This window comes from Zonotrichia leucophrys, chromosome 7 (assembly GCF_028769735.1).
Source record: "Zonotrichia leucophrys gambelii isolate GWCS_2022_RI chromosome 7, RI_Zleu_2.0, whole genome shotgun sequence".
Taxonomy (NCBI): Eukaryota; Metazoa; Chordata; class Aves; order Passeriformes; family Passerellidae; genus Zonotrichia; species Zonotrichia leucophrys.
The window spans coordinates 1,363,783-1,652,140 of record NC_088177.1 but is presented as its reverse complement, the minus strand read 5'-3'; the positions used below and the strand labels follow the sequence as shown (position 1 = coordinate 1,652,140).

At 42.8% G+C, this 288,358-nt stretch overlaps 6 protein-coding genes and 1 long non-coding RNA gene across 10 annotated transcripts in view; 3 read left to right on the top strand and 4 right to left on the bottom strand.

Annotated features, from left to right (window-relative positions):
- Positions 1–29,084: 29,084 nt before the first annotated feature.
- On the bottom strand, positions 29,085–34,631 carry RBM43 (RNA binding motif protein 43). Its single transcript, XM_064718870.1, has 4 exons — positions 34,467–34,631; positions 31,419–31,605; positions 31,187–31,281; positions 29,085–30,554 (listed from the first exon to the last, which is right to left on the bottom strand). Exons 1-4 carry the CDS (start codon positions 34,467–34,469, stop codon positions 29,847–29,849), a joined length of 993 nt encoding a protein of 330 aa, XP_064574940.1. The 5' UTR covers positions 34,470–34,631; the 3' UTR covers positions 29,085–29,846.
- A 2,560-nt stretch (positions 34,632–37,191) lies between these two features.
- On the bottom strand, positions 37,192–49,180 carry NMI (N-myc and STAT interactor). 2 transcript variants are annotated; one of them, XM_064718869.1, is made up of 11 exons: positions 48,894–49,180; positions 48,680–48,797; positions 47,772–47,822; positions 46,381–46,458; positions 45,489–45,635; positions 43,154–43,249; positions 42,299–42,473; positions 41,723–41,829; positions 41,413–41,608; positions 40,719–40,825; positions 37,192–38,991 (listed from the first exon to the last, which is right to left on the bottom strand). In XM_064718869.1, exons 3-11 carry the CDS (start codon positions 47,814–47,816, stop codon positions 38,773–38,775), a joined length of 1,170 nt encoding a protein of 389 aa, XP_064574939.1. In that variant the 5' UTR covers positions 47,817–47,822; positions 48,680–48,797; positions 48,894–49,180; the 3' UTR covers positions 37,192–38,772. The 2 variants fall into 2 exon arrangements, with proteins under 2 accessions (XP_064574939.1, XP_064574938.1); XM_064718868.1 differs by having other exon boundaries at positions 43,154–43,252; positions 48,894–49,179.
- Positions 49,181–68,010: 18,830 nt separating this feature from the next.
- Positions 68,011–90,437, top strand: TNFAIP6 (TNF alpha induced protein 6). 2 transcript variants are annotated; one of them, XM_064718320.1, is made up of 6 exons: positions 68,011–68,230; positions 80,679–80,816; positions 82,397–82,558; positions 88,337–88,565; positions 89,438–89,478; positions 89,765–90,437. In XM_064718320.1, exons 1-6 carry the CDS (start codon positions 68,134–68,136, stop codon positions 89,917–89,919), a joined length of 822 nt encoding a protein of 273 aa, XP_064574390.1. In that variant the 5' UTR covers positions 68,011–68,133; the 3' UTR covers positions 89,920–90,437. The 2 variants fall into 2 exon arrangements, with proteins under 2 accessions (XP_064574390.1, XP_064574391.1); XM_064718321.1 differs by lacking the exon at positions 82,397–82,558.
- Positions 90,438–94,563: 4,126 nt separating this feature from the next.
- RIF1 (replication timing regulatory factor 1) lies at positions 94,564–160,253 on the top strand. The gene is made up of 36 exons (XM_064718817.1): positions 94,564–94,748; positions 96,060–96,138; positions 96,878–96,974; positions 99,952–100,082; positions 101,543–101,637; positions 104,684–104,873; positions 109,351–109,443; positions 109,527–109,665; positions 112,617–112,768; positions 114,945–115,062; positions 118,788–118,934; positions 120,315–120,425; positions 121,744–121,806; positions 122,732–122,832; positions 123,772–123,858; positions 126,166–126,239; positions 126,334–126,514; positions 129,364–129,471; positions 131,053–131,202; positions 135,249–135,348; positions 140,379–140,640; positions 144,397–144,439; positions 147,202–147,404; positions 149,864–149,963; positions 150,884–151,039; positions 151,962–152,104; positions 152,745–152,834; positions 152,913–152,967; positions 153,555–153,818; positions 154,323–156,809; positions 157,616–157,747; positions 158,038–158,115; positions 158,211–158,326; positions 158,579–158,732; positions 159,039–159,157; positions 159,925–160,253. The coding sequence occupies exons 1-36, from the start codon at positions 94,582–94,584 to the stop codon at positions 160,139–160,141; spliced, it is 7,002 nt and encodes a 2,333-aa protein (XP_064574887.1). The 5' UTR covers positions 94,564–94,581; the 3' UTR covers positions 160,142–160,253.
- Positions 160,254–163,311: 3,058 nt separating this feature from the next.
- On the bottom strand, positions 163,312–268,691 carry NEB (nebulin). The gene is made up of 142 exons (XM_064718377.1): positions 268,659–268,691; positions 264,775–264,819; positions 263,020–263,232; positions 262,553–262,660; positions 262,309–262,413; positions 261,888–261,992; positions 261,685–261,789; positions 260,581–260,685; positions 259,453–259,557; positions 259,168–259,275; positions 258,042–258,158; positions 257,306–257,407; positions 257,116–257,223; positions 256,915–257,019; positions 256,434–256,532; positions 256,099–256,203; positions 255,438–255,545; positions 254,465–254,776; positions 253,773–253,979; positions 253,002–253,106; positions 252,771–252,878; positions 252,306–252,617; positions 251,684–251,923; positions 251,330–251,398; positions 250,616–250,723; positions 250,099–250,410; positions 249,700–249,906; positions 249,061–249,165; positions 248,134–248,241; positions 246,683–246,994; positions 246,285–246,488; positions 245,721–245,825; positions 245,276–245,383; positions 244,538–244,849; positions 244,018–244,221; positions 243,590–243,694; positions 243,390–243,497; positions 242,154–242,465; positions 241,616–241,819; positions 241,166–241,270; positions 240,967–241,074; positions 240,491–240,802; positions 239,627–239,830; positions 239,175–239,279; positions 238,975–239,082; positions 238,499–238,810; positions 237,841–238,044; positions 237,384–237,488; positions 237,189–237,296; positions 236,713–237,024; positions 236,242–236,445; positions 235,872–235,976; positions 235,087–235,194; positions 234,222–234,533; positions 233,599–233,802; positions 232,946–233,050; positions 232,378–232,485; positions 231,227–231,538; positions 230,603–230,806; positions 229,962–230,066; positions 229,386–229,493; positions 228,436–228,747; positions 227,755–227,958; positions 227,067–227,171; positions 226,782–226,889; positions 226,347–226,658; positions 225,531–225,734; positions 225,273–225,377; positions 224,629–224,736; positions 224,193–224,504; positions 222,906–223,109; positions 222,577–222,681; positions 221,881–221,985; positions 221,488–221,799; positions 221,088–221,192; positions 220,745–220,843; positions 220,468–220,569; positions 220,179–220,286; positions 219,027–219,338; positions 218,799–218,903; positions 218,612–218,716; positions 217,975–218,079; positions 217,019–217,126; positions 216,817–216,930; positions 215,770–215,967; positions 215,010–215,114; positions 214,484–214,588; positions 214,300–214,404; positions 213,734–213,841; positions 212,928–213,041; positions 212,288–212,485; positions 211,023–211,127; positions 210,635–210,739; positions 210,264–210,371; positions 209,884–209,991; positions 209,423–209,530; positions 208,160–208,264; positions 207,967–208,071; positions 207,689–207,787; positions 207,395–207,505; positions 207,135–207,239; positions 206,806–206,910; positions 206,431–206,535; positions 204,809–204,913; positions 204,420–204,524; positions 203,832–203,936; positions 203,517–203,621; positions 201,777–201,881; positions 199,477–199,581; positions 199,268–199,375; positions 198,593–198,697; positions 197,573–197,677; positions 197,349–197,453; positions 196,700–196,804; positions 196,503–196,613; positions 196,189–196,299; positions 195,637–195,738; positions 195,446–195,544; positions 192,942–193,052; positions 192,692–192,796; positions 191,760–191,864; positions 190,547–190,651; positions 189,652–189,762; positions 189,122–189,232; positions 187,509–187,622; positions 187,298–187,402; positions 186,790–186,894; positions 186,567–186,671; positions 185,705–185,797; positions 184,602–184,694; positions 182,461–182,553; positions 180,182–180,274; positions 179,616–179,708; positions 173,347–173,439; positions 172,787–172,879; positions 170,749–170,841; positions 169,687–169,794; positions 168,627–168,810; positions 168,042–168,134; positions 167,240–167,314; positions 165,643–165,752; positions 163,312–163,485 (listed from the first exon to the last, which is right to left on the bottom strand). Exons 1-142 carry the CDS (start codon positions 268,689–268,691, stop codon positions 163,312–163,314), a joined length of 19,908 nt encoding a protein of 6,635 aa, XP_064574447.1.
- Positions 268,692–284,905: 16,214 nt separating this feature from the next.
- On the top strand, positions 284,906–285,441 carry LOC135450065 (uncharacterized). Its single transcript, XR_010440940.1, has 3 exons — positions 284,906–284,946; positions 285,017–285,105; positions 285,280–285,441. It is a non-coding gene; the product is annotated as an uncharacterized LOC135450065 (long non-coding RNA).
- Positions 285,442–286,149: 708 nt separating this feature from the next.
- The window catches only part of ARL5A (ADP ribosylation factor like GTPase 5A), an 11,951-nt gene continuing 9,742 nt past the window's right edge, over positions 286,150–288,358 (bottom strand). For both annotated transcript variants that reach the window (XM_064717775.1, XM_064717776.1), the window contains exon 6: positions 286,150–288,111. In XM_064717775.1, the coding sequence (XP_064573845.1) occupies positions 288,063–288,111 (49 nt within the window). In that variant the 3' untranslated portion in view covers positions 286,150–288,062. The remainder of the gene's footprint in view (positions 288,112–288,358) is intronic.

Genomic DNA, 288,358 nt, shown 5'->3' with positions numbered 1-288,358 from the left:
TCCTCTGGCGGTGCAGCAGGTGGGATGGATGGTGGGATGCTCCAGGCTGTGCTCCCCGCCGGAATGTGCCCCTCAGAGAGCGCTGGTGGTTTGTCAGCTGAGGAGCTGCTGTGCTTTTGGAGGAATTCTATTTGAGGAGTAATGGGTTCAGAGTGAAAGAGGAGACATTTAGGTGGGATATCGGGAAGGGATTCCTATCTGGGAGGGTGGGCAGAGGCTGGGATGGAATTCCCAGGGAAGCCGTGGCTGCCCCTGGATCCCTGGAAGTGCCCAAGGCCTGGTTGGATGGGGTTTGGAGCAGCCTGGGGCAGTGGGAGGTGTTGGGGTTGGAATGGGGTGGGATTTAAGGTCCCTTCCACCCCAAACCGTTCTGGGATCTCAGGACCTGCACTAAACAAGCCCTGTGGTCAGGAGATGTCACTTCAGGACAGGGAAATCACCACATGGGTTTTTAGGAAGCTGTTGGGAGCTGGGAATGAGGGCAGGGCCCTCAGATCTCGGCGTCCCCACAGGCAAGGCCAGGAAAAGGGTGAGGCAGCTCATGGAGAGCAATTCATCCAAGAAATGGAGCAGGAGCAGTCCTGGGGCAGCCTCAGTGCTGGCAGAGGCCCTGAGGGGAAGGAATGTTGATTTTGTGCCCTGAGAGCAGGAACCTGAGCAGAGCCCTCAGCACATGCCCATCCTGCTCCTCCAACCCTGCCTGCCTCCCTCTGCAGCTTCGCAGCTGACTTAGCTAAAAATACCCCTTTGTCCTGTGCTCTCTGACTTCCTGCAGCTCCTCTGTAGTCACAAGTGGAGCTCTCTGCCAAAATCAGACACTCAGGGAGCTCTCTTACTGATGAAATCAACTGCTACCACGTGACAGCTGCAAACATCTGGAATCCATCGCCCAGGCTCCGTGTGGGACTTGATCCTGCTCAAATATCAGCCTGGAGCTTGAGTAGCTGCAGCTTTCTCAACCCCAGCACAACTCCTGCAGAAAGTGCCTTGCAGACAATCAAAATTTCAGGGGAAAAAAAAAACAGAAAAAAAAAACCAGAAAAAAAATCTATGTTGTCAAAACAGAAGGATTTTTAAAAGCTTTAATGATATTTTTGCAACTTAAGGGAAGTGTTTTGCTCCAAGGGAAGTGTTTTGCTCCAAGGCCCTGAGCACCATCCTGCCTCCACAAAAATTGTGGGGTTGGGTCTGGGATGGAGATAATGTGGAATGCCAAGCCAAAATCCATGGATCTGGGACAGGTGGGGCAAAAGCACCCAGGTTGTTCTGGGCTGAAGGGCTGCCAGCCATTCCTGGCACGTCCCTTTCCTGGCAGAAATGCCGGCCTGAAATCCAAACATCACTGTCACATTAATTTCTTGTTTTCATTCAGTATTACTGAGAACAGCACGTGCTCCCACCCCGCATTCCCAAGAGGGATTAATCCTAAAAAATCCTTCTATCATTTTATTGAGGGTGTAGGATGCATGCAGGGGGATTGGAAAGGATTCTCTGCTTTCTGGAAAGGGTGGAAACAACTCTTGCACCCTCATGCCCTCAGTGGGCAGCACATTCCCTGCCACTCCTGCTGCTCTATCCCAGCCCCTAAAACTCCTGGGATTAATCCTGTGTGGCCAGAAACAGCAGAACAACACAATTATCAGTGTGAAATCTCTCTATCCAGCTAGTTAAAATAATTATAATTAATATATATGGAGGTTCAGCTCTGGTAAGGTGCAACCACAACCATCCCTTCTCCCTGTGGTCCCAGGAGCATCCTGGATGCTCAGCCCCTGCAGGGGGGTCCAGAGCCAAACAGGATTTTGGAGCCAGCTCTTCCTCTTCCCTGCCTTTGGAATTTCACTGGATTTCCAGCACATCTCCCCCAGCTGCCTGCGCACAGCTGAACCCTGCACACGGAATATTGGGCAGGAAAACGCGGGAAGGGCCAAGCACCTCACCAGGGAGAGCTGGGAAAAGAGAGCAGGGAAACACCTGCACTCCCAGCCCCATCCCAGCTCACATCTGGACATTTTCCACGGGGCTGGGACCCTCTCAGCACTGAGATTTGGAGGAACCCCAGGCTGGTTTAATTTTCCCAAATTCCCTGAGCAGGTTGGATGCGCACAAAGGCCCAGCTCTGCCCCCCTCCCCTGGCACAGCACTGAGCTCCTCCTCTGGAGATGGTTTTATTAATTAAACTATGAGGTTTTATTAATTAAACTCGCAGGTTTCAGTAATTAAACTCTGAGGTTTTATTAACGTGGAGTCCTGGGCCGCTTCAGCTGGCAGGGGAAAGCTCAGGAGGAGACGGAATTCCCAGGAGGTTCCAAAGGCAACTCCAAAATTGTAACTATTAATTCCTAAAATTCTCAGGTTTTAGCCACTGAAAACTACGTGGGAATCCAGGCTGCTTTTTCCCCAAGATGGCAAATATCTGATGGCTGCAGGCTCTGCTGGAAAAACAAACATTCCTGAATCAATCCTACAACTCCAGGGCTTTTCCCTTCCCCGCACTCCCTAGGCAATTCTTGTCCCTGGAGCTCCATAGATCCTTCTCATAAATTAACCAAGGAATGCTAAAAACCACCAAATTATTGCCACAAAGTCCAGTCAATCTGTGCCTGCTGTCCCAGGCTTCACCTAAAATAAAACCCTGCAGCACCTCATGCACATCCCTAAATCTTTAGCCCCAAACCCAGCAATCCCAAAAATTCATATTCCTACAGCATGACAGGATTAGTAATTTTTTGTGCAGTGGTTTGTTTCATTTTCTTATTTGTCACATCACACAATTTGTCACCAAAGGGAGCTGCTCTGTTCCTTGTCTTGTTCACAGGAGGAACACCCTGAGGGAAATCCATGCTCCCAGCAGCCAAACCTTGGGATTCACTCCTGTTTCTGGCCCCAAAAGCTGTTTTGGGGTTGGCACATCCCTTCCCATGGAGTTTGACCCTCTCAGGGATTCACAGCTCAGCTGGAATGAGGGCATTGTGGATGGCATTGGATGCCATTGAGGCTTCTGGAAAATGGGAACTGGGAGCTCATCCACATCCAAGGGTTTCATCCCAGAGAGAACTGGGAAAAACACGGTCAAGTCCTGGATTGGGCTACCAGGGACCTAATGAGGATTTAGTCCCTGTTCAAGGTGTTTCATTCTAGAAGGAACCGGGAAGAACATGCTCAAGTCCTGAGTTGGACTCACAGAGATATAGCTCAGGTTTAATCCCTATTAAAGGGATACCATTCCAAAAGGAACTGGGAAAAATGTGGTCAGCTCTGGGTTGGCTTCCCAGGAACCTAATTAGGATTTAAATAATGATAAATGGATATCATTCCAGAAGGAGGTGGTAAGAGCACAGTCAAGTCCTGAGTTGGACATCCAGAGGCCTAAATAGAATTTAATCCACATTCAAGGGTTTCATCCCCGAAGGAACTGGGAAAAGCACAGTCAAGGCCTGGATTGGACTCCCAGGGACATAATGAGGATTTAGTCCCTATTAAAGGGATATCATTCCAAAAGGAACTGGGAAGAATGCAATCAACTCTGGGTTGGATTCCCAGGAACCTAATTAGCATTTAAATAGTAATAATTTGATATCATTCCAAAAGGAACTGGGAAGAGTCTGGTCTGTCTCGGGTTGGACTCCCAGGAACCCAATGAGGACCTAACCCCCATTCCAGGTGCATCATCCCATAAGGAGCTGGGAAGAGACTGGTCAACCCTGGGTTGGATTCCCAAGAACATAATTGGGATTCAAATTGTAATTCCAGAAGGAACTGGGAGGAGCCTGGCCTGCATTGGATTCCCAGGAACCTAGTGAGGATCCAATCCCCATTCCAGGTGCATCGTCCCATAAGGAGCTGGGAAGAGCCTGGTCAACCCTGGGTTGGATTCCCAAGAACATAATTAGGATTCAAATTGTAATAAATGGATATCATTCCAGAAGGAACTGGGAGGAGCCTGGCCTGCATTGGATTCCCAGGAACCTAGTGAGGATCCAATCCCCATTCCAGGTGCATCGTCCCATAAGGAACTGGGAAGAGCCTGGTCTATCTTGGGCTAAATTCCCAGAAACCTAATTAGGATTTAATCCCTATTAAAGGGATATCATCCCATAAAGAACTGGGAAGAGCCTGGTCTATCTTGGGTTAAATTCCCAGAAACCTAATTAGGATTTAATCCCTATTAAAGGGATATCATCCCATAAAGAACTGGGAAGAGCCTGGTCTATCTTGGGTTGGACTCCCAGCCATCCACACCCTCCAGAGGTGCAAGGCAGGCGGGCAGAGGATATTTTGCCTTTCCAAAGCTGTCCCCATTTCCCACAAATCCCAGGTTTTGTTCCCAGCCTGCTGCAGGGAGGTTCTCTGGTTGCTCAGCAACTGCTTCAGTGCTGATCAGAGCTTGGGGTGGTGGCTGCAGTTCCTGCTGGACAAGGAACAGGATCTGGACAAGGATATGGAAATGCCAGGGCAGGCACTGGCTGGGAAATCCAGTTTGGCTGGCTTCATAAAGATCAGCTGGAATTTTGGGTGGGAAGGTGTCATTTTGGGTGGAAAATGTCATTTTTCACCGCTCCAGTTATCTGTGGGAAGGAAGAGAATCCATGGCAGGGCCCTGCCAAACACTCCTGAGGCAGCCATGGATTGTCCCATGCCATGGATTCCCTTCAGGAATTCAGGAATTCAGCCTTATTTTCACAGATTCACAGGAACCCAGAATTTGGGCTGGAAGGACCTTAAACCCCATCCAGTTTCACTCCTGAAATTTGGGCTGGAAGGACCTTAAACCCCATCCAGTTTCACCTCTGGCACCTTCCACCATCCCAGGCTGCTCCAAGCCCCAATGTCCAACCCGGCCTTGGACACTTCCAGGGATCCAGGAATTCTCTGGGAATCCCATCCCAGCCCCTGTGTTTTGCGGAGAAAAGAAGAAACCTCACAACTTTATAAAAGTTTTAAAGCTCGGTATGTTTATTTACGACGCCGGACGCACACGGAGAAAATTCTCCTCAAAAGGCATGCGTACCCCTGAAAATTTCAGACCTCCTTTTATCCCCCTTCCAAATGCACATGCATACAGTTTCACAATAAGTTCATACATATTCATCCCGCATGACACTTAGCACCAGTTCTTCTTTATCAAAGGAATTTCCAGGTCTGGGCAAATTGACCTCGTGGTCTTTTCTGTTTTTCTTTCTCTGTCTCCTTGCTGTCTCGGAGTTTTTACGAGTTTTTCCTTCAGCTTTGGCCTCACAGACTTTTCACCGTTGTCAGACACTTCACCTAATTCAGGATGGATCCCTACTCTGTCTCACCTGCCCACCCTCCCAGCCAGGAATTCCTTCCCAAAATCCCATTTGATCGATGTTCCTTCAGTTTGAGGCCATTCCCTCATGCTGGATAAACCAAAAAAGCCTTTGAGAGCCCCTCCAGAGGTTGTTGGTTCTCCTTCCCCTTTCCAGCCTTCCTCCTGGAATCCACACCTCCTCCTCCTCCTCCTCCTCCTCCTCCTCCTCCTCGCTGCATTTTCCCTCTCTCCAAGTGGCAATTAGGTTGATCAGGGCAGCGTTTTGCAGCTTACAGATTGTTCTGCTCAATTATTAAACACGGGATTTGCATCCCGTCCCAGCAGGTTCCCTTTGAAGCCGGGGCTGAGCTGGGAATTCCCTCCTGCTGCCGATCCCAATCCAAGCTCCCCATCCCAATCCAAGCTCTGGGAACACCCCTGGATTTTCCCACTTTTCCCCCTGCACCTGGATTTTCCCACTTTTTCAGCTTTCCAACCCAATCCTGGCCATTTCCTGGCTCCCACTCCTTGGTTTTCCACAGAAATCCAGCACAGCCACCATTGCTGTTGGATGTGCAAAAGGAAAATCATGGATGTGCTCCCAAAACTGTGTGGGTTTTCCTCAAAAATCCCTTTTTTTTTTTTTTTTGGAGGTTGTGTTTCAAAGCACATTTGGAATAGGGCAAAAATATTCTTTGTGTTTCCTGGAGATTTGGATTTCCCAGGAATTGGTGCTCTCCAACCCAAAATCATGGATGTGCTCCCAAAACCGTGTGGGTTTTCCTCAAAAATCCCTTGGTTTTTTTTTTTTTTTGGAGGTTGTATTTCAAAGCACATTTGGAATAGGGCAAAAATGTTCTTTGTGTTTCCTGGAGATTTGGATTTCCCAGGAATTGGTGCTCTCCAACCCAAAATCATGGATGTGCTCCCAAAACCGTGTGGGTTTTCCTCAAAAATCCCTTTTTTTTGTTTTTTTTTGGAGGTTGTGTTTCAAAGCACATTTGGAATAGGGCAAAAATATTCTTTGTGTTTCCTGGAGAATGGGATTTCCCAGGAATTGGTGCTCTCCAACCCAAAATCATGGATGTGCTCCCAAAACCGTGTGGGTTTTCCTCAAAAATCCCTTGTTTTGTTTTTTTTGGAGGTTGTGTTTCAAAGCACATTTGGAATAGGGCAAAAATATTCTTTGTGTTTCCTGGAGATTTGGATTTCCCAGGAATTGGTGCTCTCCAACCCAAAATCATGGATGTGCTCCCAAAACCGTGTGGGTTTTCCTCAAAAATCCCTTTTTTTTTTTTTGGAGGTTGTATTTCAAAGCACATTTGGAATAGGGCAAAAATATTCTTTGTGTTTCCTGGAGATTTGGATTTCCCAGGAATTGGTGCTCTCCAACCCAAAATCATGGATGTGCTCCCAAAACCGTGTGGGTTTTCCTCAAAAATCCCTTTTTTTTTTTTTTTCGGAGGTTGTGTTTCAAAGCACATTTGGAATAGGGCAAAAATATTCTTTGTGTTTCCTGGAGATTTGGATTTCCCAGGAATTGGTGCTCTCCAACCCAACTGGTGTCCTCCAGTCTCATCCCATATTTTATGGGAATATGCTGAACTTCCCCAGTGGATCTGACACTTAAAATCCCAGAAATTCCTCACACAGACATTATAATATATACAAATATACACCTTATTTTAAAATATATATCTAATTTATATTTAACACCCATTTCCCAGCACATTTTCTGGTTGTTATTCTTTATATGCTAATTTTGATGGGAATATTTTAATTTTCCTTGCATTCGTAATTTCTAGTGCTTGAATATCCTTTTATTTTCTCCCATTAGGGAATCTTTAAGCTGAGTTTATTTTCAGGAACCTCTTTCCAGGGTATTTGGCAGCAAATACTGGTGCAGGTCAGCATGCAAGAGAAAAAGGTAATATTAAAGATAAATAAATAAAAATAAATATATACATTTAAAAATAAATATATAAATTAAAGATAAATAAATAAAAATAAATATATAAATATAAAAATATATTAACACATATTAAAATATATAAAAATTTATAAAATTAAAGGTAAATACTGGTGCAGCTAAACATGCTAGAGAAAAAAGGAGGGGAAAGGAAAAAAGGGGGGAAAAGGGGGAAAAAAAGGAGAGAAAAAAAGGGGAAAGAGGGCGGGAAAAGGGGAAGAAATGGGAAAAAGATGGCACAAAAAAGGGAGGAAAAGGGGAAGAAAAGAGGAGAAAAGGAGGAAGGGGGAAAAAAGAGGAATAAAGAGGAAAAAGGGGAAAAAGGGGGGCAAAAAGGGGGAAAGGAGGGGAAAAGTGGAGAAAGGGAAGAAAAAGGAGAGAAAAGGGGAAAAAGATGGCACAGAAAGAAGGAGGGAAAGGGGAGAAAAAAGAGGAAAAAAAGGGGAGAAAAAAGAGGAAAAAAAGGAGGAAAAATGGAGAAATAAAGGAGGATAAAAGGGAAGAAAATGGAGGGAAAAGGGAGGAAAACCGGAGAAATAAAGGAGGAAAAAAGTGGAGAAAAGGGAGGAAAAAGGGGGTAAAGGTGGGAAAAGGGAGGAATAAAATGAAGGATAAAGGGAGGAATAAAGAGAAAGAAGAGGGGAAAAGAGGGAGAGAGAAGGGAAAAAAGAGGAAAAAAGGGAGGAATAAAGTGGGGGAAAGGGGAAAAAAGACTTGCTGAGGAAATGAGAAGGTTCTGCATCCTGTCCTGATGGAAAATCCTCTCGGGAATTATTCCCAGGCTCTCTCGTCCCTGCCCCTCCACCATTTCCCTCCCAGGCCAGCAAATCCCAGCAAGCCCTGGAGCCCCAACTTCCAAGATTTTTATTCCCTATTTCTTAATTTATTAATTCCATATTTATTTCCACCCAGGTAGAACCACAATGAACAGCTAGGCTTGAAATTCGGGCGGAATTTGATTTTGTTTAAAGCATCTGGGAGCCATCCCTGCAGGAATTCCTTTCCCCCCATCCAGGGCTGTTCCCAAAAATCCTCCAAGGGAAATTTTAATTTTTGCTTTCACTTCCCCCAGCTGGGTTCAGGGGTCAGGGCCCGATAAATGAGATTTCTGCTGGATTCTTTAATCGCTGTTAATCCCATTACTGTGATCCCGGCCTCCATCTGCCCCTCCATGGATCCACTTTTCCACTTTTCCATCTCCCAGGATTTCTCCAAGCACATTCCTGTTCTATTTTCCCTTTGCTAAATCCGGAATTCTCGGCGTTTTTTATTTTTACGCAGAGCTGCGCCTCAAATCCTCCAAATTTCTGAATTTCTCATTTCAGGGCCAATGAAACTTTACAGAAAAATGTTATTTTTTTTTCTTTTCAAGTTCGCTTCCTACATATCCTAAATTTCTGCTACATTTCCAAAAGCTGCCTTTCCCTGGATGCTTTGAATAACTTTTATTTTAATCTCCAACCCAACAAAGCCTGGATACAGAAATTTTCCACTCTTTCAAGACCTTTTCTCTCCATACATTCCACTCATATCATGTTTTGGCAACTCTTTTGATCATAAGCATAAATATAAAAATATAAAAATATTTAAAATATCAAAATTAAATATATTACAATTTTAAAATATAAATATGATAAATATAAATATGATAAATATAAATACATCTTTCATAAATATATGTAAATATATAAATATAAAATATATGAAATATATTAAATATAGGAAATATATAAAATATATAACCATGTAGAATATATAACTATATTTTATATACAACTATATAAAAATATATTTTATGTCATATAAAATTCTATGTATTTGTATATTTTTATATATAACATATAAAATATATTCTATATAAATAGAATATATTTTATATATTATATATACTTTATATACCTTATAAAATGTATGAAGTATATAAAGTATATATAATGTATAAAATATATAAAATATGGTTTATATATAAAATAAATATAAATAAGTATAAATATATAAACAAGTATAAATATATAAATAAATAAATATATAAATAAGTATAAATATGTAAAATGTATCGAATATATAAAATATATAAAATATATAAAATATATAAAATATATAAAATATATAAATATACTTATTGGAAGTTTCTATTCATGCTTTTTGATTTTTAATTTTTAGTTATTTGGGAACTTCTCCTTAACAAAAAATAATTGCTTCCCCCCAAAAAAATTCAAAAACAGAGCAAAATTGAGCTGTGGACACTTTTTTGGTTTCACCACTGGAGATCAACCAACTGTGGGATTTTTTCCACTGCAGGAAAAAGAGATTTTTGAAAGGTGAAGAGGAAAAAACATCATTTAAAGCAGCGAGCAGAACAAACCTGGCAAGTTGTGAATCCCTGCTCTGTCATTTTTGTGTCACGTCGTGCATTCTCCCCCTGACAGGATGCAAGCCTGGGCTCTATTTTTAGAGTGAGAAATAATCTTAATAATCAGTTTGTCACCGCTGAGGCGGGAGCGAGCATGGGAAAAACCAGGAAAAACAACCAGAATTCCCGTTTTCCTTCCAAGAGAAAATCAAGGCTCTAATAGTTCTGAATCAACATTTCTGATCTCAAATTTACATACAAACGTATACAATATAAACCTTCTACCAAACTTTAAAAATTCTCCATTTCTCACACTCTTCCACTTCACAATCCCTGATTTTCCCATCCCTGCCATTCCTTTCCTTACAAATCCCTTTCCATCCCCTGGCTCTAATAGCTCTGAATCAACATTTTTTATCTCAAACTTCACATACAAACACACACGATATAAACCTTCTACCAAATTTTTAAAATTCTCCATTTCTCACACTCTTCCATTTCACTCAGCTAAATTTGGGGAATAATTCTCTTTCCCATGTTTTCCCTTCCCTGTTTTTCCTGTTTCAATGCTTATTTTTATCAATATTTTAAATATATCTGTGTCTTTCCGGTCTTCTTCCATGAGGGTTTTGTGAGGGAATGGAATTTCTCCTGGGGATTGTTTGGGATTTGTGCAGGTTTCACCTCATGGAGAGCAGAAATTTTCATTTTCCCACCTCTCAGGAGAACTTGGAACACCAGGAATGAACTTCCCATGGGCAGGATTGGCACCAAACCCAGGATTTGGGGAGAAAATCCCTTTTTTTCCCATCCCTGCCATTCCTTTCCTTACAAATCCCTTTCCATCCCCTGGCTATAATAGTTCTAAATCAACATTTTTTATCTCAAACTTTGCATACAAACATATACAATATAAACCTTCTACCAAACTTTAAAAATTCTCCATTTCTCACACTCTTCCATTTCACTCAGCTAAATTTGGGGAATCATTCTCTTTCCCATGTTTTCCCTTCCCTATTTTTCTTGTTTCAATGCTTATTTTTATCAAGATTTTTAATATATCTGTGTCTTTCCAGTCTTCTTCCATGAGGGATTGTTTGGGATTTGTGCAGGTTTCACCCCATGGAGAGCAGAAATTTTCATTTTCCCATTTCTCAGGAGAACTTGGAACACCAGGAATGAACTTCCCATGGGCAGGATTGACACCAAATCCAGGATTTGGGGAGAAAATCCCTGATTTTCCCATCCCTGCCATTCCACCTTTCCTTACAAATCCCTTTCCATCCCCTGGCTATAACAGCTCTAAATCAACATTTCTGATCTCAAATTTACATACAAACGTATACAATATAAACCTTCTACCAAACTTTAAAAATTCTTAATTTCTCACACTCTTCCACTTCACTCAGCTAAATTTGGGGAATAATTCTCTTTCCCATGTTTTCCCTTCCCTTTTTTTCTTGTTTCAATGCTTATTTTTATCAAGATTTTAAATATATCTGAACATTTTAAATATATCTGTGTCTTTCCAGTCTTCTTCCATGAGGGATTTTTTGGGATTTGTGCAGGTTTTACCCCATGGAGAGCAGAAATTTTCATTTTCCCATTTCTCAGGAGAACTTGGAACACCAGGAATGAACTTCCCATGGGCAGGATTTGGGGAGAAAATCCCTGATTTTCCCATCCCTGCCATTCCTTTCCTTACAAATCCCTTTCCATCCCCTGGCTATAATAGTTCTAAATCAACATTTCTGATCTCAAACTTTACATACAAACACACACGATATAAACCTTCTACCAAACTTTAAAAATTCTCCATTTCTCACACTCTTCCATTTCACTCAGCTAAATTTGGGGAATAATTCTCCTTCCCATGTTTTCCCTTCCCTGTTTTTCCTGTTTCAATGCTTATTTTTATCAATATTTTAAATATATCTGTGTCTTTCCGGTCTTCTTCCATGAGGGATTTTTTGGGATTTGTGCAGGTTTCACCCCATGGAGAGCAGAAATTTTCCTTTTTTCCACCTCTCAGGAGAATTTGGAACACCAGGAATGAACTTCCCATGGGCAGGATTTGGGGAGAAAATCCCTTTTTTTCCCATCCCTGCCATTCCTTTCCTTACAAATCCCTTTCCATCCCCTGGCTATAATAGTTCTAAATCCACATTAATTATCTCAAACTTTACATACAAACACACACGATATAAACCTTCTACCAAACTTTAAAAATTCTCCATTTCTCACACTCTTCCATTTCACTCAGCTAAATTTGGGGAATAACTCTCCTTCCCGTGCTTTCCCTTCCCTGTTTTTCCTGTTTCAATGCTTATTTTTATCAATATTTTAAATATATCTGAACATTTTAAATATATCTGTGTCTTTCCAGTCTTCTTCCATGAGGAATTTTTGAGGGAATAGAATTTCTCCTGGGAATTGTTTGGGATTTGTGCAGGTTTCACCCCATGGAGAGCAGAAATTTTCATTTTCCCATTTCTCAGGAGAACTTGGAACACCAGGAATGAACTTCCCATGGGCAGGATTGACACCAAACCCAGGATTTGGGGAGAAAATCCCTGATTTTCCCATCCCTGCCATTCCTTTCCTTACAAATCCCTTTCCATCCCCTGGCTATAATAGTTCTAAATCAACATTTCTTATCTCCAACTTTACATACGATATAAACCTTCTACCAAACTTTAAAAATTTTCCATTTCTCACACTCTTCCATTTCACTCAGCTAAATTTGGGGAATAATTCTCTTTCCCATGTTTTCCCTTCCCTATTTTTCTTGTTTCAATGCTTATTTTTATCAAGATTTTAAATATATCTGAACAACATCTAAATGACAAAAAATCCTTTTAAGACCCCCAAAAGTCGTTTCTATCATCATTTTAATGAGGATTATTTGATGCTTTTTATTTTTTTTTTAATGGGATCCTGCAGAGGGGACTGGGAAATTCCTGGGAAATTTGGGAAAATTGGGGTCCAGAGCTGCTCCAGCGCCCCCAGTTTGCCCCAAGGCAATCCAAACACATCCCCAGAGCTGAAACCACTCAAAAAATAGAAATAAAATCCCCCCATCGCTCCTTGAAAGGGTCTTTTAATTTGGGAATTCCAGGCATTTTAATTTGGGAATTCCAGGCATTTTAATTCGGGAATTCCAGGTCTTTTAATTTGGGAATTCCAGGCATTTTAATTCGGGAATTCCAGGCATTTTAATTTGGGAATCCCAGGCATTTTAATTTGGGAATTCCAGGCATTTTAATTTGGGAATCCCAGGCATTTTAATTCGGGAATTCCAGGGCTTTTAATTTGAGAATCCCAGGCATTTCAATTCGGGAATTCCAGGCATTTTAATTTGGGAATTTCAGGCATTTTAATTTGGGAATTCCAGGCATTTTAATTTGGGAATCCCAGGTCTTTTAATTTGGGAATTCCAGGTCTTTTAATTCGGGAATTCCAGGCATTTTAATTTGGGAATTCCAGGTCTTTTAATTTGGGAATTCCAGGCATATTAATTTGGGAATCCCAGGCATTTTAATTTGGGAATCCCAGGTCTTTTAATTTGGGAATTCCAGGTCTTTTAATTTGGGAATCCCAGGCATTTTAATTAGGGAATTCCAGGCATTTTAATTTGGGAATCCCAGGCATATTAATTTGGGAATTCCAGGCATTTTAATTCGGGAATTCCAGGCATTTTAATTCGGAAATCCCAGGAATTTTAATTTGGGAATTCCAGGCATTTCAATTTGGGAGTCCCAGGTCTTTTAATTCGGGAATTCCAGGCATTTTAATTCGGGAATCCCAGGCATTTTAATTCGGGAATTCCAGGCATTTTAATTCGGGAATCCCAGGTCTTTTAATTTGGGAATTCCAGGCATATTAATTTGGGAATTTCAGGCATTTTAATTTGGGAATCCCAGGTCTTTTAATTCGGAAATTCCAGGTCTTTTATTTTGGGAATCCCAGGCATTTTAATTTGGGAATCCCAGGCATTTTAATTTGGGAATTCCAGGTCTTTTAATTTGGGAATTCCAGGCATTTTAATTCGGGAATTCCAGGTCCTTTAATTCAGGAATTCCAGGCATTTTAATTTGGGAATTCCAGGCATTTTAATTTGGGAATTCCAGGTCTTTTAATTTGGGAATCCCAGGCATTTTAATTCGGGAATTCCAGGGCTTTTAATTTGGGAATCCCAGGCATTTCAATTCGGGAATTCCAGGCATTTTAATTCAGGAATTCCAGGTCTTTTAATTTGGGAATCCCAGGTCTTTTAATTTGGGAATCCCAGGCATTTCAATTCGGGAATTCCAGGCATTTTAATTTGGGAATTCCAGGCATTTTAATTTGGGAATTCCAGGCATTTTAATTCGGGAATTCCAGGTCTTTAAATTTGGGAATTCCCGGCATTTTAATTCAGGAATTCCAGGCATTTTAATTTGGGAATTCCAGGCATTTTAATTTGGGAATCCCAGGCATTTTAATTCGGGAATTCCAGGCATTTTAATTCGGGAATCCCAGGCATTTTAATTTGGGAATCCCAGGTCTTTTAATTCGGGAATCCCAGGCATTTCAATTCGGGGATTCCAGGTCCTTTAATTTGGGAATTCCAGGTCCTTTAATTTGGGAATTCCAGGCATTTTAATTTGGGAATTCCAGGCATTTTAATTCGGGAATTCCAGGCATTTTAATTCGGGAATTCCAGGTCTTTTAATTTGGGAATCCCAGGCATTTTAATTCGGGAATTCCAGGCATTTTAATTTGGGAATTCCAGGTCTTTTAATTTGGGAATTCCAGGTCTTTTAATTTGGGAATTCCAGGCATTTTAATTTGGGAATCCCAGGCATTTCAATTCGGGAATTCCAGGCATTTTAATTTAGGAATTCCAGGCAATTTAATTTGGGAATTCCGGGCATTTTAATTTGGGAATTCCAGGTCCTTTAATTTGGGAATTCCAGGCATTTTAATTTGGGAATTCCAGGCATTTTAATTCGGGAATTCCAGGCATTTTAATTCAGGAATTCCAGGTCCTTTAATTCGGGAATCCCAGGCATTTTAATTCGGGAATTCCAGGTCTTTTAATTTGGGAATTCCAGGCATTTTAATTTGGGAATTCTAGGTCTTTAAATTTGGGAATTCCAGGCATTTTAATTTGGGAACCCCAGGTGTTTTAATTTGGGAATTCCAGGCATTTTAATTTGGGAATTCCAGGCCTTTTAATTTGGGAATCCCAGGCATTTTAATTAGGGAATTCCAGGCATTTTAATTTGGGAATCCCAGGCATTTTAATTCGGGAATTCCCGGCATTTTAATTCAGGAATTCCAGGCATTTTAATTTGGGAATTCCAGGCATTTTAATTTGGGAATTCCAGGCATTTTAATTTGGGAATTCCAGGCATTTTAATTTGGGAATCCCAGGTCTTTTAATTTGGGAATTCCAGGCATTTTAATTTGGGAATTCCAGGCATTTTAATTTGGGAATCCCAGGCATTTTAATTCGGGAATTCCAGGCATTTTAATTTAGGAATTCCAGGCAATTTAAAGGGGAATTTTCCCTCAAAATACATTTTCCCTCAGAACAGAGATTTGAGAGTGCTCCATGCACCCATCCAGGACCATCCCAGGGATTTTTCAGGAAAAAATTAAAGATTTTTTTCGAATTTAATGGATTTTTTTGGGTTCAGCTTTCCTCACTCCAACCCCACAAATTCAGCCCTGCGGATCAGAATTAAATCCTCTCCGTCATGAACTCGGGGCATCAATTCCAGCAGCAGGGATGTGACAGAAACACCACAAAAAAAACCCTGCCAGCAGAAATTGAGGCTTCACCTCTCCCTGCACACAAAGAAATTACCCTGAAATGTAAAAGCACATTAGGAAAAAAAAAAAAAAAAAAATCCCATTTCTAGGAGGAAAAAAAAAAAAAAAAGAAAAAAACCCAAAACCAAGAAAAAAAAAAAAAAAAACCACCAAGCCTTGACAGCTGTGTTGAAATTACCTCTGGTAATTTGAACTGAGTGGAAGCTTTTAGACTCGATTGCACCGAAAAAATGTAAAGTATGTCACTTATTGAGCTTTTATGCCTGACATCCAGCCAGCAATGCCGAGATCAGGAGGAAAAATGTGCTGGGAGAGATGGAGCATCACCCTGGGAATGCGCTGGGATTGCTGATCCTGGGGGGAATTCTCCAAAAAATGGGAGCCAGAAGGAGCTCCCTGCTCACTGAGCCTCCTGCTCCTCCTTCTGTGGGGAAATGAATCCACAAACCCCAGAGATTTCTGTCCAAAAAGGAGACTGAGGAGTCCTGGAAATTTATTCCAATAAATTATTATTATAAATATATATTTATATTTAATAAATATAAATATAAATATATATTTAATATAAATATATATTTAAATATTTATATAAATATAAATATATATTTATATTTAATATATTATATATAATAATAAATTTATTCCAATAAATTTATTATTATAAATTTATTATTATAAATATTCCAATAAAGGGAGAGGCCATGGGGCGTTTCCACTGAGATGTCTCAGATTTTTGGAGGATGCAGCCTCAATTTTATCCCAATTTCCCTCTCTCTTTCCCCATTTCTGGGGTTCTTGAGAGGTTCAGATTTCCCAGAGATTCCCCTCTAATGTACAACCCTCCCTTTTCATTTTTAGTTCTTATGGAATTTAGGGGGGTTTTTTTTCCCATTGTTTCTTTCATTTTTCAATGTCTAATTTAGTTTATCAGCAAACCTAAGGTTTATTTGTAAAGGCAAATTTTTGGAGGATGCAGCCTCAATTTTATCCCAATTTCCCTCTCTCAATTTCTGAGGTTCCTGGGAGGTTCAGATTCCCCAAACACCTGATCCCAGAGATTCCCCTCTAATGTACAACCCTCCCTTTTCATTTTTAGTTCTTATGGAATTTAGGGGTTTTGCCCATTGTTTCTTTCATCTTTCAATACCAGCAAACCTAAGGTTTATTTGTAAAGGCAAATTTTTGGAGGACACAGCGTCCCTTTTATCCCAATTTCCCTCTCTCTTTCCCCATTTCTGGGGTTCCTGAGAGGTTCAGATTTCCCAGAAAACCTGATCCCAGAGATTCCCCTCTAATGTACAACCTCCCCATTTAATTTTTAGTTCTTATGGAATTTAGGGGGTTTGCCCATTGTTTCTTTCATCTCTCAATGTCTAATTTCATTTATCAGCAAACCTAAGGTTTATTTGTAAAGGCAAATTTTTGGAGGATGAAGCCTCAATTTTATCCCAATTTCCCTCTCTCTTTCCCCATTTCTGGGGTTCTTGAGAGGTTCAGATTTCCCCGAAAACCTGATCCCAAAGATTTCCCTCTAATGTACAACACCCCATTTAATTTTTAGTTCTTATGGAATTTAGGGGTTTTCCTTCCCCATTGTTTCTTTCATCTCTCAATACCAGCAAACCTAAGGTTTATTTGTAAAGGCAAATTTTTGGAGGACGCAGCCTCAATTTTATCCCAATTTCCCTCTCTCAATTTCTGAGGTTCCTGGGAGGTTCAGATTCCCCAAACACCTGATCCCAGAGATTCCCTTCTAATGTACAACCCTCCCTTTTCATTTTTAGTTCTTATGGAATTTAGGGGTTTTTCTTCCCCATTGTTTCTTTCAATACCAGCAAACCTAAGGTTTATTTGTAAAGGCAAATTTTTGGAGGATGCAGCCTCAATTTTATCCCAATTTCCCTCTCTCTTTCCCCATTTCTGGGGTTCCTGAGAGGTTCAGATTTCCCAGAGATTCTCCTCTAATGTACAACCCTCCCTTTTAATTTTCAGTTCTTATGGAATTTAGGGGGTTTGCCCCATTGTTTCTTTCATCTCTCAATGTCTAATTTCGTTTATCAGCAAACCTAAGGATTATTTGTAAAGGCAAATTTTTGGAGGACGCAGCCTCAATTTTATCCCAATTTCCCTCTCTCAGTTTCTGAGGTTCTTGAGAGGTTCAGATTTCCCAGAAAACCTGATCCCAAAGATTCCCCTCTAATGTACAACCCTCCCTTTTCATTTTTAGTTCTTATGGAATTTAGGGGTTTTTCTTCCCCATTGTTTCTTTCATCTCTCAATGTCTAATTTCGTTTATCAGCAAACCTAAGGTTTATTTGTAAAGGCAAATTTTTGGAGGACGCAGCCTCAATTTTATCCCAATTTCCCTCTCTCAATTTCTGAGGTTCTTGAGAGGTTCAGACTTCCCAGAACACCTGATCCCAGAGATTCCCCTCTAATGTACAACCCTCCCATTTAATTTTTAATTAATGGCGTTTTTCCCCATTGTTTCTTTCATCTCTCAATGACCAATATTTGTAAAAATCCACCAAAAATGGAAATATAAATGATAATCTTATGTAATGATATAAATATTAATGATCATTATATTATTTATATTTTATATTTATATATTATTTATTTATTTATTTATTTACTTACTTACTTATATATAATATTATTATTTTCCACCCAAATTTTATCCTATTCCTCTGGAGCTCTTTCCCATAGTAACATGGAATTTGAGCTCCTGAAAGAAACAGGATTTATATAAACATTTATACAATTAATTTATCTAAATCCATCATTTATATAAATATTAATAAATACTATACTATTTATAATCATTGTTATTATTAACCATTGTTATTATTAAACCCATTGTTATTATTAACATATGACACAGGTTGGACTCAATGACCTTAAAGGTCTCTTCCAACCCAGAATTTCTGTGATTCTGTGATTAACAAATGTGTAGTTATTATTATAGTTTTCGGATATAACTATTATATTTCTTGTATAATAATTAGTACAAATAATTATCAATATAATTATTCTATATATTAATATATATACATAATATATCTATAATATATATTATATATAATATAATATATATATTATATATAGTATACATATTATATATATTACATATAATGTAATATATATATTATATTATATATTATATATATAATATAATTATATATAATTATCCCAAAATAATACTATTATTACCATTAGTAATGGTAATAATAGAATAGTAATAGTAATAGTAATAGTAATAGTAATAGTAATAGTAATAATAGTATGGTAATGGTAATGGTAATAGTAATAGTAGTAGTAGTAATAATAATAATAATAATAACTATTATTATTATTATTGTTATTGTTATTATTATTATTATTATTATTATTATTATTATTATTATTATTATTATTGTTATTATTATTGTTATTATTGGGTTTTGTTGTTGTTTTTTTTTAATTATTATTATTATTTTTAAGCATTTTCTCAGTCCCTGCTGCCAGGCAATGCAGTGCATGGAATGTGGGGGCACCTCACCAAAACCAGAATTATTTCAGGAAAATTAGGAAATTCTGCCAAGGTAAGACAAGGCCGAGTTGGATGGGGCTCGGGGCACCCTGGGATTGTGGGATGTGGCAGGATTTGGAATAAAATGAGCTTTAAGGTCCCTCCCCACCCACATTTCTGCTGATTTTAATTCAAATTTAATCCTCGAGGGTCCCTCATTTGATTAGGTATTCAATCTGTGATTCGCGAGTCTGGGAGCTCTTCAAGGTTACTCACATTAAAAACCCGAGAACTTGGCGCCAAAAAAAAAAAAAAAATTAACAAATAATAATAATTTTTAATAAAAACAGCTTGAAATTTTCACAAGCCCCAAATTGGCAAGACTTCAAACAGCTCTGAGGCTGCTGACGTTGCACCCAGGGGTGCAGAGCAGGCTTGGGGATGTGGGGACAATTTGGGGACAGCAGCTCAATAAATGCAGTTCCTCTGCCGTGACTTCAGGAGGGTTAAAATGCGATTATTTTGTGGGTTTTCCTCATCTTCCCATCTTCAGCTTCCTCTCCCCTGCAGCTGATTTAGCCTGGTTTGATCTCCACAAATGGGGAAATCCTGCAGCACTGCCAGCCCTGCTTTTGGGTGGTTTGGGGAGCTCAGGTTAAACCAAAAATCTGAGTAAAATTCTGATTTTTTTTGTTCATCCAGATGAGCCCCTGTGCTGCAGGAATTTCTGCACATCCCAGCATTCCCTCCAGGCTATGGAAATCCCATTCCAGGCCTGCCAATGCCAGGAATTAACCTGGAAAATCCTGGAAAATCCTTCCTGCTCTGTTTTGGGCTGGCGCTGAGTCTCTGAGTGTGTTATCCAGAAAGTTTGGGGGATCCTGAGAAAATGGAGATGTTGGAGATGTTCATCCAACAGATGAAAAAGGGAAAAGCCTCTCAGGGAGGGTTTAGGGTGGGAATTTATATTTCCACTTGCTCAGCACTGCTGGCACCCACACAAGAGCTTTTTGCTGAGAAAGAAAAGCACCCAGGTGATGGTGAAGACGAAATTTTATGCACACAAGCTCCCAGTGCAGGCACAATTATCTGTAACATGAAGGAGAGCAGCAGCTTTTGTTGTTAGACCAGGAAAAAATTGTGTCACAATCCACGTCAAAGTGGAAATGAAGATTTTCAGATTTTTAGATTTTTAAATTTTAATTTTTTAAAAATTTTTAATTTTTATTTTTTAAATTTTTTTAATTTTTTAATTTTTTAATTTTTTAAATTTTTAATTTTAAAATTTTTTTTTATTTTTAATTTTTTAATTTTTTAAATTTTTAATTTTTAATTTTTTAATTTTTTAATTTTTTAATTTTTTAATTTTTAATTTTTTAAATTTTAATTTTTAATTTTTAATTTTTTAATTTTTAATTTTTAAATTTTTTTAATTTTTTAATTTTTTAAATTTTTAAATTTTTAAAATTTTTTAATTTTTTAATTTTTTAATTTTTTAATTATTGTTTCAGGGTGTCCAAAGTGACAGTTTTGGTGCCCCTGAGCGCAGCCTGGAGGAGAAGGGAAGAAGGGAAGGGTTCAATTCCTCGGTGCAGTGGAGCTGGAGGTGTCTCCCCTCCAAAATCCATTTTTGGAGAGATGGGAGGGATTAGGATCGATCGGGAGCCCAGGAAAACCGGGATCAGAGCAGGGGGACACAAAGGAACACCCCACACACAGAGAGGAGCGGTTTGGGGTGGAAAGGACCCCAAAAACCCCCTCGGTCCCTGCTCCCAACTCACCTGGCTCCAGGGATGGACAATGGGGTTTATTTGGCACCGGGTTGGTCACAGCACGGTTTAATTACCCCGTGTTTAATGAGGGGTTAATCACAGCTCCTGCTCCTCTCACGCACCCACGGTCTCGGGTGAAATTCGGGTTTGTGGGGCCGCGGAATGAGGGGCTGGGAGAGGAGCCTGGGCAGGGAAAGGGGGGAAGGAGCCGCTGCAAAAAGCTCCGGGAAAGGTGGGCTGAGATCGGGATGGAGCAGGAGCCGATCCCAAAATCAGCTCCAGGGAAAGGTGAGCTGAGCCAGGACCTGATCCCAAAATCAGCTCCAGGGAAAGGTGAGCTGAGCCAGGACCTGATCCCAAAATCAGCTCTGGGGAAAGGTGAGCTGAGATCGGGATGGAGCAGGAGCCGATCCCAAAATCAGCTCCAGGGAAAGGTGAGCTGAGCCAGGACCTGATCCCAACATCTCCTGCAGGGAAAGGTGAGCTGAGATTGGGATGGAGCAGGAGCCGATCCCAAAATCAGCTCCAGGGAAAGGTGGGCTGAGATCGGGATGGAGCAGGACCTGATCCCAAAATCAGCTCCAGGGAAGGGTGAGCTGAGCCAGGACCTGATTCCGGCATCTCCTCCAGGGAAAGGTGAGCTGAGATCGGGATGGAGCAGGAGCCGATCCCAAAATCAGCTCCAGGGAAAGGTGAGCTGAGATTGGGATGGAGCAGGAAGAACCTGATCCCAAAATCTCCTCCAGGGAAAAGTGAGCTGAGCTCGGCTTCCCAAAACTCTGGGATGGAGCAGGATCTAATTCCAAAATCTCCTGCAGGGAAAGGTGGGCTCAGCTGGGTACTCCACAGCCCCAGGATGGAGCAGGACCTGATCCAAACATCTCCAGGGCAAGGTGAGCTGAGCCAGGACTCGATCCCAAAATCAGCTCCAGGGAAAGGTGAGCTGAGATTGGGATGGAGCAGGAGCCGATCCCAACATCTCCAGGGAAAAGTGAGCTGAGATCGGCTTCCCAAAACTCTGGGATGGAGCAGGACCCGATCCCAACATCTCCTCCAGGGCAAGGCTGAGCTCGGCTTCCAGCAGCTCCAGGAGGGAGCAGGACCCAATCCCAACATCTCCAGGGAAAGGTGAGATGAGCTCAGGAATGGAGCAGGACCTGATCCCAAAATCAGCTCCAGGGCAAGGTGAGCTGAGCCAGGACCTGATTCCGGCATCTCCTCCAGGGAAAGGTGAGCTGAGATCGGGATGGAGCAGGACCTGATCCCAACATCTCCTGCAGGGAAAGGTGAGATGAGCTTGGGAATGCAGGACCTGATCCGAACATCAGCTCCAGGGCAAGGTGAGCTGAGCCAGGACCTGATCCCAAAATCTCCTCCAGGGAAAGGTGAGCTGAGCTCGGCTTCCCAAAACTCTGGGATGGAGCAGGACCTGATCCCAACATTTTCAGGGAAAGGTGAGCTGAGATTGGGATGGAGCAGGACCTAATCCCAGCATCTCCTCCAGGGAAAGGCTGAGCTCGGCTTCCAGCAGCTCCAGGAGGGAGCAGGACCCGATCCCAACATCTCCAGGGAAAGGTGAGCTGAGATCGGGATGGAGCAGGAAGGACCTGATCCCAAAATCTCCTCCAGGGAAAAGTGAGATGAGCTCGGCTTCCCAAAACTCTGGGATGGAGCAGGATCTAATTCCAAAATCTCCTGCAGGGAAAGGTGAGCTCAGCTGGGTTCTCCACAGCCCCAGGATGGAGCAGGACCTGATCCAAACATCTCCTCCAGGGAAAGGTGAGCTGAGCCAGGACCTGATCCCAACATCTCCTCCAGAGAAAAGTGAGCTGAGATCAGGATGGAGCAGGACCCGATCCCAACATCTCCTCCAGGGCAAGGTGAGCTGAGCCGGGCTCCCCTTAGGATGCCCCAGGCTGGAGCAGGACCCGCTCCCGGCTCTTCTCCTCCCGCAGCGGGGCAGGACCCGGCGCAGACCTTGGAACTGCGGCTCCAAAGAATTCCCGCTCCAAAGCATCCTGCTCCAAAGAATTCCGGCTCCAAAGAATTCCTGCTCCAAAGAATTCCTGCTCCAAAGCATCCTGCTCCAAAGAATTCCGGCTCCAAAGCATCCTGCTCCAAAGAATTCCGGCTCCAAAGAATTCCGGCTCCAAAGCATCCGGCTCCAAAGAATTCCCGCTCCAAAGCATCCTGCTCCAAAGAATTCCGGCTCCAAAGAATTCCGGCTCCAAAGCATCCTGCTCCAAAGAATTCCTGCTCCAAAGCATCCTGCTCCAAAGAATTCCTGCTCCAAAGTATCTGGCTCCTAAGAATTCCGGCTCCAAAGAATTCTGGCTCCAAAGAATTCCGGCTCCAAAGCATCCGGCTCCAAAGCATCCTGCTCCAAAGAATTCCGGCTCCAAAGCATCCTGCTCCAAAGAATTCCCGCTCCAAAGCATCTGGCTCCAAAGAATTCCCGCTCCAAAGCATCTGGCTCCAAAGAATTCCGGCTCCAAAGCATTCCGGCTCCAAAGCATCCTGCTCCAAAGAATTCCGGCTCCAAAGCATCTGGCTCCCTCTTGTGTCGCCGAGCTGGCAGGAACAGGAGGATGGGACAAGCTCCGGCACCTGCTCCTGTCCCGTGTCCAGCCCGGGCAGGGATGAGAGCCCAGAGCGACCCCAAAAGGAAAACTCGGGGCTCGCAGGGAGCATCCAGAGGGAACAGGGAATGGGGTTCCTGTTCCTCTGCTGAGCTGAGGAAATCCCAGCCTGGAGAAATCCCACCTCTCCTGCAGCATCCCATGGCGATGCTTTCGTACATCCCACCCCCAGCATTCCTGCTCCAGGGGTTCCAGGAGAATGAAACTATTCCAGCTGTGCAAACACAACAGAACTTTGTTTTTCCAGTATTTTATCCTGGGGTTTTTTTTCCCCTTTGGTGTTGTGGGTGGCAGGTGCTTGTTGGGTTAAGCCCTTTCCTGACCCAGAGCTGGGGTAGCTGAGAGGAGTTTTAAAAACTTTTAGTCCATTTTCACTCTCATGGGAAGAATGAGATAATGCAGATGTTACAATTCACACCATCACAATCAGAAGCCACATATTTCCTAATTACAACACAATTCACACCGCCACAATCAGAAGCCAGATATTTCCTAATCACAACACACTATAAATGTTTCTTGGCCTATCAGCTTTTGCCACGCCATGAGAGAATTCTCCACAACTTCATTTCCCCCAGGTGCTGATCCCCACTGCTCCCATGGCAGAAAGGAGCAGAAAGGACAGGGAAAACACACCTGGAAACTGCATTTAATGCAGTTAAATTTAATGCATTGGTGCTGCTGCATTTAATGCATTTAATATAATATTATATTAATAATTTAATATATTTAATAAATAAATATTAATAAATTTAATATAATATAATATTAAATGCATTTAATGCATTTAATAAATGCATTTAATGCACTGGTGCTGCTGCTGCAGATGTGGTGTTTCCCCTTAGCTGAGTTCCTTTCTGGAGATTTCTTCAAAGGTCACTGATGGGTGTCAGGAGACAAAGGAAAGCTGTGTTAGAAGAAAAAGGGATTTGTCTTCCAGCAGATGTTCTACAACTCCTACAACTCAGGGAAAAATTAAGTACAAGCAGACCAGGTGCTGTCACCCCTGAATTGGGCAGCCTTACTAAATTTTTCTGGTTTGCTTTAAATCACAATTAAAAATTAATGCTTGTTTTTCACCCCCTTGGCCGGGGTGCCTGGTTATCTTCAGAAATCAGGGAAGACTCCCATCCTCCAATTTAGGAGAAGGTGGTAAAGTGCACCCAGGGGATTTCTCTAATTTAAAAGAGAGGGGTGGGAAAGGACTTTTCACTGCTAATGCAGCAAGTGAAGGGAACGAGCCCCAAGGAGTTATTTGGAATGAAACTGGATGGAAGCCATGGATCCTGGGACACCGACCACCCTGGATGTGAGGGGGGAGCCACCTAGGAAGGGTTGAGCAATCAGAAAGATTTTCCAGGCTTTTCCAAGCATTTCCCAGCCTTTCCCAGCATTTCCAGCCCCGCTGGGCAGGGTGACAGCTGCTTTTCTCCCACACAAACGCGCACCAGAACAGGAACCGGGGTTTGCTCCTGGAGCCAAGGGAGATCCCTGCAGAATCCATCTCCTCTCCCCAGCCCTGCATGGCTGCAGGGACTCACCAGCCACCCTCAGCGGGTGAATATTCCCATCTCCATCTGGGCTGGATGCTTCCCAGTCTCCAGCGTGGCCTGAGGAAGGTGTGGGTGTGAAAGTTGCCTCAGATAATGAGATAATTGTTATTAACTCTGTTTATTTTTCTTACATGTTGTTCTAGGGGTGGGTTATTTTTAAATAAAACACGTGGTTCTCAAAAGCAGAATATCCCTTCAGAATATCCTTCTAGGGCTGCAGTTTTTCAGGAGATGGGAGAGATCTTTTGCAGCTGGAGCAAACGCACAAAGTTTGAGCGCAGCTCAAAGGTGGCAGGGGCGGCTTTGGGGACAAGAAATCTGCAGAAAGGGCTTTTTATTCCTCATGGAAGTCCCTCCTCCCTGCAGGAATGGCTCCATCCATCCATCCTTGCTGCATAATGGGATGCACAGGTGCCATGGGAATAGGGAGGCTTTGTCCTCCCTCCCTGCAGGAGCAGCCCTTTGTGTCAGGGATGCTGAGGGATCCCGGTCAATCATTCCTGCTGCATCGCCTCCCCCAGCCCTCAGCACAGCCACGAGATTGATTCGGCCTCCAAATTGGCCAAGATTTTCCTGCTGAGGGACGTCCCTCAAATCCTCGTGGTTTTAAGGCATTTTAAGCTGTTTTTAGGGTGTTTTTAAGGTGTTTTCCCCACTGACTGTAACCAGGTGCTGCCAGGAACTGAGCTCACACTCTGCTGTTTTTAAAGTAATTTTTAAATTTATTTTCCAGTGGGAGTTGTGCCTCAAATCAAAACCAGGCTTTGTATTTTTACAACTCTTATTTCTCCCCTTCTGGGGAAGGGCACAAATATTTTGTTGAGGTCTCCTGAGCAGGTTTTTTATTCAAATTAATGTGCAAACCTGAGAGTCCTGAGTCAACCAAGAGCTCCAGGAATAACAGCTGCTTCCCAGGATATTATCCAACACACACAAATATTTTTCAAGTGGAATTTCATAGAGACAGCAGAGCCTTGCTTGCCATAAAAATAACTGTGAGAAAGAGAGCTGGCAAATCCCTGAGCAGCCCTGACACAGGGTTGGTTTGGTTGGATTTGTTGGAATATTCATGGCAGTGACCAAGTGGAGGGGTTTTAGCTGAATATCCATTGTTTTCTGGACTGGAAACTGTGGAATGGTGAGGGAAGCAATGTGTGTTTTGTTGTCGTGTGTATGTTTGTTGTATGATTTTCCCCAATCTATGTATTGTTTCCCCCTACGCAATGTCAATGGTTCTGCCCTCCCCAGTTTTCCCGCCATTACCCCTGTCCTCAGTTTGTGTCTGTCACCCAAGTTATATAATTTCTCCTCCCCCTTTTCCCCTTTTTAGTAAATCTTTTCTCCTCCCTGGGCCCAGTCAATCACCTCACACTCCTCTCGGTTTTCTAGAACCTTCGTCTCACTGGGGGTTGTGGTTGGCTGTGGTCCCGGGGCCCCTCCCTTACCTTGTATTTATTGGTTTCCCTCAAATGTCAGTTTGGTGAAATCCATCCCCTCACCCTTCCTAATTGGTTCCTTGTAAGTTCCACCTGTACACACCCCCCCCTCCTTTATAATCCTGTTTCACCCCCTATTCGGGGCCACTTCCCTGGATGGTTTCTCCCTGTTGGGTTCCCTGTAACATCAATAAACCGATGTTAACCCCCAGAGAAGTGTCCTGCTCCAGTCCGCAGCCAGCACAGCCCGAGGCCCTCAGACTGTTGTAGTGTGTTGTTAAGTTTCTTGTGTTATTTCCCCAATTTATGTATTGTTTCCCCCTATTAAGTGTAAAATGGTTTTGTCCCCCAGTTTTTCCCGCCACAGCCCTGATGTCCGTTAGGTTACCATGGTTACCCCTGTGTCTGTCACCCAAGTTATATAATTTCTCCTGCCCCTTTTTCCCTTTTTAGTGAATCTTTTCTCCTCCCTGGGCTCAATCACCCCCCACACTCCTCCTGGTTTTCCAGAACTTTCGTTCCCCTGGAGGTGTTGGTTGGCTGGGGTCCCAGGACCCCTCCAGTACCTTTTGATTATTGGTTTCCATGGAGTGTCAGTTCTGTGAACTTCATCCCCTCACTTTTCCCGATTGGTTCCACCTGTACCCACCCCTCTCCTTTATACTCCTGTTTCACCCCCTGTTCGGGGCCACTTTCCCGGTTGGTTTCCCCACGTTGGATCCCCTGTAACATCAATAAACCGACATTAACCCCCGGAGAAGTGTCCTGCTCCTTGCCTCGCCATACCCGCAGTGAGAGCCAGGCGCAGCCAGCGCAGCCCGAGGCCCTCAGACTGTTGTAGTGTGTTGTTAAGTTTCTTGTGTTATTTCCCCAATTTATGTATTGTTCACCCCTATTATGTGTAAAATGGTTTTGTCCCCCAGTTTTTCCCGCCACAGCCCTGATGGCCGTTAGGTTACCATGGTTACCCCTGTGTCTGTCACCCAAGTTATATAATTTCTCCTGCCCCTTTTTCCCTTTTTAGTGAATCTTTTCTCCTCCCTGGGCTCAGTCAATCACCCCCCACTCCTCCTGGTTTTCCAGAACTTTCGTTCCCCTGGAGGTGTTGGTTGGCTGGGGTCCCAGGACACCTCCTTTACCTTTTGATTATTGGTTTCCATGGGGTGTCAGTTCTGTGAACTTCATCCCCTCACCTTTCCCGATTGGTTCCGCCTGTACCCACCCCCCTCCTTTATACTCCTGTTTCACCCCCTATTCGGGGCCACTTTCCCGGTTGGTTTCCCCACGTTGGATCCCGCTACACCTTCAATAAACCGAGGTTTAACCCCCGGGAAATGGTCAGCTCCGTTCCTCGCCATACCCGCGGTGAGAGCCGGGCGCAGCCAGCGCAGCCCGAGGCCCTCAGACGCCGAGGGGCGCTGGCCAGGAATTGCAGAGGGGCGTCGGCCTTTCGCCCTCAGCAGCCGGACTTTGACCTTCAAGCCACGTAGGCCTCACCATAGTGTTTCACTGGTGGTGCTGTCCTGGCTGTGCATCCCAAACCAGCAGCCCTGGATCCATCCCAGGGCCAAAGGTGGGGCATTCCCAGCCCGATCCAAGCTGGAAAAGCAGCCCTGGAGCACAACAGCAGCTCCCCAGCTCCTCTTTCCCCACGTGCCTCTCTCCAAAGCACTCCACAAACAAAACAGCCCAGGCAGAAAAGCCCTTTTTGTGTCCAGGAGCACATCCTGGGAATGAGAGCAGCAGATGGAGAGCCCTGGGAACAACGGGATAAAGCTGAAGGGGTGCCAAGGCCGTGGGGGCAAAGGCGATGATGGGAAGGGAGCTGAGGCAGGATTCAAACAGAACACTTTATCCAGCTGTGATTTCAGGGCTCTGAGGTGGTGCCTGCAGGTCCTTGGGGAAGGAGGAGCTGTTTGGCACAAAAGCAGGGCTGAAGGACACCTGGAGTGCTGCTGCCAGCTGTGCTGGTGCCCAAAGGGACCCAAAAACCACCAAAAACCACCCTCAGGCAGCAGCCACCAGCCAGGGCTCACACGGACACCACAGCCACTGCTTTGAGCAAAAAATAGGAAATACCAGAGCTCTGAATCAGGAAAAAATAAAATTTGGCTCTTCAGAAAAAAAAAAAAAAAAGATGAGAAGTTCAATGTGGACACTGGAAAACAGCACTAATTTCATTAAAGGGTTATCCTGCATAGAGGATTTTCTCTTGGACAAGGTTGAAAAACTTCCCATCTCTGCTTGAGCTCTGTGGGGATGAACCCAAACAGCTCTGGGGGAGTTTTCCAGAGTTTCCCATCCCTGAGCCCCTTGGAGAACCTGCAGAGCACAGGGGAACTTGGAAAGGATGAAGAATTATTATTATTATTATCATTATCATTATTATTACTATTACTATTATTACTATTATTGTATTTTTACTATTATTACTATTGTTGTTGTTATTGTTGTTAATTTGTTAATGTTGTTATTGTTATTATTAAATATCTTTAAATATTGCTCCCCTCTCCCAATTCAGCAAAGCACTTAAGCTCACCAGCTTGCTGCTTTGGCACCCATTTTTAATACAATTTTAATTCATTTTAATACACTTTTAATATATTTTTAGTACACAAAGGTGCTTAAACACCTCTCACTGGCTGCACTGCACTGGAGAATCAGCCATGACAAGAAAATGACTCAAGCATTTCTTGGGCTTCAGGTTTGAGCTTCCAACCAAAAATCTGGGATTTGGTTAAAATAACACAGACACAATGTTTTTAACAACACTTTTCTTTAATGGCATAAACCCCTCAAACTTTGCCTGCACATCAGACAGAAAAGCTGCTCTGGATGTTTTGAGAAATTATTCTAAACACACAGATATCACAAAATAAAAGCTATTTTCTAAATTGGTTTATACAACCCTCCATTTGTGCCCTTGTAATGGATACAGAATCAGATTTGCATAAACAGAATCTGATTCCAAAGTCTGAATGCCCCCACATTTTCCCATCAAATCTCTGGACACACTTTCATGTCTAAATAACAAGCTGTCAAGAGATGCTGCAGAAGCCTTTACAGCTGGGAAAAACCTCATTATTGCTCCTATGAAAACAAACTGGCCTGTTTCCTGCAGGGCAGAATTAGCAAGGCTTTCTCAACCTGTCCATTCCATGTGCATTTTGCTCTGCCAGGGGTCCCTCTGCAGCTCAAGGGCCACAAAAGGTCCCCATTCCTGGCTGCTCACAGAACCTCACACACAACTCCCCTGCAGTGTTTCCTACATGCTTGGCACACCCAGCTTAAAAAAAAAAATAAAAATCTCTTTTTTCATCATGTACTCCTTGACAGCAAGCTGGGGTGAGAATGCTCTGAGGTACCAAAGGAAATGTGGTCCCCAAGTCCATGCAAGATGCAAAAATCACTGATTTATTGTTCTGACCTTAATTTGGTGCAGAGTTGCCAGCCTGTGAGCGGGACAGAGTGACATCCCAGTGCCACGGGGTGAGAAAGCCAAGCCCCAGGAGCCCTCAGCCCTACCTGGAGAGCCTCTTCACCTCCTCTGCGAACCCAAAAACGTCTGCAGAGGTGCCCACGACGTCCAGGTGGGTGTCATAAGGGATGGTCAGCACTGTGGGGTACTGTGCTTTCAGCCTCTCACAGAGCTGCCTGAGCCTCTGCTTCCCAGCCCTGCTGGGCTCCTTGAGGCAAATCCTCTCCTTCCTTAAAATATTCTGCAGCTCTGCCGAGTAATTTTCTATCATTTTCTTGGCTTTTAATCCCTGTGCATCAGCAGCACTCTCAATGCTCACCGTGGTGATGTCACCATCAGTGACACCAGAAATGACAGCATCGTTTCTCTGCAGGGCCTTGGCGTGGAAGCGCTTCATGTAGTGATAGATATCCGTGTCCAGAACCAGCACTTGCTTCTCCCTCTGCGCATTCCGGGTGGGATTCCTCATCTCCGCAGCACCTCTGTGCTCCTGCAGCTTCCTCCTCGCTCTCTGGTGGGGTTTTCTGTCCCTTTTCTCCTCCTCTGGGAGGGATTTTGCCTTCAGCAGGAGGAAATCTCTCAGCCCTCGGAGTGCTGGGAAGGGCCCTTGCACTGCAATGTGCCCGTCACGCTGCAAAGGCCCAAAACTCAAAGCTGGGCTCTGCTGCTTCATCTCTGCCACCAAATCTTCTAAAACCAAGTGATCTCTGAAAACAGCCATGCTGAGGGTGGAGGTGACCCGGAGGAAGGCCTGGAATCGTCAATGGGAGAAGTTAAGGAGTGGCTAATGAGGCATGAAGCATAATTAGATGAATTAGGTGTGGGAAATGGAAAGACAGAAACTTTAACAGACACAGGAGGGTTTATCTGCAGCCTTGGAAGAATGTAAAAATAAAGAATGTAAAAATAAAGCACACAGACATTAAACAGAAAAATCATAAACTTCTATTTCTATAGTTGTAAGTAAGAAGTAACAAACTTCTTAAGTAACTTAAGTAAGAAACTATTGATAAGATGGTGAAGGGTTTATAACGTAGAAATGAACTTGTATAGAGCAAGCTGAGAGTTGAGAAGTTGTAATAGAAGCACCTGTGTGTACATGTGAGAGTAACCCACTGGATAAAAGTATATTCATTGCAGCAGGAGTAAGTAAAGGTGATAGGTTAGAAAAGCAAAATAAACTTTTGAAACTGTCCATTGGGTTATAAAGTGATATACTGCCCTGTAACAAAGAACTTGTGGCCATTTTTTACGGCCGATTGCCGGCCATAAATCTCACAGCCTCTGAGACTGCTGTTTACCTGAGCCATAAATTGTTTTCAGCCCGCCTGGGGTGCCATCCCTGCACTGAAAGCAGTGACAATGCCACAGGCAGGAGCTCACCTGGTGGCAGTAGCGGGTCACTGTCAGGGGGAAGGGCCTGGGCAGCCTCTTGTCCTGCAGGAGATGCTGATCCTTCTTCAGAACACGCTCCGCAACTGAAAACAAACCCAGATCCAAGCTCTGACGCTTTTTCGCATTTCAAACTCTAACAGCCCCCGGGTTCTGTGAAATCCCAATTTCAAACCGTTCAGGGCACAGCTGTACTTCAATACTAAACACACCCATTTCATACCTGCTGCATCCTCGAAGGTCACGTAGGCAACTCCAGCTTTCCGCGTGGGATACGTGACCTGCTCCACGTCCCCGCCGTGGTTCCGGGACCTCTGGAAGTGGATGGTGAGGAGGTCAGCCAGGAGCTCATCCTCCAGGAGGCCGGCTGGGACACCGGCGATGACAACTGTCCTCGTGCCTCGGGCAGCCTGGGCAGGGGTGGCAAAGTCAGCAGGGACCCCCACATTCCCGCCCTGGAGAGGATCCCGCTCCCTCAGCTATTTTTGGGGTTTTTTGAATGGATACACACTGTTCACACCCATATGTCAAGTCTGGAAACTTGTATTTTCAAGTAGCAATACCTGAAAGAAGCCATGAAGAATGCATAATCTCTGAAAAATATATATATAATATATATATATTATATATAAAATATAATATATATTATATATATATATATATAAATATATATTATATTTTATATATAAATATATATATAATATATAATAATATATAAAAATAGTATTTAATATAAAATATAATATACAAAAATAATATATTATATATTTTATATTTTATATTATATAATATATTATATATTATATATTATATATTATTATTATAATTATGATTATAGATTATAGATTATAGATATATAGATATAGATTATATATTTAGATTATATATTATAATTACATATTATATCATTATTATATAATTATTATATATTATAATATACAATATATAAAATAATATATATAATTTCTATATATAATTTCTTGCTTTATATATATAATATATAGGAGATGTAATATAGAATAATATATATTATATACATTATTATCATTAATATATATTATATAATATCATTAGTATATAAAATACATTATATATAAAAATTTATAGATATTAATTGTATACATATTAAAATATATTACATATTATATTTTATAATATATAACAGAACATAGAATATATAATATATAATATATTATGTTTTATAAATTATATTTTACATAATATTATATATTTTATTATAATATTTTATTATAATTATATTGTTTTGTATATAATTATATTTAATATATAATATGTATACTAACATATTTCAATAATTATTATTATATTATATATTATTATAATGTTATATTATATTATATTAAGTATATATTATAAAATATATATAATATATATTATGTATTATAAAATATATTATATAAATAAATATTGTTGCTTCCATGTAGCAAAACATGTTCATTTTCAAAACAGCTAAAATTCAGGCTTTAGGTGTGAATGGTAGGAATTACAGTCTCTTTTTTTTCTTTGTTTTGTTTTGGGTTTTTTTTCAGTTTCTTAGTTGTTTTATGGGGACTTTGTAATGTGCATTTAGGGGTTAATTAATCCTGCCCAATCAGATCTCAGTGCCTGCCAGGCTGCCTCAGGCACCTGCATTAAAAAATGGTTTTAAATGCCATTTAAACCCTCTCAGTATCTTCTCAAAGCAGGAAAAATAAACACTAAATTTAAGTTTCTCAGCTGGAAGGTCCCATTGGTAACGTGGTTTCCTCTGATTCTGATATTTAGCATCAGAAGAGAAAGAAAAATTGTAACTGCATGTGATGCTCAGCAGGATTCCCTGCAGAGTGGAAGGGGCAGATTCCTTGTTAAATTCGGGATCTCAGCCTTTTAAAAACGCTCTCAGCATCTTCTCAAAGCAGGAACAATGAGCCCTAAATTTCAGTTTCTCACCTGAAAGGTCCCACTGGTAATGTGGCTTCCTCTGATTCTGGTATTTAACACCAAAATAAAAAATTGTAACTGCATGTGATGTTCAGCAGAGATTGATTCCCTGAAGAGTGGAAGGGGCAGATTCCTTGTTAAATTCGGGATCTCAGCCTTTTAAACCCTCTCAGCATCTTCTCAAAGCAGGAAAAGTGAGCCCTAAATTTCAGTTTCTCACCTGGGAGGTGAGAAACTGAACCTGGTAACGTGGTTTCCTGTGATTCTGATATTCAATATCACTGCACATTGTGGAGCACTGACTACATTTATCACTTCACTGACTTTTCGGAAGAAAGCAGATAAATTTGGTTTGTGGGAACGAGCTGTCAGTAACTGCACTTGAGGTCAGTCACTACATCTGAATTCTTTAAACTCTTCTTAAGATTTAAACTTCTTTTAAGATTTAAACTTCTCTTAAGTTGTTTTTTTTTCCCTGGGCTGCCTAGGACAGGATCGCAGCTCCAGCAGGGGCTGCTGAGGGAGCGATGCCTGCCCACAATCCTGGACAAACCCAGCGAGGGGCTCCATGGAATTCCGAGCGCCAGGAGCTTTTAATTAATGACAGCAGCCAATTAAGCAGGCGGCGAGGCCCGTGCGAGAGGCGGCACGGAGGGAATGCAGACGGGGATTTTCTCACGCCTGGCACAGCCGGAGCTCGGCTCGGCTGCCAGACAGCCCTCACACCTTCCCAGCTGGTGTTTGGGAGCAACACTCGGGCCTGCTAGTGGGGTTAGGGGAAAAAAAGCAACCCAAGAACACACGGATTGTGCTGAATCACTCCCCAGACGCGTCTGTGCCGAGCAGCTGCTCCCAGGCAGGGATGGGCGCTGCGGGAGGGGCCGGGAATGGGCCGGGAATGGGCCGGGAATGGGGAGGGATGGAGGGATGGAGGGATGGGGCAGCCGCTCTGCTGGCAACGGGTCCTGCTGGTGCTTCCTGGCAAACTCCAGACTGGTTTGGGTTGGAAGAGACCTTAAAGCTCATCCCAATCCAGCCCTGCCATGGGCAAAGACACCTTCCACTGTCCCAAGCTGCTCCAAGCCCCCATGTCCAGCCTGGCCTTGGGCACTGCCAGGGATCCAGGGGCAGCCCCAGCCCAGGCAGGAATTCCCAATTCCCAATGTCCCATCCATGCCTGCCCTCTGGCACTGGGAGCCATTCCCTGGCTCCTGTCCCTCCCTTGTCCCCAGCCCTTCCCCAGCTCCTTTTCCAGCGCTTTCCCCTCAGCCCCTCCCGGCCCTGCCCCTCGCGGTGCGCGGCCCCCGCTCCCCCCGGCCCCGGCACTTGCCATGGCCGCTCCAACGGGACGGGATCCCAACGGGACGGGATCCCAACGGGACGAGGATCCCACCGGGACAGGATCTCACCGGGATAGGATCTCGGCGGGAAGGGCGCGGAACGAGCGGGCCCGGCGGGGAAACGAAAGCGAAAGCGGCGGGGAAGCGACGGGGCCGCCCCTGAGGCCGCCCCCAGCCCAGCGGGAACAGCGCGGCCCGGCCCGCCCTGCCCGGCTGGAACGGGAACCGGGATTTGGGCAGGGACACGCGGGGACAGGGACACGCGGGGACAGGGACACATACATGGACAAGAACGCACGTGGAGAGGAACTAGCGAGAAGGGCGTGCATGGAGAGGGACAGGGACACACACAGGGACAAGGGACACACAGGGAGAGGGACAGGGACTTGAACATATACATGGACAAAAACACACATGGAGAGGAACAAGGGAGAAGGGCGTGCATGGAGAGGGACAGGGACCACGAAGGACACACAGGGACAAGGGACACACAGGCAGGAGACACACAGGAGGGAACAGAAGGGACTTGAGACAGATTACATGGACAAAAACACACATGGAGAGGAACAAGGGAGAAGGGCGTGCATGGAGAGGGACAGGGACACACGGGAGAGAGGGAACACACAGGGACATTATGACAGGGACACACAGGGAGAGGGACACACAGGAATATACGGACAGGGACACACGGAGAGGGACACACACAGGATATATACAGGGACAGGGACACACAGGGAGAGGGAGACACACAGGGACATATACAGGGACACACAGGGAGAGGGAGACACACAGGGATATATACAGGGACAGGGACACACAGGGAGAGGGACAGGCAGGGACAGGGACTTTTACATGGACAAACACACATGGAGAGGAACAAGGGAGAGGGACATGCATGGAGAGGGACAGGGACACAGGGAGAGGGACACACACAGGGACAAGGGACACACAGGGAGAGGGACAGGGACTTGAACATATACGTGGACAAAAACACACATGGAGAGGAACAAGGGAGAAGGGCGTGCATGGAGAGGGACAGGGACACACGGGGAGAGAGGGACACACACAGGGACATATACAGGGACACACAGGGAGAGGGAGACACACAGGGATATATACAGGGACACACAGGGAGAGGGACAGGCAGGGACAGGGACTTTTACATGGACAAAAACATACATGGAGAGGAACAAGGGAGAGGGACATGCATGGAGAGGGACAGGGACACAGGGAGAGGGAGACACACACAGGGACATACAGGGACACACAGGGAGAGGGAGACACACAGGGATATATACAGGGACACACAGGGAGAGGGACAGGCAGGGACAGGGACTTTTACATGGACAAAAACACACATGGAGAGGAACAAGGGAGAGGGACATGCATGGAGAGGGACAGGGACACAGGGAGAGGGACACACACAGGGCCATATACATGGACAGGGACACAGGGAGAAGGGCATGCACGGAGAGCGACAGGGACACATGTGGAGAGGGGCACACATGGAGAAGGACAGGTATGGAGAGGGACATGGAGGGACAAATACAGGGACACAGGGAGAAGGGCATGCACGCAGAGGGACAGGGACACACGTGGAGAGGGACATGCGTGGAGAGAGATACACATGGAGAGGGACACCCAGGGATATATACATGGACAAGGATGCCCATGGAGAGGGACACAAGGGAGAAGGACACACAGGGACACAGGTGGAGAAGAACAGGAGTGGAGAGGTGTGGGATCTCAGCACCTCAGGACTGAGGTGTCACCGAGACCACCCTTGGGGGGCTCGGGAGTCCTGGAATGTTCCAGAAGTGTCTGGTGGCTGGACTTTGATCCCACACAGGAGACGACACCTGTATGAGGACAGGAGGGTTTCACCGGGGTGAATGGTGAAGGGATGAGTTAATTAGAGAGTGAGACACAGGGTTTAGGATTTCTGTACAGGGGGGTTTAGAGAAGTAAGATGGAGGAATTGGGGCGTGTCCTGTCCTTCTTCTTCTTCTCCTCCATCTTCTGTGGTGATGGTGGCACTTTGGGATTGGTCATTACTAAAAGTGCACCGGGCAATAAGGGTGAAAGGTATTGGGGAAAAATGATAAATATTGTACACGTAACTTTGGGTATAAAGATAGGTGACCGCCCGGAGGGCAGGGAGTGTGCTCATGGCTGGCTGCTGAGCAGAGCTCTGTCGGGCCGAGAGAAAATCTTTTAGATAAACAATTAATAAACATAAAGACCGAAAGAAGAACTGAAGCCTCTTCTCGTCCTTTGATACGCGGCTGCCCCAAGGCCACCCCGGGCCTTTCCAGGCCATCCAAACAGCTGAAACCAGACAGAGAGGGACACGTGTGGACTGGGACACACATGGACAGGGACATGCAAGGACAGGGACATGCACGGACAGGGACATGCATGGACAGGGACATGCAAGGACAGGGACACACACGGACAGTGAACACTCCCAGGGACCCTGTGCCAGCCCCTGCCCACCCTCCCAGGCAGGAATCCCTTCCCCCTGTCCCACATGGCCGGGGACACCCCCTGGCACCCCAAAGGCTGCGCTTGCACAGCTCCCCTGGCCCCAACAGCCTCGTGTTTAGCTGGACACCGATGTTGGGGTGAAAGCTGCAGCTGGGAAATGTCCCTGTGTGTAATTTGGGAATAAAAACCACCCCAGCAGGGAGGAGAAAAGGATATTGACATTTATAGACACATCACTGACACTTTATTCTTATTGTTCATCATTAAAACCAGTCTCCAGCCTTTAAAGCTGCTTTAAAATTTAACAGGGCAATCATCACAAGCCATAATTCATCAGAGACAAAGGCAAGATATTTACAGACATTGTCTTTAAAGTGTAAAAATCTGATTTGTTTTCTGGGCTTTAAATCCTGCAGCTTCTCACTACTCCTCATGAGTCACACCTTATGAGAATTTTAAGCTTTTTCCTTTTTAATGATTTACTTGTCAATATTTATCCGTGAGATACAGTTGAAATTCATGACATTTTTTACCTTTCTCAGGTTTTTCCCCCTCTCTTTTTAAGGTGTCTGGTCTTACCAAGTTTTTGAGAGTCCAAAAGTGCACAATTTCTGTAAATTCTTCAGCACTACTTTGTTTGAAGTAATTATTATCATTTTACCCAGTGGTCAGGTAACCAATCCCTGCCTTTGCATGCCCTAAACAGTGAGAGGTGCTGCAGTCACATGGATCTCACTCAACAGCAAATTCAAAATAAACTCTGGTGTTTGCAGCCTTTTAACTTTCCACACTCAACTTTTATCCATTGCCAGTTACCAGTTTGTCTGCAATAATAATCCCTGAGGTATTCCCTCTCCTTTCCCTGCACATCAAGACATCAAATACCTCCAAAATAAATTATTTCCAATGCCAGGCTCATGCTAGTTTGGAGTTAGGACTATTAGGGCCAAACCATTTCAGCCCCCAAGGATGGCAAAGTGCAAAGTCAGAGGAGGATTTGTTTTCCAAGGATGAGAGCAGAAAAGGAAAAACATTCCTCCTTGGAAAATCACTCTCTCCAGCCTGGGACCACCAGATCCCTCAGGGCTGTTCAGCAGCACTGTTACAAAACCAGGTACAGCACCAGCTCAATCCTTGGCTGAAACAGTTTAAAGTAACCAAAATCATGAACAAAAATGAGGAAAATTGAATTGCAGAAACAAATATTAAAACCAAACAATAAAGCAGGCTACCAACAGCTAAAGGCAGCAGATGCCAGGGCATTTCTTAAGTGCAATTTCTTATTTTCTCTATTTTAATTCTATCTATTTTAATTTCTATTTTAATTCTATTCTATTCTTCCCATTTTCTATTTTAATTCTATCACTAATTTGATAAAGTGACTTTTATGAAATTACAGGATTCTTTCAGGTGTTTGAGTTCTGGTGGCACTCAGCAACCTGAGCAGGACTGGAGCTGTGCCAGAGCCACCTCCTGAAACTCTGGCACTTCACACAGCAGGACTGGGAAGAGGCTTGGATTGGGATTAAATTAAATATGGCTTTTGCATCCAGAAGGTAAGAAACAACCCACTCATCCCACTCTGGAGTATTTTTAAATGCGCAAGGTATAAAATAAACAAAGCTGCAGAAAATGTGAGCTGTCTCAGGGGCTGCTGAAGGCCTGGCCTGTGCCTTTCATTGTAACACAGGCAGGGAGCTTTGCTGAGTCCCTGTGCAAAGCCATGAGCCAAGGCAGCAAGGCAGGGATTCCTTTCAATCAATTCCAGAGCATTAAAGCACAATTTCTACAGAAATCCCTGAAACCTCATCAGTCCTCTGTGGTTCCTGAGCTGGCATCCTCAGTATCCTCCTCAAAGCAAACATAGGCTGCTCCTTTGGAGATGTATTTGATTTTCTCTATCTCCCCCCCACCATTGCTTGGCTTTTGGAAGTGGATTTCAATCATGTCCTGCACACTTTCTTCATCCTCTTCCACCTCTGGGACTCCTTTCAGCAGAATGGTTTTCCTGGAAACCCTGCAGTGTGGCTGGGAGGAAAAACAAACCTGGGTTACAGAGCAGCTGGGCACTCAAGGGAACTGGGAGAGATGGGAATTGAATTCTTCTCTCAGGTGTGGCCGGGATCTTTGATGAGGGGAAAACTTTAGATAGTGGGAATTTCTCTGGAAAGAGCAGAACTCTGGATTTACACTGCAATGAAGGGTCTGGAATTCTGGATTTACACTGCCATGAAGGGTCTGGAATTCTGAACTCACACTACAATGAAGGGTCTGGAATTCTGGATTCACACTACAATGAAGGGTCTGGAATTCTGAACTCACACTGCCATGAAGAGTCTGGAACTCTGGATTTATACTACAATGAAGAATCTGGAATTCTGGATTCACACTGCCATGAAGGGTCTGGAATTCTGGATTCACACTGCCATGAAGGGTCTGGAATTCTGAACTCACACTGCCATGAAGGGTCTGGAATTCTGGACTCACACTACAGTGAAGGGTCTGGAATTCTGGACTCACACTACAATGAGGGTCTGGAATTCTGGACTCACACTACAATGAGGGTCTGGAATTCTGATTAGCACTGCCATGAGCGGCCTGGAACTCTGGATTTACACAATGAAGGTTCTGGAATTCTGAACTCACACTGCCATGAAGAGTCTGGAACTCTGGATTTATACTACAATGAAGGATCTGGAACTCTGGATTCACACTGCCATGAAGGGTCTGGATTTATACTACAATGAAGGGTCTGGAAGTCTGGATTTACACAATGAAGGGTCTGGAAGTCTGGATTTACACAATGAAGGGTCTGGAACTCTGGATTCACACTACAGTGTAGGATCTGGAACTCTGGACTCACACTGCCGTGAAGGGCATTGGAGGAGCAGCTCAGGGCACTTGGTTTGTTGGAGAAGAGGGAGGGGAGACTCATCCCAGTCTGGAGCTCCTGAGGGACAGCTCCCATCTCTGCCCTCTGGGAGCAGAGGAACAACAGCTGGAGCTGGGCCAGGGCAGATTTAGGATGGATTTTGGGAAAGGCTCTTCCCCCAGAGGGTGCTGGCAGTGCCCAGGCTCCCCAGGGAATGGGCACATTCCCAACAGCTCCAGGAGGGTTTGGACATTGCTCCCAGGGATGCCCAGGGTGGGATTTTGGGGTGTCTGTGCAGGGCCAGGAGCTGGATCCATGGTGCTGTGGGTCCCTTCCAGCTCAGGAGATTGTGTGGTTCCATGATTCCGAGCCCACACTTTACCTGGTGTGTCCTGCACTCCTGAATGCAGCCACACTCTGGGTTTGGGGAGCCCTGATGGCTCCTGCCAGCACCAGCCCACAGCAGCTGTGTGTGTGTCCTGCAGCCCACGCCTTAATTACAAAGCCCTAATTACAGACACAACTCTGCCCCATCACCATCTCCTCCTAAAGCAGAGCGTGACGAGGCAGCTCTCACAATTTGGGCTGAATGAGGAGTGAAATCAAGGAATGGATGAGCAAATGTTGCATTTGCTGGGACTCTGACAGAGCTTTGTGCTCAAGCTCCTTCCCAAACACCCAGCACAGCCACGGGGGAGTGCTGACATAATTCCATCAAGGAAAGACAAGCACACCCTTTAAAAATAAATTGCAGCTTCACATGAACTCAACAGCCCATTTCACACCCACACTGGCTGTGAAGTTCACACAAAGGAGTGAAAATTCTGCCCATTCTCCTATTTCCCATTTATCTGTTCTATCAGCCTGGAGCAGATTCTTTTACCTGAAACTTCATCAAGTGGAAATCAAAATGTGGTGAGACAGAAATGAAGAACCACGTTTCCTCCACACAGAAAGGGTATTTAGTATATCTCATAAAGTTGTAGCTTGCTGTAAGAGAATTTAAAAAAAAAAAAAAAACAGTTAATTATTTAATATAATTTAACCAGTATTTTATAAACATTTCAATGACCAAGCTCATCCAACTAATGTAGGATGGCACACCTGTAGATTCTTTATGTGCATTCTGCAAAAAGTTTATTTGGCACTTCCAAAACAAAAAGCAAAATCATGAAATGCTCACAAAGCTCTGAAATAAATCTAAAGCAGCTGCTCCAAGTGGATGTGGAATTGATCATGGAATTCCATCCAGCTGGGCAACAGGAATGCCCTGCAACAGGAGCCAAAATCAAACTCATTTTCCTGATTTGCTGTTTGCAGAATGAGTTTTCCCTCTGGCAATGCAGAGGGAAAAAATCAGGGTTTTTTTTGGGAAAAGTTCTGCAAGAAAGCTCATGAACTGTGAGCAGGCTGTGTCTGCTCCACAAGGATGTGATGAAAAACTGCTTTATTTCCCCACATCCCTGGGGGATCCATCAGCTCCCTGTGGGAAGAGTTTGCAACACTCAGTGGTGACCCCAGAATGGAAGCCAGGATGGATTTGATGGATTTGGATAAGAAAATATTCCAGACTCTACCTCCAGGCTTGAGGAATGTGATGACAGCTGTCCCAGACCCCCTGTTGTAGGTCACTTCTTCTATTTCTCCTCCTCCTTCTTCCTGCTCAGTTTTGTAGAAATGCAGCTCAAGTTTGTCTCTCACCCACTCTTCAGGAATGGGGAGCTCAGGTACGTCTGAAACGTTGATCTTCTTTCCAGAGACAGTGACGTGGAGCTAAAAACATCAAATTTTTGTGCACTTTGTGACTGAAAACACTGAAAAAAAATGAAAGAACCTAAAGCTTTTAAAGAGCTCAGGTTTTGAGAGTTGCATATTCCAGCTGTTTACCTCAAACTGGAATCCCATGTCGAGTTCAAAAGGTTTCACTGTCACATTTGCTGTTCTGTTGTCCAGGTTCACACAGTGCTTGCTCATCTTTGTCAGCCTCTGGGCAACTGAGGGAAGTCAGATATGAAAAGCTTTGTTTAATCATTATAAACCCCAAATTATTCCCCAGTCTCTTAAAAAAAAATCTCCTTTTGCATCAGTAAAGGAGAAATAAATAATAATTAGGCAACCAGATCCTAAGCATCCATGTCTACTTCCATAAAATCTCTGTGGTTTTATGTAAGCCAAATAATATAATAACAAAATATTATATCACCCTTAATAATAACAATTAACAATAAACAATGTTATTAAAATAATATACAATAAATATAGCAAATATATTATTAATTATACATAAAAATAGATTTGGAGTGGGACTAGTAGAACTTAAGCTGATGAAAGATGCTCTTATTGTATAATATTTTATAAGATTTTTTTTCCTGTTCCATTCAAAACACCCTTGGGGGAAAACCACACCACTACCAGTGAAATACATCAGAGACATGAATTTTATAATTAAAATACACATCCTACCTTCCTCATCTTCAAAAGTCAGCAGTGCCTGGTTCTGGTTGAGTCTGAAGGGGGTTTTTGTGGCCACCCCAAAGACACAATGGGTGTCCATATCTTTATCTGCCCCATCATCCTTCATCTCTTCCAGGTGAGTGAACTTCAATTGCATCTCTGCCACCTTCTTTTTAACCTCCAACTTCAGAATTGACACAAGAAAAAGAAAACTTGAATATTACCAATGCTATGAATATTTTTTGATTCCACTGCCTTCCATTGAACCAATGTCTGCTTGTTTTCATTGCTCTCACACTTCCGGTACCTCTTGGATTTATTTCTGCATCCTCTCCCTGCTTCAAACTGGCTTGCCAGGAAAAATGAGAAACTTTCAGGTTTATTTTATATTGAAATTATAAAATGAAATTAAATAAATAGAAATATATAAATATATTAATATATATATATAAATATTATATAAATATATATTATATATTATATATTATATAATATATATAACATATATATATAATATATATAATTATATATATAATATATTATATAAATATATATATATTATATAAATATATATTAATATATAAATATATAAATTGAAATTATAGGTTCAAATGCTGACCAAGTGGCCCCAGCAGCCTTTAGAGGGACAGATTCAGGGGGAGGCTCACTCAGGTTTCCCACAGCAGCTGCCCCTGGGTCCCTGCAAGTGTCCCAGGCCAGCTTGGGCAGGGTTGGGGACAGTGGGAGGTGTCCCTGAGGTTGGAATGAAATGGGATTTAAGGTCCCTTCAAACCCAAACCATTCCCTGAAAATAAAAATCTGCCCTCCTAAAAGACCAATTTCCAAACATTCCACCTCCTTTACCGGATTGTCCCGGGAACTGTGCTCTTCCAGGTCTTCTTTGAGCTTTTCCATCTCCTTTTTCAGCTCAGTGTTTTCTTGCTTTAGCATCAAGAGTTCCTGCTACAGGCCAAAAAGATGAAATGCAGAATTAAACGCTTAAATAAAGACAGAAATATTTTTCAGCAACATCTGGGCAGTTTCTGCCATGCTGCTGCTCTTCCTTCCTCATGTCCTCCTCCTTCCTCCTGTCTGCTCCATAATTCCTCCAAAACAAGGAATCCTGCTTGGACACAAAGCACTGGGAGCAAATCCAGGATTTCCTGGAGAGGGAATGTGAGAGGATGAGAAGGAAGCAGAGCAGATGTTGACAGATGTTGTCACCTTCTTCCACCATCACAAGGTGGGCCCTGGGAAGTCACCAACCCCTGCAGACACTTGGAGCACTTCCCACCAGCTGAAGGCCAAAGCCACAGGGTGATCATGACCTTTCCTGGGTACAACCCCAAACTTTTGTGATTAAAGAACCAAAAATTCGCTTTCAGAAAACCTCCCCACAACCTTGTGGGATCTCAGCCCCTCAGGACTGAGGTGTCACCGAGAGCACCCTTGGGGGGCTCGGGAGTCCTGGAATGTTCCAGAAGTGTCTGGTGGCTGGACTTTGATCCCACACAGGAGACGACACCTGTATGAGGACAGGAGGGTTTCACCGGGGTGAATGGTGAAGGGATTGGTTAATTAGAGAGTGAAACACAGGGTTTAGGATTTCTGTACAGGGGGGTTTAGAGAAGTAAGATGGAGGAATTGGGGCGTGTCCTGTCCTTCTTCTTCTTCTTCTTCTCCTCCATCTTCTGTGGTGATGGTGGCACTTTGGGATTGGTCATTACTAAAAGTGCACCGGGCAATAAGGGTGAAAGGTATTGGGGAAAAATGATAAATATTGTACACGTAACTTTGGGTATAAAGATAGGTGACCGCCCGGAGGGCAGGGAGTGTGCTCATGGCTGGCTGCTGAGCAGAGCTCTGTCGGGCCGAGAGAAAATCTTTTAGATAAACAATTAATAAACACCGAGACCGAGAAAAGAACTGAAGCCTCTTCTCGTCCTGGGCTGCCCCAAGGCCACCCCGGGCCTTTCCAGGCCACCCAAACAGCCACAAACCGGACACAACCTGAGCGTGTTTAAGCTATTAATTATATTGTAATGGCTTAAAGCTGTAATTTCTCATCAGTGATCCATCACTGGAAGCACCTCCTGGGCAGCCTGTGGGACCTTCTGCCTGTGGAATATCGAGGGAATGAACCAAGGGGTTCTGGAACCCAGCAGCTCTAGAAGGAAAATCCCTCTTCAGACAGGCCCTGGCTCTTGCCCAGCTCGCTGGCACCTAAGAAATGCAGATCCTTTGGGTGCAGAGCAGGGAGCTGGCAAAGCAGTGGCATCACCCCACTGGGCTTCACTCCCTTCACCCAGCCCTGAAACTCATCCACAGGGCAGAACCTTGGAAGAGCAAGGCTGCTTTTGGCAGGTTTCACCCCAAAACAGATTCATTTTATTGCAGTCTCTTTGCCTGCCAGTGAAAAGCTGAAGTGCAGCAAAGAACACGTGTGTAGTAGTTTGACTTTTCTTGTGGCCATAGACTCTGTTCCTGTGACACAGAGACTGCACTCTGTGCAGTTCATCGTGAAGACCCCCCGGCCCCAGGGGGTTAGAAAAATATGGGGGGGACAGATGTCCCAAAGCAGAGACTGTGCCTTTTTAGAGTGAGACAAGGCATCCTTAAAAGACAACCCTAAAAGCAGCTCTGGTCCATGCACGGTGGTGAGAGCACTGGGCATGGAAAGAAGATGTCACAAGCAGCAAAAAGACTTTTTTCCGGTGGTGCCGAAGTGACAGGAAAGCACACGAGGTTTCAGTGTGTTTCCAGGAGAAGCCTATAGAACAAAAAAGACTCCTTTCCTCTTCATGAACTGAAGTTTGAGTATACTAAAGTGTAGCGCCAAGCTAGGCAGTTAGTGATTTGAGAGAATGTATCAGATTGAGAAAGTCAGGTAGTAAAGAAGAGGAAAGTGGTTTTTTTTGTAAAGTTTTCAATTTTTTTTTTCTTTTCCTTATAGTTTTTCCCTATTTTCCTGTAGTTTAGGTAATAAAGTGTTCTTTATGTTTAAACTAAAACCCGTTTTGCTTATTCCTAGTCACATCTCACAACAGACACCAGAGTGAAAGCATTTTCATAGAGAGCACTGGCTCCGTACCAAGCTCAAACCATAACAACGTGGAAAATCCGACTGGCAAAGGCAGTGAAACTGGGAATGCTGCTCCCATTCTGCCAGCCCTGCAAACACCTGCAGCCCCCTGCACACCTCACAGCCGGTGATTCTGTCCTTCCTCTGCCTCTCCTGCTCCTTCAGCTCTGCCAGCTGCCTCTCTGCCCGGCCACACTCCGCCTCTGCTGCCAGCTTGGAGTAAAACAGGTCAGCTTTCACCTTCCCAGCATCTTCAACTTTTATCTGGAGAGCAAAAAAAAAGAAGATTTTAAGTTTTTTTTAAAGGTTTATTTCTAGAGGAACAAACAAAAGCTCGAGCAAGCCCTCTGTACTTATTCATTTTTAACACTTTATTTCTAGAGGAACAAACAAAAGCTCGAGCAAGCCCTCTGTACTTATTAATTTTTAACACTTTATTTCTAGAGGAACAAACAAAAGCTCGAGTAAGCCCTCTGTACTTATTCATTTTTAACACTTTATTTCTAGAGGAACAAACAAAAGCTCGAGTAAGCCCTCTGTACTTATTCATTTTTAACACTTTATTTCTAGAGGAACAAACAAAAGCTTGAGTAAAGGAGAAATAAATAATAAATATAGAAATAAATAAAGAAATAAATAAATAAATAAAAATAAATAAAGAAATAATAAAAAGCTTGAGTAAGCCCTCTGTACTTATTAATTTTTAACACTTTATTTCTAGAGGAACAAACAAAAGCTCGAGTAAGCCCTCTGTACTTATTAATTTTTAACACTTTATTTCTAGAGGAACAAACAAAAGCTTGAGTAAGCCCTCTGTACTTATTAATTTTTAACACTTTGGGTAAATATTCAACTGACAAGAGTGCCATCAACACAAGCACAAAGCATGGAAGAGCAGAACAAGTTAAAGATGTTATAAATGTGGGGGGTTTGATCTGATTTTAGAAGGATGCACCAATCTTTGTATTTTAGCAAATCTCCATGATTCCATGTGCTTTACAGAACTTGCCTTCCACATCCTCAGCTCTTCCTTGAGTTTTTCAATCCCTTCCAGGGGTGTCCCCAGTGGATCAGTGGGTACCATACTCTGCAGAGAGAAGAGGAACACGTTGGTTTTCTCCTCTGCTGGCCAACAATTGAGACACTTCAATCAATTCCAAAACAATCTTAAAAAAATTAAAAAGTTTAACCAAAAAAAAATTTAAAACATCATTCACTTCGGTCAAATTGTTGAATTATTTTAATGGCTGGACAGGACAAAAATCTGTGAAATTGTGAATTATTGGCCAGCCATTATTAATTGCTAATTATCCAACTGCTAAAATGCACTGGTGAATATTTAGCTAAATAATAAATCAAGCTGTCTCCATGTTCTTCCACACAGAACTCAGCCCCTCAAACCCATAAATGTTTAGCTCTGTGCTTTCTCAGCAGTTCCTCCAGGAGGAGGCGTCAATAAAAAAAAAAATAAAAGTGAAAATGGGATTTTGATCTTCCAAGCTCAGGGAGATTGGATAATAAAAGGTAGTATGAAGGAAGGTGATAAAAGAACCATTTCAGAATTGAAATTCAGGGCACAAGTTCACAGGGGCAGGGAAACTACAAAGCCCAAAGAAAAGGAAAATCTCTGTTCTGTTTTGTTTCTATGGCTGCAATGTTCTGCAGGAAAAAAAACCCAAAAAGATCTGCTGAAATATTCTCTCCCTTTTTACTCAAGATTACATAAAGCTTGAATGGGAACCATGAAATTTAGAAATAGCAAAAATCTAAATTAGATAATCCATGGAAAAGATCTGAATTAGATGATCTTGTCAGTTCTCTTGATAATGCTGGGTATTTCCTAAAAATAATAAAACAGAAAGTATTTCTTCCAGTTTCAAATTAAGCAAGAGGGAAATATCCATCTGTGTCTTAGTTACAATGGGAAAAATATTCATTCACTCCAGGGATTGAGTGCAGGGAATGAAAAGGATGCACATGCCAACAGCTGGAAGATAATAAGAAATTTTTTTTTTTACTAAAAGAATGGTTTCACACATCCTGAAAGAAGGAAAAAAAAATAACCAAGAAAACACAAGAAAGGCCAGGGAAAGTCCCATCCAAACCACTTGTGCACTGCTGGAGCTGAATCCCAGGAAAAGGGAAATTCCTCTAGAATCCTCCACAAAGGCAGATGAGCAAGAGAGGCAGGACAGAAAGTTCTGGGCAAATCTGTGATGCAGAACCTTGGGAATGGGATTCTCCCCATGGAAACAGGAGGTGGAAATGGGGAATGCCCCAAGTGTTAAAGGGGGGAAGAAGATGAGACAAGCAGAACCAGTGGGAGCACAAAACTTCTGCTAGAGATACAAAAGTCAAATACAGATTTCACTCCCAGGCAGCCCATCAGGAAATACTTACAAAACCATTGTCTTGGAGAGATAATGGAGGGCTGGTAAAATCCATGGAAACCTGAGGGAGCAGGAAAAAAGATTACAACACTGTGCGTATTTTTTATGCAACTGAATATCAGGAATACCAGAAGCCGTGCTAAGCAGAAAGAATTTTTAAGCATAAATGTATAGTTCCATATGCAAAACTGACAGATCATGCATATCTGAAGCCTCCCTTTTCACAAATATTTTCACAATAATTAAAATGAATATTTTATGTGTTGTGTTACAACGTAATGCTGTATTAATTCTCTTAAGTAGTGTGTTAAATATAGTTTTAGGGTATAACATAATGTTAAAATAGAAACTATGCTATGGAGGATACTTTTTTTCTAAAGGAAGGACTTGCAGTGAGATAGCAGCCACAGGACACCTAAATCTTTCAGAGAAAGAGAATTTATTGCTCCATTATCAGGAGAAAAACTTCTTCCTGCCTCACTCGGGCAGGATGATGCCTTTAGGATTATGAGGAAGAAGCTGACACTGCCCAGACAGAATCCTGTGTTTGAATGGAATTTATGCATCATGGATGAGATGTATGAATATGCAACAGGCTGTTGTTTTTAAGGATTAATCCTCGGTTAATGTGTGCCTTTTTCAGGCTTATGCTGCCCAGAAAAAAGAACGCAGACGTCCATATCTCTGTTTCTATTGTCTCATATTGTCCTAATTCAAATTGTCCAGATTATTACTTTAATTGTATTACTATTTTTATAACCATTTTACTACTATTAAACTTCTAAAATTTTAAAAACAAGTGATTGGTGTTTTTCACAGTTGAACACTCCACAGGCCTGACCTTGAAATCCCAGCGGGACCAGCCCAAATTCCCGATTTATCCAGGCAGTTCTGACCCTCTCACCTGGGAACCCTCACCTTAATTCTGAGCCGACACCGCCCTCACTCAGAGGCTTGAAACTGAGGTTCTGGATCCCGGAATCCCTTTCTGGTTTGGATCGGGCAGCGAAAATTCAGAGACTTCTGTAACAGTTTTCTGTGGAGGAAAAAAAGGAAAGTGAAAGCAGAAATGAACAATAGTTGTTCTTTGGTTTATCCACGACTCCTCCAAGGGACCTGAGGCCTCCCTCACCGCTCGGCTCCCAGCGGGCACGGCCGGGACGGGCCGGGGGGACGGGCTGGGAGCACGGCCGGGGCTGAGGCAGCTGCCGGCGGCTCCACCACCTCCGGAGCCGGCTCGGGGCCGCCTTTCGCTTTCGCTTCCCGGCCCGGGGGAAGGAGGGGCTGGAGCCCGGCCGGCCCCCTCACACACCGGGCAGCCGCCGGGGTACCGGGGTGTGTCTGGCTCTGTGCGAGTGGGCTGAGGGAGGAGCCGCCCCTCAGCCGAGCCCCGATGAGGCTAACAGGCACAAATGTGGAGAAAACGGGGAAATCCCTGGTTTTTCCCCGGGAAGAGGCGGGGAAAGGGCTCTGGGGCAGCGCCCTAAGGGCGGGCGTGAGGGCGGCCATGGCCTCACGGCGGAGCCGCTGCTCGCCCGTCCCGGCTGCGAAATCAAATAATACAAATTTAGCGGACTCTGCTGAGTTTGTCTGTGTGTTTATTTATTTATTTATTTACTTGTAATTCTCTGGGATTGCGTGGTGTATTATAAGGAATGTGGTTTCCTTCTGTGGCAAAATGCATCCCGGACAGAAAGAGCTCTTGCGGATGGAGGTGCCGCGTTCCAAGAAATTAACGTGTGGAAGAATTTTGGAGAACCGAGTGTTGGCTTGTCACGGAAATGTGACCTCTAAAGAGGTTTCTGTGAAAAATCAACCCACTTGGATTTCAGTGGTGTTGAGGAAGTGGTGTTTAGTCTTGTTGAGGAAGAGAAAGCCCTGAGTTCTCATCCAAGGGAGGGTAAAAGGCTGCAGAGGGGCAGGGGATGGAGGGACAGGAGCCAGGGAATCCCAGAGGGCAGGGATGGATGGGACATTGGGAATTGGGAATTCCTGGCTGGGCTGGAATTCCCAGATTTGCTGTGGCTGCCCCTGGATCCCTGGCAGTGCCCAAGGCCAGGCTGGATGGGGCTTGGAGCAGCCTGGGACAGTGGAAGGTGTCTCTGCCATGGCAGCGATAGAATGGGATCTTTAAGTCCCTTCCAATCCAACCCATTCCATGATTCCGCACAGATAACTAAAAGAAAGAGTCCGTAACCCAGACGAAGAAGAAAAATGAAGTATATTACTTTCAGGTTTCCTTTCAAACTAAGCAGATGGATCTTTTAGTGTTCCCCTCAAAATTGCAAACAGACTTGTACTCATAGGCCGAAGGATTTTGTCTGCGTTGCAGCCAAACAGCGCTGCCTGTTCACGAAATTAATCCTCAAAAATTCAAAATATGCCGAATAGTTGGGGCAAGTGTAAACGCTGACTTTGTCACTTTGCAGATGTGGACCCTGCTTTCGGAGGAAAAGCAGACGGAGCTGGATAACAACGGAGCTCTGTGGTGGAACTGGTTGGGCTCTGTGAGCACACTCGAGGAGGTCTGGGCTGGAGCAGACAGATTAAGGGCTTCTGAATTTTTGTTTTCACTGGCTCCACAAAGGGGATCTTGGATTGCCCCCTGCTTGGATAGTGATCACCTCATGCCACCAGATTCACTAGGAATTTTACCCACAGCGTGATTGTTATGGCAGCTTCAAAAGTCCTTATCTGTTTTTCCAGATAAGTGGATGAAACTCTGACCCTGCGTTTGAGGGTTGATTATTATTGTTTTTGTTATTATTTTCTGCCTTGACAATGGCTAACAATGTTTACTATTGCTTTATAAACACAAAGCTGGTTACCAATGAGTAAAAGGGAGAGGTTTGCTGGAGTAGCCAGGGAGGAGGAGGTGGTTCTGTTATGACCTAAGCCCCGCAGATTTTCAGATTCAAATGTCACAGTGGTGGGCTGCTCTCCAGTGGCCGTGCTCGTGTTGGGATCTGAAGGAGCTTTATTTCCCTGAACTCCAGGGAACGAGCAACGTCAGCCTGGTTACACGGCCAGCGTTGGGATTTGAGCTGAACAATGTGTTTGTGCTTGTTTGGTAAAGGAAATTTATTGGAGATGCTGACCTGGCCAAGTTCCTTAACTGAAATGGGGTTGCAGTGCATTTCTGGGTGTTGTGGATTTATGGCGTTAACCACATGTGAAGCAGAGTAGAGGGAAAAGTGTGGATTTCATAACTCTGAGGAGTTTTGCCAAAGGGGAAAATCGAGGAGTAAAATACAGCATGGAGTATAAGAAGCTTTACAACTCTCTGAGCTGCCTGCATTGATTCCAAACTTGCTCTTCAGGAGCCTGAAAAACTCTGGTCGAGCCCACGAAGCTGAACTGGAAACTTGAAAAGAAAATCATGATCAGGACTCATCTGCAGCAAGAAAACTCTGATTAACCTGGAGGAAGTTTCACAGCCATAAGTTACCTTTTGTTGGTACCAAAACTATTTCACCGTAGCTCAGTCAAGAATCTCATGGAGTTACCTTCAGAGGGAGAAAATTTGGGTTCTTTCAAAGTTACAACAGATTCAAAGAGGAAAGTAAATGGAAATTAGATGCCTGGGGATTAGTGGTGTCTTCCCTGCTCATCTCCAGGATTTTCAGAGTCTGGAAAATGGGCCTTTTGTAGTTTGTGGTGCTTTTGTATTTTATTAGACTTGGGAAAAAAGAAATAAATTTCCAGGTTCCAGATTGTGTTTTATGGGGCCAACATTGTAGGCAGCACAAACCTAAACCTTTTATCAACCCTTTTTTTCCTAGCAAGGCAAAGGAGGAAAATAAACCTGACAAGGAACACCCTGAGTTTAGGTGAATTTATTCTGCCTCATAAATTGCAATCGCCTTCCCCACACAAGCAGGAGGATGAAATGAACAATTTTACCAATCTCTGTGGATCCCAGGAAGGATTCCAGCAGAAATTTGGGGTGTTCCAGCTTTCCTGGGCTGTGTGCTTCCAGGGAATCAGCGCTGTGAGGCAATGCCCTGGGCATGAAATGAACAATTTTACCAATTTCTGTGGATCCCAGGAAGGATTCCAGCAGAAATTTGGGGTGTTCCAGCTTCCTTGGGCTGTGTGCTTCCAGGGAATCAGCGCTGTGAGGCAATGCCCTGGGCTAGGAATGAGCAATTTTACCAATTTCTGTGGATCCCAGGAAGGATTCCAGCAGAAATTTGGGGTGTTCCAGCTTTCCTGAGCTGTGTGCTTCCAGGGAATCAGTGCTGTGAGGCAATGCCCTGGGCATGAAATGAACAATTTTACCAATTTCTGTGGTTCCCAGGAAGGATTCCAGCAGAAATTTGGGGTGTTCCAGCTTCCTTGGGCTGTGTGCTTCCAGGGAATCAGTATTGTGAGGCAATGCCCTGGGCTAGGAATGAACAATTTTACCAATTTCTGTGGATCCCAGGAAGGATTCCAGCAGAAATTTGGGGTGTTCCAGCTTTCCTGGGCTGTGTGTTTCCAGGGAATCAGCGCTGTGAGGCAATGCCCTGGGCTAGGAATGAACAATTTTACCAATCTCTGTGGATCCCAGGAAGGATTCCAGCAGGAATTTGGGGTGTTCCAGCTTTCCTTGGGCTGTGTGCTTCCAGGGAAGCAGCGCTGTGAGGCAATGCCCTGGGCAAGGAATGAACAATTTTACCAATCTCTGTGGATCCCAGGAAGGATTCCAGCAGAAATTTGGGGTGTTCCAGCTTGCTTGGGCTGTGTGCTTCCAGGGAATCAGTATTGTGAGGCAATGCCCTGGGCTAGGAATGAACAATTTTACCAATCTCTGTGGATCCCAGGAAGGATTCCAGCAGGAGTTTGGGGTGTTCCAGCTTTCCTGAGCTGTGTGCTTCCAGGGAATCAGCGCTCTGAGGCAATGCCTTGGGCTAGGAATGAACAATTTTACCAATCTCTGGTTCCCAGGAAGGATTCCAGCAGGAATTTGGGGTGTTCCAGCTTTCCTGGGCTGTGTGCTTCCAGGGAATCAGCACTGTGAGGCAATGCCCTGGGCTAGGAATGAACAATTTTACCAATCTCTGTGGATCCCAGGAAGGATTCCATTGGAGTTTGGGTGTTCCAGCTTCCTTGGGCTGTGTGCTTCCAGGGAATCAGCGCTCTGAGGCAATGCCTTGGGCTAGGAATGAACAATTTTACCAATCTCTGATTCCCAGGAAGGATTCCAGCAGGAATTTGGGGTGTTCCAGCTTTCCTGGGCTGTGTGCTTCCAGGGAATCAGTATTGTGAGGCAATGCCCTGGGCTAGGAATGAATCCCAGCTCGGCTGCTGAAAGCAAACAACGCAGGAGGAATCCTCTGAGATGCACATTGGCAGGCCTGAATCCCGTTCCTGTTCTTTGGAAAATCACTGCATGTTAATGAAATAATGAATTAAACTCGCTGCAAATGGCACTGCTGGTGCTGCAGGGAGGATTGGGGGTTTATTGAGGCAGAATAAATTCCAAGTGCAGCCTGCTTTGTGCTGAGAGGATGGAAATGAGAGGGCAGGGAAAGCAGGAGAGCAGGTGTGGAGATGTGCCTGACAAAATGATCATTCTGTGGGAAACAGGGAATGGCTTCCCACTGGCAGAGGGCAGGAATGGATGGGATATTGGGAAGGAATTCTTCCCTGGGATGGAATTCCCAGATTTGCTGCCCCTGGATCCCTGGCAGTGTCCCAGGCCAGGCTGGACAGGGCTTGGAGCAGCCTGGGACAGTTGAAGGTGTCTTTGTCTTCAATATCCCCTCCAACTCAAATCCCTCTGGAATTCCATGATCCTATTAAAAAAAAAAAACAACACATTTTCTGTTTGTTGCCAAACTTTATAGTCATTAGGATTTCTGAAAGATTACAACTCTGAATGAAAACTACCAAGATAATCTTTTTGGTAATATTTAAATAAATGCTTCAGTCTTATAGTTGAAGATGAAGGTGTTGAAGGTGTCTTTGCCCCTGGTCTTCAATATCCCCTCCAACTCAAATCCCTCTGGAATTCCATGATCCTATTAAAAAAAAAAACAACACATTTTCTGTTTGTTGCCAAACTTTATAGTCCTGAAAGATTACAACTCTGAATGAAAACAACCAAGATAATCTTTTTGGTAATATTTAAATAAGTGCTTCAGTCTTATAGTTGAAGATGAAGGTGTTGAAGGTGTCTTTGCCCCTGGTCTTCATATCCCCTCCAACCCAAATCCCTCTGGAATTCCATGATCCTATTAAAAAAAAAAAACAACACATTTTCTGTTTGTTGCCAAACTTTATAGTCCTGAAAGATTACAACTCTGAATGAAAACAACCAAGATAATATTTTTGGTAATATTTAAATAAGTGCTTCAGTCTTATAGTTGAAGGTGTTGAAGGTGTCTTTGCCCCTGGTCTTCAATATCCCCTCCAACTCAAATCCCTCTGGAATTCCATGATCCTATTAAAAAAAAAAAAAAAAACAACACATTTTCTGTTTGTTGCCAAACTTTATAGTCATTAGGATTTCTGAAAGATTACAACTCTGAATGAAAACAACCAAGATAATCTTTTTGGTAATATTTAAATAAGTGCTTCAGTCTCTAGAAATTATTTTTGAAAGCAGTTGTGACATTTCCACCTCCCTTTTTTCCCCCCAAAATTATTTTACACAATCCATTCTCCTTGAAAGAAACATTCAGAGTGTCAAGCAAAGGGAAAGTCCTAAATGGAAAGCCATGGTGCAGCTGAGATGAATTAAAAAGTGAATACGTGCAAGTTAAAACATGGGAATTGCTCGTGTAGATATTTCTAGGAAGGACCTTTCCCTTTTCATTTTTTCCATGTTTTTCCCAAAATGACCCAGAGCTGAACTGTTTTGGATGCACTCATGTTTCACTTTCTCCCCTTCACTCATGTACATAAAGCACCAACAGCTCTCAGCCCCGCTCATTTCCCAGTGCTACCAACTCCTAAAAATTGTTTCATTTTTACAGGATTTCTTTAAACTCTGTTTTTTTGTGGCACTGATTCTGGCTGAAGATACTTTCCTGTGTCCAGCTATAAAAGAAGTGGCTCCTAATCCTTAATTTTCTGGTTTAGATCTGACAAGTTTCACCTTAATTCAACATTAACTCGGATATTATTCACAGCCTTTAAATTCTCTGAATGAATTTGTGTTTTTATTATTTCACCACACAAAACCGATTAAGTTTTAGGGACGAGAAAGCTTTAAAATAAGTTGGGTAAAAAGCAGTTATGGAAAGAAAGAAAATATATTGAAATTATATTGAATTCCTCAGGAATTACCTTTCCCAGGATGAGTGTGCTGGCAGGAGGAATCCTGCATCAAAGCCTCGGATATTCCAGGCAGGAAATTTTGGTAAATTTGCATCAGCAGCTTTTGGGGAAAGATGATTCACTGTGCTCTCATCACCCTGCTCTAAATTTGGGATATTGATTTATTTAATGGGACGCAGATGCTGCTATGCAGGGAAGAGAGAGAATGGAGTTTCTGGGGTGACACTGCCAGCTGCGGAGCTTTGGAAATCTGCTCCAGTTGGGCTGGGATTCCTGGAAAAAACCTGGATCTGGTCAGCAAACCTCTGGATATCAAACTCCACACATGTTCCACCAGGATGGAAGCACAAACATGAAAAAAAATTAGGAAAATGGGAATAAAACTGAAGGAAGCAAAAATTCATCTGATTTTTATTCGGGTAGTCCATCGTGGCAATGATATCAAGGAAAGCTTTGATGATCAGTTTTTCTGTGGCTGAATTTGAATATTTTGAGATCATGGGATCATGGAATGGCTTGGGTTGGAAGGGACCTTAAAGATCCTCTCGCTCCAGGATCCTGAATTCAGGCTGAATTTCCATCCTGCTTTTGGCCTGGATGCAAACCCCAGTTTGGCACTTGAGCCAGCCCCACTGGGTTTGTGACAGTGCAAAATTCGCCTAAAATTGTAATGAATTTCCATGTTTAAATGCAGTAATTCATACCCCACTGGGGCACTTTGGTGCTGCTTAAAAACTCCTCACACTGAGAAAAGAAATCCTTTTCACTTATTTTGTGAGAGCTGCAAGAATTCTTGTTTTACCTTTTCATCTTCAAGTGGCAAGAAATATAATTTTCCATTTATTACCTCACTGATATTTTTTTTTCCACAGTGCCTGGAGTGGTGTTTAATAATATTTACTCCTGGGCCAGATAAATATCAGAGGAATATTAATCAATTCTATTGTAAATAATAGGGATTTTTTTTTTTCCGTTCACAAATGAAGCCTCAGAATGACTGGGAATGTTTAAGAGCAATTAGCTGGGTTATTTTGATCCATTTTTGACACTTTGGATGTGGTGTTGATTTAAAAGTTCATGGATGTGTTTGTACAATGGAATTAATCTCGCTGAAGGGGATTGGTTTGCCTTTGGAATTGTTATTTAGGGGTGAAGTGGCTCTCAAGCTGGCAGATGAAGAGAAGCACAGGCAGAGCATGAAAAATAAAGACAAATTAATGTTATAAAAATAAAATGTGATCAGTCACAGCCTGCCAAGTGTGTGAAGAAAGCAAAGGGGAATTTTAATAAATGTGTAAAGAGGAGCTTGAGGCCACAGTCATGTAAAAATGACTTTAATGGAGTGATGTTACCATGGGATAGGCTATTCCATTTCATTTCATACTCAGAAAGATGGACTTTAAAAAAGAAGTAAAGAAGGGGAATTCCAACTCCATAAAAACCCACGCAGCCAGGATAATGTGGGAAGGAGACAGTGGCTCACAGGCACAGGAAATAGCGAAATATCTGAAGCACAGGAGGGTGAGAGGAGGAGAGTGTGAGTTACCCACAGCAGATGATTTACCCAGTAAACCATCAGGCTGGAAAGCTGGCATTGCCCCCTATGGAAGGCCAGACCTCCAGCAGGGCATTCCCTAGGGAAGATGCTGGAGGAGAAACCCCAAACGTTGTTTCAGAAGAAAACGGAATAATCCAAACGTCATAAACCCGTTTCCAGCTAAGCTGTGCAAGCAGCAGTTTCCAGGATTGGGAGGCAACGTCAGGAGCGTGAGTTGGCACCGCTGGGTGCTGCAATCGTGGAATTGCGTGTGTGAGGAGAGTGTGAGTTACCCACAGCAGATGATTTACCCAGTAAACCATCAGGCTGGGAAGCTGGGATTGCCCCCTATGGAAGCCCAGACCTCCAGCAGGGCATTCCCTAGGGAAGATGCTGGAGGAGAAACCCCAAGCGTTGTTTCAGAAGAAAACGGAATAATCCAAACGTCATAAACCCGTTTCCAGCTAAGCTGTGCAAGCAGCAGTTTCCAGGATTGGGAGGCAGCGTCAGGAGCGTGAGTTGGCACCGCTGGGTGCTGCAATCGTGGAATTGCGTGTGTGAGGCCACGCAGGGACAGCAGCTGGCCCATCCCAAACCCACAGGGTGGGAGCCGTGCCCATGGCTATAGGAAACCCACAGCCCAACCCTTCACAGGCGTTGGGCAATGCTGGCAGACATCTCACACATCACGCTGAAAGAAATGAATTAACAGTACCCCAAAAAAAGCTGATAAAGCCTTGAGTCATTAGGAAAAGACAGAAAGTTCATTTCCTCTGCAGCTGGAGCGCACAGCTGGAGGGAGGAGGGAAAATCCATGGGCAGGGGGTGGGAAATGAGTGTGCAGACATGAGGGGACATCTTAGGCAATGCTGCTGAGAGCAATCCCACTGCGTTATCCCCAAATCCATCTCGCTGTTCAGGAGGAATTTAAACTGAAACTTCAAAGCAGATCAGTGTGTGAACTTCATTTTTGTGGCGCTTGATTTCTGTGGCGCTGGAGGTTCAGCCCTGGTACAAGGACAGATTCCACCACCACCATAGCAGTGTCCAGGGTGATAAATTAATATTTAGATTATCCTTGTGGAGAATCCCTGGAGTCAGCCACAAACTTTGGAATACGAAGTGAGGAGTGGAGGAACCTGCTGGGAGACCAGGACACAGGGAGGGTTTGTCCTAAGCTGTGACCATCCTCTTAAATGAGTGTGCAGACATGAAGGGACATCCCAGGCAATGCTGCTGAGAGCAATCCCAGTGTGTTATCCCCAAATCCATCTCGCTGGGATTCAGGGGGAATTTAGACTGAAACTTCAAAGCAGATCAGTGTGTGAACTTGATTTTTGTGGAGCTGGAGGTTCTGACCTTGTACAAGGACAGGTTCCACCACCACCATAGCAGTGTCCAGGGTGATAAGGTAATATAATATCTGGATTATCCTTGTGGAGAATCCCTGGAGTCAGCCACCAACTTTGGAATACCAGGGGAACCTGGTGATGGCCTTGCTGGGAGAGCAGGACATGGCACAGGGAGGGTTTGTCCTAAACTGTGACCATCCTCTTAAATGAGTGTTGCAGACATGAAGGGACATCCCAGGCAATGCTGCTGAGAGCAATCCCAGTGTGTTATCCCCAAATCCATCTCGCTGGGATTCAGGGGGAATTTAAACTGCAAACACATCAGTGTGTGGACTTGATTTCTGTGGCGCTGCAGGTTCTGACCTTGTACAAGGACAGATTCCACCACCACCATAGCAGTGTCCAGAGTGATAAATTAATATTTGGATTGTCCCTGTGGAGGATCCCTGGATTCACTTTGGAATACGAAGTGAGGAGTGGAGGAACCTGCTGGGAGGCCAGGACACAGGGAGGGGTTTGTCCTAAACTGTGACCATCCTCTTAAATGAGTGTTCAGACATGAAGGGACATCCCAGGCAGTGCTGCTGAGAGCAGTCCCACTGTGTTATCCCCAAATCCATCTCGCTGGGATTCAGGGGGAATTTAGACTGAAACTTCAAAGCAGATCAGTGTGTGAACTTGATTTTTGTGGAGCTGGAGGTTCTGACCTTGTACAAGGACAGATTCCACCACCACCATAGCAGTGTCCAGGGTGATAAATTAATATTTAGATTATCCCTGTGGAGGATCCCAGGATTCAGCCACAAACTTTGGAATACCAACAAAGTGGTATTCCACACAAACTTCCATCCTGGGGCTAGTAAATTCCTTTTTTAATCCATCTACCAGGAATATTGATCAGGAACATCAAGAACACAGAGCAGGAGACATTTGGATGATGGTTAAAAAGACCAATTTTTCCAAAGTATTCATGGACCCATCTAAATTTTCTCAGTTGTCATTCCCAAAAATATCATTTTCTCGATTTCTCATTCCCAAACTCATGGCAATATTTTGCTTCTGAAAACTCCCAACCTGCCTATGCACAGCTTAGAGGATGAAAGTAATTATTAATATTCCTTTCTCAGAAGTAATTATTCCTTGCAGTTTATTTATGCCTTTGCTGGTGCAAATAATTATCTCTACTATTTCACACATGGGAGGATTTCTTAGAATTCCCTATTTTTAAAGCTTGGGAGCTTACAGGAATATTGATTCCCCCAAACTCCTTGAACAGAGAGTATTTTTCCCAAAAAAATGTCTCCACAAGCTTGAATGCTCACCAGCGCTTCAACTCCAACCTTCCTTTCAGCACTGTGAAAATAATTAATATAAAATGCTTTAAAAATTCCTGCAATGTAAATCCCAGATGTTTCATGCACGTCTGCCAGGCAGTAATATTTTTATTTATATATATATACAAACATAATATATGTTATATAAATATATATTACATTAGGCCTGCCAAATCCCATTGGGTGCTTTCATTTTGGATGCATTTTCCTGCTTAAGGCATCTCCTTGTCAAAGTCATTTTAAGTGAAAGAGGTGCTTTCAAAACCTGACTTATTCCTAAAGGACACTTCTCCAGCAGCAAATAAATATTTATAATATTAGATATTTATAGATAGATGATATGTAAAGAAAGAAATAATATATCATACATTTTGTGAAAGGCCATCATTTTTAAACCTCTGATTCTTTGGTGTCTGTTTAATACCCAAGGGACAAATCTCTCATCTCCTACCTGTGCTGCCAAAGGCATAAATTCTGTCCATCTGACCCTTTGCATACATTAATTTTGCACTTGAACATTCATATTTTCATAAACCCCCCAAGCTGTTGCAGTTGGCTTTGCCTTGGCTGGAGCTGTGAGTTGTTTTTAATTTTCAGAGCCTGTTTGTCTTGGCACCCCCCCACCCCATTACCTATTCCTCAGTACCACAGGCTCTGTTTACAGCATTTTGTCCTTTTGGACTGGAATTCCTGCACTTTTAAAATGGAAACCCAGAAGGGCATCCCTGAGCCATTTGTTAATTTTATATCTATTTTATTTCTTATCCAGTATATACATTTTAAATGCCGATAGGTTCATCTCTTTTCTGGAGAGCAACTGTCACTATAGGACTTCAAATATTTGCACTTGGCAAAATTTCAGGTTTTTTATGAGTGAATCCATTCTTCTCTGCTCACATCTGCTCTTAATAATCCCAAATGTTTGGGGTTTGTTCAGCTTTCACATGAAGGTTTTTGTTTGCTTTTTCTAAACCAAAGCACCACGACGCACAATGGTCCATTCTTGTCTCTCATTGATGTTGCTGATAAAAATGGGAACCGGTTTCAAGGAGAATTCAACTACAAGACAAAGGAGAGAAGGTTTAAAAATATTTAGTTCTAAGAGAAAATCCTCCCTGAAAGATTAACTTAACCCTGGGCCAGTAAATAGCAACAATCATTGGCCAAGAAGTTCTCACGTTATCAAATTCTTCTGAAATTGCGTCATCTGGAGCCTATAAGGGACAGAAAAAGTTGGGAAATATCATTAAAAATTCTCCTGTCTTTCCTGGAGTGCAACAAATGTGTGAAAAATTTGGAAATCTTGTGTCTAAACAACAAGATATCCATAAATATCCATCGACAGGGCCCAGCCTTGGTTGGAGCTCCATGTTCCCTTCTTGGCGTGGCCCTTCCAGAAGTGTTGGAATCTGAAATGCAGGGAATTCTCAGAACTTTGGGGTCTGTGAGCTAAAGTTCAGAATTAAACACAAAATTTGATCTGAACCTTTAGAAAAAGGCTTCTCAACTTCGGTGTTAGAAGTGAGAATGTGGATTTATGGTTTAAAACAAAACCACGTTGAGTTAAGAAGGAGAAAGTTTAGAGTTTTAGAGTTTAAGAGACAGAAAAAATAAAAGTAGTTGTAAATGTAAAAAAGAAGTTTAGAATGCAGTACTGTAGGTTTGTGTGTTATAACATGATTAACTAAGAAAACTTACACAGTAGTGTGAGTCTATAAGATGAAATATTTAAACATTAAGTCAAAAACATAAATATCTTTGTTAGCAATATTTCATTGGCCTATGAATTTTTTAAAATTTTTGTAACTGAGGGTCTTGTGGCTTTTCTGTGGCTTTTCTTTTTATGTGATAAAAATGTGAGCTGAACTTACTGTTCCTAGCTGTATAAAAGATTAAAAAAAATAAATTGCATCACCTAAAAAGTCAAAAGTGCCGTCTGTAACTTATTCAAAATTGCTTCTAAAATCCCCACCCAGAAGGAGACAGGACACCTGGGAAAGGAGCAGGGACAGGAATGAGGATGACCCCAGAGTCTGGAAAATATGAGCTGCAGGAAGGATGGAAAGGGCAGCCTGGTGGTTTTTAAAGAGATCTAAAACAAGAGACAATTAAAGTTGCAACATCATTTTCCTGCCATGAAGAGGCACTAAAAAATGTGTTAAATTGCTAAAGGGAAAAAAGAAATAAGCTGAGGTTGCAGCAGGACAGATTGAGTTAATAGCAGATGTTGTGGGGAAGGAAGGTTTCAGTATCCAGCAGCAATAATTCATTATTTTTTCTGCCATTGATATTTATAATGATCACCAATAATTATCATTATTAATAATGATGTTATTATGAATGAATGATGAATCATTATTAATAATTATAATTATTAATAATCATCAGCAGCACTATCAATAATGATGATTATTTCTGCCATTTGGTTGGGATCTGAGGGTTCTGAAGTTCTCCATGGAGGTCCTGGGACAACCCTTGGACTTGAACCTCAGTTTATGGAAAAAAGTTTAAAATGAAATCAAATTGGTTTAAAATGGGAGAAAGAGAGATGGATGTGGCCTCGATGTTTAAAGAACATCAAGTCCAAGTTCCTCCTCAAATATCCAGAACAAACCAGGTGTTCTTCTTGTTTGGCTGTTCTAAAATTTATCCCAACTTCTGGTTTGAAATTATCTTTGGCTTTTCAGCCTAAATTTAACTGGGATGGGATGGGATGGGATGGGATGGGATGGGATGGGATGGGATGGGATGGGATGGGATGGGATGGGATGGGATGGGGATGATTGTGTTGTCAGGCTTTTTTCTCTTTTTTGGTTCAACAGTTCTTCCTCCATTCCCAGGTTTCCCCCCAGATAAATTCAAATAGTAAATTCAATTCACAGCAGCTAATTTTTATTATCTTTCTCCCACTCCCTCTTTCCCTACACTTCCCTCCAAGTAATTTTTTCTGAATGAGATTACAGTCTAAAAAATTTAAAAATCCCAATGAAAGGCTTTTCACTGCATTCCTTCCATTTAAATCCATCATTTTTGAGATTGTTCTTGGGATCATTCTCAAGGCCATAAACAATGTAATTGTAATATATTCTATACCACCAACAATAAGATGTGAATACAAAACCTAAAAGCTAAACTTTGTCTATAAATATTCTCCCTGTGTATATAAATAGAAGAAGCAAGAAAAGTTCAGGTGCTCGATATTTAAATTAATGCAAAAAGATTCATGACCCACATACATTTATTTTTTAAAAATTCCTTCTTCCTCAGTGGATGAAGGAATTAAACTTCATTCATTAAACTCCTGTGTGGTTTTTTTTTCTCTCTTTTATCACTGTGAGTGTCACACCAGTTTGGAAATCATCAAGGTGATTCCCAAAGGTGGTTTAGGTGGTTTTGGGTGTTTTAGGATAGTTTAGGGCAGTTTAGGATGGTTTAGGATGATTTAGGTTATTCCCAAAGGTGGTTTAGGATGGTTTAGGGTGGTTTAGGTGGTTCCCAAATATGATTTAGGGTTCACTTTGAGTGCTGGTGAAACCCGGAGAAAAACTTCCCAACTATTTCTTGACGAGGAAAGAGTTAAGGAAAAAGTTAAGGAAAGAGTTAACAAATCCCACTGCAGTTTCTGTAAGATTTGTCTGGGATATATTTAAATGTGGGAAACTTGGAAGAGAGCTGAAGAATGTCAGCTGGATGCTGTGTCCAGCTGTGGAATGTCCTCCTGGTGCTGAGAGGCTCTGCTGGGGTTTGCAGGTAGAAAATTTCCTTTGCAGCTCCCTGGAGGTGCAGAGCTCCTCCAGAACTTTACACCAATATTTACACTACAAATTTTGGAAAGCAAATCAAAACAAATTTGATCCCACACCTTCCTGAAACACCCTTGGGACCCCAAGAATTAGAGCTCCTGGCTTCTGTGAAAATGGATTTTTGTGTTAATTTTAAATGAATCAGTCTAAAGCTTGGGATGTTTCTCCTTACCACCCTGTGTAAAAGAATCAAACCTTTTGGTACAACTCCACTCCTGGCAGATTTTCTAAATCCAGCAATGCCTCCCTTGCAGCTGCCATCAGGAATGGTTTTAGTTTATAAAGATCAAGCCTGAGCCTTTAATGGCTAAAGTTTTTTTAACTAAAAGATTCTTTTTAGGATAGGTATATATGTGATAATTTTGATAATAATTGTATGAATCGTGATAGCTTTCAATGTGTGCAGAGATTTTTTATTAAGGCCATTAAACAAGGGGATTTGGTGGAAAAGAGAATTCCCCCAGGCTTTTCCCAGAAGGGAATATCCATCAATCCAACCCCAGCAGCAGAGCTGTCCCTGCCCCAGCCCCTTCTGGCAGGGAACATTTTGTGTTCCCCACAGCCCCAAAGCCCTCACACCAACAACAGAAAAGGATCCCTAAAAGGAGCTCCATTTTTGCATTTTGGGGGAAAAATTCTTCCTGGCAAGGGTGCTCAGGCCAACAACAGAAAGGGAGTCCTGGAAGTCCTTCAAGTCCCATTTTTGCATTTTGGGGGAAAAAAATCTTCCTGGCCAGGGGGCTCAGGGGTTGGAGCTGCCCAGGGAGGTTTGCAGTGCCCATCCCTGGAGGTGTCCCAGCAATTCTGGAGGAACTCAGGGCTCTGGGTTGGGATCAAGGTGGGCACAGCTGGGACTTTGGGACCTTGGAGCTCTTTTCCAGCCTCATTTCTGGGATCCTGAGCACCAAGGCTTTTCCCAGAAGGGAATATCCATCAATCCAACCCCAGCAGCAGAGCTGTCCCTGCCCCAGCCCCTTCTGGCAGGGAACATTTTGTGTTCCCCCACAGCCCCAAGGCCCTCACACCAACAACAGAAAAGGAGCCCTGGAAGTCCTTAAAGTCCCATTTTTGCATTTTGGGGGGAAAATTCTTGTGGCCAGGGTGCCCAGGGAGGTTTGCAGTGCCCATCCCTGGAGGTGTCCCAGCAATTCTGGAGGTGGCACTGAGTGCTCTGGGCTGGGCACAGGGTGGGATGGGCATGGGCATAGCTGGGACTTTGGGACCTTGGAGCTGTTTTCCCACCTCATTTCTGGGATCCTAAACACCAAGGCTTTTCCCAGAAGGGAATATCCATCAATCCAACCCCCAGCAACAGAGGTGCCAGAGAAGGAGCCTGAAAATGAGCCCCATTTTTGCATTTTGGGGGGAAAATTCTTCCTGGCAAGGGTGCCCAGGCCTTGGCAGGGGCTGCCCAGGGATGTTTGCAGTGCCCATCCCTGGAGGTGTCCCAGGAATTCTGGAGGTGGCACTCAGGACAAGGTGAGGATGGGCACAGCTGGGACTCTGACCTTGGAGGGTTTTTCCAGCCTCAGAACTCCTGGGATTGTGTAGAGCAGAAAACAAGCACAGATAAAGCACCAGGCCTGGAAGTTCAGCACCCACCACTCGAGGCCTGGGGTGGTGAGGAACCTTGCTCGGTGGCACAACTCATCTGAGTGGGCACAGAAACCTCCACCCTTCCCTTTCCACCCTTGTTATCCAGCTGGGTTTGCAAGGAGATGAGGAGGAATGTGTGGGATCTCCTGAAGGAGGGAATGTTTCAATGAGGATGAGGGAGAGCGTGTGGGATCTCCTGAAGGAGGGAATGTTTCAATGAGGATGAGGGAGAGCGTGTGGGATCCCTGAAGGAGGGAATGTTTCAGTGAGGATGAGGGAGAGCGTGTGGGATCCCTGAAGGAGGGAATGTTTCAATGAGGATGAGGGAGAGCGTGTGGGATCCCTGAAGGAGGGAATGTTTCAATGAGGATGAGGGAGAGCGTGTGGGATCTCCTGGAGGAGGGAATGTTTCAATGAGGATGAGGGAGAGCGTGTGGGATCCCTTGAAGGAGGGAATGTTTCAATGAGGATGAGGGAGAGCGTGTGGGATCTCCTGGAGGGAATGTTTCAATGAGGATGAGGGAGAGCGTGTGGGATCTCCTGAAGGAGGGAATGTTTCAATGAGGATGAGGGAGAGCGTGTGGGATCCCTGAAGGAGGGAATGTTTCAGTGAGGATGAGGGAGAGCGTGTGGGATCCCTGAAGGAGGGAATGTTTCAATGAGGATGAGGGAGAGCGTGTGGGATCCCTTGAAGGAGAGTGTTGGAGATTTTTTCAGAAATAGCTTAGAAGGCAGCTGTGGGAGACAAATTCTCACAGCCTGTTTCTGTAAACAGCAGAGGTTCTCAGGTTGTTTTTAATTACAAGTAAAAGTGACAAACATGAAGGCCTTGAGAACCTTGCACATCAGAGTTCTCAGGCAGCGTTCTCATAACAAGTAGATATTCTATCTTTGGCTGTTTTAGGAAAGCAAAAATAATTTTGAGAACCCAAATCTTAGTATTAGAAACATAAGGAGGGGTTGGTGTGTTATCTCTAACCTATTGTGAGCTCAGATTTTGCAATATGCATGAAGTGAATTAACACTGTTATAAAAAGTGCCTGATTGATGAATAAAGTGGAGTCAGATGCTGATCAAGAAAGATGGGTCTCTCCCTCCATCTTCAATAGGAGGGAATGTTTGCCTGGTGATGAGCACAGCTCCGTGCACAGCCCCTGCCTCAGGAGCTGTGCCCCCACAGCCGGAGGGCAGAGCTTTCCAGGGGCAGAGCTTTCCAAGGGCTGCTCGTGGAGCGCGGAGCATTTCCCACCCCTGTCCCCCTGTCCCAGGCTGCAGGAGCAGCTGCAGGAGGCAGGGGCAGCCAGGAGGAGGGCAGGCAGCTGTCAGCCTGTGAATCAGCCCCCGGAGCTCTGCGCTCCCACCGCAGAACAAAGAGCAGCTGCCTCTGACACTCGCAGCTCCGCTCTGGTCAGGGAGTGGGGTTTGCAATTACAGATCCTGTGTAGGGAGGCTGAACTCAAACAATCCATGGAAAATATTCTCTCCTGCCTCCTTTTCATTGATCGGGTCGCTGTGAAAATAGACCCACTGAGAAAATGGATCCTCTAGGAAAATAAACCCTAATTTTCTGTAAAAGGAGAGCCAAAACCATTCCTGATGGCAGCTGCAGGGGGGGCATTGCTGGATTTAGAGGAGCTGCCAGGAGTAGAATTGTACCAAAAGGTTTGGTTCTTTTACACGGTGTGATAGGGGAGAAACATCCCAAACTTTAGACTGATTTATTTACAATTAACACAAAAATCCATTTTCACAGAACCCTGGAGCTCTAATTCTTGGGGTTCCAAGGGTGTTTCAGAAGGAAATGGGATTAAATAAGGATGAGAGGGATGTGTGGGATCCCTTGAAGGAGAGAATGTTGAAATGGAGATGAGGGGGAGTGTGTGGGATCTCCTGCAGGAGGGAATGCTGAAATGAGGATGAGAGGTATGGTAGGATCTCCTGAAGGAGGAAAAGTTAAAATGGGGGTCAGAGGGATGTGTGGGATCCCTTGAAGGAGAGAATGTTGAAATGGAGATGAGGGGGATGTGTGGGATCCCTTGAAGGAGAGAATGTTTAGTTGGGGATGAGGGGGAGTGTGGGATCTCTTGAAGGAGGGAATGTTTCTGTGGGGATTAGAGGGATGTGTGGGATCCCTTGAAGGAGGGAATGTTTCTGTGGGGATTAGAGGGATGTGTGGGATCCCTTGAAGGAGGGAATATTGAAATGAGGATTAGAGGCAGTGTGGGAGATCTCTTAAAGGAGGGAATGTTTAACTGGGGATGAGTGGGAGTGTGGGATCTCCTGAAGGAGGGAATGAGGATTAGGAGGAGTGTGTGGAATCCCTTGAAGGAGAGAGTGTTTCAATGGGGATTAGAGGGATGTGTGGGATCCCTTGAAGGAGGGAATGTTTCTGTGGGGATTAGAGGGATGTGTGGCATCCCTTGAAGGAGGGAATGTTTCTGTGGGGATGAGGGGGATGTGTGGGATCGCTTGAAGGAGGGAATGTTTCTGTGGGGATTAGAGGGATGTGTGGCATCCCGTGAAGGAGGGAATGTTTCTGTGGGGATTAGAGGGATGTGTGGAATCCCTTGAAGGAGGGAATGTTTCTGTGGGGATCAGAGGGATGTGTGGGATCCCTTGAAGGAGGGAGTGTTTCAGTGGGGATTAGAGGGATGTGTGGGATCTCTTGAAGGAGGGAATGTTTCTGTGGGGATTAGAGGGATGTGTGGCATCCCTTGAAGAGGGAAATGTTGAAATGAGGATGAGGGGGATGTGTGGGATCCCTTGAAGGAGGGAATGTTTCTGTGGGAATTAGAGGGATGTGTGGGATCTCTTGAAGGAGGGAATGTTTCTGTGGGAATTAGAGGGATGTGTGGGATCTCTTGAAGGAGGGAATGTTTCTGTGGGGATTAGAGGGATGTGTGGGATCCCTTGAAGGAGGGAATGTTTCTGTGGGGATTAGAGGGATGTGTGGCATCCCTTGAAGAGGGAAATGTTGAAATGAGGATGAGGGGGAGTGTGTGGGATCTTCTGAAGGAGAGAATGTTTCAATGGGGATGAGTGGGATATGTGGGATCTCCTGAAGGAGAGAATGTTGAAACCAGGACGAGGGGGAGTGGTGCGATCCCAGGCTGCTGTAACTGTGTGAGTGGAGCGCTCCCAGCAGAACAGGCTGGCTCCTGGTTCCCTTGTGCGGGATTTGAAGGCAGCGAGCGCTGAGGAAGGAGCAGAGCTTGGCTGGGCAGTGTCTGTGTGCGCCGCAGCACCGAGGGGCGGCATGGGACGGGACGGGAAGGATTCTTGGCCGGGCTGCGGAGGAGCAGAGCCAGCCGTGAGTCACCGCAGCCACCGCAGAGGTTGGGTAAGAAGCGCAGCAGCACAATTGGAGCAGCGCCGTGACCTCAGAGCCGAGCCGTGTATTTAAGATCTGGCTCGCAGATGTTGCGGGAGGCTGGGGCAGCGCAGAGCGGCCGGCAGAGGCACAGAGGACACTGCCAGCCCCGGGATGCTCGCACCGCTGCTGCTCTCTGCCCTGCTCTGCCACCGGGCTGCAGCCTGGGGCCTCGGCAAGGATGGCGTGCTGCACAACTCCATCTGGCTGGGTAAGAAACCTCCCCTTATCGCCCATCCTGGGGGCGGCATCGCTGTGTGTGCCCGGCAGGGAAGGAGGGGAGGATGGCGTGCTGCAAACTCCATCGGGCTGGGTAAAAAACCTTCCCTCATCACCCATCCTGGGGGCAGCATCGCTGTGTGTGCCCAGCAGGGCAAGGAGGGCAGGATGGCGTGCTGCAAACTCCATCTGGCTGGGTAAAAAACCTTCCCTTATCACCCACCCTGGGCTGCAGCATCGCTGTGTGTGCCCAGCAGGGCTAAGAGGGCAGGATGGCGTGCTGCAAACTCCATCGGGCTGGGTAAAAAACCTTCCCTTATCACCCATCCTGGGGGCAGCATCGCTGTGTGTGCCCGGCAGGGCAAGGAGGGGAGGATGGCGTGTTGCAAACTCCATCTGGCTGGGTAAGAAACCTTCCCCTCATCGCCCACCCTGGGGGCAGCATCGCTGTGTGTGCCCGGCAGGGAAGGAGGGGAGGATGGCGTGCTGCTAACTCCTTCGGGCTGGGTAAGAAACCTCCCCTTATCGCCCATCCTGGGCTGCAGCATCGCTGTGTGTGCCCAGCAGGGCAGGATGGCGTGCTGCAAACTCCATCGGGCTGGGTAAGAAACCTTCCCCTCATCGCCCATCCTGGGCTAGAGCATCGCTGTGTGTGCCCAGCAGGGCAAAGAGGGCAGGATGGCGTGCTGCAAACTCCATCGGGCTGGGTAAGAAACCTTCCCCTCATCACCCATCCTGGGCTAGAGCATCGCTGTGTGTGCCCGGCAGGGAAGGAGGGCAGGATGGCGTGCTGCAAACTCCATCGGGCTGGGTAAGAAACCTTCCCCTCATCACCCATCCTGGGCTGCGGCATCGCTGTGTGTGCCCAGCAGGGCAAGGATGAGCACCCAGCAGCACAAAACTCAGCTGGGCATTGACACACCAGGGTTTAGCTGCACTGAAATTCATTGAAATCGCTTTATCTGAACAGCAGCCGTCCCCTTTTACGAGCTTACTATGGGTACATTTTCACTGAAGTGCAAGAAAAGTATTTATTTATTTATTTATTTATTTCATCTGAATGTATTTTCCTGCAGGAAAAGAAAGTAAGTTATTTATTTATTTCATCTGAATGTATTTTCCTGCAGGAAAAGTTATTTATTTATTTATTTATTTATTTTAAAAGGTAATTATAGAACGTTTCAATCTGAATGTATTTTCCTGTAGGAAAGTTATTTATTTCTTTAAAAAGGTAATTATAAAATATATCATCTGAATGTATGCTCCCGCAGGAAAAGTTATTTATTTTAAAAAAGTAATTATAAAATATATAATCTGAATGTATGTTCCTGCAGGAAAAGTTATTTATTTATTTTAAATGGTAATTATAGAGCATTTCATCTGAATGCAAGTTTCTGTAGGAAAAGGTATTTATTTTTTTAAAAAAAGTAATTATAAAATATACCATCTGAATGTATTTTCCTGCAGGAAAAGTTATTTATTTATTTATTTATTTTAAAAGGTAATTATAGAGCCTTTCATCTGAATGTATGTTCCTGCAGGAAAACTTATTTATTTATTTAAAAAAAAATTATTAAATATATAATCCGAATGCATTTTCCTGCAGGAAACGTTATTTATTTATTTTTTAAAAAATTATTAAATATATAATCCGAATGCATTTTCCTGCAGGAAAAGTTATTTATTTATTTTAAAAGGTAATTATAGAGCGTTTCATCTGAATGTATGTTCCTGCAGGAAAAGTTATTTCTTTCTTTAAAAAAGTAATTATAAAATATATCATCTGAATGTATGTTCCTGCAGCAAAAGTTATTTATTTCTTTAAAAAGGTAATTATAGAACGTTTCATATGAATGCATTTTCGTGCAGCGGGAGGTAAAGTGAAAACTGCCTTCATTAAATAACAGCGGCTTTGTTTTGAGGGAAAAGGAGCCTGAAAAGAAACATTTGCCAAAGGAATGAATTGCTTTCTGCAGGAACATACTTCCCATGCCTGGGGTCCTGCATGTGAAGCGAAATGATGTGGAAATAACAGTGATAACATTTCCTGGCTCTCTGGCAAAGCGCAGAAACGGGGATGTTTGGGCTGTGCGCGTCCTTTGGGGAAGGTTTCAAAAGGGCAAGACAGAAATGCTGTGGGAAGGTTTCTGGTACCTCCAGAGGGTCTCCAGAGCTCTGAGGGCTCTTTTATAGCTCCCTGTAATTATCCATTGCAGCAGAGAGCTAACTCAGCCCAGAGCCTGCCAGGGGGTGCCAGAATCAAGGCACGCACCGAGGGCTCTGTTTTCCACACAAATGCTTCCAAATCCCCCATCCCTGTAGAATGCTGTGGATTTCCCTGAGGATTTCCAGGAATCCCTGGAGCTGGCAGTGCTCAGGTGTCTCATGAGCCACCACCACGGGGCTCCAGCCCTGTTGGAGATTTTTTCAGAAATGGCTTGGAAGGCAGCTGTGAGGAGCAAATTCTCACAGCCAGTTTCTGTAAACAGCAGAAGTTCTCAGGTTGTTTTTAATTACAAGTAAAAGTGACAAACATGAAGGCCTTGAGAACCTGGCATACCAGAGTTCTCAGGCAGCTTTCTCATAACAAGTAGATATTCTATCTTTGGCTGTTTTGGGAAAGCAAAAATAATTTTGAGAACCCAAATCTTGGTATTGGAAACATAAGGAGGGGTTGGTGTGTTATCTCTAACCTATTGTGAGCTCGGGTTTGCAATATGCATGAACTTAATTAACACAGTTATAAAAAGTGATTGAGTGAATAAAAGGAGTCAGATGCTGATCAAGAAAGATGGGTCTCTCCCTCCATCTTCAATCCAGCCCCTCTCAGAGGGGCCTGCAAAGCACCAGGAGCACAAACGAGGCACAGAAAGGATCTTTTTCCATTTGGCTGCTCTTTTGGTTTGGAAAGGCAGGTACCTGCTAAGGAAGGCAGGAGCCTGCCCTGAAATGGAGAATGTAAACCCCCTCCCTCTGAATTGCTATAAATTTTAAATTTAGGGGCTCTCAGGCAAAAAATAGGGGAGCAGGAAATAACAATAAGTTATATATAGTTATATAAGTTTTATGTGTGTGTGTGTATATATATATATATATATATATATATAAAACATATATGGTTATATGTTTTTATAACTTATATGTATATATAATAAAAGTTATATATATGAGTTATATAAGTTATATATCATATATATGTTATATAGAACTAATATAAGTTATTAAGGAATAACAAACAAGTTCTTTAATAGGGAAGAAAATAGAAGGAAAAATAAACAAATATATAAAAATTATATATATATATATATATATATGCATATATGCTATGGGTTTGTGGAGGAAAAAGATAAAACATAAATTTTCCTGAATTTTGGGTTTGGTTCTTTATCAGAAAAGAAGAAAAGCAAAGCTCAGATGTCACTGTGCATCCCCAGCTTTTATTCCACTGATGCTCGAGCACAGGGAGACTGAGGGTGGGGTGACTTCCTTTACTATTCAAGTTATTTTATTTTAAATGCAAAGAAGCATGAACTGGATGGCTGTGAATTTGCCAATTTTATCTTCATTTATATACAGAGTCGCTGAATTCCATTGGTGATTGAATTAACTGCACTCTGAGGTTCATTTCATTTAGTAAACTAAGCCAACAGTGACAGAGTCAGAACCCAACCTGACACCCTGTGGGTCAGGGTGGTGGCAGCAGTGCCATTGGAATTGTGGCTCAGCCCTCCTGCAGTGTCAGGGCTGGTTCTGCTGGAGCAGGGATCCTGGAGAATCCCATTGGAATTGTGGCTGCAGAGCCCCTGCAGTGTCAGGGGTGGTTCTGCTGGAGCAGGGATCCTGGAGAATCCCATTGGAATTGTGGCTGCAGAGCCCCTGCAGTGTCAGTGTGGTTCTGCTGGAGCAGGGATCCTGGAGAATCCCATTGGAATTGTGGCTCAGCCCTCCTGCAGTGTCAGTGTGGTTCTGCTGGAGCAGGGATCCTGGAGAATCCCATTGGAATTGTGGCTGCAGAGCTCCTGCAGTGTCAGTGTGGTTCTGCTGGAGCAGGATCCTGGAGAATCCCATTGGAATTGTGGCTGCAGAGCCCCTGCAGTGTCAGGGCTGGTTCTGCTGGAGCAGGGATCCTGGAGAATCCCATTGGAATTGTGGCTGCAGAGCTCCTGCAGTGTCAGGGCTGGTTCTGCTGGAGCAGGGATCCTGGAGAAAGGTGCAGTGTCCCTCTGAAGATCCAGGGGAAGAGGAGGCAGCTGCTGCTCCTCTGGGCAATCCAGTGCAGAAGCCGTGCTGGGGTTCCAGAATCTCCACATTATATCCAGGCAGGAATGCTTGGCTGGTGTTCCAGAACCCCCAGATTGTATCCAGGTAGGAATGCTTGGCTGGTGTTCCAGAATCCCCAGATTATATCCAGGCAGGAATGCTTGGCTGGTGTTCCAGAATCCCCAGATTGTATCCAGGCAGGAATGCTTGGCTGGTGTTCCAGAATCCCCAGATTGTATCCAGGCAGGAATGCTTGGCTGGTGTTCCAGAATCTCCAGATTATATCCAGGCAGGAATGCTTGGCTGGTGTTCCAGAATCCCCAGATTGTATCCAGGCAGGAATGCTTGGCTGGTGTTCCAGAATCCCCAGATTGTATCCAGGCAGGAATGCTTGGCTGGTGTTCCAGAATCCCCAGATTGTATCCGGGTAGGAATGCTTGGCTGGTGTTCCAGAATCTCCAGATTATATCCAGGCAGGAATGCTTGGCTGCTGTTCCAGAATCCCCAGATTGTATCCAGACAGGAATGCTTGGCTGGGGTTCCAAAATCTTCAGATTCTATCCGGGTAGCAATGCTTGGCTCCTCCCTCTGGGCTCACATCTCCCAATGGGATGCTGCAGTTCTTATCAGCCATGCAGGAACATTCAATAGCTGTTATCAGCAGATGTTTTATCAGCCCTGCAGTGATATTCAATGGCCTGTTATCAGCAATGTCCCCCCAGAGGGAGGAGTGATTGTGGAAGAGATAAGAAAATTGCTCTTTTAGTGGCTCCTCTTCCCCCCAAAGCTCCGGCCCTGCCTGTTGTGCCTCACAATTCCTGAGGCTGCTCAGGTGGGGAGGGCTCCAGCAAAGAGCAGCCTGGCAGCTCCAGGCTCCACCTCTGCTGCTCAGAAATTTGGGATAACAGCCATCATTTCAGCAGTTTCATGAACTGAAGGCAAATCTTTTAAAATGCTTTAAAATGGAGCAACTGTGTGCTAATTGGAATGCATCATAAAATTCTGTTTGGCTACGCCTCCAAGCATTTAGCAGGAGAGTAAATAAAAATAAACCAGGGGGTAAAAAACCTGATGGCTTTTGCTAAGTAAACAAACCAAAATAGAAATGCACCATCTTGTGTAAGTGCAGCAATAACGTTACCGAAATGAACCTCAGAGTGCAGTTAATTCAATCACCAGTGGAATTCAGCGACTCTGTATATAAATGAAGATAAATTTGGCAAATTCACAGCCATCCAGTTCATGCTTCTTTGCATTTAAAATAAAATAACTTGAATAGTAAAAGGAGTCACCCCACCCTCAGCCTCCCTGTGCTCGAGCATCAGTGGAATAAAAGCTGGGGATGCACAGTGACATCTGAGCTTTGCTTTTCTCCTCTTCTGTTAAAGAACCAAACCCAAAATTCAGGAAAATTTCCATTTTACCTTTTTCCTCCACAAACCCATAGCATTTATATATATAATATATATATATTTATATAATATATAAATAAATATTGAATATATAAATATATAATATGTATAGTTCATCTTATATATTATATATCATATATATTATATATACATGACTATATATTAATATATAATTATGTATAGTTACATATCTAACTATATGTCATATATCATAAATATGATAAATATCGATGACATGATGTATATAACAGATACATTATACATGTACAAAGATATTAAAATATTATATATATATATACATGGTTTTAATACTTTTTATGTTTTATATGTATATATATAAACATATAAAATCATATATAAACATATAAAATCATATATAAACATATAAAATGTGTTTACATATAACATATATAAACATATAAAATCTTGAATTGCTGTCACTCTGCAACGCTCCTTTTACCTTTCACCTTTTTCCTTTTGCCTTTTTCCTTGTCCCAAAGCCCCTCTTGCTCCTGGGGCAGAGCTGCTGCCCTGTCACCTCCTTGGGGACGTGCTCCTGGTGCCCCTGGAGCTTTGCTGCTGCTCCTTTTTGCCCCCATCCCGTTGTGGGCAGGGGTTTTATGCCCAGCCTTGCCCAGATTTGCTCCTGGGCCCATCCCAGAGCCAGCTCTCAGCGCTGTGGGATTTCCCAGGCCAGCTGCTCACAATTCCAATTCCTTTCCCATTCCCACTCGCTGCCTCAGGGGGGTTTGGGGGCAGCACCAGCCCCGTTTGGTGAAGCTCTCTGAGCAGCAGAGGCCCCTGCCAGGAGCTCTGCGTGGCCACCCTCTGCTTAAAAGCGAAATATTCCTCTTTATTTAGCATTTAGCACAGGTCTCGTGTATTTCAGGTCCTTTATTGGCCAAGTTTCGTGACCCTGTCCTGGCAGGGTCCTGCTGTCCCTGGGCTCCAAGGAGGCATTTTGGGAAGTGTGACCCCTGGCCCTGTGGCACGTGCTTGTGCTTGCCAGAAAAATCAACATTTCCTGCGGGTTCATCCCCAGAGCTCACCTCCACGAACAGCAATTCCTGTCCGTGTGGGCACGGGAGCACAGCCAGAGCCATAAATAGGGAAATGAGGAGTTAACCCTGCTCTGCCCCAGCTCCGGGGCTGGTGCTGAGTTTATTCCCTGCTCAGTTGAATTAAGGAGGGAAATGAGGAGTTAACCCTGCTCTGCCCCAGCTCCGGGGCTGGTGCTGAGTTTATTCCCTGCTCAGTAGAATTAAGGAGGGAAATGAGGAGTTAACCCTGCTCTGCCCCAGCTCCGGGGCTGGTGCTGAGTTTATTCCCTGCTCAGTAGAATTAAGGAGGGAAATGAGGAGTTAACCCTGCTCTGGCCCAGCTCCAGGGCTGGTGCTGAGTTTATTCCCTGCTCAGTAGAATTAAGGAGGGAAATGAGGAGTTAACCCTGCTCTGGCCCAGCTCTGTGGCTGGTGCTGAGTTTATTCCCTGCTCAGTCGAATTAAGGAGGGAGAGGGGGGAATATTGCCAGAGCAAGATCCCATCAGTTAATTGGGATTTGTGTCACTGACTGGGACACCCAGAGCCGGGGCAGGATGTGTGTGTGGTCTGTTTTCCCAATGTTGCAGAGGAATAAAAGGGATTGCTGCCTTTAATACAATGAAATAAAAGGCTGGTTGCTCCTCACGGGGTGGAGCTGCTGCTGCTGCTTTCAGCCTTGCAGACTCTGTGAAGGGCTGACCTCCCCAGCAATATGTCCATTCTTTGCTGTTTTTCTGCCAGGGTCAGGATTAAATGTGTGAGATGGGACTCAGGTGTTTATCAGTTCTTATCTATTTTACAGTCTCACAAACCCTGAGTTCCTCAGAACTTCACTCTGACACACTAAAAATGGAGCTGTGTCTCTCTCTACAAGATAGAGTAGATAGTGTCTCCCCTTTTTCAAGGATAAACTGTCCAATTAAGAAATGGACACCTCAATTATTTTCAATTTAACCCAATAACCAATCACTCATGGCCTGCAATGGGGACTTTTTATCCAATTACACAAAACCACCCAAACCCATGGAGAAGGAGAAGGTAAAGAAGGAGCAGCCTCCACCCCAAACCCTCCACCTTGCTCTATATACATTAATTTATTCTAAACCCTTAAACTCTGAGTTTCCCCCCTGTGCTATCACACACTTCTATCCAAACCCCACACCCACAATCCCAGTTCCATCATTCCATTCTGGAAGCTTCTCCACAGCCTCAGGTCAGTGCAGTGTTCTCCTGGGGGTCAGTGCCTGCCAGCACAGAAATCTGAAATTCCCAGCACAGAAATCTGAAATTCCCAGCACAGAAAATCTGAAATTCCCAGCACAGAAATCTGAAATTCCCAGCACAGAAAATCTGAAATTCCCAGCACAGAAAGGCTGAAATTCCCAGCACAGAAATCTGAAATTCCCAGCACAGAAAATCTGAAATTCCCAGCACAGAAAGGCTGAAATTCCCAGCACAGAAAGGCTGAAATTCTCAGCACAGAAAGGCTGAAATTCCCAGCACAGAAAATCTGAAATTCCCAGCACAGAAAGGCTGAAATTCCCAGCACAGAAAATCTGAAATTCCCAGCACAGAAAGGCTGAAATTCCCAGCACAGAAAGGCTGAAATTCCCAGCACAGAAATCTGAAATTCCCAGCACAGAAATCTGAAATTCTCAGCACAGAAAGTCTGAAATTCTCAGCAACCAACAGCAATATTCTGGAAAACCTGAAAAAATTCCAGCAGTAAGTGTGGGGAGATACCTTTAGAGTGATAAGATCTGGAAATAACACTGCCAGGTGAAAAAAAATCAACAAAAAAATGGTGAGATCTCAGTGGCAGCTCTGAGAGCTCAGGGAATACAATCTGTGGTTTCCAATCCCCTTCCCTGGGCTCTGCAAGGATCAATAATGGGCATTCCAGGCTTCCAGGCCAATGATTGATGTTTTTCATGCCCAGAAATGAGAACAAACTCTTGCAAAATTTAAAACTTTAAGAAGTTTAAAAAAAAATAAAATTAAAACTTTCAGAAATTCTTCAGAACTTTTGTCCCCAGTCCTTGTCCCTCACACTGTGCTTTAAAATCTTCAATGTGTTGAATTCTCTAAGAAAATCAACACAATTTTCTGTGTCTCAGACATTTCCAGGACCATTTCTTGCTGCCTTCTGCAGATCCTTCCCCAGTCTGATAAACACAGCAAACATGGGAAAAAAAAATCATCCCAACTCTTTAAATTGTCATCTGACAAACGTGGGAAATGGATTTACAGAAAATTAAATTACGTTTATAGTGTATTTTAATTAAGAATGGTTAGCTTGTAATTATAATAATGTGAGTTATAACATCTGCGTTGTCTCACCCTTCTCATGAGACTAAAAACAGAATAAAAGTTTTTAAAATGCCTCTGAGCCAGAAAATGAGAAAAGGGCATAATCCAACAAGAAAGAGTAAAAACATAATTTATACATCGAGCAAACGATCAGCTTTTTATCATCCGCACCTGCAAATACGAATTTACAATAAAAATGAAAATATTTGCAGAGCCTGCAGGCAGGCCCGGCTCTGAGCTGGCTCCTGGGGGACTCAGGGATTCCCAACCCAACACTCCCAGCCCTGCACACACACACTGAGCTGATTTATCTTGATTTCTCATGGGCTCGGCCATGACAGACTGCTGAGTGGCTGACAAGTAACACTTCCTGTGAATAAATCAAAAGTCATGCTTCTGCTTTCCTGCTTTGCTTGCTTTGAGCCATGCAGATTTCCCGGTTTGCCAACCTAAACCAAATATTGGGGTGGCTTTGGCTCACGCTTCAGGTTTAGATACCAAATGTTTTTCCAACACAGCCCCCAAAAAACCATTTTCCACCAGTTTAAATGGTGTGTCAGTGGGTGTTTGGCCAATCCCAAAGATATTTTAAAGCTGTGTGAGGCACGTTTATGGGATCATCCCAAATAATTGGGTTCTGGTGGAGGCATGGGAACAGTGGTTCCTCACCTTCCCAAGGCATCTTCTGAGCCTCAAGAATTGCAGATCCTTGGCTCCCTGTCCATGGCCTGTTGTGTAAAATTGAATTATCCAGGCCAAGATCCATCTTTAGTGAAGGATGCTACTCCCTGGCACAGTATATTTAAAAATCAGGCCTCGTGAATGAATTCCTATGAATAAATTCTTAATTAAAAAGGAGTTTTAGTACCAGAAGATGCCACAGTGCCCCAGCTGTGGGTTGCTAGGCTCCTTCAGGAAGGTTATCCCATGGCAGTGATATTCCCAGGGATATGGTAAATATATGGTATCAGCAACAAAATTTATTTTTTTGGGCACAAAACCCACCCTGGCAAACACCATTCTGTGTCTATTAAGGGCTCTCACCATTCCCAACCACAATTTTTTTAAAACCCTCCCCTAACCCAGCCAAAATCACCGACCCCAAGCGCGTCCCTAGAAAACACATTCTTTATTTTTATGCTGCAAATAACTACTGTAAAAATCCTGCTTTCCTGATTTCCCCAGCCACGTTGCAAACAGCCATTCCTCTCAGATTCTGCTAAACACAAGTGAGACCTAAACAAAAAACCCCTCAGATGAGACGTGCAGATTGCTGCTGAGACAGATTTCCATACATATGGCACCAGACAAGCTCGACATGCAAAGATTGTAAAACTTGCAGCAGCTTCTAGGTTTCCTTGGAAAGCTGTTTTGTCTCGGGATTGCCGTGGCAAAGTAAAAAAAATAACAAAGAAATTGCTTTAATTTTCCGTGCAGCAGAAATGTCAGCCAGCGATTGTTGTGGCCCTGCCCTCCGTGACACACGCTCAGATATTTTTATTTGACATTTTCCCCCCTTTCATTGCTGCCTCCCCTCTCTCCGAGTAGCTGTGATTTCACTTCTCTGGAGATTCCAAACAAAGCTCGGATTCATCACAGGAGGATGCTGTGGGAGGGATCCAGGAGGGTTCCCCTGAGCCAGGCAGGACCACAGGGCTGGGGGTGCTGCCCCAAACTGTGCCCAAAATGTCCCAAAACTGTTCCCAAACTGGCCCAAAACTGGCCCAAACTGTGCCCAAACTGTCCCCAAACTGTGCCCAAACTGGCCCCAAACTGTGCCCAAACTGTGCCCAAACTGTGCCCCAAACTGTGCCCAAACTGACCCCAAACTGTGCCAACGGCCCAAACTGGCCCAAACTGTGCCCAAGAGGTGGCCCAAATGTGGCCACCAAACTGTTCCCAAACTGTGCCCAAATCCTGTGCCCAACAATGTCCCAAACTGTGCCCAAACTGGTTCCTAAACTGTGCCCAAACTGTGCCCAAACTGTGCCAAACTGGACCCCAAACTGTGCCCAAACTGATCCCAAGACTGGTCCCCAAACTGTGCCCAAACTGTTCCCAAACTGGCCAAACTGTGCATTCCAAACTGTCTGTTGAGTGTTGTGCACAGTGTGCCTCGATGATGACCTAAAGTGTTCTCTGTCCAACTTCATCTAATTTGGATTCTGTGATTGTGGGATTCTGTGGGATTCTGGGATTCTGTGTGATTGTGGGACTGTGTGGGATTGTGTGATTCTGGGATTCTGTGTGATTCTGGGATTCTGTGTGATTCTGTGATTGTGTGATTCTGTGATTTTGTGATTCTGTGACTCTGATTCTGTGTGATTTTGTGATTCTGTGTGATTCTGTGTGACTCTGTGATTCTCTGTGATTGTGTGATTCTGTGTGATTGTGTGTGATTCTGTGATTGTGTGATTCTGTGTGATTCTGTGTGATTCTGTGTGATTCTGTGACTGTGTGATTCTGTGATTCTCTGTGATTCTCTATGATTCTGTGATTCTGTGACTGTGATTCTGTGTGATTTTGTGATTCTGTGGGATTCTGTGATTCTCTGTAATTCTCTATGATTGTGTGATTGTGTGATTCTGTGTGACTGTGTGATTCTGTGATTGTGTGATTCTGTGACTGTGATTCTGTGGGATTCTGTGATTCTGTGGGATTCTGTGATTCTGTGATTCTGTGTGATTCTCTATGATTCTGTGATTGTGTGATTGTGTGATTCTGTGTGATTCTGTGATTCTGTGATTCTCTGTGATTCTCTGTGATTCTGTGATTCTGTGTGATTCTGTGATTCTCTGTAATTCTCTATGATTGTGTGATTGTGTGTGACTCTGTGATTGTGTGTGATTGTGTGATTCTGTGTGATTCTCTATGATTGTGTGATTCTGTGTGATTCTGTGTGATTCTGTGTGATTCTGTGTGATTCTGTGTGATTCTGTGATTCTGTGACTGTGATTCTGTGATTGTGTGATTGTGTGTGATTGTGTGATTCTGTGATTCTGTGTGATTCTGTGTGATTCTGTGATTCTGTGACTGTGACTCTGTGATTGTGTGATTGTGTGTGACTCTGTGACTGTGTGACTCTGTGTGACTCTGTGACTGTGTGACTGTGTGATTCTGTGATTGTATGATTGTGTGTGATTGTGTGATTCTGTGATTCTGTGTGACTGTGACTGTGTGACTGTGTCACTCTGTGACTGTGTGATTCTGTGTGACTGTGTGACTCTGCGTGACTCTGTGACTGTGTGATTCTGTGACTGTGTGACTGTGTGTCACTCTGTGACTGTGTGATTCTGTGTGACTGTGACAGTGTGACTGTGTGTCACTCTGTGACTGTGTGATTCTGTGTGACTGTGACTCTGTGACTGTGTGGCAGAGGCACGAGCTGACGCCGTGTCCCTGTGGGTGTCCCCGCAGAGCGCGCGGCCGGCGTGTACCACCGCGAGGCGCGCTCCGGCAAGTACCGGCTGACGTTCGCCGAGGCCAAGGCCGTGTGCGAGTACGAGGGAGGACACCTGGCCACGCTGCAGCAGCTGGAGGCAGCTCGGAAAATAGGTCTGGAAAGCACAGGGGGCTCCTCCTGAGGGGGCTGGGTGGGAGTTGTCCTTTCTGTCCCGAGCTTTGGGGCTCTTTGGAAACTCTGTGGGGTTTTGGTAGGGAGCAGGAGGAGTGCCAGGGTGTCCCCACCAGGAATTCCCAATGTCCCATCCATCCCTGCCCTCTGGCACTGGGAGCCATTCCCTGGCTCCTGTCCCTCCATCCCTGTCCCCAGCCCCTCTCAGCTCTCCTGGAGCCCCTTCAGGCCCTGCCAGGGGCTCTGAGCTCTGCCTGGAGCCTTCCCTTCTCCAGCCATCATCCACAATTCCATGTGCTGCTCTGGCCCAGCATCAGGATTTGGGAGGCACCATGGGGAGAAGGCAGGGAGGGGTAAGAAAAGGAGATTTTGGAACAATTATTTTGCTGCATTTTGTCCCCAGAGAGAATCCCCAGTTCTTGGAGCTTCTCCGTGGCCTCCTCAGGACTCGCTCCAGAGCTTCTCTGTGCCAGGGCCTGCCCACCCTCCCAGCCAGGAATTCCCAATTCCCAACAATTCCCAATGTCCCACCCATCCCTGCCCTCTGGCACTGGGAGCCATTCCCTGGCTCCTGTCCCTCCATCCCTGTCCCCAGCCCCTCTCAGCTCTCCTGGAGCCCCTTCAGGCCCTGCCAGGGGCTCTGAGGTTTTCCTGCATCCTTCCCTTCTCCAGGGGAACATTCCCAGCTCTCCCAGCCTGGCTCCAGCCCTGGGAGCATCTCCCTGACCTCCTCTGGACTTGCTCCAACCACTTTTATTTTGTCTGCAAGGGAATGAGTTCTGTGCTTGAAGAAAAAAGCGAGAGCTCCCCTGCATTTCCAGCTGATTCCTAAGTTCTTCATTCATTCAGAGCACTGCGAAAACAATGGAAAATATCCTCCACTCCAGACATTTTTTCACTCTGCTGTTGAGTCAGGAGCTGGCTCCCAGCAGCAGCACATGTGAAAAGGGCACTTTTGTTTCTTCTGAGGAGCTCTGAGCCGTGAGATGCCACAAATATGTTCCAGCTCCTCTCCATGAAAACATTGGATGGGTCTCTACAACATTGCATTCTTTGGCTATTGGTGTTGAGTTCCCAGCCACAAAATGCATTAAGGGGATCTTTTTGTTTGGCAAGAAATCCCCGAGGCATTTCAGGTATTTAAATTTAAATTGAAAGTGTTTTAAGCAAATGCTTGGGGATTTTAGCCGTCTGTAGTATTTTATTTATTTTTAGAACTTAATGCTGAGAATTAAGTACTGGGATTGAGTAAATTTGTCTGACTTCAAAAGGGAAACAGAAAACACCCTTGGAAAACTCATCCAATGGCTAATTTGATTACAAGTGCTGGTAGAGCACTTAAACCTGACTGTGCAGTCCATCTGCATTTGATTTGGGGCTTCAGATGAGGAACCAGTAATCACATTGTGGAGAACAAGATTCAGTTTTACCCTCTGCATTTAAAATTATCCTTTCAACGTCCTGTTCTCCCCTTTAGCTCGATTTCCATCAGGCCAATCACACCAACTTGGTGCAATAAGAGCAGCCCAGTTCTGACCATTTTCTGCCTCCTTTGCTGCAGGTTTCCACGTGTGTGCTGCCGGCTGGATGGCCAAGGGCAGAGTTGGCTATCCCATAGTAAAAGCTGGAGCCAACTGTGGCTTTGGCAAGACTGGGATTGTTGATTATGGGATTCGCCTCAACAGGAGCGAGAGGTGGGACGCCTACTGCTACAACCCCAACGGTGAGGAGAGCCACGGGGCTGTCCTTCTGTCCTCTTCTGTCCTTCTGTCCTCTTCTGTCCTTTCTGTCCTCTTTTGCATTTAGCCCAAAATTTATCTGAATAATCTGAGGTTTTCTGCCCATAATCTGAGGTATTCTGCCCAAAACATGCTAAATTTAGGGTTAAACCTTTTTTTTGGTCTGAGATGGAGCAGCTCTGAAAATGAATGCCCTGCCTGGGACTGGCATTCTTAGGAGGATGTCTAGGGAGAACTGGGAGGATTTCTAGATTCCAAGGTATTGTTCCCTGGAGGTGTGGAGGAGGCCTGCAGTCCTGGATCCCTCTCCTCTTCTTACAGCCTGCCACTTTCTGCCATGCCCAAAATTTATCTGAATAATCTGAGGGCTTTCTGCCCATAATCTGAGGATTCTGCCTGCAAAAGGGTAAATTTAGGGTTAAACCTTCTTTTTTTGGTCTGAGATGGAGCAGTTCTGAAAGTGAATGCCCTGCCTGGGACTGGCATTCTTAGGAGGGCTGAGCAACCACGGGGCTGTCCTTCTGTCCTCTTCTGTCCTTCTGTCCTCTTCTGTCCTCTTCTGTCCTCTTTTGCATTTAGCCCAAAATTTATCTGAATAATCTCAGGGCTTTCTGCCCGTAATCTGAGGATTCTGCCTGCAAAAGGGTAAATTTAAAATTTAAGGTTAAACCTTTTTTTTTTTTTTTGGTCTGAGATGGAACAGCTCTGAAAGTGAATGCCCTGCCTGGGACTGGCATTCTTAGGAGGATTGTCCTAGGGGAGAACTGGGAGGAATTCCTAAGGAATTCCTAAGGAGGAATTGTTCCCTGGGAGGGTGGAAAGGAGGGCCTGGCACAGGGTGCCCCTGGATCCCTGGCAGTGCCCAAATCCAGGTTGGATGGGCTTGGAGCAGCCTGGCACAGCGGGAGATGCCCCTGCCATGGCAGGGGTGGGATGGGATGAGTTTCAGTGTCCCTTTCCATTCCACACCATCCTGTAACTCTGTGGTTCTCCGAGTGAAACTCCCACCAGACCAGAGTTCCAGCAGCACTGACAAGAACCCAGCAGAGCATTCCTGGTGTCCCTTCAGCCATCAGGGAAGGCAGAGGTGGCCCGGGCAGGGCAGCAAAGCTCAGCCTGGCCCTGCTGCTCGCCATGGCAGGCTCCCAGGCCGGGCCGTGACGTCTGCACAGCTGTGCACATTTTGTTTGTGCTCCCAGGGCTGGGGCTTGTTTGTGTTCACCAAATAGCTCTGTGGGGTGGGGGCCCTGCCAGATGTTCCACACGGAGCTGCAGGGACGCTCCTGCCCTCGGAATTTCGGCGTGGGGCCGTTCCTTTGTCCGCTCTGGGCCACGGGGAATTGCTGTCCGGTTTGGTCAGAGCTCCAAAGGAAAGCAGAGCTGCCAAAAGTGCAGAGCCACGAGCCTGCAGCCCTGCAGGGATTGGTGTGCAGGGGCTGTCAGCAGGCAGGACACGAGCAGCTGAGGGGACAGGGACAAATCCCGGACAGAACTGAGCCTGTGCTCTGCTCCAGGAGGCCAAAGAGGGCAGGAGGAACTTGTGGAAGGGTCGGGGTGTTTGAAGTGTCCATCCCACCCAGCAGTGATCATGGAATGGTGGAATGGGCTGGGTTGGAAGGACATTAAAGGCCATCCAGTGCCACCCCTGCCGTGCCAGGGACACCTCCCACTGTCCCCGGCTGCTCCAGGGATCCAGGGGCTGCTCTGGCAATCCCAGCCCAGGCAGGAATTCCCAATTCCCAATGTCCCATCCATCCCTGCCCTCTGGCACTGGGAGCCATTCCCTGGCTCCTGTCCCTCCATCCCTGTCCCCAGCCCCTCTCAGCTCTCCTGGAGCCCCTTCAGGCCCTGCCAGGGGCTCTGAGCTTGCCTGGAGCCTTCCCTTCTCCAGACCCTCATCCACAATTCCATGTGCTGCTCTGGCCCAGCATCAGGATTTGGGAGGCACCATGGGAGAAGGCAGGAGGGTAAGAAAAGGAGATTTTGGAACAATTATTTTGCTGCATTTTGTCCCCAGAGAGAATCTCCAGTTCTTGGAGCTTCTCCGTGGCCTCCTCAGGACTCGCTCCAGAGCTTCTCTGTGCCAGGGCCTGCCCACCCATCCCAGCCAGGAATTCCCAGTTCCCAACAATTCCCAGTGTCCCATCCATCCCTGCCCTCTGGCACTGGGAGCCATTCCCTGGCTCCTGTCCCTCCATCCCTGTCCCCAGCCCCTCTCAGCTCTCCTGGAGCCCCTTCAGGCCCTGCCAGGGGCTCTGAGCTCTGCCTGGAGCCTTCCCTTCTCCAGGGGAACATTCCCAGCTCTCCCAGCCCTGCAGCAGCTCCTGACTCTCCAGCAGCTCCAAGTCTTTATTGTGTTGCAGCCCCTGAGCTCTCCAAGAGCTGAGCTGAGAAGTTCTGGGCTCATGGATAATGTACAAACTCAGGGGGTTAATTGGAATAATCCATCTCAGTGCTCCTAATTCCTGTGCCCTGAATGCCCTGACACAGCACCTCCCTCTCCCCAGCTCTAAACGGGGATAAATCCTAAATTCAGGCAGGAATTCCCAGTTTGGTCAGCCCCCCTGGCAGGGAGCTGGCAAAGTCCAAATGGCCACTGGATCAGAGCAGGAGTGGTGTTATCCCAAAGGGAATGTGGAGCAGCAGGAACAGCAGGGCTGTGATCACGGGCTGGTTTTTGTTTGAGACACGCTTGCAAGGGGTTTTTGAAGAAGAAAGGATGAATGTGAGTGTCAGTGTGATGTGCAAGTACAGCTGTAAAGCTGCAGAGAGCCAGAAATCCCAAATGCCTCCCACATAAAACACAGCTCTGGCCCCAAAGCCACTGAAGGCAATGAAAGCTTTTCCTGTGAGTTCAGTGAGGTTTGGATCACGCCTCTTGCTTCCAAAATAGCTCCTTCCAAAATCTGGGTGTCTGGGTTTGGAAAGCCAGGTATCTGCTAAGGAAGGCAGGAGCCTCCCCTGAAATGGGAAATGTAAACCCCCTCTCTCTGAATTATTGTAATTTTGAAATTAAGGGGGGGGCTCTCAGTCAAAGATATGGGAATAGGAATAACAGTTATTTGCTAGGAAAATTTAAAAAAAATTATAAATGCAATAATAAAAAAAAAGAAAAAAGAAAATTAACTACTGCCAGAGTCAGAACAGAACCCTGTGTGTCAGGGAGGTGTCCCAGCCCGATCCCTCCTGCAGTGCCAGCTGTGGCTCTGCTGCAGCAGGGATCCTGCACTAGGGGGGAGTTTTCCTCTGCAGCTCCAGGGGTGATGGAGATGGGCCTGGGCTCCTCTGGGAATGCAGGGGGCACAAAGCTGCTCCTGTGGGAATGCAGGGGGCACAAAGCTGCTCCTGTGGGAATGCAGGGGGCACAAAGCTGCTCCTCTGGGAATGCAGGGGGCACAAAGCTGCTCCTCTGGGAATGCAGGGAGCACAAAGCTGCTCCTGTGGGAATGCAGGGAGCACAAAGCTGCTCCTGTGGGAATGCAGGGGGCAGAGGCTGCTCCTGTGGGAATGCAGGGGGCACAAAGCTGCTCCTGTGGGAATGCAGGGAGCACAAAGCTGCTCCTCTGGGAATGCAGGGGGCACAAAGCTGCTCCTCTGGGAATGCAGGGGGCACAAAGCTGCTCCTGTGGCAATGCAGGGGGCACAAAGCTGCTCCTGTGGGAATGCAGGGGGCACAAAGCTGCTCCTGTGGGAATGCAGGGGGCACAAAGCTGCTCCTCTGGGAATGCAGGGAGCACAAAGCTGCTCCTCTGGGAATGCAGGGGGGGCAAAGCTGCTCCTCTGGGAATGCAGAGGGCACAAAGCTGCTCCTGTGGGAATGCAGGGGAGGCAAAGCTGCTCCTGTGGGAATGCAGGGCAGCACAAAGCTGCTCCTCTGGCAATGCAGGGGGCACAAAGCTGCTCCTGTGGCAATGCAGAGGGCACAAAGCTGCTCCTGTGGGAATGCAGGGGGCACAAAGCTGCTCCTGTGGGAATGCAGGGGACACAAAGCTGCTCCTCTGGGAATGCAGGGGGGGCAAAGCTGCTCCCCTGGCAATGCAGGGGGCACAAAGCTGCTCCTCTGGAATGCAGAGGGCACAAAGCTGCTCCTCTGGGAGTGCAGGGGGCACAAAGCTGCTCCTGTGGGAATGCAGGGCAGCACAAAGCTGCTCCTCTGGGAATGCAGGGGGCACAAAGCTGCTCCTCTGGAATGCAGAGGGCACAAAGCTGCTCCTGTGGGAATGCAGGGGGCACAAAGATGCTCCTGTGGGAATGCAGGGGACACAAAGCTGCTCCTCTGGGAATGCAGGGGGGGCAAAGCTGCTCCTCTGGCAATGCAGGGGGCACAAAGCTGCTCCTGTGGGAATGCAGGGGAGGCAAAGCTGCTCCTGTGGGAATGCAGGGCAGCACAAAGCTGCTCCTCTGGCAATGCAGGGGGCACAAAGCTGCTCCTCTGGCAATGCAGAGGGCACAAAGCTGCTCCTGTGGGAATGCAGGGGGCACAAAGCTGCTCCTGTGGGAATGCAGGGGACACAAAGCTGCTCCTCTGGGAATGCAGGGGGGGCAAAGCTGCTCCTCTGGCAGTGCAGGGGGCACAAAGCTGCTCCTGTGGGAATGCAGGGGGCACAAAGCTGCTCCTGTGGGAATGCAGGGGGCACAAAGCTGCTCCTGTGGGAATGCAGGGCAGCACAAAGCTGCTCCTGTGGGAATGCAGGGGGCACAAAGCTGCTCCTCTGGCAATGCAGGGGGCACAAAGCTGCTCCTCTGGGAGTGCAGGGGGCACAAAGCTGCTCCTGTGGGAATGCAGGGGGCACAAAGCTGCTCCTCTGGAATGCAGAGGGCACAAAGCTGCTCCTCTGGAATGCAGAGGGCACAAAGCTGCTCCTGTGGGAATGCAGGGGGCACAAAGCTGCTCCTGTGGGAATGCAGGGGGCACAAAGCTGCTCCTGTGGGAATGCAGGGGGCACAAAGCTGCTCCTGTGGGAATGCAGGGGGCACAAAGCTGCTCCTGTGGGAATGCAGGGGGCACAAAGCTGCTCCTGTGGGAATGCAGGGGGCAGAGGCTGCTGTGCTGTCCCAAACCTCAGATTGTATCCAGGCAGGAATGCTTGGCTCCTCCCCTGGGCACAGCATCTCCCCATGGGATGATGGAATTGGATCAGCCATGCAGGGACACTCACTGGCCATGGACAGAAGATAATTAATAATTAATGGCCCATGAACAGAAGATAATTAATAATTAATGGCCCATGAACAGAAGAGATCTCCTGGAGGGAGGATTGGCTGTGGAAGAGATAAAGAAAAACTTCCCCATGAACAGAGGATAACTGCCCCACCTCTGACAGATGGTGGTAGGATTCACCAAGTCATTATTTACATCAGATAGCTCATTATATTCAATGGACAAAGCAATAGCTTATTGTGTTTTATTGATACAAAATTAATGTCAATAATTCATTGGCAGGAATTTGTAACAAATTTTTAAGGCACGAATGCTGCTCACTAAGGCTGCAAATATCCCTTGTGTATCTATTTTATCAGTTTCCCTGCTAACAGCCTTGCTTTCTCCCTTGCTGTGGATAAATTAATATTTTATCAATTTCTTCTGCTGCTAACTCAGTTGTTTGGCCTGCAGAGCAGCTGCTAAGCCCATCCACAAGAATCTTTGTCGCTCTGGATGTCCCTGTGTGATTCCCTGCAGATCTCCAGCTCCAAGTGCCTGAAGAATCAAACCACGGCCAGAATTAAAACACCAACTCTCCCTGCTTTTACCTCCCCCTTAGGAAAAGAGTGTGGAGGAGTCTTCACAGATTCCAAACACGTTTTCAAGTCGCCAGGCTACCCGAACGAGTACGAGAACAACCAGGTGTGCTACTGGCACATCCGGGTCCGGTACGGGCAGAGGATCCACCTGCAGTTCCTGGAGTTCGACGTGGAGGATGACATTGCCTGCCAGGGCGACTTCCTGGAGGTCTACGACAGCTACGATGATGTCAATGGATTTGTGGGCAGGTAAAGTATATTTGATATGCAAATTTATGGTAAATTTGTACCCCCCTGCAGATTAATGCTGTTTATTAATTATAAATTTTAAAATTTATGTGATGCATGTAATATATAATATATAATATATATAATATATAACATATAACATATAATATATAATATATAATATATAATATATAGTGTATAGTGTATAGTATATGGTATACTGTAGTATATATGCCATCATATATATAATACATAGTATAATATATAGCATATTATAATATATTATAATATATTATAATATGCTCTATATTATACATACTATATACTATACATACTATATATTACAATATACAATAATTATTAATACTATATTAATAGCATTAGACTGTTATTGCTATATTAGCATTAATAATATGTAATGATGATGTAATAATGAAATAATATATATTATACTGTATATTGTAATAAATACTATATTATATATGGTATAATATATATACTGTATATATAATATATACTATATATTATAATATGCAATAGTTAATAATACTATATTAATGGTTGTTTATTATTATTATTATTATTATTATTATTATTATTATTATTATTATTATTCTACCATATATTATAGTATACTATATATTATCTATACTATATATTATAATATATTATATATTATATGGCATATATACTATGGTATAATATATACTATATATACTAGAGTATATTGCAAATAGAAATTATAAATACTGTAGTATATTATATACTATGCACTATAGCATGTTACATACTATATACTATATATCTATTATATATACTATAGTGTATACTATATACCATACATATTATAGTATATTACATACTTTAATCATCAGCATTTCCTTTTTTTCCAGGTTTTGTGGAGATGAGTTGCCAGATGACATCATTAGCACAGGTAAATTATTTGCACTCTTTGTGGGAACTGAAAAAAAACCTTAAAACCCACAATATATGTGACAAAAATTAAATGCCCCAAATATATCTGGAAAAAAAAGCTGAAATTAATTAAATTTTTTTAAATGGTAAAAAATTAAAATGAATTCATTAAATAAAGAAAATTAAAACCGCCAAAAAATATTTCTGAAAAAAACAAAATAGATGTGAAAACAATGAGAAACCCCCCCAAAATGCATGTGAAAGCCTCCATTTTTGTGCCCTAAAATGTGATTTTTCCTGCGCAGGGAACGTGATGACGCTGAAGTTCCTGACGGACGGCTCGGTGACTGCAGGGGGGTTCCAGATCCGCTACTCCGCCCTGGACACGCCTGCCCCGGCCAAAAACGCCTCAGCCCAGGGCAAAAACACCTTCCAGGCTGGGAAATTTGGGATTATGTGAGCACAGCTCCGGGCACGGAAAGGGGCTCTGGACTGAACACTGAAAAAAAAAAAAAATCAGATTTTTTTCTGACTTTTTTTCCATCTCTTTCTGAGATTTTTTCATTTTTCTTTCTGAGTTTTTCTCTTTGGCTTTTCTATGTTTTGTAATAAACTACACTAGGGAATAAATTATAAGATATACTTACATGGATAATAGAGAATTATTTTTAGAATACAAGTACTGTAAAAATCAGAAGAATTCATTGCTACCAAAGACTTTAATATTTTTAATATAAACTGCTCCTTCTCCTCATTTCTTACACCACTTGAACAAACTTTTTGTGTGTCTGTCCTGATTATTTTAAAACTTAACAGGCTCTTCTCTCCTTATTTCCCTTGATTTCCACCTATTTATATTTTAAACTTAACAGGTTCTCCTCTCCTTATTTCCCTTGATTTCCACCTATTTATATTTTAAACTTAACAGGTTCTTCTCTCCTTTTTTCCCTTGATTTCTACCTATTTATATTTTAAACTTAACAGGTTCTCCTCTCCTTTTTTCCCATTGATTTCCATTCCTATTTATATTTTAAACTTAACAGGTTCTCCTCTCCTTTTTTCCCTTGATTTCCACCTATTTATATTTTAAACTTAACAGGTTCTCCTCTCCTTTTTTCCCTTGATTTCCACCTATTTATATTTTAAACTTAACAGGTTCTCCTCTCCTTTTTTCCCTTGATTTCCACCTATTTATATTTTAAACTTAACAGGTTCTCCTCTCCTTTTTTCCCTTGATTCCCACCTATTTATTTTTTAGACTGTTGCTTTTTTTCCTGTTCTCTACACATTATTATTTTTTTAATTAACTGGTCTTCTTGAACTGGAAGGGGTTCAGTGTAAGGTTATTTTTAAGACAAAAATTCATCTTGTGGATGGCCTGGCAGCCGCCAGGTGAGGATTGGGAAGCAGCACAGAGAGCACAGGATCAGCTGCATCCACATTTCCATTTTCCTGTCCCATCCATGGGTTCTGCCAGGGTTTCCTCCTCCAGAGAACCAAGTCCTTCCAAAAGAATTAAAGGAATGGCTTGGAAAAGAGAATAAAAGTGCTGAGAGGAAGCAGCAGGAGGAACTGCTCACCAAGCACGTTCAGGAGACACCACCGAGGTGCTGGACCTTGTTTACATGGGTTTGAGACTGTTCTGGTTTAAATTACTGGATTTAAAATAATTGCAGACTGTTCTAGTTGAAATTACTGAGTTTAAAATCCTTTCAGACTGTTCTAGTTTAAATTACTGAATTTAAAATCCTTTCAGACTGTTCAAGTTGAAATTATTGAATTTAAAATCCTTTAAGACTGTTCTAATTTAAATTACTGGATTTAAAATCCTTTAAGACTGTTCTAGTTTAAATTGCTGAGTTTAAAATCCTTTCAGACTGTTCTAGTTTAAATTACTGAGTTTAAAATCCTTTCAGACTGTCCTAGTTGAAATTGCTGAATTTAAATCCTTTAAGACTGCTTTATGAATTTAAAATAATTTCAGACTGCTCTAGTTGAAATTACTGAATTTAAAATCCTTTAGGACTGTTCAAGTTAATTACTGAATTTAAAATCCTTTAGGACTGTTCTAGTTTAAATTACTGAGTTTAAAATCCTTTCAGACTGTTCTAGTTGAAATTGCTGAATTTAAAATCCTTTAAGACTGTTCTAGTTTAAATTACTGAATTTAAAATCCTTTCGGACTGTTCTAGTTGAAATTATTGAATTTAAAATCCTTTCAGACTGTTCAAGTTGAAATTGCTGAATTTTAAATTCTTTGACTGCTCTATGAATTTAAAATCCTTTCAGACACTTCTAGTTGAATTTGCTGAATTTAAAATCCTTTCAGACTGCTCTAGTTGAAATTGCTGAATTTAAATCCTTTCAGACTGTTCTAGTTTAAATTACTGAGTTTAAAATCCTTTCAGACTGTTGTAGTTGAAATTATTGAATTTAAAATCCTTTAAGACTGTTCTGGTTTAAAAAATTACTGAATTTAAAATCCTTTCAGACTGTTCAAGTTGAAATTGTTGAATTTTAAATCCTTTGCTCTATGAGTTTAAAATCCTTTAAGACTGTTCTAGTTTAAATTATTGACTTTAAATCCTTTCAGACTGTTCAAGTTGAAATTGCTGAATTTTAAATCCTTTGACTGCTCTATGAATTTAAAATCCTTTCAGACTCTTCTAGTTGAAATTGCTGAGTTTAAAATCCTTTCAGACTGTTCTAGTTAAATTACTGAGTTTAAAATCTTTTAAGACTGTCCTAGTTTAAATTATTGAATTTAAAATCCTTTCAGACTGTTCTAGTTTAAATTACTGAGTTTAAAATGCTTTAGGACTGTTCTAGTTGAAATTGCTGAATTTAAATCCTTTAAGACTGCTCTATGAACTTAAAATCCTTTCAGACTGTTCAAGTTGAAATTGCTGAATTTTAAATCCTTTGCTCTATGAATTTAAAATCCTTTCAGACTGTTCTAGTTGAAATTGCTGAATTAAATATTTTGAGACTGTTCTAGTTGAAATTGCTGAATTTAAATCCTTTAAGACTGTTCTAGTTGAAATTGCTGATTTTAAATCCTTCCCCAAATGTTTTTACCTGAAGCAGCATTAAAGCTACCTCTGGTCTAATCCCACCAAGTTTGCAGTGAGTTATTTTTGTTTCTTGCAAATGTAATTCATTTTATTAATTTAAAGAATAAATTTTGTTTCCGAGTGTTTTCTTGACGCTGGCTCTGCTGAAATCTGATGCCCACTAAGGATTTTCCTGTGAATTCCATTTTTGCTTGCAGCATTTTTATTCCTCATCACCTGAATTCATCAGGAATGGTTTTGTGTTGGAATGTGAAATGCAGGGAACTCTCAGAACTTCGGGCCAAAGCTTAGAATTCAAACCAGGATTTGGTGTGAGACCTTGGCAAAGGCTCCCAAACTCAGGTGCTAAAGTGAGAATGTGGATTTATAGTTTAAAGCAAAGACACATTAAGGCAGGAAGAGGAAAGTTCAGAGTTTTAGAGTTTAAGATCTAGAAAAAACAAAAGCAGTTCCAGAGGTGAACAAGGAGTTTAGGATGCAGCACTGTGGGTTTGTGTGCCATAACGTGATGGCTAAGATAAGACAAAATATTTAAGGATTGGGTCAAAACCATAAATATCCTTGTTGGCAGTGCTTTATTGGTCAATAGATCCTTTAAAAGCCTTGTACTGAGGGTCTTGGGACCTTCTGGGCCATGTAATGAAGCTGTGAATCAAATTCACCATTCCTGCCTGTGTAGAAGAAAAATAAACCACAGCATCTAAAACACTCAGAGCTCCCATCTGTAACTCACTTGGAATTCCTTCACCAATCCCCATAGTTTTTAAGGAAGATCTTAAGCTAATCAGCCCCATCTTTGCTTTATTTCTTCTAATTTATTTCATTTCTGAGCTTTTATTGTCATTTCACTAGGAACAAAATCCTGCTTTCTGGCTGTACTGGAGAACAACATTGCAGCTGCTCTCCTGGTTATTTCCAACACTTTATTCGCGCTCCACGAAACGAGTTTGGTATCACCCCATTTCTGGGATGTAACTGCATTTAAAATGTGCTTTTTAATCCTGCCACCTTGTGTTCACAGCGCCTGCTGTACCACAGCATTCCCATTTTCCAGCATCAGCCACAGCGCTCGTCCACAGGGAAGAGAATAAGGAAAAGCATGAGGAGATATCAATATTTTAATTATGACCTCGGCGTGGGGTTTTTGTTGCTGTTGTTTCTTTAACTGGGAAGAGACAGGTCTTGGATGGACAGGGATGAGAATCAGGGAACTCTTGGAATCCTCAAGGGATAATTTTTGGGGAAGAGACCCAGGAGAGCCGGTCCCGCTGGGCATGTGCGGTAGCACAGGGAAGTCCTGGGGGTGACAGAGCCCCAGCCGTGGCCCGGCTCGGTCCCGGAGCTCCAGGGCTTTCCAATTTGGGCTTCGGGATTTCCCATTTCACCCCAGAGAACTCAGGGAATCCCGGCTTGTGCTCCCACGGAGCTCATTCCCAGTCATTAATTCGGGATTTGACCTCACGTGCTTCCTCCCGCGGGTCACCTCCGGCCTAGCGACCGGGGACAGGAGCCCGGGAAGGGCCGGGGCGTGTTTAGGTGGGAAATTAGGGAAAGGCTCTCCCAGCACAGCGTGGGCTGGCCCTGACCAGGCTGTCCGCGGAATGCTCCCAGCCCCGAGGCCGCCAGAGCTCCGGGAGCGTTTGGACAGCGCTCTCAGGGTGGATTATTGGGCAGGGCCGGGAGGCGGCCATGGATGATCGCCCTTTTCCGCCGCTATCCCCGGATCCCGGCACCCGCGGGCCGCGCCGCCCGCTCCGCCCTCCGCGCCGGCCCGGGCCCGCCCCCCGCGCGGCCCCGCCCTTCCCGCCGCGCCTCCTCCAATCAGCGCCGGCCCGGGCCCGCCCCCCGCGCGGCCCCGCCCTTCCCGCCGCGCCTCCTCCAATCAGCGGCGAGGGGCGGGGCTGCGGCGGGGCGCGGGAACCTCCGGGCCGCGCTCCCATTGGCCGCAGCCCGCGCGCTGCCGGGCCCGCGCGCGCCGCCATCTTAGCGCGGGAGGCGCGCGGCGCGGAGGGGCGGCCGCGCCGGGGGGAGGCGGTGGCGGTGTCGCCATGAGCGCTCCCGGCCCCCATCCCGAGCCCGCCGCGCCCGGCCCCGAGCCCGAACCCGCCGCTCCCCAGCCCGCCGCCGGCTCCAGCCTCGGCCCGCTGCTCCGCACGCTGGAGGACCCCGACGCGCCGCCGGGAGAGCTGACGGACGCGCATCTCACCATCGTTAGGTGGGCGCGGGGGACGCGCACGCTGCCCGAGGGGAGCGGGCGGCCCCGAGGGATCGGGGCGGGCGTGCGGAGCGGGAGGGCCGGGAGCGCCATCGGAGCGGGACCTGCCGGCATGGCTGGGGCAGCGTGGCCGAGGGGAGACATGCGGGGCTGGGGGGAGGGAGAGGAGGAGGAGGAGGGAAGGGAGAGAGGGAGGAGTGATGGGAGGAAGAGGAGGAGGAAGGAGCGCATCTCCACGGGATCTGCGCATCCCAGAGCCTCCCTGCCCCTTGGATTCCTGGGGGATCGTCAGAGTTACGTTAGGAAATAATAACTTTATTGGAACGATAAAGCTTTGCAGCTTTATGACTGTAAGGATGAAGTTTTTAGTTGGCATTCGCCGCGTTTTCATTGCATTTTTTTCTGGAAGTTGCATCTTGCCATGTGTTTGTGCCTTTACCCGCATCTGCCCGCTTTTACCATGTGCAAAGGCACGATCTCTATCTCTCAGTGTCTCCCTTCGGTCCTGCAGTGAATTTATGACTGTAAGGATGAAGTTTTTAGTTGGCATTTGCCGTTTTTAGTTTGCATTTTTTTCTGGAAGTTGCATCTTGCCATGTGTTTGTGCCTTTACCCGCATCTGCCCCGTTTTACCATGTGCAAAGGCACGATCTCTATCTCTCAGTGTCTCCCTCCGGTCCTGCAGAGAATTTAAAACTGTAGCAACTCACAAAGCAGATTTTACAGGTTTCTAGAAATAACTGACAGCAAAAAAACCCCTCCTGATGTAAATATTAAACATCAACAGGTTTCTCAGGCTGTCCCTGCGTGACTGAGCTCAGCACGGTTTGGGTTTTGCAGTGAGAAGCTGATGATTAACGTTTTATGGGATAATTGCAGCTTTTCTGCAAGAATGTTCCTCACATATGAGCAAAGTCATCCTTGCTGCTGGTCACACCAGGATTTTCCTGCATTCTGGGGCTGCTCGTGAGGAAGGTGCTTTTTCACCTCCTGTATTTCTGGTTTTTCTAATTTGCAGCAAGTCATTTAAAGTTTGCGTGCTAAATTTTAATGTTTTTATAGGAGCTGACCAAAAAATGAAAGCCTGAATATTTTCAGGAGTGTTCTTTAGGCAGAAAATGAGGCATTACTCAGTGCAATATGCAGGATTTTGCTGCTGGGTCAGACCTTGTGCTGGCATTTTTTGCTCTTCAGCTCCTTCAGTGTTTTGTTGATTCCCTTCGGAAAATGTGCTGCTGTGTGTCAGAAGATAAAAGTTGAGTCAGTTACAAAGTATTGAACCTGGGAATATTGTTTGTTTTCCCTTCTCAGTCGCTTGAGTGGTGAAGGAGGCAAAGCATTCACGGCAGAATTCAGGAAACACTTCCCTCAGCTCTGCAAGGTGTTCAAGGTATGGATTTTACACTCAGTTCTCTTCCACTTCAGTGAACAAAGATTTATTTTGGTCAGCAAGGTCAGTGGGCATTGCAAGACTCAAATTTCAGTTCATTTATAGAGTCACAGAATCATTAAGGTTGGAGAAAACCTCTGAGTCATGGAGTCCAACCTTTAATAGGAATGCAGAGCAGGAAAGGGTTTTTTGGTAAAATAGATCATTCTTGTGATGGGGAATTGCTGCATTAAAAACCAAATTGCTGGGTCTTGGATGTGGTCAGGCAGCATCCCACAGTCAAATCTAATCTTCCAGCCAGGAGAGACAGTGTGTTCTGAGTGCCTTAGAAACATTTCAGAATTCAGAATATGCAGAAAATGTCAAGGCTTTTGAAGCAGTAATGTCCAGGTTGTCCTTAGCCATTTTTTCCTTCTGTTTCAGAAGCCTAAAAACAATTGGAGAGTCAAGTGAGAGAGCATAACATACACAGCCAAAGTGAAAAATTTGGGATTTATTTCATTAAAGATGCTGTTATTACAGAGGGCAAAAATGCCTTCAGCACCTCAAGTTGCTTTACTGATTTGGTGTGTCCAGAATTCAGAGAGGGTTTCCTGCCTGGGTGGGTTTTTCACCAAGTCTTTGCTTTTCCCAGCTTCCCAGCAATGTTGGTATTCAGACAATAAACTCAGGATTTCTCAGTTACTTTTCTAACCTGACATTCTGTGGATTTGGATTTTTTTTATTGTTTTTTTTCCAGGCACACATTTCCAGTCCAAACTTGGAGCTCAGTAATGCAGCATTGCAGGCCTTGGGCTTCTGCACTTTCAATTCAAACAACACAGCTGAATTATCTGGTGAGCAAACAAACTGTGACTATAAATATATCATCAGAGCTCTTTCTTTATGTTTTTCCTAGCATTTGTTTTCATTTTGACCAGGATTTGTCTGTAATGTGAGCAGTGTGATCAGTCCATTAATTACATCTTGTGCACAGGTGTGGCGATGATTTTTCATGCTGTTACATTAATTCTGTTTTACAAACTTCTAGTTTGATTAAGTGCTTTGGTAGCAATTAGTACAGTAATTAGTTGTGTGGAATTAGTGATCAAAAAAAGATATTCTTGTGGGAAAAGAGTGAAGAGCCTGTTTGTAGGATCTGGGAGTGCACAGTAGAGCTTTTCCAGCTTTTTTCTTGGAGATTTCTTTGTTCCATCAAATCATGGACTGGTTTGAGTTGGAAGAGACCCTTAAAGCTCATCTAGCCCAGCCCCAGCTATTTCAAATTAATCCAAAATCTTATGATCAGCATTCCTAGAAAGTGCTAAATCCCTTTCACAAAAGGTTTTTGCTTTTGACAACTTGAGGCTTTGCCTCAAGGTAAAACCACAGGTTTTTGGTACCAGGGGAGAGGGCATTTTTCCTGTTTGAAATTGTGGTTTTTTTTGGTTCTTCTCCATTTTTTTCCAGTATCTTCTGCTTTCCTATAATGCCAAATTCCCCCTGATTTCCTGTGGGAACGAGGCATTTCTAATAATGTCTGTGTGCTAACTTTCTTTGCTCTCATTTTTCCTACCAGTTGATAAATAACAATTTTATTTCAGAATGTCAGGCTCCAGAAGTCACAAAAACAATGTGGGGTTGGGAAGGGAGGGAGGACAAGGAGCTCCTGTACCTCGGAGTGTGCTTTTGATTGGGGAGTGAAATTGTCCTTCCATTCCTCTGATTGCACATTTGCCATAAATCTGACTTTTTACCCGTGAATTTTAAAGGAACACCATTTCTCCATCTGTGTTCTTAGTTGGATCTAAGTCCTGTATTAACTTTATTAATTTTCTTCTGCTTTCCTATAATGCCAAATTCCCCGATTTCCTGTGAGAACGAGGCATTTCTAATAATGTCTGTGTGCTGCCTTTCTTTGCTCTCATTTTTTCTACCAGCTGATAAATAACAATTTTATTTCAGAATGTCAGGCTCCAGAAGTCACAAAAACAATGTGGGGTTGGGAAGGGAGGGAGGACAAGGAGCTCCTGTACCTCGGAGTGTGCTTTTGACTGGGGAGTGAAATTGTCCTTCCATTCCTCTGATTGCACATTTGCCATAAATCTGACTTTTTACCCGTGAATTTTACAGGAACACCATTTCTCCATCTTAGTTGAGATCTAAGTCCTGTATTAACTTTATTAATTTTTATGTGATGAGCTACAGTTTTACCTCAATTTTACTACAATTTTGTTACTTCAGTAACAAAAAAGCTCTTGGGGGCTCTAAAATAAATTTATGTCAAGTTATGAGCAAAGTGCTGCTAAATTTACTTAAAATCCAAGAAGTTTTGAATAATTAAATATTCATCTTTAGCTCAGGTGTTTTTAACTAAAGCTGGCTTCTAATTTTATGGATTCTTATAACGGTAATACAGATGCACTGCATGTATTAAATTTATTATTATTTCATTTTTTCTATTTTTATATTATTTATATGAAATACTTTTATATATCTACATAGAAAATTTTTATATTTTTATATTATATATAAAAATTTTATATGTTATTATATTCTATATAGCTGTATTATATCAATGTAGATATTATTTATATGAATATACACTTTATATATAATATAATATAATATGACATGACATGACATGACATGACATAATATGACATGACATAATATGACATAACATAGTATAATACAGGATAGTATATATAATATACTATATTATATATATTATATTATATATTACATATTATATGATATAATGTTTATATAGTATTATATTATGTTATATATTATATATTTACATATATTATATAAAATATAATATATTGTTAATTATAATAAAATTATAATAATTTTATTATAATTAATATTATAATAAAATATTATAATGTTAATATTTATTAATATTATAGTAATATTTTAATATTAATAAATGATAGTTGTATATTGATTTTTATATTATTAATGTTACTAACATTTCCAGCTTTGTGGCTACTCTAGTAGGACAGGAGCTGCTGCAGAGTGATGTTTAAGGCAGTAAATCCCTGGCACTTGCAGCTGCATGGGGTGTGGGCACATTATATTATAGTATAATATAGTATAATAGAGTATATCACAGTATATGATATATATACTGTAATATTTAATATATAATGTAATATATATAATATAGAATATATAATAATAATGGAGGAGAGGAGCTGCTGCAGAGTGATGTTTAAGGCAGTAAATCCCTGGCACCTGCAGCTGCATGGGGTCTGGGCACGTTATATTATAGTATAATATAGTATAATAGAGTATGTTGTACTATATATAGTATATTATAGTATATCACAGTATATGATATATATACTGTAATATATAATATATAATGTAATATATATAATATAGAATATATAATATATAATATATAATATAGAATATAGAATAATAATGGAGGAGAGGAGCTGCTGCAGAGTGCTGTTTAAGGCAGTAAATCCCTGGCACTTGCAGCTGAATGGGTTCTGGGCACATTATAATATAGTATATTACAGTATATTACAGTATATTACAGTATATTATATATAATATAGTATATTATATATAATGTAGTATATTATATATAATATGATGTAATGTTTTTATAATATTATATAATATATAAATATATAAATATATAAATATATAATATATAATAATAATGGAGGAGAGGAGCTGCTGCAGAGTGCTGTTTAAGGCAGTAAATCCCTGGCACCTGCCGCTGAACGGGTGTGGGCACACTGCAGTGGGCACAGTGCCCTGGCGCGGGTGGCAGCGGGCAGTGGGTGAGGGTTGTGCTGTGCTCTGTGCCAGGCCCCGAGGCGCAGGAGCTGCTGGCAGCCGTCAACAGCGTGGCAATGAAATGCTCCGACAAGAACACCCGCACCCGGGCACTCTGGGTCATCTCCAAGCAGGCTTTTCCTCCTGGAATTGTTAGGAAGGAGGTGAGTTCTGCACTGTTCTTCCGCTGGCCTCGTTTCTCACACAGAGGAGCCTTCAGAAATTGTTTCAAACATGAGTTTCTTCATTTCTCATTTTGGTGCTGCCCTTTCTCGGGAAAAGGAACCAAATTATTTCTCACTCTCCACTCAGTAGCTTTTGCATCCAAAGGTTATTTCCCTTTGAATGGGACACCCAAGTGTCAAATCTTGGAAAACCTGAGCCATAAATGACTGCTCTCCTTGAGGGGAAAGCTGCAATGTGAGCATTTGTATCAGAAAGCAATGAAATACCACAGGGCAGAAAATGATGAATATTCCAGTTTAAAATGAAAACCTGGCATAATCCAGACACAATCCTGGAAAATGAAATGTCCCAACTCCAGCTCCTCCTGGAATGATTTGTGTCCAGGTTTAATTGTTTCAAACATGAGTTTCTTCATTTCTCATTTTGGTGCTGCCCTTTTATAGGGAGAGGAGGCAAATTATTTCTCACTCTCCACTCAGTAGCTTTTGCATCCAAAGGTTATTTCCCATCAAATCTGACACCCAAGTATCAATTCTTGGAAAACCTGAGCCACAAATGACTGCTCTCCTTGAGGGCTGCAATGTGAGCAGTTCTATCAGAAAGCAATGAAATACCACAGGGCAGAAAATTACGAATATTCCAGTTTAAAATGACACCTGGCATAATCCACACACAATCCTGGGAAATGAAATGTCCCAGTTCCAGCTCCTCCTGGAATGATTTGTGTCCAGGTTTAATTGTTTCAAACATGAGTTTCTTCATTTCTCATTTTGGTGCTGCCCTTTCTCGGGAAAAGGAACCAAATTATTTCTCACTCTCCACTCAGTAGCTTTTGCATCCAAAGGTTATTTCCCATTGAATGGGACACCCAAGTATCAATTCTTGGAAAACCTGAGCCACAAATGACTGCTCTCCTTGAGGGCTGCAATGTGAGCAGTTCTATCAGAAAGCAATGAAATACCACAGGGCAGAAAATTACAAATATTCCACACCTGGCATAATCCAAACACAGTCCTGGGAAATGAAATGTCCCAACTCCAGCTCCTCCTGGAATGATTTGTGTCCAGGTTTAATTGTTTAAAACATGAGTTTCTTCATTTCTCATTTTGGTGCTGCCCTTTCTCGGGAAGAGGAGCCAAATTATTTCTCACTCTCCACTCAGTAGCTTTTGCATCCAAAGGTTATTTCCCATTGAATGTGACACCCAAATATCAATTCTTGGAAAACCTGAGCCATAAATGACTGCTCTCTTTGAGGGCTGCAATGTGAGCAGTTCTATCAGAAAGCAATGAAATACCACAGGGCAGAAAATTATGAATTAAAATGAAAACCTGGCATAATCCACACACAATCCTGGAAAATGAAATGTCCCAGTTCCAGCTCCTCCTGGAATGATTTGTGTCCAGGTGCTCACTGTGCTGTTCTCTTGCTCCCTCAGGTGTCCAATGTTCTCTCCACGCTGGAAACAATCCTGACTAAAGGAGAAGCTCAGTCTGTTGTGGTTGAGTATGAAGCACTTAATGTCATCATACGGTGAGTGCTCTGCAAAATTCCACTCTCAGCATTCATTTTAGGGGGAAAACCTTTTATACAAAACCCAGGTGGCACTAAATGTTCTAAAGAAAAAACTCCCAAGTTTTTATTGTGTTTGGGATTGTTTTTCTCCAGGGTTGCCTGGTTTTCACTGGGTGGTTGCTGGGTGCTGAAAACACCAGGGGTGTTGGAGTTCGTGCTGAGCAGAGTTTGCTCTGTCAAGGGCACAGCTGGCACAGCTGGCACAGCTGGCACAGGGCATTCTCCATGGAATTGTGCCCAGGGTGAGCTGCTGCGCTCTGCACCACTTGTTTTATAATAATTAAATTATATAATTATAATAATTAAAATATTTTATATATATATATATATATATATATATTATATTATATTATATTATATTAATTATTATATTATATTATAATATTATAATAATTAAAATATTGCCTTAATAATGCCATCATCATCCTGAGGCAGAAATCAGAAATACTGCTCTCATTTTTAGTGGCTCTTCAGGAATGACTTCCCACCTCTCACCTGTGATCTTCTTACCTTTTGTTTCCAGAACCTGCCTGCTTGAGAAATAGAAATTCTCTGCCATTATTTGGGGGTTTATTTAAAAATATCTTATTTAGAAATATCCCCTTGGCAACACGTTTTAGTGCAGTGTTTCCCATAGCATTGTTGAAATTCCTATTTAAATCCAAAAGTGACTTTTTAGGAGCATCACTGTGAGCATGTTGTTCTGGTCAGCAGGACTGAAATATTAAAAGTTTACCTTTATTTAGTGCTAATTTAATTTCTGTATTAGTAAATACATTGAGCTTGTATTTTTACTCCTTTTTAAGTTTTCTCTTTAACTTTTGGCATCTGGTTTGAGCTGCAAATCCATTTTTAAATAGTTCTTTTAAACAGTTCTTGTTTTTGTCTAAATTGGAGCATTTATTGATGACACTCAGAGAACTTGAGTGCCTGCTATTGGAGATCTGTAATCCCTATTTTTTGGGATTAAAAATGGATTTAAGAAATTTGGGATGGTCTCCTATAAATCCTGGACTGAATTAGAGCATTTATTGATGATACACAGATAACCTGAGTGCCTACTGTTGGTGATGTGTAATCCCTATTTTTGGGGGATTAAAAATTGATTTAAGAAATTTGGGATGGTTTCCTATAAAACCTTTATTGAATATGAGCTCTTATTGATGATACACAGATAACCTGAGTTCCTGAGTTGCTGTTGGAGATCTGTAATCTCTATTTTTGGGATTAAAAATTGATTTAAGAAATTCAGGATGGTTTCCTATAAATCCTTATCTGAATTGGAGCATTTATTGATGATACACAGATAACTTGTGTGCCTGCTATTGGAGATCTGTAATCCCTATTTTTTGGGATTAAAAATTAATTTAGAAAATTTGGGATGGTTTCCTATAAAACCTTTATTGAATAAGAGCTCTTATTGATGACACTCAGAGAACTTGAGTGCCTGAATGGCTGTTGGAGATCTGTAATCTCAATTTTTTGGGATTAAAAATTGATTTAAGAAATTTGGGATGGTCTCCTATAAATCCTGGATTGAAGTAGAGCATTTGTTGATGATACACAGATAACTTGAGTGCCTTCTATTAGAGATCTGTTATCCCTATTTTTTTGGGATTAAAAATTGATTTAAGAAATTAGGGATGGTTTCCTATAAAACCTTTATTGAATAAGGGCTCTTATTGATGATACAAAGATAACTTGAGTGCCTGAATGGCTGCTGGAGATCTGTAATCCCTATTTTTTGGGATTAAAAATTGATTTAAGAAATTTGGGATGGTTTCCTATAAATCCTGGACTGAATTAGAGCATTTATTGATGACACACAGATAACTTGAGTGCCTGCTATTGGAGATCTGTAATCCCTGTTTTTTGGGATTAAAAATTGATTTAAGAAATTTGGGATGGTTTCCTATAAAACCTTTATTGAATAAGAGCTCTTATTGATGATACACAGATAACTTGAGTGCCTGAGCTACTGTTGGAGATCTGTAATCCCTATTTTTTGGGATTAAAAATTGATTTAAAAATTTTGAGATGGTTTCCTATAAATCCTTGTCTAAATTGGAGCATTTATTGATGACACTCAGAGAACTTGAGTGCCTGCTATTGGAGAGCTGTAATCCCTATTTTTGGGATTAAAAACGGATTTAAGTGCCTGCTACTGGAGATCTGTAATCCCTATTTTTTGGGATTAAAAATGGATTTAAGAAATTAGGGACGGTTTCCTATAAAACCTTTATTGAATAAGAGCTCTTATTGATGATACACAGATTACTTGAGTGCCTGCTATTGGAGAGCTGTAATCCCTGTTTTTCTAATCCCTATTTCTTTATGATTAAAAATTTATTTAGAAAATTCGGGATGGTTTCCTATAAATCTCTGATTGAACTAGAGCATTTATTGATGATACACAGAGAATTTGAGTGCCTGCTATTGGAGATCTGTAATCCCTATTTTTTGGGATTAAAAATTGATTTAAAATTTCGGGATGGTTTCCTATAAATCCTTATCTGAATTGGAGCATTTATTGATGACACACAGATAACTTGAGTGCCTGCTATTGGAGATCTATTTAATTTAATCCCTATTTTTTGGGATTAAAAATGGATTTGAGTGCCTGCTATTGGAGATCTATTTAATTTAATCCCTATTTTTTGGGATTAAAAATGGATTTAAGAAATTTGGGATGGTCTCCTATAAATCCTGGATTGAACTAGAGCATTTATTAATGATACACAGATAACTTGAGTGCCTTCTATTAGAGATCTGTTATCCCTATTTTTTTGGGATTAAAAATGGATTTGAGTGCCTGCTATTGGAGATCTATTTAATTTAATCCCTATTTTTTGGGATTAAAAATGAATTTAAGAAATTTGGGATGGTTTCCTATAAAACCTTTATTGAGTAAGAGCACTTACTGATGACACACAGATAACCCGAGTTCCTGAGCTGCTGTTTAAGATCCGTAATCTCAATTTCTTTGGTTTTTTTTTGGTTGCAGCTTGATGGAGCAAGCTCCAGGCCCGATGGGGGAAGAGGCAGTGAGGTGGGCCAGGCTGATCCTGCCCCTGGTGGTTCACTCCTCCCACAAGGTGCAGCTCCGAGGCGCCACTGCCCTGGAGATGGGCATGCCCCTGCTGCTGCAGCGGCAGCCCGAGGTGGCCGCGGTCACCGAGCACCTGATGACCACGGTGAGTGGCACTGCTGTCATTGCATTTCCTCAGAAACTTCATTATGCCATGGTTTTAATGGAAAACAATGGAGATGTAAATGTTCACTGCCAAAAAGTGCCCAGAATCAAAGGGGATGGGAGACAGAGGCAGGAAAGCAGAGCGTGCTCAGCATTTTCCATGTCCTGCGTGTCCTTGTCACCGAGCACCTGATGGCCACAGTGAGTGGCACTGCATTCATTGCATTTCCTCTGCATTGACACAACCTCGTGATGCCATGGTTTTAATGGGAAAAAAATGGAGATGTAAATATTCACTGCCAAAAAGTGCCCAGAATCAAAGGGGATGGGAGACAGGGGCAGAAAAGCAGAGTGTGCTCAGCATTCTCCATCTCCTTGGAGTCCCCATCCTGAGCAGCAACAGGAGCCCCTGGGTGTCCTTGTCACTGAGCACCTGATGGCCACAGTGAGTGAGGCTGCTTGGGCTGCATTCATTGCATTTCCTCTGCATTGACACAACTTCCTCATGCCATGGTTTTAATGGGAAAACAATGGAGATGTGAATATTCACTGCCAAAAAGTGCCCAGCATCAAAGGGGATGGGAGAATTTGGAGAGGGAAGGAAAGCAGAGTGTGCTGAGCGTTTTCCATGTCCTTGGAGTCCCCATCCTGTGCAGCAGCAGCAGCAGCCGGAGGTGGCCGCTGTCACCGAGCACCTGATGGTCACAGTGAGTGGCACTGCTGTCATTGCATTTCCTCTGCAACTTCATCATGCCATGGTTTTAATGGGAAACAATGGAGATGTAAATATTCACTGCCAAAAAGTGCCCAGAATCAAAGGGAATGGGAGACAGAATTTGGAGAGGGGGGCAGGAAAGCAGAGCATGCTCAGCATTTTCCATGAGCTTGGAGTCCCCGTCCTGTGCAGCAACAGCAGCCCCTGTGTGTCCTTGTCACCGAGCACCTGATGGCCACGGTGAGTGGCACTGCATTCACTGCATTTCCTCTGCAATTTCCTGATGCCATGGTTTTAATGGGAAACAATGGAGATGTAAATATTCACTGCCAAAAAGTGCCCAGAATCAAAGGGGATGGGAGACAGGGGCAGGAAAGCAGAGCATGCTCAGCATTTTCCATGTGCTTGGAGTCCCCGTCCTGTGCAGCAACAGCAGCTGGAGGTGGCCGCTGTCACCGAGCACCTGATGGCCACAGTGAGTGACACTGCTTGGGCTGCATTCATTGCATTTCCTCTGCAATTTCCTGATGCCATGGTTTTAATGGGAAAACAATGGAGATGTAAATATTCACTGCCAAAAAGTGCCCAGAATCAAAGAGGGTGGGAGACAGAATTTGGAGGGGGAAGGAAAGCAGAGCGTGCTGAGCATTGTCCATGAGCTTGGAGTCCCCGTCCTGTGCAGCAACAGCAGCCGGAGGTGGCCGCTGTCACCAAGCACCTGATGACCACGGTGAGTGGCACTGCATTCATTGCATTTCCTCTGCAACTTCATCATGCCAGTGGTTTTAATGGGAAAAAAGTGGAGATGTAAATATTCACTGCCAAAAAGTGCCCAGCATCAAAGGGGATGGGAGACAGGGGCAGGAAAGCAGAGCATGCTCAGCATTGTCCATGTGCTGGGAGTCCCCATCCTGAGCAGCAGCAGCAGCAGCAGCAGCCCCTGGGTGTCCTTGTCACTGAGCACCTGATGGTCACAGTGAGTGGCACTGCTTGGGCTGCATTCATTGCATTTCCTCTGCAATTTCCTGATGCCATGGTTTGCATGGGAAAACAATGGAAATGTAAATATTCACTGCCAAAAAAGTGCCCAGAATCAAAGGGGATGGGAGAATTTGGAGGGGGAAGGAAAGCAGAGCGTGCTGAGCATTTTCCATGTGCTGGGAGTCCCCGTCCTGTGCAGCAGCAGCCCCTGGGTGTCCTTGTCACCGAGCACCTGATGGCCACAGTGAGTGGCACTGCTTGGGCTGCATTCATTGCATTTCCTCTGCATTGACACAACTTCATCATGCCATGGTTTTAATGGAAAAACATTAAATGGAGATGTAAATATTCACTGTCAAAAAGTGCCCAGAATCAAAGGGAATGGGAGACAGGATTTGGAGGGGGGGGTTGGCAGGAAAGCAGAGCGTGCTGAGCATTGTCCATGTGCTTGGAGTCCCCATCCTGTGCAGCAACAGCAGCCGGAGGTGGCCGCTGTCACCGAGCACCTGATGACCACGGTGAGTGGCACTGCATTCATTGCATTTCCTCTGCAATTTCCTGATGCCATGGTTTTCATGGGAAAACAATGGAGATGTAAATATTCACTGCCAAAAAGTGCCCAGAATCAAAGGGGATGGGAGACAGAGGCAGGAAAGCAGAGTGTGCTCAGCGTTTTCCATGTGCTGGGAGTCCCCATCCTGTGCAGCAGCAGCAGCAGCCCCTGGGTGTCCTTGTCACCAAGCACCTGATGACCACGGTGAGTGGCACTGCATTCATTGCATTTCCTCTGCATTGACACAACTTTGTCATGCCATGGTTTTCATGGGGAAACAATGGAAATGTAAATATTCACTGCCAAAAAGTGCTTTGTCAAAAGCAACAAAGGGGATGGGAGAATTTGGAGAGGGAAGGAAAGCAGAGTGTGCTGAGCATTGTCCATGTGCTTGGAGTCCCCATCCTGTGCAGCAGCAGCAGCCCCTGGGTGTCCTTGTCACCGAGCACCTGATGGCCACGGTGAGTGGCACTGCATTCACTGCATTTCCTCTGCAATTTCCTGATGCCATGGTTTTAATGGAAAACAATGGAGATGTAAATGTTCACTGCCAAAAAGTGCCCAGAATCAAAGGGGATGGGAGACAGAGGCAGGAAAGCAGAGCATGCTCAGCATTTCCCATGTGCTTGGAGTCCCCATCCTGTGCAGCAGCAGCAGCAGCCCCTGGGTGTCCTTGTCACCGAGCACCTGATGGCCACGGTGAGTGGCACTGCTGTCATTGCATTTCCTCTGCATTGACACAACTTTGTCATGCCATGGTTTTCATGGGAAAACAATGGAGATGTAAATATTCACTGCCAAAAAGTGCCCAGAATCAAAGGGGATGGGAGAATTTGGAGGGGGAAGGAAAGCAGAGCGTGCTGAGCATTTTCCATGTGCTGGGAGTCCCCGTCCTGTGCAGCAGCAGCAGCCCCTGGGTGTCCTCGGTGGAGCTTTCCATGTTCCCCTTCCCTTCCAGGACTGGCCTCACTTGGCTCTTTGGTTTTGCCTTATTTTGTGCTGAAAAACCCAAAACCCAAAACCCAACCAAACAAGGGGGTGTTTGGTGACAGGGCGTGGTTTGACTTCAGAGTTGGAGGAAATGCAAATATTTTGCATTGTTTGAATGAATTTGCCATTGTCAATAAGAGCCATAAATTTCAGTTAAAAAAGAGAATCAGGTGGTAGCAGATGCTGTGGTACAGAATGAAATCCTGATGTGGAAATTCCAGAAATGCTGCTCCACTTCCTCATGGCACCAAAAGCTGTGGATTGTGCTGAGCAAAACAAACTCGTGCTTAGTTTAGGTATATAAGTTATATAGATTTCATTGTAAAAAATACATATTATGTAGATGTGATTATATATATAACATGTAATACATATTATAGAATATATATATATATTATATTATATATATATAATACATACAGTACATACATATATATATAACAAAAATATATGTTATGTATATATGATTATATATTATGTATATATGATTATATATAATTTTATATTATATATCATATATATTATGTTATATATCATATTATGTTATGTGTAATATAATATATAATATACAAAAATATTGTGTATATTGCAATATATATTACAATATAATATATTACATAATATATATAATATTATGTAACATTATATACTACATAATAATATGTAATACATTATACATATGTAATATATATAATATGGATATTATATATATTACAATATAATATATAATTATGTAAATAATGTATATAATGCAATACTATATATAGTATGTAAAAATAGATATACTATATAATATATAGTATATAAAATATCTTATATATTGCAATATATATTACAATATAATTTATTACATAATATATATATTATGTAATGTTATATACTACATAAGAATATATAATACATTATACATATGAAATATATATAATAGATATAATATTATGTAATGTTATATACTACATAAGAATATATAGTATATTATGCATATGTAATATATGTAATATATATATAATATAATGGTTTTTATATATATTACAATATAATATATAATTATGTATGTAATGTATATAATGCAATGCTATATATATATAATATGTAAAAATAGATATTATATATATATAATATTTGCATAATCTCAAATCTTGTCTGTTGGTTGTGTCCCCAGACATCGGTATGGGCGTGTAGTTTTTAGACCATTTCAAATCCATTTCACGTAGAAATCCCGTTTCTTTCTGCCTGCAGAAATTAATTTCCGAACTCCAGAAATTATTTTCATCCAAAAACGAGACCTTCGTGTTAAAGCTGTGGCCGCTGTTTGTCAGACTGCTCGGCAAGGTGAGCAGAAAATTCGTGAACCTTTAGGAGAAGATTTCTGAGGAGCAGAAATCTCATTTTAACCGTGCATTTCCCCCTGTCAGACCCTGCACCGCAGCGGCAGCTTCATCAACTCCCTGCTGCAGCTGGAGGAGCTGGGCTTCCGCAGCAGCTCCCCCGTGGTGAAGAAAATCGCCTTCATCGCATGGAAGAGCCTCATTGATAACTTTGCCCTGAACCCAGGTGGGTCTGAACGAAATATTGAGCCTGGTTTGTTTTCATACAGGTCATACAGAGCTGGAAAAATTAATGTGTGACTGGGAAAAAATACAATCTGTTAGTGGTTAGTGCATTATTTCTATATCACTTATATACTATATATTACTTATATCTATATATTATAATATAGAATAATAATATATTATTATATTATTATATATAATATATTATAATATAATAATATATATTTTATTATCTTATATACTATATATCACTTATATCTATATATTATATACTATATATATTATATACTATATATATGTTATATATTATATATAGTAATATATATTAATATATATTATATTATCTTATATACTATATATCACTTATATCTATATATTATATACTATATATATTATATACTATATATATGTTATATATATTATATATAGTAATATATATTAATATATATTACTATATATTATTTCTATATCCACATAATCTTGCAGAAAAATTCATTGTCTCTGTGCATAGCTAAAATTCCAATTTTTGTTGGTTTTTTCCTTGTTTTATTTCCTTTTGAGGCAAGGTGATAGTTTGGTTGTTCTATCCTAGTTTTTGTGCTGCGAATTCTAGAAATAGCACAAAATTAGTAAATTGTGTTTTGTAATGATATAAATGATGCAAAGAGCAGTGAAATAGAGTTTCAAACATTCTGTGTGTTTTATTTTGGCTGATGGGGTGTTACTGGAGAAAGGCAACACTTCAGGATTCCAGGGGTGTTAAAACAAAGTTGTTCTAAAGGTGTAACCTGAAGTTTTTATTCTACCTTCTGTTAAAATGCAATATTATAAAATATTGTATTTTATAATATATAATATTGTATTAATATTATATATAATATATAATATATATCATAATATAAATTTATAAATATATAAAATAATAATATATATTATTATTTTATATATTTATAATATTAAATAAAATATAAAATTAATTATTTATTATTTATATTTATAAATATATAAAATAATAAATGTATAAAATAATATAAATTTATAAATATATAAAATATATAATATAAATCTATAAATATAAATTATATAAATATAATATAAATAATATAAATATTTATATATAATATATAATTATAGATAATAATATAAAATATTGTATTATAAAATATAAAATAAATATTTAATATTTATACAATATTAAAATACAATATTTTTTACCTTGATTGTGCTTCTCTGTGCTCTGAAAAAAACCTCAGTGTTTGATTTTCCTGTCCCTGGAGCAGATGGGACCTGACAGAGCAGGCAAGAGGGAATTTCTTCTGTTTATCCCAGAATCCCAACATGGCTCAGGCTGGGTCCAACCTCCCTTCTCAAGTGGGGTCAGATTGGAATGCAGAAAATTTAATTTCAGTCTTTGTATTGCAAAGAAATCCTTGATTTTTCCAGAGTTGTTTTAAGCAATATTTCTAATTCTTGTTCTTCAGAGCACTGAGTTTTTTTGCATGGTCACTGCATGGTTTATTTGGGGAAAGTGAGGTTGTTGCAGTCATTTTTTTAAAGTTTCACAAGTTGTGAAATCACAGTTTGAGGGCCAATTTTTAATGACCTGAATAATTTTAATAATATAAGGTATTGTATTATTATATAATGTAATATAATGTAATGCGACGTAATGTCGCATTACATTATATTACATTATATAATAATACATTACCTTATATTATATTACCTTATATTATATTACCTTAATATATTATATTACCTTATATTATATTACCTTATATTATATTACCTTATATTATATTACCTTAATATAATGCGTTCTCTGTTGCAAGGGAGCTCTGCTTTGAGCAGTGAGAGAATTTGAAAGGTTGAGTTTTGCAAATTACTGTTAATTGAATTTGAAGCTAAAAGATATTAGGAAAAAACTGATGGTTTAATCAGATTTTGCTGTGCTTGTCACTGCATGGTTTATTTGGGGAAAGTGAGGTTGTTGCAGTCATTTTTTTAAAGTTTCACAAGTTGTGAAATCACAGTTTGAGGACCAATTTTAATGACCTGAATAATTTTAATAATATAAGGTAATGTATTATTATATAATGTAATATAATGTAATGCGACGTAATGTCGCATTACATTATATTACATTATATAATAATACATTACCTTATATTATATTACCTTAATATATTATATTACCTTATATTATATTACCTTATATTATATTATATTACCTTATATTATATTACCTTAATATATTATATTACCTTATATTATATTACCTTATATTATATTACCTTAATATAATGCGTTCTCTGCTGCAAGGGAGCTCTGCTTTGAGCAGTAAGAGAATTTGAAAGGTTGGTGTGGTTGAGTTTTGCAAATTACTGTTAATTAAATTTGAAACTAAAAGATATTAGGAAAAAACTGATGGTTTAATCAGATTTTGCTGTGCTTGTCACTGCATGGTTTATTTGGGGAAAGTGAGGTTGTTGCAGTCATTTTTTTAAAGTTTCACAAGTTGTGAAATCACAGTTTGAGGACCAATTTTAATGACCTGAATAATTTTAATAATATAAGGTAATGTATTATTATATAATGTAATATAATGTAATGCGACGTAATGTCGCATTACATTATATTACATTATATAATAATACATTACCTTATATTATATTACCTTAATATATTATATTACCTTAATATATTATATTACCTTATATTATATTACCTTATATTATATTATATTACCTTATATTATATTACCTTAATATAATGCGTTCTCTGTTGCAAGGGAGCTCTGCTTTGAGCAGTGAGAATTTGAAAGGCTGGTGTGGTTGCGTTTTGCAAATTACTGTTAATTGAATTTGAAGCTAAAAGATATTAGGAAAAAAGTGGTTTAATCAGATTTTGCTGAGCTTTGCTTGTTTCAAATGCCCCTTTTGGCTCCCCCAGACATCCTGTGCAGCGCCAAGAGGCTGAAGCTGCTGATGCAGCCCCTGAGCTCCATCCACGTGAGGACGGAGGCGCTGGCCCTGACCAAGCTGGAGGTCTGGTGGTATTTGCTGGTCAGGCTGGGGCCTCACCTGCCCTCCAACTTCGAGCAGGTAACTCAGGGAGCAGCAATCCCTGGGCAGCAGGATGGAAAATGTTCCTGCTGCATCCCTTGTCTGCTGTGGTACTGAAATCAAATCCCTCAAGGAAACGATTTGTGCTTGTGTGTGGTTACACTTTGTGTAAAAGGGATATTTGGGACCACAGCCCCAAAATATTGGAGAGTGGGAATGTGCTGTGAGCATCTCTGAAAGCATCTCTGCCCTGAGTGCAGCCATGGGTTACAGATGTGTTCAATAAAGGCTTTCACCAAGGAAGTGTGGGCTTGGAAAAGGCTGCCAAGGGAAAAGTGGTGAAAAACCAGAAATATTTAGGGAGATAGAAATAATGCAGGTGTTGCATTTGTAGTCACACTGTGGAATGGACCTGTTTCTATCCAACACCTGGATTCCATTAAATCCATCTTCAAGATGGGAATAAAGGGAGGGAAAAGTATTTTTCTAGCATTATTAAAATACACTGCATCCACCAGGAATTTTTGTTTGATTAGACATTTCTAATTCATTCTAAATACCCAGAAGCTCTGATTTGTGAGCAGCAGCCCAGTCTGTGCAGCAGAATGTAAAATATTCCTGCTGCATCCCTGTCTGCTGTGGTGCTGAAATCAAATCCCTCAAGGAACCGGTTTGTGCTTGTGTGTGGTTACAGATTGTGTAAAAGGGATATTTGGGACTCACAGCCCCAAAATGTTGGAGAGTGGGAATGTGCTGTGAGCATCTCTGAAAGCATCTCTGCCCTGAGTGCAGCCATGGGTTACAGATGTGTTCAATAAAGGCTTTCACCAAGGAAGTGTGGGCTTGGAAAAGGCTGCCACAGAAAAACTGGTGAAAGACCAGAAATATTTAGGGAGATAGAAAGAAAAATAATGCAGTTGTTGCATTTCTAGTTACTCTGTAAGTGGAATGGACCTGTTTCTATCCAACACCTGAATTCCATTAAATCCATCTTCAAGATGGGAATAAAGGGAGGGAAAAGTATTTTTCTAGCATTATTAAAATATACTGCATCCACCAGGAATTTTTGTTTGATTAGACATTTCTAATTCATTCTGAATCCCCAGAAGCTCTGATTTGTGAGCAGCAGCCCAGTCTGTGCAGCAGAATGTAAAATGTTCCTGCTGCATCCCTGTCTGCTGTGGTGCTGAAATCAAATCCCTCAAGGAACTGATTCCTGCTTGTGTGTGGTTACAGATTGTGTAAAAGGGATATTTGGGACTCACAGCCCCAAAATGTTGGAGAGTGGGAATGTGCTGTGAGCATCTCTGCAAACCTGCCCTGAGTGCAGCCATGGGTTACAGATGTGTTCAATAAAGGCTTTCACCAAGGAAGTGTGGGCTTGGAAAAGGCTGCCACAGGAAAAGTGGTGAAAGACCAGAAATATTTAGGAAGATAGAAAGAAAAGTGATGCAGGTGTTGCATTTGTAGTCACACTGTGGAATGGACCTGTTTCTATCCAACACCTGGATTCCATTAAATTAATCCTAATAAATTAGGCTTGTTAAAATATACTGCATCCACCAGGAATTTTAGACATTTCTCATTCATTCTAAATACCCAGAAGCTCTGATTTGTGAGCAGCAGCCCAGTCTGTGCAGCAGAATGTAAAATATTCCTGCTGCATCCCTGTCTGCTGTGGTGCTGAAATCAAATCCCTCAAGGAAACAGTTTGTGCTTGTGTGTGGTTACAGATTGTGTAAAAGGGATATTTGGGACTCACAGCCCCAAAATATTGGGAGAATCTGTGGGAATGTGCTGTGAGCATCTCTGCAAACCTGCCCTGAGTGCAGCCATGGGTTACAGATGTGTCAAATAAAGGCTCTCTCCTCCTTTCACCAAGGAACTGTGGGCTTGGAAAAGGCTGCCACAGGAAAAGTGGTGAAAGACCAGAAATATTTAGGAAGATAGAAAGAAAAGTGATGCAGGTGTTGCATTTCTAGTCACACTGTGGAATGGACCTGTTTCTATCCAACACCTGGATTCCATTAAATTCATCTTCAAGATTAAGGGAGGGAAGAGTATTTTCTTAGCATTATTAAAATACACTGCATCCCCCAGGAATTTTTGTATGATTAGACACTAATTCATTCTGAATCCCCAGATTAGTGAGCAGCAGCCCAGTGTGTGCTGACTGAAATGAGTTTTCTGTGCTGTTGCTGGGGTCCCTTTGCAGGTTTGTGTCCCTCTGATCCAGAGCACGCTGAGTGTGGATCCTGCTGCTGCCTTCCCAGGGACGCCCTCCCGGCCCAGCAACCCCAGCCTGGCCTCAGCGACCCCTGGGCAGAAACCAGGTACTGAAACACCAACCTGTGGCAATTTCCAGCTCTGTTTCACGTGCACAGACTCATCTCCTCTCTTTGTCATGTTCTGCTTTTCCATTTCTCATTCTTGCTTCAGAACTGTGGATTTCCTGCATGGTTTATGTGGGGAAAGTGAGGTTGTTGCAGTCATTATTTAAAGTTTCAAAAGTTGTGCCCATCACACTTGAGGGCTCAGCAGCTCCTGGGCAGAAACCAGGTACTGAAACACCAACCTGTGGAAATTTCCAGCTCTGTTTCACGTGCAGAGAATCATCTCCTCTGTTTGTCATGTTCTGCTTTTCCATTTCTAATTCTCCACAATTTTCCTGCATGGTCACTGCATGGTTTATGTGGGGGAAAGTGAGGTTGTTGCAGTCATTATTTAAAGTTTCACAAGTTGTGAAATCACAGTTAAGGGCTCAGCAACCCCTGGGCAGAAACCAGGTACTGAAACACCAACCTGTGGCAATTTCCAGCTCCATTTCACATGCAGAGACTCATCTCCTCTCTTTGTCATGTTCTGCTTTTCCATTTCTCATTCTCCAGAAGTTTCCTGCATGGTCACTGCATGGTTTATGTGGGGAAAGTGAGGTTGTTGCAGTCATTATTTAAAATTTCAAAAGTTGTGCCCATCACAGTTGAGGGCTCAGCAACCCCTGGGCAGAAACCAGGTACTGAAACACCAACCTGTGGAAATTTCCAGCTCCATTTCACATGCACAGACTCATCTCTTCTCTTTGTCATGTTCTGCTTTTCCATTTCTCATTCTTGTTCTTCACAACATTTGAGTTTTCTGCATGGTTTATTTGGGGAAAGTGAGGTTGTTGCAGTCATTATTTAAAGTTTCACAAGTTTTGAAATCACAGTTTGAAGACCAATTTTAATGGCCTGAATTGTGCTCTGCTCTGCTTTGAAATCTTATTTTTTCATCTATATATATGTGCCCTTTTATTTCTGTAGCATTTTTTAGTTTCTGCCTGAGAACCTTGGAATGGTTTGGGTTGGAAAGGAGCTTAAAGCTGATCCAGGGACAGCTCCCACTGTCCCAGGCCTGGCCTTGGATGGGCATCCCACCCTGCCAGCCAGGAATTCCTTCCCAAATCCCAAAATCCCACCCAACCCTGCCCAGGGATGCTGATCCAGCAGGAATTTTAGTTTGCATTATTCAGTATATTCTGGACTTTCCTTGGATAAAGGACATTATCCTAGAAAAGTCCAGAGTATACTTAATAATGCCAACTTTTTTATTGAAAATCAAAATAATCACCTCAAAATATCCAATGAGCTCCTGGTTTTCCTTCCCTTTCTGCAAGGCTTGTGCTGCCATTGTGTTCTGCTGTAATCAGGAGCCTCAGAGATCCTGAATTTGGGGAATTTCCTGTTTTTCCCTTCTTAAAAAAGTTCATCTTAGTCCTGGGAGATCAGAGCTGAGTTGGCCAAAATATTTTGCCAAATTCTCTTAAATTTGTATTCCAGGTGAACAGAGTTGGCCAAAATATTTTTTGCCAAGACCTCTACAATTTCCAATGGAAGCTGTTTTGTTAGCAGCAGATTTATACAAGTGTTCAGTGGCTGTGCAGCCACAGCTTCTGTGGAGATTTGTATGGGCAAAATAAAATTTGGTGTCCTAGAAGTGACAATTTTGGGGCAGATATTTCAAATCCTGTGGAAAATCCAGCTGTGAGAGCAAACCCTGCTTATTTGGTGTCCTAGAAGTGACAATTTTGGGGCAGATATTTAAAATCCTGAGGAAAATCCAGCTGTGATAGCAAACCCTGCTTTGCTGAGAAGCCCTGGCTGCCAGAGCTGCCTTTCTAAGATTTGGTGTCCTAGAAGTGACAATTTTGGGGCAGATATTTAAAATCCTGAGGGAAATCCAGCTGTGATAGCAAACCCTGCTGATTTGGTGTCCTAGAAGTGACAATTTTGGGGCAGATATTTAAAATCCTGAGGGAAATCCAGCTGTGATAGCAAACCCTGCTTTGCTGAGAAGCCTGGCTCTCAGAGGTGCCAGAGTTGGCCAAAATATTTTGCCAAGATCTCTGCAATTTCCAATGGAAGCTTTTTTGTTGGCAGCAGATTTATACAAGTGTTCAGTGGCTGTGCAGCCACAGCTTCTGTGGAGATTTGTGTGGGCAAAATAAAATTTGGTGTCCTAGAAGTGACAATTTTGGGGCAGATATTTCAAATCCTGGGAGAAATCCAGCTGTGATAGCAAACCCTGCTGATTTGGTGTCCTAGAACTGACAATTTTGGGGCAGAAATTTAAAATATTTGGAGAAATCCAGCTGTGATATCAAACCCTGCTTTGCTGAGAAGCCTGGCTGTCAGAGGTGCCTTTCTAAGATTTGGTGTCCTAGAACTGACAATTTTGGGGCAGATATTTAAAATCCTGGGGGAGATTCAGGTGTGATATCAAACCCTGCTTATTTGGTGTCCTAGAAGTGACAATTTTGGGCAGAAATTTAAAATATTTGGAGAAATCCAGCTGTGATATCAAACCCTGCTTACCTGAGAAGCCTGGCTGCCAGAGGTGCCTTTCTAAGATTTGGTGTCCTAGAACTGACAATTTTGGGGCAGATATTTAAAATCCTGGGAGAAATCCAGCTGTGATAGCAAACCCTGCTTTGCTGAGAAGCCTGGCTCTCAGAGGTGCATTTATAAGATGTGATGTCCTAGAAGTGACAATTTTGGGGCAGATATTTAAAATCCTGAGGAAAATCCAGCTCTGATAGCAAACCCTGCTGATTTGGTGTCCTAGAGGTGACAATTTTTGGGGCAGAAATTTAAAATCTTAGGGAAAATCCAGCTGTGAGAGCAAACCCTGCTTATTTGATGTTCTAGAAGTGACAATTTTGGGACAGATATTGAAAATCCAGCTGTGATAGCAAACCCTGCTTTCCTGAGACCCCTGGCTGTCAGAGGTGCCTTTCTAAGATTTGGTGTCCTAGAACTGACAATTTTGGGGCAGATATTTAAAATCCTGGGGGAAATCCAGCTGTGATAGCAAACCCTGCTGATTTGGTGTCCTAGAACTGACAATTTTGGGGCAGAAATTTAAAATCCTGAGAGAAATCCAGCTGTGATAGCAAACCCTGCTTTGCTGAGAAGCCTGGCTCTCAGAGGTGTATTTATAAGATGTGATGTAATAGAAATGACAATTTTGGGCAGATATTTCAAATCCTGAGGAAAATCCAGCTGTGATAGCAAACCCTGCTTATTTGGTGTCCTAGAAGTGACAATTTTGGACAGATATGTAAAATCCTCGAAGAAATCCAGCTGTGATAGCAAACCCTGCTTATTTGGTGTCCTAGAACTGACAATTTTGGGGCAGATATTTAAAATCCTGGGAGAAATCCAGCTGTGATATCAAACCCTGCTTACCTGAGACCCCTGGCTGTCAGAGGTGCCTTTCTAAAATTTGATGTCCTAGAAGTGACAATTTTTGGGCAAAAATTTAAAATCCTGGGGGAGATTCAGGTGTGATATCAAACCCTGCTTATTTGATGTCCTAGAACTGACAATTTTGGGCAGATATTTCAAATCCTGTGGAAAATCCAGCTGTGATAGCAAACCCTGCTTACCTGGGAGACAGAGCTGCCTGCCAACCAGCCGCCCTCCATGGTTTGCCCTTTTCCTGAGGAATTTGTGTTTTTCCCGGGATTTCTGGGGTGTTCCCGTTGCTGAGGTGCTGTTGGTGTTTGTGGCACCCGCAGGCACGCCCAGGGCGGCGCTGGGCAGCCCGGCAGGGGCACAGCTCTGCCCCTCCATCCAGCTGCTGGGCATGGAGATGCTGCTGCACTTCCTGATGGGGCCGCGCGCCGGAGAGTTCGCCCGGGACAACAAACTCGTGCTCAGCTTGGGTACGTGGGGTTTATGGCTGTGGGTTATAGGGAATATACTAGCTTTAGATAGAATATATAATATATATAACATATACATATATACATATATATATTACATATACATATATATAACATATATATACATATACATGTATATATAACATATGCATATATCATATATATTACATATACATATATGTATATATATATATAACATATAATATATATATTGCATATGCATATATATACATATACGCATATATATTACATATACATATATATTACATATACATATATATTACATATATATTATATAATATCTTTACATATATACATATATATTGCATATACTATATATACAAATATACCTATATATATTACATATATATGTTATATTTCAATATTATAATATTTTATATATTTATACATATAATATACCATATTTTATATATAATATTTCAATATTGTAATATTTTAATAATTATAATAATATTAAATTACTGTAATTATTAAAGAATTTTAATATTATTAAATTACTAAATGTTAGTTATGTGTATTGTTTTAATATTATTATAATGTTATTTGTATATTATATATTATTATAATATAATTATGTATATTAGAATTCTTAAAATGTTATAATACTAAGTATTATAATATTTTAAAATATAATGTAATGTAATATAATGTGATGTAATGTAATATAAAGTAATGTAATGTAATGTAATATTTTATATAGTAATGTAATATAATATAATGTAATATAATATAAAGTAATGTAATGTAATATGATGTGATATTATATGATATAATGTAATATGGTATAAATTTTATATATAATATATAATTTTTATTATAATTATATATATAATTTAATTTCATATATAATATATAATATTATATAGTATAATGTAATTTTATATAATTTTAAATATAATTTACAATTATATATTTATTTATATAATTTACTTTTATATATAATATAATATATATTATAATATATATTATAATCTATTATAATATATTATAATATATCTATAATATAATTTTATATATAATATGATGTTTTATATATAATATAATGTTTTTTATATTTCTATATATAATTTATATTTATATACTTGTTTTTATATCATTTAATAATTTCATATTATAAACATATACCTTATATTTTTATCTATTTCTATTTCTAATTATACAGTTTATATTTATATATATATATATATTTAACTGTAAAAACATCTTTGTGTAATCTTAAATATTACCTGTTAATAACTGCTGTCAGTTTTATGATCCCTTTACATTAACAATGCTGTAAATACACAAACCCTTGGTTATTTTAAGCTTTCTTTCCTCAGCACTCAGATTTTTAATGGATGTGTTTCTGTGTCCTTGCAGAGCCCCTGCAGCACCCTCTGCTCTGCAGCCCTTCCTTCTTCTGCAAGCACGCGGGCACCCTGCTCTGCGCCGTGCGGGACGGCGTCGTGGCCGTGGGCAAGGAGGTTCCTGGTGAGAATTCCAGGGGAAATTCCAATGTTTGCTGGGAAATCAGCTGGGGAAGGGAAACACAGAAATCAGCACCTGTGGGATGTCCTGATGTAAAAAATGCAATTGGTCTGATTGCATTGAAATGCAACTGCTCTGATTGCATTGAAATTTGAGTTCTGGCTTCAATTTGATTTTTGCTGCAGTTTTATTGAATGTTTTTATTGCAACATCAGAAATCAACATTTTTGTGATGTCCTGATGTAAAAAATACAATTGCTCTGATTGCATTGCAGTTTGAGTTCTGGCTTCAATTTGATTTTTGCTGCAGTTTTATTGAATGTTTTTATTGCAACATCAGAAATCAGCACTTGTGTGATGTCCTGATGTAAAAAAATACAACTGCTCTGATTGCATTGAAATTTGAGTTCTGGCTTCAATTTTACTTCAGCTGCAGTTTTGTTGAATGTTTTTATTGCAACATAAAAAATCAACAGTTGTGTGATGTCCTGATGTTGTAAAAAATACAACTGCTCTGATTGCATTGAAATTTGAGTTCTGGCTTCAAATTTCTGATTTTAGCTGCAGTTTTATTGAATGTTTTTATTGCAACACAAGAAATCAACATTTTTGTGATGTCCTGATGTTGTAAAAAATACAACTGCTCTGATTGCATTGAAATTTGAGTTCTGGCTTCAATCCAAACCTGTCCTTGAACACAATTTGATTTTTGCTGCAGTTTTATTGAATGTTTTTATTGCAGCATCAGAAATCAGCACTTGTGTGATGTCCTGATTTTGTAAAAAATACAATTGCTCTGATTGCATTGAAATTTGAGTTCTGGCTGCAATTTGATTTTCACTGCAGTTTTATTGAATGTTTTTATTGCAACATCAGAAATCAGCATTTTTGTGATGTCCTGATGTTGTAAAAAATGTAATTGCTCTGATTGCATTGCAATTTGAGTTCTTCAATCCAAACCTGTCCTTGAACACAATTTGATTTTTGCTGCAGTTTTATTGAATGTTTTTATTGCAACATAAAAAATCAACATTTTTGTGATGTCCTGATGTAAAAAATACAACTGCTCTGATTGCATTGCAATTTGAGTTCTGGCTTCAATCCAATCCTGTCCTTTAGCACAATCTGATTTTAGCTGCAGTTTTATTGAATGTTTTTATTGCAACACAAGAAATCAACATTTTTGTGATGTCCTGATGATGTAAAAAATACAACTGCTCTGATTGCATTGCAATTTGAGTTCTGGCTTCAATTTGATTTTAGCTGCAGTTTTATTGAATGTTTTTATTGCAAACTGAATAAAGCCATTGTTCCCTTGCAGATTGTTTGCTGAGCGTTATCTGGAAGGACATCAATGGATTTGTAAGAGCAGCAATTGAAGCAGGTAAAAAAGGGAATTTTCTGCAATTTGCCCAGAAATTGTTCATTGTTCATTGCTTGGGTTCAGTCTGAATCAATAATTCTGTTCTATTTTAAAGCAATTCCAAATTAAAAAATCCCCCTCAAGTCTTTAGAATTTAGAAATTAAGACAAAAATTTAAATTTCTCACTGTTCATTGCTTGGGTTCAGTCTGAATCAATAATTCTGTTCTATTTTAAAGCAATTCCAAATTAAAAGCAACTCCCCCTCAAGTCTTTAGAATTTAGAAATAGAGACAAAAATTTAAATTTTTCATTGTTCATTGCTTGGGTTCAGTCTGAATCAATAATTCTGTTCTATTTTAAAGCAATTCCAAATTAAAACAACTCCCCCTCAAGTCTTTAGAATTTAGAAATGGAGACAAAAATTTAAGTTTTGCCTATTTTTCTTCATTGAAACTCTGTTCCATAATAAACTGTAGAGTCTGCAAATGTATAAAAGTTTATATTTATGCATCTATATACATTTATACTATACATTTATATAGTTTCCTATTTTAAAAATAAGAAAAAGTTTGCATTGTTAAGTATATTCTGGACTTTATATATTTATATATAGATATTTATATATATATATATTTATATATATATTTATATATATATATATATATATACTTATATGTATTTATATATATATTTATATATATTCTTGGAACATTATCCAAGAAAATAAACATACTTAATAATGCAAACTTTTAATTGAAAAATCAAACAGAACACAAAGAATTCATCCATTCTTTGGATGAATACAAAATTCCACAACTTTAATGTTTAAAAATTCAGATCCTTAATGAAACAAAGGTGTTTCCATTTCCTAATTCAATTTAAAGGATTTGAATTCTTTTTTATTTAATTTTTAATTAATTTTAATTAATTTTATTTAATTTTAGGAAATAAGAAAGAGAAGGGAGGCTCAGAAGTTCTGACCATGTTGCTTCAGGCCTTAAAGAAAATTGTGAGCTCCAATTCTCTGCCCGTGCACAAAGTCCTGGTGAGTTCTGCCTGAAAAGAATCCACTTGGAAACCTTCCTGGGGGAATTTTTTGTAATTATTTTTGTAATTTTTTTTTTGTAATTTTTTGTAAATTTTTTTTGGTATTTTTTGTAAATTTTTTTTGGTATTTTTTGTAAATTTTTTGGTATTTCTTGTAAAATTTTTGGGGGTTTTTTGTAAATTTTTTTGTATTTTTTGTAAATTTTTTTTGTATTTTTTTGTAAATTTTTGGGGTTTTTTTGTAAAATTTTTGGTGGTTTTTTGTAAATTTTTTGGTATTTTTTGTAAAATTTTTTTGGTATTTTTTGTAAATTTTTTTCTAATTTTTTCTAATTTTTTGTAAAATTTTTTTGGTATTTTTTGTAAATTTTTTTTTGTATTTTTTGTAATTTTTTTTGTATTTGTAAAATTTTTTTGGTATTTTTCTCTAATTTTTTGGTATTTTTTTGATTTTTTTTTGTAAATTTTTGGGAGTTTGTACATTTTTTGGTATTTTTTTGTAATTTTTTTTTTGTATTTTGGGGGTGTTGGTATTTTTTGATAATTTTTTGTATTTTTGTCCCTTTTTGGGGTTTTTTGGTAATTTTTTTTTGTTTATTTTTTGGGTTTTTTTTTTTAATTTCATTTTTTGGTGTTATTTTTGGGGGTTTTTTTGTTTTGGTTATTTTGTAAATTTTGGGGTTTTTTTGTTTTTTGGATTTTTGTCATTTTTGTATTTTGGGGGTTTGATGGGTTTTTATATGGGTTTTGTATTTTATATATTTTTGTATTTTATTTTTATTTTGGGGTGGTTTTTTTGTATTTTTTGTATATTTTTTGTGGTTTTTTTAATTTTGCATTTTTTATATTTTATTTGTACTTATTATATTTTGCTTAAACCACTTGAACCCTCAGCAAAAATATATTTAAATGTATTTTATTTTAATTTTCTCCACAGTCTCTCATTGACATCACTGTCAAGGAATTGCCTCCCAAAGTTTTGGGCTCCCCAGCGTACCAGGTTGCTGATATGGATCTTTTCAATGTAAGTCAATTAATTCTGCATTAATTAATGCTGAAAAAGTTTCAAAAAATCAAATTATTTCACGTTGCACAGCGCTTTGTTGGCAGGCCTCACTAATTAAACTGGGTAATTAATGAAATTATCCACAAAACATTGATTAGGGAGTTGGAAATTAATTGAATGTTTGAGTGTGAGGATTGACAGTTTTGGACAACTTTTAATAATTATTAATTTTGGGCTAATAATAATAATAATAGTGAAATTGTGGGTAATAATAATTGTGAATTTCTGGATAACAGTAATAACAATAATAGTGAATTTCTGGCTAATAAGAATAATTATAATTGTGAATTTCTGGCTAATAGTAGTCACAATAATTAGGAATTTCTGGCTAATAATAGTAACAATAATTGTGAATTTCTGGCTAATAGTAGTAACAATAATTGTGATTTTTCTGGCTAATAGTAGTAACAATAATTAGGAATTTCTGGCTAATAAGAATAATAATAATTGTGAATTTCTGGCTAATAATAGTAACAATAATTGGGAATTTCTGGCTAATAATAATAACAATAATTGTGAATTTCTGGCTAATAAGAATAACTGTGAATTTCTGGATAATAAGAATAACAATAATTGTGGTTTTTCTGACTAATAATAATAACAGTAACAGTGAATTTCTGGCTAATCAGAGCAATAATAATTCTGAAATTTTGGCTAATAAGAATAATAATAATAATTCTGAATTTCTGGCTAACAATAGTAACAATAATTAGGAATTTCTGGCTAATAATAGTAACAATAACAGTGAATTTCTGGCTAATAGTAGTAACAATAATTGTGATTTTTCTGGCTAATAGTAGTAACAATAATTGTGATTTTTCTGGCTAATAGTAGTAACAATAATTGTGATTTTTCTGGCTAACAATAGTAACAATAATTGGGAATTTCTGGCTAACAATAGTAACAATAATTGTGAATTTCTGGCTAATAATAATAACAATAATTAGGAATTTCTGGCTAATAATAGTAACAATAATTGGGAATTTCTGGCTAATAATAGTAACAATAATTAGGAATTCCTGGCTAATAAAAATAATAATAATTAGGAATTTTTGGCTAACAGTGGTAACAATAATTGTGATATTTCTGGCTAACAATAGTAACAATAATTGGGAATTTCTGGCTAATAATAATAAAAATAAATGTGAATTTCTGGCTAATCAGAGCAATAATAATTCTGAAATTTTGGCTAATAAGAATAATAATAATTCTGAATTTCTGGCTAATAAGAATAACAATAATTGTGATTTCCTGGCTAATAAGAATAACAATAAGAATTGTGATTTTTCTGGCTAACAAGAATAACAATAATTGTGAATTTCTGGCTAATAATAGTAACAATAATTGGGAATTTCTGGCTAATAATAATAAAAATAAATGTGAATTTCTGGCTAACAATAGTAACAATAATTGGGAATTTCTGGCTAATAATAGTAACAATAATTTTGACAATTATTGTGATTTTCTGGCTAATAAGAATAAAGATAATAGTGAATTTCTGGGTAATAGGTATAACAATAATTGGGAATTTCTGGCTAATAATAGTAACAATAATAGTGAATTTCTGGCTAATACTAGTAACAATAATAGTGATTTTTCTGGCTAACAATAGTAACAATAATTGGGAATTTCTGGCTAATAATAGTAATAATATAATTAGGAATTTCTGGGTAATAATAGTAACAATAATTGGGAATTTCTGGCTAATAAGAATAACAATAATAGTGAATTTCTGGCTAATAATAGTAACAATAATTGGGAATTTCTGGCTAATAAGAATAACAATAATAATTGTGATTTTTCTGGCTAACAATAGTAACAATAATTGTGAGTTTCTGGCTAATAAGAGTAACAATAATAATTGTGATTTTTCTGGCTAACAATAGTAACAATAATAGGTAATTTCTGGCTAACAATAGTAACAATAATTGTGATTTTTCTGGCTAACAATAGTAACAATAATTAGGAATTTCTGACTAACAATAGTAACAATAATTGGGAATTTCTGGCTAATAGTAGTAACAATAATTGGGAATTTCTGGCTAGCAATAGTAACAATAATTGTGAGTTTCTGGCTAATAATAGTAACAATAATTGTGAGTTTCTGGCTAACAATAGTACCAATAATTGGGAATTTCTGGCTAATAATAAATGTGAATTTCTGGCTGATAACCCTGATTGTGATCTCTGGCTCGGGGTGGATGCAGCCCAGAGCTGCCCCTGGTTTCCCCAGCGCTGTTTAACCTCTCCCATCTCTGTTCCAAGGGCACCCCAGCTCTGTTCCTGATCCAGCTGCCCTTCCAGCACGGCCTGCTGGAGTGCTGTGTGACAGACGAGAGGTACTGCAGCTCCCAGCACCCCTTCAAACTCCTCATTTCACCAATTTATTTCTGTGGAGAAACCCAATCTCTCTCTGTGCTGTTTCCTCCCCAGGTTCTTTGGGATCCTGCAGGCCCTGGTGGGCTTGGCCCTGGCCGGCCCCACCTCGGCCCTGGCCTTCAGCGAGTCCGTGCTCGCCGTCATCGAGCAGAGCGCGGCCCAGCTGGGCAGCAAGGAGCACCTGTGCAGGATGTGGGGCATCGTGGTGAGCCCGCTCACCGAGTGGATCAATCAGGTCATTCCTTCCTTCCGCCACTTCCTTCCTTCCTTCCGCCACTTCCTTCCGCCACTTCCGCCACTTCCTTCCGCCACTTCCTTCCGCCACTTCCTTCCGCCACTTCCTTCCGCCACTTCCTTCCGCCCCTTCCTTCCTTCCTTCCGCCACTTCCTTCCTTCCTTCCTTCCTTCCTTCCTTCCTTCCTTCCTTCCTTCCTTCCTTCCTTCCTTCCTTCCGCCACTTCCTTCCGCCACTTCCTTCCGCCACTTCCTTCCGCCACTTCCTTCCTTCCTTCCGCCCCTTCCTCCTTCCTTCCTTCCTTCCTTCCGCCACTTCCGCCACTTCCTTCCGCCACTTCCACCACTTCCTTCCGCCACTTCCTTCCTTCCCCACTTCCTTCCTTCCTTCCGCCACTTCCTTCCTTCCTTCCGCCACTTCCTTCCTTCCTTCCGCCACTTCCTTCCTTCCTTCCGCCCCTTCCGCCACTTCCTTCCGCCACTTCCTTCCGCCACTTCCTTCCGCCACTTCCTTCCGCCACTTCCGCCACTTCCTTCCTTCCGCCACTTCCTTCCTTCCTCCTTCTTCCTTCCTTCCTTCCTTCCTTCCTTCCTTCCTTCTTCCTTCCTTCCTTCCTTCCTTCCTTCCTTCCTTCCTTCCTTCCTTCCTTCCCCTTCCTTCCTTCCTTCCTTCCACTTCCTTCCGCCCTTCCTTCCGCCACTTCCTTCCCCACTTCCTTCCGCCACTTCCTTCCTTCCGCCACTTCCTTCCTTCTCCTTCCTTCCTTCCTTCCTTCTCTTCCGCGCATGTCCTTCCTTCCTTCCGCACTCATTCCTTCTTCCGCCACTTCCTTCCTTCTTCCGCCATCTTCCTTCCGGCACTTCTTCCGCACTTCCTTCGTGAGTTCATTCAGCAGTGGGTGAATTCATTCATTGATTCATTCATCGCGAATAAATCATTCCGCAGTGAATTCGGTTCTCTTCCCCACACCCCCACAGGAGAGCTTTAATGACCATTTATCTGATTTTTTTAAAGAATTTTGCTGAGCATTTATCTGAATTTTTTAAGGAATTTTGCTGAGCATTTATCTGATTTTTTTAAAGCAATTTTGCTGAGCATTTATCTGAATTTTTAAGCAATTTTGCTGAGCGTTTATCTGAATTTTTTAAACAATTTTGCTGAGCATTTATCTGATTTTTAAAGGAATTTTGCTGAGCGTTTATCTGAATTTTTTAAACAATTTTGCTGAGCATTTATCTGATTTTTAAAGGAATTTTGCTGAGCGTTTATCTGATTTTTTTAAAGCAATTTTGCTGAGGTTTATCTGATTTTTAAAGGAATTTGCTGAGCATTTATCTGAATTTGAGAATTTTGCTGAGCATTTATCTGAATTTTTAAGGAATTTTGCTGAGCCTTATCTGAATTTTTAAAGCAATTTTGCTGAGCATTTATCTGATTTTTTAAAGCAATTTTGCTGAGCATTTATCTGAATTTTTAAAGAATTTTGCTGAGCATTTATCTGATTTTTTAAAGGAATTTTGCTGAGCATTTATCTGATTTCTAAAGGAAATTTGCTGAGCATTTATCTGATTTTAAAGCAATTTTGCTGAGCATTTATCTGATTTTTAAAGGAATTTTGCTGAGCATTTATCTGAATTTTTAAGGAATTTTGCTGAGCATTTATCTGAATTTTTAAGGAATTTTGCTGAGCGTTTATCTGAATTTTTAAAGAATTTTGGTGAGCATTTATCTGAATTTTTAAGGAATTTTGCTCAGCATTTATCTGAATTTTTAAGGAATTTTGCTGAGCATTTATCTGAATTTTTTAAGGAATTTTGCTGAGCATTTATCTGAATTTTTTAAGGAATTTTGCTGAGCGTTTATCTGATTTTTTTAAGGAATTTTGCTGAGCATTTATCTGAATTTTTTAAGGAATTTTGCTGAGCATTTATCTGAATTTTTAAGGAATTTTGCTGAGCATTTATCTGAATTTTTTAAGGAATTTTGCTGAGCGTTTATCTGAATTTTTTAAGGAATTTTGCTGAGCGTTTATCTGAATTTTTTAAGGAATTTTGCTGAGCATTTATCTGATTTTTTAAAGGAAATTTGCTGAGCATTTATCTGATTTTAAAGCAATTTTGCTGAGCATTTATCTGATTTCTAAAGGAATTTTGCTGACCATTTATCTGATTTTTTAAAGGAATTTTGCTGAGCATTTATCTGAATTTTTAAGGAATTTTGCTGAGCATTTATCTGAATTTTTTAAGGAATTTTGCTGAGCATTTATCTGAATTTTTTAAGGAATTTTAAATTTAGAAACAGAATATTGTACCCTTTGCTGGCAGGATCCTTTTGAAAGAGCAGAACATCTGATTTTGAACTGTATTTAATCAAGAACAGCCTTATTTGTCAGCCCAGTTTTGCAGCTTTGGCTTTGCTAAACATAATTTAGCAGATCTTTTTAAAATTAGATTAATTTAAAAAACGTGCTGTAAATTCTAATGTGGTGATTTCTGTAGCGTGGTTTGGGTGAGACCTGAAGGTTTAAGAATTCTTTTTGCTGGCTGGAGCTGGAAGAGAAATGAAAAAAAGGAGTGAAAATAAGAATAAAATTGAAATATTTCAATGTCCTAGTTGGTGACAAAATTTAGGAGGTGACTTCCCCAAGGGGTCTCTTCTAAAAAAAGTCGATTTTAGCAGAAGATATATAATATCTTATATATCTAATGTTATATATGTTATATAATAACGGTGTTTGGGAGATAATCTCCTTGGAGAAGAGAGGAAAAAATATTTATTTAACAAGCAAAGTGTTCATAAATGTAAGGAAATGAATAATGTGGAACCAAAATCTCTTTTTTTTGTTGCAGAATAACGAGGTGAACCAGGGGGATGCCCTGGAGCACAATTTCAGTGCTGTGTACAGCGCTTTGCTGCTGCCAGTGTGCCACATTTTCCCCGCCCAGGGATTCCCACAGGTAACAGCAAATTAATCAAATAAATTCATTAAAAACTATTTTAATTGGGATTTAAGTCTCTGAAGTCTCAGAGCTGGTTTTGGGTTCAGTATAACACCATGGATTTAAAACCCTAAACCAATTTAAACCCCTAAACCTCCAGCTTCAAACCCCAGGTTTTGCCAGCAGAATAAAACCCAAATCAGGTTTTTTCTGTGCACAAAAAATTGATTTTTGCCACCTTTCTCTCCCTGGCCAAGGCCAGGTAACAGCAAATCAATCAAATAAATTAAAAACTATTTTAATTGGGATTTATTAAGTCTCTGAACTCTCAGAGCTGGTTTTGGGTTCAGTCAGCTGGTTTTGGGTTCAGTGTAACACCATGGGTTTAAAACCCTAAACCAATTTAAACCCCTAAACCTCCAGCTTCAAACCCCAGGTTTTGCCAGCAGAATAAAACCCAAATCAGGTTTTTTTCTGTGCACAAAAATTGATTTTTGCCACCTTTCTCTCCCTGGCCAAGGCCAGGTAACAGCAAATCAATCAAATAAATTAATTAAAAACTATTTTAATTGGGATTTATTAAATCTCTGAAGTCTCAGAGCTGGTTTTGGGTTCAGTCAGCTGGGTTTGGGTTCAGTGTAACACCATGGATTTAAAACCTTAAACTTCCAATTTAAACCCCTAAACCCCCAGCTTAAAACCTCAGGTTTTGCCAGCAGAATAACACCCAAATCAGGTTTTTTTCTGTGCACAAAAAATTGATTTGGGTTCAGTCAGCTGGGTTTGGGTTCAGTGTAACACCATGGATTTAAAACCCTAAACCAATTTAAACCCCTAAACCTCCAGCTTCAAACCCCAGGTTTTGCCAGCAGAATAAAACCCAAATCAGGTTTTTTTCTGTGCACAAAAAAATTGATTTTTGCCACCTTTCTCTCCCTGGCCAAGGCCAGGTAACAGCAAATCAATCAAATAAATTAATTAAAAACTATTTTAATTGGGATTTATTAAATCTCTGAAGTCTCAGAGCTGGTTTTGGGTTCAGTCAGCTGGGTTTGGGTTCAGTGTAATTTAAAACCCTAAACCTCCAATTTAAACCCCTAAACCTCCAGCTTCAAACCCCAGGTTTTGCCAGCAGAATAAAACCCAAATCAGGTTTTTTCTATGCACAAAAATTGATTTTTGCCACCTTTCTCTCCCTGGCCAAGGCCAGGTAACAGCAAATCAATCAAATAAATTAATAAATCCCAATTAAAATAGTTTTTTATTAAATCTCTGAAGTCTCAGAGCTGATTTTGGGTTCAGTCAGCTGCGTTTGGGTTCAGTATAACGCTGTAGATTTAAAACCCTAAACTTCCAATTTAAACCCCTAAACCTCCAGCTTCAAACCCCAGGTTTTGCCAGCAGAATAAAACCCAAATCAGGTTTTTTTCTGTGCACAAAAAATTGATTTGGGTTCAGTCAGCTGGGTTTGGGTTCAGTGTAACACCATGGATTTAAACCCCTAAACCTCCAGCTTCAAACCCCAGGTTTTGCCAGCAGAATAACACCCAAATCAGGTTATTTCTGTGCACAAAAATTGATTTTTGCCACCTTTCCAAGGCCGCCCTGAGGCCGTTGCTGCGCTCCTGGGCTGAGCTGTACCGCGCCCTGGCTCGCTGCGCTGCCCTGGTGCCAACAGCAGAGGAGAACCTGTGCTGTGAGGAGCTGTGTGCCAAAATCCTGGCTGGCCTCGAAGGTGAAACCCCAGTCGTGAGTATAAAACCATCAATTAGCAGATTTCTTCCTAATTAAATCCAAAAATGTGTGTGTGAATCCTGACGTGGTGATTTCTGCAGTGTGCAGTGGCTTGGGGGGGGTTGGAGATTTGAGGATTCTTTTTGCTGGCAGGAGTTGGTAGAGAAAACTCTAAAAATAAAAAATAAAAAATAAAACATAAGGGTTAAATATTCAGAGAGTTAAGCAAATTTTAGAATTAAATCCAAAAATGTCTGTGTGAATCCTGACGTGGTGATTTCTGCATGGGGGAGGTCGGAGCTTTGAGGATTCTTTCTGCTGGCAGGAGTTGGTTGGTAGAGAAAACTCAAAATAAAAAATAAAAAATAAAACATATAGAAATGAAAAAGTAAAACATAAAGGTTAAATATTCAGAGAGTTAAGCAAATTTTAGAATTAAATCCAAAAATGCATTTGTGAATCCTGACGTGGTGATTTCTGCAGCCTGGAGCGGCTTGGGGGGGGTCGGAGCTTTGAGGATTCTTTTTGCTGGTAGGAGGTGGTAGAGAAAACTCTAGAAATAAAAAATAAAACATAAAGGTGAAATATTCAGAGAGTTAAGCAAATTTTAGAATTAAATCCAAAAATGCATTTGTGAATCCTGACGTGGTGATTTCTGCAGCCTGGAGTGGCTTGGGGGGGGTCGGAGCTTTGAGGATTCTTTTTGCTGGCAGGAGTTGGTAGAGAAAACTCTAAAAATAAAAAATAAAACATATAGAAATGAAAAAATAAAACATAAGGGTTAAATATTCAGAGAGTTAAGCAAATTTTAGAATTCAATCCAAAAATCTGTGTGTGAATCCTGGCGTGGCGATTTCTGCATGGGGGAGGTCGGAGCTTTGAGGATTCTTTTTGCTGGCAGGAGTTGGTAGAGAAAACTCTAAAAATAAAAAATAAAAAATAAAACATATAAAACATAAAAATAAAACATAAAGGTGAAATATTCAGAGAGTTAAGCAAATTTTAGAATTAAATCCAAAAATGTATGTGTGAATCCTGACGTGGCGATTTCTGCATGGGGGAGGTCGGAGCTTTGAGGATTCTTTTTGCTGGCAGGAGTTGGTAGAGAAAACTCTAAAAATAAAAAATAAAACATATAGAAATGAAAAAATAAAACATAAGGGTTAAATATTCAGAGAGTTAAGCAAATTTTAGATTTGCCTTCTAATTAATAATAACGATTAATGAGCATCACGGTGGTGGTAAATGAGATTTCTCCAGGTATTATTATATTATAAACACCACAAACCCAGCAGTGCAGTGAGCGAGGAGAAAATGGAACCATCACTAAAATTTTAAGGATTTTATTCCTAAAGCTGTAAAAAAAAATAAAGATTTTTTAAAGAATCAGTGGTTGCCTAAATAACTCTAAAAATAAAACATATAGAAATGAAAAAATAAAGCATAAAGGTTGAATATTCAGAGAGTTAAGCAAATTTTAGATTTGCCTTCTAATTAATAATAATGATTAACGAGCATCATGGTGGTGATAAATGAGATTTCTCCAGGTATTATTATATAATATAATATATAAACACCACAAACCCAGCACTGTAGTGAGCAAGGAAAAAATGGAACCATTTGTACACTAAAATTTAAGGATTTTACTCCTAAAGCTGTGTAAAAAAAATAAAGATTTTTTAAAGAATCAGTGGTTGCCTAAATAACTCTAAAAATAAAAAATAAAAAATAAAACATATAAAAATGAAAAAATAAAACATAAAGGTTGAATATTCAGAGAGTTAAGCAAATTTTAGATTTGTCTTTTAATTAATAATAATGATTAATGAGCATCATGGTGGTGGTAAATGAGATTTCTCCAGGTATTATTATATTATAAACACCACAAACCCAGCACTGCAGTGAGCAAGGAAAAAATGGAACCATTTGTACACTAAAATTTAAGGATTTTACCCCTAAAGCTGTGTAAAAAAATAAAGATTTTTGAAAGAATCAGTGGTTGCCTAAATTTCCAATTCCCAAATTCACACCATGTTTAATTTGGGATATAAATCCTTCATGCATAAAGTTCACTTTGGGAAAAAACACTGTGAAAAACACCAAAAAAATTGAATTTAAAAACCTGAAATGGAGAGGATTGCATCATTGCAACCTACCTTGGATGCTGCTGGGCCCTGATAAATAAATAAATGATAAATAAATAAATTATAAATAAATAAATTATAAATAAATAAATAAATGATAAATACCACTTTTAAAAATCAGTAATTACTGAACAAGACAAACAATTTAAAAGTTCAGTGGGAAGTTATATTGAGACTTTTAGCTCACAATTGATTTTTGTTTTTGCTGCTTGATTTCTCTTTCTGCTGATTGATTGATTTTTGTTTCTGCTGATTGATTGATTTTTGTTTCTGCTGATTGATTTCTGCTTCTGCTGATTGATTGATTTTTGGTTTTTTTCTGATTGATTTTTGTTTTCCCTGCTGGATTTCCATTCCTGCTGATGGATTTTTGGTTTTTTTGATTGATTTCTCTTTCTGCTGATGGATTTTTGTTTTCCTGCTGGATTTCTCTTTCTGCTGATTGATTGATTTTTGTTTTTCTTGATTGATTTCTGTTTCTGCTGATTGATTGATTTTTGTTTTTCCTGATTGATTTTTGGTTTTTTTCTGATTGATTTTTGTTTCTGCTGATTGATTGATTTTTGGTTTTCCTGATTGATTTTTGTTTTTCTGATTGATTTCTCTTTCTGCTGATTGATTGATTTTTGTTTCTGCTGATGGATTTTTGTTTTTCTGATTGATTTCTCGTTTTGCTGACTGATTGATTTTGTTTTTTTGATTGATTTTTGTTTTTTCTGATTGATTTTTGGTTTTCCTGATTGATTTCTGTTTCTGCTGATTGATTGATTTTTGTTTTTTCTGCTGGATTTTTGTTTCTGCTGATTGATTTTTGTTTTTCCTGATTGATTTTTGTTTTTTCTGATTGATTTTTGTTTTTCCTGATTGATTTCTGTTTCTGCTGCTTGATTTTTGTTTTTGCTGCTTGATTTTTGTTTCTGCTGATTGATTTTTGTTTTTCCTGCTGCATTTCCGTTTCTGCTGATGGGTTTTTGTTTTTCCTGCTGGATTTTTGTTTTTCCTGCTTGATTTCTCTTTCTGCTGATTGATTGATTTTTGTTTTTCCTGATTGATTTTTGGTTTTCCTGATTGATTTCTGTTTCTGCTGATTGATTGATTTTTGTTTTTCCTGATTGATTTCTCTTTCTGCTGATTGATTGATTGATTTTTGTTTCTGCTGCTTGATTTCTCATTTTGCTGCTTGATTTTGTTTTTTTTCTGATTGATTTTTGTTTTTCCTGCTGGATTTCTCTTTCTGCTGATTGATTGATTTTTGTTTTTTTCTGATTGATTTCTCTTTCTGCTGATTGATTGATTTTTGGTTTTTTTCTGATTGATTTTTTTTTTCCCGATTGATTTTTGTTTCTGCTGATTGATTTTTGTTTTTCCTGCTGGATTTTTGTTTCTGCTGCTTGATTTTTGTTTTTTTCTGCTGAATTTCTGTTTCTGCTGATTGATTGATTTTTGTTTTTCCTGATTGATTTTTGGTTTTTTTCTGATTGATTTCTCCTTCTGCTGATTGATTGATTTCTGTTTTTTCTGATTGATTTTTGTTTTTCCTGATTGATTTTTGTTTTTTCTGCTGATTGATTGATTTCTGTTTCTGCTGCTTGATTTTTGTTTTCCCTGCTGGATTTCTGTTTCTGCTGATGGATTTTTGGTTTTTTTGATTGATTTCTCTTTCTGCTGATGGATTTTTGTTTTCCTGCTGGATTTCTCTTTCTGCTGATTGATTGATTTTTGTTTTTCCTGCTGGATTTTTGTTTCTGCTGCTTGATTTTTGTTTTTTTCTGCTGAATTTCTGTTTCTGCTGATTGATTTTTGTTTTCCCTGCTGGATTTCCGTTTCTGCTGATGGATTTTTGGTTTTTTTCTGATGGATTTTTGTTTTCCCTGCTGCATTTCCATTTCTCCTGATGAATTTCTGTTTCTCCCTCAGGAGCTCCCCATGCTGGAGGGTCTCACCCACCTGGTCTCAGTCATGGTCGACTGCATCAACTTTGCCCCCTACGGCCCCAAATTCCAGCCCAAAACCAGATGTAAGCAAATTTTTGTAAATTCAATTTTGTGCCTTCAAAAGTTGCTTAAAAATCAGATTTTACCAGAAGACAAAAGGTCATTGTGTATAAAATATTCTTTGCTTTGCTTCCTTTTCCCACTTCAAGTGTTAAAGCCGAAGAAATAATTCCCAAAAAAGCAAAATTCAGTAAAAAAGGAGTTAAAATTTACCTGCCCTGTGGGAATTGGTTAAAGTGGAAAAATTCAGTGTTGGGGCTGCTGAAGGAATGAAATGCTTTAATTGGAAATTTTGATGAGGGAGAACATAATGTAAACTTGACTTCCAAATCAATAAAGTATACTATTATTATTTTTATTATTATTATTGTTATTATTATTAATAATAATAATCATCATAATAATAATCATAAAAATAATAATCATAATAATAATAATAGTCTTAATAATCATAATAATAGTATAGTGGTAATAATAGTAATAATAATAGTAGTAGTAATAATAGTAATAACAATCCTAATTATAGTAGTAATAATAGTAATAATAATAATAGTAATAATAATAATTATATATCATATATCAATAAATCCAGCCTTCTATTTATATGTAGATCTAGTTTGGAAATAATAATAATAATAATAATAATAATAATAATAATAATAATAATAATAATAATAATAATAATAATAATAATAATAATATAGTAGTAATAATAGTAATAATAATAGTGGTAGTAATAATAGTAATAACAATCCTAATTATAGTAGTAATAATAGTAATAATAATAATAATAGTAATAATAATAATTATATATCATATATCAATAAATCCAGCCTTCTATTTATATGTAGATCTAGTTTGGAAATTATAATAATAATAATATAGTAGTAATCATAGTAGTAATAATAATAATTATAATAATAATTATATATCATATATCAATATATATATTGATATCAATATATCAATAAATATAATAATAGTATATAATAATATACTATATTATTAATATATTATAATATAATAATAAATAAATAATAGTATAGTAGTAATAGTAATAATAATAATTATTATTATTATTATTATATGTCATATATCAATAAATCCAGCCTTCTGGTCATGAACTAAAATTCTCATCCTCTCACCCTGAAGACCTTCATCAGGTCGCTGTAATAGAAATCAGATAAAATTATGCATTAAAAATTGTAGTTGTTAAATCAAATTTTAAGCTATTTATGTGTAGATCTTGTTTGGAAATAATAATAATAATAATAATAATAGTAATAATAATAATAATAGTAATATTAATGATAATAATTATAATAATAGTATAGTAGTAATAATAATAATTATAGTAGTAATAATAATAATAATAATATTAATAATAATTATATATCATATATCAATAAATCCAGCCTTCTGATCATGAACCAAGATTCTCATCCTCTCACCCTGAAATCCTTCATCAGGTCACTGTAATAGAAATCAGATAAAATTACACATTAAAAATTGTGGTTGTTAAATCAAATTTTAAGCTATTTATATGTAGATCTAGTTTGGAAATTATAATAATAATAATAATAATAATAGTATAGTAGTAATAATAGTAGTAATAATAATAATTATAGTAGTAATAATAGTAATAATAATAATAATAGTAATTATATATCATATATCAATAAATCCAGCCTTCTGATCATGAACCAAGATTCTCATCCACTCACCCTGAAGACCTTCATCAGGTCGCTGTAATAGAAATCAGATAAAATTACGCATTAAAAATTGTGGTTAAGTTGTTAAATCAAATTTTAAACTATTTCTGTGTAGATCTAGTTTGGAAATTATAATAATAATAATAGTATAGTAGTAATAATAATAATAATTATAGTAGTAATAATAGTAATAATAATAATAATAATTATAATAAGTATTATATATCATATATCAATAAATCCAGCCTTCTGATCATGAACTAAGATTCTCATCCTCTCACCCTGAAGACCTTCATCAGGTCGCTGTAATAGAAATCAGATAAAATTATGCATTAAAAATTGTGGTTGTTAAATCAAATTTTAAACTATTTCTATGTAGATCTAGTTTGGAAATTATAATAATAATAATAATAGTAGTAATAATAGTAATAATAGTAATAGTAATAGTAGTAGTAGTAGTAATAATAATAATAATAATAATAATAATAATAATAATAATAATAATAATAATAATAATAATAATGTAGTAATAATAGTAGTAATAATAATAATTATAGTAGTAATAATAGTAATAATAATATTTATAACAATAATAATAGTAATAATAATATTAATAATTATATATCATATATCAATAAATCCAGCCTTCTGATCATGAACTAAGATTCTCATCCTCTCACCCTGAAGACCTCATCAGGTCGCTGTAATAGAAATCAGATAAAATTATGCATTAAAAACTGTGGTTGTTAAATCAAATTTTAAACTATTTCTATGGAGATCTTGTTTGGAAATTATAATAATAATAATAATAGTATAGTAGTAATAATAATAATAATAATGGTATAGTAGTAATAATAATAATAATTATAGTAGTATTAATAGTAATAATAATAGTAATAGTAATAATAATAATAATAATAATATATCATATATCAATAAATCCAGCCTTCTGATCATGAACCAAGATTCTCATCCTCTCACCCTGAAGACCTCATCAGGTCGCTGTAATAAAAATCAGATAAAATGATGCATTAAAAATTGTGGTTAAGTTGTTAAATCAAATTTTAAACTATTTCTAGGTAGATCTAGTTTGGATATTATAATAATAATAATAATACTATAGTAGTAATAATAATAATAATAATAGTATAGTAGTAATAATAATAATTATAATAATGGTAGTAATAATAGTAATAATAATAGTAATAGTAATAGTAATAATAATAATAATAATAATAATAATAATAATAATAATAATAATATATCATATATCAATAAATCCAGCCTTCTGATCATGAACCAAGATTCTCATCCTCTCACCCTGAAGACCTTCATCAGGTCGCTGTAATAGAAATCAGATAAAATTACGCATTAAAAATTGTAGTTGTTAAATCAAATTTTAAACTATTTATGTGTAGATCTAGTTTGGAAATTATAATAATAATAATAGTAGTATAGTAATAATAATAATAATAATTATAGTAGTAATAATAATAATAATAATAATAATAATAATAGTAATAATAATAATTATAATAATTATTATATATCATATATCAATAAATCCAGCCTTCTGATCATGAACCAAGATTCTCATCCTCTCACCCTGAAGACCTCATCAGGTCGCTGTAATAAAAATCAGATAAAATTATGCATTAAAAATTGTGGTTAAGTTGTTAAATCAAATTTCAAGCTATTTATATGTAGATCTAGTTTGGAAATAATAATAATAATAATAGTATAGTAGTAATAATAGTAGTAATAATAATAATTATAGAAGTAATAATAGTAATAATAGTAATAGTAATAATAATATATTGTATATCAATAAATCCAGCCTTCTGAGCATGAACCAAGATTCTCATCCTCTCACCCTGAAGACCTCATCAGGTCGCTGTAATAGAAATCAGATAAAATGATGCATTAAAAATTGTAGTTGTTAAATCAAATTTTAAGCTATTTATGTGTAGATCTTGTTTGGAAATAATAATAATAATAATAGTATAGTAGTAATAATAATAATAATAGTAGTAATAATAGTAATAATAATAGTAATAATAATATTAATAATTATATTTCGTATATCAATAAATCCAGCCTTCTGATCATGAACCAAGATTCTCATCCTCTCACCCTGAAGACCTTCATCAGGTCGCTGTAATAGAAATCAGATAAAATTATGCATTAAAAATTGTGGTTAGGTTATTAAATCAAATTTTAAGCTATTTCTATGTAGATCTAGTTTGGAAATTATAATAATAATAATAGTATAGTAATAATAATAATAATAATAATAATAATTATAGTAGCAACAATAGTAATAATAATTATAGTAATAATAATATTAATAATTATATATCATATATCAATAAATCCAGCCTTCTGATCATGAACCAAGATTCTCATCCACTCACCCTGAAGACCTCATCAGGTCGCTGTAATAGAAATCAGATAAAATTACTCATTAAAAATTGTGGTTAGGTTGTTAAATCAAATTTTAAACTATTTCTATGTAGATCTAGTTTGGAAATAATAATAATAATAATAATAATAATAATAATAGTAATAATAATAATAATGTAGTAATAATAGTAGCAATAATAGTTATAATAATAGTAATAATAGTAATAATAGTAATAATAATAGTAATAATAGTAATAATAATATTAATAATTATATATCGTATATCAATAAATCCAGCCTTCTGATCATGAACTAAGATTCTCATCCACTCACCCTGAAGACCTTCATCAGGTCGCAGTAATAAAAATCAGTTTAAAATGATGCATTAAAAATTGTGGTTAGGTTGTTAAATCAAATTTTAAACTATTTCTATGTAGATCTAGTTTGGAAATTATAATAATAATAATAATAGTATAGTAGTAATAATAGTAGTAATAATAATAATAATGGTATAGTCGTAATAATAATAATTATAGTAGTAATAGCAGTAATAGTAGTAATAATAGTAATAATAATAGTAATAACAATAATAATAAAATAATAATAATATTTCGTATATCAATAAATCCAGCCTTCTGATCATGAGCCAAGATTCTCATCCTCTCACCCTGAAGACCTCATCAGGTCGCTGTAATAAAAATCAGATAAAATTACACATTAAAAATCGTGGTTAAGTCGTTAAATCAAATTTTAAACTATTTCTATGTAGATCTAATTTTGGAATTGAAGCAAAGTGGTTCTTCCTGTCACGCAGACTCAATGTCCAGCTGTCTTTTAAGGCAGAAAATGCAATTTTTAATGCAATTTTTAATGCGATTTTTAATGCAATTTTTAATGCAATTTTTAATGCAATTTTTGATGCGATTTTGGCCCCTCAGCCCCGCAGGCCCCCACGGACTGGGCCAGGAAGAAGAAGGAGCCCCTGGGCAAGCTGAGCTCTCTGCTGAGGCTGCTGCTGCTGCTGCTGGAATCCTTCCACGCCCTGAGCCACGGGCAGCGGGCAGAGCTGCTGCTGCCACCGGGGCTGGCACTGCTCAGTGCCCTGCACAGCATCGTGTGCCACCTGGGCCTGCCCTCCCTGCTGGGCACCGCCCTGGGCACCCTCGCCCAGCCCCTGGCGCTCTTCTATGAGAAAAACAGGTCAGGATTGACAGGGCTGGGGATTGGGGTGGGCACACACAAGTGGGCAGAGCCGGGGCTGGCACTGCTGATTGCCATGCACAGCATCGTGTGCCACATCTCCCTGCTGGGCACTGCCCTGGGCACCCTCGCCCAGCCCCTGGCGCTCTTCTATGAGAAAAACAGGTCAGGATTGAGGGGAACCTGGGGATTTGGGTGGGCACACACAAACGGGCAGAGCTGCTGCTGGCACCAGGGCTGGCACTGCTGATTGCCATGCACAGCATCGTGTGCCACCTGTCCCTGCCCTCCCTGCTGGGCATCCTCGCCCAGCCCCTGGCGCTCTTCTATGAGAAAAACAGGTCAGCATTGGGATGGCTGGGGATTGGGGTGGGGACACACAAGTGGGCAGAGCTGCTGATGGCACCAGGGCTGGCACTGCTCAGCGCCCTGCACAGCATCGTGTGCCACCTGTGCCTGCCCTCCCTGCTGGGCACCACCCTGGGCACCCTTGCCCAGCCCCTGGCAATCTTCTACGAGAAAAACAGGTGAGCATTGAGATGGCTGGGGATTTGGGTGGGCACACACAAGCGGGCAGAGCTGGGGATGGCACTGCTGATTGCCATGCACAGCATTGTGTGCCACATCTCCCTGCTGGGCACCGCCCTGGGCACCCTCACCCAACCCCTGGCACTCTTCTATGAGAAAAACAGGTCAGCATTGAGATGGCTGGGGATTGGGGTGGGCACACACAAACGGGCAGAGCCGCTGCAGGCGCCAGCCTGCACAGCATTGTGTGCCACGTGTCCCTGCTGGGCACCACCCTGGGCACCCTCGCCCAGCCCCTGGCACTCTTCTATGAGAAAAACGGGTCAGGATTGAGGGGGGCTGGGGATTTGGGTGGGCACACACAAACGGGCAGAGCTGCTGCTGGCACCGGGGCTGGCACTGCTCACTGCCCTGCACAGCATCGTGTGCCACCTGTGCCTGCCCTCCCTGCTGGGCACCGCCCTGGGCACCCTCGCCCAGCCCCTGGCGCTCTTCTATGAGAAAAACAGGTCAGGATTGAGGGGGCTGGGGATTGGGGTGGGCACACACAAGATGGCACTGCTGATTGCCATGCACAGCATCGTGTGCCATGTGTCCCTGCTGGGCACCGCCCTGGGCACCCTCGCCCAGCCCCTGGCGCTCTTCTATGAGAAAAACAGGTCAGGATTGAGGGGAACCTGGGGATTGGGGTGGGCACACACAAGTGGGCAGAGCCGGGGCTGGCACTGCCCTGCACAGCATTGTGTGCCACGTGTCCATGCTGGGCATCGCCCTGGGCACCCTCGCCCAACCCCTGGCGCTCTTCTATGAGAAAAACAGGTCAGGATTGAGGGGAACCTGGGGATTGGGGTGGGGAAACACAAGTGGGCAGAGCCGGGGCTGGCACCGGGGCTGGCACTGCTGATTGCCATGCACAGCATCGTGTGCCACCTCTCCCTGCTGGGCACCGCCCTGGGCACCCTCGCCCAGCCCCTGGCACTCTTCTATGAGAAAAACAGGTCAGCATTGAGATGGCTGGGGATTGGGGTGGGCACACACAAGTGGGCAGAGCCAGGGATGGCACTGCTGATTGCCATGCACAGCATTGTGTGCCACCTGTGCCTGCCCTCCCTGCTGGGCACCGCCCTGGGCACCCTCGCCCAGCCCCTGGCGCTCTTCTATGAGAAAAACAGGTCAGCATTGAGTTAGCCTGGGGATTGGGGTGGGCACACACAAGATGGCACTGCTGATTGCCATGCACAGCATTGTGTGCCACCTGTGCCTGCCCTCCCTGCTGGGCACCGCCCTGGGCACCGCCCTGGGCACCCTCGCCCAGCCCCTGGCACTCTTCTATGAGAAAAACAGGTCAGGATTCAGGGGAACCTGGGGATTGGGGTGGGCACACACAAGCGGGCAGAGCTGGGGCTGGCACTGCTGATTGCCCTGCACAGCATTGTGTGCCACCTGTCCCTGCTGGGCACCCTCACCACACCCCTGGCACTCTTCTATGAGAAAAACAGGTCAGCATTGTGTTAGCCTGGGGATTGTGGTGGGCACACACAAGTGGGCACTGCTGATTGCCCTGCACAGCATTGTGTGCCACCTGTCCCTGCTGGGCACCCTCACCACACCCCTGGCACTCTTCTATGAGAAAAACAGGTCAGGATTCAGGGGAACCTGGGGATTGGGGTGGGCACACACAAGTGGGCAGAGCTGCTGATGGCACCAGGGCTGGCACTGCTGATTGCCATGCACAGCATCGTGTGCCACCTCTCCCTGCTGGGCACTGCCCTGGGCACCCTCGCCCAGCCCCTGGCACTCTTCTATGAGAAAAACAGGTCAGGATTGAGGGGAACCTGGGGATTGGGGTGGGGAAACACCAAAAATTGGGGTTGGGTGGGATGGACACCACAACTCTTGTGGTGTTCCCAGCAAGAGACCAGAATCTGACTCCACGTTTCATAAAGCTGATGGATTATTTTATGATTTTTTTACATTAAAACTGTACTAAAAGAAGAGAAGAAAGGATTTCATCAGAAAGCATGAAAGGGAATGGAATGATAATAAAACCTTGTGACTGACCAGAGAGTCTGAGACAGCTGGGCTGTGATTGGCCATTAATTAAAAACAACCCCATGAGCCCAATCCCAGATGCAGCCATTGCATCCCACAGATAACCATTTAATTTACATTTAATTTCTGAGGCCTCTCAGCTTCCCAAGAGAAATAATCCTAACAAAAAGATTTTTCATAAAATACGTCCCTGACCGTGGAGCTCAGGGTTTGCAGGGCTTGGAAAAAGCTCCATATTCCAAATTTTCATCTCTTCACTGTGACTCTCTCGGCATCTCTGCAAGGCTCAAAATTTGCTTTCCACACCCTGCAGTAAAAGATATTTATTGATAGAAAGAAAGAAAAATTTTTCAGGAAAATTTTAAAATTTTACATTAAACTTTCTAGGAAATTTAATGATCATTTCTTGAGGTGCACCAAAATCCTGGAAGTTTTTAAGCAGAGAGAAACGCTGGAAAAAAATTTGCTTGGTGCTTTTTCCTGAGCATTGTTTTCCCTGTATTTATTCATAAAAATGGAAAATATTTTCTGAGCATCTTTTTTTTTTTTTTAAAGATTTATTCCTGAAAAAGGAGAAGTTGAATAAATATTTTTGAAGAAAGACATGAGGAAGCAAATAAAAATTTGGGAACCTCTTCAGCTTGGAAGTCACAGTTAAAAAACACAGTTTGCTCACATTTTTCTGGCTAATTGTAGCTAAGGATTTTTTGTACATGGAGGATGTTTATTTACATGGAGTGTGTTTATTTACATGGAATTTATTTATTTATTTATTTATTTATTTATTTATTTATTTATTTATATGGAATTGTTTAGTTTATGGAATTGCTTAGTGGTACTTTAATTTTTTAATGCCAACATTTCAGCTTTTCAATGCAAATGTGTTTAAGGAGAGCATTTAGAGTGCAATTAGAAGTTCATTTATAATTAAAGCTTTAATTTTAAATTTGTTCTGATTACCACTGACTTTTCCATTAATTCCTCCCGAAGTCACCATATCATGGAATTTAAAGGATGATCTCCATCAGGAAATGGTTAAATCCCCAAAATAACTTCACAAAATAATTCCATCCAGTTGCTCACTAAATCCAATGTGCAGTGCTGGGATTTGTTACATTTTTATGCTTGGGATAAATGAGACAATAAAATAGAAATAAATTGGATTTTTTTTGGCAGGCTCCCTGAGGTTCCCAAAGTGTACAGCAACCTGAACAACAAGGTAAATCTGCGAAATCACTGCGGGCTGGGGAGGTGGGAACAGCAGGGTTCTGCAGGATGTTTGTCCTGTAATAAAACAAAGTTCTTTTACATTGAAAAAATTAAAAATTTAAATTGCAGAAGTAAGGGTTTGGGGGAGATAGGGAACAGCAGGGTTCTGCCATTTCTTCTGCAATAAAATAAAAAAAAATATGAGGGTAGAGATTTAATTTTAAAATTCTTTTAAAATTAAAAAATTAAAAATTTAAATTGCAGAAGTAAGGATTTGGGGGAGATGGGGAACAGCAGAGTTCTGCCATTTCTTCTGTATTAAAATATGATAATAAAAATGTGATGATGGTAGAGATTCAATTCTAAAATTCTTTTAAATTTAAATTTTAGAAGTAAGGGTTTGGGGGAGATGCGGAGCAGCAGAATACTGTGATTTCTTCTGTAATAAAATAAAAAATGGGATGAGGGTAGAGATTTAATTCTAAAATTCCTTTAAATTTAAAATTTAAGTTTTAGAAGTAAGGGTTTGGAGGAGATGGGGAACAACAGAATTCTGTGATTTCTTCTGTAATAACATAAAAAATGATGAGGGTAGAGATTTAATTTTGAAATTCTTTTAAATTTAAATTCTAGAAGTAAGGGTTTGGGGGAGATGGGGAACGGCAGAATTCTGCCATTTCTTCTGTATTTAAAAAAAGATAGTAAAAATGTGATGAGGAGAGTAGAGATTTAATTTTAAAATTCTTTTGAATTAAGAAATACAAAATTTAAATTCTGGAAGTAAGTATTTGGGGGAGATGGGGAACAACAGAATTCTACCATTTCTACTGTAATAAAATGAAAAAAATTATGAAGGTAAAGATTTAATTTTACAATTCTTTTAAATTTAAAATCTAAATTCTAGAAGTAAGGGTTTGGGGGGGATGCAGAACAGCAGAATTCTGCCATTTCTTCTGTATTAAAAAAAGATAGTAAAAATGTGATGAGGAGGGTAGAGATTTAATTTTAAAATTCTTTTAAATTTAAATTCTGGAAGTAAGGATTTGGGGCAGATGGGGAACAACAGAATTCTGCCATTTCTACTGTAATAAAATAAAAAATGAGATGAGGGTAGAGATTTAATTCTAAAATTCCTTTAAATTTAAAATTTAAATTTTAGAAGTAAGGGTTTGGAGGAGATGGGGAACAGCAGAATTCTGCCATTTCTACTGTAATGAAAAAAAAAAAAATTATGAGGGTAGAGATTTAATTTTAAAATACTTTTGAATCTAAAATCTAAATTCTAGAAGTAAGGGTTTGGAGAAGATGCGGAACAGCAGAATTCTGTACTAAAATAAAAAATGCGATGAGGGTAGAGATTTAATTTTAAAATTATTTTGAATTTAAAATCTAAATTCTAGAAGTAAGGGTTTGGGGCAGATGCGGAACGGCAGAATTCTGCCATTTCTACTGTAATAAAATTTTAAAAATTGTGAAGGTAAAGATTTAATTTTAAAATACTTTTTAAATTAAAAAAAATGTAAAATTTAAATTTTAGAAGTAAGGGTTTGGAGGAGATGTGGAACACCAGAATTCTGTAATAAAATAAAAAATGGGATGAGGGTAGAGATTTAATTCTAAAATTCTTTTAAACTAAAAATTTAAGTTTTAGAAGTAAGGGTTTGGAGAAGATGTGGAACAGCAGAATTCTACCATTTCTACTGTAATTAAATAAAAAATTGATGAGGGTAGAGATTTAATTTTTAAAATTCTTTTAAATTAAAAAAAAATGTAGAATTTAAATTCTAGAAGTAAGGATTTGGGGGAGATGCGGAACAGCAGAATTCTGTACTAAAATAAAAAATGGGATGAGGGTGGAGATTTAATTTTAAAATTCTTTTGAATTTAAAATCTAAATTCTAGAAGTAAGGGTTTGGGGGAGATGGGGAACAGCAGAATTCTGCCATTTCTACTGTAATAAAATAAAAAAATTATGAGGGTAGAGATTTAATTTTTAAAATTCTTTTAAATTAAAAAAAATGTAAAATTTAAGTTCTAGAAGTAAGGATTTGGGGGAGATGCGGAACAGCGGAATTCTGTACTAAAATAAAAAATGGGATGAGGGTGGAGATTTAATTTTAAAATTCTAGAAGTAAGGATTTGGGGTAGATGGGGAACAACAGAATTCTGCCATTTCTACTGTAATAAAATTTTAAAAATTATGAAGGTAAAGATTTAATTTTTAAAATTCTTTTAAATTAAAAAAAAATGTAAAATTTAAATTCTAGAAGTAAGGATTTGGGGGAGATGGGGAACAGCAGAATTCTGCCATTTCTACTGTAATGAAAAATGGGATGAGGGTAGAAATTTAATTCTAAAATTCTTTTAAATTTAAAATCTAAATTCTAGAAGTAAGGGTTTGGAGAAGATGCAGAACAGCAGAATTCTGTGATTTCTTCTGTAATAAAGTGAAAAAAATTATGAGGGTAGAGATTTAATTCTAAAATTCTTTTAAATTTAAATTCTAGAAGTAAGGGTTTGAAGGAGATGCAGAACAGCAGAATTCTGTACTAAAATAAAAAACGGGATAAGGGTGGAGATTTGATTTTAAAATTCTTTTAAATTAAAAAAATTAAAATTAAAATTATTGAAGTCAGGAGCACTCCGCCCTGGGACTTTGTTGTGACGTGACATTTCAGGCTGTAAAAATAATGTTGAAAATTAACTTGTGACTGAAATATTTGGATTTGAGATGGAAACGTCCGTTAACCGTGCCGTGTTTTGTTCCCGCAGCTGGAGCAGCTGCTGGCGCAGATCCTGCAGCGCCTGCAGTGCCCCGGGCCCGGCCGTTGTGACTCGGAGCTGCTGCGGCAGCTGAGCCCGCTGCTGTGCGCGGCCCTGCAGCACCGCAGCCGCCACCTGCGCCAGCTGGGAGCCCAGCTCTGGAACGGCACCTTCGGCAGGGCTGCTTCCCTTGCCTACCCCCGGCAGCTCCGGTGAGGAACAGCTTCTTACCGTCTGTGGGTGTGTCCTGGGTTAGGGAAATTTGGTAAAGAATCTGCAAAGGAGTGAAATAAACAGGGCCAGGAGACTTCTTCTCCTTGCAGGGCCGCTTCCCTCGCCTACCCCCGGCAGCTCCGGTGAGGAACGGCTGCTTATTGTCCCCACCTGTGTGTGTGTCCTGGGTTAGGGCAAATTTGGTACGGAATCCACAAAGGAGTGAAAGAAACAGGGCCAGGAGATTTCTTCTCCTTCATAATGCAGGCAGGGCCTCGCTCACCTACCTCCAGCAGCTCCGGTGAGGAACGGCTGCTCAGTGTCCCCACCTGGGTTAGGGCAAATTTGTTACAGAATCCACAAAGGAGTGAAAGAAACAGGGCCAGGAGACTTCTTCTCCTTCATAATGCAGGCAGGGCCTTGCTCGCCTACCCCCGGCAGCTCCGGTAGGGAACGGCTGCTCATTGTCCCCGTCTGTATGTGTGTCCTGGGTTAGGGCAAATTTGGTAAAGAATCTGCAAAGGAGTGAAAGAAACAGGGCCAGGAGACTTCTCCTTTTTAATGCAGGCAGGGCCGCCTTGCTCGCCTACCCCCGGCAGCTCCAGTGAGGAACAGCTGCTCATTGCCCCCGTCTGTATGCGTGTCCTGGTGTTACAGAGAGAAAAAAATGTGGGCCTTTGTCGGGGATGAGCCGTTTGTCGGTGAGGGGAATCTCAGACACTCAATATGAGTGATAAGCAAATTCCGTTTATTGAAGAGAGCATCAGACACTTATACAGTGAATAATAAGCTTATGAAAATTCTGTAAGCCAAGCAATCTATTGGTTAAACTATAGCATTAACTCATCTCCATTTCTTAGGGGTTCCATCTCTATTTTCTCATGTCTCTTTCACTGTTTGTTATCCTACCACAGCTAGGCCCAAGGACACTGCTATCTGTGCAGGTGCAGGACTTGGAATTAGCCACAGTTTTGTACTTTTCCATTTTCTAGCAGCTAAATTCCCAACATCCTGGGTTAGGGCAAATTTGGTAAAGAATCCACAAAGGAGTGAAATAAACAGGGCCAGGAGATTTCTTCTCCTTGCAGGGCCGCCTCACTCGCCTACCCCCGGCAGCTCCGGTACGGAACTCCCTGTCTGTGGGTGGGTCCTGGGTTGGGGAAATTTGGTACGGAATCTGCAAAGGAGTGAATGAAACAGGGCCAGGAGACGACTTCTCCTTCATAATGCAGGCAGGGCCTCGCTCGCCCACCCCCGGCAGCTCCGGTAGGGAACGGCTGCTCATTGCCCCCGTCTGTATACGGGTCCTGCTTTAGGACAAATTTGGTACGGAATCCACAAAGGAGTGAAATAAACAGGGCCAGGAGACTTCTTCTCCTTTTTAATGCAGGCAGGGCCTCGCTTGCCTACCCCCGGCAGCTCCGGTAGGGAACGGCTGCTCAGTGTCCCCACCTGGGTTAGGGCAAATTTGGTACAGAATCCACAAAGGAGTGAAAGAAACAGGGCCAGGGGACTTCTCCTTTTAATGCAGGCAGGGCCTCGCTCGCCTGTCTGTATGTGTGTCCTGGGTTAGGGCAAATTTGTTACAGAATCTGCAAAGGAGTGAAATAAACAGGGCCAGGAGACTTCTTCTCCTTTTTAATGCAGGCAGGGCCTCGCTCGCCTACCCCCGGCAGCTCCGGTACGGAACTCGTTTGTCCCCGGCTGTGTGTGTGTCCTGGTGTTACAGAGAGAAAAAAATGTGGGTCTTTGTCGGGGTCGAGCCATTTGTCGGTGAGGGGAGACTCAGACACTCAATATGAGTGATGAGCAAATTCCGTTTATTGAAGAGAGCATCAGACACTTATACAGCGAATAATAAGCTTATGAAAATTCTGTAAGCCAAGCAATCTATTGGTTAAACTATAGCATTAACTCATCTCCATTTCTTAGGGGTTCCATCTCTATTTTCTCATGTCTCTTTCACTGTTTGTTATCCTACCACAGCCAGGCCCAAGGACACTGCTATCTGTGCAGGTGCAGGACTTGGAATTAGCCATGGTTTTGTACTTTTCCATTCTCTAGCAGCTAAATTCCCAACATCCTGGGTTAGGTCACATTTGGTAAAGAATCTGCAAGGGAGTGAAAGAAACAGGGCCAGGAGATTTCTTCTCCTTCTTAATGCAGGCAGGGCCTTGCTTGCCTACCCCCGGCAGCTCCAGTGAGGAGGTTGCTGTCATTTCAATCTCACAGATAGTTTCTATATTCTCAAAATCTTTAGTTAGGCTGTCATATTTAAAAAAATATGCTTTCTTGTTTCATCCTGCCCAGCACCATCCTCTCATCAATGGTGCTGTGCCAGCCTGGTTCCCTGGGCAAGCTGGGCACGTTTGCACTGTGAGCTGCTGCTCTTTCCTGCACCTTTCCCCTGCCATAAATCTAAAACAATTTTCCGTTTTTTGTTGTTGTTGTGGAGCAGGTCTGTGTTAAGCCAAGCCAAAAAGAAGATCCCTCTGCTGCTGCCTGGTTTTGAGAGCATGGAGGTGTCTGAGGAGAGCAGCGGCCCCTTCTCGGAGCTGGTAAATGCTGTGGTGGGAATGGTGCAGCAGGGAGGGAAGGGGCAGCTGGGATTTGCATCGGATTGAGCTGAACCGCTTTCATATCGAGGGTGATAAACTCTGCTGAGTGGGCACTGTCAAAAATCTCACCTGGCTTTTCTTCTTCCTGCATTGTAAATTTAGAGTTTTAGGAGTTCCTTTGAAATAATTAGTTTTTCAAGTTGATATCTAGGAATTTGAGTTCTAGGACTTTCTTTGAAATAAATAGTTTTTTAAGTTGTTATCTAGGAATTTGAGTTCTAGGACTTCCTTTGAAATAATTAAGTTTGTTATCTAGGAATTTGAGTTCTAGGACTTCCTTTAAAATAATTAAGTTTGTTATCTCAGAATTTGAGTTCTAGGACTTCCTTTGAAATAATTATCGTTTTTCAAGTTGTTATCTGGGAATTTGAGTTCTAGGAATTTCTTTGAAATAATTAATTTTCAAGTTTTATCTAGGAATTTGAGTTCTAGGAATTTCTTTGAAATAAATAGTTTTTCAAGTTGTTATCTAGGAATTTGAGTTCTAGGCCTTTCTTTGAAATAATTAGTTTTTAAAGTTCATATCTAGGAATTTAAATTCTAGGATTTTCTTTGAAATAATTAGTTTTTCAAGTTGTTATCTAGGAATTTGAGTTCTAGGAGTTCTTTTGAAATAATTAATTTTTAAGTTGTTATCTGGGAATTTGAGTTCTAGGACTTTCTTTGAAATAATTAATTTTTAAGTTGTTATCTAGGAATTTGAGTTCCAGGACTTCCTCTGAAATAATTAATTTTCAAGTCGTCCCCTACATAATTCCAGAGAAGCCGGTGGGTGCGGGATGGTTTATTCTGAATAACCCCGGGGCGTGTTTGTGCCTCGGCGCTCGTTCCCCACACACTCAGCGTGGTTTCTTGGGCAGATGGAGCATTCCCAGCTGGATGCCCGGGTCGGTGGGCTGGAGCTGAAGGTGGGGCAGAAGCAGGGAATTCTGCGCGATTCCATCCTGGCACAGGCGAGCGAGGCCCAGAGCCACGGCCAGGAGCGGCCCAGCAGCGCACAGGCAGCGCCCGCCAAGGTAAATGTTCCCCGAGGGCTCCTGCAGTCACACCCAGCTCTGCAGGGCAGAACCTGCTGTTAACCCAAAGGTTGGTGGTTCGAGCCCACCCAGGGACGCCAGATGTGCGGTTTTTGGCTGTTTGGATGGCCTGGAAAGGCCCGGGGTGGCCTTGGGGCAGCCCAGGACGAGAAGAGGCTTCAGTTCTTTTCTCGGTCTCGGTGTTTATTAATTGTTTATCTAAAAGATTTTCTCTGGGCCCGACAGAGCTCTGCTCAGCAGCCAGCCATGAGCACACTCCCTGCCCTCCGGGCGGTCACCTATCTTTATACCCAAAGTTACGTGTACAATATTTATCATTTTTCCCCAATACCTTTCACCCTTATTGCCCGGTGCACTTTCAGTAATGACCAATCCCAAAGTGCCACCATCACCACAGAAGATGGAGGAGAAGAAGAAGAAGAAGAAGGACAGGACACGCCCCAATTCCTCCATCTTACTTCTCTAAACCCCCCTGTACAGAAATCCTAAACCCTGTGTTTCACTCTCTAATTAACCAATCCCTTCACCATTCACCCCGGTGAAACCCTCCTGTCCTCATACAGGTGTCGTCTCCTGTGTGGGATCAAAGTCCAGCCACCAGACACTTCTGGAACATTCCAGGACTCCCGAGCCCCCCAAGGGTGCTCTCAGTGACACCTCAGTCCTGAGGTGCTGAGATCCCACATTGGGGTGCTGAAATCATTTTCTGTCCTGCCTGGGCTGCCCTGCAGAGTCAGAGTTCACGTCCCTGTCAGAGTTCTCTGTGCAGATTTGGGTTTTGGTGGGCTCTGGCGTTGGCAGGTCCCTCACAGGGATAGGCCATGCCCTTCAGAAATTCCTGATTTCCAGCTCCTCCCTCGTTCCTAACCCAGGATTTGGTGGTTTTTTTATCTCTTTGCAGTTAAAACTGGAATTTCCATCTCCTAAGACAACAAGTGAGATGCTTCTGGAAGAGGAGAAATCTGTTGATTTTGTGTTTATTCCTCCAGAAACAAAACCAAGAATATTGACAGAACATCAGAAGGAAGTGCTTAGGTCAAAGAGGTTTGTCATTTATTGTTTTAAATTTAATGTGGATGTCATTCCTGGAGTAGCTGAGCTTGACTTAACTTCAATTCCTGTTTCTCACACACCCCAGGCCATCGAGTCTTGTTCTTCCATGCCAGCTATGGAGTTTAAAGTAAAAGAGTTCCTTCCTTTGCTGGTTTAAAGCAACCAAATTATCCTTGCACTGGCATTTCCTCTTCTGATTAAATACACTCTCTCTGGTCTGCTTGGAGTTTGGGAATCTGGAGTTCAGATTTTCACTAGTGGGAAATAAAAGCTGTTATTTTTCATAAATCATATAAATGAAAGGATTGGGTAAAACAAGCTGAGGATGGGGTTTCTTGAGTCACGGCAGGTCAGGAATTAGGGTGTTCCCAAGACTCACCTTGATTGCAGAGGAACCTTTAGAATGATCTTTTTTAATGAGAGAAGTTATTATTGGTGTGTTTCTGTGCTTCAGCAGAACTTGAGGCAGAAACTCCTCTGGGCTGTGGTGAATTCTTTACAGAGAGGGACCCCAATCACAGCTTTTATTCCCCAAAAATAAAGATTTAATGCAGCTGATAGGAATGGCCTTGAAATAAGGAGATAATAAATTCCAGCGAGGAGCCTGACTCCCGTTCTGGTGCTGTTGCAGAGCTGACATCCCTGCCATGTACAACAACCTGGATGCTTCCCAGGACGCCAGCTCCTTCTCCCAGTGCAGCCAGAGCCAGGAGGATTCTCTGTGAGTGAAATAAATGCCCAGCTGTGCTTGTTGGAGGGTTCTTTGGCAGCAGCACTGATCTCAGCCGTTCTCTTCCAGGGAAATGCCACCTGCAGCAGAAACTGCCAAGGAAGACCCTGCAAAGCAGCCTCGGGTAATTTCCCATTGTCTGATGGTCACTAAAATCAGTTTCTGCCAAACGTGAGAGGTTTTGTGGTTTTGTTTTCCATTCTCAGCACCAAGTGAGAGAAAATTAAACACCATTGCAGTGCTGTGTTCTGCTTTATGTAATTTATTCCTTTGGGATTAATTAGAGTATCATTTAGGCCAAATCACTGGTTATTTGATGTCAGGATGGGAGGATTTACGTGAGCAGTTCCTGATCCCCCACGTGCCTCTGCTGCCCCAGTATTTTATTGGGGTAAAGATTGTAAATCCTGAATTCCTTTTGGGGAGGACTTGCCTGAACAGCTGCTGTGCTCACAGCCAGGCAGAGCAGGTGAAATACAGCAAAACCTCAAGCGTTTTTGTGGTTATTTGTTTTGGGATTAAATGGTTTTTAAGTGTCTTTTATAGCTATCAAAGCACAGATAATAAATCATTTAGTGGTTAGAAAAACCTTGTGGGTGTGTTGATTTCTATTGCACCAGAATTGGAGTTGAGTATTACATTCATAGGGCAAGTGCAGCTGTTCCATTTGATTCCTGGGACAAACCTTTTGCTGTTGGTGTTTTGGGACAGGAGGAGAACGTGGAGAGTGAAGGATCTCACTCAGAGGAGAGCCCAGCCCACACCAGCGAGGAGGAGACCAAAAATGAGGCAGCTGAGATGGTCCCAGAGGAAACATCAGCTGGAGAAGATATGGAGACAAGATCTGTGGAAGCAGCTCCTCAGGAGGCCTCAGCAGGGAAGGAGGACACCTCAGGTGTCACCAAGAGCTCAGCAGGGAAGGAGAACACCTCAAATGTCACCAAGAGCTCAGTAGGGAAGGAGAACACCTCAAATGTCACCAAGAGCTCAGCAGGGAAGGAGGACACCTCAAATGTCACCAAGAGCTCAGCAGGGAAGGAGGACACTTTAGATGTCATCAGCAGCTCAGCAGGAAAGGAGGACACTTTGGATGTCACCAACAGTTTAACAGGAAAGATGGACACTTTGGATGTCACCAAGAGCTCATCAGGGAAGGAGGACATCTCAGGTGTCACCAACAGTTTAGCAGGAAAGATGGACACCCCAGATGTCACCAACAGCTCAGCAGGGAAGGAGGACACCTCAGATGGACACCTGGATGCCAGCAGCTCAGCAAGGAATGAGGACACTTTGGATGTCACCAACAGCTCAGCAGGGAATGAGGACACCTCAGATGTCACCATGAGCTCAGTAGGGAAGGAGGACACCTTAGATGTCACCAACAGCTCAGCAGGGAAGGAGGACACTTTAGATGTCACCAACAGCTCAGCAAGGAAGATGGATACCTCAGATGTCATCAGCAGCCCAGTAGGGAAGGAGGACACTTTAGATGTCACCAACAGCTCAGCAGGGAAGGAGGACACCCCAGATGTCACCAAGAGCTCAGCAGGGAAGGAGGACACCCCAGATGTCACCAGCAGCTCGGCCTCCAGTGACGTTGTCTCCGGCACGCCCCAGCCCGTGAGCCGGCGCCAGTCCTTCATCACGCTGGAGAGGTTCGGGGCTGCAGAGAGCCGGCCCTTCAGCCCAGCCCCGCCGGGCTCTGTGCCGGAGCTGCCTGGGAGCCCTCCTGAGGCAGCCCCGCGGGAGGGCAGCAGGGACAGCAGGGCTGGAGCCAGGGCAGAGAGGGCTGGCGAGGGGGACAGGAACGCCCCGAGAGCCGAGGCCGCCGTGGCCGCGCGCAGGGTGACGCGCCGGCAGAGCAGGATGGAGCTGCAGGGCAGCAGAGCCCCCAGGCTCCAGGGCAGGCCGGAGGAGCCCCTGGAGGGGCTGGAGAGCCGTGCTGAGCTGGGCTCTGCCGGGCAGGACGTGCAGCACATCCTGCTCAGGCACTCGCAGGCGCTGCTCTGCACAGAGGCCGACATCCAGAGCGCCGAGGGCGCCATCGCCGAGATGGACGGGGCCCGGGGGCAGGACACGGACTCCAAGGAGAACACCCCCCCAGCGAGCAGCAGCTGCCCCGAGCAGCCCCCGGCGGAGGAGAGCCCGCTGCCCCAGGCCTGCCCGCAGCACAAGCAGCTCCGCCGCTCCGCCAGGAGACGCTCGGAGCCCGCGGAGAGCTCCTCGGGCAGCCAGGACAGGGAGGAGGGGCCCCCCAAGAGAGACAGGAGGAGAGAGGAGGAGAAAGCTGGCCAGAAGAAGCTGTCCCAGGGGAAAGGGGATGGATCCCAGAAGCAGAAAGGAGTTGCTGGGAAAACCGCGGAGGGCACAAAGGAGAGCAGCCAGCCCGAGAGAGCGGCAGAGGAGTGGGGCTCCAAGGAGTCCCCTGCCCTCAGGGGGCTGGAGGAGGAGGGGGGCAGAGCCGGCAGGAGGGCAGAGGAGGCGCCCAGGGCAGAGGGGGAAGGCCAGGGCAGCCTCAGCACAGCAGGGCCCAAGGTGGAGCGGCCACGCTACCACACCAGGAGATCCTCCCAGGGGCTGCTGGCCAGCATAGAAAACTCTGAGGCTGACGGCTCCGAGGGCAAGGAGGAGAGCACAAAGAAGAAAAAGCCCCTGAGAGTGAGGAGCAGAAGCAATTCTCTGGAGGGGAAATTGAAAGAGGGGCAGGCAGGCAGCCAGAGCCCTGAGGGCCCTGCCCAGGGAGGTGACACCAGGAGTGCCCTGGAGGGCAGTAAAGGTGAGCCTGAGCTTGGCACAGGGGCTGCAGGGCCAGCTGAGCCTGGCGGCCTGGAAAAGCAGGAAATGGCTGCAGAGGCTGAGGGCTCTGGCAGCTCTGAGAGTCCAGGAGCTCTGCAGGACGCCAGCGTGGAGCCCAGCAGGGCTGACACATCCATGGAGTCCGTGGGCAGCCCCTGTGAGCCCGAGCAGGACGGGAGGGCGGCAGAGGAGAGGCAGAGCAGCACAGGGCACTGTGCCCCGGGTGCTGAGCCCGCTGTGCAGAGCCCTGAGTGCCACAACAAGAGGAGCAAAAGGGTGAAAAAAATCAAGAGCTGCGATTGCTGCTTCAAAAAGCCAAGGCAGCAGGTGCCTGAGTTGAAGCTCTCTGAGTCTAAAATGGAGAAAGCTGAGCTGGAGGAGCCTGAGAGCACCCAGACCCCAGGCCAGACCCCAGGCCAGAGTGTTTCTGGTCCCTCAGACCTGGAGGAGAGCTTGGCCCTGGCTCCCTGTGGGATGAGCACTCCATTGCTCCCTCCTGAGGAGCCCAGCACCTTCAGCCAGGCCAGGCAGGAGATGGATGTGATGGATGTGATGGATGTGGAGAACCTGCAGGGAAGCTCTGTGGGGGTGGAGGAGCAGGATCCAGAGGATCCAGAGGCTGCAGCAGCTGAAACCACCGAGTCCATGGAGGAAATCAAGGAGCCTGCTGAGCAGAAGGAGCAAACAGAGCAGGTTCTGCCCGAGAGCGTTCCCGAAGAGCCCAGGGAGAGCTGCCTGGACTCAGGGGAGCAGGGGGAAGAACCAGCAGCTGCAGAAAAGGAGGAAATAAAGGAGAATGGAGAGCTGGAGGAGGTGCCCGAGGAGCCGAGTGCTGACAGCAAACCTGAGGAAAAGGAGATGAAGGAGCTGGAAGGAAACCAGGAGGATAAAGGAGAAGCTGAGAGCTGCGCTGGGGATGCTCCTGTTGGTGCAGATGAAGAGATGAAGGAGGAGCTGGAGGAGAATGGAATCCAAGCGCCCGAGGGCGCGGGGCCGAGCGTGGGCTCCCCCCCGAAGGGGGCAGGGGGCGCCCCGGGGGCGGGCACCGAGAGCCCCAGCAGCCTGCAGGCCCGCTGCACATGGTCCCCCTCCGCCTCCCCCTCCACCAGCATCCTCAAGAGAGGGGCCAAGAGGAGCCAGGAGGACGATTCCCTGTCCCCCGCCAACAAGGTACCCCCGGGAACGTATATATACGTTCTGGTTGGCGAGTCCAGCTAATCAGAGAAAGTCTCTGCATGTTCTAGTGTTAGTAACTAATTTTTATATAGTTAATGTAGGGTAAAGTAGAGTGCATTAAGACACAATATTGTAGTCCCTATTCCAGGCACTTGCCTTTAAACTATGTTTGTTCGACCCTTCAGCAGGGTTTCTACTACTGTCCTATACAATCAAGTAACTGAAATTCTTGGGAAGACACTTTGCTCCTCATCTTTTCCCTGAAGCGATGTTTTGTTTTGTTTTCTTAATTTGCACGAAACAAAAAAAAAAAAAAAAATTCCATATCAATGTGCCTTGCCCTGGATAGCGATTATTTGTGGAATTGTTGCACATGTTCCTATATTGAAAGGGGTTTTTCCCTAGTCAAGCATTTGGAGACACTTTTTGTAAAAGTGCCCGGGAACTGGGTGCTGCTCCCTGGGGAGCTGAAACCACCCCAGATCTGTTCAGTAACTGGCGGCTGTTGTGAATAATCTGACAGGAATGGTGAGGTTTGGGTTTGGAATGTGCCAGGTTTGCACTGTGAGGGTTTTGTTTTGAACCAGAGCACCCTGGATCGGTGCACAGCCAGGAGCAGCACGCTCAGGGTTGTACACAGAGATTCCTGAGGGGATCCTCAGTCTGTCCTTGCTCAAACATCCCCTGGGTCCTTCCAGAACTTCCATGGTTCCAAACTGATATTTTTGTCTCCTCAGAGTGGCTTCCCCAGGCTGTGCTGGGCTGGGTTCCCGCTCTGACACCTCCCTGTCTCTCCTCAGATCCGTCGAGTCTCTTTTGCAAACCCCATTTTCCAGGAGGGCCTGGCAGACGACATCGACAGGAGGAGTCCTGTCATCAGATCCCACTCCTCACCCTCCTCCAGGAGCCTTAAAATCCTCTCCAACATGCAGGTCAGGGCAAAGCCTGCACAATATTCTGTGTGTCCCAAGCATTTGTGTGTTTATCAGAAACAGCGTGGCTTTGGTGCATGTTTGTGGTCACTTACACACAGTTGTAAGGGCTGAGGAGCAGAAGTGTAAGAAACAAAGCTGCCTTAGCCTGACTCATTCTGTTGCTGTGAACTCTGAGGTTTCAGGGGCTAAAATCTCACTATTAACTGAATTCCTGCTGTTAACTGAATTCCTACCATTGACTCAATTCCTACCACCCTGAGATGTTTTTTTCCTCTTTTTCTATCCAGCACATTACCACTCCAACCAAAGGATTTCTGTCCCCAGGATCTCGTACCCTTAAATTTAAGAGCTCAAAGAAGTGTTTAGTAAGAAGTGCTTTGGTTCATGTTTCCCTTCTATTTTTTTTCCCCTGTTTTCAGTGGGTGACAGTGAATTTAATGCTGTGCCTGTGTTGTCCCAGATCACAGAGATGGCCAAGGAGTCCCTGCCGTGCCTCTCGGAGTTTGTGTACCCTGCCTTGGCCGGCTGCAAGGCCCCTGTGGACGTCATTTTACCTCAGATCACATCCAACATCTGGTCAGTGGCTCCTTGCTTTTGGAGGTGATTTCAGTAAAGACTGAGCTCTTACCGAGCCTGAGAATCTTTAAAGGGATTGGGGTTGGTCGGGTGAGGAAGAGACTTGAATATTTTGGCATTTTTCAAGTACTTTTTTGGTGGTTGGGGAGTTGGTGCAGGGCCAGGGGTTGGGTTGCTGATCCTGTGGCTCCCTCCAGCTGGGGATATTCCCTGGCTGTGCACCAGTAACCCAAATTGCCTCCCCTGCTGCAGTGCCAGGGGCCTGGGGCAGCTCATCCGAGCCAAGAACATCAAGACCGTGGGAGACCTGAGCACTCTGACGGCCCTGGAGATCAAAACCCTCCCCATCCGCTCCCCCAAGGTCTCCAACGTCAAACGGGCTCTGAGGGGATTCCACGAGCAGCAGGTAAAGTGGGATTTCTGGGATTTCTGCACCCTGGGAGCCAAAACTGATCCCATTTCCTGCAGCAGGAATGGTGTCTTTCTTCCTTCGTTAAAATCAGCGCTTTAAAACCCAATCCCTGCCTGCCTCAGTACCATGAATTCAAGATACAGATCACTTGGTTAAACTACTATTCTTAACAGGAAAAGTGATTTGATTTATTATAATATTTATAATTTATTATGATTTATAATTGATTTATTACTCACTATATTTGATTTTAATTTGTTTTCAATCTGAAAATGTTTTCTCTCCCCCAAACACGCCCAGGTGAAATCTCGGGTGTTGGAGGAAAGCACAGTGCTTGAAGATGCTGAGAAGCCTGGGAATGATGTGGAGGAGAAATCTCTGAGTGGAGACGAGGAAAAACTTGCAGCAGGTACCTGCTGGTGGCTTTTTGCTTTGGGTTTGGAGGGTTCTGCTGTCCTGGTGGAGAGAATTATTTTGGGTTTAGTTTTATTCTAACCCTGAGGAAGGGCAGGGTGATTGAATGCAGTGCCTTTCTGGTGTGGAGAGCCCGGTTCAAGCACGGCTTAAAGAAAGAGGCCATGAAGGGATTCAGCTGAGGGAAAAAGCAGCCTTGCCCAGGGTTGATCCTGTCAATAATTAAGGTTCTCAGCCACCTTCTATATAAACAACAAGATTCTCAAACCGTTCTGTCCTTGGCTGCTGCTGGGAGCAGACAGCCAGTCTGGGAACAGATATGAAGGTTTTGAGAACTTTCATATCATGGTGGGAACACTGATCTTGGTTTCAGTAAACAAACTTCAGGTATTGGAAACAAAAGGAGGAGCTGAAGTTTTCTCTACAGCCTGTCAGGAGCTCAGATTTTGCAATATGCATGAAGTGAATTAACACTGTTATAAAAAGTGCCTGATTGATGAATAAACCGGAGTCAGATGCTGATCAAGAAAGGCGGGTCTCTCCCTCCATCTTCAATATTCTGGGAATGTTTCCCCTGGAGTAAATGCATTGCAGGCTTGCTCGGAGATGTGATTTTGTACAAACCAGCTGGAATTGTGCTTGGATTGATTTCCATGCATTGTGTCCTTTCCCTTCCTGCAGATCTGGTGGACACGGGCAGCACCACCAGCAGTGGCAGCACAAGCAGTGGCACCAGCAGTGGCAGCACCAGCAGCAGCAGCAGCAGTGGCAGTGGCAGCAGCAGCAGTGGCAGTGAGCAGCCCACAGCTGTGGACCTGCTGGGGCAGGTGCAGGCCCTGGCAGCCCAGCTGAGCCCCGAGGGGCTGGGTGCCTGCTCGGGCCGGCAGCTGCTGGAGATGCAGGAGCGGCTGCTGGGCATGGCCGCGAGCATCGCGCGGAGCCTGCGGGGCCGCTGGCCCTGCCCGCCCCCCCCGGGCACCCCCGAGTGACCGAGTGACCGGGGAGGGCTCGGTGCCAGCGGGGAGGGCTCGGTGCCAGCGGCCCCGCTGGGCTCCTCACGCTCACCTGCTCCTGCTGTGGGGCTGCGGGGATTTTCTTAACATCTTCATGGATTTTTTTTCCTTTTTTTTTCCCTTTTATTTCTTTTTTTTTCTCTCTTTTATTTCTTTTTTTTCCCTCTTTTATTTCTTTTTTTTTCCTCTTTTATTTCTTTTTTTTTCCTTTTTTTTAATTTTTTTTTTTTTTTTCCTTTTTTTCTTTTTTTTTTCTTTTTTCCTTTTTTTTCCTTTTTGTTCCCTTTTTGTTCCCTTTTTGTTTTTCCCCTCCTTTTTTTCCCCCTTTTTCCCCTCCATTTTTTCCCTCCATTTTTCCCCTCCTTTTTTCCCCTCCTTTTTTCCCCTCCTTTTCCCCCCTTTTTTCCCCTCCTTTTTTCCCCCTTTTTTTCCCTCCTTTTTTCCCTCCTTTTTTCCCCCCTTCCCCCCTTCCCCCTTTTTTCCCCTCCTTTTTTCCCCCCTTTTTTCCCCCCTTTTTTCCCCTCGTTTTCCCCCCTTTTTCCCCCCTTTTTCCCCCTTTTTTTCCCTTTATTTTTTTGCCTTTTTCTTTGCCCTTTATTTCTTTTGCCTTTTTCTTTGCCTTTTTTTTTTTGCCTTTTATTTTTGCCCTTTTTTTTTTTTTTCCCCCTTTATTTTTTTGCCTTTATTTTGTGCTGGTTGCTCCCCGCTGGCAGAGCCGTGGGCCGGTTCCCTCGCTGGCAGAGCTGTTCCTGTGGGATTGCTATGCATCTTTCTTTCGGGCCGTGAAAGAAAACCTGACAAAGCTGTGCAATAGCAGAGACTGTGAAAAACCAAACCAACAGAGTAATTAAATTATTTTTTTTTTTTTTTTCAAACCCAAAGTGTTCTTACTGCTGCAAGCTCCTGCAGAGAGCGGGCTGGGGGCTGCAGGGAGGGGAGGGGAGCTGGGCTGGATTCCCTCCTGGTATTTGTACTGGATCTATTTTTCCATGTATTTTTGTACGACTGGAGCTCAGAGGAAATGTGCTTGCACAGGAGAGAGACTGCAGAGCCCCCCAGGCCGTGCCCCCTGGCCTTTGCTGGCAGCAGCTCTCCTGGTGGGAAGGCTTTTCCGTGAGGAAATGATGGATTTGGACAAGAGCTCTTTGTATATTGTGTACAGACTCACAGCAGATGTTGGGTAATAATTTATGGAGTTTTAATTGCATGGATTGCGTTGCTGCTGCTTGGAGACCTTCGGCCAGAGCTCCCAGGTTTCCCTGTGGGGTTCTGATCTGTATATATTGTACTGTAGCTATCCAGAGGGGTGTTTATTGAGAGGAACTGCTGCAGGTGGGTTTCCAGCTTTTACGTGGGCAAATAAAAGAGCTGAGAGTTCCCAGACGTGGCGTGGCCTCGTGGTTTGGTGCCTTCTGGGCTCTTTCCCTCTCCAGGTTTGGGTTCCCAGGGCTGGGAGGGACCTTGGAATGTCACCAGAGCTGGGGGAAGGTGGGAGCAGCTCCTGCAGGACAGGCGGGGATCTGGGCTGCAAAACTCAGCATTTTTTACCCTGTTTGTGTCTCATGGAGAAAAGGGACGGGACAAACAGCTGGAGCTGCAGGGGGAGCTCTGTGGGGTTTCCTGGTTTGGTTCCAGATGTGCCTCTGTGGGAGAGTTCAGCTTTCCAGGTCAGGACGTTCCTGAGCCACGGGAAGGGCTCTGATCCTGGTGCTGACATTTCCCTTCCCACGGCCCTGCTGGGAATTCCCTGACTCTGAGCTCCTCAGGGTGATGCTCCAACCCTGCTGTAAATGGGATTTAATCTATGGGAGACACAACATCCAGGGGTTTTTATTCCTTCCCTGGAGTGGCTGCTGCCAGGTGCAGCAGGTGAAGCAAAATCTGATGTTCAGGTGTGGAATAGCCCCAGATCTGGGTCCTCCCCTTCCTCAGTGGTTTGTGGGGTGAATTCCCTTTCCCAGCACCACAGCACCCATCCATCCATACTGCAGAAACCTCAGCTTTATTCATCACTAATTTACAAGAAATCACAGCTTTTGCCCCCAGAACAGTTGCAGGAGAACACATTCATGAGAGCTCAGCAAGCAGGAGAGGGGTGCTTGCTTTTCCCTCCCCAGATAAATCGGGTTGAAATCCAAAGCTTAAATGGAAAACAAAATTAAGATATTGAAACATTTTAGAAGAGCCCAGAAAAACTCTTTGTTGGATAATGAATTATGATATGTGAGTTAATCTTTAGCAATGGAATTTTGGAGATGATGTGTAGTATCTTAGTATGTAGATACATCAGATATCTACATCTGATCTGATATCTTAGATGAAATGTTTGAAATCCCAGACAACAACTGGGACAGTTTGGCACTGGGACAAAGGCAGGATGTGCTTAGAGGCACTTTTGGAAACATGGTGTGAAATATTCCAGGTGTGTTTTGCTCTGCAGTTATTCCTGTTGTGGCTGAGGGGGCCAGGAGGGCTTGGGGACGGTGTCCCATCCCTGGGGCAGGTGTCCCATCCCAGAATGAGCTGTCCCATCCCAGGGTGAGCTGTCCCATCCAGGATGAGCTGTCCCATCCAGGATGAGCTGTCCCATCCAGGATGAGCTGTCTCATCCAGGATGAGCTGTCCTATCCAGGATGAGCTGTCCCATCCAGGATGAGCTGTCCCACCCCAGGGTGAGCTGTCCCATCCAGGATGAGCTGTCCCTTCCAGGATGAGCTGTCCCTCCCAGGATGAGCTGTCCCACCCCAGGGTGAGCTGTCCTATCCAGGATGAGCTGTCCCATCCCCAGGATGAGCTGTCCCATCCCCAGGATGAGCTGTCCCATCCAGGATGAGCTGTCCCACCCCAGGATGAGCTGTCCCATCCAGGATGAGCTGTCCCATCCCAGGATGAGCTGTCCCATCCCAGGATGAGCTGTCCCATCCAGGATGAGCTGTCCCTTCCAGGATGAGCTGTCCCATCCCAGGGTGTCCCATCCCAGGATGAGCTGTCCCATCCAGGATGAGCTGTCCCTTCCAGGATGAGCTGTCCCATCCCCAGGATGAGCTGTCCCATCCAGGATGAGCTGTCCCATCCAGGATGAGCTGTCCCATCCAGGAGGAGCTGTCCCACCCCAGGGCCCCGTCCCAGCCCGTCCCAGGCCGGGCTCACACGGCCTCCACGTAGTTGGCGGGCAGCATGCCGGTTTTGCCGGTTCTCTGCACGGTGCCGTACATCCAGCCCTCGTCGATGGCCTGCACGTTGACAATGGTGTCCCCGTCCTTGAAGGACACCTCGTCCGCGTCCGCCGCCGTGTAATCGTACATGGCCCGGAACGTCTTCTGCGGGGACACGGGGGACAGGGTCAGACTGACAGGGGACACAGGGGACACGGCCACACCCTGACATAGCTCAGAACGTGTGCAGGGACACAGGGGACAGGGTCAGACTGACAGGGGACACAGGGGACATGGCCACACCCTGACATAGCTCAGAACGTGTGCAGGGACATGAGGGACGGGGTCAGAGAATTACAGGGGACACAAGGGACAAGGTCAGAGCCTTACATAGCTCAGAACCTCTTCTGAAGGGACACAAAGGACATGGCAACATCCTGACATGGCCTGGAATGTCTTCTGCAGGGACACAGGTGACACAAAGGGACATGATCACACCCTGACATGGCTCAGAACTTCTGAAGGGACACAAAGGACATGGCCACACCCTAACATAGCTCAGAACTGCAGGAACACGGGACATCATCAGAGCCTGACAGGGGACACGGCCACACCCTAACATAGCTCAGAACTGCAGGAACACGGGACATCATCAGAGCCTGACAGGGGACACGGCCACACCCTGACATAGCTCAGAACTTGTGCAGGGACATGAGGGACGGGGTCAGAGAATTACAGGGGATGCAGGGGACAAGGTCAGAGCCTTACATAGCTCAAAACCTCTTCTGAAGGGACACAAAGGACATGGCCACACCCTGGCATAGCTCAGAACTTCTGCAGGGACACAGGGGACATGGTCAGAGCCTTACAGGGGACATGGCCACACCCTGACATGGCTCAGAACTGCAGGGACACAGGGGACATCGTCAGAGCCTTACAGGGGACACGGCCACACCCTGACATGGCTCAGAACTTGTGCAGGGACATGAGGGACGGGGTCAGGGAATTACAGGGGACAAGGTCAGAGCCTTACATAGCTCAAAACCTCTTCTGAAGGGACACAAAGGACATGGCCACATCCTGACATGGCCTGGAATGTCTTCTGCAGGGACACAGGTGACACAAAGGGACATGATCACACCCTGACATGGCTCAGAACTTCTGCAGGGACACAAAGGGACATGGTCACACTGCCATGGCCTGGAACGTCTGCAGGGACATGGGATACAAAGGGACATGGTGACACCCTGACATAGCTCAGAAGGGATGTGGTCACACCCTGACATGCTCAGAGCCTCTTCTGAAGGGACAGAACGGACATGGTCACACCCTGATGTGGCCTGGAACATCTGCAGGGACACAGCACAGAAGGGACAGAGCCAAAGCCTTACAGGGGACACAAGGGACATGGCCACACCCTGACATGGCCCAGACCCTCTTCAGAAGGGACACAAAGGGACAGAAGGGACATGGTCACACCTTGACACGGGACAAAAGGGACACGGTCAAACCCTGACATAGCCTGGAATGTCTTCTGCAGGGACAGAAGGGACACAGGGATGGGATTGGTGTCACAGCCGGGTCTGGCTGCTCCTTCAAGCCTGGCTGTGGGTTCTCCTCCCTCCCTGAGCCCCTGGGGTACCCGAGTGCCACAACCCAGGGGCTGCTGGTGACACTGGGCCTGGGCAGTGTCCCCACGGTGGCCTTGGGCACCAGCAGCTCCAGGTGTCACTCAGAAGTTGTTGCCTCCCAGCAGTTCCTGGGGGCGATGCCATTCCCCTGTCCTGTGCTCCAGAGGCAATCCCTGACCGAGCACTCCCTCCCAGCCCTCAGTGTGCAAGGGCTGAGTAGGAAGAAGAGCCCATGCCAGGTTTCCAAATGCCCATGCCAGGTTTCCAAATGCCCATGCCAGGCTTCCAAATGCCCATTCCAGGTTTCCAGGTGCCCATGCCCGGTTTCCAAATGCCCATGCCAGGTTTCCAAATGCCCATGCCAGGCTTCCAGGTGCCCATGCCAGGCTTCCAGGTGCCCATGCCCGGTTTCCAAATGCCCATTCCAGGTTTCCAAATGCCCACGCCAGGTTTCCAAATGCCCATGCCAGGTTTCCAGGTGCCCATTCCAGGTTTCCAGGTGCCCATTCCAACTTTCCAGGCACAGGGGAGGCTCTGTCCCCCTTAAGTCCCTGTCACACCTGGTTTCATACAGAGCCTCAGCTCCATAGACTGGAATGCCACCAACTCAGTCTTGGATTAACACTATTAATAGTGTTAATTAATCATTAATCAGTGGCTGTGACCCCTCCAGGTGCCCCAGGTTACTCACCCCAGCAGTGGAGGGGTGGGAAGGCACCGAGGACACCGTGGTTTGCTGGGTGGCCACTGAGGAGGAGCGTTGCTGTGGCAGCTCAATGGTCTTGACCTGCTTGTAGCCCACTGCAGAGAGAGGGTGGGGTCATTATGGGATGGACAACGATCATTGTGTGGGGTTTTTATTATGGGATTGTGATGGAGCTGGTTGGGATAAAGATCATTGTGTGACGGTTAGTTATTTATTATGGGATTGTGATGGAGCTGGTTGAGATAAAGATCATTGTGTGGGGATTATGGGATTGCAATGGAGGTGGTTGGGATTGTGTGTGGTTATTATGGGATTCTGGCAGAGCTGGTTGGGATAAAGATGATTGCATGGGGTTATTATGGGATTGTGATAGAGGCAGTCTGGAGAAGGATCATTGTGTGGGGTTATTATGGGATTGTGATGGAGCTGGTTGGGATAAAGATCATTGTGTGACGGTTAGTTATTTATTATGGGATTGTGATGGAGCTGGTTGGGATAAAGATCATTGTGTGGAGTTATGGGATTGCAATGGAGGTGGTTGGGATTAAGATTGTGTGGGGTTATTATGGGATTCTGGCAGAGCTGGTTGGGATAAAGATTGTGTGGGGTTATTATGGGATGGTGATAGAGGCAGTCTGGAGAAGGATCATTGCGTGTGGTTTCTATGGGATTCTGGCAGAGCTGGTTGGGATAAAGATTGTGTGGGGTTATTATGGGATTGTGATGGAGCTGGTTGGGATAAAGATCATTGTGTGACGGTTAGTTATTTATTATGGGATTGTGGTGGAGCTGGTTGGGATAAAGATCATTATGTGGAGTTATGGGATTGCAGTGGAGGTGGTTGGGATTATGTGGGGGCCTGAATATATGTTGTATTGTAAGATCTGTGTGTGTCAATGTGGGGCCTGAATATATGTTGTATTGTGGGATCTGTGTGGGTCCGAGTTGCTCCAAACGAGCTGCAGCTGCAGGGTCCTTAGCTGGGCAGCAGCTGTAGCTCGTGAAGGTAACTGAGATAAATAGGGGTGGGTTGAGAGCCCAGGAGGAGCCCCTGAGAAGACAGGAAGGACTGAGCTGCAGAGAATGGAGAAGAGCCCCAGCAGAGAGGCAAGAACAACACTGCAGCGAAGATTACAACAGGATTAAGATTGTGTGGGGTTATTATGGGATTGTGATAGAGGCAGTCTGGAGAAGGATCATTGTGTGTGGTTATTATGGGATTGCGATGGAGCTGGTTGGGATAAAGATCAGGGATGTGCCACAGGGGTGAGTTAGGAGTAAACAATCAGTGGGCATGTGCCACAGCTGGGTTTGAAGTCAGTTTATACCCGCTGTGGCTTGTGCACAGCTCGGCGTTTTGGGGCCTGTTTTCCCTGGGGGCCCTGCGTGGGGGGGGTGTGGCCTGTACCTGTACCGTGGCCGTACGTGCGTGTACCCGGGCGTGTCCGTGCCTGTCCTGGTGGCCGTGTACTGGCCGTACCGTGGCGGACGTGTCCCTGGCCGTGTACCTGTGGCACGTCGTACCGTGGCGTGTACGTGGCCTACCTGTGGCGTGACCTGGGCTCGTGCTGTGCACCTGAACCTGGGCTCTCGTGGAGCCGTGACCCGCTGGCCCCTGGGACCTGCGAGTGCTCGCGGCTGCGGCGCTGCGCCTGGACTGGGGGCACACGGGGGGACTGTCACCAACCTGGGACCCTCGGAGCCACCAACCCTGGGACCCTCAGAGCCACCAACCCTGGGACCCTCAGAGCCACCAACCCTGGGGCACTTGGAGCCACCAGCCCCAGGGCTCTCAGAGTTCCCAACCCTAGAGCTGAGACCTCATAGAACCCCAGCCCTGCTAAGCTCAGTTTTTCCACAATCCCAGTGTACCATAGTGGGATTTCCCAGTGCTTTTTTAAGCATTCCGTGCTGAAGTCCAGCTCGTCAATATTCACAGTGTTTTATCCTTTCTCCAGACTCTTTCCCCTTAGTCCTCATTGCTTACAAAATTTTTATTCTAATTATCCTGTGATTTTCTTCCTGACAGAGCACTGGGCTGTCCCCACGATTTTCTACCATCCAGGTATTTTTCCTCTCAGACAGGAGTTAAAAAAAAGGTCACTGAGAACAGCCTGTTCAGTTATTCCAAAAGGAAGCACAGGTTGTATCATGGCACCTGTGGATCATATAAACGATAAACAATCCTCCTCCTGCCTCTGCTGGATCCTTTCACAACAGGAAAATTAATAATGTATTTTTTGGCCATTAGTTGCACTGGTGAGGAGCAGCTACAGCCAATTTCTCCCCTGTCCCCTGTGTCCCTTGGGGTCTCAGCTCTGTTTGGCACCCAGACCTCCCTTGCAGGAGTTCAACCCCATTTCCCTGCAGCCCCTGGGACACACCTGAGATCATGTGCAGGCTCCGGGACTGGATGTTGTCCTCGGCGGGGTCGTAGTCGAAGACGGAGCCGGGGTTGGTTCTCCACACCCGGAGCCCTGCAGGGAAAAGGACATTTCCTGAGGGGAGGCCGAGCAGCACGGCCTGGCAGGGCAGCAGGACAGGAGCTGTGTCCTCCCCAGCCCTGGAGCACCCTGGGTTAGTGGAAGGTGTCCTGCTCATGGCAGGGTGAGACTGGATGGGCTTTAATGTCCCTGCACTCCAAACCAGTCTGGAATTCTTTGAAAAATCACCCTTATTTTATAATTTAGTGCTTCTCAATTCTATAGCACAAATTTGGCTTTTTTACAATCAATCTACAGCACAGTATTTCTCTAATAGATAGAGATGGAGTTCAGAATAGAACCATAAATGCAGTGTGACATTATCAAGGTGGGGACAGCAGGTCACAGGTGATTTGCAGCTGTTGGGGCAGAATATTTCCAAAAAGGATTTGGATGACAACATCCCCAGATAATGTTGAATTGGAATTGATGTGGCTGAGCTCAAATGAAACCCCTCCTGCAGCAGATGTGCCCAGGGCTCCTGACCTGTGATGTTCTCCTGGTCCTGGTCCACGCGCTTCCGCTCCATCTCCACCACCCTCCTCTGGATGCCCCTGTAGCTGATGTCGCTGAAGTCCTGCATGTTCTTCTTCACGCGCTCCGTGATGGGGTCGGTCACCACGGGCGTGAAGCTCCCCTTGCTCTTCTCAAAGTCCTCGTGGTACTTCACCTGCAATTCCAAAGGATTGTCATTCCCGCTTCCCTCAGGGGCGTTTCCAGCTCCTGAACTTTGCCCTTCCCAATCCCAACCTGGGACCCTCAGAGCCACCAAACCCTGGGACCCTCAGAGCCACCAAACCCAGGGCTCAGAGCCACCACACCCAGACTTGGGTACCCAAACCTGGTGGGACACGTCGTCCTTGCTGCCAGGCAGGGTTATTTTTATATTGAACTCCTCTTATATTGAACTTGACATTGAATTTTTACATTGAACTCCTTTTATATTGAACTTGATATTGCATTTTTATATTGAACTCTTTATATTTATATGAACTTGATTTACATTATTTTATATTGAACTCCTTTTATATTGAACTTGATATTACATTTTTATATTGAACTCCTTTTATATTGAACTTGATATTTTTATTGAATTTTTATATTGAACTGACACTTTTATATTGAACTCTTATATTGAACTTGATACTGAATTTTTACATTGAACTCCTTTTATATTGAACTTGATATTGCATTTTTATATTGAACTCCTTTTATATTGAACTTGACATTGAATTTTTACATTGAACTCCTTTTATATTGAACTTGATATTGCATTTTTACATTGAACTCCTTTTATATTGAACTTGATATTGCATTTTTACATTGAACTCCTTTTATATTGAACTTGACATTGAATTTTTACATTGAACTCCTTTTATATTGAACTTGACATTGAATTTTTATATTGAACTCCTTTTATATTGAACTTGATACTGAATTTTTACATTGAACTCCTTTTATATTGAACTTGATACTGAATTTTTACATTGAACTCCTGTTATATTGCCCTCCCTTCCCCGGGCAGGCCCCGCTGGCAGAGCCTTACAGTGGAGATGTGTTTCTGGGTCTCCCGCACGCGCCGCATCTCCGGCGTGTCCAGGACGTAGGCGGCTTTTCCTTGGACCTGCTTGCGGAAACTGTCCGAGTAAAGGACCTGCCAGGGAGGAGGAGCAGCACAGGAGTCACCTCTGGAGCACCAGGCTGCCAAAGAAAGGCCAGCCCCAGATTTTTATACAATTTTTTTATAAGTGATCTTACTGAAGAACCACAATTTTATACGTCGCAGAGTATCACGGCAGTAAATTGAAATTTAACTGCTTGAAAACTCCCCAAGAAAACGCAATTCAGCACAGAAATACTTGATTTGCACCAGGAAGTTTTGGAGAATTCCATATCCTTCCAAGCCTCTCCTGTGTGAGAGAGGGTTTCGGGGGTTCCTGTGTCTCACCCTAAATGAGCCTTGCTTGGTCTTTTCCTATGCAAGCTGTTCCAGCTCCAGAGCTCAGTCCCCAAGGGCACTGGGTGCCAGAAGCCAGCTCGCTCTCAGACCAAGGCCGCGGGTCAGCCCCTAGCAAGCAGGGAATATTCAGCTCTTAGTGATCAGGCAGCTCTTGTGATTTCAGCTTTGCTTGCTGGGTAGCTTTTCCCTTGGCCTAAGGCTCCAGCAGAGGGTAGAGAGAGGAGAAGCAGAAGACGCTGGCTGTTCCACGAGTATGGCTTTATTGTAGGGTCTGTGAAGGGTCTCAGCTCTTCTTCTTCCCAGTTAGTAGGGGTACAGTGTGCTACTTTTATACCCTTGGCCTGGATCCAATCCTGACCAATGGCAAAGGTGTTAGAGTGACCATAAGTGACCAATGGTAGGGTTTAACACAATATTGCCTTCCATGGCTATAGGGATAAGGTACAAGGCGGATGTCCCTGGAGACAGGAAACTTCTTTGCCGCTGTGTCAGCATTCTATTCTCCAAGGGGCCCTTGGCTAAACCTTGAGGGGTTTCCTACACAGGGGGACAGCAGAGGAGGTCCTGGCTAAACCTGAGGGGTTTCCTACACAGGGGGACAGCAGAGGAGGTCCTGGCTAAACCTGAGGGGTTTACTACATCACCCACCGAGCTGATGTTCTCCTGGTTGCGCTTGGCTCTCTCCATCTCGGGCGTCAGCGGGGTCGGGGTTCCCTTGGCCATGTGCTCCCTGTACAGCACCTGCAGGGCACAGACACAGCTCAGGCTGGAGCAATCCCAGCTGCTCCTGGGAACGGGGGGAATGCTCAAGCAAACTCAGCCCCTGCTGAGTGGAAAAGATCTCGGGAAACAAAGCAGCTGAAACGTTATTGGCAAAAGGTGAGAAAAATCATTTAAAACATCAAAGGGAAAATAGGCAAAAATAAGGAAAACTGGGAAAATAAGGCTGATTAGGTGGAGTTTGGCTGAGGATGGTTATTTTGACACAAGGTGCTTGGCTGTGCTTTCAGTACCGAGCTGATTTGTTCTTGGTTCCGCTTGACTCTCTCCATCTCCGGCGTGACCGGGCTGGGGGTGGCCTTGCCTAAACCTTCCCTGTATGCAACCTACAGACCACAGAGCAGAACTGCACACCAACCCCGGGGTGATGCTGGGTTTGCACTCAACACCCCCCGTTAGGATCAAAAAAATAAATTAAGGAAAAATCGTATTTACAAGTTAAACGACAAAAAAATCCTTTAAAATTAGGAAAGGGGGGGGAAAAGTCAGGAAAAATCGTATTAACAAGTTAAACGACAAAAAAATCCTTTAAAATTAGGAAAGGGGGGGGAAAAGTCAGGAAAAATCGTATTAACAAGTTAAACGACAAAAAAATCCTTTAAGATTAGGAAAGGGGGGAAAAAGTCAGGAAAAATCGTATTAAGTTAAACAACAAAAAAATCCTTTAAGATTAGGAAAGGGGGGGAAAAGTCCGGGAAAAATCATATTAACAAATTAAATGACAAAGAAAAATCCTTTAGAATTCCAGTGCTTAAGAGGTGACTTTTGAAAGGAAAAATTAGCGGGTTAAATAAAACCAGGCAGAGTGAGGTTATTCAGAGGAGCTCGGCGCCCTCCTGGGTGTTAGCACGGCAATGGGAGGTCCGGGCAGGGTTTTCCTGGGAATACCGAGCTAATCTGCTCCTGGTTGCGTCTGACTCGCTCCATCTCGGGAGTGACGGCCGTGGGGGTCGCCTGCCCCACGTTCTCTCTGTACAACACCTGCGGGACAAACACGGGCGGGCTCTCAGACAGCCCCGAGCGCCGGGCTCAGCACAAATCATCACTGCGTTACCACACTCAAACCTCAAACGTTCAGTGAGGAAAAGTGGGATTTGGGGTTAAGGGCTCTATCCAGGGGCTCCAGAGGCCCAGAAAGTGCCTCTGGCTCTAAAAAGCTGTGTGAGGAATGCTTTATCTGCTTTTTTAAATCTATATTTGAAGCAATTCCTGATCTTTTTTAAATCTATATTTGAAGCAATTTCTCAACACAAATTATTACTTTCTTACCAGATTTCAAAACCTCAAACGTTTAGTGAGGAACATGAGGAGGAAAAGTGGGATTTGGGGTTAAGGGCTCTATCCAGGGGCTCCAGAGGCTCAGGGAGTGCCTCTGGCTCTAAAAAGCTGTGTAAGACATGATTTATCTGCTTTATTTAATCTATATTTGAAGCAATTCTTTGATCTTTTTTAGGAGGGAGGTGGAAGTTTTGTTGCCACACTGCCCCAATAATGATGTCAGGGATCCTGAAGTCAAATCCACCTGAAAATCCAATGGAAGGTGAAACACTGAACACAGAGAGAAGCCTGAACATCCCTGGAAAACCTGGGCTAGGGAGAGGTGAGGGAATGAAATGAGCTCTGTGTCCCTTCCAACCCAAACATTCCCTGATCCCACCAAGGGATCTGAACTCCTGAGATGGTCTGGATAGAACCCACAAATTCACAAACCAAGTTGTAAAAAAGGCCTAAAACTCTGGATCACACCGTTAACACCAAAGTAATTTGGGTTTAGAAGGAGCAATTAATGTGCAGAAAAAAAAAGAAATACATCTCTTTTTAAATTAAAACCAGCTCTGAGTGGGAGTTAGGCTGTTACTTGATTAAGCTGAAGCACAAAGGAAAGCAGAAATTCCTGGGAAGGTACCGAGCTAATGATCTCTTGATTGCGTTTGACTCTCTCCATCTCGGGGGTGATGGGGGTCGGGGTCACCTTCCCCACATTTTCCTTGTACAAAACCTACAAGGGAGTACCCAAATGTCATTGAAAAGGAAAGGAAAAAGAAAAAAACAGAAAAAGAAAAATGAAAAAAAAAAGCCAAAAAGCAGAACGAACAAAGAGCTTTGGAGCCGTCCCACCGAGTTAGGGCTGGGGCATGGGGAGGAGTTGGAGCTTTTAATTAATTAATTAATCTGGGATGCAGGGACGGGGGCAAAGCACAGGGGGAGTAAGAAAGGGTTTAAAAATTCAACCAGGACAACAGCATCCCTCCCAAAAAGGGATTGTTTTATCCAAGTAAAAGCCTTCCTTGGGTTTCAGCTTTTAGTTTTCCCATTACAGGGAAGCGGGCGCGGTTTGTGGGTGAGCACGGGCAGGGCCTCGGGGCAGAGGCGTTTCGGGGTTAATAAGCACAGGCTGCTGAGGCTCCAGCCGGGTTAAACAAACACTCCATTCCCGTTTTCGGGGACTCTTCCTGCTGTAAGTACCGAGCTAATGATCTCCTGGTTGCGTTTGACTCTCTCCATCTCGGGGGTGACGGGCGTGGGGGTGGCTTTCCCTATGTGCTCCTTGTACAACACCTGCGGGACGAGAGCGCAGAGAGGCACGGTCAGCACCAGCTCTCCCCACACGTTCCCTTCCCTCGGTGATTTTAGAGCAGCTCCTGGGCACCGGTTTAGTACAGGAGGAGTTTGGCAGCCTGGCTTGAGCCGCTGCTGATAACGGGGTATCAGTTATCAGTACCAAAGAGCGCAAAATCCCCCCGGAGGGGCTGAGCACGGCACAAAACCCAACCAACTGCTAAAAGAAATTAGCAATTAAACCCAATTAAAATAAACGGCAGCACTGCAGAGAAAAGGAGAGGAGTTTGAGAGGGTTTAGGATTAGAACAGGACATTAAAATCACTCTTAAAACCGAGATCAACCGACCCGAGTTAACATTTCAACCGGAGAAAGCCACGAGTGAGGAGCGAGCCCTGCGCTGAGCTGCGTTATTTTGGGACAAATCCTTCTCCAAACGGTTAAAAAGGGCTTGGAAAGAGTTAAAAGGTTTCAACTCTGGGTTTAAAGAGTTAAAGGGAAGTTTTGCTCTTGGCAAAGTACCGAGCTGCAAATCTCCTGGTTGCGCTTGACCCTCTCCATCTCGGGGGTGACAGGAGTGGGGGTCCCTGTCCCCACGCTCTCTTTGTACAACACCTGCACAACAAGAAACCGTCCAAAGCCATCAGCACTCATCAAATCCAAATTTTCCTGCGGAATGGGAGCTGTTAAACCCCCACTGCAGCCACCTGAGAAGTCACACCCTCCCTCTTCCATGGTTAAAACAATTGCACAAAGGAATTTTAGATATAAAATATATAAAACATATAAAGGGAAGATGGAACAGGGAATAAAACGGTTAAAAACGTTAAGAGTAACGTAAATATTTGTAAATAACTCCAAACCAAGTAAATATTTGTAAATAATTCCATCACTGCAATGTTCATCAGTGAAGAAGTGGGAAGTCAGTAACATAGTGAGGAAGTGAGGACTGATTAGGAGAGTGTTGTGGGATGTGTTTGTGGGTTTATAGGATTGTTTTGAGGATGTGTTTGTGAGTTGTGGATGTGTTTGTGGGATTGTTTGTGGGATGGGAGGGTGTTTGTGAGGATGATTTGTGGGATGTTTTGAGGATTGTTATGAGGATGTGTTTGTGGGGATGTGTTTGTGGAGTTTGTGGGATGTGTTTGTGGTGTTTATGAGGATGTGTTTGTGGAGTTTGTGGGGATGTGTTTGTGGAGAGGGATGTGTTATGGGAGTTTGGAGAATGTGTTTGTGGTGTTTTAGGGGTATTTTGAATGTGATTTGTGAGGATTGTTATGGTGCTTGTGGGATGATATTTATGAGGAGCTGCATTTGTGAGGATTGTTATGTGTGTTTGTGGGATGTATTTTGTGGTGTTTGTGAGGATGTTTTTGCAGGGGATGTTGTTTTGTGGAGGGTGTGTTCGTGGTGTTTGTGTGGATGTGTTTGTGGGGATTGTTTACGGTTTTTGACGATGTTTGCAGGGATGTGTTTATGAGGATGTGTTTGTGGTGTTTGTGAGGATTGTTTATGGTGTTTGTGGGGATGTGTTTGTGGGGATGTGTTTGTGGGGATGTGTTTATGAGGATGTGTTTGTGGTGTTTGTGCAGATTGTTTATGGTGTTTGTAGGGATGTGTTTCTGTGGATGTGTTTGTGGGGATGTGTTTGTGGTGTTTGTGAGGATGTGTTTGTGGTGTTTGTGTGGATGTGTTTGTGGGGATTGTTTACGGGTTTTGAGGATGTTTGCAGGGATGTGTTTGTGGGGATATTAGTGAGGATGTGTTTGTGTGGATTGTTTATGGTGTTTGTGGGGATGTGTTTGTGAGGATTGCTTACTGTGTTTGAGGATGTTTGCAGGGATGTGTTTCTGTGGATGTGTTTGTGGGGATGTGTTTGTGAAGATTGTTTATGGAGTTTGTGAGGATGTTTGCAGGGATGTGTTTGTGTGGATGTGTTTGTGAGGATTGTTTATGGTGTTTGAGGATGTTTGTAGGGATGTGTTTGTGAGGATTGTTTACAGTGTTTGTGAGGATTGTTTATGGTGTTTGTGGGGATGTTTGCAGGGATGTGTTTGTGAGGATGTGTTTGTGGTGTTTGTAAAGATGTTTGCAGGGATGCGTTTCCGTGGGTGTGTTTGTGAGCGGATTAAGCAGGCGGAGGGCAGAGCCGTGTGTTTTAAGGGCCGTTAGTGAGCGCTCCCGCCGCCCACGGTACCGAGCTCAGGTGCTCCTGGTTGCGCCTGGCCCGCTCCAGCTCGGGGGTGAGCGGGATGGGGGTGCCCGTGCCCGGCTCCTCCCGGTACAGAACCTGCGGGAAACGGGACACAGATCCGGGATGGGAGGCAGGAAAAGAGGAATCCTGCTCAAACAGCAGCGCTGGGACACAAACCCGCGCAGGAAAAGCTGTGAAAGCACCAAACAACCCCAATAAAGCGGCTCCGCATCCTCTCCCAGCCCAGCGCATCCCACCCAGGCACGGTTTAGTTCTCCAGGGTAAAATCAGGAAAATTCACGGAACAAAACTGGATGGGGATTACATAAGGAAAACAGGCTGGGTTTTTAAGAGTTAAACAAAAAAATAAAGTTGTTGGGGCCAACTAAGGAAAGGGAGCGGGGTTTTAAGAGTTAAAAAAAGAATTGTGGAGAATAAATTAGGAAAACATGGGGTTTTAGAATTAAAAAAATATTCTTGAGATTAAATTGGGAAAACGGTGGATTTTTAGTTAAAAAAAAAACAGGATTGTTTGAGCTAAATAAAGAAAATAGAGTGGATTTTAAGAGGTTAAAAAAGGCGTTCTTGGGACAAAAAAAAGGAAATAGAGTGGGTTTTTAAGAGTTAATAAAAGGATTTCTGAGACTAATTAAGGAAAAAATGGTGGGATTTTAATAGTTATAAAAGGCAATCACACTCCAAAAGATGGGATTCAATTACTAAAATGATGTAATTAAACATCAAGGGAATAAGAAAAAATGTTAGTAATAATTATAAAGGAAAAAAAATTCTGAGAGGGACCGGGACATTATTTTTTTGGGTAAGTCAATTATAAGGAAACAAGAATATTGTTTTGTTGGTTAAAAAGTCTTTTAAAATCGATTAAAGGGGGTATTTTTTTTTTCACATTTGGAATTGCAAGCTACCGAGCTAATGTGTTCTTGGTTGCGTTTGACCCTCTCAATCTCGGGGGTGACAGGGGTGGGGGTTCCTGTGCCCAGCTCCTCCTTGTACAACACCTGTGGGATGAGGGGCAAAAAACAGAGTCAAGGCAGCACCAAAACCACCCAGAGCACCAGAGAGGGGCTGCTGACACATCCTGGGGGGAAAAATCCCTTGGGATAAAAAACTCATTTAAACTCTGCTAGGACTGAGGCTGAAGGAGGGTGGGATATTGGGGAAAAAAATTTACATATAAATAATATTCTATATAATAGAAATAATTATATATCATATATAAAATGAATATTAATCAATTAATATAGAATACTATCATTTATATATTCAAAAATATATTATGTATTAACTACATAGAATTTCTAGTGCTCTCCTGGTTTCAGTGGCACTTCCCTCACCTTTCCAAACATTCCAACACCCCCAGAACACTTCCAATGTATCCCTGCCATATTTACTAAAGGAAAAGGCACCAAACCCAAAGGGAAAGGCTCCAAACCCAAAGGAAAAGCACCAATCCTAAAGGAAAAGGCTCAAACCCAAGGCAGGAGCATTGCTGTTACCAATCCCAGCTGATTTCCCATCCCACCCCATCACAGCCACGGATTTGGGTCAGACAAGGAATAGTTTGGGGTTTATACATGGCAAAGCCAGGGGAAATCAAAAATTATCTAGGATTGAAGTGATTAATGAAAGGAAAGGCAGATCATAAAAAATACAGCAAGAGAAAAATGGGAAGAAGGGATCTGAACTCATTAGTGATGGATCCAATCAAAATAAATCAGGGATTACTGAGGAAAAATGGCAGAACACAAGGGATGGGATGTTCTTGTGTCAATCAATTATTTGGGGTTAAGATTATTTTAAAATTGATTAAGAGGGAATTTTTTTGGCTTTTGGAATTGCAAGCTACCGAGCTAATGTGTTCTTGGTTGCGTTTGACCCTCTCAATCTCGGGGGTGACAGGGGTGGGGGTTCCTGTGCCCAGCTCCTCCTTGTACAACACCTGTGGGATGAGGGGCAAAAAACAGAGTCAAGGCAGCACCAAAACCACCCAGAGCACCAGAGAGGGGCTGCTGACACATCCTGGGGGGAAAAATCCCTTGGGATAAAAAACTCATTTAAATTCTGCTAGAACTGAGGCTGAAGGAGGCTGGATTTAGGTGGGATATTGGGGAAAAAAATTTACATATAAATAATATTCTATATAATAGAAATAATTATATATCATATATAAAATGAATATTAATCAATTAATATAGAATACTATAATTTATACATTCAAAAATTATATGATGTATTACCTACATAGAATTTCTAGTGCTCTCCTGGTTTCAGTGGCACTTCCCTCAACTTTCCACACATTCCAACACCCCCAAACACTTCCAATGTATCCCTGCCACATTTGCTAAAGGAAAAGGCTCCAAACCCAAAGGAAAAGGCTGAAACCCAAAGGAAAAGGCTCAAACCCAAAGGAAAAGGCTCCAAACCCAAAGGGAAAGGCACCAAACCCAAAGGAAAAGGCTCAAACCCAAAGGAAAAGGCTCAAACCCAAAGGAAAAGGCACCAAACCCAAAGGAAAAGGCTCAAACCCAAAGGAAAAGGTTCAAGCCCAAAGGAAAAGCACCAATCCTAAAGGAAAAGGCTCAAACCCAAAGCAGGAGCAATGCTGTTTCCAATCCCAGCTGATTTCCCATCCCACCCCATCACAGCCACGGATTTGGGTCAGACAAGGAATAGTTTGGGGTTTATACATGGCAAAGCCAGGGGAAATCAAAAATTATCTAGGATTGAAGTGATTAATGAAAGGAAAGGCAGATCATAAAAATTACACCAGGAGAAAGATGGGAGGAAGGGATCTGAACTCATTAGTGATGGGTCCAATCAAAATAAATCAGGGATTGCAGAGGGAAAAATGGCAGAACACAAGGGATGGGATGTTCTTGTGTCAATCAATTATTTGGGGGTTAAGATTATTTTAAAATTGATTAAGAGGGATTTTTTTTGGACTTTTGAAATCCAAAACTACCGAGCTAATGTGTTCTTGGTTGCGTTTGACCCTCTCAATCTCGGGGGTGACAGGGGTGGGGGTTCCTGTGCCCAGCTCCTCCTTGTACAACACCTGTGGGATGAGGGGCAAAAAACAGAGTCAAGGCAGCACCAAAACCACCCAGAGCACCAGAGAGGGGCTGCTGACACATCCTGGGGGGAAAAATCCCTTGGGATAAAAAACTCATTTAAACTCTGCTAGAACTGAGGCTGAAGGAGGCTGGATTTAGGTGGGATATTGGGGAAAAAAATTTACATATAAATAATATTCTATATAATAGAAATAATTATATATCATATATAAAATGAATATTAATCAATTAATATAGAATACTATAATTTATACATTCAAAAAATATATGATGTATTACCTACATAGAATTTCTAGTGCTCTCCTGGTTTCAGTGGCACTTCCCTCAACCTTTCCACACATTCCAACATCCCCAGAACACTTCCAGTGCATCCCTGCCATATTTACTAAAGGAAAAGGCACCAAACCCAAAGGGAAAGGCACCAAACCCAAAGGAAAAGGCTCCAAACCCAAAGGAAAAGGTTCAAGCCCAAAGGAAAAGCACCAATCCTAAAGGAAAAGGCTCCAAACCCAAGGCAGGAGCAATGCTGTTACCAATCCCAGCTGATTTCCCATCCCACCCCATCACAGCCACGGATTTGGGTCAGGCAAGGAATAGTTTAGATTTTATACATGGCAAAATCAGGGGAAATCAAAAATAATCAAGGATTGAAGTGATTAATGAAAGGAAAAGCAGATCATAAAAAATACGGCAGGAGAAAGATGGGAAGAAGGGATCTGAACTCATTAGTGATGGGTCCAATCAAAATAAATCAGGGATTACTGAGGAAAAAATGGCAGAACACAAGGGATGGGATGTTCTTGTGTCAATCAATTATTTGGGGGTTAAGATTATTTTAAAATTGATTAAGAGGGAATTTTTTTTGACTTTTGAAATCCAAAACTACCGAGCTAATGTGTTCTTGGTTGCGTTTGACCCTCTCAATCTCGGGGGTGACAGGGGTGGGGGTTCCTCTCCCCAGCTCCTCCTTGTACAACACCTGTGGGGCAACAGGGCAGTAAAAAAGAGGTAAAAACAAAAAAATATCTGCATTTGATAGAGGGAATTACTGGAATTTTATGCCCACTAAATGTACTAGAAAGCAGGAAAAATTAGGGAGCATAAATCAGTTATTAATTGTGATAAATTCAGCTGGGAATACAAATCCAACTGCCTGGGTAGGCTCCAGCAGAGGAACAAAGTATTATAGGAAGGGAATTCAGCAAATTATTTTAAAAAATAGGTTTAAAATTGCAAAATAGTTTAAACTTCAGGAAAAAAAATTAATGCACATGAAACATCCAGTGTTAAATTATAAGAAAAAAAATTTTTAAAACAAGTACATAAAATATAGTGCTAAAACATAGGAGCAGAAAGGGAATATTTTTGTGAGTTAATTTGAGGAGATTTAAAGTTTGCAGGTGTTAAATAGCTACAGAAAATGGAGATTTTTCCTGTAATGATAAAAGATACCGAGCTAAAATTCTCCTGGTTGCGTTTGACCCTCTCCATCTCAGGAGTGACAGGAACTGGGGTGCCAACCCCCAGCCCCTCCTTGTACAACACCTGTGGGCAGCAGGAGTGTGGAAATTAAAATAAAATACCAAATAAAATAATATAAAATGATAAAAATGGAAGGAAAGGGGAGGACAGGGAGGTCAGGGAAGAGAGAGAGAGAAGAGAAATAATATTGTGAAACTGCAAAGTGTGGGGGAAACAGAGTTTTGCTTTGGTCAAAGCTCAGCACAAACCCCTCAAGGAAAAGAAGCAGGTGATGATGCTGCCACCTCAGCCAGGGCCAGAGCTGCTGGAATGTTCCCTGGAAATTCCCAGCTCCAGATGTTCTGCCAGGACTGCAGCCAGGCTGAGGTGCCTGTCCCTGTCCCTGTCCCTGTCCCAGGGATCTCTGCCAGGACTGAACTCCAGGGGGGATTTGGGCAGAGTGACCCCAAAAGGCCCCAAATTCTGAACTCCAGGTGGGATTTGGGCAGAGTGACCCCAAAAGGCCCCAAATTCTGAACTCCAGGTGGGATTTGGGCAGAGTGACCCCAAAAGGTCCCAAATTCTGAACTCCAGGTGGGATTTGGGCAGAGTGACCCCAAAAGGCCCCAAATTCAACCAGAACTGCAGAACAAAGGGGTGCTCTTGGAAGTGGATGTGTCAGGAGGGGGAATTCCAGACAGGAATTCACTCCTGCTGCACTTTTACCATCTCCACTGGATGCTCCTGGTGTCCCTTCAGGGCTATGAGCTGGGAATGCCACCTGAGCTCCCCACAAAGCCCTGGGGACACAGCAGAGCCCCAGCAGGACAGGGACAGGGACAGGGACAGGGACAGGGACAGGGACAGGGACAGGGACAGGGACAGGGACAGGCACAGACCTCTCACTGCTTCCAACCCAAACCATTCCCTGTCCCGTGACTCAGGAAGGGCTGAGAGTCCATTTCCCTTTGGCAGAAGGTGCTGGAAGGGTGGGCTCTGCTCCTGAGGAGCAGTGACACCATTCCCACAAGGAACATTTCCTTGGGAAGCAAAGGAAGGCCCTGCACCAGGGTTTTAACTCCTGAGTTTAAAATCTTCCATCTGGAACAACGGCACGAGTTAAATCGAGGGGAAAATGAAAACTTGAGGATCCTGCCAGGGCTTCAGGGGGTTGGTGAGGAAGGATTGGTCCCAGCACAGCCAAGGATGGGTTCCAGGGGCTGAATGCCACCTGAGCTCCCCACAAAGCCCTGGGGACACAGCAGAGCCCCAGCAGGACAGGGACAGGGACAGGGACAGGGTCAGGGACAGGGACAGGGACAGGGACAGGGACAGGGACAGGGACAGGCACAGACCTCTCACTGCTTCCAACCCAAACCATTCCCTGTCCCGTGATCAGGAAGGGCTGAGAGTCCATTTCCCTTTGGCAGGAGGCGCTGGAAGGGTGGGCTCTGCTCCTGAGGAGCAGTGACACCATTCCCACAAGGGAAGCAAAGGAAGGCCCTGCACCAGGGTTTTAATTCCTGAGTTTAAAATCTTCCATCTGGAACAACGGCACGAGTTAACTCGAGGGGAAAATGAAAACTTGAGGATCCTGCCAGGGCTTCAGGGGGTTGGTGAGGAAGGATTGCTGCCAGCACAGCCAAGGATGGGTTCCAGGGGCTGGGAGGGGGTTTGGAAGGGGAGCAGGGGGCAGAGCCCTCAGTACCGAGCTGATGTGCTCCTGGTTCCGTCGGACCCGCTCCATCTCCGGCGTCACCGGCGTGGCAGTGCCAGCCCCTAAACCCTCCTTGTACAACACCTGTGAGGGACAACAGCAGTGCCACCAAAGCCCCGCTCAGCACAGGCCAGAGCCACCAGATCCCACCGTTAGGGGATTGTGCTCAGTTAGGATCACTTGGGTTCATCACACGCCCGTTCCAGAGGCAGGGATTGAGGAAGAGGCTGTGGGGGATTATTCTGTGAATGGGTCACTGCAGAGAGGAGATAAAGGCTCAGGGTAAAACAAACGTGGGGAGAAACACCACAACTCCACAGGGATGTTCTGCTGCCCAGCTTAGCCCAGGAAATGCCAGGATTATTTTCAGGCAGGTTTGTTCTTAGAAGAAAAGCACGTGAAGGTGTAAATCCCCCAAAAGCACAAACAGTGGAAGATCAATGAGTTAAAACCCAGCCAGGACTACACCCCTGAGGAAGAACAAGGTTAGGGTGTTAGGAGCACAGGATTATAACAACAGCCCGTTGTTATAAGTCCTGCAGGGTGGAAATACCGAGCTAATCTGCTCCTGGTTGCGTTTGACCCGCTCCATTTCTGGGGTCACGGGCGTGGGGGTGCCTGTGCCCAGCTCCTCCTTGTACAACACCTGTGGGACACAAGCAGGGTCAGAGCAGCCCTGGCACACCCCTGCCCGCCCAATGCCACTGTGCACAAGGGAAAACACAACTCACACCCCGCAGGGTCTTTGGCAGCGCCAGCTCAGAGTAATTTCCCTTCAGTTCTTCCTTTAAAGGACACAAATTAAATATTCTGCTGAGCCCACCCTGACAGGGATATTTTACTTCTCATCTTAGTTCAGGAAATATGATAGAATTACTTTTCAGGCAATCAGCATTTCTTTATAGGATTAATAAACAAGTTAACATTTGCTGGAATTGTTCAGTGTACAAAGACCTCATTGTGGGCTTTATTCATTTTCACTTCTGTCTGTTTGCACCACTATTTTACTTTGGGTTAAACCTCTAGGAAACAAAAACAACTGAGGGCCACCACTCATGTTATGAGGTTTAATTTAACCTGTAGTTATTTGATTTTTTAAAATGGTATTTTTCATGAAAGGAGACGTTTGTGGAATAACCCCAATCATGTGGGAATGGGTTGTTGCATTCCAAATGTAGCAATACACCTCACAAGTGTTTTGTCTTATTTTGACCAACAGCTCCTCTTGCAAGGAGGAAAATCCTTGTACCAAAACAAAACTTGTACCAAAACAAACAACAAAAAAAATTCCACTGCTTGGTATCATTGAAACCAATAAATCAATTATAGCAAGGAAAATAACTTGTGGTGAAGGTTAGAAAGAATGAGGAATCATTTGGAAAAACAACTCAGTTGTCCATAAGTGAGCTGTGAAATTTACACTTGAATGGATGTGGGAAGATTTTGTTTTCCCCTTATAATTACGAGGGAATATATATATTATATATTTATCACACAAAAAGGCTTCAAATGGGTCTTTCCCTCAAAGTTCTGTGCTCCTGCTCCCTTTTTTCCCAGTCAAAGTTCAACACATAACCTGGGTCACTTTTGTTCCCAGCCACAGAAGAAACACAGGCAGCGACTGATGGGGATAATTCCTGTCAAACTCAGGTATTGCAATTTCCTGCTGCTGGCCATGGGGATTTGGGAGAGCTGGAGCTTTCCAAAGGGGAAACGGCCCTGGAGAGGGCAGGGAGCAGGGAATTCCTGGGCTGATGAGCAGGGAACAGGGACATTGCAGGGAACAGGGACATTCCTGGGCTGATGTGCAGGGAACAGGGACATTGCAGGAACAGGGACATTTCAGGAACAGGGACATTCCAGGGAACAGGGACATTTCAGGAACAGGGACATGCCTGAGTTGATGTGCAGGGAACAGGGACATTTCAGGAACAGGGACATTCCAGGAACAAGGACATTCCTGGGCTGATGTGCAGGGAACAGGGACATTTCAGGAACAGGGACATTCCTGGGAACAGGGACATTCCTGGGCTGCTGTGCAGGGAACAGGGACATTTCAGGAACAGGGACATTCCAGGGAACAGGGACATTCCTGAGTTGATGTGCAGGGAACAAGGACATTGCAGGGAACAGGGACATTGCAGGGAACAGGGACATTTCAGGAACAGGGAATTCCTGAGCTGCTGTGCAGGGAACAGGGACATTGCAGGAACAGGGACATTCCAGGGAACAGGGACATTGCAGGGAACAGGGAATTCCTGGGCTGATGTGCAGGGAACAGGGACATTCCTGGGAACAGGGACATTCCTGAGCTGCTGTGCAGGGAACAGGGACATTTCAGGAACAGGGACATTTCAGGAACAGGGAATTCCTGGGCTGCTGTGCAGGGAACAGGGACATTGCAGGGAACAGGGACATTGCAGGAACAGGGACATTCCTGAGCTGCTGTGCAGGGAACAGGGACATTCCTGGGAACAGGGACATTCCTGAGCTGCTGTGCAGGGAACAGGGACATTGCAGGAACAGGGACATTCCTGAGCTGATGTGCAGGGAACAGGGACATTTCAGGAACAGGGACATTCCAGGGAACAGGGACATTGCAGGGAACAGGGACATTCCCCAGATGATGTGCAAAGCACAGGGACATTCCAGCCACAAGGACATTGCAGGAACAGGGACAGGGACATCAATTACCGAGCTGATGTGCTTCTGGGTCTCCTTGACGCGCTTCACCTCGGGCAGGTCGGGAATGGGAGTCCCTTTGCCAATGCTCTCCTTGTACTTCACCTGCCAAGGAACAGGAATTAGGGCAGGGAAGAGGATCTGCAGGACAGCTTTCAAGGGTTCATAAAGAGATTTATCCTGATCTGTGCAGAGGGGAAGTTTAAATCCTTCCAAGGGATCCGTGACAAGGCAATTCAGCTGTTGAGTCACCAGGAATGGCACTAAAAGGGTTTTATAAAACCAGATAAATTCCTTTAAACCTGGCACTATTTGGCCTTTCTACCAACCAAAGGAGAATTTGGGATGTGTAAGAACCCCTGCAGTTTAACAAAGGTGAGAATCATCACACAACGTTTCAGCAGTGACAGTGCCATTGCATTTCTGCTTTGCTAACAACAAAAAAGCCTTTCACAAGAACATTTTTAACATTTTTAGCACATTCTGCATGAACAAACTGGCTGCAGTGTTAGCGCATGACGCTAAATGACACCACCATTCAAAAAAAAGCATGGAGGAGATTTAGGAGCTTTAAAATAAAATTAATAGGAAAATAGAGGGCTGTGATCTTTTAGGTAACATCCAAGTTGGCAGGACAAAACAAACCAAAAAATTCACCACCAGAAAATTCAGTCTGAGCAGAGTAAAACAGATTTTCCTGGGGGATGGTCTCACCCTGGAACAGGTTGTGGAATCTTCATCCTGTGGGATACTCAAAACCCAACTCATCCTAAAGCTGAGGCACAGGGTTGGAATAGATGATTTCAACACATCCCTTCCCACCTAAATATTTCTTTTTTCTGTCCAAACTATATCTGGGATGAGATCAAATTGACAGCAAGGGTTTTTGTGGTTTAGAAATGGGTTGTGAGTAAGAAATAGAATGTTAATCATTAGAGAGGTTACTGTTAAAGTAACAAGAATGGGCAAAAACTTCAAGAAAGTCACCCTTGACTGGGTGGGTTATTGCCAAACCACTGTTAGCAAGATGTAAAGAAAAGAAAAATAGAAAAAAAAATTATTTCAAGTTGAATTAGCAGCAGTAGAGTGAGTATTAAAAACCAATCCTTGTGTACCGAGCTGATATTATCCTGGGTTCGTTTAACTCTCTGCATCTCTGGGGTCTTTTCAATTGTGGTTCCAGTTCCAATATCTTCTTTATACAAAATCTTAACATTTAGAATGAAGACAACAAGGTTAAGCATCCAAAACACAACATTCTTGCTCCCAGACACTGAATTTGGACACATCAGAGCAGCTGAAAGCCCAGAGGATCCACTCTGGTCACTGCCTCTCTGAAGGTGTCCAAAGTGAGCACCATTTGGGGGAAAAAAGAGATGATATTTTATATTTAATGTTTTTTAAGTAGGAGATAATTTATACAATAAATCAAAATATCAAATATCTTTCAGTAGAAAATTCCTGGGCTAGTGGAAGGAGACCCTGCCCATGGCAGGATGGAAGAAGATGAGCTTTAGGTCTCTTCCACCCATTCCATAATTAAAACATCTGTGGGCTAATTGTAGGATTGAAGATCATTATTTGCTCTTATTTGATTAATACAAATATTTTCCACTTTGTACTTTGCTAATGGTGCTGGAGGCAAAATGCCTCAGGAGACTTGATGGCAACAGGAACTGGGCAACAACTCAGGCACACAGAGCACGAGGGGCAGCAGGACAGGAGGGACTGGCACGGGAACAGCACAAAGGGAAGGGACAACAATAATTATATTCATTTTGTGAGGGATTGTTAAACTCCATCACAGCTGGGCCTGTGAAAGAGGGCAATCACCTCACAAAAACAGCAGGAAAAACACTTTATAAAGCCCAGCTAAACCTACTGTACCTGTAGGAGAAGCACAAAAATGTTATAATTTTAATAAAGACATGAAACTGTATTTTTTGGGCTGAGGAGTGAAGACAGAGGTGACCATACCGAGCTGAAATTCTTCTGGTTTTCCTTCACCCTCAGGATTTCTGGGGTGTCCTGAACCACTGTGACTTTTCCTTTGCTGCTCTGTAGGTCTGACTGATACTGAAGCTGTGAAAATGGAAAATGGGAAATGTTAACTCTATGCTGTACAAATTCCCTCACAGGTTTCTTCAAAAATGAGATAAATATGGGTTTGGTTTTTATTTTAACTTATTTCTGGACTTACATTGCTAAAGTTCTTCTGATTCTCTCGGACCCTCTGCATTTCTGGTGTGTCAGCCACAGGCACATAGTAGGGCATGCTCTTCTCTGCATCTTCCTTGTATTTTTTCTGATAAAAAACCCCAAATGGATTAAAATAGAAAACACAGAAGCAGCAAGAAACAAACTGTAGTTATTGATTGTTGAGTAGTGCCCATCTTTGTGGAGATGTGAGTTCTTCTCTGTCTGGTACAAACTGAGATTATGCCTCTCTGCAAGATTTATTTTAGACAGCAGGTTATTGAGGAGTAGAAAATTAAGAAGAATCTGCTTAAAGAAGAATTAGCTTTGCAAAGCAAGAGAAATTATTGTGTCACTTGACACAGCAGTAAAATTAATTTGATTATTGCCGTAGAATTCCAGAGCTCTGGAAAGATTTGTTCTGAAGGTTGTGGGAGGTGGTTATTTGGGTGTTTCATTAGTATTTCCTGGAGTTCCCACATGAGCAGGATTAATGGCTGCACTCAAGATACCTGGCTGGAAAGGTTCTTGACCTGCTGGGCATGAATAATCTCTGGAGTATCAACAACACTGGTGTAGTTGGCTTTCTCCATTTCTGCCAATTGTTTGTATTTGATCTGTCGGGCAAAGCTCACGTTTAGGGGTCTCTGCACAACAGATCACTCTGGGTTTACCCAGGAAAATCTGAATTTTCCTTCCTGAGGAGCTCAGGGTGGCACCGACCTGGCTGGCGATGTCGGTGGCGTTCCGGGCGCGCACGAAATCCGGCGTCTCCAGCGCCAGCTCGGTCAGGCCCTTCCCGCGGATCTCCTGCTCCAGGGCCCGCTTGTACTCCTTCTGCAGGGACACAGGGCGGGAGGGAAAAGGGCTCAGATCCAGACACACTCCAGGAACAGGGCCAGTACTGGCCAGGAACAGAGCCCATCCCAACCAGGAACATGGGCATCAACAGGTCATGGCAAAGGGCTCAGGTCCACAGCCACACTCCAGGAACAGGGCCAGGCCCAGCCAGGAACAGGGCCAGGCCCAAACCAGGAACAGAGCCCATCCCAACCAGGAACATGGCAGGCATCCCAACAGGGCATGGCAAAGGGCTCAGATCCACAGACACACTCCAGGAACAGGGCCAGGCCCAACCAGGAACAGGGCCAGGCCCAGCCAGGAACAGAGCCCATCCCAACCAGGAACAGAGCCCATCCCAACCAGGAACAGAGCCCATCCCAACCAGGAAGAGAGCCCGTCCCAAACCAGGACCAGAGCCCATCCCAAACCAGGACCAGAGCCATCCCAACCAGGAACATGGCAGACATCCCAACAGGGCATGGCAAAGGGCTCAGATCCAGACACACTCCAGGAACAGGGCCAGGCCCAGCCAGGAACAGGGCCAGGCCCAAATAGGAATAATGCCAGTCCCAACCAAAAACAGTGCCCATCCCAATCATGAACAGAGCCAATCCCAAACCAGGAATAGTGCCCATTCCAAATCAGGAATAGTGCCCATCCCAACCAGGAGCAGTGCCCATCCCAGACCAGGAACAGAGCCAGTCCCAAACCAGGAATACCATCAATCCCAAACCAGGAATACCATCAGTCCCAAACCAGGAACAGTGCCCATCCCAAACCAGGAACAGAGCCCATCCCAAACCAGGAACAGAGCCAGTCCCAAACCAGGAATACCATTAATCCCAAACCAGGAATACCATCAATCCCAAACCAGGAATACCATCAATCCCAAACCAGGAACAGTGTCCATCCCAACCATGAACAGAGCCCGTCCCAAACCAGGAATAGAGCGAATCCCAACCAGGAACAGTGCCCATCCCAAATCAGGAACAGTGCTCATCCCAAGCCAGGAGTACCTCTAATATCAGCTCATAATTATGCATACAAATAATGTAATTTCAGACTATTTCAGTTTGTGCTTCGTTATTTAAATCTTGGTTTAGTCCCTTGATTAATTTACTAACGAGTTCCTTGAGTGACTGTTGATCCCAGCTCCTGTTTCCCACCTGAATTCCTGGCAGTGACTGTGCACCCAGGAAAGAGCTCCCTTAAAAGTCCACTTTGATCCTTGTTCTCTCCTGGCCTCTACTCAAGAGTTTCCAGGGAATGGTGAAGTTCACACCAGTTGAAAGGCAGGAATGGATGGGAGACTGGGGAAGAATTCCAGGCTGGGATGGATTCCCAGATTTGCTGTGGCTGCCCCTGGATCCCTGGCATTGTCCCCAGGCCAGGCTGGACAGGGCTTGGAGCAGCCTGGGATGGCTCAAGGTGTCCCTGCCAGGGCAGCTGGACATTCCATGCACTCAGGCATTTTCCAAGCAGCTCTCCCATACCTCGTTCAGGATCTGAGTGGCATTCTTGGCTCTCAGCATGTCTGGAGTCTCCTCCAGGGCTGTCAGTCCTTTCCCTTTGACTCCCTCCTCCAGATCCTTCCTGTACTCTTTCTGCAGGAGGAGAAGGAAAAACACTGCAAAGCCAGACCAAAGGGAGTTTTATGCTCTACCAACTTTGTTGCAAAAAAACTTAATGAAAATGAAAGAAAAAAAGAGTTCCAAAAGCTCCAAAAGAAAATAAAAAAAAAAAAGAAAATTTGAAAAACAAGAAAGAATATTGTAGAGGGTTATGGAAAAAGTAGTCCAACAAAAGATAGGGATTATTGTGGAAGATAAATTGCCAAGGCACACACAGATGGACCAGTTAGGCTGAGGGACGTCAGAGAGGGCAGCACATGGGAAGATGGTTAAGGGACAAGGAAGAAATGTCCGTGGCAAATTAGGTGACAGCACAAAATGGATGTGAACATGCTCAGTGAGGGTGGGAGGGCTGCAGGAGGCACAGGAAGGGAGCCCAGAGGAGCTGGTACCTCGCTCGCTATTTTGGTGGCGTATTTGACATGCAAGAGGGTTGGTGTGACCTCCAGGCCAGTGAGGTTCCTGCCCTTCATGGACTCTTCAAAGTCCTTCTTATATTCTTTCTAATGAGAGCAAGAAGAAGAAGAAGAAGAAAAAAAAAAAAAAAAAAGAAAAAAAAAGGCAAAACAGCAAATATTTATTACAATATTTTCATTATGTGCAATGCTGGGAGGGTGACAAAATCACTGGGTACAGCTGATGCTAAATCCTCTTCCTACTAAAACTTGTGAATCAGATCATTGCTTACTATGGAAACAGGACCTGATCCTGCCTTTATTGTTTATATTTCTACTAATTTATCTATGCAGAGAAAGCATTCAAAGGTACCACCAGGACTAATGGCCTTACACAGCTGCTCTGCAGCCTCCATCTGGGCCAGAAGAGGAATAAACTTCAAATAAACACAAAAAAATGTGATCAAGAAAAGAAAATGACAGGTCAGGGGAGAACCTCTGACAGCAGAGACAAAGAATAAAAGAGTTTCTCAAAAATGGAGTTTTGAGGTTAAAAAAAAAAGAAACACAACACTTTCTGTGTCCTGTGATAACACACAAACACCGTGTTGTGTTGTAAAAGTGAAATTAATTTTGTACCACATTTCTTATTCAAAGACTTGTTTAAGCTTCATTTACCAATAAAAAATTACATATAAACTCATTTCATGACAGGAAAGTGCCATGAATGTTCAATGCAGCACTTAACAGCCATCATAAAGAAATATGAAATTACTATAATTTTCAGTCTATCAGCCTGCACAAGGTGAAAGCAGAATTGCCTGTTAAATCCCTAAGTTTAATATAAAAAAGGAAATTTTAAAGCTTTTCAGCCCATCAGTATTGAATTTACCTCACTCTGCATGAGCTGAGACTCCTTTGCAGTCAGGTACGTGGGGGTTTCAAAGTCCAACATGGGCTTTCCTTTTTCCTTCTCATACTTTTCTCTGTATTTCACCTGAGAAGAAAAGACAGAAAGTCACCCTCCTAAATAATCAAACACCTAATTAACTGAGTAGTATGTGCCTACACTCAACAGTTCTGGGATAAAACCTGAATGTCTAATGCAGTTTGCCTTCCTGAAACCTGTGTTATTGACCAACAAATGTAAAATTTGGTGTCCAGGAAGTAAAATGTCCATGGAGATGATTCCTTCTTCAAGTTTTGTTCTCCAGATTTTCAGAGTGCTCAGTGAGGGAAAGCTGAGCCGAGTCAGAGCCTGATCCCAAACTGCAGCAACAAGGACTGGCTTAAAAATTAATTACAGTCTCATTAACAACCATTTCGTTATGGTCCTTGGCTGTGGGACCTTTTTGCCTCTCCATGCCTTGAGCATCCCTGGCAGTGCCCAAGGAGCGGCCTGGGAGGGTGGGAGGTGTCCCTGTCCATGGCAGGGGTGGCTGTGATAATCCCAAATGTCCCAAACCCGTCTGGAATTCTGTGCCAAGCACCAGAACAATCAGCTGAGGCCCTTGGTGTTCCTGCAGTAATTCCTCTCTTGCTTTACAGCCAATAAATACTGGGAACAGAGAGATCAGAGATCAAATCAGACTGTGAATTTGTCTGGAGTGATCCACTGCTTTATTCCAGAGGGAAAAACTCCAGGCATGTTGCTAGTTTTGGTTAAAGGCATTTTGGATGCAGGAGAGGACAGCAGAGCTCTCCTCTGGATCATGGAATGGATGAAGCAGTTGGAAATCCACTGTCAGCAACAACCCTAATTCCTTCCGTTCCCAGTTTCTGTGACTCCCAAGTCCTTTTTTCCCCAGATTTAAATCCCCCTGATAAATGTGTTATCCTGTGTAAAAAGATCCATGCAGAGCAGAGGTGAGCAGCAGGATTGGCTCTGGAATGAAGGAATCACAGGGAGATTTTTTCTGTGTATTTTGTGTGTCCTGCCCTTGGAAATGGGCAGGTTCTGCTCCCTGGATCCTTCCCCAGGGGTGCAGGGCTGGTGGGGCAGAGAGGCACAGGGAATGTCCCGGCCTGGAGGAGTCCCTGGGAGGATTTTGATGGAATTTGGAGCTCAGTGAGTTGGGACAAGGACAAACACACGTCCAACTTACGTGGCTCTGGAGCTCTGAGGCCTCCCTGAGATGAACCTGTTCAAGATTATCTGGCACCACATGGTAGTGACCCTTACTCTTCTCATATTGCTTCTTGTACTGGTACTGAAGGGAAGGTGTCAAAAATCATCTCAATCAAAAAAAAAAAACCCTCAGCAAATTTACTTCTTAGGTCCAATCAAAGCAACACTTCAACGGAATATCAGAGAGAAATTAGAAATGCAAGAAGTAAAACAAAAACCAAGAAGTTTAGATTTGATATTGGGGGTTAAAATGTGAGGGAATAGTTATTTTTTTTATGGTCATTTGGATTGCAACAAAGGTTTTGTCCAAACCAGGATTAAAAGAAGAAAAAGAAAGAGGAGAAAACACAGTGGGTAAGAAAAGGCCGTACCAGGCAATGAAGGTTTTGCCTTTTCTCATTATCAATTATTTTGTTAGGCATTATTATGTGGATTTACAATAGGGGAGTGTTAAACAAACATCCAGTAAAAGTAAAAAAAGTAAAGTTAAAAAAAATCCAGATAAAAATAAAAAAAATTAAATATAATAATCAGCAAAGAAAAAAAGGAAAAAATAAAAAAGGTATTTGTTAGTGTGGTGCAATAAGTTAAAAATGGGATCAAGAACCAATCCAGTAAAAATGACCAGAGGATTTAAAAGATGAGGAGTTCTGCAGTCAGTTAAAATGGGATCAAGAACCAACCCAGTACAGGTGATCAGTGTTTACAGAATTAGCAGCGCTACAGAGGTGAGGGTTTCCCTTCCCAGGGCACACGAGGGCAGCCCCGGTTACGGAGGAAGAGATCACTACCAGGTGCTGCCCACGGAGGTGCCCGGGGAGCTGCTGTTACAGAGCAGTTAGCAGGGCATTCCCAAGGGATTTTGGGAAGCTGTGGGAATTGGGAGCTGTGGGATCACCCCGAGCTTACAGCGCTGGCGAGCTGGCTGGTGCTCAGCACGTGGTTCATCAGCAGCGACTCCTTCATGTCCGTCACGGGCTTGTGCAGCTTCTTCAGGTCAGCCTTGTACTTCACCTGCAGGGAACAGGGGCCAGACCCATCAGGAGAGGGCCCTGCTGCTCCAGCCTGGCCCTGGGAGGTTCCAGCCACACAAAGGAGGGATTTGGGAAAGCAGGATGGGCTCTCCTCCCAGGAAAAGCCTAAGAGAACATAAACATACCTCGCTGGCCATGTTGTGGGCATCCTTCAGGGTCTTGTAGATTTTGGCCTCCTTCAAGTCGTATTTTGGCTTTTTACCCAGCTCTTTGGCAAAGTTCTCCTTGTATTTCACCTAAACAGAGAACAAGCAGGTGTCACAGCTGCTCTGCAGGACTCACTCTGCAGAGGGGCCCTGCTTCGGTGGGGCTGGCGGGCAGAGCAAGGAAAGGGCAGGAACTTGAAGGTGTCCACTGGAAAAAGGATTATTTAAAAAATGACCTGACGTGGAAAGAAAATCTACATCTATCTGACATTTACAAGAGACCACTTGCAATTTTTCATCCAGTGTAATGGTCACACTTCCTCGTTGTAAAAATAAAAGAGGCAAGAGAACTGTGTTGCCAAAATTCTGACCCTTGGAGGTGAAGAGTTCTTCTCTTGATGGGAACAGTCCATTGATTTAAGATGTTTCACAGAGACAGATATAATAAGAGTAAAATACAAGAAAATTATATATCATATAGCATTTCTATATAATATATAAAATATAATAAAGCAAGAGTGTATGAAAGAGTGTTAAGAAGAAATTTTATGCACTTCCTGGAGAAATAAGAGCTTTAAAAACCTCAAGAGTTTAGAGCACTGAAGATGTCAATATATCAAATATTTTTCTATCTATTGTTATGCACACAGTGTGCTCTGTCTGGGATTAAAGGAGGACGTTAATCACAAACAGAGCAGTGACACAATTAATTACTAATGATAAATAATTAATTAGATTGTACAACAGTTTTAGTAACACTTCCAAACCACATCAGCTTCAGCCAAGTCAAACACAGCGCTGTGAGCCATCAGAATCCAGCAGATCCATCCTGGAGGCACAGGAATATTGAAGGAATGAGAGTTTTTTAAACCCAAAAGGAGAGTTGCTGGGAGATCAATGCAAAATCAAAAGCAAGCAAGCCAGACAGACAAAATCCCACTAAAAAACTCAACTGGACACACAAAGTGGACATGATGCTTTACAAAGTTGATGAGATGTCCAAGACAAAAAACAACTGCTGAAGATGATGCCAACCATTCTTTGCTCCCTCACTGCCCCTCCAGCAGCTCACCTTCCCTCAGAACCAAAATTATCTCAGCAAAGAACGTTGGAAAGACCAAGAGTGGAAAAATAATGGAAAACCAGGATCTCATCACTGAATGGAACAAACAGAACTTCTTCTTTTTCTTGTAGATGAGTTTAGAATCCTTGGTTCTCCTGAGGAGATCCTTGGTTCTCCTGCAGACATTGCAGTGGACATTCCAGCATCCAAACATGGCAGCAGACTCAGACAGACATGGAAAAAACAAAATCCCTTTTTTTCACTTGGAAATACACGTGTAAAACTGAAATGGCACAGACCTGGCAATCCAGGCTCTGGTTTTCTGTTTTCCAAAGGTTTTGATGTGGGAAAAAGTCTAAGAAACAATGAGCTGTCACACCAGTACAGGCTGCACTTCTCAGTGGGACTGATTCAGCCACAGCCTGCTCTTCCATTAGGAAATTCCACCCAATAAAATAGTTTAATTGAAGTTTAAATGAAGTTTTAATAGAAGTTTGAAGAGTTAAATTTAAGTTCTGGTGACTGCTCACTGAAAATTACCAGCACAATTTTTCAGGTTGGTCACACACATATATTTACACATGTATTTCCCTGTGTTTTTTTTTCATTTTTGGACAATAATAGCTCAAACTTTAGATTTTTGGGTGAAAAAGGTAAGTTTTCACATTAGGAAACCTTCCATAAAACAACCTGGAAGCTCCAAAACCATTATGAAAGGCAGAATAACATGTAAAGCTTCACAGAGTGTGCAGAATTGCAAGATAATTATGCCAGCAAGAGACAGATGCACGACAATGGCATTAAATGGCAGTCAATTAAAATTCTCTTACATGACTACTTAGCATATTTGCTTTCTTAAAGGTTCTCATCCAGGGGGTGTCGTAGGAAGCAGCTCCGTGGCCTCTCATGTGTTGTTTGAGGTACTCTGCCTACAACCAGCAGCAAGAAAGCAAGGTCAAAAAGGGAAAAATCCAGAATTCAAACACAAAGAGGTGAGAAAGAACCAAGAGGGACTGAGGTCCTGGCACAAGATTCTTTTAAGGACTCAAAGTAAAAAGAGAGTGGCTGAAGGAAACCAAGGGTCCGTTCAAAGGATGGAAAATAAGAGTTGGGTAAAGGCTGGTTCTGGTAAAGCCAATACCCAAAAGAGCTAAAAAAGAACAGGGCAAACACTTCAGCATTTATGTCACAGCATCACCTTAAGAAGGTTTTATATCTCCATTAATAACAGTAGAAAAGTTTAACAAAGAAATACTTTGTACTGGTATTTAATTTTTACTTCCCCACATTCCCTTCCTTTCCCTTTTCCCCTAATTTGGAAATAATTTCAATTATAATCGTGACATGGCTCTGTAAATTAATTTAAAGTCTCATTTCTCTCAGTGCTTTGAGCTTCACCAAGGTTCCATTTTGCCCTTACCTGGCTGGTCAGTTTGGACACCTCCTTGGCCAGCTCAATGTCCGGACGTCCCAGCATGGTCACACCCACACCTGCTGCTCCACGCTTCTTATATTCAATCTAATCAAAGAAATAAATCCTTTAATTATTCTGCTGGATTTTGTAATTAAATTAATGCTAAAGGATTATACAGAAAGCCTAAAACCACTCACATTGCTGATTAACTTGGCAGCCTGAGTTGCTTTCTTAATATCTGGTCGATCTGCTATAGGTGTGTAGTGGAGTTTGGATTTGGCATCTTTCTTGTATTCAATCTAATCCATGGAAGAAGACAGGAGAGAAAATTAATGAGAAAATAAAATTTATTCATTGGGAATACACCAATTAAGGACACAGCAACGTTGCTGAGAAAGCTCATGGGTTTGTTTTGGGAATCAATTCACAAGGCATGGATCTGAAAATCTGGTTTTGCAAGTTGTCTACGAGTGAGGAAATAAATATGGGAAATTCTGTCTGTATTTGAAAGGATGAAAAAATTATTAGATGTGATTTCCACCAGATTACTTGAAATCCTAAAATGGGATTTAAATACAAATCTCTTATTTCAGTGCAATTTTATATTTATAAATATTTGTGCATTTATCTTTCAAAATTACACCTGAACATGGAAGCTGGGAGGAAATTCAGAAATCCACAAACTTGGGTTTTTCCAGTTGAATTTGCTACATAACCTACTAAATTAATGGAAAAAGAGGCAGACTTACTGTGCTCTGGTTTTTAGCCACTTCCATGGCATGTTTCACCTCAGGAGGCTCCAGCATGACAGAATAATTGGATTTGCCTTTCTCCTTCACAAACTTCTTCTTGTAGTTTGTCTGTCAAGAACAACAAGGGCCACGTGTGAATTTTGAACATCACACAGAAGGAAATGCTACATAAACTTGGAAAAAAAGCTCCTTGAAACTGCTGTGGGTGGATAAAGAGGAATCACCTCGCTCCCAAAATGCGTTGGCTGAAGCTTTAGGAGCTGGGGTTAGAAAAGCTGAGTTTGGAGATGCTGGGCTGAGCGTGAACTCACCTCGCTGACGTTCTTGGTCACCTCCTTGACGTGGACAGTGTCCCTGGTCTGGGGCAGGGTGGTGAAGGAGCCGTGGGGCAGCTGCTTCTTGCTCTGCTCCTTGTACTTGTTCTGCCAGCACAGGGGAAAGCCAGGTCAGACCCTGCAGCTCCAGGGGAAAGCTCAATTCCATTAAATGCAGTGAATGAATGTTTTACCTCAGACACCAGAGAGCTGACGTTCTTAGCCAGCAGGATCTGAGGGGTGTCTGGCACAACGTGGTAGGTGCCACGGGCTTTGTTGTGCTTCTCTTTGTATTTTATCTAGCAGGAAGGAAAGGTAACAATTTAAATGATGTGCATCTGTCAGAATAGAAAGTAATTAGTACAGTCACGTTTGCTTGTTAGTGCAAAATTTTGCAGAAAATCCCATGTTTTGATATTTTACAGCCTAACCCATACATTCCTATGGCTCTCACTTGGATTTTTTTAATATACTGAATGCTAACATACTGTTAGTAATTATTAAAGATATTTTGTGTTGTTATTATTAAAGGTATTTTGTGCTATTTTCTCCAGACACTTCCATTTAAATATCAGGAATGCAGAGATGCACCTGAGTTTAAGGTCTATAGGGTGTTCATGCAATGTTAACTTTGAAAATTAATTTAATCCATGAACAGTGGCTTCTACAAAACCAAATTTATTCAGTCAATTTGTTAATTAAATAAATCAAATAATGAAGTGAGACTGAGAATAACTGTCCAAAGCTTCATTACTAATCCAATTATATTTGCAGTAGAACAGTTTGGTAGTGAGTAAAGTGGTAGTAGTGAACTTGGAGAGGAAAGGTGAGCTCAGTGCTTACATCACTGGCCAGGATGGCGTTATTGAGGGCCAACACTGTGTTTTTATCATCTGTGACAGACAGTTTGCACCCCTTGAGGAATTCCCGGTCCAGTTTGTATTCGTACTGCAGGAAGAAAAAAGAAAAGATAAAGTAAGAGAGTCTCTGATCTTCTCCAACTTAAAAAATATTCTGAATAGGAGAGATGGGGACATGGAATATTGGGTGCATTTTGATTTTCTTACATCACTCTGCTGCAGAGAGGACTTGGCTGCTTGGACAAAGTCAGGCCTGTCAGCAATCAGGTGCCAGTGGGCTTTGGCTGCTTCGTATTTCTTCTTGTAATCCAGCTGTGTCCAGGGAAAAACAAACAGGGAGAGTTCATGGCAAACTGGGGAATTTGCACACAACATACAGAGCCAATTCTCTTTTGGCCTGTGAGAGGAGGGAAGAAAATGTATCTACACCAGATCAGGGCTTTTCTCTGGGTCAGGCACAGCCCAGCCCAGCAGTTTTTCCACTGCTGGGTGGGGAAAGGGAACAGGAAGGTGGAGAAAGGGATATGAAGGTGGAGAAAGGGATAACAAGGTGGAGAAAGGGATATGAAGGTGGAGAAAGGGAACAAGGTGGAGAAAGGGATATGAAGGTGGAGAAAGGGAACTTGAAGGTGGAGAAAGGGGGAACAGGAGAAGGTGGAGAAAGGAATAAAAGGTGGAGAAATATGAATAAGGAACAAGGTGGAGAAGGATAAGGTGGAAAGTAAAGTAGAAGGTGGAGAAAGGGAACTTGAAGGTGGAGAAAGGGATATGAAGGTGGAGAAAGGGATATGAAGGTGGAGAAAGGAATAGCAAGGTGGAGAAAGCAATAAGAAGGACTGAAATGATGTCCTGACTACTGAAATGGGTGTTGGGCACCAATAACAGAAAGCACGGGTAAGTTTTCCATCAGGCTTTGTGTCCAAGAGCATCATCCCATGGAATTCGTGGCACAGTTGTGTCTCTGCCAGGAAAACAGGGAACAACTGGAAGAATGGGATGTGTGACATAAAAGAAGCTCAAGGACAACTCACCAGAGTGAGCACCTCAGTATGAAATAAATTAAAACACATTTTCTTCCAGTAGCGTAAGGATATTTTCCACCAAAAAAATCAGTGGAATTTAATTTCTTGTGGAATAATTTCTTGTGGAAATAATTCCTTGTGGCTTCCACTGCCAGCTCCCAACACTCTCCAGAATAAAATAAAAAATGATCAGGACAGAACTCACGTTGCTGTTCAGTTTGTAGGCGTGCCTGGGAGTTTTGATGTGAACTGAATCCGCCACGACGTTGCAGCGAGATTTGCTCCTCTCATACATTTCTTTGTATTTCAGCTGAAGAAAGACAAAGATGTAAAAAATGTTTGCAAAGATCATATCAGCATCAACAAGAAAAGCATCCAAACATTTAATTAAATTTAATTAAAACTGCTCCTGGATAAAATCTTAATAGGAGAAAATGACTGGAGGTGGCACTCAGGGCTCTGGGCTGGTGATGAGGGGGGAGTTGGGCACAACTTTAATTTGATGGTCTTGAAGGCTTTTCCAACCTAAATAATTCTGGGATTCCATGAAAAATAAATTGTGTTGATACAACTTGATATCTAGCACCTGCCTGAAGGAGGGTTTTCTCCAGCAGCACTTCTCTTTATAGAGAAAATGTGGCAGTTTTAACTCACCACGAGGCCCGAAAATGTTCCAAGAGCTCCAAAAGAAAATTCCATGGAAGACTTCCTAAAACACTGGGTTTTGAAAGTGCACTGAATGCAGATAGAGCTTTTCAGGCCAATATGGTCTAAGAAAGTGATGATTTTCTCTGACAGCGTCTCACAGGAGTTACAAACATTGGCTGCCAAGTTAAAAAGCGAATTTTGGCGTTTTTGATGGCACAGAGGATTCACTCACGTCACTGATCCTGTCCTTGACTTTGCGCACGTGCAGCAGCATCGGCGTGTCCTGGATGGTGGTGTAGCCCTTGGGCTTGGCTTTGTTGTACTCCAGCTTGTAAATAATCTGAAGGGACAGATTGGGGCTTGGGTTATCTCTGGGGATCCTTGGAGTCAGCTGGGAATTCCCTGGGGGTGCCTGTCCCATCCCACAGGACCCACACTTACATCACTGATCTGCTTGTTGACCTTTGTGGTCCGCAAATACTCCGGAGTATCCAGAACTGTGGTGTATTTGTCTTTCTTCTTCTCATAGTCCTTCTTGTACTGAACCTGGAGATGGGGAAAGGCTCGAAGTTCATACACAGAGCAGGACAAAACCTCTTCCAGAGGTGGGATTATATCCATGGGTAAAACTGCAAAACCCTCCCACAACGCCAAAGAAAGCAGAGCATGCACCATGAGCTGAACTGCAAATCTTTTCCTTGCCCAGGAGGCTGCCTGTTTGTTTGTCTGATTCATTGTATGGTTATTTCAAGCTAAAATCTCCAGGACTGAGCTAAAAAAATCAATCCCTGCAGACCAGAGACTTCTGAATTTCATAATGGACAAAATTTCATTTTTAAATAGTCATATCCAGTTGAAATTTGGACTTGGTGATCTTGGAGGTCTTTTCCAACCTCAATGATTCTGTGATCAGAGTGAAGAGAAATGTAAATCATCTCACACAGCAGGAGATAAAAACATTTCCAAATATATCCCAATGCTAGGGTATTTTCAAGGCTTTGGCAGCAGGATTTGTGCCTTGGTAATGATTTTCTTAAGGATCAGCTTGCCCTGCTCAGGTTTCTAAACCTTTTTTCACAGAGTTCACCAAGTGAGAATAGGTTCACCAAGGATGGAAATTCATTGTAGGCAACCTCAAAGCAGCTGGAAAAGGTTAGAATACATTTTTTAAAAAAGAATTTTCATGCTCTACCCTTTATCAAAAAATAAACCCATGCATTTGAAATGGGACTGTGACAGACAAAATATGAAAAATGATAAACAAGTAATCGATGATAACATGGAGTGAACTCGGGGGGACATGCAGGTCAGACACTTCTTTTTTGAATTCAAATATACTCAAAGTTACCTGCAAGGAGCTTTTAGTGGAAGAATATAAATCCACAGAAAAATGGAACACAAATGTCTGAAAAACCTTCAGTATTTATTACTGAAGAATGTCACTATTGGCACAGGCAATAACAAAGAATTACAATTCCCTCTGACAGAATTGTTTTCCACTGCTGCATTTCCAGTCCATCATTTATATTCCAATTCATGATCATGATTTTTCCCCTGCAAAGGGTGGGCTGGCTGCCAGCAGCTGTGATTTCAGAGCAGAAATAACTGTTCTGTGTCTGACACCACTCTGGGCACAGTGGGAGATTAATGTTGGAATCTCCCTGGCAAATCCATCACGTCCTTCCTGAATTAAGGAACTGGGGTTATCAAAGGTGGCCAGGCCAAGAAATGGTGCCAGAATGAGAACTGGGTTAGGGAAATACCAGGAAGAGCTAACATCCAATATCTGAAATGAATGGAAAAATGCTTTTTTATACAAATAAATGAAATTCATACCAATTGTTTATAATGAAAGGAGAAAACGGGGACAAGCTCAGCCTGAGCTGAGCCACGTCCAAGTGACAGCAAATATTGTTTCAGATATTCTGTTTTATTTTACCACAGCCAGCATTAAGCACATGGAGGAAGCTTTGGGGTCTGAAGTCCATGGAAATAGAGGGAGCAGTAAATTTGCCAAGTCCAAGCAGCCACAGTGGGATCTAAGGTGTCCTAGAGCAGCAGCTCTGCAGATTACCTGGCTCCACAGGTATGTGTTGTAGAGTGCTGTCAGCATGTCTGGCCTCAGAATTTCATTGCATCCGTGCTGCAGGAGCATCTTGGCAAGGGATTTATAGCTTTTCTGTCCATGCAAATGGCAACCAAGGACAAGAGAGACACATGAACAACGTGAACAATGACACGGCTCTAGATCCCAGGCACTTGGAGAGTGGAGAGATTTAGGCAAGGTGCTGTATGTATTCAGCCACATGTGCATACAATTCACATCTGGATCATTAACACTGCCAAGGGGAAATATTAACAAGTTTTCCTGCTCTCACTTTAAGGAAGTTATGAATTTTTTGGGGGGAGATGAGAGTAAATTAGAGATTAAGGCAAATATGTCCCTGTTGCTTTATCTAGAAATGAGTAAGAAGAAAAGAGAGGTGATACAACTATAAATGCTTGATCCTGCATTTTTAATCCCTCTCCAGTGGCTTCAGGAGGGATGGGATTCCCGATGTCCATTGATGCACAATAACAGAAGTACATACAGGACAGATGGACAGAGCAGCTCACACAAAAAGCGCCTCCTTTTTGGGTGGCAGGATGGAGATGGGATGAAGAGTGAAGAAACGTGACAAAACCACAGGGCTGTGACGCTGCTGGGAGCGAGGGGGCACGCAGGGGTACCCCCACGGTACCTGACTGCTCAGGGTGCTGCCCCACTTGGCCAGCAGGGTCCTGGGCTCATCCACAATAACGCTGTACCTAGCTTTGAGCTTCTCATAGGCTGCTTTGTACAGCTTCTGCTCAGAACAGCACACACAGTGTAACAAGAGAGGGTTAGGATACAGAGAGATCGCTGGTATAACCGCTTTACAGGCTGGGGTTGAAGGTCGTGTCCAAAAGAGAAAAATACATTTTAAAAAACCAAACCAAACCAAACCAAACCAAAAAAAAAGACAAAAACCCCCCACAACTAACCAAATAAAACAATAAAAAAAACAAAAAAAACCTCAAAAAAACCCAAAACAACCCAAAAACAAACAAACAAACAAAAAACAAATGAAGAAACCACAAAAACCCAAAAACAAAACAAAACAAAAATTTCCCCCCAAAAAATAACCACAAAAAAACCAAAAAAACAAAAAAACAAAAAAACAAAAAAACCAAACAAAAAAAAAAAAAAAAAAAAGAAAAACCAACAAAAACCCCCAACAAACAAAAAACCCCAAACAAACAAAAAAACTGAAATAAAAAACCCCAAAAAAAAAAAAAATAAAACAAAAAAAAAACAGAGGAGAGGGAGAATATTTCCAAATGGTAATTGCATTTCTACATTGTCTCTGGAAGGCCTACAGTTTAAGGATGTCTCTATTTCACCCCTTCACTAAGCAATTTTATGACTGATTTTCTCCATGAAAAGTAACTGCAGAAGCAACTCTGTGTTGTAGATTCCTGAGTTGAGTCCAAAGAGAACACAATGAGATGTTATTAAAAAAACATCACTTATATAACAGAAGATATTTAGGTAAGCATTTCAATATATGGAGTTCCCATTGATAAAATTTCACCTGTTTATGTTTCTGATATTAATTTTTCCTTATTTGCCCTATGAACAATTATAAGACTGAACAATCTTCATAAAAATTCTGATATTTGTTGTGAAACTGCTTCTCTTACCTAGAACAGGTAATGCAGTAATAAATTTACTGACAGGTAATGATATGACACCACGGCTGGTGAAAAAAAGAATAAAATATTAAGATATAAACCTAAATATCTGCTTCTTTACTGAAAAGCATCAGATTTTGATGGGCTGTTAGAGCTCCAAGCTGATGGGAATCACCCTGAACATGATGTTTTCCATGGAATTTGTGCTGGGGTGTAGAGCACTAATCACAAACTCCAGGAGAGAAGTGAATTTTAAACCCAGGGATGTTCATTAATTATTAGGTTGTGACAATTGTTTCTTTAGCACTACAGGAGGAAAATAAGAAAAAGTTGATTGGTAGAGTTGAAAAATTCCAGGCAAAATCAGTGAAATTAAATAAGTTGTAGAAACTTCAGACATAACTCTGTCATCCTAACACCAACAAAGATTTTATCAATGTTTTAGGAAAGCAATAGGAATTCTGTCCACATCTTTTTGAGATGGAAACCAACACTCAGGATTACTGTACCATTAGCATAATTTAAGTCAGGAAAGGAAAAGTTCCTTTGCCATGAAAAATAATGAACAGGGGTGGGATTTCACTTTCTAGGCTCTGCAAGCCTGTTCTGTCCTAATACTCAGAATAACAACAACCTTGTCTTTCATGATGTTTTTAGTCTGATCTTAAAGCATCTTTAAGCCTGATTATAAGGAAGGACAACCTTCAGCTCTGTATTTACTCACAGAGCAACTCCTTAAGGCTGAGCCTACAGAAATCTTTACTTACCATATCCGTCAGCTGAGTTGCATATTTAAAATGTTCATTGCTTGGAGAGTCAGCCACGTACTTGAACTTGGACTTGGTCTTCTCAAAGTTCTCCTTGTACTTACACTGCAGCCAAAGAAAACCAAACACACAAAACCCAGCCCACGTTAGCCCAAACAAAGGGAAGGCAATGAAAATGTGATTTTAGAGGGAACCTGTGGCAAACAAATTGGTGGGATTACTGCATTTGTGAGTTAACTTTTCTACCTACAACAAATAGTTGTGAATGGACAGAAAATGTCCAAAACCACCAAGGATTCAGAGTGTGTCACTCACCCCACTGTAGAGCACTTTATTCTGCTCTGCCAGGACAAAAGCTGGAGTGTCCCACACATAGCAGCCAGTGCCTTTGAGCCATTCCAGGTCTTCCTTGTATTTAACCTTTAGAAAAGAAGCAAAAAAACTCAGTTTTAAGCAGATAATCAGTGTTGAAATGAACCTCAGCACAAGGTGTGGCAAAGAGGGTTACATTCATTATAAAATAAATTAGTTTCTCCTATTTTTGTGATGGACTCAGTTTATTCACACACATAATCTATCATTAGCTGTTGGAGTTCCTGTGTGAATTAAAAATAAGGTGCAGGTAAGGGGTTATTGTGTATGTATAGAAATGTACAATTAAAGGGTTTTACAGGGCTAAACAAATTTAAGAAAATATAAATGTAATTAATTAAGACTGTCTGCTAATTTGACAAGGAGCTGTGCTGCAGTTTTGGCCATCAGATTCTGTCAGTTCCCAGGGCAAATTGTAAATCACTGAAAACCTTCAGCTGCTTTCCCTTTGTTGGGATAGAAGGTTTGGGGTCATTTTGGAGACCACTCTGAACGTTCATTGTGGGCCCTGCAGGAGCTGCTGGAACTCACATCACTGATGGCATCCGTGACCAGGCGGTGGTGGAAGTGCTCGGGCCGGTCTGGGATGGATCTCCAGATCCCCAGCTGGCTCATGTAATTCTCCTTATACTTCACCTGCAGAGAAAGTGGAAGAATTAAGTAAAACAATTGAAGACAACACTCCAGACAACACAAAAGTTTAATTTTTTTGCCCCCTGAAACAACAGAACTAAAAGAGTGGAAATGAGATTAACTTGTAACACCAACAGCAACCAATATTCCATAGAAAGAGAGAAATCAACACTGATAACGTTGATTTTTTCCTAATTATTTGACATATTGAAATGGAACAAAAGGCTAAGTGGCCTATTTTGGGTTATTAAGTGTCAACCACTAATTAGGAATGAAGATGTACATACACTGCTGATGTCATCAGTGACCTTCCTGTGGTAGACAATGTCCAGAGCATCCTTCACAGTGTGGTATTTGCCCTTGGTGTTCTCAAAGGTTTCTTTGTAGCGCAGCTGGGAAGGAAAAAAAAAACCACAAAAGAAGGGATTAATATGCCAGGAAGTGTTTCAGTTACATTTCTCACTTCTCAGGAATGATTACCCAGGGATTTGTTGCTGTCAGATATCCCAGTGCAAGCCCTGAGGAATTTCAGGAGGCTGCAATTGCCTACAAACAGCTGTAATTTCACTGAGACTTGTGGTGAAAATTACAGGGAATTTCACCCAGTTCACTTCCAGACTGAGGAACAAACATCCCTGCATCACAGGAGTGCTCTCTAGAATAATACAAATGCCACTTCTGGCATAAAAATCTTCCCTGCCCTGGTCTAGAAGAAAGCAGGAAGATCATCCCAGACTTTCTCAGAGGAGAAGTTCCCATGTGCAGAAGAGCTGGGATGCTCCTTGGCAGCATTTAAATATATAAAAATCACTCTCAGAGCAGTAAGGCTAAATAAACCCTAGAAAAAAAGCACCAGCCCTGCACATGTCCTTTCACATCCTGCTGGTTCTGAAATATATGGAAAAGCTCTCACAAATGAGCATTTTTAAATTGCCTTAAATCACAAATAACTACTCCACGCTTGAAAAAATCAATTTCACCTTAACAACCTCCTGTGCAGCACCTCAGGTAATTCTTCTCTCTAATCTACTTCTGAATTTAAAAAATGAACACATTCCCAGCGACAGGGCGGTTTACTTCTAACACAAAACTGAGATGAAAAAGCTGATAAAAGTTATTTTATCCTGGCCCCAGCATCAATCACTTCAGTCCAGCCTGCTCTATTTGGAGACGTGATATGTAAACAAATTATTTTAAATCTGGTTTTACTTTGCTGCACAGCCGTATTTCAGTACAATGGGAAATGAAAATTAATTCTAAAAACTGGAAGAGAAAAAAAGAGAAAAATTGCAGTAGAATCAAATCAAAACTTATTGAAGTTCACCATATATTGAAGTTGGAGGGAGACGACCCACCTTGCATTGGTCAGCATCGACTCCACTTTATTGATCAATCAGGCACCTTTTATAACAGTGTTAATTCACTTCATGAATATTGCAAAATCTGAGCTCACAATAGGCCAGAGATTACACACCAACTCCTCCTTATGTTTCCAATACCAAGATTTGGGTTCTCAAAATTATTCTTGCTTTCCCAAAACAGCCAAAGATAGAACATCCACTTGTTATGAGAAAGCTGCCTGAGAACTCTGATGTGCAAGGCTCTCAAGGCCTTCATGTTTGTCACTTTTACTTGTAATTAAAAATAACCTGAGAACCTCTGCTGTTCACAGAAACAGGCTGTGAGAATCTGCTCCTCAGAGCTGCTTTCTAAGCCATCTCTGAAAAAATCTCCAACAAAAACTGAATAATGTTCCTAATTTCAAATGGAAATGGACATGCAAATTAGGGGACTTCCTGGATTGGGAGCACTGAGTTATTCTGTGCTTTGGATGTTGGCTCCCCAGTGATTTTCCAGTTTTTTCCATGCAGAATGCAAGGGAAGCAGCAGGGAGTTCCTGAGCACTCACATCGCTGGCATTCAGGTAGGCTCTCTTGGCTCTGATCAGCACCGGCGTGTCAGGGACAGGGGTGTATTTGTCCTTCATCTTCTCATACTGGATTTTGTACTTTTTCTAAGAGAGACAGCAAGAGCAAAGAGTCATCATTGCAATTTTAGGAGCAATTGCCAACCTGTTAAAAAAGCTTGTCTTATAAAACCCTAAAACACGTTTCCAGAATGTTTTATTTCACCAGAACTTACAAAGGAAATGTGGAATTTAAGTATAAGAAAGCGAAAACTAAATGAAGGCACAGATTTGAACCTTGAAATGACCACTAAAATTAGAAATAAAACTTCCAAAGAGTTCAGCAGAGTGGCAGCAAATTGGAAAACAAGATTTTACCTCACTGATCATGTCCTTGACACTCCTGGCATGTGCAAAGGCTTGAGTCTGACCATCAGCATGATGGTGGGGTCTCTCCTTTGTGGCAAGTTCCACGTACAAGTACTGCAGCAAGAAGAAAATAATCAAAAAAACCCACACTTCTACTAAATTCTCTGAAATTCCACTAAAGTCTCTGAAAAACAGCTATAAATTCACAATATAAACATAACCACCGATTTCTAGGAATTCTACATTGCTTGGAAAAGCCTGGAAAGTTTTTGCTGTACTTTAACAATATTTTAAGAAGAACCCCCTGATTGATTTTCGTATCAGCACAATTTTTTCACCTGGCTCTGTATTTTTTGTCCTGTCTTGGCTCTTATGAGGTCAGGTGTATCAAGGATGGACGTGTATTTTGTCTTCAGCTCGTTGCCTGCAGCTCTGTAAACCAGCTGGAAAAAGACAGCACCAGGAATTATTTCTTCTGCAATGGTTTAGAAGCTGCACAATCACAGCTTTGCATTTATAACACCTCATCTATTCCAGTAAAAAACACGGGGAGGGGTTAATTACAGCTACACAATTGTGCAGAAATAACAGAATTTACCTCACTCAGATGGGTTTTTAGCTCCTGCACTGCTCTGTATCCAGGAGTATCCAACACCACCTGGACTTTAGGCCACATTTTCTTGGCAGTACTTGTGTAGATATAATTAGACTGGAAAGGAAAAAATATTTATTATTAATAAAGGAAATTTTACAGTGCAACCCAACAGTGCTCTGAAACAACAAACTGGCACAAAATTCCCTCATTCTTTGCTCATTTTCATCGGTTTGACTTCCTGCATGCACAGCAATAAATCCATTGCTGTCCTGCTCAGTTCCAGAGGAAATCCCTTACCCAGAGCTTGCGGAGCTCGCGGGCACGGACCATGTCAGGAGTGTCATAGAGGAAGCAGCCCAGGCCCTGCAGCCACCTCAGGTCCTCTTTGTATTTAATCTACGAGAGAAATTAAAACCAACGAAATTAAAACCAAGGTTGACCTTTGGGACATTTCAACCTCCAGCCCTTCAAGGCAGTGAGAAAGCATTTTTTGGTTACAGAACAGAAAGGAAGAGGGAGAAACCCAACCCCAGTGCCAGCAGAGAGGTTTGGGCCTGGCTGCAGGTGCTGCTTACATCACTGGTGATGTCCCCGGCGTAGCGACAGTGCAGCACGTGAGGGGTGTAGGGCAGGGAGATCAGGTGGCCCTGCATCTTGAAGAAATCTGACTTGTAGATCAGCTGGAAGACAAGGAACAAAGCAGCATTTCAACTGTTTGGTCAGGGGACAATGCCAGCCCTTCAGCTGTTGTGTGGGGAAGGCACCTACATCGCTGACAGCCTCCTGGGTGGCTCTCACTTGGCGGATTTCAGGCGTGTCAGGCGTGGTGTGGATCTTGTCCTTGTTCTTGTGGTAGGTGGCCCTGTACAGCCTCTGTCACAAGAGACAACATTCTGCACTTGAACACAGCTCAGAACCTTGAAATGGCAAACAAGCTCAGCACAGCGCAAGCGCTTCTTACACAAATTACTGTTCTCTCCCCAGGCAAAGATTTCCCATTCATTTTCCCATTAAAATTCCCATTTCCCATTAAAATTCCCATTTTCTCATTTTAGTTTTCAATAAATCCTGGAAATCTCAGACTGTAATCCTAAAAACATATAAATACATATACTTAATTTTCATACTATTAAAACCAACGATCAAAGAAGTCAATAAATATATATAGAACCTAAAACTATTATGACCCAAATAATATATATAGAACTATAAATAATACAGAGTAATCCTAAAAACATAATATAACTACATATACTTATAATTTTCATACTATTAAAACCAACGATCAAAGAAGAGAATAAATATATATAGAACCTAAAACTATTACGACCCAAATAATATATATAGAACTATAAATAATATAGAAATCTCAGACTGTAATCCTAAAAACATATAAATACATATACTTAATTTTCATACTAGTAAAACCAACGATCAAAGAAGTCAATAAATATATATAGAACCTAAAACTATTACGACCCAAATAATATATATAGAACTATAAATAATATAGAAATCTCAGACTGTAATCCTAAAAACATATAAATACATATACTTAATTTTCATACTAGTAAAACCAATGATCAAAGAAGTCAATAAATATATATAGAACCTAAAACTATTACGACCCAAATAATATATATAGAACTATAAATAATATAGAAATCTCAGACTGTAATCCTAAAAACATATAAATACATATACTTAATTTTCATACTATTAAAACCAACGATCAAAGAAGTGAATAAATATATATAGAACCTAAAACTACTGCAACCCAATTTTATACAGGTACAATAACTTCTGTTCAACTTTAATCACAGCTAATAAAATCAGGCTGCAGTTTTATATTATGGTAACAGTTTCAGCCTGGATCAATGATCCCTCACCATTCTTGATGGATACTTCTCTAAATAATTAAAAAAGCCTCAAAGAAGAGGGATCCTACAACTCAGCAGTCAATGTACTCTCATTATGAATATTTTGGGCACTGCAAATACAACTGAAAGCAAATACATATATTTACTGTACCTCATTAATGGCTTGATTGACTTTCCTCACATTTTCAAAGCCAACATCTTTAGGTCCCAGAGTGTAGCCCTTGGCTTTCATGTGTTCGTAGGCTTCTTTATATTTCAGCTATAAGAAGTACAAAAACACACAGAAACTAAATTTGATTATGATTCTTGGCTACACTGCAGCTCTGACAGAAATTCATGTTGTGTAAAGGGACGGATTTTTAGAGATAAACAAGTGAGATGCAGCTGGATCACAGTTAAATACACCACACATGATAATTCCTTCTCCCTTTATCATATGGCCGCAAATTAATAATACAATAAATTTTTCTTGCATCTAATAAGGTATTTGCATAATGCTGAGGAAATTTCCATTTTGATAGTAAAGGCCCAAGCTGAGAGTCCCTGATGTGGGGCTGCTGATCACTGCCATGGTGCAGAAGGATGATTTGGAGGATTCAGACCCTGACTTACGTCGCTGCTGATGTGCTTGACGTGTTTGGCGTGCTGGAAGTTGGGAGTGTCCGTGGGAAGGCTGTAGCCCGTGGGCAGAGCGTTCACACCAGCCCAGCGATACAAATTCTGCAAGAGCAGAGAGAAAGGCTTTGTACAGCTGTCAGCAACACTGAGGGCAAAATCCCTCCAGCCCAGAAACCTCTCCATCACAACTGGCAAAATACATCCCCCATGCCTGGGAGGAAAACGCATTAAAATGCATTGTTATAGCTTGAATGAAGATATTTTCCCACTTTCATTTCAGAGCAGTGAGATGCAGCTTCACCTGAAAAGCCAAAAGCAGACAATTTGGTTTTTCAGTACCACAAACTCTGTGAAGCCCCAAGTTTTGTACTTACCTCACTCTGTATTTTGTTTGCATTGTATGCCCGCTCCAGATCCACTGTTTTATCAGTGGGGATCATCTTGCCTTGGACATTCTTCTTGTAATCACCACGATAGACAGCCTGGGAAAGAGAAAAAGTCATGATTGTCACATTCTCTCTCAGTGTGTTTTGTTTGCATACAATGGGAATTGTTCCTAAAAAAACTGGATTAAAGTTTTTTGGCTTCAGACAATTAATGATTTTAGTGATTGTGTCTACAATGAGGTGTAGATAACAACAACGATTGAAATTAAATTATTAAAAACATATTTAAAGTCCCATTTCTAAAGCTGGTGAGGTAACAGTATTTGTAATATTGGCTGGAAGGTGAGAGAAACACTTACTTCACTTAAATTCAAGGCACTGATCACATTCTGGACATAGACAGGAGTGTCCGTGACCACAGTGAAGTCCTTCTTCATTTTTTCTGCCTTAGATTTGTACTTAATCTGCAGAGAGAAAGCAAGAGCTCTAATTACTAGGGCTAGTAATTGTTAATTTAATTTATTGTACCATCATATTTACCATACTTACTATTCATTTCATCACTGAGCTATTTTATTAGAGAGCCAGCATTGAAACAGAAATTATATTGGAACTATGGTTTGTTATTTAATGAATCCTTCAATCAAGAAGGACAAATAACATTTTCCAGACTACACCTGGAGTGGAGTAAAGCCACAGTGGAGTTGAAAAGAAGACTGAGAAGCAAATGCAGGGTTATCCACTCACATCACTGCGAAGGTCATAGGCTTGCTTGGCATGGAGGATTTCAGGAGTGTCCCAGACAAAGCAGCCAATGCCTTTCAGCCAGTTCAGGTCATCCTTGTAGATCACCTAAGGAAGCAGAGAAGGAGCCTGTAAGAATTCCATCAGGATCTAATCCCTTACTTCTAAAATCATTCCAAAACACAACTGTCAAATGCTGGCAAGGAAGGTTTCTGCTACGTTTGTTTGTTTGTTGGTGGAAAATCAAAACAATTCCTTCAGAAATTTAAGTAATTTTTTGTTCAATTTGGGCAATAAATTAAAAATCCAATGATTTTAAAAATAAACAATAACACCTGTTCATCCTACTGGGCTCTGATTTACTGCCAGATCCTACTCCTGGGCTGACCTGCTCAAGGCAAGTGTGTAGAAGCTTTGCCCAACCACAATTTTCTCAGACTTCCAAAGTTTCCACACCTCATGCAATGAAATAAAGGACAATTTACAGACAGGGTAGAACTATAATGTTATAACCCAAATGCCTGCACCATTAACACTGAAATTATTGAAACTGCTGCACAGAGGTTGTGGACTTGCCATCCCTGGAAGTGTCCAAGGCCAGGTTGGACAGGGCTTGGAACAACCTGGGCTAGTGGAAGGTGTTCCATAGCAGGGAGTGGAACTGGATGGGCTTTAAGGTCCTTTCCAACCCAAACCATTCTAGGATTTTCTGATTCTATTCAAATAAGCCCCATCTCAATGACCCATATTAAGCCAAGTGGCAACTTCAGAGCGCTCCAGCGAAATTATTGCTAAATCATTCCTGTGGAGAGCTTTAGTGTGGAGAGCTTTATTAATAGTTGGTTAGCTGAGAAAGGCCATGCTGACATATTGCCACTGGTCAAGCTGAGAAATCAGCAGTCAGCAAGCTGAAAGGAGATGTCAGCAGCTTGCAATCAGTGGCCTTGCTGCAACATGGAGAAAGGGAGTAGAGATTAGTCCTGAATATCTCCTAAGAATATGTAGAAAGTATCAAAAGTAGGACCATAGGAATGTAAAAGTAGGTGTAACTGCTGATATGTAACTAACCAATCCTGAGCTCAACTTTTGCAATATGCATGAAGTTAATTATGAACTGTATTTAACCCGCTGTGCTGATCAATAAAATTGGGCCTGTGATGATCAACTGGATGTCCTGGTCTCCTTCCGTCGACACATTCCCTCCAACAGAGCACAACTGGAGGAACATTCTCAAAAGGGAGCCAGGAACAGGTGGTTTGGGGACTTACATCGCTGACTTGGTCTGTGACCTGCCTCACGTGGGTGTTGACCTGCAGGTCGGGCAGGCACAGCCAGTCGTGGAGCCGCGTGCGGTAATCGACCTCGCTGATCTTCTTCTGGGCATCCTTGGCTGCCATGATGTCCATCATGTCTGGCACAATGTGCACCTTGGCTTTGGTCTTCTCATAGGCTTCTCTGTACAGGCGCTGTGGAGTTAAAGCAATGCTCAGTGAAGCTGTGTGGATAAATTTGGAGGAAATCGTTGCTGCTTTCATGGGATGTCAGTGGGAGAGCAATCACTTTGGCCCTGACTAAAATTTACACCTGGCCTGCTCTAAAAATAATTTGCAGAACCTCAGCAAGGGAGGCAAAATGTGATTTGTTCAATTTTCGTTGTGCTGAGGAGTTAAAAGAAGGCAGATGATGATTTTACCCATATTACACTAAAGGTTTGCCCATGCAGGCAATGCAGTAATTGAGTTAAAACTTACATTTATGCTTGTGTTCTAGAATTTAGCAAATACTGCACACTGCCAAGTGCACATGGGAATGGGATGCCTGGATCAAGGCACGGGGATTCCTTGAGTTCCTGCTTCTGAGATGAGCATGGCTTCACCAGGAAAACACACATCCAGAACCAACACTTACATCAAGGTTGAGCTTCCCCACTCTGAGGCACCTTTCTGTGTTGGGATCATCCTCAACACCTCTGGGGAGGGTGTACAGGGCTTTGAACTTGTCATATTCCTCACGGTATTTGACCTGAGCACGAGCAAAGAAATGCAACAATTAACTGACTCCCGTGAGTCACTTGTGGGCTTGGAACAAAATCCATCAGCATTAAGCAAGAAGTTGAGTCCAACAAGTAGAGAAAGGCTTTAAAGCAGGATTTTAGTTTTCTGTTTTGTCTTAGATGGAGAAGAAAGCACATCATAACAATCAGGTTTTAAAACAACAGCTGACTAGAGGATTTAAAAATAAATATATGTAGGATAAGGCACTTATCTATTGTTCTAGCTGTTTCATTTAAAGAGATCTGTGGAGTGGTCTCTCTTAATTCTAAAACTTCACTACAGCATAAGATGTTTTCTATACCATACTAAGCATAATTTAAAGATTTTTGGTGTTTTTCTTACCTGGATGATCATGAAACTTAGACTAGAGAAAAAAACCTAGAAAAAAACTTAGACCATAAAAACCCTAACATTTTCAGTTTGGATTACTATAAAAATTGACTTTTTTTTCCATGACAAGAAGCCACAAAGGACTGTTACCCAAATGACTATCAGAGAAAAATCATTATCTACAGATACATATCATATCTCAAAAGGGGAAGGAAAATTAAAGTTTAAGAAATATTTATATCGATAGTAGATGCAAGGCATGAAGGATTTAATTATTAGATTTTTTTATTCACTGCAGTGATTAAAATATGAATAATTTAATTCACTTACAATGCTTGCATTGTGCTTCAGTTCTTTGGCACGTGCCAAGGCTACAGAATCAGAGGGCAGTGCATAGCTGGTGGCCTTCACTTTATCCCAGGCCTTCTTGTAGAGATTCTGTGGGGAAATAGAAAAGTTTGTGTGAGTGGAAAAATAATTCTTGTAAATAATTACCAGCAACCAATAGAAACCAAAAGCCCTTCTCCTTTTATTTAGACACCATATGGTAAAGCATTGTAAAGAAGATATTAAGTGATATTTAATATGAAGTGCATGTAAAGGGTGATAAAAATCCTTTCTAACTATTATTGTCTGTTGTCAGAGATTTTAATTTTGTTCAGGTGTAATTTTATTCAGGAAATCTGTTTATGAATCCAGGTGTTTTGCCAAGACTGGCATTACAATTGGAAAATATGGGCCTTGCCTGAAATACAATATCTCCCCCAAGCTCAAGTAGTGCAGAGGGACAGCACTGGCTTTGAGAAGCTCCTGGTTTGGATGTTTGTCTTCAAACAGTGAACAAAAATCCACATTAAAGGTCCTTAAGAGAAAGAAAACTGTGCATAAACACTTACATCACTATAGAGGTGTTTCAAACTCTGAACTCTTTGTGAATCCACTGTCTCAGTCACAGTTGTGTACTTGTCCTTAGTTTTGTGGAACTCCTCCTTGTACTTCACCTGGGGGATGAAAGCTGGGTTTAGTGAATGGTTCCAAAGCTCAGCAGGACAATCCTGAGCAGAAAAGGTGGGGATTCACCTCGCTGGCGTTGGCAGCACTTTGCAGAGCAGTCACATAGACAGGGGTGTCTGTAACCACACTGAAGTTCTGGAAGTTCTCCTTCCCTGCAGAGGTGTATTTTATCTAAGGACACAAAACCAACAAAACACCCATTAGTGCTGGAAAAGATCTGGAAGTCCCCTGCCAGCTTCCTTTAAAATCTGGACAGCTGAAATCAAAGATTACAGCTCAGTTAAGATCAACTCTGAAAGTGACAGATCATAAAACAGAAATACTTAATATACAGCCAGTATGGACTAAGGAATAATGAAATTAAAAAACACAGCTCTCTTTACATTCTCCTGTTTTCTGCTCCTCCAATAACACAGGTGATGTCTCTACAGAAGCAACTCCAAGACGGCATTTTCACAGTTTAAACAAAATATTTCTGATGTAACAGGAATTACTTCATTCAGCTCTGGACTAGGACATGTCAACCCAGTGAATCACAAATGGAAGAAAAAACCCACAAAAATATTTATTTCTTTATTTAAGGAAGACTTACCTGGCTCTGCAGGTCATAGGATTTCTTAGCCTGTATGATTTGTGGAGTATCCCAGACGTAACATCCAAGTCCCTTCAGCCAGTTTAAGTCATCTTTATACACAGACTACAAGGAAGTGAACAGAAGATTAGGTTAGGAAGAAATTTGCCTTCTGCCAATTAAACCAAGGAATTCTGCATCCTACTAAGCCAGGTAACTCACACAACTTCAGGTTTTATTGGGAATGTTGGTTGGCCCAAGCTGGGACACCACTCGCTGCAGAATATGAGCACCATTCTCTCACCTGTGGGCTGATACAACCCCAACAAACAAGGGAATTCTTTTCCAGACCCATTGGATCCAGAAGGATTCTGGATGCTGTCCTGGCCCCTGTGCTAATTCCAGCATTCCCAGTTACAGTAGATAGGGATCACTGCTGTGATTGGTACTAAGAATCCAAGGCCACGGTTATTAATTAATATTAATGAATCAATTAATGCGTAATAATTTACTATGCAAACATTAATTTTTGTGTTTAATTAATATTAAATTTAATATTAATTTAATATAATATTTAAATATTTTGGAAGATACTTGGGAAAAATGATGGGAAAGGCTGCTGTAATATCAAACCAATGGGCTCAGTAAGCTCACATAAATTTGGAAGGGTTTGGACAATGCCCTCAGGCTCCTGGTGGGATTTTTGGGGTGTGCTGGATGACCTCGATGGGTCCCTCCCAAGCCAGCCCAATGCATGGCTGTGAATTAATGACAGACATACATCACTCAGGATCTCCTGGGCTCTCCGGGCGTGGATCACATCGTTCTCCTCGGGGGAGCAGCTCCACTGGTGGAAGTAGTGCCGGTACTCCAGGTCGCTGAGGATGTGCTGGCACTTCTTGGCCAGGACGTGGTTCATCATGTCAGTGGGGATGTGGACGTTCTTCTTGGTGTCCTCATAGTTCTTTCTGTAGGCCAGCTGAAAAGCAAAGATTGGGGAAAAGGTGAGAGGAAATCAGAGTGGTTTTCTGGGCAACTTTGGGTTCTGGACTAAAAGGTCACAGCATAATCTGAGATGTGGTACCTGGATTTAGTAGCTAAGCTGCCATGGGATTCAACAGGATATAAATCTTAACCTGGATATGAATCACCTTCTATTTTGTCAAATTTCTGGAAGGGCAACAATTACCTTCACTGGCAGTTTTAACACCTGATGAGAAAACTAACAAGTCTTCAGGATTAAAAAACTCATGCTCACACATGGTTTTCATCTAATTAAAGATAGAATATTTGGGATTACACTAATTTTAGGCCCTGCGTGACGCGTTGCATGTGCACTGCTGACAACAGCAACACACCAAATGTGCATTTACTTTTCCAGCTCTTAAATTCCTATTTCAACTCAAAATCTACACTTTTATTTGCAAAGGAAATTAATCACACATGGTATTTTTACTGCTCAGATCCTTAGACTGAAACAGAAACAGGTTTTTTTTTTTCTTTCCTTACTGTAGTATTCCTAACAGCTGTACAAATCCCTTCTCAATCTCCTAAATAATTTTAAATTCAATTATTCAACCCACATATCAAAATAAGCATTCAGGTAACACAAGCATGTTGAAATAATTTTTACTGATATTATTGTGAATTTATGTTGAGGTTGGACTTGATCTTGGAAGTCTTTTCCAACCTTAATGATCCTGTGATTCTAGAGTTCCATTAAACTTTGCACTGTTTATGTTTAAGTAATAAAATAGTGAATTTCATCTGTGAAATAAATGGTGAAATAAATGAAATGGAAAATATTCCAGACTTGTTCATTCCTTACCGCGCTCCTCATTTTCTGGAATTCCAGGGAGTGAATGACACCGGGGAAATCACCAATATCCTTCCCAGCCAGGTAGTGGCCTTTCAGCTTCTCATATATTTCCTTGTATTTACGCTGAAAAAATATTCATGTGGAAATTTTAATGCTCATTCTAACAACATATTGGGGGGGAAAAGGGAAAGAATGGGAAATTCCTCCTGACCTCGCTGTTGATTTGGTTTGCATGCTTGGCTCCCACAAGTGGAACATATTTCTCATCCAGAGAGTATCCAATGGGCTTGCTCAGCTCCCAAGCCTTCTTGTAGTGTTTCTAGACAAGAAAAAGCACACACAGGTGTAATTAAAAAATCAGTTATATTTCCCATTTATACACACATGGGATAGAACATGGAATACAGAATATTTTTACAGAGTTGTTCCCAATAAATGTAATGGAGAATGTAAATTTTGAACAGTCATTCAGTATAAGGCAAACAGGACAAGTGTTCACTTCAGGAAGTTACCTGAGCACAAATTTGAGCTGATTTCTGCTTGCTTTATTACATTTATACCAGAAGGGTCATAAAAGTATCCAAAATATGAGCTCTGGTATAAAAGTGCAGTATAGAATTAAGATTGATCATTTTATAGATTATCAATACTGTGAAAAATCTTCAAGAAATATTGGTGTTTATTAAAGAAACATTAGTGTCAATGGCACTTTCCTAATACCTTTTGTTAAATATTAAATATATTCACCTTCAGATTAAGTGATGAAGTGTGTACTCATATGAATGAGTAATCACTTCTAATTTTAAAAAACTGAGGTTTCTCATGAAAATCAGTGAGACTACTCAAAAGTAACTGCTTAATAATGTAAATCATCTACAGTCTTCATTTCTTACACAAAAAGTAAATGTAAAATTTATCAGTAGTCTCCAAAGATATTATTGGATGGAACGATATTTGGTTTTGTCACACTATTTTGACTTCCACGCACCACAGAGCTGTCCTTTGAGATCACTTCAACAAAGAAAGAAATCATCCTGATTCCAGTGATCCAAACAGGAAAGCTGAAGCAAAAAGGGTTTAAACAACCTCCCTAGCCACACTGCTGAGAGTGGAACAGCTCCTCAGGTCCACCCCACATTTCAGAGTTTGATATTTATGGGATCTCACCTCACTGTGGAGCAAGGCCATGTCTTTGGCATGGTGCAGAGCAGGAGTATCATCAGACCCAATGTACTGGCCTTTCTCCTGGTTAAATGTTTCTTTGTATTTTAGCTGCAAAAGAAATCAAACACAGTGCTAATTCCACTGGAGAAATACATTATTGCCAACAGTCCATCTATTAGTAATAAACATTAATTTTCTCTTGTGTCTCAATGCAATAATGCTGTGCAGGACATTTCAACCATTGTAATACACAGGCAAATGTTACTGTGTCACCTCAAAATACACATGGTATTCTTGAAAAATTCAAGATACTGCTCAGCAAATACAGTTTAGCAACACCAGGGATTCCATGAACTGTTCATCAAGAACAGGAGTCAGTTTTCTGTTAGAAAAATCTATGCAAACTCTAAGTCAGGGACATGCCATATTCTTCTACAGTAAAATGTTAAATTATTTGGACAGCAGTATTGTGTTGTTCTTTTATATCACTTCTTACTAAACTTGTTCACCCCAGGCAAGCCTGTTATTAATGAGGTGCACACACAAATAAATAAGGCTAAAACTAGTATAATTAGCAAAAGCAATTTAATCATCTTCTAATTCTTCTATATGAAATTTATTTTTAAAAAAAGGTACATACATCACTCTGATTGACAGAGTTCATCTTTGCCAAAGTGATCTCAGGAGTGTCAACCACACTGGTGTATTTGGAAAAGTTATCCAGGGCTTCTTTGGTGTACGCTCTCTGCAAAGAGGTGAAATAATGTCTTAAACACTGCGTGAGAAAGAAGTGCCAATTGTGGAACTGCTGAAATATTTTCTCTTACCTTGTTTATCAGTTCTTGTGCATTCTTAACCTTCTTATGCTCCACTGAATCGAGAGGGATCCAACCAATGCCACGGAGCCACTCCAAATCAGCTTTGTAGATGTTCTAAACCAGAAAGACAATGCAAAAGGACAGAAATGACTGAGCTCAGGATGGATGATGTGCTGTGGGCAATATCCATGGCCAGACCATGTAGAAAGGACCACACAGGGCTGCACCACCACTCACATCGCTCTGCAGGTCGTAGGCCTGCCGTGCGTGGATCACGTCGTTCTGGTCAGGAAGGCAGGTCCACTGGTGCAGGTACTGCCTGTAATCAACATCACTGACCAAGTTCTGGCCCTCCTTGGCAGCCACAACTGCCATGGCGTCTGAAGGGATGTGGATTTTGGACTTGGTTTTGTTGTAGTCGGATTTGTACAGCCTGTCGCTCTGGATCTCGCCCGCGTGCTCGTACCACACCAGCTTGGGGTCGTCCCTCATCTTGGGCACTCCCACGTAGTGCCCTCTCTGCTTGACATACTCAGCTTTGTATTTCAGCTGGTGGGACAGGGGAGAGACACAGAGAAAATCAGCACTGGCTGGGCCCACTCTGGTTTTAACCTGGGAGCAGCCTCAGCTTTGTCAACACAAACAGCACACGAGACAGGGAGCTGTCAAATGCAGCCTTAGGTTTTCAGTATATCACCAGATAAAAATCTGGCCACAAACAATAATATTACCTTGTATAAGCCTTCCTGTTCAAAATATAGCATTTTCTAGTCTAATATGCTCCCCATTTTCACTAAAAGGTATTGTTAACACAGGAGGAAAGACTTGCTAGAAAATGTTTTCTAACAAGTGTATTTAGTCTCACTTTGGCAACAAATTATTTGAGATTGTCTGAAGAGTGAATGCTTATTTATGGTATTTACATCACACTGTTTTGACAAAATGTTTATTCCAAATAAGAGTAATGTAATAATTTCAAGATCCATTACGTAAATGTTAAAAATGAAAAGTGTGTACTGGCCTAGAGATTTTGATATGCCAAAAAAGTGAAGTTAGAGCCATATATGTTATAATCACAGTATCACTTCAAATTTTACACTTTTTTTAATTTAACACTTACAAAATATGGAAGTCCAGCTCAGTTGATTTTGAAAGGACTGTTCCCGGAGAGAGGGAATGTAGAAGGAATCTGACCTTGAGCACTAATACCTCCAAACCCCATAATCACAAAGATAGCTGAATGATTTGGAGGACAGTGGGATTCACAGGCCATGAAAAGTCTGGATGTTACCCCAGATGGAAAGCTTTTTAAATCTGTTTGGGAATTTTAAAGGCCTTTAACATTTCAGGCTTCCAAGCACTTATCTTCCTAATGAGAAGAATCATTACCTCACTTTGGACATCACTCGAGTGCTTGGCATGAGAGATCTGCACCGTGTCAGGAGGCAGGAGGTAACCAGTGGCTTTTTCTTTCTCCCAGCTTTCCTTGTACAAATTCTGTGGGAAATAAAAGTGATGAGGAAATCAACACTACTGCAGTGATCACAATTACTGCACGTATGTAGTTTCTTTAGAGGCATAAGGATAACAAATCCTTCCTTCAGGTTGTTATCAGTAAGGCAGGTTTTTTAAATACCTAAAAAATGGGAGTAGAAGCTGTCAAGGAGAGACCACGCACCTGATTCAGAATTCTGGCTGCCTCTCGGGCCATGTCCAGCTGTGGTGTATCTGTGAGAGTGTAATTTGTCTTGGCCTCATTCCATTCTTTGTGGTATTTAATCTAGGACACAGAAAGAAATTACTGCCTTGTAGCACCCCCACAGAACTGGGGAAACACCATAATCTACACACAAAATAACAAACCAACCCCTGAATTGGCAAGGCTAGTAGACAAAGCACATTAAATACAGAATCACAGAAGTCAAATGTAGCCCAGACACTGAGAGCAAACTTACATCACTGAGGATTTCAGTGCTGTTCTTTGCTGTGACATAATCAACTCTGTCAGCCACGGGAGTGAACGGCAGAGTTTCAGCTTTCGTGCGGTACTTCCTCTGTACAAGAAAGAGAAGAACAGATTACTCTGGAATATTTGATGCCTAACACAGCAATTGTGAATAAGATACACAAGACAAGGAAGTTCTCATGGAGAAAAACCTCTCCATACACAATGAATGTTGTGAAAATACTACAGTTGCATTTTCCATTTGAACAAAACCCATTGTTTAAACCATTTAAAATACTTTGAGTGACAAATACCCCTGAAGAAAATTTTAGTATTGAAAAACATTTGGTTACCTCACTCAGGAGATCTCCAGCATATTTGACATGCTTGACTCCAAGGGAATCATTTGGCAACCACCCGATTCCCCGCAGCCATTCCAAGTCAGCTTTATAAACAGCCTGGGAAAACAAAAGAGGGTCCATGCTCTTAGCTACACTTCCCTGGACAATCCAGCATGACTCAAAAAATAACAGAATTGAATGCAGTGGTTAAAAGGGGAGCAGTAATTCCAGTATGAGCACTACATCTGAATTTATCCCACTTCAACCATTTATAAGTGGCCTACACTTTGCAACTCTAACAAAGAGCAAGGTGTCCCTGAATTCAGGAACAGATTCCCACCCCTTAGAGCTGAAGCAGGATGAGAAGAGGCAATACAGGACTAAGTTAGGGGGTGTTTTCAGGTGGACTTACATCGCTCTGGAGGTCGTAGGCTTGCCTGGCGTGGATCACATCGTTCTGGTCGGGCAGGCAGATCCACTGGTGCAGGTAGTGCCGGTAGTCGGCGTCGCTCACCAGGGCCTGCCCGTGCTTGGCTGACACGATGGACACCATATCCACTGGCAGGTGGCACTGGGTCTTCTGCTTGGCAAAGTGCTTCTTGTACTCTCGTTCGCTCTGAACCTTGGCCACGTCCAGGGCAAACTGGATTTTGGAATCTCCCTTTGCGTTCGGCACTCCCACGTAGTGTCCTTTCTGCTTCTCGTGCTCCAGCTTGTATTTGTACTGGGGGAAGAGCAGAGGCCACCATCAGTAACAGCTAGAAAGAGCCCTCGGAGCATGGGAGATGCCTCTTTTGGCACTTACATCACTGGCAATCTCTCTGGAAGCCTTGGCTGTCTTGATTGGAATTGCATCTGCTCTCAAATCGTAGCTCATCTTCAGCTCGTCCCAAGCTCCTTTATATTGTTTCTGAAGAGACAGATAAAACATCACACACGTGCTGAATGCTCTGGCATTTGCCATTACAGAAACAGAGTCTCCAGCCATTTATTTGCTGAAATACCATGAAATTTTTTGAGCAGTAGTCCTGCTCCTAACCATAAATGCAGCTGCCTCTGAAACATGCAACACCAGTTGTGCAAACTATAAAGCACAAAAGGGTGTTTATAAAGGCATAGAAAATATTTCTATGCCTTGGGTTGTCATCCATTTTAATAAAATATTCCCTCAGTGGGGCATCATATCAATAATTTAATATAATAATAATAATAATAATAATAATAATAATAATAATAATAATAATAATAATAATAATAATAATAATAATAATAATAATAATAATAATATCTATTTAATAATTTAATATTAATAAAAAATTAAAATAGCTGAACACAAATGTTTATTTTTAAATGGCTGAATACTTTAAGGACATTCAATAGAGGGAAGGGATTGCCACAAGCCCTGTATGAGGATAGATTTCAATGAGATTCACAGAGATTCAATATCATAGAATGATATAATCCACGTACTATTTTAGAGAAAACAGAATGATAAACGTACCTGGCTGTAATTAACAGCATTAGCCTTGGCTAGGTTGATTTCAGGGGTGTCTGGCATGATGTGGATCATAGTCTTGTCCTTTTCCCAGGCTTCTTTATATTTTTGCTGTTAAAACAGTCATTTAATAATATCATCAGACTTATTGAATTTCACTTACCAATAACTTAAAATCCCATAAATCTCTCCTGAACTATCAGCTCTAAAGAGCAAAATGTTTGGAAAAGCATTAAACTCAAAACACCGCTGATCAGTTTTATATTTTAGCAGTGAGATTTCTCTTTAGCTGTAGTTTCTAGTGTGGAAGCAGCTTTGAGGAGGTTGGAACGTACAGCGCTGATCTGTTCAGCGTTGGTCTTGGCCAGAACAACATCAGGGGAATCCACAACGCTGGTGAACTTCACGCTGTCGATGGGGGTCCGATACACGTTGTCACTCAGGAGATCCTGGGCATTCTTCACCCTCTTAATTTCTGGAGAGTCGTTGGGCAACCACCCAATTCCACGGAGCCACTCCAGGTCTGACCTGTACACAGCCTGGGTGAGATGGTCAGAAAAGGAAAACATTGTTTAAAATGATTGTCTTAATTATTTTAAGCTTGTCTTAATTATTTAATTATAATTAAATAATTTAATATATATTAAATTATTTCGGAATTTTAAAGGCCTTTAACATTTCAGGCTTCCAAGCACTTATCTTCCTAATGAGAAAAATCATTACCTCACTTTGGACATTACTCAAGTGCTTAATTATTTTAAGCTTGTCTTAATTATTTAAGCTTTAATTATTTTAAGATTGTCTTAATTATTTTAATGCAAAGCAGATTATGTTTTATAAACCTAGCCAGAGTCAGGTGAATCCTTTTTATAGACGGGAGATGTTCAGTGTCATAAGTAAAATTAAATCTGGCCACAAGTTTTTAAGTAGTTCAGTTCTTAAACAACACATTCTAAACCTTGTAAGTAGAAACAACTGAAAGGAGCTACAGTTAATGATGATGAATATTAAGAGCTTAGAAGACTGTTCCTGTCTCCTCCAAAACACTTCTTCCTCTAGTAATTTCAACAATTTACAAGCCCTAACAAAACCCCAAGCTGCCTACCAGGAAAACTGACAAACCTCATCTCCAAAGCTTGTAATTGAAACAGTGGAAGAGGAACTGATCAGCAGCAAAGCCAGGTCAGGAAATCAGCTGCACTGATCCTGCTTTGCATTCAGCTACTAAAACCTCTCACTGGCTACCTCACAGAGTTTTCTTCCAATTAAAGAAATTTCCAAGCTTGCTCAAGCAAACAGAAGTAAAAAAAAGCCACCTGAGTCCAAGGCAGCAAATAGCTCTTACCCCTAAGTCCCATCAAAGCAAGAAAGACAAATCCTTCAGCCTCTCCAAATGAGATCTGCCCAAAAGCATTATGTAACACATTATCAACTAAAGTTTTACAATATTCGGAGATAAAACCAATGCTATTTAAGGGTGCAAAAGAACACATAATAGCAGTAACAAAAAATTGAAGAAAACAGTGTCAACATAAATCTGTTGTGACTGTATAGCACTGAACAATCAGAATAAGGCTATAAACTATTGAATAATAAAACTACACATCTCTGTGGGTACTCACGTCGCTCTGCAGGTCGTAGGCCTGCCGTGCGTGGATCACGTCGTTCTGGTCAGGAAGGCAGGTCCACTGGTGCAGGTACTGCCTGTAGTCAACGTCACTGACCAAGTTCTGGCACTCCTTGGCTGCCTGCACTGACAGGGCATCCACAGGGATGTGGATCTGGGTCTTGGAATCGTTGTAGGCCTTCTTGTAGAGGCGGTCGTTCTGCAGGGCCATGGCGCGCGCGGCCTGCGCCAGCTTGGGGTCATCCTTGGCACTGGGGCACCCGATGTAGTGGCCTTTCTGCTTCTCGTGGGTTTCTTTGTACTTGTACTGCAAATGCAGAGAGAACAGAAGGTGTGTTGCTCACCTGGGCACAGCCACAGGCTCAGGCTGCCAGCCTGAGCTCCACTCAGCTCTGCTGGGACACAAGCAGCACATGAAGAGAAGGCTGTACCTCGCTGGCAATGTCTCTGGAGGCCTTGGCTTGTTTGATGGGAATGGCATCTGCTCTTAGGTCGTAGCCTTTCGCCTTGACCTCATCCCAGGCTTTCTGATAATGTTTCTGCAAAGAAAATTAATCACCTTTGTTAAACATAGTGAAATGCCTTCTCTAAAAACCTGCTTGCTGGGAAGCAGGGGAGCCCTGTTTGCTTGGGACAGGCAAATGACCAGCTTGGGAGCCCTGTTTGCTTCCTGTAACTGACAGAGTGACAACAATGATCCTGGCAAGCATCTCAACAGAAAACTCATTACTTAAAGTAGGTGCAAGATTAAAACTCAAAGAGGCAGCAGAAATATTCCTGAAGACAGACCACTATGTCTGCAGACTCCAACAACTCCTCCACGGAATGTATTTGGCAGGTTTTGCCAAAGGGAGCAGAAGCTGTGTGGAACTGCACACTGAGCTTGGGAGTTTGTTCATGAACACACAACCTGTTGATAGGCCTAGAGGTGATAAAAAGCCTCTGGATGCAATTTCCTGTTTACAAGTACATTAGAAGGTGGGTTTGTGCACCACCATTTACAGCAAAAACTGGAAGAACAATTACCAGCCTTCACTTTCTAACACTTCACAAATATTTCATGTTACTCTCTTACATTGCTGATGTTGAGAGCATTGACTTTGGACTGCAGCATGACAGGAGTGTCTGAAGGGAGGGAAATCTGGGTCTTGTCTTTATCCCAGGCCTCACGATACAGACGCTGAGGAGAAAGGAAGAACAACGGCAATTCAGCATGGTGAGAAAAACACCAAGAGGAATTCTTCAGTAATTCCAACTTGCAAAACTTCATCATTCCCACCATAGAAACTCTACTCTCCACCAGAAAGAAATGAAATGTGAAAGGGGAGCTTACATCACTGAGCTGCATGGCATTGGTCTTGGCCAGGACAACGTCTGGGGAGTCGGTGATGCTGGTGAACTTCAGCTGCTCCGGCCGCGTGCGGTACAGGCGGTCGTTGAGGATCTCCTGGGCCTTCTTGGCTTTGACCACATCCACAGACCCTTCTGTCAGCCAGCCAATGCCTCGCAGCCATTCCAGGTCGGACTTGTACACGTTCTACAAACAAACCAAGGGTTACTGGCATTGCAGAGGTAACTCTTAGCCCAGAGAGCTGGTGGGCTCTCAGTTCCTGGAGATGTTCAAGACCAGTCTGGATGAGGCTCTGAAAAACCAGGTCTAGTGGAAGGTGTCTCTTGCCTGTGGCAAGGGGTGGGAATAAGATGGTCTTTTCCCACCCAAACCATTTTGGGATTATGCAGCTCTAAGTGGAAAAAGATTTTTTATAAGCCTTTCGCCAAATTATTCTCCTACTCTTTACACAACAAGCAGCCAGTGATGCTCTGTTGTATCAGGTCCCTTCTAGACGCAGCACCACTAATTTGCACAGAAACAATGATACCTTTAAGACACTGCATTCAAACCAGGGGCATGACCTGCAAGGAGTCTGAAAACAAACATTCTAGAGCAGACCAAGAAAACATGGCTTCCCTATGAACTGCCCCAAATATTTCTGGCACCCAGGCTGAAATCCATTGGAAAGGATAAAATAAACATACCAGAACCAACTGCAGGCCCATGAACGTGCATTTGAAAGCATATCTGCCAGTCACTAACAAACAGAGCCTCACACAGCTGCCCTAAAGCTTTCCTACAGTGATTGTCACTCACGTCGCTCTGCAGGTCGTAGGCCTGCCGTGCGTGGATCACGTCGTTCTGGTCAGGAAGGCAGGTCCACTGGTGCAGGTACTGCCTGTAGTCAACGTCACTGACCAAGTTCTGGCACTCCTTGGCTGCCTGCACTGACAGGGCATCCACAGGGATGTGGATCTGGGTCTTGGAATCGTTGTAGGCCTTCTTGTAGAGGCGGTCGTTCTGCAGGGCCATGGCGCGCGCGGCCTGCGCCAGCTTGGGGTCATCCTTGGCACTGGGGCACCCGATGTAGTGGCCTTTCTGCTTCTCGTGGGTTTCTTTGTACTTGTACTGCAAACACAAAAAGAAGTGAATCTGGGATGAAGATCCCTTCATTTCCTATTGCTACTGATCACAAAAATGCATAGTCTTGTTTATAAGGGAACTGAAAATAAATGTAAAGGAAGAACATACGTCACTCGCAATATCTCTTGATGCTTTTGCAGTTTTGATTGGAATTGCATCAGCTCTCATGTCATAACCCTTCTTTTTGGCCTCTTCCCAGGCTTGTATATAAAGTTTCTACACAAGAGAAGACAGAAAATGGCTTGTCAATATTCTGAAAGATGGGATTTCTAAGTTTCATAATTGTCTCTTGAATTTTTCATGAATGTGTGTTTCAGAACATCTTTATGATTAAAGAAATGCTGACTTAGCTTTGAATTTCCACTAGTTCAGTAAATTTCTGAATGTCCTTACTTTGCTAACGTTGGCTGCGTTGGCCTTTGCTAACAGAATGTCTGGTGTGTCAGGCATGACATGGATGGACTTCTTGTCTGCATCCCAGGCTTCCGTGTACAAGCGCTGCGAGAGAGGAAAACAGCCCTTTACAACAAGCTCTTTATGAAAATATTTTACAATTACAATTATTTTACTAACTGCTAAGGGTAGCTCCAGTAAGCTCTAATACCCTGACACAGCAAAGTTTCTCTCTGAACAGTTCAAGAAGGAAAACTTTGTCCCCTCCTCATTATTTCTCAGATTAAGCTGGTGCAGCAATTGACAGATTTTGGGTTGTGGAGAAACAGGAGGGAAAGTGTATTATTTAATCTGTATTATTTGTTTGATTATGTTTGTTATGAAGGAGGAGGTACTTAGTGAATTTCACCCTCCAGATCTGAGATATGTTGCACAAGTTTCACATCCAGAGAACTTCAGGTATGTCCTCATCACTTGTTCATCATTAAGTATTATCCTTGGAAAAATCTGTGATTTCAGGGACTTTTGCCTGTAGGTTTTTGCCAATTGCTCACTTCAGACTGAGCCCTGAGATAACAGCTTTCCTGTACAATGGCTGAACTTGGACATTAATTTTCTCTTAAATCCCCAGTTTTTTTAATTTTTCACCTCATGAACAAGTTCTACTAACTGGCAGTACCACCCTCACCTTGTTCATGATCTCAGCATTTTGCTTGGCTAAGACCATGGCCAAGGAATCGGTCACGCTGGTGAATTTGATTTTGTCTGCAGGCTGCCGATACTTCCTGTCACTGAGGATTTCTCCAGCTTTCTTGGCTTTCTCAACCTCCAAGGAGCCAATAGGAACCCATCCAATGCCTCTCAGCCATTCCAGGTCTGATTTGTAAACAGCCTGAAAAAATTTGAAATTTTGTTATACAGGGGCAAGCGTGATCAAATATTAAAATTAATATAAACAAGCACATACAATATGAACGACTGGGTATGTTTCTGAGGATATGGTTCTGAAAACAATTGTTGTTTTTGAAGATTAAGTAAAATAATTATAAAAAAAAATAAAAGATGTATTGGAGCGCAGTGCTAGAATCAGAGTAACACACAAATTATACCTCAGGTTAAGGACTGAAAAAACAGGATTAAACATAAATTTGAAGAAAGAATTGAAAGAATGAAAGAATGAAAACATTTCAACAAGTCTGATGCAAGCGACTAGAGGCTCATTATCCATATTTTAAAAATTAGACTGTGCTAGACTTAATTCCGTATTACAGAATTACTGTATTACAGAATTACGGTGTTACAGAAATGCTGTGTTACAGAAATGCTGTGTTACAGAAATGCTGTGTTACAAATTTAAGGATTTGCTCACATCACTCTGGAGCTCGTAGGCTTGCTTGGCGTGGATGACGTCGTTCTGGTCGGGCAGGCAGATCCACTGGTGCAGGTAGTGCCGGTAATCGGCATCGCTCACCAGCTGCTGGCACTTCTTGGCCAACACCACTCCCAGCATGTCCACGGGGCTGCTGAACCTTGTCTTGGACTTCTCAAAGTCCTTCTTGTACTCCCTGTCACTCTGGATCTTGGCCACGTGCATTGACCACATCATCTTGGGGTCATCCTCGATGTTCCTGGCCCCAATGTGGTGGCCCAGCTGCTTCCGATACCCTTCCTTGTACTTGTACTGCAGGAAAAAAATCCATATATATATTTTTATATTTTATCCTTTTGTAAGACAAAGCATTTAAATAGATTTCTTGGTAGAAAAACAAAGAGCACTAAAATCTGTTATCCTCTGTCTCTTAGTGACACTGCCTAATCCTTGAAACAAAACCTGTCCCAGTTATTGCTGAGTTTTTTCCAGCTTTTGTGTTTTGCATTTCATTGTGACACTGAAACAGAATTATTTCTTTCCTCCAGAAAAGATAAGCATTTAAACTTTCAGAATTTATTTACTTACAAATCTCTTTCAGGGACAGATTTTAAAGGACTTCCTATTTTGAATCAGAAATTATCTTGACAAACTCTAGCATAAACTCCTACATCTTTTTGTTCATCCTACTTTAACATCCATGAAGAGCAATGGGGGGCATATAATAATCTTCATATTATTATATTTATTCATTACTGTGATACATAACTCATACAAAAATTACTGGGTATCCATTTTTTGGTGCACTTAAGGCATGTGGTAGAATCACTACGAAAACAGATTTCTATGTTATCTATTTTGTGAAATGTGACATTAGCAAATAAGTGAACAAAGATTCTGATTCTCTTCCATTACCAAATCCATAGAGAATGAGAACAAAGCCTGCTCACCTCACTGGCAATGTCCCTGGAGGCTTTGGCAGACTGAATGGGAATGGCATCAAATCGCAAATCATAGCCCTTCTTCTTTGACTCCTCCAAGGCCAGCTTGTACATTTTCTGTGAGAAAGAGTCACATCTTAGTTTAAAAAAACAAAATTCAAACTTGCATTTCAGTTCAGCACAACTAGGCAGTAAAACAAATGGAATCTCTAAACAATATTGTTCATCTTCAGACAATTTAAATACTGTTCTATAGGAAAAAAGATTTTCAAAGACCTTGGAATTTTATTGTAGATGTTCTGAAAATGGAAATCATTTAGGGAAGGCAAAGATGGGAACATTTAAAAAGCTAAACTACCTATTTCCACAACTTGCTTTAGAAATGATTTCTCATTTATGGGGGGTAATATATTCTAAAAGAAAACATTTTTTTTGTGGAAGAATAACTCTGATTTCAGCTCTGGAAATGGCCATGTATGAAAATAAACAACTTGACAATATTTTACCATTAACACAAAATCAAAGGTGATGAAAATTGTACTTATGAGAAACCCTTTAACTGTCTCAGATTTCAGCTGCACTCACCTCACTGTAGTTCACTCGGTTCTGTTTGGCCAGCAGGATTTCTGGGGTGTCAGGCATGACATGAATCGAGGTCTTGTCTTTGTTCCAAGCTTCAGTGTACAAACGCTAAAAAATAAAAGAGGAAGAGATTGATAGGACATTCCAAACTAGGTTAACATCTCAATAAACATGGAAAACACATTAACTAAAATGATAGGAAACTGGTCTAGGGGAAATTGTCCCATCCCATGGCAGAAGGTTAGAACAAAATGATCTTTAATGTCCCTTCTAACCCAAACCTTACTATGACACTATGAAATATAGCATGGATATACAGTTATGTGTTAATCTGGGAAAAGTAACATGAAAAAAAGGAGAATTAATATGAGGGAGTTCAAAAACATTAAGGAAACTGCCACATTGCTTCAGAATAATGAATAAACCAAAGAAATATTAGTGCCCAATGCACACACACTCCAAGGAAAATATATAAATGTAAAATGCAGAATATTACACAAATTTGAGTCTTCTTAGAGTTTTGAGTGAAATAACAAGAGCACAATGATTAAAAACGCATCATACTTGAACTGCAGCATTGCTTGTGCTCAGTTCATTCCCAGCCCTGCCTCCAGGATGTGCCACCCAGAGGGATCAGGACTCACCTTGTTCATGGTGTCTGCGTTCTGCTTGGCCAACACCATCTCCAGGGAATCCGTGACACTGGTGAACTTGATGGTGTCCGGATGCTGCCGGTAAATTTTGTCACTCAGGATCTCCCCTGCTCTCTTGGCTTTCTCAACTTCCAAAGAACCAATTGGGACCCAGCCAACGCCCCGCAGCCACTCCAGGTCAGATTTGTAGCAGTTCTGTTACAATAAAAAAAGAAATTACACAATTTAATTTAATAAAATAATCATCATAATGTATGTTACACAGTGCATCCTTCCAAAGGGAAAACACCTTGCTATCAGCTCTTCATTCAAACAAACTCAAAGCTGTAAAGAAAATTGTGGAAAAAATAACAGCATTTCATCTACATTAAGGGTGAAACGATTATTCAGCTTTCACAGAATGGTAAATGAAAAATAGTTCAAATCCTTGCAAGATTTCATTTAAATATCAATTAGTTGGTATAACCTCTAGGAGAGCTGAGCATCAATTAACTGTGAAACTTAAAAAGAAATCTCAGAATGTTGGTTCTATCACATCAGAACAAGATGGCCTGATCCAATTATGTAAAATATCAAATACATTCCTCAGCAAAACTTAAATGTCAGAGAACTCACATCACTCTGGAGCTCATAGGCTTGCTTGGCATGGATGACATCATTCTGGTCTGGCAGACAAGTCCACTGGTGCAGGTAGTGCCGATAATCAGCATCACTGACCAGCTCCTGGCATTTCTTGGCCAACACCACTCCCAGCATGTCCACGGGGCTGCTGAACCTTGTCTTGGACTTCTCAAAGTCCTTCTTGTACTCCCTGTCACTCTGGATCTTGGCCACGTGCATTGACCACATCATCTTGGGGTCATCCTCGATGTTCCTGGCCCCAATGTGGTGGCCCAGCTGCTTCCGATACCCTTCCTTGTACTTGTACTGAAACAGGAAAGATTTAAAGTTACTTGGTGTATTGAAAAATTAATAAATAGTTCTAGCAGTTTAACATACTCATTAGTTGTGAAGATAAAAATATTATATAAGCCTTTCTACTCTGGGATTAATTTTCATTTAAGAAACTTTTTGATTAGATATAATTACCTGAGACTTTTTATATAAAATGCTTTCAATTCACTAAATATTTAATGTCACATTCTATCAAGTTTGGTACTTCACATTCTTTTACTATTAAGACTACATTGTAAATATTAACTTACTTAACAGACTTTTTATAAAACTCCTTGATTAAGTTCATATGATTTTCTCTGTATACAAAGAGTTGAAATATCCAACTTGTGAGTAAACAAGGAGCATAAAAATCTGTTATCCTTCATCTCTAAGTGATGCTGCCTTACCAGAAGCACAAGCTATCATAGTCATTGTATAGTTTATCCCAGTTTTTATGCTCAGACATCTTGAATTTCATTATGACACTTGAACAGAAATATTGTTTGAATCAGAAATTAACCTGACAAACTCTACCATTGGTTCATTTGATCATGCTGCTTGAATACCCATGGACATCAACAGAAGTATTGCAGGGGACATATTAATAATCTTCACATTATTATATTTATTTATTACAGCGATATATCCTTCATGATAAAAATACTGGCTCCCCCTTCCTTCCATGCACTAAAGGAAATGTAGTGGAATCTTTACAAAGAATCATGAAAATATATTTCTATATTATCTATTCTATGAAGTATGACAGTAGCAAACCTTATGATTATTTCCACTCCCAGAACCACAGAGAAATGAGAACAAAGCCTGCTCACCTCACTGGCAATGTCCCTGGAGGCTTTGGCAGACTGAATGGGAATGGCATCAAAACGCAAATCATAGCCCTTCTTCTTTGACTCCTCCAAGGCCAGCTTGTACATTTTCTATGAGAAAAAAAATCACAATCTAGTTTCAAAAACAAAATTGCATTTCAGATGAGCACATCGGAGTATTCAAGTCCCTAAACAATATTGTTGATTTTCAGGCATCTTAAACATCTTCAGCCCAGCTCTACATTCACTGGAAAATAAAAAACTGCAGATTTCAAAGACCTTGTAGTTTTATTGTAGATGCTTGGAAAATAGAAATCATTTAGGGAAGGCAAAGCAAAACTAATTATTTTCATACATTGCTGTAGAAATTATTTCTAGTTTATGTGGGATAATATATTTCAATAGCCCAATTAGATATCCAGGAGTTCAATTTCTGGAACAACTCTGATTTCAAACCATTTGTGAAAATAAAAAACCTGGCAATATTTCACCATTAGCTAAAAGTCAGGGATGACAAAAGCATACCTGTCAGAAGTCCAAGTTAATTGTCTCAGATTTCAGCTGCACTCACCTCACTGTAGTTCACTCGGTTCTGTTTGGCCAGCAGGATTTCTGGGGTGTCAGGCATGACATGAATCGAGGTCTTGTCTTTGTTCCAAGCTTCAGTGTACAAACGCTAAAAAATAAAAGAGGAAGAGATTGATAGGACATTCCAAACTAGGTTAACATCTCAATAAACATGGAAAACACATTAACTAAAATGATAGGAAACTGGTCTAGGGGAAATTGTCCCATCCCATGGCAGAAGGTTAGAACAAAATTATCTTTAATGTCCCTTCTAACCCAAACCTTACTATGACACTATGAAATATAGCATGGATATACAGTTATGTGTTAATCTGGTAGAAGTAACATGAAAAAAAGGAGAATTAATATGAGGGAGTTCAAAAACATTAAGGAAACTGCCACATTGCTTCAGAATAATGAATAAACCAAAGAACTATTAGTGCCCAATGCACACACACTCCAAGGAAAATATTTAAATGTAAAATGCAGAATATTACACAAATTTGAGTCTTCCATGAGCTGATCTTAGAGTTTTGAGTGAAATAACAAGAGCACAATGATTAAAAATGCATCGTACTTGAACTGCAGCATTGCTTGTGCTCAGTTCATTGCCAGCCCTGCCTCCAGGATGTGCCACCCAGAGGGATCAGGACTCACCTTGTTCATGGTGTCTGCGTTCTGCTTGGCCAACACCATCTCCAGGGAATCCGTGACACTGGTGAACTTGATGGTGTCCGGATGCTGCCGGTAAATTTTGTCACTCAGGATCTCCCCTGCTCTCTTGGCTTTCTCAACTTCCAAAGAACCAATTGGGACCCAGCCAACACCCCGCAGCCATTCCAGGTCAGATTTGTAGCAGTTCTGTTAAAAAATAGGAAAAAAATCACTCACACAGTTTATTCTATCAATAACAATAATGCAACTTGTAGTGAATAGTTCACCAATAAGTAACCTCACTATCAAGAATTAATTGAAATAAATTCAAAGCACAAGATAAAATATAAAAAAAACAAGTGCATTTCCACTGCATTAAGGGTGAAACCATTACCCAATTTTCACAGAATGGTAAATGATAGATAGCAATTCTGGAGTTAAGAGGATTTCATTAAAGGATCAATTAGTTAACTTATCCTGTTGGAGAGTTCAGTTTCAGTCAGCTACAAAATTTAAAAAGAAATCTCAAAATGTTGGTTCTATCACATCAGAACAAGATGGCCTGATCCAATTATGTAAAATATCAAATACATTCCTCAGCAAAACTTAAATGTCAGAGAACTCACATCACTCTGGAGCTCGTAGGCTTGCTTGGCGTGGATGACGTCGTTCTGGTCGGGCAGGCAGATCCACTGGTGCAGGTAGTGCCGGTAGTCGGCGTCGCTCACCAGCTGCTGGCACTTCTTGGCCAACACCACTCCCAGCATGTCCACGGGGCTGCTGAACCTTGTCTTGGACTTCTCAAAGTCCTTCTTGTACTCCCTGTCGCTCTGGATCTTGGCCACGTGCATCGACCACATCATCTTGGGGTCATCCTCGATGTTCCTGGCCCCAATGTGGTGGCCCAGCTGTTTGCGATACCCTTCCTTGTACTTGTACTGAAACACAAACCAAAATATTACATTTCTGTATCACCTATAAATATCAGTTACTCATATTAAATATTTCTAACAATGTCCTTTACAAACTTATTTATAACCTACCATTAAAAAAAGTCCCAAACAGTTAAAGCAATTCTCATGCTAATAATATTCTAGGACTAAAGTTTTTTGCTATTTGAGTTAGAACTCTAAACAGAAATCTTTTATCATTTTCTTTTTTGAAGAAATGTGCTTTACTAATATCAGTGAAAAATAATCCTGGTCGTATTAAATGCATTTAATCCTCATTACATATGATGATACACATACTGTAAATACTTATCTACACATATAGGGTTAAGAGCTATACAGCTATCATGAAAACAGCATTATATTGTTTTTATAATTATCAACATTTATGTTTTTTAATATACATGATAATTTACTTGCGAAAATCTGTTACTTAAGGCCACAGTTTAACTGCAGCGCCTTTTACAGGATCCAGCTGATAATTCTCAGGTTTCAGAGGAGAGATGTCAACATAGAAAGAAACAAAAAGTTAGATTCTTACATCACTGGCAATTTGCCTGGATGCTTTGGCTGCTTGGATGGGGATGGCATCAGCTCTCAAATCATAGCCTTTCTTCTTTGAATCTTCCATGGCCTGTCTGTATTGTTTCTAGATGAAGAATTAAACAATGGGACTCATGTAAGTTCCATATGTTATATTCTGTGCAAAACAAATTGCTTGGAAGTAGATCTAATAATTGTGTTTAGATTTATTACACCCAGTTTTATCTACCTTTAACTCAAAACCTCAAATCAGTAGCTGATACAAATTCATGTCAAAGGAAGACCTTTGCTAAATACATTTGTTAATTAATTTTTATTTTACTGTTTTAAATAATGTAACACTGCAATTTAGAGCAAAACTTTTCTTCTATACAAATGGAGTAAAACTTTTTAAAACCACTGATATGGCTAACTGATGTGAACATGTTTGCCTAAAATAATGCTGAACACTGGCATCACACCTTTGCAGAATTATGCTGGTAATTGCCTTTCTGGTATTAATTTTTGCCTTCCCAACATTATGCACAATGGCAGAAATTACTCCCCAAAATTCAGTGGAAACACACGACTTGTGTGGAATTTATGGAATTTCTTCTCACCAGTGCTCACTGTTCTGTGTATGCACTACCACAAATATACAAACAATGTTTTTAAAGTTACAATTTTTTGGATAAATATGGGAGTTACTAAGGGAAACTGATAGTGCTATCTATAGAAGGTTTCCCAGAGCATTCCTGATCCAGCCGTTTGGAACAGTTACATTTGAAGAGCTCCCACACTCACCAGACTGTAGTTCTTCTTGTTCTCTCTTGCCAGTGTGATTTCAGGCGTGTCAGGCATGATGTGGATTTGTGTCTTGTCTTTATCCCAGGCCTCAGTGTACAAACGCTGCAGGAGAAACACAGCAGAGTATTTGGAGACATTCACAATTGATAATTGTGACAAATTAACTTAGTAATTCTCAAGAAAGATATTATTAAATCAGCTCTTGATGAAAACAAGTTTCCCATTGATTACCAAAAATTGAACTTATGTTTTTACAGCCTTACAGAGGTGAAATCTCACAGCACAGACACAGGTCTGTGGCCCCAGTCCTGTCTCAGGGGTTTAGGCAGACATTGTTGATGAGTTACCTGATTAAATCCAGACTCACCTTGTTCATGGTGTCTGCATTCTGCTTGGCCAACACCATTGGGATGGAATCTGGGATGCTGGTGAACTTGATGGTGTCCGGATGCTGCCGGTAAATTTTGTCACTCAGGATCTCTCCTGCCTTCTTGGCCTTCTCAACTTCCAAGGAACCAATTGGGACCCAGCCAACGCCCCGCAGCCATTCCAGGTCAGATTTGTAGCAGTTCTGTTATAAAATATAAAGGCAGCAGTTAAAAATTTCCCCCTTTATATGTTAATCAGCATTTAAATATATTCAAATTCCCTACTATGAAGGTTGATATGGAGCTAATTCTGATGTTTAGCTGTACATAAACCTTCATAATGCCATTACATTCAGATTACTTCACTCCACAAAAGTGAAAAGATATTGTATGAGAGCAACTACTCTAGTTTATATTCCAAGGAAAATACAAACATTTCAGTAGACCAGAGCTTATCAGCAAGTACTCACATCACTCTGGAGCTCGTAGGCTTGCTTGGCATGGATGACATCATTCTGGTCTGGCAGACAAGTCCACTGGTGCAGGTAGTGCCGGTAATCAGCATCACTGACCAGCTCCTGGCATTTCTTGGCCAGCACCACTCCCAGCATGTCCACAGGGCTGCTGAACCTTGTCTTGGACTTCTCAAAGTCCTTCTTGTACTCCCTGTCACTCTGGATCTTGGCCACGTGCATCGACCACATCATCTTGGGGTCATCCTCGATGTTCCTGGCCCCAATGTGGTGGCCCAGCTGTTTGCGATATCCTTCCTTGTACTTGTACTGTGGACAAAAAAATGTTCACTGAGTGTTAGTACAGGGTTTTTACATGACCCTGGAAGCCCCTGGGACCACCTCCAGAAAACATAGCAGCTGAAGCCACTAAGATTTTAAAGTGAGAAAAGACTCAGTCCCTGTGTGTGCCACAAGGGCTGCTGTGCACTCACATCACTGGCGATGTCCCGGGAAGCTTTGGCAGACTTGATGGGAATGGCATCTGCCCGCATGTCGTAGCCCTTCTTCTTCTCCTCCTCCATCGCCTGCTTGTACAGTTTCTGCAACAGACACCACCAGGCCCTCACACAATGCTGGGGGCACAGCAGTGCCCAGGCACACACACTGCAACCCCAACAGCCACCCACCTCGCTGAAGTTCACTTTGTTCTGCTGCGCCAGCAGGATCCCTGGCGTGTCCGGCATGATGTGGATGCTGGTTTTGTCCTTCTCCCAGGCTGAGATGTACGAGCGCTGGAAACGAGGAGCACAGAGGGAGATAAGATCACTCAGGTTTAGGGAAACAAATTCAGTGAGAACATCAGCTCTGTGAACCAAAGCAAGAGGTCTCTACTTTGCACTGACTCAAGAACCCCTGCCCTTTCCCCAAATCTTTCTAATGCTTCACCCTTTTCTTTTCTGCACTGTACCCCATTCCTACTCCAACCAGGCAAACAAAAATTTAATCTCATACAAGGAACACAAATCCCTGAGGCAAGAGGGATTTTTCCCCTTGCACAACCTGGGCGTTGGAAGGACATAGAACAACACCCTGAGAAAGGAAGGTGCTCATTGCCTTCAGGATGCAAACACAAAGAAAACTCACTTGGTCCATGATTTGGGAGTTGTGCTTTGCCAGCACCATGGGCATCGAGTCAGGAAGGCTGGTGAATTTGATGGTGTCTGGGTGCTGACGATACTTCTTGTCACTCAGGATCTCGCTCGCCCTCTTGTTCTTCTCAGCATCCAATGATCCAATTGGGGACCAGCCAATGCCCCTCAGCCACTGCAGGTCAGACTTGTACACGTTCTGGAAGGAACACAAAGCAACTTAGCAAATTTCTCACTCCAAGCAACCTCAACTCCTATCATGGAAAGCTCCTCTTAATGGAACATGTTCCACTAGGTCAACCCACCAGCTTGTGCCACAAAAGTCACTCTGGATAAGCTCAGCTCCCAAAACCTGTCTCTCTGCCCCTGCAACATCACAAGAGGCTATCAAGCAATCCACAAATCTTCTACCTATACCTTCTAGGTATTGCCAGTAAAGTCCTACACCATTTCTAACTCTGCATCTGGCAGAGACATTGGAGGAGCCTTCTATATCATATCCTAAGGCTCTTCACACCATTCTCAGCTGCACAATTTTTTACCTCTGCCAACTCTTGGCTCCCCAGAAGAAAAAGGATTTTAATTCCTTGTTGACTTCCTCAAAAAGAATAGACAACCCAAGTCTGTGACACAGCCAGCAAAGAACAACTCACATCACTCTGCAGGTCGTACACTGTCTTGGCATGGACAACGTCGTTCTGGTCCGGCAGGCACGTCCAGCGGTGCAGAGGGTGCCGGTAATCGGCATCACTGACCAGCTCCTGGCACTTCTTGGCCAACACCACTCCCAGCATGTCCACGGGGCTGCTGAAGTGGGTTTTGGACTTCTCAAAGGCTTTCTTGTATTCCCTGTCGCTCTGGATCTTGGCCACGTGCATCGACCACATCATCTTGGGGTCATCCTCGATGTTCCTGGCCCCAATGTGGTGGCCCAGCTGTTTGCGATACCCTTCCTTGTACTTGTACTGTGGACAAAAAAATGTTCACTGAGTGTTAGTTTTGGGGTTTTTTATGTGGCCAAGACCCCTGAAGCACCACCTCCACAAAACACAGAGCTGAAACCACTGAGGCTTTAAAGAGAGAAAAGACTCAGCCCCTGTGTGTGCCACAAGGGCTGCTGTGCACTCACATCACTGGCGATGTCCCGGGAAGCTTTGGCAGACTTGATGGGAATGGCATCTGCCCGCATGTCGTAGCCCTTCTTCTTCTCCTCCTCCATCGCCTGCTTGTACAGTTTCTGCAACAGACACCACCAGGCCCTCACACAATGCTGCTGCCCAGGCATAGCAGTGCCCAGGCACACACACTGCAACCCCAACAACCACCCACCTCGCTGAAGTTCACTTTGTTCTGCTGCGCCAGCAGGATCCCTGGGGTGTCCGGCATGATGTGGATGCTGGTTTTGTCCTTCTCCCAGGCTGAGATGTACGAGCGCTGGGAAAGGAGGACAAGAGGAAACAAGATCACTCAGGTTTAGGGAAACAAATCCAGTGAGAACATCAGCTCTGTGAACCAAAGCAAGAGGTCTCTACTTTGCACTGACTCAGCAACTCCTGCCCTTTCCCCAAACCTTTCTAATGCTTCACCCTTTTCTTTTCTGCAGTGTACCTCTTTACTGCTTCAACCACATAAAAGAGTTTTATCTCAAACAAGGAACATAAATCCCTAAGGCAAGAGGGATTTTCCCCTTGCATAACCTGGGCCATGGAAGGACATAGAACAACACCCTGGGAAAGGAAGGTGCTCATTGCCTTCAGGATGCAAACACAAAGAAAACTCACTTGGTCCATGATTTGGGAGTTGTGCTTTGCCAGCACCATGGGCATCGAGTCAGGAAGGCTGGTGAATTTGATGGTGTCTGGGTGCTGACGATACTTCTTGTCACTCAGGATCTCGCTCGCCCTCTTGTTCTTCTCAGCATCCAATGATCCAATTGGGGACCAGCCAATGCCCCTCAGCCACTGCAGGTCAGACTTGTACACGTTCTGGAAGGACAGGAGAGGACACAAAGCAACTTAGCAAATTCTTCACTCCAACCAACCTCATCTGCTATCACAGTACCATCTACCAAATGGAACACGTTTCCCTGGGTCAACCCACCAGACACCAGGACTGGGACTCCCATGAAGATCAGCGCCCCACACCTGGCTCCCCACTCCTGCAACACCCCAAGGACCTGCCAAAGAATTCACCACCCTCCCTCTCTATCGTCTCAGTATCCCAGCAAAGACCTTCTCTATTTGACATTCTATAGGTGGCAGAGGCATGAGGGGTGCGTCACATCACCCACGACACTCTGTACCATGAACCTGCACTCAGAGCTTGCCACTGCCACTCTTGGGCCTCCAAAGGCAAATATTTTACCCTGCTGCCCTTCCCCTGCCTTACTGTACGAAAGGTCTCAGCCACAACTCTCCCCTTAAAATATTCATGGCAAGAAAGGATTCGTCTGTGGCCATGAAGCATGACCCCACACAAACATCATCACTGAATGCCCCCGTCAAGAAGTGCCACAACACAATATCAGTCCCTCAGAATCAGCCAAGAATTATTATTCCAACAAGAACCTCTTCCAGCAGAGGAACAGAATACAAGACTACAAGAGAGACTTGCGTTTGCAACACAGCCAGCAAAGAACAACTCACATCACTCTGCAGGTCGTACACTGTCTTGGCATGGACAACGTCGTTCTGGTCCGGCAGGCACGTCCAGCGGTGCAGAGGGTGCCGGTAATCGGCATCACTGACCAGCTCCTGGCACTTCTTGGCCAACACCACTCCCAGCATGTCCACAGGGCTGCTGAAGTTGGTCTTGGACTTCTCAAAGGCTTTCTTGTATTCCCTGTCACTCTGGATCTTGGCCACGTGCATTGACCACATCATCTTGGGGTCATCCTCGATGTTCCTGGCCCCAATGTGGTGGCCCAGCTGTTTGCGATACCCTTCCTTGTACTTGTACTGTGGACAAAAAAATGTTCACTGAGTGTTAGTTTTGGGGTTTTTTATGTGGCCAAGACCCCTGAAGCACCACCTCCACAAAACACAGAGCTGAAACCACAGAGACTTTAAAGTGAGAAAAGAATCAGTCCCTGTGTGTGCCACAAGGGCTGCTGTGCACTCACATCACTGGCGATGTCCCGGGAAGCTTTGGCAGACTTGATGGGAATGGCATCTGCCCGCATGTCGTAGCCCTTCTTCTTCTCCTCCTCCATCGCCTGCTTGTACAGTTTCTGCAACAGACACCACCAGGCCCTCACACAATGCTGCTGCCCAGGCACAGCAGTGCCCAGGCACACACACTGCACCCCAACAGCCACCCACCTCGCTGAAGTTCACTTTGTTCTGCTGCGCCAGCAGGATCCCTGGGGTGTCCGGCATGATGTGGATGCTGGTTTTGTCCTTCTCCCAGGCTGAGATGTACGAGCGCTGGGAAAGGAGGACAAGAGGAAACAACAACTCAGAGGTTTAGGGAAACAAACTCAATGAGAAAATCAGGTCCACAAACCAAAGGAAGGAGTCTGTAATTTGCACTGACCCAGTAAGACCTTTGCTATCCCCAAACCTTTCTAATATTTCAACCATTTTTTTCCACACTGTACTTCATTATATCTCCAAAAGAGTGTTTTATCTCAAACAAGGAACACAAATCCCTGAGGCAAGAGGATGCAATATCCCCCCCTGAATAACCCAGGCCATGGAAGGACATAGAACAACATCCTGGGAAAGGAAGGTGCTCATTGCCTTCAGGATGCAAACACAAAGAAAACTCACTTGGTCCATGATTTGGGAGTTGTGCTTTGCCAGCACCATGGGCATCGAGTCAGGAAGGCTGGTGAATTTGATGGTGTCTGGGTGCTGACGATACTTCTTGTCACTCAGGATCTCGCTCGCCCTCTTGTTCTTCTCAACGTCCAGTGATCCAATTGGGGACCAGCCAATGCCCCTCAGCCACTGCAGGTCAGACTTGTACACGTTCTGGAAGGACAGGAGAGGAAAAAAACAGCTCAGCAACCTCCTTACTCCAAGCAACCTCATCTCCTAGCATGGAAAGCTCCTCTTAAAGGAGCACATTCCACTGGGTCAACCCACCAACCACCCATTCAGTGGCTGTACCCATCTCCTACCCATCATTGTGGCTCTTCATACCATTTTCATCTGCACCCAAGACTTGCCAACTCATGGTTCTCCAGAAGATAAGGGTTTCAATCTGTTGCCCATCCCCTGCCACACAGACCCCTCCTTCAAAACTAGAACAGAACCCAGGGCAGTCCACCCAAGGCTGTGACACAGCCTGTAAAGAACAACTCACATCACTCTGCAGGTCGTACACTGTCTTGGCATGGACAACGTCGTTCTGGTCCGGCAGGCACGTCCAGCGGTGCAGAGGGTGCCGGTAATCGGCATCACTGACCAGCTCCTGGCACTTCTTGGCCAACACCACTCCCAGCATGTCCACAGGGCTGCTGAACCTTGTCTTGGACTTCTCAAAGTCCTTCTTGTACTCCCTGTCGCTCTGGATCTTGGCCACGTGCATTGACCACATCATCTTGGGGTCATCCTCGATGTTCCTGGCCCCAATGTGGTGGCCCAGCTGTTTGCGATACCCTTCCTTGTACTTGTACTGCAGGAAAAAACAGTATGCACTGACTATTATTTTAATTTTTTCCACATTCCTAGCAACCCCTGTGGCATCACCTCCAGCCAATTTATCAGCTGAAACCACAGAGAATTTAGAGTGTGAAAGTGTTCAGCTGATGACCTACAGTGTACAGCTAGAAAAGGATCCACACAATATCCTTCTGATAAAACCCACATTTTCCAAGATTCTCCCTGGCCTATATATTTAGAGCTACTGGTCAGTAAATTAGACAAAGAAAAGTCACTAAATCATTAAAGCTATACCAAAGACCTGAAGTTCAATACCCCCTACATGAAAATAATTTACCAATCTTCAGCACAATGGCCAAATCAACTCTTACTGAAACTACTGAGGGAATAAAATATAACTACATAGAGACTTCTGGGAAAATTAAATAAAGACAGCAAACACATACAGCAATGCAATTCTGTATTAATACCTAAGAATACAAAAAATTTGGCTTTTTTATGCAGCTTTAATTTTTAAATGAAAACTTGGTTTGGGTTTTCTTTCATCATGCACAGCTCAGCTGTGTAGCTGCAGAGTCAGGCCATGCAGAGGGGCAGTACTGAGAGCAGCCCAAACACCTCAGAACTCCAGGTTGTTGCACGAGGAGATGCACTCACAAGCCCAGGAGGGACCCTGCTTTGAGCTATGGCCATCACCCACCTCCCACAGCTACTCTTCCATATCACCTAGGCCTTCCCTTGCAACAGTGCACACCCATAACTTGCAGGGACAGCTACAGGTGGACAGTGCGAACAAAAACTTTGATGGACAACTGAAGGGCAGTGACAGCTAATGGATTTGTCACCTCCATTTGGCTCAGTTGCAAACCCTGAGTTCAGGTGCCAGCACGTGGCATCCGTGTGAAAGTGTGTGCCACAAGGGCTGCTGTGCACTCACATCACTGGCGATGTCCCGGGAAGCTTTGGCAGACTTGATGGGAATGGCATCTGCCCGCATGTCGTAGCCCTTCTTCTTCTCCTCCTCCATCGCCTGCTTGTACAGTTTCTGCAACAGACACCACCAGGCCCTCACACAATGCTGCTGCCCAGGCACAGCAGCACCCAGGGATGGACACTGCAACCCCAACAGCCACCCACCTCGCTGAAGTTCACTTTGTTCTGCTGCGCCAGCAGGATCCCTGGGGTGTCCGGCATGATGTGGATGCTGGTTTTGTCCTTCTCCCAGGCTGAGATGTACGAGCGCTGGAAACGACATGAAACAAGAGCACACAGGGTTAGGGAAACAAACTCAACAAGAACATCAGCTCCACGAACTGAAGTGTCACTTTGCACTGACCCAGAAACTTGAGACCTTTCTCCAAACCTTTCTAAAGCTTCACCCTTTTCCACACTGTACCCCACTACTGCTCCAACCACAAAAAAAGAGTTTTATCTCAAACAAGGAATACAAATCCCTGAGGCAAGAGGATGCAATAATCGCCCCTGAATAACCCAGGACATAGAACAACATCCTGAGAAAGGAAGGTGCTCGTTGCCTTCAAGATGCAAACACAAAGAAATCTCACTTGGTCCATGATTTGGGAGTTGTGCTTTGCCAGCACCATGGGCATCGAGTCAGGAAGGCTGGTGAATTTGATGGTGTCTGGGTGCTGACGATACTTCTTGTCACTCAGGATCTCGCTCGCCCTCTTGTTCTTCTCAACGTCCAGTGATCCAATTGGGGACCAGCCAATGCCCCTCAGCCACTGCAGGTCAGACTTGTACACGTTCTGGAAGGACAGGAGAGGAAAAAAACAGCTCAGCAACCTCCTTACTCCAAGAAATCCCAACTCCTACCAATGGATGTTCTTCTGAATGGAGCACATTCCACTGGGTCAACCCATCAGCCACCCATTCAAGTTCAGACCTATCTCCTAAGGCTCTCCCCTGCCCTCAGCGTTTGTCTTTCCCAACTGCTGGTTCTCCATAAGAAAAAACTTTACTCCATTGCCATTTCCCTGCCACACAGACCCCTCCTTCAAAACTAGAACAGAACCCAGGACAGTCCACCCAAGGCTGTGACACAGCCTGTAAAGAACAACTCACATCACTCTGCAGGTCGTACACTGTCTTGGCATGGACAACGTCGTTCTGGTCCGGCAGGCACGTCCAGCGGTGCAGAGGGTGCCGGTAATCGGCATCACTGACCAGCTCCTGGCACTTCTTGGCCAACACCACTCCCAGCATGTCCACAGGGCTGCTGAACCTTGTCTTGGACTTCTCAAAGTCCTTCTTGTACTCCCTGTCGCTCTGGATCTTGGCCACGTGCATTGACCACATCATCTTGGGGTCATCCTCGATGTTCCTGGCCCCAATGTGGTGGCCCAGCTGTTTTCTGTATGCAGTTTTGTATTTGTACTAATTGAACACAGAAACAACAATTAACACTTGTTTCCAAGCTGCCATTTCAGTTTCTCTCTTGTTAATACAGTAGTTAATAATTTTGAATCTAATGTATTTTAACTCGCTTCTGGTTTTCCCCAAAGTTTTTCGCATTTGTTTTAACATCCAGGAGATATTATGGGATTCTTCATGGTTATATACTATCATCTTTATATTGCATTTCATTTTTATTATATTTAATTATATCTAATTTTTATTATTTTTTTATTGTATTTAATTTAATTAGTTTTACACCATTAAGAATTGTATAAGCTTTTAGGCGGGCAGCAACACAACAGTGTTAAAATTTTACATATCTCCTCCTGTTAAATAGAAACTATTTTTCTCCAAGATTAAGTGCCCCCTCTGTGCCCCACTGTGATTGTCCCTCTGCAGACCCACCTCGCTGGCAATGTCTCGGGATGCCTTGGCTGCCTGGAGGGGGATGGCATCAGGAGGGAGGTCGTAGCCTTTCTTCTTCAGCTCTTCATATCCCACTTTGTAACGTTTCTGTTACAGAAAGATTCAAAGGAATTAATGCAGATAAAACTCTCTAGAGAGTTTTTCAATGCTACAACTTTCCACCTCTGACTATTGAAAAGAAAGAATGGGTTTCCAAACACAGTTTACTTAATTAAATCAAACTCCATACCTTGTTATTAATGACAGGTATTTTGTACCCTTGGATATAAAATACTTTAAAATTTAAATGCTTTCTGATTATTTCATTGAAGATCAAAATTTTCCTTTAGCAAATACATTAATCTGAATTATTCCCAGAGCTTTCTGTAGAGGTGAGTAATACAACCCTGTGATTCTCTATACCCAGTTTCAAATGCAAACTTACATCACTTGTGTTAATCAAGTTTGATTTAGCCAACAAAATTTCAGGCGTATCAGGCATGATGTGAACCTTAGTCTTGTCCTTGTTCCAAGCTTCTCTGTAAAGTATCTGAAAGAGACACAAGCAAAATACCTAGTCTGATCCAAGTTGCACCTGCACAGCAGTAATTACAGTTCACCTTTTCTCTAAATTAGCAAAGAAAAGATATACTAAGCAACAATTAGGGATGCAAACAAAATAAGATATTAAAATCAAATAATACAATGACTTCTTACTGAAATACAACCCTTTTTCTTCTTTACATCTATGTAATGCCATGGAAACAGCATTAAAACAATACATTTACATACTGTCTATTAAAGGTCTTATTTGCAGTTATACTGAGTAAATTATCAGTGTTTAAGATCTTAATCTTCTGAACAAGGCACAAAGAGCAGTGAGGCCCTGACTGTAAACACCTGCTATCTGGATATTTAAGTGCATGTTCTGAACCAGAGATCCGTTTAAAAATGTATATTAACGTATTCATTTATTGAATCCCACGTTCTGTCACTAGAAGCAACTTACATCACTCCTATTTTTGGCATTAGATTTTGCCAAAACAACATCCATGGCATCTGGGATACTTGTGAACTTAATCGTGTCTGGGTGCTGCCTGTACTTCTTGTCACTCAGTATTTCAGAAGCTTTCTTGTTCTTTTCAGCTTCCAGAGATCCCAAAGGACTCCATCCAATGCCTCTGAGCCACTGCAGATCTGACTTATACAGGTTCTGTTAAGGGTAAAAATCAAAACCATAGCAGATTATTTCACTGTTCATTGATTAAACCCCATGAAAATTCTAACTGGCAGTTTAGCTCCAATCTGATCTATACTGATATCCAAAGCGAGTCGTCAAAGATGCTTTCCAATCTGCAGCAATTATTTTACATGGAAATAAGTGAATTAAACCCCAAGGGAGCTTACATCACTCTGCAGCTCGTTGACCCTCCTTGCCTCGGTGACATCGACCTGGTCTGGCAGACAAGTCCAGCGGTGCAGAATGTGTTTGTAGTCCACATCACTGACCAGCTCCTGACACTTCTTGGCCAGAAGGAAGCCCAGCATGTCCACAGGCATATTGAACTTGGTCTTCCACTTTTCAAAGTCTTTCTTGTACTCCCTCTCACTCTGCATTTTAGCGACTTGCATGGACCACAACATCTTGGGGTCGTCCTGCAGGCTGCGGAACCCGATGTGATGTCCCTGCTGCTTGCGGTACCCTTCTTTGTACTTGAACTGCAACGGCAAAGGTGGCACCACTCAAACCACAGGGACAAACATGTGAGTGACAAAACACCCAATGTATTCCCTCATCTTAATGTTCCTCATGAAATTACCCCTGGAAGTGTCCAAGGCCAGGCTGGGTGAGGCTTGGAGCAACCTGAGATAGCGGAGTGTGGCCCTGCCCACAGAAAGGGTGGAAATTAATAAGCCTTAACAACCCTTCCAACCCAAACCATTTTGTGATTCTACAAATACACAACTTGTTATGGGCTCTCATGTAAAGTTTTAGCAGCCCCTTGACTAATGTGCATGACTTGGTGTCAGTGAATGCTCTCCCTGGGAAAGAAAGAGTCCTTGGAAAGGGAGAGAGCAGGGCAATAGGAATGGTCTCCAGTGCCATCTGATTCAGAACTCCCTGATACTGACACACTGAAATATTTTGATGAATAACATCATCAACAATGAAAAATTATGAAATACAAAGATACTTAAGCACAGGAAACATTTCCCAATGATTAATAGAATTTCTTCTTTTATATATATTATATAAATATATAATATATATTTTTATATATATAAATATATATATAAATATATATTATATATATATAATTATATATATAATATATAATATATAAATATATATATTTATATATATTTTTATATTTATATTTATATATATATATTCTTCTATTATATATATAATTCTCTATTATATAGGGAATTAATAAATTCTCTATGCCTAAAAATAAAACAAATGCAGGAGTTGTATTTTTACCAAGTTATGGTAACAGCAGTCCGTGTGTCACCACATCTGTTTCAGAGTTGTAATGAGGATTTCTCTGGATAGGCACTGGGCTCATCTAATTGGACCAAATTTGCTGCTGCTCTGAAAATGAAGCAGCCCAAAGTCATGAAAACTCCTCCCTTTTTATGACCAACCATGAATGGGCCAAACTTTGGACTTGTTAAAATGCCAGAGAAACCCTTGGTAAACTGGACAAAAACAGCTCAGGAAGGAGTTTTGTCAGTGATGTTGGTTTTGACTCCAAGCCACACCCTAGCAGAGAAGTGTATCTCAATTTACTGTGACTCTGCAGGTTGTAACAACCAGGTCAGTGCACGTCACACTGAGTTACAATGCTGCTTACATCACTTGCAATGTCCCTTGAAGCTTTGGCAGCTTTCACTGACATGGCTTCAGGTGTGAGGTCATAGCCTTTCTTTATCATTTCCTCCCAGCCAAGCTTGTAGAGTTTCTAAAATTGAAAACAATATTAATTAAAACCAGTAATATGTATGTCACCTGCTATTTAGACACACTAATGATCCAAACTCTGGTCACCTCATAGGCTTCAGTTATGAGAGAAGGGCTGCTAGAATAGAAATTGAGAAATGGGAAACTGATAAACAAGAAATACTGGTCTTCCAAAGCTTAGGAGAGGGACTAAATAGTTTTTCACTATTCAGCAGGTTCCTACTATAGCTTATCTTGACTTGAAACACATCTGGAAATTTGAAACACATGCATCTGAGATAACTGAACACTTTTTGATTGCCTTGGCAAAATTTTAATAAGGTTTTCATGAAGTCATTTAACAGTAAAGTCAGTTTGTGCACAATTAATTTTAAGTACGGTATTTTAAGTAAGGCATTCTTAAGTCAAAGATTTGCCTCTGAGCAACGATGCAAAGCAAAACCTGAGTGTTTCCTACTGGCACAACTGTCACTTTCTCCTATCTGAAAGCTGAAAGAGAAGCTGGAATCACTGCATCTACTTCTTCCCATAGGTTAGGTTAAAAATATACACAATTAACTTGTAATTTTACAGTAAGGAATTTTTAACAAGACTGAATTCTATGCAAAGCATAGAGTATGGACTGTGTACTTCCAGACTTCAAAAGCAGGACTTATATTTTCCACACATTATAATGCAATTTAGTCTGTTAGTTTGCTAGCCTGAAGCTGGTACTTATTTAACCCTGAAAATATTACCCACATAAAATTCTCGCCTGTGTTCTTAAATCTCCAGTAGATGTTAATTTAAAATGTTGATAAGATGTATCAAAATACTCCACCTGGCTGTAGTTTGTCTTGTTCTGTTTGGCCTGTAGAATATCTGGTGTGTCTGGCATCACATGGACCTGAGTTTTATCCTTCTCCCAGGCTTCGGTATAAGCATGCTATGGACAGAAAGTCACATCAGATGTGTCAATATAAATGACAAAATATGGTTCTTCCAGGGTTTTCACCTTTCCATTTGGATATGGATGAGTAAACTGTGTTTATTTATATTACATACATATTACTTTATATGTATGTAATACATATTACACATATTATACATATTTATATTATGCATATTACTTTATGAATAAAGTGCTGACTCAGATTTATTTTACGAATTAATGATCTAATTCAAAATCAGCTGAATTATTGTCCAGTCTTGCTTCTAATGAAACCAAACTATCAAGATTTTCAGGACCAGTCATTTCTATGTAAGAATGGGATGAACAGAGGTTGGAGAAAAATGAGAAAAGATTTCTTTCTTTAAGCAAAGCTGTTTCATTGAGAAAAAAGATGAAAAAAGAGGAGCCTGTGATAGTTGTTTTTCCCAGGGGAACACTGCCACTTAAAGGTGTGACAGAGATTTACAGACTGGTTATCGGAATGGATGAGATGTGAATGCCTGCCTGGCTTTTCCCCTAAACACTCACTTTGTTCATGATATTTGCATTCTGCTTGGCAAGGACCAGGTCCATGGCATCGTTCTGCTTGGTGAAGCGGAACATGCTGGGGTGCTGGCGGTACTTCCGATCGCTCGCGATCTCCGTGGCTTTCTTCGACTTCTCCACATCCAGAGAACCAATGGGACTCCAACCAATCCCCCTGAACCACTCCTTGTAATCCTGCTTGTACTCATTCTGCCAAACAGGACACAAAAGCAAAGTTGACAATGTACAAACAGCTCATACAGAATAAACCAGCTCTTTCCAAAACACTGCTGTGACGGAAAAACAAAAGCCACAAAAAGAAGACAGCTCATAAAAAATAATCCTGTCCTTTCCAAACCGCATCCACGATGTGAAAACAAAAGTCACAAGTAGAAAACTTACATCGCTTTGGATCTGATTCATGTTTCTGTAGAGCTCCAGGCTCATTGCATCTGGCAGGAGCATGTACTGGTGGATCAGGCGTTTGTAGTTGGTGTTGGTGACGCGGTCCTGGGCCTCCTTGGCTGCCACCACGCTGAGGGCATCAGAAGGTGTCTGGTAATGGGTCTTGCTCTCCTCATAGGCCTTCTTGTACTCCCTGTCCGACTGCATCTTGGCCACTTGCATGCAATGCACCAGTTTGGGATCATCCTGGAGGCTGCGGAAGCCAACGAGTTTCCCTTTGTCTTTTTCATACCCTATTTTGTATTTATACTGGAAGAGAACAGAAAGAGAGAATTTGATCCATTTAGATTTGAAATTAAGGAAAAAATTCTTCCTTATGAGGGTGGGGAGGCCCTGGCACAGGTGCCCAGAGAAGATGTGGCTGCCCCTGGATCCCTGGCAGTGTCCCAGGCCAGCTGCAGCACCCTGGGATAGTGGAAGATGTCCCTGCCCATTTTTTCTCCCAAGAACTTACATCACTGGCAATATCCCTGGAAGCTTTGGCAGCTTTGACAGGAATAGCATCAGCCCTGAGATCATATCCTTTCTTCCTGGTTTCTTCAAATGAAGATCTGTACATTTTCTGCAAAAGGAAAAAAGAGGCATCTTTTTAAAAAGCAAAAATTTACGTGTTTTCCACATGCACAAGTATTGGTGAAAAGTTACATCTATGAGGATGTCATCTTAAAAAATAAAAAAATATAAAAATGTCTTTTTCTGCCCACATTGCAGATGTGCATGATTACAAGCAATGCTTTATTTAGCATATACAGATTTAACAAGTGTTTACCAAAACCAGTCCATAATGTCATCAAAAAAAACCTCCATGTGCTACCTACCTTTTGAACCCTGTATAAAACTTTGTGCATGGGGAAATAAAATAATCAATAACAAAATAATAAATACAGTAACAAACATGAACAGTACTCAAAGTCTACTGAATTTTGTTAGCAACTGTTAAATTTTAATTTAACAGGTCTGCATGAACACCTCACAACCTGACTATAAACATGGCTTTTTCTTGGCAATTCTGGGTATCTAACTTTGGGAAAGGAAGCAGGGAAAAGGAAAATTAATAGGTTTTGTAAAATTACTACAGGTTAGCAAGGTGAGATTTTGCATGCTCTCATCTCACTTATTCCTAATAAAAAAATAAGAGCAAGGACACGGACCTACAAACAATACTCACTTCACTTAAATTGAATGCATTTGCTTTTGCTAAAACAATCTGTGGAATATCTGGGGTGATGTGAATTTTCTTTTTGTCTTCTTCCCAGGCTTGTTTGTACTTGTGCTGGAAGGATAAAAATAAATTACACACCTCAACATCCGTTGTTATTTTTAAATAAAACAATTTAAAATACTATTTTCCACTTGAAATCCAAACTGCCTTGACAATGATGTGCTACTACCACCAGAGCAACATTCATCTTTTTATTTTAGCACTTAAAACACATTAATTAGCTACAAAATAAAATCATGTTTTCTAAAGTTCTGCATACAATAGGGTTGACTGTTAAATCAGATGTGGATTGTTGCCCACTTCTGAAATGAATTCTGATGAGCACTTTCTTACCTCATCCATGATTTTGGCATTATTTAAAGCCAAGACCATGTTCATGGAATCCATAGGAACAGAGTACTTCAACTTGTCGGGATGCTGGCGATATTTCTTCTCACTCACAATTTCCATGGCTTTTTTGTTCTTCTCAGCTTCCAGGGAGCCCAGTGGGAGCCACCCAACACCCTTCATAGTTTCATCATACTCTGCTTTGTATTGATTCTGCAGGCAGAAAGTAGATAAAACAACAATATGAAGCATTAAATAATTCAGAAATTTGGAAGTAGAAGATAAAATGTATTAAGGAAAAGTGAAGCTTTTCCTGTCTTGGTCTGCACATAACTATTGCTCCTGAAGAGCCTGATGGAGTAAATATTCCTAAAATTGTTTATTTCTAAGCTCAAATTCATTAATGAAATATTTCGGAGTCTAGGAAAAAAATAGAACTGCTGTAACGGTCAAAAAACTTGTATAATTTACTACATTTTTGTAGACATATGGCCTAATTCTACTAACAAAATAATACTATTTATCTTACAGTGTTTTTTCACAAACTAAGCATCTTTGTATTCACAATGCAGAGGCTGAAGAACCTCTTACTTACATCACTTTGTAACTGCATCATGTTTTTGGCCAGTTCAATGCTCATAGCATCCGGCAGGACGTTGTAGGTGTGGATTAAGTTCTTGTAGTTTGCATTTGTAGCCACTTCCTGGGCTTTCTTGGCTGCCACCACGCTGACCATGTCAACTGGAGTGTGGAAGTTGGTCTTGGCCTTCTCATAACCCTTTTTGTACTCCCTGTCAGACTGCATCTTGGCCACCTGCATGAAGTGCACCAGCTTGGGGTCGTCCTCCAGGCTGCGGAAGCCGATGTGCTTCCCTTTGGCCTTCTCGTAGGCCAGTTTGTATTTATACTGAGAGAGGAAAGAGAAAGAACAGTAAAAAACTCAACTTAAAAATGCAATATTAAGTTCTGCTTTATCACTGAAAAAACAGATCACAAGATCTCAGGTTTAGTAATTTACTTTAAATAAAGTCACGGAATGGTATCACACGACCAGACTCACATCACTGGCGATGTCCCTGGAGCTCTTGGCTGCTTTTATTGGAATTGCATCTGGCTGCAAGTCGTAACCCTTCTTCTTGTCCTCCTCCCATCCAGCTTTGTAAAGTTTCTAAGTTCAGATGTGAAAGAGAACAGGGGTCATGAAGGCAGAACTCTGAAGCTAAACAATTTCAAACAAGGCATTAAAACGGCAGCGAGGCACTGGAGGCCCACGGTGAGCACAGCAACTCACATCACTCATGGTCATCTGGTTCACTCTGCACTGCAGGATTTCTGGGGTGTCTGGCATCACGTGAATGCTGGTCTTCTCTTTGTTCCACTTATCTGTGTACAGCCTCTGCAATTACAAAGGAATTGTTAGCACTGAAAAGGTACTGAACTCATAAAATAAGAGTTTGCTTTTGTTCTGCTCGTTTGTAATAAATAATATTTCCTAGAAATATTATTAGCACCAGAAATAGCCTTCACAGAGCTGCTGAGGAGAAGCATTATCTTTCTCCTTTCTTTACTATTCTAAGAAATTTGCAAAGTGTGTTTTGATAATTAACAAATATTGAAACTGGAAATTTCTTCTTTCCTGCATTAATGAGAAGCAGAATTTATTTTCACAGACATTCTTTCCATGGAAAACAAGGAATAAGGATCAGTGGTGTCCTGGATAACTAGAGACAAGTGTAAAGAATTCCACTTTCCAGGAAACTTGTACAAAACTGACAGAATTCCAGGTTTTCTGCACTTCACTTATTGTGAATACGTCCTACAGAAAAAGGATTATCAAAGCACTATAAATCTGAAGAATTCTTTAATCTTTAGAAACAGAAAATGAAACTCCCTTAATTATGGGCATTCAGAGGCTCACCACAACCTCTCAGTGCCCAGTCTTAACCAAGGAACCACCACACCCACTGGAAATTTTAATAAAAACTCCAGTGGGAATGCACCTTGCCCCACAACTTTGCAAGACAAAGACCCAAAATTTTGGGTCAATCCAACCACTCCCCACCTTGTTCATGGTCTTGGCATTTTGCTTTGCCAGCACTTGTTCCATGGCATCCATGGGGATGGAGAACTTGAGCTGGTCGGGGTGCTGGCGGTATTTCTTCTCACTGAGAATCTCCGTGGCTTTCTTGGCCTTTTCTACATCCAGTGACTGAATTGGGACCCAGCCAACTCCTCTCAGCCAGTTAGTGAAGTCAGATTTGTACAGATTCTTTTCAAAAATAAACAAGAAAAACACAGTGAGGCGAGAAAAATTAGTGTCTCTACACATAAAACAAATAAAGCCTTAAAGCTTCCCCCGGACATTCATTTTTGAGGGGCAATTTAGATTTAATAAAAGTTTAAGTATGATAGAGTCAGTGTTTAAGAGAAATAAAATCACAGTAATTAAAATCTTACTACAAAAACACAACAATTAGTAAAACATGCTCATTTACTGGGAATATGCCAAATATGAAGAGATATAAAAGAAGTTGTCACTTGCTAGGTAAGTTTCCTAGAACTTAATAGCTGCACATAATTCGGATTATGTTTGGAAAAGAAATGGCTCCAGACCAGTCACTTCCATCCCAACCTACTGTTAATCCAATATAATATATATTGGATTATATAAATTAATTGTTTAGCCTTAAAACATTAATGATGTCACACGGTCGTGACAAGAATTAAAAATGGAGCTGGTTCTTGGTGACATACATCACTCTGAAGCTGCATCACATTTTTGGAGAGCTCCAGGTTCACAGCATCAGGCAGGAGGGTGTAATGGTGAATTGGCTGCTTGTAGCCAGTGTTTGTCACCACTTCCTGGGCTTTCTTGGCAGCTGTCACACTGAACATATCCAGAGGAGCGTGATATTTGGTCTTGGTGACTTCATAATCCTTCTTGTATTCCCGATCCGACTGGATTTTGGCCACGTTCATGTAGTGCACAAGTTTGGGATCATCCTGCAGGCTCCGGTACCCGACCTGTTTGCCTTTGTCTTTCTCATAGGATTCCTTGTACTTGTACTAGAGACAAAGGAAAAACAGCTTTACCCACTGGGGAAAGGGAAAACACACTCTGGGTGGGTTTACAACAAGAGTTTCAAAGTACTAATGCTGCAGTTTGTTCTGGAACCTCATAAAGGGTTTTTACAACAGCACAGGATTATTTTTTTAGATCAAAAACAAAGAGGATTATTGCATTTTTTTTGTCTTGACACCTGGTACAAATCTCAACCCACACCTGCAGCTACAAGCCCTCCCTCACCACTGTCATGGATGTAGGCTTGCAACTCCCAGGGACATTCAGCTTTTAATTAAGATTGTGATAATAATAAATAAATATAAATTACTGAACTAAAATAAATAAATATAAATATATAATAAATATATAAATATAAATAATAAATAAATATAAATTACTGAACTAAAATAAATAAATAAATATAAATATATCTAATAAATATCTAAATATAAATAATAAATAAATATAAATTACTGAACTAAAAATAAATTACTGAACTATCACCAAACAATCCAATATCCCAATATTCAACTGGGGATGTTCAAGAGAGGAATGAAGAGTCACTTGCTAAAGCAGGAGGACAGGTCTCCAGCACAGGTAAATAATAATAAATAATGAAATGCAGGAGGGGTATGTGCTCCACTGGATGTAAATCCTACTTACATCACTTGCAATATTCCGAGAAGCTTTAGCAGCAATAATTGGAATGGCATCTGGTTTCAGATCATAGCCTTTGGCAAGGGTTTTCTTCCAGTCTGCTTTGTAGTTAGCCTTGGAGGGAAAAAAGGGGAGAGGTTGCAGTGTCAGGAAAAGCAGCTCTAAGAAAGAGTTTAAACCCATCTTCCTATTACAGGAGATTTTATTACAGGAATTAAATTATCCAGTTTTGTCCATGTAATCTCATGGAAAAATGTTAACCTGTACACAAACTACAGTTCTATTACAATAAATAAATCTACTACAAAGATAATCGTGAATGCCACAAGCATTTTTACACTTTTTATCTAGAACAACTCTATCAGTGGCATTTTTGGCCTTTCTTATGCAAAACCCTTTTTCATTTGACTGAACCTTTAGAAATTTTTTCCTGTTAGCTTCAAACTCAGCCTTTGTGCTCTAAAGGAACTGGAGAAAACAGCCTGGCTGGATTTTTTTATCAGTCTGGCCAGACTATTAAAATTCTAAGGCTGTTAAGGGACATGTCCATTTTTATCTCATTCCTGGAGAGCTGATAATGCCACCAAAAAAATTAACATCACAAAGGCAATAAAAGTGATAATATCAGTGGAGAGCTCCATGGTGTTGCAATTCAAAATATACTCACATCACTGATGTTGTAGGCATTGACTCTAGCCTGGATGAACTGGGGCACATCAGGAGGGAGGTGGTACTTGTGAATAATTTCTTCCCCTTTGGATTTATACAAAATCTGCAAAGAAAAATAAAGGAAGATATTTAGCAGCCCAATTTATAGACTCTGAATTTAAAAACTATTTTAAAAAATCTGTTTTCCAGGTGATGTTCTGCTGGAATAAAAATGTGAATACACAGAGCCACCTACACAATTATTTCAGGAGTGCTCTTAAAGGTGGAGGATGAAGTGAAGGTGGGCACAGGGCAGAAATTGGGAATGTCAGAGTGTTCCCAAGGTTTACTTACATCACTCAGCTGTTTGCTGTTGATCTCTGCTTGTTTCTGTACTGGAGAGTCAGTCACTGAAGTGAATTTGGTTTGATCAGGATGCTTTTTGTAGGTGTACTGAAAGAAGATTAAAAAATGTTTGTAAAAAAGGCATATAAAATATTTTCCAAGTATTGATAAAAATAATAAAATTATTAATAAATTAAGTACTTTGGAAGCATTAATTTGAAAAAAATATTGATTGAAGTAGGTGAATGCTTGAGGTTCGTTCTTCATTTTGGTACTACTGCTCTCATTTTATGGGTTTACTTGTTATAAAAAGGATTGTGCTATATCTGCTTTGATCACTAGATGTCACAAAAGGCCCTAAAATAGAGATGAAAATGTTTGGGTTTTTTTAAGTCACATATGGCAATGAGGCCAAACTCAGAATCATTGATGCTACCCGGGATCACTCCGTTAATTTTTCTGTGGTGAACAACTGCTGCCCTGTACTCACATCTTTACATTGCTCCAACTTCTTGATGGCTTCATACTCTTGAGTTATGGTCTGAGGGAAGTAGCACTTTGTCTTTTCCTCCTCATAATCTGCTTTGTAATTTTTCTAGGAAAGAGAGCAACATTCAGTGAGGAACCACAACTGAGCTTTGTCTGAACTTTGCCAGAGTGATGGGGAAAACACAACGATTGCCACACTTACATCACTTTTCATAGCTTCAACCTTCATGCAGTGGATTTGATGTGGGTCCTCAAAGCTGCCCAAGTAGTGCCCCAAAATATTCTTCTGATATGCATCTTTATATTTAACCTGCCAAAATAACCATGAGTTGAGAGGCAAAAGGAACCAAGAGGGTCAGTACTGAAGGATAAGCTCCAAATGAAATACCTACATCACTAAAGTTCTTCAGAGCAGCATCAGTCTGGAACTTGGGTGTCTCACAGTAATTCATCTTGTTTCCTCTGGACTGTTCATAGGCTTCTTTGTATAATTTCTGCAAATCAAATAATACCAGATCACACAGGAGATTTCACTGCAAGTCACCCCCACCATGTTAAAAATGACAAGAGTAAAACAGAGAAACGGTTCCAAAGAAAAGCTTTCTCACAGGACTGAGAAACAGATGGCACTGTTTTCCCAATGGTTTTTAAAAATAACTTTTTTAGGTTTGTAAGGGAAGACAGAAAGGTCTGGTTAATGGTTTTTGGTCTTCTGACACTGAGAATATTCAATCTCTTCTCATACAAATAAAAGAGTAATTGAGAAGACCATTACAGTGAATAACCAAAATATAATATAAAAATATTATATAAAAGCACCACATATATTACCATTATTAGCTGAAATTCCTTATACAGTAAGGAAAGAACTGTCCTCTTGTGATTCATTATCCACAAGGATCTAAATGAACTATCCACTAATTAGCCATCCATGTGCCACTGCTGTTGCTACACCCATCTGTGGAGAATTCATTCTTTACCTGAGTTGTTCTGGCTGGTGCTATCTCATTACAAATATGGGTCCACAAAACTAAAAATACTCCAAAGGAGAAGCTTTGTGAAGAAATGATGAATGTGGTTTCTGGTACATGACTGAAAATGATGTAGCTGCACATTGATAATACTCACATCACTCAGAATATTTGCTGCAGTTTTTAATTGCTTCAGCAATGGGTTCTCTGTAGCAGGGAGCACATTATAATCTGCAACAGCTTTCTTCTTTTCATAGTCTGCTCTGTATTTGAACTTGAAAGAATAAAAATAAAAAAAGAGGTTTTAAAAATCAGCATTGAAAGCCAAATGCTCACCAACCTGTGTGATAGCCCAGAGCAGCTGTGGCTGCCCCATCCCTGGAACTGTCCCAGGCCAGGCTGGACAGGATTGGAGCAGCCTGGGACAGCGGGAGGTGGCCCTGCCCATGCCAGGGGTGGCACTGGGTGGCCTTTAAGGTCCCTTCCCACCCAAACCATCCTGTGACATGAATCTATTCTACGACATAATCTTCAACTTTCCATGAAAAATGCCCCTGTTATTTCACTTATGGTGGCCAAGGACCATGAGAGGTCTTGCCAAAACAATGTCAGCACAAACTTGGGTTGTCCGGTTTGTGGCTGTTTGGATGGCCTGGAAAGGCCCGGGGTGGCCTTGGGGCAGCCCAGGACGAGAAGAGGCTTCAGTTCTTTTCTCGGTCTCTGTGTTTATTAATTGTTTATCTAAAAGATTTTCTCTCGGCCCGACAGAGCTCTGCTCAGCAGCCAGCCATGAGCACACTCCCTGCCCTCCGGGCGGTCACCTATCTTTATACCCAAAGTTACGTGTACAATATTTATCATTTTTCCCCAATACCTTTCACCCTTATTGCCCAGTGCACTTTCAGTAATGACCAATCCCAAAGTGCCACCATCACCACAGAAGATGGAGGAGAAGAAGAAGAAGAAGAAGGACAGGACACGCCCCAATTCCTCCATCTTACTTCTCTAAACCCCCCTGTACAGAAATCCTAAACCCTGTGTTTCACTCTCTAATTAACCAATCCCTTCACCATTCACCCCGGTGAAACCCTCCTGTCCTCATACAGGTGTCGTCTCCTGTGTGGGATCAAAGTCCAGCCACCAGACACTTCTGGAACATTCCAGGGCTCCCGAGCCCCCCAAGGGTGCTCTCGGTGACACCTCAGTCCTGAGCTGCTGAGATCCCACATTGGGTGGGTTCAGAACTGCTCCCAGGCTGAGCAGGTGGCGCTCAGCTCCCTCACCTTGCTGACGTTTTCTGAAGCTCGTTTGTTGGCTTCGTACTCTGGAGTTTCAGTCTGCATGAAGTAGATTTGGTCTTTCATGTTTTCAAAGTCTTCCTGGTATTTCCTCTGTTAGGAACAGAGACAGACAGAAAACAACACATTCATTACATTTCATTGTAAATTAGACACCTACAACAGGGATTATTTAGGAAATAAGCAATGCCACAAATGGAGCCTCAGTATTTTCCAAATGAACATAAACAGGGATAAAGCTGTTGAAGATTTTCTGCAGGATTCACTCACCATACTGAGATTTTCTGCATTCATTTTTGCAACTGCCACGTCATAGCACGGAGTTTGACTCCACTTGCCTTTGATTTTGTTTTTATAGTCCTCATGGTAAATAACCTATAAGGAAACAAAACAATAAAATTGAATCTCCAAGACACAGCTCCATTTTCACCTGACAGATTCATTTTCCAAAGCTGTCTTTTTAAAGCTGCTTCATATTTGATGCCTGCCTTATAACTGTTTTAGCAGGTATGGTAAAAAACACCTTAAATATGATTTGGCCAAATCATTCCAGTGTTATTTCCCTTAGTACCTTCCCTGACCTAAAAAGGATAAATAAATCATCTCTACCAAATTCCTTTAGTTCTGTTTTCTCCCTGGTCACATAATATCAGGATATTGCCCATTAAGTCAGAATTTACGGGGATTGCTGCTGGAACTGGTTATAAGCAAACCCTTTTAATTACCTGATATTTGTGATTTCCATTATTTATCCAAGCTCATAGAAATCAAGTATTAAAAGTTTAAAGAGTTTTTCTAACAACAAAATACCCGCTTGAGTTTTACTCAGTGCTCCAGGGGCATTTTCAGCCACAAGTGCATTATTTTCCATAAAATATAAAACTCCTCCAATGCTTTTTTAACATTGCTGAAGAACATATATGCCAAAAATAACCTTTAAAAAAATCTATATTTTATCATTTTGGAGATACCTACTAAGCTTATTATTCTATTAATTTCAAAGAATTATGGTACTGACCTTTTTTTTTGCATGTTATAAAATTTTCTTGGTGACAATTTAGCTTTTAAGCTATGGAAATATAAGATTAAAGAAATTTTCTCAGAATGAATTATTTTACCTTACAAGCAGGTTCAAAGTGGTTTCTCCACCATGAGTGAATACTGCAATTCTCTAATCTCAAAATGTAGATAATTTTCAATACACAGCAAAATAAATTTTTAAAAAATAGTTAAATTCTGAATGGAATTAAAACCTGACATCTGCATTACAAGATTATGCAACTTGGTCCCGATTTCTCCTGCAAAAATTGGTTTTTCTCTGTGTTTTTTTCCTCTTCCTAAGGTCCCTTTTTGGCTCTCTCCCTGCAGGAGTGGGGTTTGGGCAGAGGTTCTACTCACATCACTCAGCTGCCGTGACACCTTCTTGGCTTGTTCCACATCAGGGGGGTCTGGCAGAGAGGTGAATTTTGCTTTCCTTTCATCGTGCCCCTTTTTGTAGACAATCTGAAAGGATGGAAGAAACAAACATGTATTTGAGGATCACAGCATTGAACTGTGCTGCCACCACATTAATAAAGGGAGTTCTGCCCACAGCCCCTGCAGCAGGAATTCTTTAATCTGTGTGTTACCAGGGAACTTCTGAACCTCTGCAAAATTCACTGAAATCTTCATGTGAGAGCTGCAATCCCCTGTTGAGTTCTGTGTATCTAAATATCAACAAATCCCAGTCCCACCAATCCCTGACTTTTATTATCACTGTGTTAGAGGCACATTTGCACACCCACAAGAGTGAACTGGACTTGGAGACAACCCTGAGAGTTTCTGCATTTGGGGAGATGTCGCAGACATTTTTTTCATAGCAATCCTTGCTTTCACATTTGTCCATCTTCTGGAAGCAGAGCCCCAGAAGAAGAATGTAAACAATTGTTATCAGCTGCTGTGAAATGTAGCAGGTGCCCCTGTGATTGGCTCATCTTCCATGCGTACCATTAAGGCCAATCCCAGGAGCAGCTCGGGACAGATTCCCTGGACACAGAACTTTGTTATTCATTCTTTCTATTCTATTCTTAGCTGAGCAGCTCTCTGCAACTTCTCTCTTATTCTTTTTAGTATAGTTATAATGTATTATATATCCTATATCAATAAATCCAACCTTCTGATCAAGGAACAAGATTCTCGTCCTTCTCTCACCCAGTCGCTGTAATAGGGAGTTACACAAAATCTTCTTGCTGATTTAATAAATCAATTATTTTATTCATTCCTAACCCAGCATCAAACTGCCAATGGATTTCAATATTCTCTAATTTGTATTCTGGTATCAAGTACATATTTTACATATTTTTCTAAGAAGTATCACTACTATCAGAGCTCACTTAACACACTTTTATTTTCTGTTCCACTGTGAAGCTTTTATATCTAATCAAAGTCCATGGCAAGTCCCAGGCTACACCATAACCCAGCAGCCTTTGGTACCCACATGCAAATCCCTGCTTTGATACTCACATCACTCAGAGTCTTCTGAGCCTGTGCCACCCTTCTGAGCTCTGGACTGTCATTGTAGGGATAAAACAACGTTTTGTCTGCATCCCAGTCTTCAGTATAGAGTTTCTACAAGAAAAATGCCAGAATGCTCATTATTAATTGATTTCTGGCTTTGAAAGCTCATTTTACTTCAGCTGCTTAGATCTGTGGTTAGCTTTTCTTACCTTGCTGAACATTGCTGTGTTTTTTATTGCGTTCACAAGCTCTGGAGCATCAGGGGGAAGCAGGTACTTGTCCTTATTCTCCTCCCAGTTCTGTTTATATAATACCTGGAAGGAAAGATCAGCAAGTTGGTCACTCTATCATAAAAAAAATATTTACTTCTGAATATTTATTACTGGATAAACTGCCTGCTTTAAAGTTTGGGGTTTTTTTCGAAATCAAAGTCTCAGAGCACTAACATCTGAAGAGAGCAACTGGAAATATTTAACATTATATTTATATTTGCCTTACCAGCTTCTCTGCTATCCCTCCCTGTGCTTCTAAACTGTTGCATAAGTGTTGTTTTGTCAGCCTGAGCTCAAAACTTTGTTCTTGTCAGTAAGCTCAGGATCCAGCAGTGTAGGAAAGTCAGCAGTCACTCACCTTGCTCACTTGCTGTGACACTTTCTTTGCATGCTCTATATCCATGGCCTTTTCATCCACGTGGCAAATGGTTCTGGCAACTCCCCCAGCCATGCGGTATTTAACCTGGAGCACAACAAAACTCACTGATTCCACAGCAAAACTGACTCTGATTTTTCTTTAAAAACCCCAGAATTATTACATTTTCACCCTTCATATAAACACCCAGAACCTGGATGAACCCAGAAATGCAGTTGTGACCCACCTCACTGAGCTGGTCCTGCACTTTCTTGATCCTCCGGATTTCTGGGGTATCGACTGTGGAAGCATATGGCTTTCCTTTTTCTTTTCTGAATTTTTCCTTGTACTTGTTCTGGAAGAAAATAATGATAAAAAATAATTAAGACATATCCCTAAGCTCTGGCAGAACTGTATTAGCAATTACTGCCATATTTATCTGGTTAGGACAGGAATTTGGACAGATTATTCAATAATATAAAGTTATTCAACTACATTTGCACTTTGGCTTATTTTAGCCAACTGAGTTTATTCCATCTGACACAACAAGAAAAAAATCCATCTCTAACTTGGATCACATCTAATTTATTACATTCTCCCCATGAGCTTAGTATTGATAAACCCAGATATTTGCAATATAACTATCAAACAACCCCTGTAAAACATTTTTAAAGCTGGTGTTCCTCAAGAAATAAGAGACATGGGACAACCTACCTCACTGAATAAGTCCTTCATTTTATTGCTGTGTTCCAGGTAAGGTGTCAGAAACTTGGATGGGTCCACTTTTGTGCGGATTGTTTTCTTCCTGATGGGAGGAGCTGCATCCTCCACGGAGGGCTGGGTGTGCTCAGCTGTGTACGTGGTGGTTGTGGTGGTCTCAGGGACTGAGTACTCTGTGCTGATGGTCTCAGTGATCTCTGTGACCACCTGCAGATCCAAAAAATTCAATAATCACTTGTTTTATAGCTGTAAAAGTTTGTTATCTTAAGTGTTTTTCACTGCCCTGAGCTGGGTGTGCTCTGCTGTGTAGGTGGTGGTTGTGGTGGCCTCAAGGCCTGAGTGTCATCTGTGCTGATGGTCTCAGTGACCACCAGGAGATTAAAAAATTTAATAACTCTTGTTTTATATCTGTAAAAGTTCATTAGGATAAGAGTTTTCACTGCCCTGAGCTGGGTGTGCTCAGCTGAGTATGTGGTCTCAAGGCCTGAGTATCATCTGTGCTGATGGTCTCAGTGACCACCTGGAGATTTAAAAATTTAATAACTCTTGTTTTAAATCTGTAAAAGTTCATTAGGATAAGAGTTTTCACTGCCCTGAGCTGGGTGTGCTCAGCTGAGTATGTGGTCTCAAGGCCTGAGTAGTCTGTGCTGATGGTCTCAGTGACCACCTGGAGATTTAAAAATTTAATAACTCTTGTTTTATATCTGTAAAAGTTCATTAGGATAAGAGTTTTCACTGCCCTGAGCTGGGTGTGTGGTCTCAGTGACCACCTGGAGATTTAAAAAATTTAATAACACTTGTTTTATGGCTGCAAAAATTCACTAGGATGAGTGTTTTTCACCCCCCTGAGATGGTGAAAGGGTGCTCTGCTCTCATCCAGATCCACAAGGAGACAGAAAATCAGGGACACTTTTCCTACTGGGATTACCACTGTGTTCCCTATATATCACCCACCCTAAAAAAAACCCACAAGGAATGAACTCCCTGGCTGGTTCCTGCATCAAACTCATGGAATTATTCTCCAGAGGGTCTGGGAGAGTGAGGCTCCAGCTGCCTCTGCTCTACATAATTGAATTTCCAATCACTTTAAATGTTTTATACACTTTCTTATCAGCATAGTCATGCTGCAAGCAGTAATTTTAATACTAAGATTCTAATGAAAAGCATCTAAAAATAATTATCATAACTAAAAAAGGTGCTCCAAGACCACCCAAATAAGTGTCACGTTTTATTTTGTATCAATTAGCTTTATAAAAAATTGCTTTTATGAAGGAATTAATGAAGGTCAGAGTTCTGAGTTATTTGCATCGATGAGACAGAGCTGAAAATGCACCAAGAATGAATAACTTCTGTTTCTGCAGAAGCCCATGCCATAAAGAATATTCATGATAACACAGCAGAGAGTTGGGTTATAGCTGTTTCAGAGGTAGAATTTCAAATTATGGCAATCACTCCTTGGTGACCCAAATCGTTGTTACCAGTGACATGATGAAAAATCTACAAAAGTGTAATTTCTCAGTGAAATTACACAGGGTGAAGGGAACAGAACTGATACATGTAAACTGATCTTACATCATCACACAGCAGGGACTTGAAGCAAAAATAAAGCATTAAGCAGCAACTGTTCACTGATATTTGTGTGTTTAATGTGAAAAATTAAACCTCAGGATACAAAAGGCTGCTAATTTAAGTGTTTCATGTTAATTACATGCATTTATGTGCTACATGCACTATGACAGGGACCTTTACCTCGTGCGGCTCACCCTCCTCAATAACTGTCTCCTCAATGTAGTACTTTGGAAAAAAAAAGAGAAAAAAACATCATTGTTAGGCCAGATCAGCAAACTGTAGCTTCTGTGAAGCTGTTTTAAAACATATTTCTGGAGAAACAGGATTTTAGTTCACAGCTGCTTATGGAGTCATTTGGTAACTCTGAGTATCTGTTCAAATTTTGCATTAATGATTGGGTTTTCATTTCATACATTCCCCAACTAATAATCGTCCAAATAATCAATGAAAGATTGTTATCTAATTTTACCCACAAGAGGGAAGACATTGATGACCACATTAAAAGAATCAGCATTTAAACCCCAGGATTTTCCTGGTTTTTATTTGGTGACACTCATGACTGTTGTCCTCAGGGCTGCTCCTACAAGGACAACAATAATTTCTGGCTGCCAGTTAAACTTTGTTGCTGATCACAACTCTGAGCCTGATGATTTTTCACCCATTTTACTGCCCATTGTCCCCTCATAATTTATAATCTCATAGATTTGGGGATAAAACCACAACGGGAGGTGTCCCTAAAGCAGACCAGGTACACAACCTTCACTGGTCTCCCCTTGTCCACAGCAGCTGTGAACTCATTATAAAAATTAATGAGGTTCATCAGCCACAGACTGCTCTTGATAACTTCTCCACATGACCTTCATGTGTTTAAAAATAGCTTCTGAAGGGATTTGATCCACAGCCTTCCCAAAGAACAAAGTGAGGTTGACCAGCCTGTAGCTCGCTGGATCTTCCTCCTTGCCTTTCCTGAAGACCAAATCCAGCTGAACATTGCCCATTGGTGTAGGAATGGAGTTTGCAATGTTTTAAATCTTTATGTTTCTGCCAAGTTTTCTGCTCCTGCTTCCACCTTCAGTATATCTATTTTTTTGTGTCATTTTCCTCAGTCAGGAGCTCTGTGTTCCTCCACTCCACCCTTCTGCTGTTTGATTTCTGCACTTTGGGCTGAGTTGTGTGCTCAGGGAAAATCGTGCTGGAGGATTACCCAACGACCCTGGCTGCCTTTGCTGTTTCCCATGGGATTTTCCCTGAGCAGCTCCAATTCTGCTCTTCCAAAGTCTGGGATAATTCCATTTATTTTGCTCACTGCTCCCTGTATCTTCAGCTCCATTGTCCCATGGTCACTGCAGCCCTTGACCTTTGTATTTTCCACCAGTTCTACCTTGTTTGGGAGCACCACATCCAGTGGAGCATCTTTTCCAGCCGAGGAAAGGATTCAAAAGAACTGGGAAAGGATCTGGAGCCCCAGGAGCACCCGAGGGAGCTGGGAATGGGCTCAGCCCGGAGAAAAGGAGGTTCAGGGGGGCCCCTCTGGCTCTGCACAATTCCCTGACAGGAGGCGCAGCCAGATCGGGCTTTGCTTCCAGGGAATAATCGGCAGTACAATGGGAAACAGCGCCAGGTTGTGCCAGGGGAGGTTTTTGTTGAAAACTTTTTTTAAAATTTATTTCCCGTCCGCTACTTCCCAGCCGCGGCCACACGGTGGCGCCGTCTCTCGAAAATGGCAGGCGCCCTGAGGGAACCGCCGGGGCCTGCGCCTTCCGCACCTGCCCCGGTCAAAAATGACGGAAAAAAGCTTTTAAAAACATTGCTGCACGAACAGCACCCGCTGTCTGCGAGGTGTGCTTCAACTGCACTAAGATAAAATGGAAAAATGCGGAGTTTATGTTGGAAAGTCTCCTTCGAGCAGTAATTGCTTGGGGTCGCTTGCCACAGCTGCGGGAACGGAAAATCCTTTGAACCTAAAAAAATTGTCTTTAAAATTTAAGCCCCTTTCTGAGAGCTTTTCCTCAAAGTTAGTTCAAGGGAGCAAGCCGTACTTGCCAAGCTGTGACATACTGGGCTGTTCTGAGGTGATTTCCGTGCTGGACCCACCTCGACAACACCTTCCACAAACCTCCCACAAACCTCCCACAAAACCTTCCACAAAAGCTTCCTCAAACTTTCTACAAGACCATCCACAAACTTTCTACAAAACCTTTCACAAACTTCCTACAAAATCTTCCACAAAAAACTTCCCACAAATTTTCTACAAAATCTTCCACAAAATTCTCTGCAAAATCTTACAAGCCCCCCTGCAAAATTGTCCACAAACTTTCTACAAAACCTTCCAAAAAACCTCAAGTAACTCGACAGCAAATATTTGTAGCACTCACTGTGGATTTTTGCACATCTCAAGACAGCTACAACATCAAGTAATAGCTCATAATTCCAGAAAGTTAAAAAATAGCATTTTAAAATGGTTGGCAATGCCTCAGCCACTCAATATTCAACAATCATGTCCTTCTCTTTCAGAAGGTGAATTTCTGGTATGTTTAAATTCTTGGATTGATGCAGGAATTAAGAAAATTCTAGAAAGGCTTAAAATGGTACTGGATGCTGTTGTTCCTGTTTTATTTAGCATCTCACCACGAGTATCCCAAGGGAAGTGACTAAATCAGTGTCTCCTCAGCCCAAGGGATGTGGTTGCAGCAAGGTGGTCATTGAAAATTAAAAACAAAGGATGAAATGGGGCTGTGTGAACAAAAAGCCCAAAATACCATAACTCCTGCTGGAATAAATAAACAATGAGAGCAAATAAATATCCATTGCAGAGAGCACACAATGCACAGGAAACATAAAGGCGATTACAAGTAACATGGGAATAAGGAATTTAATGAAGGGCTGGTGTCATTGTAGCTAGGTAGTAAAATGACTTTAAAATCGACTTTATGAGTGCTGACACCTATTTTGCAAAATGCATTTAACTACTCAGATGGGCAAATCAATTGGCTTCACTTCATTCACCGTTTGAAATATATAAAGCTGTCAGTGCCCTCACACCACCTGAAATCTATAGTCCACTGAACACAGTGTGGTGGCAATGAGTTGTAGGATGTTTACATTTATACCCTTCTTCTTTTCCTCAAACACTGATTTTTCACAAGACTTTGTATATTTCATAACACAAGTTAATTTCAGAATAGTAGCAATGCAACAAGTAAGAGCACACTGTTAATTTCATGTACTGTTTCAATAAGAGTCATTGTTCCCATGGTCCCAGCTGTAGGTTGCCCAGTTCCTGGGGAATTTTTTATTCAGTTTCCTGAGTTTTAATGACCTACTGGCAAATTAGTGGAGATAGAATCATGGAATCACAGAATGCCCTGGGTTGGAAGGGACCTTAATGATCCTCTATTCCACCCCCTGCCATGGGCAGGGACACCTCCCACTGTGCCAAGGTGCTCCAACCTGGCCTTGGACATTTCCAGGGATCCAGGGATAGCCACAGCTTCTCTGGGCACCCTGTGCCAGGGCCTGCCCACCTTCAGGTATCAGGATTTCTTCCTGATACCTAATTTAAATCTACCCTCTGTCAGTTTAAAGTCCTCCCCCTTCTCCTGTCTCCTAAATCTGACTCCATCTCTGCAATGTCTCAGGCTAAATTGGTTTGTGGTGGCACAAAGCTGCTGCATTTCTGCAGAGGCAGGGCTAGAAGGGAGCTTCCAAAGCCATCTTCACCCATGGATTGGGTGACAGAGGGCAAGCCAGCAGGGAAAAGAGCTGGCCCAGTGCATCTAAAATTACACAGGGAGTAATCAGAAAACCTTGCACTGAGTGTGGGATGGTTCCAGTCCTTATTTAAACTGAGCAACTATGACAGGAACCAGGAGACTTTGCTCCTCCGAGAGCAACTGTTGTTGTTGTTGTTTTAGTGATGAAACCATTTAATAGATATCTAATCATCCCTAATCTTCGGAGAGCAAACAGCAACCTCTGCTCCCGAGCAGCATCTCAGTACGGTGATTAATGCATTCAGTCACAAGGCAGGAACAAACATTTCTGCTCTCACATTTTCTTCTTACCTCCACAACTTCCTCGTATTCTTCTTCCTCCATTCTGAGGGTTTGCTTCTGTCTCTCCCCCACTCACTGGTCACACAGCAGGTGAAAATGGGAATAAACAGTATTAGCCCATGACTGAAAGCACCATGAGAAGGTGCAAGGTGCAAGTCAAGCTCATAAAGCTCTTGGGGTCATGGTTAGTAACTAGTCAGACCCTAAATAAAGTTGGGATCTGTCATTACTTGGACTGTTATGGAAAACCATTGGATTAAGTTTCAAACATACTGATATAAATTACAATTCTGGACAAATACCTCATTCCAATTATAACATCAACTCTGGATCAAATGAAAATAAAATAAAATAAAAGCAATAAATAAAATAAAAGAGACAAAGAAGAGATCTCTTGAAACATGATGTGATATTTTCATTACAACAGAATTATTTGAAGCATTTTTCTTCTCTCTGTGACTGTTCTACACAATTTCATTGTATCATTCAAGCTCCTGTTTGAGTGGGAGATTTACATTCTACTAACTTCATTCATAAGTAGGAGCATAATGTAGAAAAATATTGTAAATATTTTTTTCAGTGACCTTAGGTTAATGAGGCAATTTCTGTCTTCCCAGCATCAGCCTACAGAGATGCTCTGGGGTTGGGGTTTTTTTAAGCTCTTGTGGGTTTCTTCTCTCTGTTTCTTCAGACCTGGAAAAGATGAAAATCCATAGAGTTGGCTGAAGTACAAAGCACAGATTAGTGGCAGACCCTTTGAACTAATTATTTAACACACTGATTTCGCTGTGAGGCAAAGCTACAATTTTCCACCAGAGTCTGCAGCCCTGTTTCTAATGTTGGGAGGGGATGAGGCTTTGGAACAGCTGCTCCTGAGTCCAGGGATATTTGCCGTGTAAGCTAATCCTGCCAACTGACGGGGCACTTGGGTTGAGCTGGCTAAACTGCAATTCCTTCTGAGGCAAGGGAAGTCAAGTCATGCAGGTTAAATATAGGAACACAGAATACTGGCCCTTTTTAGTCCCAACGGGCTGAGAAAAATGGACAAAAATCAATTGGGAAAACCGTGTTGTTAACTATTAAAATAAGTTAAGAATAACTCAAATAATGAGGGACAAGTCATGTAAAGCAGTAGGCAGAGGTGTATGAATAAACTCAAGAATGGGGTTTGCATGTAAGCACAACCTCTTCAGCCTGTCACTGTTACAACCTCCAGCCACACTTCCAAACCCCACTCCAGGTCTTTTCCTCCTCCTCCAACCCACAGCCAGTCACTCAGACAGAAAATCTGACTTCCATGGGCCAAGCACAACAAGTATTCCCAGAAAACTACAGGATGGGGAAACAGCTCAAGATCCTCTTGTAAGGAAAAGAAGTGAAATGCATTTAAAATGCCCTTACCAGCGACATCCAGTAAATATCCTTTGGAGCAAAGGCTCTCCAGTCTTCCCTCCTGAGCAGCACTGGCGAGAGCGAGGGGCTTTGGTGGCTCCTGGTGACGTGTGTGGCCCACGCAGCCAATCTGGCTCCTGCCCGCTCGAGTTTCAGCCCTAAATATACGCGGTGACCCCGAGGGAGGGCACCTGTTCTGAGCTGCAGCATCGGGGACAGCGAGCCGGGCACCTCCGTGCTCCTCAGGAAACACAGAACGCGCCAGAGCTGGGCTGGAGCTCGGGGAGGAGCAGCCCAGGCAAACCCAAGGGACTGCTCCAATGGAATAAAACGTAATTAGCAAAGTTGATAACAACATTGAATTTCAGTTGATGGAGGTAATTTCATTCCTGTGATGTGCCTGAATAAACACCATCCAAATTCAAGAATCTCTGAGCTTGAGGAGTCCACACTGCAAACCAAACTTTAGTCAAAACACAGCTTTAATTTCACCCCGTAAGGACACCTGAAGTGCTTTTTCACCTTGATGCAAATGTTTTTATCACTTATGAAATGTTTCACAGCTGATCACACAGACCCAGGAACATGTGAAAAGCAACAGTTTGCAGGGAAGGAACCCAACAAAGAGCCAACATCCCTGGTGAAGGAAGTCCAAGAGGAGCTGATAAACAGATTAAGTGACAGGGGAGCAGCCCTGGTGTTTTGGAAGGTCAGGAATGCCGTGATGTATGGAGCAGAAGCAGGGTGATGATAACAGACGTGACTTCTTAGGGGATGACTCGGCTGACAAATAGAGTTGACTTAGGTTCTTCAAGGAGGTGCATTCAAAAGGCAATATCATAACAATGATCCCCTTCCATGTGCTAGATCACATTATTCAATAAATGGTTCTCAGGAGCCCTTGAGAGACATCTTTTTCTTTAACTCTTTCCAGTAGTTCATATTTATATCCAGATGAAATATCATATCTCATTCACTTCTGCCAAGTATTTTAGACTCTGCCCAGAGCTGCAGACCCCTCCCTGTCTCCTTTGGCCAAGCCATTTTCAATTACTCTGCATTTTGCTTTACTAGGCAGCCCTTCCCCTTTTAATCTGATTTCTGTTTGTTTAACTTTCTTAACCTCTTTTGAAATTGTCTAGAAATTAGCGCAGCGTGTTGTTGGAGCCTCTGGAGAGCAGCTCGGCGTAACCTGCTGCTCTCTGCTCCTGATCCTCCGTGTGTGTGTGCACTCCAGAAATAACTCACAGGCCCCTTCTCCTCCCAAGAGCTGCTTCTCAATAGACTGGGTGGCAAACACAACATCTTCATCATCAACAACAAACCTTAATGGAGTGAAGGGCCAGCTTTCCTTATTGAACATGTAATTATTGTCATTCCTGCTCAATCCTGGAAGTTCCTGCAAAGGATTTCTCGCTCAGTGCTCCTGTGCAAGCCCTGTGTTGCTGGAGCACACCTTCAGACTTTACACTGCTGTTTGACATCTTGCTCAGAAAGACCCTGAACAAGGCTGAAATTGCATGCAGGACAGCAGCACCCCTTTTTCTGCCACTGAAATGCAGATGTCTTTAGCGTGGCACACCTTCAGCAGCACAGCTCAGGGCTGGAGAAAAGCATGGAAGAACCCATGGAAATTACAGAAGGGGGCTGAGAACAAAGGAATTATTGGTGAAATGAAAAGTTAGGCTGAATGTAGGATTCTTGTTCTGCCATCAGAGCAGGAAGAGGGGAGGAGGGTGCTCTTGGGTCACTTGAGAAAAGATTTCAGTTCCTGCATTTTGGGGCTTTGCTCCTTCAGCTCCAGATCCCAAGGAGCAGCTGTGAGAACGCTGTGGCCGTTGTGTGGGCAAGGAGAATGGCAGGATCCCTGAGGCTGGACAAGCCCTCCCAGCCCCCTGAGCCCCAGCTGTGCCCAATGCCCACCTTGCCACCAGCCCAGAGCCCTGAGTGCCACCTCCAGGAATTCCTGGGACACCCCCAGGGATGGGCACTGCAAACCTCCCTGTTCCTAACATGCATGAGGTAAAGGGAATACCAATGGTTAATGTTTTGATATTCCTCTTTTCTTTTGAATTGTTTTGTTGTGAAAATTTATGTCTGACTCTGGTTTCTGCTGGAATAGTCACAAAACCATACAATCATTAATGCTGGAAAAGACCTCCAAGATCATCAAGTCCAGCTTTTGTTGTGGAAATACTTGACTTTGTGGGGGACACATATTTCAAAAGCATTAACTGAGCCCTAGGTGGGGCCTGGCAGCTCTGCCCCAGGTTAACACCCCAGGCCGGATTTACCCATGGCACATAAATGAGCTCAGCACTTCTGAGCTAAAGACAGCAAACTGTAAAACTACTGGCAGGAATAAAAAGGTTGTTTTGCATTTCAGTCACAAAGATTAACGCAAAAAATATTTCCTTTACTTAACATATTTAAATATTGAGTTCAGTCAGTCCTGCTTATCCAACAGGAGCCACTCAGGGCATGATGGATCAATGTCCTGACATCCCAGGTGCTATATTTAACCTCCTGACATACCTGGGCTTAACAAGCACTGTATCATTGGAAAAGGACATTTAAATACATATTTATGCCACCATGTCTATTTTTAACCTACCACCAGTGAGTTCCTTCTCATTCTTTTCACCATTCCCCTCAGCAAGGCTCCTCTGCCCCAGCACCTTTTGGTTTAATGCATGGAAATACTGTGGAGAGCATTTAAAAAAAAAAAAAAAAATTAAGGGTTTGGTTGGACAAATGCAAAGGATTGTCTCCAAATTAAATATCCATCTATTTCTCCAACCCCTCCATTTTTACAGCTGGCCAATATTTTTTCTTCTGGATGAAGCCAGGCTGGGAGCACAGGCCTTGTCAGAGGTTGGCTCTGGCCTTACAAACAAAAAGGTTTTTAGGAAAGAATACATATTCTAACAAGAATTCCACCTTTACTTCAGAGCTGCTCATCCTGTTTCTCAGAGTATTAATAGAAAGCATTAGATCATACCAAATAATATTCTTGGGGGCAGTGAATCAAGGTGCTGTGAGTATCTCCTCAGTGTCTTGTCTTCAGGTTTATTTTTTGATGCTGATGGGCTGCTGTGACTCAAAAAGACTTGGCTGGAAGAGGAGGCATAAAGGAATATTGATATGATTGATATGGAACAAAAATTCATTTTATGCTTCCCAACATTCCTGGACAGAGAAGGAACTGTGGCCTCACCCATCACATTGTTTGGGTATTGACCCAACTTTTTAGTGTTGAAAGTGTCCCATCAGAATATTGCAAAGACTGAATCAAAAGACGATTTAAAGTGGGGAAAAAATAAACCCAAACTTAAAAGAAGAGGAACAAGGTGCCAAATATTGGTTTACCTTTTTCATGGTAAGATTTGATAAAGCAAAGAGAAATGACATGAACAAATGCTCCTCCAGCTAGTTGTAGAAACTTAAAAATTAGGTTAATATTTAAACCCCCAGCACTGAGGATATAAACTCAGAGTGTAAAAGATCCTCTGTATCGACACAAGATATTCACTGGGGCCACTGGCACAAGGAGAGTTCTCCTCACATGACAGCATCTGTCACAGCCTCCCCTGTTCTTTACTTGGGGCCTTTGAGAATCCTCAAAGAAAATATTTATCCACAAGATGATGTCAAACGGCCCAATTTATCTCCCCTGCTAATGTTCCCAAGGCAGCCACAGGGCCTTGGACATGGGCGCTCATCAGAAAGGAGATACAGAAAGGCAAAGGTCCTCAGGAATTCACAGCCAGCTCTGATTGTATTGATCAGATTTCCTGGTGAGGGAAGCTGAGATTCAGCACCCAACTCAACATATTCAGGTTTTGGAATATTAATATCAGTTCCTACAAACTAGGAAAGGAAGGTGAGGTTCTTCTTGAGCCTTTTGTTCTTCCTGCTGTTTCTAAGGCAAATAAACTTTTGTATTTTTAGAACAGAGGTACAAATATCAGCTGTAAATGCCAGTGAAAAGCCCTGATTGGCAGCCAGAGCTTCAGCTCTTACCCTGCCTCCCACACTTGTCCTTTGGACAAGCCTCTGCCTCACTACCCTTCAATAAAATAACACAGCTCTTTTATCATTAAAAGACAAAATTTTTCATTATTAGCACCATTTTGCAAATCATTACAGAACGGCAGTGAGAGCTGTGTAGGGCTGTCCCATCCATGGGGTGCCAAGGCCAGGTTGGATGGGGCTGGGAGCAGCCTGGTTTGCTGCTCTGATGCTGCTCTCCCCTCCTCAGGGTGGGTTATTGCTGAGGAAACACAATTCCTTCCTGGAGTGTTCCTCCTTGGAAGAAATCCCCTCTGGGCGCTCCCCTCAGGTGCCTGCGCACGCTGTGCCACCCCTGGGTGCCCGCACACGCTGTGCCACCCCGGCCCCGAGTGCTGCTGCCATGAGGGCACATCCCCGTTCTCTCACTCACCGAGCGCCAGCCTCACATTGCAAACCCACCGGTTTCCTGTTGGGAATTTAGCTGCTAGAGAATGGAAAATTACAAAGCCGTGGCTAATTCCAAGTCCTGCACCTGCATAGATAGCGTGTCCTTGGGCCTGGCTGTGGTAGGATAACAAACAGTGAAAGAGACATGAGAAAAGAGAGATGGAACCCCTACGGAATGAGGAAGAGTTCATGGCATAGTTTAACCAATAGATTGCTTGGCTTACAGAATATTCATAAGCTTATTATTCGCTGTATAAGTGTCTGATGCTCTCTTCAATAAACGGAACTTGCTGATCACTCCTATGGAGTGTCCGAGTCTCCCCTCACCGACAAATGGCTCACCCTGACAAAGGCCTCTTTCTGCGACAGTTTCCATCTCCTGCCTCCTTCCCCCGGCTCCTCACTGAGCTCCCTGCACTGAATTTAGAGCAGAGTTGGTGTTTCTCACAGCACCAAGCTGAAACAATTTATGGAGAACCATAACCCACGCCAGGCTCGTTTCTATCCCAGATAATTTAATGTCTTCACATTTCTACCAGAGCAGGAAGGTTTCACATGGGGTTCTACAGCCCTGCCAACTTTCCACATCACCAACAAAGAGATGGATTAACACAGAGGCATTTCCTGCTGTAAATCCTCTGGGTGGAGAGACAGGGCTGAGCACTCCTTTAGAAACCATGAACCATCACCTTCATCCTGCAATCACCTCTGCTGCTTTTGCAGTTCAGCATTGCCCTGATGCTGCTGGCACATGTTCATGCCCTGTGTGAGAACAGAGGGGAGAAATCCAGTATTTACTCCCCAGGCCTCCATGCTTTTTTCACCCCGGACAGGCTTTCATTCCAAGAGTGAACAAACTCTGAACACAGAGGTGTGATTGAGGTAAAATTGTGACTGAGTCCCTTTTCACCTTTTTTCTCCTTGGGCAAAAGAAGGACAAGTGTTGCTGTCCCTCTTTCCCATTCCAAGGGTTTTCCAGCTAGTGCAGGGTTCCTCTGTGGAGTTCCCAGTGAAAAGGGCTCACGACCTCCCTGCCTGGATCCCTGTCCCCCCGAGCCCCTCTGACTCCCCCACACTGCAGAGCAGCTCCCACAGCTATGGAAAATCAAACGTGCCATTCATGGGCTGGGACAGGAACTGTCCCCAGATCACAGAAGCTGCTGCAGGAGAAGGTCAGGACTTAGCTCAAAGCTCAATGAATCTACTCAAGAAATCCCAGAATAACCAAATCTCCCCACTGACAGACAATCCATGCACCTTGAGTCTCCTCAGTCTGCAGGATGCTGAACCAGAGCTCACGTGTCCAACGTCACAGCCTTTAGCAAACTGCAGCCCATGCCTGAGACTTGTTTTTAAAATATCCTCTCTCATTCTGCTGATTTAAAAGGGACATATTTCTCTGAAAGGTTCAAACACCTCTGACTGTAAAACGAGGGGGAAAAGCAATGTGCTTCACATTCCTGGGGTGGTGTCTCATAGCCTGAAATACAACCTGCAGCAGTCCATAAAATATTAAGACTGCTGGCTGGCCGTGGCCAGGAATGCTCTGCAGCAGCAGCTCCCAGGGGCAGAATGCTCTGAGAAAGGTCACTCACACAGCACTGAGGTCACCAGCACAACAGCCACCAGGAGTAATTCTTCTCTGCACTATTATTAACAGCACTGAGCAGCCACCAGGAATCTGCTGGGCTCCCACTGCCCTGCAGCGGCTCCAGACAATACAACCCAGGAAATACAACTTTGTTACTGCACCAATAGAGGGACATTTAACCACAGTGGAGAATGGTAACATCACAAATTACCTCCCCTCACTCACTGGGCACTGGGCCGCGCTCTCCTAGGGGACATCTCCTCAGTGGGGCACCTGCAGGAGCTCCTGAGCCAGCAGAGACTTTGCAAACTGAGCTGGCCCCTCTGACATCCCAGCAGTGACATGAACGGGGACCTCACCTGGATAACTCACACAGGACAGCTGGAGCCAGGCTGGGAGCGCTGGGAATGTTCCCCTGGAGAAGGGAAGGATGCAGGAAAACCTCAGAGCCCCTGGCAGGGCCTGAAGGGGCTCCAGGAGAGCTGAGAGGGGCTGGGGACAGGGATGGAGGGACAGGAGCCAGGGAATGGCTCCCAGTGCCAGAGGGCAGGGATGGATGGGACACTGGGAATTGTTGGGAATTGGGAATTCCTGGCTGGGAGGGTGGGCAGGCCCTGGCACAGAGAAGCTCTGGAGCGAGTCCTGAGGAGGCCACGGAGATGTTCCAAGCACTGGAGATTCTCTCTGGGGACAAAATGCAGCAAAATCATTGTTCCAAAATCTCCTTTTCTTACCCCTCCCTGCCTTCTCCCCATGGTGTCTCCCAAATCCTGATGCTGGGCCAGAGCAGCACATGGAATTGGGGATGATGGCTGGAGAAGGGAAGGCTCCAGGCAGAGCTCAGAGCCCCTGGCAGGGCCTGAAGGGGCTCCAGGAGAGCTGAGAGGGGCTGGGGACAAGGGATGGAGGGACAGGAGCCAGGGAATGGCTCCCAGTGCCAGAGGGCAGGGATGGGTGGGAGATTGGGAATTCCTGGCTGGGCTGGGATTGCCAGAGCAGCCCCTGGATCCCTGGCAGTGCCCAAGGCCAGGCTGGAGCACCCTGGGATGGTGGGAAGTGTCCCTGCCTGTGGATGTTGGAACTGGGAATCTTCAGGTCCCTGTGGGCCATTCTGTGGTTCCATGGTTCTGAGATGACTCCAGACCTTTGCTGGGGAAAGCTGTGGAACTGAGTTGTGCTGCTGCCCTCCCCCTGCCCGCAGAAAGGCTGGAGGTGCCCCCACCCTGCCCGTCCCACACCTCTGTCCCTCCCCAGTGCCACACAGAGCTGCTCACCTTGGTGTCCCTCACCTGTCCAAAGTGATCCAGGCTTCTTCATGCACCTTTTCTCTGCAGTGAGGGGTCAGGGGGGGAGAAACCTTTATTCATGGAATAGTTTTCATTTCCAAGGGTCTGGCAGACTTTCAGCTCTTTGAAAGCCATTCCTGATGACTTCATGGGGCTTTTTATAAAGTGAGATAATGGCAGTGGAGGGACAGAAGCAGCTGCACAACTCCCTGGCTGGGGCAGGGGTGGCCCGAGCAGCACAGCCCCAGCAAATGCAGCCCCCGTGGGTGCCAGGGGCGCGATGCTCATGGACAGGCTGGTGCCAGGGCAGGAGCCCACTCGCCCTCCATGTGGGAATGCCTTGTGACACATCTCCAGCACATCCCCTGAGTCTGCTCATCGGGGCTGCTGAAAGCTGGGATAGTTTAGTGCAATATTTCCCTTCACAGCCTGAAAATTCAGTGTTCATCTAACACAGGTTACACCACGTTGAGCCTTTTCAGTGCTGGAGATTCCCTGGCAAGGGGAGCTTTGCTGAAAAGCACAATAAAGATTAAAACACAATCTAACTCTTGCAGAAGTGTTGTCAATCCACAGATTTCTGAGCCACAAACACGGAACAAATATTTTTGTGTACTGAAATTTTTTGGCTGTGACACTGCAAATCAATTTTCAGGTTTGAATGAAGCTGTTCCTACAATGACACAATTTTCCTGCTGTTGACAGCCAGCAAAACAATCTGTGCAAAAACAACCCATCCCTCCACCGTGGAGAAATACCAGAAAACACAAAAATGTCAAATTTACAGAAGGAGGATTTTTTATAAAGCAGAAACAGGATAGACTACGGCAAGACTAAAGCTAGATTGTCCCAGGCACGGCAGGAGCCCAGTGAAACAGCACAAAATTGCTGTGACTGTCTGTGATAAAAGCTCATCCTGAGAGATAAAAACGAACTTCAGGGGTTTAGTGGTCTGTGAAACAGCTCCTTAAATCCGGGCTCAGAGGGGGTTGGGGTTTAGCAGCACGCTCAGCTGAGGGCGCAGAGGAAGGATGGATGATGGTCTGCAAACCCACCGGGGGAGAGAAGGGCAGGGATAACCCCACAGGCTGGGGAAATTCCTCCATGGGAATTCCTGCCCAGCCCAGGCAGGATGGAGTCCCCATCCCTGCAGGGATTGCACAGCCCTGTGGCACTGGGGACGTGGGGCAGAGTGGCCTGGGGGTGGTTGCACTGATGCTCTTGGAGGGTTTTGCCACCCCCAGTGATTCCGTGCTCCACATCTCCCTTGTGTGACAGCAGTTCTATGACAGTTAATTCCCCAAGCCCCACCCAAGTGATTTGGTACTGCAGGGAAGGAGGGGGCAGGGGATTCCTTTTGGTGGCTGCACTGGCCTAAAGAATTTCATTCCCCTGGATAAAGCACAATAAAACTCTTCCTTTGAAGTTTTGCTATAAAGAGGAGGATCCTGCCCCCGTCTGGCCTCCCTGGAAGGGAACAGCTGGAGCAAGAAATCCCAGATTCACAGAGCTGCAAATCCTGCTTTGGGAGGGACTCACAGGGATCACCCAATCCAGCTCCTGCCCTGCACAGCACAGCCCCAGGAATCCTTCCCAGCGTCTCTGGGGAGCGCTGGATGGGAACACTGAACAATTCCCAGCCCCTCTCTGAGCTCAGAACAGACAGGAACTCCAGCTTTGGGTGTCCCAGCCACACTCTGGGCTCAGAACAGACAGTAATTCCAGCTTTGGGTGTCCCAGCCACTCTCTGGGCTCAGAACAGACAGGAACTCCAGCTCTGGGTGTCCCATCCACTCCCTGAGCTCAGAATCAACAGTAACTCCAGCTTTGGGTGTCCCAGCTGCTCTGAGCTCAGAACAGACAGGAACTCCAGCTTTGGGTGTCCCAGCCACTGTCTGAGCTCAGAACAGACAGGAACTCCAGCTTTGGGTGTCCCAGCCACTCCCTGAGCTCAGAACAGACAGGAACTCCAGCTTTGGGTGTCCCAGCCCCTCTCTGAGCTCAGAACAGACAGGAACTCCAGCTTTGGGTGTCCCAGCCCCTCTCTGAGCTCAGAACACACAGTAACTCCAGCTTTGGGTGTCCCAGCCATGCTCTGAGCTCAGAACAGACAGGAACTCCAGCTTTGGGTGTCCCAGCCATGCTCTGAGCTCAGAACAGACAGGAACTCCAGCTTTGGGTGTCCCAGCTGCTCTGAGCTCAGAACAAACAGGAACTCCAGCTCTGGGTGCAGGTGGATGGCAGGGAAGTGGAGATCATTAGAACCTTCCTGGAGCAGCTCCAGCCCTGCCATCGCTTGTTTGGGATGCAGATGGGCCCCACTGTGGGAATATCCACCCTGCCACCTGCCAGGGCATGGCAGGGGAGCACAGTGCCCTCACAAAGCTGTGCCCACCCCAGGAAACACAACAACGATGGTTTAACTCCCTTTGCCTCCCTAAATCCCTGCCACCCCACAGGCTCCCTGTCACTGCCAGGCAGAGACCCCTTCTGGCACAGTGACCCGGCCTCAGAGCTGGCTCGTTCTTCTCTTGTTTACAGAGAAGCACAAATAAGGTTCCATTTTAAATCTCTGAAGCCCAGATGTCCCCCAAGCCCTTCCCCCTGTCCCCGCTCCAGCCCCCCTGGCATTCCTTCCCTGGGCTCAGCCTGGAACTGTGCTGCTGCTGCTGCTCCTAGCAGGAAAACCCTGCAAGAATGGGATTAGGAGACCTCACTTACCAATATGCACAATTCATGCATTATCCCAGTGTTCTCTTGGAAACACCAGGAATGAATGGTCTCAGCGCGTGGTGGGAAAATTGTTGTGCCTGGATTCTGGCAAAGAGGGGCTGCTCTCCCTGTCCCTGTCCCCAGGGAACAGCCTGAGCTCTGTCAGCATCCCAGGATTTCATCCTGGAGAAAAGGAAGTTCAAGGGGAACCTTATTTTTATCTCCAACTTACCTGACAGGAGGGTGCAGCCAGCTGGGGCTCAGCACCTGCTCCCAGGGATGAGAGGGAACAGCTTCAATCTGTGCCAGCAGAGGGTGAAATTGGATATTAGGGAAAATTCCTTCGTGGAAAGGGTTGTGCCCATCCCTGCAGGACAATCAGACATTGGGATTTCTCTGGAAGATTTGCACATCAAGGAAAATCCAGGATTTCCTCCTTTCATCACCTAAACCTTTGCAGCACCTTTGGGCATCCCAGACATGGTGGATCTCCAAGGAATTCCCTGGCCAGCTCCACACAGACACTTTGGTTTGTTTGTTGCTCACACAGCTCTGATTTCCCCCATTAAGCCAGGTTTCAAAGCCAAACACACAAAAATGACACAACATCCGCGAGGATCCCACAGCACGAGGCCCTCCCGCAGAACTCTTCAACATTTACACTAAATCTTGATTTCTGTACAAAAATTTGGACCATTTTTGTTGTTCCCAAGGAAATTTGCAGGACCTTTTTGCAGGACCTCTTTACATGACCCCACGAGTTGCCTACATATATATACACACAAATATTTGAAACAAAAAATCCCTTCCAGTTCTGAAGAATGAAGGTAAAACCCATCAGAACTGAAAAATTAATGACAAGAATTAACTGCATTTATTGTCAATATTGTTGACTATTCTATAGCTTTACATGTAGTTCATCCCCATATTATAATAAAAACATTCAGAATAACTCAATACAGACTGTGCAACAAGAGAGGAGCGACACAACCTGTTATTTAAAAAGTGGTAATAGCATCAAGAAAGTGTTAATTATTAAATGAATTTAAAAGTATTATTTAAAAAAAAAAAGAATTAATGAGAACTCAGCAGTCTTAACTTTCATACACTGAAAAAAAGAGCCAAAAAGTAACAGTTTCTGTTCATAAGCCTATTCACAGTTCCACACACCAGGCACAGAGGCCCAAGGAATGCACAGTTGGGCTAAACCAGACAAAAATAAAGTGTGAGAATGGTGGCTTCTCTTTTAATCACCTAATATCCAACTGGATTCCAAGAAAACGAAAAGCAGTTTTCAGAAGTTCTATCAAAGTCAAGGAATGATGGAGTTGAGAGGGACAGGCAGGAAAGGACCTGGCTTTGAGGCAGCTCAGCATTCCTTCACTGCCACAACAACGTCCCAGGAGAACCTCGGAATACCAGACTGCTTCGGGCTGGAAGGGGCCTTAAAGATCATTTAATTCCCACTCCCTCCATGGCAGGGACACTCCCACTGCCCCAGGTGCTGCCAGCCTGGCCTGGGCACTGCGGGGATGCAGGGCAGCCCCAGCCTCTCTGGGCTGCAGAGCAACTGCAGAGCCCGGCCTGTCCCAAAGGAAACGGCTCCAAGCACAGCCAGGAGCGGAGGGGGGAGGATAAGGAATGTGCAAAGGCATTCGGGCATCTCCTGCCCCATCCCAACAGGGGGGTTTGCTGCAATTCCTCATTCCCCAGAACTCCGAGAACTCTGGGCGTTATTTACAGGGAGGGCATTCCATGGGATCGTGGGGTGGGAAGGATCTAAAGAGGTCATGCCATGGGATCACCCATGGATGCAGCTGGAAAGGATCCAAAGAGGTCATTCCATGGGATCACCACATGGATGCAGCTGGAAGGGGCACAAGGAGGTCATTCCATGGGATCACCCCACAGATACAGCTGGAAAGGATCCAAAGAGCTCATTCCATGGGATCACCTCATGGATGCAGCTGGAAAGGATCTAAAGAGGTCATTCCATGGGATCCAGCTACTGCAGCTGGAAGGGGCACAAGGAGGTCATTCCATGGGATCACCATATGGATGCAGCTGGAAAGGCTCTAAAAAGGTCATTCCATGGGAACACCCCAAGGATGCAGCTGGAAGGGACCCAAGGAGGTCATTCCATGGGGTCATTCCATGGGATCACCCCACAGATACAGCTGGAAAGGATCCAAAGAGCTCATTCCATGGGATCACCCATGGATGCAGCTGGAAGGGGCACAAGGAGGTCATTCCATGGGGTCACTCCATGGGATCACCCATGGATGCAGCTGGAAAGGATCTAAAGAGGTCATTCCATGGGATCACCCATGGATGCAGCTGGAAAGGATTAAAGATGCCATCCCATGGGATCACCCATGGATGCAGCTGGAAAGGATTAAAGATGCCATCCCATGGGATCACCCATGGATGCAGCTGCTGCAGCTGGAAGGGACCCAGGGAGCCCCAGATGCCCACCCAGGGCTGGGGGGCTGCAGAGCTGTTCAGGAACTCCCTTTACAAACCCTGGGGTCACCAAGGCTGGAAAAGCCTCCAAGGTCACCGAGTCCAACCTGTGCCCGACCCTCCCTGGCACCCAGCCCCGAGCACTGAGGGCCACGTCCAGCCCACAAACACAACTCTGGGAATTTGATCTCCCAGCTCAGCTTGGCTCCATCTCTTTTGCTTTTTGAGAAGTTTCCTGCAGCGCTCACAGGTACCTGTGTGGGATATGTGGGTATGGAAGAGGGGCACATCCCTGGGATTCAGCATTTCTGACAGAAAAACATTTCACACTCATTTTAATTCCCATTCTTGACACCAACCAGCACAGACTTATCACCAAACAAACCCCCTCCATCACAGGCTGGGCAGAACAGCACATTTCACCCCAAAAACACCTGAACAGCCCCAAAAAGCAGGTCAGCAATCACATACTGGCTTGAAAACTTTCACTGCAACTCCCACAAACAAAGTTTAATGCAAACAGGCACATTTTTACAAGTGTTTTCAACTTAAAATCATAAATACTGGTAGTTTTTAAAGAATTAGCAATGGACATCATCTATAAATGCATAAATATGATGGTACAGAGCTCCCCAGCCCAAATCTGTATTTGCTCCACTTCAACAAGAATTAAGAGAATGAGTTCCCTTCAGCTGCTTGAAAAACAGAGTCTGAAAGCGGCAAAGGGGAAACAATTCAAGGAATGCTCTGATCAAATTTCGGGGGGGGGGCGGAAAAAAAGTTGCTTAATAGAATCCTGGTTTTCCTTTACTATAATAAACAGCTCTATGAAATGTTTGGGCTGAATGACTTTAATGCCCATGCGTGAGTGCAGCCCCAGGGGTGCTCCAGCTCCAGCCCTCCTGAGGCTTGGGATTGATGTGAAGCCATCGCTTTGTACATTCTGAACTCATCATTTTGTACATTCTGAACTCTGTCCTTACCCAAAGTCTGGCTTAAAAGGCTCAGGGTGGTAAAGTGACTCCACTGTGGATAAAGCTACAATAGAAAAATTCACTGGTAAGGCAAGGAGAGAATTCCCGCTCATGATTCTCACACGTGCAATAAAAAGCTACAGAGGCAGCCCCTCATAATTAATCATTTTTGGCCATTTGATGTATTCACCACTACAATATATTCAAGTCAATCTGGATTTATAACCAGGCCACATCTGCATTATCCACATCTGGATTATCACATTTTCCTTCCTCAGTGCCACTCCTGGTGCCAGGGATCAGCCCTGCCCTGCCCAGCACATTCATCTCAATTAGCTGACAATTCCTTTTCAGACCTAATTAATCTGACAGTGACAAACTCCAGTGTTCCACCAGGCAGCATGGAAGGAAGCACAGCCACCAGGAGCTTCCCAAGGCCAAGGATTCCTGGATTGAGTTATTTAAAGTCCCTCGACAGGAATTCCAGCCAATCAACCTGACACAAGGACAAATTCAGTATTTCCTGTCCCCAACTCAGTGATGCTTGATAAATGGAAAAGTGCTTGGAATGGCAGGGACGGGAGAACTGGAACAAATTTATCACAAATCCTGTTAAAACTTGGGTGTGGGGAGGGGAAACCCACTCACTTCCACACACTGGGAGGCTTTCATAGATCTGTATCTCTGTTCTAAGGGAATGGGAAATAAAGCTGATTATGGAATTAGATTTAGGCACTTGAGCTGCAGAAGGTGCTGGTCAGGTGCATTTACCATCCCACACCTCCTCAGTGCTCAGCAGAGCAGCTGCTCAGCCTCCCAGAGAGAAAAGATATTAAAAATGAAGCTGTTCACGTTCCCCAAGTTTATTTTCCACCTCTCCTCACAATTAAAGACCTGTATAATTCCCAGATGCCAGAAGCAGCACATCCAGAGATGATTTACCAAACTGATGATCTTCTGAACCAAAAGAAATATCAGATTATTGAAATATGACCTTTTTCTTTGTTTTGCTACTAAAATGCCATTTTGCAGCAGCACTTCAATAACCATTTTTAAGGCCCCTCTCTTTTGCTGAGAGTGAATTTCATGGCGAACCAAGGCAAAGCTTGAGCTGCAGCTGGAAGCCAAGGCAGCAGAACCCCGAGGGTGGAACAGCAGCAGCATCAATCACACACCAGGCCCCAGCCAGGGGAGGAACCTGCGGGAGCAGCACTGAGCAAAGCTCCTGCACTGGGCTGGGAGAAAAACGGCAATTTCCCCACAGGGAAAAGAAAACAGCTGTCAACAAGGAGCACTTACACACCACACAAAGGGCTGGAGGGATCAGAAGTTTGGCTGCTCCTCTCGGTGAGTAAAGTTAGAACATTTCTGAGTTCACACACGTGCACTTCAAAGCACCATCACAGCAAATATTCCAGGTGAGAGTCTGGAATTGATCACAGCAACCATTCCAAGTGAGTCTGGAATTGATCGCAGCAAATATTCCAGGTGAGAGTCTGGAATTGATCACAGCAACCATTCCAGGTGAGGCTGGAACTGATCACAGAGGCTGGAATTTATGACAACAACCACTCCAGGTGAGTCTGGAATTGATCACAGCAACCATTCCAGGTGAGTCTGGGATTGATCCCACAGGCTGGAATTGATCACAGCAACCATTCCAGGTGAGGCTGGAAATGATCACAGAGGGTGGAATTTATGACAACAACCACTCCAGGTGAGTCTGGAATTTATGACAACAACCACTCCAGGTGAGTCTGGAATTGTCACCTCTGCTGACCACCCCTACAGACCAAACATCAGCATTTCCACCCCAAAAGCCCTGACAACACCACAATGTGTCAGGAAACATCAGCCACCGCTGAATTCTGGCGACATTTGCCCTGAAGAACACAAAGTACACAGAGAGCTCACAGTGACCATGAGATGTCTGCAGTCAGGGTAACGCTGGGCTGTTCACTGACCAACACACAGAACAGCTGCACGTTGGCACGTTAAACCCCAGGGCACAGAGAGCCCTGTGTGCCAGCCTGAGGTGTGCAGGCACTCCCAGGCCCTGTTTGTTAAACCCCAGGGCACAGAGAGCCCTGTGTGCCAGCCTGAGGTGTGCAGGCACTCCCAGGCCCTGTTAAACCCCCGGGCACAGAGAGCCCTGTGTGCCAGCCTGAGGTGTGCAGGCACTCCCAGGCCCTGTTTGTTAAACCCCAGGGCACAGAGAGCCCTGTGTGCCAGCCTGAGGTGTGCAGGCACTCCCAGGCCCTGTTAAACCCCAGGGCACAGAGAGCCAGCCCTGTGTGCCAGCCTGAGGTGTGCAGGCACTCCCAGGCCCTGCTGTGGCCACGGGGAAACCAAGCCAAGGTGAACCTCAGAGGCCACAGCGAGGGAAGTGGCACGGGCAGGGCCAGAGTAAAACCAACCTAAGGGCTGTGTAAACACAGAGGATCTGCTTTGTAACACAGCCCACACCTGCAGCATCTGCCAGAGCTCCTGCAGAGGCACAGCCAAGCAGCAGAAACCCAGCACTGCCCCACCACCACCACCAGCAGCTCCTTCTCTCACCAACCAGCTCACCCAGCCTGCGGGATTCAGCCCAGGGAAGACAAGACTCAAAAACCAAACACTTGGGTTTAGAAGCAAGTCTGCTTTTTCTTTTTTTAGACTAGAAAATGTACAATTCCGTTTCATATGCAAGTGTGCACAGAGCTCGTTGCTTGTAGATACTGTCAGAGAAACTGAGAGAGTCTTTGCATTAAATTGTTAATTCTTCAAACATTGATACATTTTGCAATACACCAGTTAAATACCAAGATCTATGTGCATGCACTAGAGATATATGCATGTACACCTTAATGGTTAACAAAGACAGCAGATCCCCCAGCCAGGGAGCGTTGGAGATACCAAAAATAGATTAAAAAGTTAAATTCTTTACCTGCCTTTGTTAAATACAGACTTAGAGATTGCCTCCCCTCCTTTCCCCAGGATTGCCATGCTCCCAGGGAGGCAGGTGGGCAGCAAGGCAGGAGCTGACCAGATTATCCCAGAACCAAAGAGAAGCACCTTAAAAAGTTCAAACTAAGCTTTAAAATGTCTTTAAAATGCCTTTTCCTTGCCAGGCACGGGGCTGAGAAAGGGAAGAACACTTTAAACACAGTTTTGTTTCATTCTGCTGAACTCCCAACGCATCTCCCAAAGAAGAGCCTGACATTTCCAACCACCCCATTGCCTCCCCAACTGCCTGGGTCCTCCGAGTGGGAATTGTGACCCCCTTGTGCCTGGGACTGCCATCCCAGCAGGGAAAGGTGATCCTAGTGTTCTCCCACTGCCTGGGGACCATGCAAGGGGCTCTGCTCTCAAGTTCTGCCCTGGAACTCGTGTGGGTCACCTGGAGATTCTCAAGTAGTGTCATCTGCTTTGTCCCCATCCAGTCACCTCCACTGCATGTTGCTATATCTGCACATTTTAGTATCTGCACACTTTATGCAGCAAAGAGAGTTTTATCTCTGAAAAACACTTCATTAGAGTCTGACTTGTACAATTCCAGTGACACTTTCAAACTTACTTTTGTGCCTCTTCTTTGGTTAAGAAAAAGAAAAGATGCTTTTTTCCCTTTTTGACAGCCAAAGGTATTTCTGCCAGACCTGAATCAACCAGCACAGCAGAGAAGGAAAGCAATGGACAGGACCTGCAGCATCACCCAATCCAACGATGACCACAATGAAAGAGGAAAACCCATTTCATCTGCAACTCTTGGGCAAATTTGTTCTGTTTGCCAACCCTGGAATATGAAGCTCAAACTGTGTGTGCCTCAATCCATTCCAGCCTCCTCCCTAACCCAAGAATCATGTGGAAAAACAAGCAATGGGCTGAAGAGAGGGTTTGCTGACCAGGTGTGATTGACGTTACAGCCACACGGAGGGATGGGGGACACGGGGACGTGGCCGTGCCACAGATCAGCACTACTGCCAACATACTGATTCAGCTTTACACTGGGCTGAGCAGATTGCAATTAACCTAGGATTGAGGTATAAATATACACAAATATGTACAGTACACATACAGGAAAAGAGTTCTGCCTTGGTAACGTCGGCCGCCTCAGAAACGCCGGAGAGTCGATCCCTGCGCCAGTGATCCGCTCGCTGATTTCCTGGGACAATGAAGCAGCACCTCCCACTGGAGAGGGCCACAGTGGGACCAGAAAACTCTGCACTGAAAGCTCCTGCCCCTCTCTCCATCCTCCCCAGGCCCGGGGCTGGCTGTCCCGAGGGGCAGCTTGGAAACAAGGTTGGTCACAGCTCCGAGCGCGTCCTCGAGGAGCCCGACCCAACCCGGAGCCCCGAGAGCTCCTGTGCTCTGTGCCTGCTCCCAGCTCCTGTCCGTGTGTCTGTCTGTGTGTGTCTGTGTGTGTGTGTGTGTGTGTGTGCAGCTATGTAGAAAATACAGTTGCCATCAGTTCCGTATAAATACATCCACCCCACCAATGTGCCACTGGAACAGCTCTGCTGCAGCAATGTCTGTGCAAAGAGGTCATTAAAAATCATCTGATCTTCAGGCGGGACATCATCCACTCCAGTCCTTGGCACAGCCTGGGGACACAGGAGACACCAGTCAGGGAATGCTCCAAAGGTAACTGCACACCAACAATTTCAACTCTTCCCAAGAACTCTCAATCATTTCTGGAAACTCCTCACTCCCTGTATTGCTCAATCTTATTACATCATCTGTGGCCAGAGAATTCTGATCCCAGATTTTCAAGACAAATGAAGTTCTCTCTAATTAGGAACATTCTTAAGGAACCACATTTCAGTTTGCCCCCACCTCATCCCACCCTCA

Excerpts from the sequence above, each read along its gene's own strand:
- RBM43 (XM_064718870.1), bottom strand. Across the intron at positions 31,282-31,418 it reads GACCTTCGAGGATGCAGCAG|TTGCGGAGCGTGTTCTGAAG; the intron begins GTATGAAATGGG and ends GTTTGTTTTCAG. Across the intron at positions 30,555-31,186 it reads TGACCCGCTACTGCCACCAG|GCCTTCCTCCGGGTCACCTC; the intron begins GTGAGCTCCTGC and ends TGACGATTCCAG.
- NMI (XM_064718868.1), bottom strand. The coding sequence starts at position 47,816 with ATGGATTTTACCAGCCCTCCATTATCTCTCCAAGACAATGGTTTT. Across the intron at positions 42,474-43,153 it reads ACAGTTCCCGGGACAATCCG|TTGGAGGTTAAAAAGAAGGT; the intron begins GTAAAGGAGGTG and ends TCAATTCTGAAG. Across the intron at positions 40,826-41,412 it reads CACATTCCTCAAGCCTGGAG|CAAGCTACAACTTTATGAGA; the intron begins GTAGAGTCTGGA and ends ATTCTCTTACAG.
- TNFAIP6 (XM_064718320.1), top strand. The coding sequence starts at position 68,134 with ATGCTCGCACCGCTGCTGCTCTCTGCCCTGCTCTGCCACCGGGCTGCA. Across the intron at positions 68,231-80,678 it reads GCACAACTCCATCTGGCTGG|AGCGCGCGGCCGGCGTGTAC; the intron begins GTAAGAAACCTC and ends GTGTCCCCGCAG. Across the intron at positions 89,479-89,764 it reads AGATGACATCATTAGCACAG|GGAACGTGATGACGCTGAAG; the intron begins GTAAATTATTTG and ends TTTCCTGCGCAG.
- RIF1 (XM_064718817.1), top strand. The coding sequence starts at position 94,582 with ATGAGCGCTCCCGGCCCCCATCCCGAGCCCGCCGCGCCCGGCCCCGAG. Across the intron at positions 101,638-104,683 it reads GCACTTAATGTCATCATACG|CTTGATGGAGCAAGCTCCAG; the intron begins GTGAGTGCTCTG and ends TTTTGGTTGCAG. Across the intron at positions 152,968-153,554 it reads ACCCTGCAAAGCAGCCTCGG|GAGGAGAACGTGGAGAGTGA; the intron begins GTAATTTCCCAT and ends GTTTTGGGACAG.
- NEB (XM_064718377.1), bottom strand. The coding sequence starts at position 268,691 with ATGGAGGAAGAAGAATACGAGGAAGTTGTGGAG. Across the intron at positions 252,879-253,001 it reads ACCAGATGACCATGAGTGAT|AAACTTTACAAAGCTGGATG; the intron begins GTGAGTTGCTGT and ends ATCTGAACTTAG. Across the intron at positions 203,622-203,831 it reads ATAAAGTGCTCTACAGTGGG|TGTAAGTACAAGGAGAACTT; the intron begins GTGAGTGACACA and ends CTTTGGCTGCAG.